At 34.4% G+C, this 288358-nt stretch overlaps 12 protein-coding genes across 19 annotated transcripts in view; 5 read left to right on the forward strand and 7 right to left on the reverse strand.

The window, feature by feature from the left end:
* The window catches only part of LOC134228950 (serine/threonine-protein phosphatase with EF-hands 2-like), a 33795-nt gene extending 1211 nt beyond the window's left edge, over positions 1–32584 (forward strand). The window contains exons 2-15 of the mRNA XM_062710651.1: positions 14054–14193; positions 14597–14724; positions 17761–17866; positions 21844–21998; positions 25398–25559; positions 26170–26336; positions 27312–27348; positions 27676–27825; positions 28381–28461; positions 29839–30024; positions 30286–30541; positions 30943–31106; positions 31363–31447; positions 31947–32584. Of these exons, the coding sequence (XP_062566635.1) occupies positions 14133–14193; positions 14597–14724; positions 17761–17866; positions 21844–21998; positions 25398–25559; positions 26170–26336; positions 27312–27348; positions 27676–27825; positions 28381–28461; positions 29839–30024; positions 30286–30541; positions 30943–31106; positions 31363–31447; positions 31947–32260 (2052 nt within the window). The 5' untranslated portion in view covers positions 14054–14132 and the 3' untranslated portion in view covers positions 32261–32584. The remainder of the gene's footprint in view (positions 1–14053; positions 14194–14596; positions 14725–17760; positions 17867–21843; positions 21999–25397; positions 25560–26169; positions 26337–27311; positions 27349–27675; positions 27826–28380; positions 28462–29838; positions 30025–30285; positions 30542–30942; positions 31107–31362; positions 31448–31946) is intronic.
* A 13573-nt stretch (positions 32585–46157) lies between these two features.
* On the forward strand, positions 46158–96494 carry LOC134228947 (circadian locomoter output cycles protein kaput-like). Its single transcript, XM_062710643.1, has 16 exons — positions 46158–46338; positions 51150–51200; positions 53505–53558; positions 53681–53829; positions 58884–58975; positions 59218–59307; positions 59578–59689; positions 79669–79785; positions 81914–82100; positions 84182–84288; positions 87726–87873; positions 88282–88469; positions 90497–90708; positions 91427–91534; positions 91863–92043; positions 93007–96494. The coding sequence occupies exons 1-16, from the start codon at positions 46289–46291 to the stop codon at positions 93192–93194; spliced, it is 2034 nt and encodes a 677-aa protein (XP_062566627.1). The 5' UTR covers positions 46158–46288; the 3' UTR covers positions 93195–96494.
* Positions 96495–97629: 1135 nt separating this feature from the next.
* LOC134228936 (complex III assembly factor LYRM7-like) lies at positions 97630–111218 on the forward strand. The gene is made up of 5 exons (XM_062710629.1): positions 97630–97735; positions 109132–109204; positions 109325–109395; positions 109885–109966; positions 110838–111218. The coding sequence occupies exons 1-5, from the start codon at positions 97709–97711 to the stop codon at positions 110966–110968; spliced, it is 384 nt and encodes a 127-aa protein (XP_062566613.1). The 5' UTR covers positions 97630–97708; the 3' UTR covers positions 110969–111218.
* On the forward strand, positions 106563–108349 carry LOC134228935 (uncharacterized metal-dependent hydrolase YabD-like). Its single transcript, XM_062710627.1, has one exon. The coding sequence runs from the start codon at positions 106661–106663 to the stop codon at positions 108014–108016; it is 1356 nt and encodes a 451-aa protein (XP_062566611.1). The 5' UTR covers positions 106563–106660; the 3' UTR covers positions 108017–108349.
* Positions 111219–118725: 7507 nt separating the features above from the next.
* On the reverse strand, positions 118726–131076 carry LOC134228945 (cholecystokinin receptor type A-like). Its single transcript, XM_062710639.1, has 4 exons — positions 131041–131076; positions 127286–127823; positions 122179–122544; positions 118726–120635 (listed from the first exon to the last, which is right to left on the reverse strand). The coding sequence occupies exons 2-4, from the start codon at positions 127593–127595 to the stop codon at positions 120085–120087; spliced, it is 1227 nt and encodes a 408-aa protein (XP_062566623.1). The 5' UTR covers positions 127596–127823; positions 131041–131076; the 3' UTR covers positions 118726–120084.
* A 7998-nt stretch (positions 131077–139074) lies between these two features.
* On the reverse strand, positions 139075–152572 carry LOC134228946 (ubinuclein-1-like). Of its 2 annotated transcripts, XM_062710641.1 has the most exons (17): positions 152295–152572; positions 150710–150820; positions 150437–150547; positions 149945–150082; positions 149796–149846; positions 149488–149609; positions 148923–149256; positions 148726–148793; positions 148475–148647; positions 148274–148340; positions 147780–147932; positions 146551–146694; positions 144325–144372; positions 142632–144193; positions 142348–142422; positions 141684–141749; positions 139077–139759 (listed from the first exon to the last, which is right to left on the reverse strand). In XM_062710641.1, exons 1-17 carry the CDS (start codon positions 152457–152459, stop codon positions 139731–139733), a joined length of 3417 nt encoding a protein of 1138 aa, XP_062566625.1. In that variant the 5' UTR covers positions 152460–152572; the 3' UTR covers positions 139077–139730. The 2 variants fall into 2 exon arrangements, with proteins under 2 accessions (XP_062566626.1, XP_062566625.1); XM_062710642.1 differs by lacking the exon at positions 141684–141749 and having other exon boundaries at positions 139075–139759.
* A 1991-nt stretch (positions 152573–154563) lies between these two features.
* LOC134228938 (germ cell nuclear acidic protein-like) lies at positions 154564–179456 on the reverse strand. Its single transcript, XM_062710631.1, has 14 exons — positions 179422–179456; positions 176048–176225; positions 175849–175918; positions 171666–173427; positions 171519–171567; positions 171250–171332; positions 170740–170847; positions 160495–160547; positions 158178–158334; positions 156613–156697; positions 156185–156323; positions 155860–155956; positions 155461–155568; positions 154564–155173 (listed from the first exon to the last, which is right to left on the reverse strand). Exons 2-14 carry the CDS (start codon positions 176213–176215, stop codon positions 154915–154917), a joined length of 3138 nt encoding a protein of 1045 aa, XP_062566615.1. The 5' UTR covers positions 176216–176225; positions 179422–179456; the 3' UTR covers positions 154564–154914.
* Positions 179457–179645: 189 nt separating this feature from the next.
* On the forward strand, positions 179646–238830 carry LOC134228948 (protein Fe65 homolog). Of its 5 annotated transcripts, none has more exons than XM_062710647.1 (18): positions 179646–179682; positions 188831–188888; positions 189479–189573; positions 192294–192340; positions 224289–224760; positions 224955–225105; positions 226183–226353; positions 227017–227141; positions 227355–227562; positions 227776–227903; positions 228714–228961; positions 229284–229370; positions 229501–229616; positions 233389–233462; positions 234611–234719; positions 235028–235093; positions 235383–235544; positions 235926–238830. In XM_062710647.1, exons 4-17 carry the CDS (start codon positions 192322–192324, stop codon positions 235521–235523), a joined length of 2115 nt encoding a protein of 704 aa, XP_062566631.1. In that variant the 5' UTR covers positions 179646–179682; positions 188831–188888; positions 189479–189573; positions 192294–192321; the 3' UTR covers positions 235524–235544; positions 235926–238830. The 5 variants fall into 5 exon arrangements, with proteins under 5 accessions (XP_062566631.1, XP_062566632.1, XP_062566629.1 ...); XM_062710648.1 differs by having other exon boundaries at positions 189479–189560; XM_062710645.1 differs by lacking the exons at positions 179646–179682; positions 188831–188888; positions 189479–189573; positions 192294–192340 and adding an exon at positions 215198–215733 and having other exon boundaries at positions 235383–235540; positions 235924–236005.
* Positions 212640–214754, reverse strand: LOC134228951 (protein LIAT1-like). Its single transcript, XM_062710652.1, has 3 exons — positions 214666–214754; positions 213143–213672; positions 212640–212980 (listed from the first exon to the last, which is right to left on the reverse strand). The coding sequence occupies exons 1-3, from the start codon at positions 214752–214754 to the stop codon at positions 212640–212642; spliced, it is 960 nt and encodes a 319-aa protein (XP_062566636.1).
* Positions 238831–240842: 2012 nt separating the features above from the next.
* LOC134228949 (putative methyltransferase NSUN7) lies at positions 240843–255377 on the reverse strand. 3 transcript variants are annotated; one of them, XR_009984111.1, is made up of 11 exons: positions 255334–255355; positions 253374–254044; positions 249643–249701; positions 247853–248136; positions 246960–247143; positions 246568–246772; positions 243850–243993; positions 243632–243733; positions 243254–243504; positions 242217–243141; positions 240843–241863 (listed from the first exon to the last, which is right to left on the reverse strand). XR_009984111.1 is itself a non-coding variant. In XM_062710650.1 (10 exons), exons 2-10 carry the CDS (start codon positions 253813–253815, stop codon positions 242722–242724), a joined length of 2091 nt encoding a protein of 696 aa, XP_062566634.1. In that variant the 5' UTR covers positions 253816–253957; positions 255334–255377; the 3' UTR covers positions 240843–242721. The 3 variants fall into 3 exon arrangements, 2 of the variants coding, with proteins under 2 accessions (XP_062566634.1, XP_062566633.1); XM_062710650.1 differs by having other exon boundaries at positions 240843–243141; positions 253374–253957; positions 255334–255377; XM_062710649.1 differs by having other exon boundaries at positions 240843–243141.
* A 5043-nt stretch (positions 255378–260420) lies between these two features.
* LOC134228937 (uncharacterized) lies at positions 260421–268291 on the reverse strand. Its single transcript, XM_062710630.1, has 4 exons — positions 267460–268291; positions 267224–267329; positions 265233–265430; positions 260421–262341 (listed from the first exon to the last, which is right to left on the reverse strand). The coding sequence occupies exons 1-4, from the start codon at positions 268094–268096 to the stop codon at positions 260592–260594; spliced, it is 2691 nt and encodes an 896-aa protein (XP_062566614.1). The 5' UTR covers positions 268097–268291; the 3' UTR covers positions 260421–260591.
* Positions 268292–272434: 4143 nt separating this feature from the next.
* LOC134228939 (uncharacterized) lies at positions 272435–285278 on the reverse strand. The gene is given in 17 exon segments (XM_062710632.1): positions 272435–272655; positions 272843–272977; positions 273444–273527; positions 273663–273748; positions 273833–273914; positions 276333–276527; positions 279079–279182; positions 279275–279422; positions 279552–279612; positions 279732–279812; positions 279894–279958; positions 280062–280145; positions 280617–280779; positions 281544–281632; positions 281731–281799; positions 283734–283808; positions 284151–285278. Coding segments are annotated over 17 exon segments (2172 nt in total). The 5' UTR covers positions 284649–285278; the 3' UTR covers positions 272435–272502.
* Between the last annotated feature and the right edge of the window lie 3080 nt (positions 285279–288358).

The following is a 288358-nucleotide window of genomic DNA, read 5'->3' on the forward strand; positions in this document are numbered from 1 at the left end:
TAATTTATATTGTCATATAAGGAAAGACATTAGCAAGTGTAAATATTGCACTTTATGTAATATATGGCGACATGATGTGTCATAAGTCAAGTTCTTGTGAATTTTTAAAAATAAATTTACAGAGAAAAATTCAAAAACCAAAAAAAAATTCTCAAAATTTGTATCTAAACTCTAAAATTGAATACATAGATACTTAGGGTTCTTTCTGAAAGATGTGATATTCTGTTATATTTACATTTGCAAATACTGTAAGTCGTTTTAATTTCACGATTTCTTAAAAAGTACTAATCGCGATGGTTTTAATTTCACGCTGCAAGAGCTTCATTTTAATTTCGTATACTCATTTAAACATTTTTTAAAACCAATGACAGCACTCACGGTGGGTTTAATTTCACGGAAATTTGACGAATCGCGAACATAGTGAAATTAAAACCATCGTGATTATTTGCCAATCTACAGTATCTTTCTTAGATGAATCTATTGAAGAGAAAATATATTCAATTCTGTATGAACTTAATTTGGGGGTCAGAGGTCATAGCGCGACTGAATCACAGAGCGAGATATTTTGTAGTGCATATTTTTGTCACGATGCAACATGTTTTGGAATATTTCTAAGTTAATAATGATGAAAAAGTTGAAATGAATAAAATTTGGATATTTTTCAGTTAAGAGATGTACAATAAATCTTCTTTCGATGTGAATAATGTTTTGAATATATAATTAGCCTAAAACCACACTTGCTTTATTAACCCGAAATTCCTTTGGAGTTATGTAAACTCTAACAGGCCATACCACCACTTTTGACTTCAAAAATATTAAAAACTCGTGAAATAGTAAAATTATTCTCAACAGCAATCATTGTTCTTTCACTATAAACAGATATTTCCTGAACTGGACTGCTAAACATAAATGTAAACATTCAAATGTTGGAGCAAGGTGAACTTTCTAGACCAAACAACTTCTAGGTCATTGCGCATCACAATATAGCAATACGGCGGCCCATTTGTGTAATAAATGCAGGTTTACTCTGAATTTATTCGTCTCAAATGTAAATATAAGTAATGAACAACAATGTTAAAAGGTTCACTGGGAAATTAACTTTAGTTGGTACGTGATCAAATCCACTGAGAAGCCCTTTGGGCTTCACAGGATTTGACCATGTTATCAACTAAGTTCATTTCCCAGAGAACTTTTCAACATTGTAATTGTTTATTTCTAAAATGTACTATCTTGTTTCACTCATCTGAACTAAGTTGTTTCTTTATTAAGTACATGTGTATGCGTATCATTATAGATTTTCATTCAAACTTTTTTGTTTTGAAACTGATTTGATGGAGAAAAAAAATAGTAAGTATGTGATGATCTGAGATATGGAGGTTAAAATCTATTTAATTAGAAAAAGCATTGGGACTTTTAACCCACATACTTTTACTTAATTGTAATATTCCAAATTCTAAGATAATTAAGTCAACTGTATTTGAAAATGTTGGTCTTTTAAGGCTGTTTTATGCATCAGTGCATGTACAGTGTGTAACATCTCAATTATTTGAAAAGTTGACTATTAAATAATTGTTACAGATAAAATGCATATTCAAAAAGTTTAATTGGAGCAGAAATTTTAATGAGCTGTAGAATCACGTCAATGAAAATATCTGAGATTTCTTTCAACATATATTTTCAATTATTCAGTTGCTAAGAACATAATGGAAATTTCGTGCATTTTTTATGATCAAACAACTAGACGTTGACTTTAAGAGATTACATGAATTGAGCCCAATGGGTTTGTTTAGTATGTCCCTGGGGTGATCAGTGGTCAATATTGGTTGTGTATTGTGTTGGTAAAGTGATCTGATGGATTATTAGGGAAAACTAATATCATAATGATTGCAAATTATTGATTTTATGCTTTTTAATAACTAACAACAGTTGCAGAATACTAACATCTTGGACTGAATTACAATCGGAACACCGTGTTCTAGAGTTTATGGGATATTAATCCTCATAACCATGAATTACTTCTAGATTCTGATCGTTGACATGCCCCTTATAAAGTTGCCAGAAGAAGTAATTTTCCGTAATTGCTAAATGTTTAACCAATTTCACTAATTGCGTCATGTTTACAAATTCTTCTTGTTGTGCGCACTAATTTTGGTTAGAGATAACATGAACAGGTAAGATTTTTACCTGTAGAAATACAGACTGCTATCATGTTAAACTTTTTCAGAAAATATAGGATGCTATCTGACATTTTGGTATAAAAGAACAACAAAAAACAGTTTATTAAACATTGAGTAAGGTAATTGTAAATATGAATCTTTTAAAAATATTTTTCAGTTCAAGTAATTCTATTAATTGTAAGGTCCCTACAGATAATATTACTTGTATGATATTTCAAATGAAAATTTTATCCTATATCGGAGTCATTTTGTGAAAAAAATGAATAGTTATTAATGCTGATAATAAAGTGCAAGAGACGGATGATTTTGCTTTACCGGTACTTATCGGTGTATTTTGTAATATATCTAAATTTACAGGTACAGCCTATTTTTGATTCACGGGAATTGAAAATGACTGCTGTAAGTGTTAATTCATAATAAGTGTGTCCACTATAAGCAAGCTTTACTGTATTATTATAACAATAACTTAATCTGAATTTTAGATCATGATCACATTAAGGTGACAGACCTGAATCATCAAGATGAAAGCAATCAATAAATGCAAAAAAAATAAAATAAAGTATTTAAATAATTGATGGCAGAATGAATTTGAAAATATTTGCTAAGAATAATGTATCTCTTTCTATCTTGATTTTGAACAATATTACAAGAAAGATGTTTGAAATTCTTTTTTGTTGGTGAATTTTTTTGTTGGTCAAGAAGTTACGTACCACACAATTTCATTATTCATTGTTTCTAGAGGCAAATAAATGCATGTGATATCACTGCTAGATCTCTGGCTCAATAGTTTTTACTTATTCCTGAATCTCATCAAACTGGAATCTTTTCTTATGTAGTAAAATGTATAGTCTAAGATAAGCATTGTCAGTGAATTTTGTCTGCTTATTCAGCTTATGGATAAAATGAAGTAAAATTGATTTCCACTTTGGTAAATTGGAGGCATGTTGTACTGTATAATAAACTGATGGGAGAAAACTTCAAATTGTCCATTTGTGCTTTACTGAAATAGAATAGAAACAGAGAAATTCACTTAAAATATTGTATCATAATATTGACACAGAGTGGACTTCATGCTTTTCAATTGATTGCTGCTGGTGGTACATAAAGTCTCAACAGTGTCTCCTCTTGCTTCCATTGGCTGCTGTTGGTGGTACATAGTGCCTTTACAGAATGTCTTCACTCATTATACCCCCCCCCCCCAAACGAAGTTTGGGGAGGTATATAGGAATCAGCTTGACCATCTGTCCGTCCGTCCGTCTAGCTGTCTGTCCGTCTGTGTGTGCAAACATGTCCGGTCCATATCTTTCTTACGGAGGAACATTAGAATCTACTACTCCACACAAAGATTGCACATGACCTAAGGGTATGTCATGACCTTGACTCAAGGTCATTTGGGGAAGTTCAAGGTCACTGGAAGAAAAAATTCATAATTCGTGTCCGGTCAATATCTTTCTTATTGATATACTTGGTAGGTTCTCATTTCACACAAAGATTGCTCATGATCTAAAGGTGTGTTATGACCTTGACCCAAGGTCATATGGGGAAGTTCAAGGTCACTGGAAGAAAAAATTCATAATTTGTGTCCGGTCCATATCTTTCTTATGGATAAACTTGGTAGGTTCCTATTTCACACAAAGATTGCTCATGATCTAATGGTGTGTCTTGACCTTGACCCAAGGTCATTTGGGGAAGTTCAAGGTCACTGGAAGAAAAATTCATAATTCGTGTCAGGTCCATATCTTTCTTACGGATAAACTTGGTAGGTTCCTATTTCACACAAAGATTGCTCATGACCTAAGGGAGTGTCATGACCTTGACCCAAGATTATTTGGGGAAGTTCAAGGTCACTGGAAGAAAAATTTCATAATTTGTGTCCAGTCCATATCTTTCTTATGGATAAATTTTTTTTTTTTTTTAAATTTGTTATTACCCCATCATGGTGATCAGTAAGTTTACAGCCAAGGTTGGGGAGCCTTGGATTTCGCAAACTAATTTGACAAAGTCCTTATATTAAACATACATCTTGTGAGTTGTGACAGGTGAAGTTTTTATAAACAAAAAAGAAAAAAACAACATTCACATTTCAGTCATACATATATGTGTATGCAAGCTTAATCAACTAAATGATACAAAGAAATTCATTGTTTCTATATTAAGTAGTTGAAACAGCAGGGTTTTTTTTTTTAGATGAAACCATTTTGCAGTGCATATTCTAATGGTACACAGTTCCACTTTCTATCAAATTTCTCAATTGGCACCCCAAGGAAATATATTGTCTCACATTTATAGAGAGTACAAAATCTCAACTGTTACCCTTCAAAACAGGCACCATTTATTTTATTATACATGAATGTCTTCTTGATTTATTTCACACAAAAATTTCTCATCGTCTTTAAGTTCAGTGTCATCACCTTGACTCCAAGGTCATTTAGGGAAAAAATTCACTGGAAGAAAAATATTGTTAATTTGTGTCTGAGTCCTATATCATCTAAAGGTTCGTTTTTCTGTACTTAAGCATGCACCGTTTGTTGTTTTCCATTTGCACTAAAAATGTTTTAGCATTTCTCTCTTCCGGTTCCATAAAATATTCATGATTTAGGACCTCTGAACGGTGAACCCAGCGGGCATAATTTCCACCATGTGGCATTCTAGTTTGTGTTACCCGTTGCCACGTGTGTTGCTACGGCTGAGGGTAATCGAACGGATTGTTAACTGCATCTAAACCAATCAGATCGTAGTATTTAACATGAAAGTATAATAAATTCTAATGGTACACAGTTCCACTTTCTATCAAATTTCTCAATATCACAGTTTTTCTTGTAAATATATTTCTCACATTTATAATAGTACAAAATCTCATTTTTAGCTCCTTCAAATGAAGGAATTTGTTTTAAACATGGATAAACTTGGTAGTTCCTATTTCACACAAAGATTGCTCATGACCTAAGGGCTGCTGTTGGTGGTACCCAAGGTCATTTACAGAGTGTATTCAAATTTCTGGAAGAAAAATTTGATTGGTGGTACATAGGGCCTTTATATTTAGTCTATTTTTTTTATTAGGCTGCACCTTTGTTTCCATTTGCACTAAAAATGTTTTAGCATTTCTCTCTTGGTTCATAGGGCCTTCATAAAATATTCATTATTTCTATTGGAAAAACCCTGCTGTTGGTGGTACATATAGTCCCATTTGGACAGTTCTAGTTTCTGTTGGCTGCTCTTGGTGGTACATAGTGCCTTTACAGATTGTCTTCACTCATTTCTATTGGCTGCTGTTGGTGGTACATGGTGACTTTACAGAGTGTATTCACTCATTTCTATTGGCTGCTGTTGGTGGTACATATAGGGCCTTTACAGAGTGTCTTCACTCATTTCTATTGGCTGCTGTTGGTGGTACGTAGTGACTTTACAGAGTGTCTTCACTCATTTCTATTGGCTGCTGTTGGTGGTACATATAGGGCCTTTACAGAGTGTATTCACTCATTTCTGTTGGCTGCTGTTGGTGGTACATAGGGCCTTTACAGAGTTTCTCCAATCATTTCTGTTGGGTTCTGTTGGTGGCACATAGTGCCTTTACAGAGTGTCTCCACTCAATTCCAATGGCTGTTGGTGGTCCATAGGGCCTTCACAAAGTGTCTCCACTCATTTCTATTGGCTGCTGTTGGTGGTACATATAGTGACTTTACAGAGTGTCTCCACTCATTTCTATTGGCTGCTGTTGGTGGTACGTAGTGACTTTACAGAGTGTCTCCACTCATTTCTATTGGCTGCTGTTGGTGGTACGTAGTGACTTTACAGAGTGTCTCCACTCATTTCTATTGGCTGCTGTTGGTGGTACATGGTGACTTTACAGAGTGTCTCCAATCATTTCTATTGGCTGCTGTTGGTGGTACATATAGGGCCTTTACAGAGTGTCTCCACTCAATTCTAACAGCTGTTGGTGGTACATTTGGCCTTCACAAAGTGTCTCCACTCATTTCTATTGGCTGCTATTGGTGGTACACAGTGCCTTTACAGAGTTTCTCCACTCATCCTATTGGCTGCTGCTGCTGTTGACACATAGGGCTTTTTGTGTCATATGGTGCCTTGCCATGCAGAAGTGTCACAATTTAAAGACTTCCTGGGTTGGTGTTTTTGAGGTTGAAGAGCTTTTGATCAGTCAGGGTTTTTGCCAGTGGCTTGGTAGGTCAATTGATAGAGCACCTGTTTAGAATTCAGGGGATTTGGTCTGTCCATCGATTTTCTCCCTTTCTATTAAAAACAAAAGGACTGATGATCTAATAATGAAACAACATTGGAAAATTAAATTAATGCAAGAAAAGGGGGTGATGATAAAATTTTCATCTCAAAATTGAAAAAGGGTCCTTCCTCAAACTATACAGCTGTATAGTGTACATTCTCAGATGAATAAGAGCTTAAAATAAGAGCTTAAAGTCACAGTATACAAATAATTTTCCACATTGTACATTTTGAAAATACAGTAATTATATACCACGATAATTATTTCTCAATCACTGACTTTTTTTGTTATTGTACATAGTAAATTATGCAACGCTATACTAGACTATTAAAATTATTTAATTGACTTGTACCAATTATATTTATAAACTCTAGGAAATTCAAATGCTTAGGAACACACAATATTTGCATAGCCATGAAGTTTTTAAGTTTGATAATTATTAAAACAATAATCTGACATATAAAAAGACAATTTGATATATAGCTTGGGCAATCATTAATTGAACAATCAGTATTTCACATTTTCATCATCGGTGTGGATAGTGTGTGTTTACAATTCCCCATTTCCAATTTATTTCAAATTTCCAATTTATTTTAATAAGCTTTCAAAAACACTGTGCTATAAAAAAAATAATAATAAATGCTCGGAATAGTCGACTATCGTTCGAATAATGCAATCGTATGTTCGACTAAGGAAAATTAATATTTTGACATCCCTAATTAAAAATAAGTAAAAATTTCAGAAACAATATTTATTGACTTTAGATAGCATACTTTTGATTTATTTTAATCACTGTTTTTATATGAGTTCCTTTTCTAACTGAAATGTTGAGTTTTATCAAGTTATTATTCACCTCTACTGGTAAAATCAGAGAGATAAATTTTGTTCTCCAGAAGTTTTTGAGGAAGTCTGATATTTGTTACACTTTTGTGGGCAATGTATGTGCAGATCACATTTGAGCTGCATGGGTTTTCTATGCTTTTGTCTCATTGCTGCCATTACCTAACTGAAAATCAATGAAAATTCTAATTTCCAGACATTGGATTGAGATTTAATAGCTTCTCTGCAGAATAACAGTGATGCAGTTCTAATTTGAATTTCAACCCTTTTTATGCCCACCATGACTATGGCGTAGACATACAGTGTTTGTAATGTCAATTGATGTGAGATTTTCAGCATAATATTTCTTTTATTTTGACATTTTATTTGACCTTGACCACACTTTTCGAAAATTTGTGCTAATCTCAGTTTCATAGGAGGAAACGACCTACGATATTTTTTTTTAAATCAAATGTTAAACCAGTAAATTAAGCTGATACAATTATGCTTATATTGATGAGAACTATGCGTGCATCAACATTTTTCACCTTGACCTTTTCTTTAGCCTGACCTCACTATAACTACCGGTATCCAAAATATATTTTTACATTTTGGTGAGTGCATGCTTTTGAACTGCATCAAAATTTTCCAATCTTACCCTCAATTCTTAAAATTTAAAAAATCTGTTTAACTCAGTTTCAAATATTTTTAGTAAACTTACGTACTTACCTATAATTTGGTGATAATTCATTAACTGTGTCCAGTATGTTTTTAGCACACCTGAGTCAAAGGCTCAAGTGAGCTTTTCTGATCAAAATTTGTCCGTTGTCTGTCGCCGTCGTTAACTTTTCACACTTTTGACTTCTTCTTAAGAACCACTGGGCCAATTTCAACCAAACTTGCCACAAAATATCCTTAGGTGAAGGAGATTCAAGTTTTTCAAATGAAGGGCCACACTCTTAGGGGAGATAATTCAGAAATAGTGAAAATATGGTGGTATGTTTAAAAAAATCTTCTTCTCAAGAACCACTGTGCCAGGAAAGAAGAAACTTGTAGGGGAGCATCCTCTGGTAGTGTAGATTCAATTTTGTTCAAATCATGACCCCGGGGTAAGGGCGGGGCCAGAATGGCCGATCAAAGTTTTAATAGAAATAAGAAAATTCTTTAAAAATCTTCTTCTCAAATACCACTGTGCCAGGAAAGATGAAACTTGTAGGGAAGCATCCTCAGATAGTGTAGATTCAAGTTTGTTCAAATCATGACCCCCCAGGGGAAGGGCGGGGCCACAATGGCCGATCTATGTTTTGCAAAGAAATATATAGGACAATTCTTTAAAAAACTTCTTTGAAGAACCACTGTGCCAGGAAAATGAAACTTATAGGGAAGCATCCTCAGGTGTAGATTCAAGTTTGTTCAAATCATGACCCCCAGGGGTAGGGCGGGGCCACAATGGCCGATCAAAGTTTTACATAGAAATATATAGGAAAATCCTTAAGAAATCTTCTTTTCAAGAATAGCAAAGGCATGAATGGTCATATTAATGTGGAAGCATTCTCAGGTAGTGTAGATTCAAGTTTGTTCAAATCATGATCCCCAGGGGTAGGGCGGGGCCACAATGGCCAACCAAAGTTTTACATAGAAATATATAGGAAAATTCTTTAAAAAACTTCTTTTCAAGAACCACTGTGCCAGGAAAGATGAAAGTTATAGGGAAGCATCCTTAGGTAGTGTAGATTCAAGTTTGTTCAAATCATGACCCCCCAGGGGTAGGGCAGGGCCACAATGGCCTATCAAATTTTTACATAGAAATATATAGGAAAATTCTTTAAAAAACTTCTTTTCAAGAATAGAAAATGCATGAATGATTATATTTATATGGAAGCATCCTCAGGTAGTGGAGATTCAGGTTTGTTCAAATCAAGACCCCTATGGGTAGGGTGGGGCCACAATAGCTGATGAAAGTTTTATTTAGAAATCTTTAAAAATCTTCTTTTCAAGAATAGCAAAGGCATGAATGGTCATATTTATATGGAAGCATCCTCAGATAGTGTAGATTCAAGTTTGTTCAAATCATGACCCCCAGGGGTAGGGCGGGGCCACAATGGCGGATCAAAGTTTTACATAGAAATATATAGGAAAATTCTTTAAAAAACTTCTTTTCAAGAACCACTGTGCCAGGAAAGATGAAACTTATAGGGAAGCATCCTCAGGTAGTGTAGATTCAAGTTTGTTCAAATCATGACCCCCAGGGGTAGGGCGGGGCCACAATGGCCAATCAAATTTTTACATAGAAATATAAAGGAAAATTCTTTAAAAATCTTCTTTTCAAGAATAGCAAATGCATGAATGATCATATTTAATATATGGAAGCATCCTCAGGTAGTGGAGATTCAAGTTTGTTCAAATCATGACCCCAGGGGTAGGTTGGGGCCACAACATGAAATCCAAGTTTTACATAGAAACATTTCGAAAAAAATCTTAAAATCTTCTTTTCAAGAATGGGAAAGCCATGATTAGTCATATTCATATGGAAGCATTCTCAGGTATAGTGCAGATTCAAGTTTGCTCAAGTGATGATCCCTGGGGTAGGGCGGGGCCACAATGTAAGTTCAAATGTAAAGTGCAATAAAGCTGCAGATAGTCAAAGAAATATGCAAGCATCCTTAGTTTATTAGTGTAGATTCAAGTTTGTTCAGATCATACCCTCTCCCCTTTACGGATTGGCTGGGACCACTTTTGGGTTTAAACTTTTATATAATAAACTGATTTCTGCTTTTTTCCTAGCCACATTGCTCAGGTGAGCGATGTAGCCCATGGGCCTCTTGTTTTCCTTGTCCTTCACATAAACTTTGACTGTGCCATTTATTGTTTATAAAACTCAATTTTTAAGGAAACTACCAGTATTTATAATAATTTCACAAACTTCATACAATTATACAAATAGTGATCCCTGGGGTTGATATTCATATGTCTTATCCTAGACTGTGGCTAGACATATTTCTAGATTGCTAGAGCTATTGCTCTAAATTTACTGAAAATTAGGGATGTCAACGAATATTCGAATATTCGAATATTCATTCGATGAGTTGATATTCGAATATAATTTTAAGATTCGAATATTCGTTTTTCAGCATAAAAAATTATAAAAAAGAGAGAAAACCTGGCAAGTTTTATCAGAAATTGAATAAAGTTTGTAAAAATCAAAAAAAAAATACTCCTCTTGGATTATCTTAAAGGTGTGGAAAGTTTATCTATTAGAGTAATATATTTATTTGTTCACTTAATTAGTAGTATGATAGTTTCCAGTACTTACAATCAGCTTGTATTGTGTAAGGACACAGTTTTACAGTAAACACACAGACCCCTTGTTTATGTAAAAATCATTAAAAATCATTATCAGGTAATTATAATTAGCAAAAGGTAATTGCTTTTGATATTTCAGCGTTAGATAATTGTTCTACTTGGTATAAATTTGTAGGAATTATCAGTGTAGACTTAAGTAAAACTATCAATGAATCTGGAATATACTAAAGAATCTTTTGAATTTTCTATAAACTATCATTACATTTGGGATGTATACTATTCAATATTTTTTTTAAATGTAATTGCAGTGTATTTACCAAACTCTACATAAGTTTTTATTCTGAAATAATGGCATAAACTCTATACTACTTGACAGGAGAGTAAAGAAATATATTTAATAAAGCAAGGTGTATTTATTTTATCGAATATTCGAATATATTCGAATACTCCCATCGAATATTCGAATATTAATTCTTGACAATTTTGACATCTCTACTGAAAATACTTGAAATTCTTGGAAGATGCATTTTGTTATTAATCACAAGTCAAGATATTAAATTGAAAATTAAGGGATAATAAATGTTGATATTCAATACCTTTCTTTAAAGGAATACTTTGATTAAAACTTAGAAATATTTTAACTGATTAAAATGTCAAAGTTTGTTGACCTGGAATTTAAAAACGTCATCCTTCATGAGGCTGAACTCCGATATTACACGGTATACATGTGTAGGAGAATGATGCTCTGTATTTTCCAGAAATAAAATAACAGTACAATGTATATGAATATATCTCAATATGCTTACTATGACATCATAAACAACTGCAGGTGCAATTAAGGACATGAAGGATATGGAAATAAAGAACAGTATTTAATATCAAAGTCCATAAAACAATGCAAAATAGGAGCTGAGCAAACACGGACTTCTAAAACATCAGAGATGGGATCAGGTGCCATGGAGGAGTGAGCATCCCCTGCTGACCAGTCACACCCAGCGTGTGCTCCTTGTCATGATCGGAAAATAACAGAAAAATTCGTCATCAATTCAGTGTATAAATAATGGACTAACAATTAGTAATTGAAAAATGTCAGTCAGCATTTGACTCAGTGATAAATTGTATCATTGTATCGACCAAAGAACTTACAAAATGACAACTTTAAATAAGACTGCTGATATTCTTGTTTCATCAACTTGTTTGTCAATAATTTACCTCGTTTTAGAAATTGGTCATATGTAGAGCATGCTCTTGCGTATCGAATCGACTGAGATATATAAACACCGTATGCAGGTGATGAAGGTATATAAGTGAAGCTGCATAAGTAAGGGAAGTTGACAATAGAAAAGTTAAAGTCATCATGTTTATCATAGAGCTTGGTTGTTAGATTACCATTAAGTGAAACATCTTTTTCAAGTAAAATATCCAAGTGTGAAACAGATGTGTCAGACTCTGTGGTATCTTTTATCTCAAGCTCACCAAGATATATCGTATCGACATAGGAATGGAAATAACCATTGTTAATTGAAAATATGTTGTTGATATATCTATATGTTGAGTTGAAGGCCACAGCAAGTGTTTTCTTTCTTTCACGCATAAGATTTTGCATAAATTCTGCTTCATATGAATACAAAAATAGGTCTGCTAATAACGGAGCTCAATTGGTACCAATGGGAATTCCAATAGATTGTTGGAAGACCTGTTCTCCAAAAACCACATAGATATTGTCATTCAGAAACTCAAGCATCTTTTTGATGCTATTTCTTGGCATGTGCAGATCTGGAAGTCAGTCCAAATCTTTTTCTTTTGGTCAGTCTACCATTGGAATGGGGGGCATGGACATTCCAGACCCCTCAGTTCTAGATCTGCAAATGCATTTTTGGTAATGTTGGTTATTTTTTAAAAGGTTCAATATCTGATGTTTAACAAGTAATACTTCTATGTTTAAATCTATTATCCAAAGACATGGTCAAATCATTACCGAAATGATTGCTGACCTTCATCACAAAAGTTAATTGATCTAATTTTAAGTTTTGATTTAACACATTTTTGCTTTAGATTTACTTTTCCAGAAATTCACTAGTGGTTTACACTTGAGACTTCTCCGAGAAAGTTGTTAATATTTTTAAGGGGGGGTTCCGACTTTATTTAGGTAAATGAAAACCTTTGCTTTTGCAGTTTAGATATCAAATAAGCAATTTTAGGACAGACTGTTCAAAAAATGCTTAAAGACAAAGTAATGTATCTGAAAGTAATCCCAAATCATTGTATATTAAGAAATATTCAATATTAATTAGATTTGCACCTACATAACTAATTTAGTAAATCTTAGATTACAGAAGGACCATCAGATTATTATATAAACTACTTGATAATAACTTCTGAGGTGTCTTTATCCACAAGAACAGAAAATCAATATTTAATTTAGAAAGTCTTAATTTCCTCTCGTTACTGGAACGTATAATAACAGAAACAAAAAAACTTCAAGCCCTGTATATTCAGCTAAAAACATGGTTATTAGTATTTGATTACACCACTGCTCTTTGAGATTGACATATTTATTATTATTATTTGTCTAAAATGATGAATTGGGAGATTATACTGACGATAATTAAAACCAATAAATGGGGGATCTTACTGATGAATATTTAGAAATCTCACATGTACATTCTACTTTGAGACTTGGAAATGACTTTCTCTACAATGGAACAATTGTAATTCTAAATGTAATTCTTTATTCAAATTTAAAGAGGTTTCTTCTAAGTATTCACCATGAAATAACACGTAAATTGCTTAAAATTCAGAAAACCCAGTATCTGTTTGACAATTTAAACCTCGGGAAAAGTCTTGTTAAATAGGCTGTCAGTTTGTAGTGGCATCAGAATTCTGGTGTTAATGCTCTAGTAAGTTTTCCTCCAAGATTCCAAAATAAATGGAAAAACCAAAACTCTCAGAATTTAGAAAGGACTTGACTAAATATACATGAAGTGCAAGAAAATTATTTCTTTACAAGCTAGCTAGGGTAAAAGATGTTAAAAGGAATTTGACTTTGATGCATTTCTATAAGACAATAATATTTTACAATTATTGAAATTTTGGAGGGTATATATTTCGTTTGCACCATTTTATTTTTAAAGTTGAAAAAAAATGTGAAAGTATTGATTTTCTTTTGTAGCAATACATTATAAAATTAAGTTAGACGTTATATCAAATTTTATGAATGTCCACAGAGACCTTTATTTATTTAAAGTTGGAACCAGTGCTAAAAGGAATTAGAAACTAATTGTATTATGATAATAAAAAGACCACTTTGAAAACATTTGTCCAATGCTGAGCAGTCCAGAGAGTAATTATCAGTATCTATAGAATGATACATTATTACATATTTCCTCTGTATTGAATTCTTTTGCTATATTCTAGTTCATTTAATGAATTATATTTAAGAAAAACCTTAACCATTATCTAAAAATCAAGGAAAATGAGTAGAAATTCATGCATCGATTTGATTGGTTGATTTCAGATTTGAAATGTTGGAGGTATTTCTGTGATGCCTTGGAGCCAGCTAGTCAGTCAGAGGAATATAATGGACTGAGCTTATAATGGGATGTACCTCATCTAATGCTGTCCGAGTGGAGGATGAAATTCCAAGGTCACAAAGTGGTGAGTCTACTGCCTCCTAGTCTTTACGTAATCTTTTGTAAGCTTTTAAAAAAAGTGATGCATACTTACTGCTTGGAAAAAAGTCCAATTCTAGTAGTGCAAGGAACTAAGTAATAATTATATGGATTTTCTGGTGTACATGCACATGCATGTATGTACCTAAAAATTTTTTAATTAGTAAGTGCATAAAAAACCTTCCCATATTGACAGCTTTAAACCAAAATCATTTAATGCACCACATCTAAATACATTTATAAAGGTGAATTTCATCATTGAAGTATCCCCCACCACCACCACCACCCCCGCAAACTGTGTGGTTTTGAAAATACTAAAAAGCGATGACATTAAACACAGACAGGCTAAATGATAAGCTTTCAACTCCTAACACTTTAATTTTTGACAGTGATTCGCTCGGTGGTGCTGATACAGAAGTGGTACCGGCGGTATCTGGCAAGAACGGAGGCCAGAAGGCGGTGCACCTGGACGATATTCCAGTCTATAGAGTATGCTGGGGAACAGAATCAATTAAAGGTAGAACAGCGTCAATGACAACCATTTATAATGGGGTGATTGAAAAATATGAGCAGAAGAACTAATAAAGACTGATATCTTACTTATCAAGTCAATGATTTGTTTTTATATCTATTTACCTTTAATCACTCATTTACCTTTAATTTTTGTTGATCTATTCTTTGATCACCTTTGAATTTGTCTTGATTGTTCTTGTATGTTATGTTTATCTTTTGTATTCTTGCATTGTTCTTATATTCATTCCACGTGCTTTGAAACGTTCTTGTTTTCATCTGAATGTTTCGTGTTCCTTTGCTTTGGAATATTTTGCTCCTCTTCATCTTCCTTCACCTGCCCTGTTCTAATCCTTGTGCATTTATCTGCATTGTTCTTTCTGCAGTGTTCTTGTTTATCTACTTTGATCTTCTTTATCTGCTGTTTTAATTTGGTCAATTGGTTTTATAGGTATGAGCATTTTCTTCTAAATTTGCTGAGTAGTTCTTGTTCATTTGCTCTAATGTTCTTGTCCTTTGCTATGTAGTCTTGTTCATGTCTTGTTCATTTGCTGCATAGTTCTTGTTTATTGATGCATCGTTCTTGTTCATTTGCTGTGTAATTCTTGTTCATTTGCTGCAAAGTTCTTGTTCATTGCTGCATAGTTCTTGTTTATTGATGCATAGGTCTTGTTCATTTGCTGCAAAGTTCTTGTTCAATTGCTGAGTAGTCTTGTCCATTTGCAGCATAGTACTTGTCCTTTTGCTGCATTGTTCTTGTTCATTTGCAGCAAAGTTCTTGTCCATTTGCTGCAAAGTTCTTGTTCATTTTCTGCATAGTTCTTGTTCATTTTCTGCGTAGTTCTTGTGTATTTGCTTGTGTAGTTCTTGTGTATTTGCTGCATAGTTCTTGTTCATTTTCTGCGTAGTTCTTGTGTATTTGCTGCATAGTTCTTGTTCATTTTCAATTTGTTCTCATGTGTATTGTTCATGTTCACTTGTCTTCATCTGTATTCTTCTTGTTCACTTGTCTCCATTTGAATTGTTCTTGTTCAGTTTAATTTATACTCATCAGTATTGTTCTTTTTCAGTTTTCTTTTATATTGGCAATGTGTTATTGTTCCATTGCCTTTATCTGTGTTGCTTTTGTTCACGAGTCTTGTTTATAGCTGAAAGTAAATGTGTTTTTGTTAACTTGCTTTATTGTTCTCTTCATTTACCTTCAGCTGCTATGTTTTTTTCATTTAACTTCAATCTTCTTGTGGATTTATCTTTAGTTTTTTTTAAACAAGAAGAAAATTACTTTTTTTCTTTGGCTTTACATTCATGCTTAGTTTTGTTTTATCATTGGTTTGCTTTGATCTACAGTGTTCTTGTGATCTATGATAGCCTTACTTTTGGCTGCTGTGAAACACAATGTCAATGCTGGTTTGCTGTTATCTATGACACCCTTCTTGGCTTTTTTAAAGATTTAGTGCCGCAGTTTCATATTTGATAGCCAAGGAAATTGACAAAGAGACCAGTTTTACCCTTTCAACATTGTCTCTTGCTTTTCTCATGTTTCTGTGTTAATGTTTCACTTCTCCATTATTTCTAAAAAAAAGTTTAGGGAACCAATCCATTAGTTTATTGATTTTCAGTAACTGCATCGTGAAGATTAAATGAAGATCATGTTTGATGTAAAGTATATGGCAGACTTTTTATTGAGGAGTAAGAATGTTTGACCTTTCTTTGTGTTTGACACTAATGGACAGGACTTAACTGATTAGCTGGATTATGTATATTGATCCTTTGGAGCTACTTGTCAGACAATTTGTATTTTTTCAATGAACTTGATTGTAACGTCACAGTTTCAGGAGATATTTTCTTTCATCTATCACAGACGCTGACTTTGATGAAAATGTTAGTTCTAAGTAACACTGACAGTCCATAGTTACATTAGTCTAATGGAAGTTGACATGAAAAAAAAAAAAGAAGGTTTTTTTGAGAAATCAAAAGGTAGGAAACATCAATGTCTTGAACTTGCTGTGTTTAAAATTGATGGGTAGATTATCAATTAAGGGGTGAATGGATTTAATTGAAATACATGTACTGCATAAGTTTTTATGTCCATGAATTTATTGCTAGTAACAAATATCGCTATAGATTTTTGACTGATCATCTTCAAACTTAGAATAAGGAACATGATATATCAGTAAAGATTTTTTAAAATGCATGTTAAATTATGAAAATTCAGTAAGTAAAAATGCATAAATTTAAATTTTGATTCCTGTAAGAGGGAAATGATAGGGGGAAAAAATGAGAGAGATGAAGAATAAAGACCAAGTTTTTTTCATAATTTATTAAAAAAAGCTTGAAATAATTTTTCAGTATCCAAATTTCTTGCTTTTTTAACCAATTACATATTTTTCAAATTAAAAAAAGTTTTTACAAAGAAGTATATGTGGTATGCTGCATATCTTTGCCTGGCCCACAAAAGTCAAGTTTTGAAAAATCCTTGAAATGTGCTGAAATCTATAAATTGTATGAGAAATATAAATTAACAGAACATATTATAGCTTCAAAGTAGTTTATTGACAATTTTTGTTTTTATGACATCACAAACTAGTCAAATTTTATATCATTTTTTAGAAAGAGGACGAAATGGACAAAATTTCAACAATTTTAGCTTTAAAATTTATAGAGCGCAAGTTTGCTCAGGAACAATATTTACATATTTCATTGATATTATCATTCTACACATCATATCAAAATATTGAGCCTGATCAGACCTGCGCTCAGTGACTTTTACTCAGAATATCCATGTAATACATACATTTTCCTGTAGAAATCATGGAAATTTTAAAGATCTTTACGTCATTTCCGTGACATCATTTCAAACATATGACGTCATTGCTTATGAAAATGTTCAGTGCTTTGAAGTCAGCATATATCCCCCTGTTCAAAAACGTAATTAAATATTTCTCTGTCAGAGGTTGATTTGGGGGTTGGGGGGGGGGGGGGCAAATATTGGTTTTTACCGAATAAAATTCTTTGAGATTTTTTTGGGCTCTGTCTATTTCAGCTTTACAACTTTTTCAACACCATGCTGGGCCAAATGGACACAGATGACATTGGGCAGCCTAAAATACTCCGAGCTCTGTCTGTGTCTCAAAGACCGGCAAAAATTGGTAGGTTTGACTAGCCACTACAGTGATTATATCATTATTACATGTATAGACTAGTGTAGATGAGGAATAATTTCTTGCAGCGCATTTTACTCTTGCTTAATTAATATCTGTACAGTGGAGCCTCATTTATCCGGACGCTTTGGTTCCAAGTCAATTTGTCCGGATATGTGAAGCATCCGGATATCTGAATCACCAGTTAAACAAGACAAAATAACATTAAGAATTTTCGTTCTGATGAAAAAATAATCGTCCGGTTATTGAAGCATCCGGATATCTGAAGGTCCACGGTAAATACTTTTTTCCATGTAGTTAACAAAAGGAAATAAAGCCCTCCTTGTTAAAAGATTTTTTTTCTGATTTCTTAACAGGAAGCTGCACCTTTTACCTAGTGCAGTTTTTTTAATGTCAGACTTTATGTCATGTGAACTTTTGTTATTGAATTGAATATTTTATAACCATATCAGTTAAAAAACATATTAAAAATTTTTCTTTAAAAATCAGGGCCTTGATTACTTACATCCTTTGAAAGTGAAGATTCGGGTTTGTTTAAGTTATGGCTCATAACATTAACAAGAGGCCCATGGGCCACATCGCTCACCTGAGCACCAAGGGTAGGACTAGTATAAAATGGCTTTTTATTGTAAAGTTTAAATCCAAAAGTAGTCCCATGACCAATCATGGATTTGCTATTTTTTAGAAAATGATTGAGAAGAAGATTTTTAAAGAATTTTCCTATATATTTCTATGTAAAAATTTGGTCGGCCATTTTGGCCCCGCCCTACCCCCGGGGGTCATGATTTGAACAAAATTGAATCTACACTACCTGAACATGCTTCCATATAAATATGATGAATAATGGCTTTGTCATTCTTGAGAAGAAGATTTTTAAAGAATTTTCCTATATATCTCTATGTAAAACCTTGGTCGGCCATTTTGGCCCCGCCCTACCCCCGGGGGTCATGATTTGAACAAACTTGAATCTACACTATCTGAGCATGCTTCCATATAAATATGATGAATTATGGCTTTGTCATTCTTTAGAAGAAGCTTTTTAAAGAATTTTCCTATATATTTCTATGTAAAACATTGGTCGGCCATTTTGGCCCCGCCCTACCCCCGGGGGTCATGATTTGAACAAACTTGAATCTACACTACCTGAGCATGCTTCCATATAAATATGATGAATTATGGCTTTGTCATTCTTGAGAAGAAGATTTTTAAAGAATTTTCCTATATATTTCTATGTAAAACATTGGTCGGCCATTTTGGCCCCGCCCTACCCCCGGGGGTCATGATTTGAACAAACTTGAATCTACACTACCTGAGCATGTTTCCATAATTTTATAAATATGATGAATTATGGCTTTGTCATTCTTGAGAAGAAGATTTTTAAAGAATTTTCCTATATATTTCTATGTAAAACTTTGGTCGGCCATTTTGGCCCCGCCCTACCCCCGGGGGTCATGATTTGAACAAACTTGAATCTACACTACCTGAGCATGTTTCCATATAAATATGATGAATTATGGCTTTGTCATTCTTGAGAAGAAGATTTTTAAAGAATTTTCCTATATATTTCTATGTAAAACATTGGTCGGCCATTTTGGCCCCGCCCTACTCCCGGGGGTCATGATTTGAACAAACTTGAATCTACACTACCTGAACATGCTCCCATATAAATATGATGAATTATGGCTTTGTCATTCTTGAGAAGAAGATTTTTAAAGAATTTTCCTATATATTTCTATGTAAAACCTTGGTCGGCCATTTTGGCCCCGCCCTACCCCCGGGGGTCATGATTTGAACAAACTTGAATCTACACTACCTGAACATGCTCCCATATAAATATGATGAATAATGGCTTTGTCATTCTTGAGAAGAAGATTTTTAAAGAATTTTCCTATATATCTCTATGTAAAACCTTGGTCGGCCATTTTGGCCCCGCCCTACCCCCGGGGGTCATGATTTGAACAAACTTGAATCTACACTATCTGAGCATGCTTCCATATAAATATGATGAATTATGGCTTTGTCATTCTTTAGAAGAAGCTTTTTAAAGAATTTTCCTATATATTTCTATGTAAAACATTGGTCGGCCATTTTGGCCCCGCCCTACCCCCGGGGGTCACGATTTGAACAAACTTAAATCTACACTACCTGAGCATGCTTCCATATAAATATGATGAATTATGGCTTTGTCATTCTTGAGAAGAAGATTTTTAAAGAATTTTCCTATATATTTCTATGTAAAACTTTGGTCGGCCATTTTGGCCCCACCCTACCCCCGGGGGTCATGATTTGAACAAACTTGAATCTACACTACCTGAGCATGATTCTATATAAATATGATGAATTATGGCTTTGTCATTCTTGAGAAGAAGATTTTTAAAGAATTTTCCTATATATTTCTATGTAAAACTTTGGTCGGCCATTTTGGCTCGCCCTACCCCCGGGGGTCATGATTTGAACAAACTTGAACCTACACTACCTGAGCATGTTTCCATATAAATATGATGAATTATGGCTTTGTCATTCTTGAGAAGAAGATTTTTTAAGAATTTTCCTATATATTTCTATGTAAAACATTGGTCGGCCATTTTGGCCCCGCCCTTACCCGGGGGGTCATGATTTGAACAAACTTGAATCTACACTACATGAACATGCTCCCATATAAATATGATGAATTATGGCTTTGTCATTCTTGAGAAGAAGATTTTTAAAGAATTTTCCTATATATTTCTATGTAAAACTTTGGTCGGCCATTTTGGCCCCGCCCTACCCCCGGGGGTCATGATTTGAACAAACTTGAATCTACACTACCTGAGGATGTTTCCCCATAAGTTTCATCTTTCCTGGCACAGTGGTTCTTGAGAAGAAGATTTTTAAAATATACCACTAAATTTTCATTAATTCCCAATTATCTACCCTTGAATAAGGGTGTGGCCCTTCATTTGAACAAACTTGAATCCCCTTCACCCAAGGATACTTTGTGGCAAGTTTGGTTGAAATTGGCCCAGCGGTTCTTGAGAAGAAGTCGAAAATGTGAAAAGTTTACAGACAGACAGACGGACAGACGGACGCCGGACAAAATGTAATCAGAAAAGCTCACTTGAGCCTTCGGCTCAGGTGAGCTAAAAAGCTTATCTGCAATAGATTGAATGTTTTAAACAATCCTTAATACTAGTAGAACAGTGGTCTATTGCTGTTAATGTAAATGACATCTAATAGAAAAGGACAGACTTCTGGGAGACAATTTCAATTTACCAGTTCTGTGTACATGCCAGATGTCTTTTTTCCAAGTCTGTAAGTGTGAATGTTTAATGGAATTTTGTACTTTGAGATACAAAGATGGTCCCCAGCTGTGAAATCAACAGTTTTGCTCATTTGCAAATGCCAGAGGCATCCCACTCAAAATTAGCTTTGTATTCAGACACAAGAAACAGGTCCTTTACCCGTCAACCTCAGAAATAATGTTTTCCTCCTGTGGCCCTTCACCCTGTTAGTTAGATAAAGTGAGAAAATATTCTTCTCCAGAACAATATGTAGACACAAATTGATGTTATTATGCAAACTTTTATTTTATACATGCATAAAAAGTCAAAATCAGGAGGATTATTCCCAACTCAAAATAAAGATAAACAGCTGGGTTACCGACGATCAAAAATCTATCCAACCATATTTATCTTAGTTTATGAACAAATTTTCAATTTTAAAATTTCTAGCTAAGGTTATGATGCGGCATCTGTTGTTCTAAAGGTAAGGAAATGTTTGTGAGGAGTGAAAAAACATGGGGGTCCAAATTTGACATGAATGTTTATCATAAGCACTTTTATTACAAGCAAGATATATTTCAGGTCAGTGTTGTAGCCCATGGGCCTACTGATCATTCTATTCTTTATTTACTTGTAATATTATTTGTTAAATGATAGAATGATGTTTCTTATAACTTTTATAACAGACTGTCTTGTGTTGTTTAGATACCAAAACCTTAGAGGAGGAGGACCATGTACTGATGAGGGAAAGTGACCCGGACTCCATCGAGGTCGAGTCCTCCTATAGAGGGGTCCATCTCACATTCCCACTCACACAGGCTCAACTACAGAGCCTCATCAACTCCTTCAAAACCAAGCAGGTACAATATGTCACACAGGCTCAACTACAGAGCCTCATCAACTCCTTCAAAACCAAGCAGGTACAATATGTCACCACAGGCTCAACTACAGAGCCTCACAACTCCTTCAAAACCAAGCAGGTACAATATGTCACACAGGCTCAACTACAGAGCCTCATCAACTCCTTCAAAACCAAGCAGGTACAATATGTCACCACAGGCTCAACTACAGAGCCTCACAACTCCTTCAAAACCAAGCAGGTACAATATGTCACACAGGCTCAACTACAGAGCCTCATCAACTCCTTCAAAACCAAGCAGGTACAATATGTCACCACAGGCTCAACTACAGAGCCTCACAACTCCTTCAAAACCAAGCAGGTACACTATGTCACACAGGCTCAACTCCAGAGCCTCATCAACTCCTTCAAAACCAAGCAGGTGTGCTATATATGTCACACAGGCTCAACTACAGAGCCTTATCAATTCCTTCAAAACCAAGCTGGTACACTATGTCACACAGGCTCAACTACAGAGCCTCATCAATTCCCTCAAAACCAGACAGGTACACTATGTCACAAGCTTTCTTACTAAATAAGACCAGGAAGATAAATGTTAGACCTGCAAATGTTATTAGTTATATAAAACAAAATATTAACTCCTTCAAAACCAAGCAGATACATCATGTCTCACAAGTTTTGTTACTGTAGATCACTAAATATTCTCAACACCTTATTTTCACAAGATTGCCATCAACTCTTTATTAGCGAGACAAAATTTTCACAAACTGTGTTTTTATACCCCCCAAAAGAAGTTTGGGGGGGAGGTATATAGGAATCACCTTGTCTGTCTGTCTGTCTAGCTGTGCAAAACTGTCCGGTCCATGTCTTTCTTACGGAGGAACATTAGAATCTACTACTGCACACAAAGATTGCTCATGACCTAAGGATGTGTCTTGACCTTGACCCAAGGTCATTTGGGGAAGTTCAAGGTTACTGGAAGAAAAATTTCATAATTCGTGTCCGGTCCATTTCTTTCTTATGGATAAACTTGGTAAGTTCCTATTTCATACAAAGATTGCTCATGACCTATGGGTGTGTCAAGACCTTGACCCAAGGTCATTTGGGGAAGTTCAAGGTCACTGGAAAAAAAAAAATTCATAATTCATGTCCGGTCCATATTTTTCTTATGGATAAACTTGGTAAGTTCCCATTTCAAACAAAGATTGCTCAAGACCTATGGGTGTGTCATGATCTTGACCCAAGGTCATCTGTGCAAGTTCAAGGTCATTAAAAGAAAAATTTTATAATTCATGTTTGGTTCATATCTTTATTATGGAAAAACTTGAATCTACTACTTCACACAAAGATGGCTTATGACCTGAGGGTGTGTTATGACCTTTAGCCAAGGTCATTTAAGTTCAAGGTCACTGAAAGAAAAACATGGTCCATATCTTGCTTATGGATGAACTCGGTAAGTTCCTTTTTCACACAAAGATTTCTCATGACCTAAGGGTGTGTCATGACCTTGATGCAAGGTCATCTATACAAGTTCAAGGTCAATGAAAGAAAAAGTTCATCATTCATGTTTGGTATACATATCTTTCTTATGGAAAAACTTGGTAAGTTCCTGTTTTACACAAAGATGGCTTATGACCTGAGGGTGTGTTATGACCTTTAGCCAAGGTCATTTAAGTTCAAGGTCACTGAAAGAAATAGTTCATAATTTGTGTCTGGTCTGTATCTTTAGTCTTTATTTTTCTTTTATTAGGCTGCACCTCCGTTTCATTCATAAAAAGAATATAATGAGCAATTACATTTGCACTAAAAATGTTTTAGCATTTCTCTCTTCTCTTAGATCCATACAATATTCATGATTTGGCACCTCTGAAAAACCCAGCAGGGGGTATTTTGTCCCTTTTGGACAGTTCTAGTTTGCTATATTATCTTAAGAAATGCTATTATACTCAAGAATGAAATTTTCGTGAGAAAACTATCTCACGTAATTATGCAAAAATAAAATTTTCACAAATAAAAAATGATTAACAGTACTTAAAAAGACCAAGCAGAGATATGAGAACTGCAAATGATATAAGTTAAGGTATTAAAAAAAAATATTTTAACTCCTGCAAAGTTCATGGAATTTCTTCATATTTTATTTATTTATCCGTGAAAGTGGTTGAAAATTACAAATGAGAATATAAGTCACTTGTTGATTTTTTAAATGATAAATTGTTAGATAATGTTTCTGTTGAGTTATATGTTTTGTGAAATATCCCGGGGAACACTCTGACTTAAAACGCTTAAACTACTAAAAAAGACTGGAGAAAAATGCATTAAGCAGTTGGTTTTCCAGTGACATGAGAAATTTAAGAAAAATAGAACTTCCATGGAGGTTGATTAAAGGTGTAGCCACCTTTTGGAGGGCCTGGCTTTCCTCATAGACAAATGAAGTGTTGATGGACGTTGACTGCTGACATAGTCTGTGCTTGACATCGCTACTGAAATTGAAACATCAAATGGAAAGATGGGGAGTATTTTTCAATATTTTTGAGGTAGTGTGCTACATCAATAGGTATCAAAGTTTTACATGGGAATATATATGAAAATCTTAAATTTCATCCTCTAGAAAATTAGGGTCATGCTTAGTGTATTGATATTGAGGTACATGTACTTACTTTATGCTGAATTCAATGCAAACAGTAGGTCACATATATACATGTTTATATCGCATTCTACATTGTCAAAATTTACACAAAACAAACTTAAGCCTTTACTAAACCTTTTATCTCAAAATCAGTAGGCATCTTCTTTAGGCCACAGGAGCTGTCATGAAAAATTCAAACTCTAAAAATATTAATGGAGTTCAGTCAGTGCATGAAGGACTCACTACATATAAATGGCCCTAATTATTGTCAATGTCTATTAGAAATCCTTATAGATATCCTACTGAAAAAGCTTCACAAACACCAAAGCCATCCAACAAACATATCAGCTAGTCTAAAGAATCCAGGCTTATTTTCATTGGTTCTTTAATGGCTAGATATAGTGATCACCTAAGTTCAACAATAAAACTGTATCAACACCAAACAGCCCACTTCCATAGAATGTATGACAACACAGGATAGATAGAGCCTCAGGTTGATCACATTTATCAGTCAGCTAGATTTTTTTCCATTCCAAATTGCAGGCAGGCAGGAGAATTCCAATTACAAGTTTGAATCACCAGTCTTAATTGGTATATACCTGATAATCAGTTGAATGCATAAAAAAACTAATATATAAATATTAGATAATTTTTTAAAAAATAAAAATTAGGGTAAGAAGAGTTGTGGCCTATGCGTCTCTTTTAAATGATATGAAGTACTTTATGGGTGAAATCACAAATTCCTGCATTAAACATTTTACTGATATCTTTCAGCCACTGCATGCCAAATACCTGATTCAACTTTTACTTGAGACTCGCACTGCATTAAAGCAAAAAGCCAATATTAACTATGCCACTACCTCGATCTCAAAGCAAATAACAGTCTGTGGGGATCTTCATGGGAAACTAGATGATCTCTACATGATTTTTCACAAGGTAAAGTAATTCTTTTAACTATGGTAATAAATTTTTTTTCACTGTTTTGAAGCAAAATTTTTCAAAATAGGAGTTATCTCTCTTATCCAAGGATCAAAGAGACTTTATATAAGGTCACTTACACAAATTCATTATCACTAGCTGAAACATCTTTACCTCCTATCTGGGCAATAACTCTTTTGTAATGAAGAAATATTGGAGGTCCTTAACCCAATTCTGTGATGGAAACTTCAGTATACTTGCAGAGGAAAAAGCATAAACTTTGTTTGGCCATAATATTTGAAATGAAAAGAATAATAATGACTCAAAATTGTCCAAAAAAAAATCTTTTCCAAGATCATGTGGTCAAGTTTAAAACAACTGGCACAAATGTATCCAGTTGGATCATTGGAAAGCCACTGTCGGTTTTGCTTCTCTTGTCTCAGGGGAAGAGAAGCAAGCCTGACCTTGGGTTTCTGAAAATGGCGCAGTTGTTACCTTCATAACAGCATTTGAAGCTCATACTTGACACAAAAATTTACTGATGAACTAAAAGTTTGCCTTGACATTAACCCGAGGTCATAAGAACAAGGCAAATAAAAAAAAAATCCTTCAATATTTTTTTTTTCAGAATGGTCTTCCATCTGTACACAACCCTTATATATTCAATGGAGATTTTGTGGACAGGGGGCGTAACTCTGTAGAAATTGCTGTGATTCTCTTTGTATGTTTTCTAATCAACAAAAATGAAGTTTATCTTAACCGTGGAAACCATGAAGACCATGTGATGAACCTAAGGTATGGTCAATATGTTGGTCAGTGTTGGTCTGTCAGTCAGTCAGTCAGAAGATCAATATCTTAGAAACAATTCAATTGACAGGTATGAACTAACTAAGTAAAACCTGGTTATAAGAAGTTTCAGAGACCTGCAAATTCACAATTACAATGTTCTTTCACATATAACTACCAAATATACCCTGAGAAGTATTGCACACAAAACTTTTCTTGGAATTCTACAGTTTTCAAATGAATTGATTTTTAATATTAATACTGGTAAAAAGTAATGTTAGTCTAAAAAGTTGATATTATTATTTGTATAAAAAATGTAAATTTTGTTATTTTTAATCTCTACAGTCAAAAAAATGGTTCACTATATCCATAAACAGCTATATCAAAGTTTGTTATAGCTATTCAATTTGAAAAGGAATTGCTGAAAATTTTTATGGTTATCTCCAAAAATTTCAAAATATTGATAACTGTGCTATATCTGTGATCATACAAAACAATTTTTATTTACTATACTGTACTATGTTAATCCCTGAGGAGTAGAAGACTCCATTATCAAACAAGAACATTGATATCCTTGTATCATCAACTTTTTTGACAATAGTCTTACCTCATTTTAGAAATTGATCATATGTAGAACATTCTCTAGCATATTTAATCAACTTGGAGACAATTAGACGCAATAACTATCTAATTATTGTATATTGCTACATAAAAAGGGAAGTTGGCTATAAAAAGGTTGAAGTTGCCATGTTAAGTTGTCAGTATGCTATCAGTGTCTCTCTCTAGTACAATACATTGTATTATAATATGAAACAGATGTGTCAAACTCTCTGGTGTCTTTCATTTCAAGTTCAGTTGGATATAGTATATTGAGTCAATGTAAGAATAAAAATGAATATTATTTATTAATTAATCAAATGTTACTGACATATTCCAAAACAATTGGATATTTTGTTTTAATTAAATTTCTTTACTCTTTTTTAGATATGGTTTTGTTAAAGAGCTGGTGAAAAAATACTCTGTAAGTGTTTAGAATAACATTCTCAAATCTGATAACATGTTTTTAAAATACAAGTGTACATGTATTAAGAGTAATACATACTCTCTTAAAATCTATAAATATAGATAGATAAAGGTAAAATAATAGTGATACTACCATTGAATTTAAATTAAAGTGAATGAGGTTTGACCTTGAAATTTAAAGAAAAGTTTGTCAACTCTGTTGTGAATAACCTGACGTAATTTTAAACTGTCATCAACTTGAAGATTTCATTGTACAATGCATTAAACTTTAATATAGAATTTGACCTTTTCATTAAGTTGTTCTCTCTCTGACTTTTGAGAATAGATACATGCAAGCAAAGTCATCCATCTGTTTGAGGATGTGTTTAGCTGGTTACCAATAGCAACCATTGTGGACTACAAAATCCTTGTTGTTCACGGAGGTGTTTCAGACACATTGGACCTTAATTTCCTGGCAACCATAGATAGACACAAGGTATATTGTTTAGACGGGCAATATACTGTAAAATCACATATTTTCGTGGGGTCAAATTTTGGTGGTTTGAGAAAAAAGATATATGTTCGTGGGGATTTAATTTCGTGGATGAAAAACTGTTGAGTAGTAATATATACATGAAAAATTACATTTCATGGTGGACATAAATTTGTGGATCTCTTCATACCTTGAAAACCAGGAACATTTAAACCCCATGATAATTATATTGGTTTCACAGTATGTAGCAATAGAACACTTTGCTTTTGAGATAACAATAAAAACAAAACATTTCAAAGTGTTCTGCTTTTTTCACTGGAAAAAAATCTTGAACAGGAAAATATTAATTGGCATAGAAAAAGATCATGTCCAAAAGAATCATATTGAACCCATTTAACATAAAAATAATCACTTACATTTATACTCTGACTTAGCTATAACTGTTTTTATTCAGCAATTATAATCTTTTCCAAAAGATATGATTTTATAGGATTTGTATAATTTAGTCCAATCTAAATGTTTCTGTTTTTATATCAATACAAGTCCTTTCAATTTCAGTTTCTTTCAATTTTACATCCACCAAGAGGGGGAAATGACACATCAAAATTAAGTGATACCGAACTCCGCGAATGGAAATTGGTAAGAATGTACATGTATCATGTATTTTACATGTACCAGTACTGGCATGATGCTTTAATTGAAAATGTCTTTAATTCAAGTAACATAAAAAAGTTAACAGTTGATTCCTGCAACAATTCTGTTAAAGAGAACATTATACGTTTATTGACTGAGTTCGATGGCAATATGCCTTTTGTTGGACCCAAGAACCAAACTGTTTGCCTGTGGCCATTAGGCCGAAGGCAGACAATTTGGTTCGAGGGTCAACAAAACGCATTATGCCCGAGAATGTTTTGTTATACCTTTTATTTTATTTTATTTTTTACACTCATGTATCTTGTACTGTCGTCCGTGATGTAAAACCTCAGGTCCTTCACTGTTAAACACCAACGATGTGTGATGTAAGCGGTCCAACATCTCACTCAAACATCAATTTTTTTAGGCCTGCTCAATTAAACATTTAAAATGTTTTTGTTTTTTTCGTATAGATTTGTATAGGAACAAATTTTTAAAGATAAAACAACATTTATGGTTCATCAACCCCATGACAAGAAGAATAATTCTCACAGTGTGATACTTTACTAAATGATCAGGTTAAAATAACACTTCTATTACTGGGGTACATGGGTCTGTTATCTACCTGTTTCTATGCAATATTTTGACAGTTTAATACTAAATACACTGTATTTTTGCTGAATTAGCTCACCTCAGTGAAGTTGGGGGGGGGCTTATATGATACCCTTGGCATCAGTGTCCCAGGTTAAGGTTTTTGGAGCAGTTTTCATTTAAAGTACTTCTATGCCCTACATTATCCAGTGTTGCATGGAAGATGCTTCTAGTGTGTTTCTCAATACCAGTAAATTTTTCAGATGCTACAATTTTGGCTAAGGAATGACCATGTTAATGTTTTTGAAACAGTTAAAAGTTTTGGGAGCAGGCCTGGGGGCTTACACAAGCTCACTTTTAATCTCAGTCTCACTTTTTCCAAAGGAATATATAGCGGAAAAGTGAGACTGAGATCAAAAGTGAGCTCGCCTCAGTTTTATGGCCCCTAGGCCAGGTCTCATTCTATAAAGCAACTAAAAAACAATGCTTAAACTTGCATAGATGATACATCTAATGTTACACACTACCAGGCTTGCTTTAGGTGCTGGATCTGAGCTATATTTCTGGATGAGTGAACAGGTTAAAGTTTTTGGTGCTGGTTTCATTTCCAAGTAACTATAAACCCTTTGATGACCAAACTTGCATGGATGATACATCTAAGGATCTGACCTAACATTGTATGGTTGTGTGACTTATTATAATCAAATAAGAGATGGTATAAATGTAGATCTTTCATTCTGCCTTAAACATATACCTTAATATTAAGTTCAATGTATGATGAATTATTTTTAGATTTTAGACATACTATGGAGTGATCCTCGAGCTAAGCATGGTTGTCATGACAACACATTTCGAGGAGGAGGAAGTTATTTTGGTCCAGATATTACAGACTATATACTGACAAAACACAAACTTAAACGAATTATTCGCTCACACGAATGTAAACCTGATGGATATGAATTCACACATAACAATAAGGTTTGTGTACAGATTAACATTTCATTTAGCACATTCATTGTTTTTAAAACTTTTGAATTTTTTTTCCATCATTCTTTTCACACATTAAATGCAAAAATAATACAATTAATAATCATTATTAGAACCATGCAATAAAATCCTTTTGAAACTGATCTGAATCTTGTACTTGAAATCATGAATTATAGATTACTATAATTTAGCTTGACTCACTAGTCTTGCTGTAGGATGGTCAGAAGACTAGTATGGAATCATTTGTTGTAGGTATTAACCATATTTTCTGCCTCTAACTATTATGAAGAGGGAAGTAACAAAGGAGCCTATGTGAAGCTGCATGGATCAGACCTGGAGTACCAGCTTGTCCAGTACATGACCAGTAAAGGAGCCAACAGAAAGGTCACCTTTGCTCAGCGAGTCACAAAAGTCGAGTCCTCGGCCATCGTCAATCTGAGAGAGAAAATTCTCGGCTCTAAGTCAGAATTTTTGGAGGAGTTCCACAAACTAGACCCTGAAAAGACAGGTTATTAACATTTCATTAGGAATTGAAGGTTGCAATTAACAATGACCCTCTAACGTCTTTAGATTAATGTTAGGAAACTTTCAGTGATTACAATTTGTTCCTCTCTTTATCAGAGAGAAGTTTAAGCAAAGTGGGTTACCAACAGTGGATAAATGCAATGTTGCATAAAAAGAATTGCTCTAAGCATTGGGGGAGGGGGAGAGGTCCTCAAGCATACCTGGTACTTAAGAAAATTATATGTAAATGCAATTTGATCATAACCCAATGCTTAATCATGTTTCAATCTGATTAAAACCATTTTATGACAGTGATAGGACAGGAGGAGTTAGTACTGATAATGTGTGTTTGGTTTTTAAGAATTGAAGGTTACTATTATGTTATAATTTGTATTGTATTGACAGGAAAAGTGACCCAGCATGATTGGTGTACAGTGATGGGGAGTATTCTAGGGATGGACCTTCCCTGGAGAACTCTGAGACCCAAGCTAGCACGCTGTGATGAGAAGGGAATGGTGGCGTATGATACAACATTTGAAGAGATGAGAATTTATCACCGCTACAGTGGGGTACACTATAAGCATATATATTGTATCATTCATTGCTATTAATGATTTTGAGAAGTAAACACAAAAGTATCTCTCATTCTTTAAAAGAACTACATGTACGTCACGCAGAAATTTCCAGTTAAAACTATAGGCATTGGACAATTTAAGATTTTTAACCCCATGCAGGTTATCTGAAATTTTAATAGTCTTAGATTAATTGGTTGTTGTACGAAGGTGGTTGACATTAAAATAAAGCTGAGTAACATTTATTTGACAGAATGGTCCTACAGTGACAGAGATGCTGTACAGACAGAAAGACAACCTGGAGAGTCTGTTTAGGATTCTGGATAGAGATAATTCAGGTTAATAGATTTCTTGAGTAGCTTTGAAGATTTCATTAAGGAGAGAGAGATAGCGAGAGGGGGTCAGAGTTCAAATTTTTTTCCCAATTGAAAAAGACATAAATTGTCAGGTACAGAATCCAATATGAAATTAGTCATACATATAACTTTGTATTTAAATTGCTTAATTTTAAAAGCTCATAATACTGTAAAAGTACTTTATTCCACGGGGTCATAATTCAGCGGAAACAAAATTTCTATTCAATGCGCAAGTCATGAAATTACATGGATATCTTGGATTGTCATTATATGTCCCTAATGAATCTTTAGTACGCTGTGACAAATTTCCGCGGAAAAATTATGTCCGCGTACATAGAGGAAATTGATCCCATGCGGAAAAAAGTTCATCTACAGTATTTAAAAAAGGAAGAAAAAACAGTATAATTCTACATTACAATGTAGTAAGAATAGCTTTATTATTAAATAAGTTTTTTTGTTCAATTTTGTTATTAATTTAAAGGACAAATTTCAATGGAGGAATTTAACGAAGTTATCCAACTCCTTGTGAAACAGCAGAATGTGAACTGTCCACTGGATCAAATCTCAGACATAGCAAAGAGCATTGACTTAAACCATGATGGAAAAATAGACTTTAATGAATTCCTGGAGGCTTTTAGGATTGTGGACAGTTATGGTAAATTCTCAGAAGTCCAGCGCCAGGAGCTTATGTCTATCAGTTCTATGGACAGCATCATAAACATGAAGAACTGTAGCTTCTCTATGGGGACCAAGAGAAGGGTCTCAAATCTGGATGATATCAAAGAATTCAAATGAGGATCATGACAATCAAAAATGTTAAAAAGTCAGAATTCCTTGTTTCTAAGATTTTGCTGTTTACCAATGACTTGAATATTTCTTGATGTTTTATGAATACATGTATCTTTATTTATTTAAAGTTAATTAATTTTAGTTAGAATGACAGTGAGTTTTGTGTACCTTATTAAGCAATCAAAGAGTCTGTGATTTTTTTAATTTATTATTGTACATCCTCTTTAATCCCAGTCTGGAGCTGTGTGTAGATTTATGATTGTAGCATTTTTTTTCCATTTGCTTTTCTATAGGAATTTTTTTTAAAGATTATTAAAAATTAACCAAGAACAGTTCTTACACAAAGAAATTTAATCTATTCATATAAGAAACGTGTTTCCCAACACCAAATCCATTAGCTTATGTGGAAGAAGACCAGTCCACAATTTGCATTAAACAGTCTTTTATGTTAGTATTTCATGCAACAAATTCATAAAAAGTCTGAAAACAAAAAATTAATACATGTACAGTAATTTTATGAAGCAATAATTATGTTAAAAAGGGAGTATAGGGGAAAAAGACATATTTTTTTCTACACCAAATTGGCCTCTAGGGCAAAATCTAAAATTTTGAAGCTTTGTTGCATATGATAAGGACACAACTACTGGCTAATGCTACATGTAATACTGGAGTGTGAGAAAAACAGATTTAGAAAATTTCTCTTTTCTTACCTCCCATAGGGCCTTGGTAAAATTAAAATTTTAAACCTTATTCCACATCAACAGGACACGTCTATAATAATCCAAAAGACGAGTTGACCTTTACTTATATGTAAAAAGAGCTTAGCCGTGAAAAGTCTTTTTTTTAACCCAAATTTGCCCACCAGGATAACAACAACCCCCCCCCCCCCAAAAAAAAAGATATACTATAACCATTAAAATACATGTAAATAAAACAGAAACAACCTATTGTATCTAGGATGAATTATCTACTGCTTATATTTAAAGAGACTATGTGGGTTTTTTTTTGGTGCTGGGGGGGGGGGTGCTAGAAAAAATCTTAATGATCCCAATTAGTCTCAAGGGTTCAAATATCAACTTTAAAGCCTTATTGCACATCAACAGGACACACTGCACATTTCAAAGGATGAAATGACTACTGGTACTATAGAAATGTGGGTATAATAATGCTTGAATCATCTTTATTTTTATGCCCCTGTAATCAAAGATTCGGGGTATATAGGTTTTGCCTTGTCTTTCTGTCTGTCTGTCTGTCTGTCTAGCTTTTTTGTCCGTAAAAACTTGAACTTGCCCATTACTTTTGACTGGATAGGATTATGGCTTTCATATTTCACAGGTGTATTCCTTGTGACAAGACCTTTCTTTGGGTACCACCAAATTTGACCTCTTGATCTTTGATTTTGACCAACTTTTACAAAAAAAATACCAAACTTTAACCTTGGCTATAACTTATGTACAGTTGGTGTAAGGCTTTTACACTTCATATGTGTATAATTCATTGTGACAAGACCTTTCAATTAGTGTAAATATTTTTGACCATGACCTTAGAGTTTGACCCACTTAAAAGAAACTTTAATCTGACCATAACTTTTGAAGTGTTCGTGCTAAGGCTTTCATATTTCACAGGTATATTCATTTCAAGAAGACTTTTCTTTGTATGGATATCAACAATTTTGACCTTGGAGTTTAACTTTATCATAGCTGCCATACAGGGGCATCAGTGTTTCACTTACACATCTTGTTCATCTTTTTAAAATTGTTCAAAACATGCCCTCCCTCTACCCCTGCCCTCTCCCTCAAACCAAAATTTGGCAAGATAGAGGATCATTGGAATGATATGGATACTGCTAATCATATTAGTATACATTCAAGTTTGGTTTAGAAAATGGGTATAAAGCTAATGTTAGACTATATATCGTAAATATTATGTCATTTTGGACTCAAATCTTCCCTTCAGACTGAGAATGCCACCCCCAACCCCACTTCCGAATTTTCTCTATGCAGGAAAAATAATAAAATGATCATATTACGATAGTATATATTGCAAAGGCTCTTGTATCAAATATAAACAAGAACAATTCCAACCATTGTAACAGAGGTATAACACACTGTAAAAGAAAGATGTGTGTTTGAGCACTGATGCCCCCGTATGGCAGCCTGTGGTGAAGGTTGAAATTTTGCAAATTCAAATCAAACTCCAAAGTCAAGGTCCAAAGGTCAAATTATTGGTGTGTCACAAGGAATACACCTATGAAATATGAAAGACCCAGTAAGTCACACCCCAAGGTCAAAATTGTTGGTATCCAAAGGTGGGTCTTATCATAAGAAATAAATCTGTGAAATATGAAAGCCCTAGCACGAACTGTTCAAAATTTATGGCCAAGGTTAAAGTTTGGTATTTGTGTAAAAGTTGGTCGAATTCCAATGGTTAAGAGGTCAAATATGGTGGTACCCAAGAAAAGATCTGAAACACAGTTGTGAAATATGAAAGCCATAACTCTGTTGCGGACAACAGATAAAAAAGACGGACGCTCAGGACAAAAACTATATATCCCCTTCGATTACGGAGGTTAAGAGGTCAAATTTGGAGGTACCCAAAAACGATCTTAACACAAGAATATGAAAGCCATAGCTCCTTACCGTCAATAATTACGGGTAATGTGTTTGCGGACAAACAGACAGACAGACGGACAGATAAAATATATATCCCTGAATGTTCGATTACGGGGGCATAAAAATTATAAATCCTCGTTTGCAGATGTTCCAGGGCATGATGAAGCAATACACGGGAAAAGACCAAAAGACTTGCAAGTGTATGACGCGGGTAAAAAAAAAAGCGTAAAAATGCAAGGCTCCTCTGAGTGAAAAGGGCAATATTAGGCGAAAAAAAGCATAACGCGAAACAAAGGCATTGTAAAGAAAATATTACAAGCAAAGCTAACTCTCGATTCCCGCATACATTTTATAACCATTTATTATTTATGACAATATGGTCATAAAACCTTTATTTAATACAAAGAACAGTTCAGTGGTATTAAATTGATTGATTACTTTAATACCAGTGCTGAATAGTAAAAAATCCCTATTTCCAGCTCTTGAAATAAAGGGGGGGGGTATGAACGTTTCTTAAGTCTACTTACATTTTATGCATATAAAATTAAGCATATATTTTAGTAAAATACAATGTTTCAGTTGTAAAGTACTTGGAAATCGCTGAAAAAAATAAGTGTTTTTGTCACTTTTTGTCTATAAACATATGTTCCCCCTTATGGAACACAAAAATCTTTGGTAGGAATTTGTGAAATTACAGTCCATTTTACCCGTAAACAGGAATGTTTGTTTCACGGGGGGGGGGGGTAAAATATTTTCCGTTTTCCGTTGATTTCTATAGTAAAAAACACGACTTTTACCAAACTTTTAGAGTTGGCACTCGTGGTTTTCCGAAATAAGCAATGTTTTTACAACAGTCCATATAAATATCAACATAAATATTAAAAATCAATTGAATATCTTAACTTTGAAAATTGACATAGAGGTAGGCAGGAGAACAATACTATCGTTCGCAGTTCTTCAAAGAACTGTAGTTCCCCGCTTTCATGGTCTTAGTTAGCTGCAGATCTGGTTTTATATAATTATTTGTCTTTGGCAATAACGCTACAGATCCCGTAATGCAAAAAAGCTATGACCAAAGTTAGAAAGTGGAGAAATTCTCCCCCAAACTGTGCAAAAAATATTGCGTCGTAAATTGCACCTTTTTTGCATTACGGGATCTGTAGCGTTATGGTCAAAGACAAATATATAAAACCATAACGCTACAGATCTGCAGCTAGGTCTTAGTTGATGAGATGCCATTATTTCTGGCATATTGTGTCAAATATGAATGCCCTATTATATGCCATTCAAAACTTTAAGTAATCATATTATATTACTGTATATTCTCTTTCAAAAGTTATAACCAATTTAAAATTATTTGAAAAGTAGGTCGAACTCCAAGGACAAGGTCACAGGGTCAAAAATCGTAGTATATTTGGAAAAGTCTTGTCACAGGTAATGTACTTGCGAAATATGAATGAAAGCCCTTTCTCTTCTTATTGATATAAACATAATTATGGCCAAGATTAAAATGTTTGTGACAATGGATTGACAAACGATTGAGATTTTAATGTCAATCACTTTCGTGAAAGCGGTGGACAAAAAGCTTAATAACGCTAAGTGAAAACGTTTTATAATGCATTTTCAAAATAACGTTATATTTCTAAGAAGGCGTTACTAAGCTTTTTCAAAAAAGGTGTTACGTTATTCAATGTATAACGACCGTATTTTGTACCTAATAATTGAATGATCAGATATTCTTAATCATGGTAGCATTTTGAAGATGTTATTAAATAAAAATGCTCCACCAAAGGAATTTACAAAATGTTGATTATTGTACAATTAATTGCATCTTAAATTTTACATTAAAGTCTATGGGCAGCGCATGTTTTTATCAGATAATGTAAATAAATCTTTTGGTGAAAATATTCATAAACTCCCTCTTTATTAATCTATGAAATAAAATAAATTATTTACCACATCAATTTTGAGAAATCAAAAAAATTCTTCATTTCATCAAGGGCAGATAACTCTTCCAAAACTTTTAACATGCAAAATGACTGTTTCCTTACATGTTATCAGTCCTGTGAATTTGGTTCATTTCACTTTTATCGTTATCGAGCGATGCTTTTTAAAATCGTTCAAAATCCCTTCATTATACATTGAATACCTTAATACCCCCCTTTTCAGGAGGGAGTTATTACGTGTTTTTTTTTTCGAAAATGCGAAGCTAATACGTGTTTTAACGCATTTTCAAGGTGGCGTTATTTCGTTTTTTCAAAAACGCGTTAAATTAGTTTTCAAAAAGCGTAATTACGCCTTTTCTAAAAGGTGTTATTTTACAAGTTATAAATATGAGTTCACGTTGATTTGCAAAAGGATATGAATTTTAATCTATGACCAACGCATCCAAATAATTTCAAAATGAGGAACTTATAAATCGATATTATAAAGGTAATTTTTATTTTCAATACATGACTAACATAGACCACTCCCAGGGCTGACATATTGACCATCAGGACACGATTTTGTTAATTTGGTTAAGGGTTCGTTTCTCCCCCCCAAAAAAACAAAAAAAATGAATATAGCCTTTCAAAAAAAGGCGTTATCATGCCATTTCATATGGCGATGTGCCTTTTATTTTCAATTTATTATCTCTGGGCATACATTTTACAATTTGATATAGGATTATACCGTCCCTCTCTCAAACTGCAATCGGAATTCTTCGATGAAGACACTGAGTCTCTCGAATGTTCCAAGGAATGGAAATTAAATTATTATCTGAACCGTAAACTGCGTCTTAAGGTTTAATGAATGAGTCTCTAATTAATTGGCTAGATATTAATCATCTTGTTTTTCTCTATTCTTAACTATTTATTTACATAACCACAGATATTATAAGACCTGGTACGATACACAGGCGAACATTATTGGCCTTTGTGCGTTAAATGGGTAATGGAATATATCTATTAAAGTGCACATATTTCTCAAGAGCACTTTTACAGTATTATGTCAAACAGACTTTCAAAACATACCGTAACAGCCACAGATATTGACACTAAAAGTCGTTTGTTAAATATGACTTTTGGTGTTTGGTGTCATTTAAGTAGATTAGTATCAAGATGGATGAAAAAAAAATGAATGCATTTTATGTTTTTATTTTATTTTTGATTTGTATTTGTTTTTGTTAAGTTACTTTGGCCAAAGTATAACCCCCCCCCCCCCCTTGAAATCTATTTTTGCAAAGATAGAAATAATACAGGCATTTGCAAGAACATTGACCACTCCGTGCACTTTTTTCAGTGTGTAATTTTTCAAAGTGCGTTGTAAATCAATTATACCCATATTTTTCAATTACGCCTACGAATTATACCTATCTTTAATTCTTAAGTATTTGTATCTACTAGGATCTTCATTCTATAAGAAAGTAAATAAGAAAGTAATCAATTAACTCACTAAGTATATTTATTACTTTCTTATTTTAAAAATCTGAATAAATTGTTTTTCATATTCCATACTATAATGCCTATAGAAACATAATATTTGTTATAATGTAAACTGTAATATACAGTAATACCTATCTGCAAATCTGTTGTATCAATCTCTAAATGATATGAAAATTTCAATTATAGATAGATGCAATTGATTTAAAGATAGGTACAAATATTTGCAGATATATATTAATATTTGAATACAGTGTATGTGTTAATTGAGCGTTTTATGATGAAGTTGTGAGAGAGTCCTACCGAAAAACGTGTGGGCCAAGGTTTTTATGTGACCAACAGCGGACGGACAGGTACTGACAGAATGCTCATCATTTAGTCTCATATTGTCCCCAACTGAGCAATTATTGGACGGAATGGATAAAAAAAATCCGACTTTCATATCCGATTGCAAACGCCACCAGTGAGTCGAGGCACTGAAGGAGTATAATGCCTATGCGTGAAATCAACCATCTGAACAGATTTATGATTGATATACTAATAATTCAAGCAGCTGTATATGCAGGTGGGGGGAGGGGGGGTTAGATTTCTGAAATTTCAAATTCAAACCCTTACTCTCAATCACAAGTCAGAAATTGCGGTCAAAATGTGGTTTGATTTGATATAATCTTTGATATTGTATAAGGTGATATAATCTTTGATATTGTATAAGGTGATGTAATCTTTGATATTGTATAAGGTGATGTAATCTTTGATATTGTATAAGGTGATATAATCTTTGATATTGTATAAGGTGATATAATCTTTGATATTGTATAAGGTGATATAATATACAATTATTGCTGTTTTTTTAGGTCAATACGATGATTTAGACACCTGAGGAGTACAATATTCACTGAGCCCGAAGGGCGAAGTGAATATTGTACTTCGAAGGTGGCTAAATCATCGTATTGACCTAAAAAAAAACAGCAATAACTGTTTTATTATATGGTTAAATGCTAGCAAAGTCCTACAAGACTGTTTCTTTGCTTTAATTGAAAGATTTAACAAGAAATTCCAACAAGAACATATTGTAACAGAACAAATGGAACAGATCAATAATTCCTTATATTGACCTGCAATAATTCCTTATATTTACCTGGAAGGTCACCTGATTCCTTATATTGACCTGCAATAATTCCTTGTATTGACCTGGAAGGTCACGTGCAGGTCAATATAACGTAGTATTTTTCTAATATTGTTGGATCTCAGCCAATCAGAGAGAAGGAAATTATTCAATCATATAATAATCTTTGATATTGTATAAGGTGATATAATCTTTGATATTGTATAAGGTGGTGTAATCTTTGATATTGTATAAGGTGATATAATCTTTGATATTGTACAAGGTGATATAATCTTTGATATTGTATAAGGTGATATAATCTTTGATATGGTATAAGGTGATATAATCTTTGATATTGTACAAAGTGATATAATCTTTGATATGGTATAAGGTGATATAATCTTTGATATGGTATAAGGTGATATAATCTTTGATATGGTATAAGGTGATATAATCTTTGATATTGTATAAGGTGATGTAATCTTTGATATTGTATAAGGTGATATAATCTTTGATATGGTATAAGGTGATATAATCTTTGATATGGTATAAGGTGATATAATCTTATGGTATAAGGTGATATAATCTTTGATATGGTATAAGGTGATATAATCTTTGATATTGTATAAGGTGATATAATCTTTGATATGGTATAAGGTGATATAATCTTTGATATGGTATAAGGTGATATAATCTTTGATATGGTATAAGGTGATATAATCTTTGATATGGTATAAGGTGATATAATCTTTGATATTGTATAAGGTGATATAATGTTTGATATTGTATAAGGTGATATAATGTTTGATATTGTATAAGGTGATATAATGTTTGATATTGTATAAGGTGATATAATCTTTGATATGGTATAAGGTGATATAATCTTTGATATGGTATAAGGTGATATAATCTTTGATATGGTATAAGGTGATATAATCTTTGATATTGTATAAGGTGAAGATAACACATAGTGATCGCTCTCAAACATCCGTAGATAATACAATATTGTGAAGAGGGGGTAAAACCCGGACCCCAGGACATCCCAATGGTGGGATCAGGTGCCTGGGAGGTGTCAGCATCCCCTGAGGACCAGTTATACCCTCTGTCAGCCCTAGGTTTTGATCACATAGACGGAACTTTCGGTAGTCGATTCAGTATATAAAGGCCTTTAACTGTTACAATTGGATAAAGAATAATAAATAAAACTGGAGGTGCTGCGAGTACTGATCTCACTAATGATATCCCGCCTCCCAGTATGAGTGGCAAAATCCGTGTTTTGCTCCTGGAGACCCAAAATAAGCGTCAGATCAAAAAGTAAATATAGAAGGTACACAGCTGTATTAGATCTATGTAATAATCTGTGAAAGTATCATTAAATTTTATTCAGTGGTATAGAAGGAGTTGCGGATAAGAGATGTATCCTTCAATATTATAGAAAGAATGGCAATGCCATGTTTTGCTATGGGAAACCCAAAAGATGTGTCCGGTCAAAAAGTAAAACAAGAGGTGGACAATGGCACTATATAACAAAGATTCTTTGAAAGTCTCATTAAATTTTACTCAGTGGTATAAGTGGAGTTCCGGATAAGAGATGGGTACCCAAAGGCGTAACAGACGGGCGTACAGACAGACAGACAGACAGACAGACAGACGGACAACCCGATCACTATGTTTAGTGTACCCTCCTACTTTCAAGCGGTGGCTAAAATGCACTTCAAATTTCCAGCGGGGGTAGAAAAAGTGCCGAAAAAAAATTTGTATTTTGCTATATTTTTTCGCTTCTCCTTTCAGAATACATATATATGTATTAGAATACGTGATTGGGGTCTGTGTAATCAGGTTAGTTGTTTGTGCTCAGGACATGACACGTTGACACGTGGGAGATGGTCGTCAGTCGGTGGCGTGAAAAGTGGGTCTCTGTGTTACTTTTATTGCACCCCCCGTGTCTGCCTGTCTATCACTCCATCATAAATATTTAAATATATTAGCCATTTTCCTTTCTCTCTCCCTCTTTTTATGCCCCATTTGTAATGAAAGGCAAAGAAATTATACACATGAAATAAACTTAAGAGATTTTGAAGGATTGTGGATGGCAGTTTTCAATTTATATTTATGAATATTTTTAGTGCTCATACATGTTCAAATGGAAAAAAAACCCAAACAAACAAGATACGTTTGTGAAACGTTAAGGGCAATAGTTTTTAGGTCACCTGAGTAAACTCAGGTGACCTATTGCTATCCGTTTTCGTCCGTCGTCGTGCGTCGTTCGTCGTTCGTCGTGCGTCGTGTGTTAACATTTGAACATTTTCAGCTTCTTCTCTGCAACCACTCAACCAATTTCCACCAAATTTTACACAAAGCATCTATGGGTGAAGGGGAACAAAAATTGTGAATTTCATGGTCCCTGCCCCCCTGGGACCTGTGGGGTGGGGCCAAAACCACTAAAATTAGTGCAATCTTTAAAAATCTTCTTCTTTACTCCTGGACATCAAGCAGTCAAACTGTTAGCATGAATGTAATGACCATTGAGTCCTCTACCAAAATTGTGAAATTTATGGCCCCAGGGTCAGGGGTTCTGGTGTTAGGGTGGGGCTCTATTGATTATATAGAGAAAATGCAGAAATTGTTTGAAAATCTTCTTCTCTGCTGCTTGGTATTCAGCGAATTAACTAAGTAAATAGTTGTGATGAGGAAGAATGCCTCTTCCAAAATTGTGAATTATATGGCTCCAGGGTCAGGGGTTCCGGTGTTAGGGTGGGGCTCTATTGATTATATAGTAAAAAAGCATTATTTCTTTAAAAATCTTCTTCTCTGCTCCTGGGTATTAAATAAACTATCTAAAGACATAATTATGATGAGAAAGAATGCCTTTTGTAAAATTGTGAATTTCAGGGCCCCAGGGTCAGGGGTTCCGGTGTTAGGGTGGGGCTCTATTGATTATATAGAGAAAATGCAGAAATTGTTTGAAAATCTTCTTCTCTGCTGCTTGGTATTCAACGAATTAACTAAATTTATAGTTATGATGAGCAAGAATGCTTCTTCCAAAATCGTGAATTATATGGCCCCAGGGTCAGGGGTTCCGGTGTTAGGGTGGGGCTCTATTGATTATATAGTGAAAGTACATTAATTCTTTGAAAATCTCCTTCTCTACTCCTGAGTATTAAATAAATTAACAAAAGATATAGTTATGATGAAGAATGTCTCTTCCAAAATTGTGAATTTTTATGGCCCCAGGGTCAGGGGTTCTGGTGTTAGGGTGGGACTCTATTGGGCATATAGTGAAAGTACATTAATTCTTTGAAAATCTTCTTCTCTACTCCTGGGTATTAAATAAATTAACAAAGTATATAGTTATGATGAGGAAGAATGCCTCTTCCAAAATTGTGAATTTATATGGCCCCAGGGTCAAATGGTGTTAGGGTGGGGCTCTATTGATTATATAGAGAAAATACATTATTTCTTTTAAATTTTCTTCTCTGTTCCTGGGTATTAAATAAACTCAATATATATAGTCATGATGAGGAAGAATGCCTTTGTGAATTTTATGGCCCCAGGGTCAGGTAATCTATTGTTAGGGTTGTTATGTGGTATATAGAGAAAATGCAAAAATTGTTTGAAAACTTCTTCTCTGCTCCTGGGGATTAAGCAGATGAACTACCTATACAGCTATGATGAGCAAGGGCCATTCTTCCTGAATTGTGAATTTCCACACCCCTGTGTCAGGGGTACCATCACTCCATCATAACTGAAAATGAAATATATTGAAACCATTCTACTTTCTCTTAATCAAATATTTTTGATAAGCAAGGGTGCCTTTTCCAAAATTGTGAAATGTGTGGACCAAGGGTATGGAAATGGCACTATATTGATTATTGCTGAATAAACTGATTAAAATGCATTTTGAAGGATTGTGGATGGCAGTTTTAACCAAACTAAACATGCTATATTTATGATGTCTTTTTCAAAATTGTGAATGCCATGGTGTCTAGTTTAAAACATGAACCAATGTCAATCATTGTAAAGTTGTTGCATGATGCTCAGGTGACCTATAAGGCCCATGGGCCTCTTGTTTTTTAAGTGATTCAAACTCTGTGGTCAATGCCAAAGGGTAAAATTAATCGTCCCTCGGGGAAGGTCTTATTAAAGAAATATATATGCCTACTATGAAAGTCCAAATTTTAACTTTCAAAATTTGTGAGCAAGATTTAAAGTTTTTTCCCAAAGTAGGTCAAACGTCAAGATCAAAGGGTAAATGTGTTGGTACCCATAGAAACGTCTTATCACACATGTGAAATACGAAACTCATAGCTTCACCCAATCAAAAGCCAGGGACAATGTTTAAGCTTTTGCAGACAAACAAACAGATAGACGGATAGACAGGGAAATAACTATACAACCCCGAATCCTCGATTATGGAGGTATTTGTTTCTAGTAAATGATGGCCTAGTGTTCCGTAAACTGACTATTTCAACATGTTAAATGTGCTTTGCATTAAAAATATGTGGATAGTTACGGCATTCAGAACACCATGATGGGATGTTCAATATCAACATGCTTGATATTTTGTTCCTGTATCGCTGTATTGGAGGATGTTATTTTCGGTTTGTCCGTCCGTCTGTGTTTCTGTCTGTTAGTAACACGTTCGTTTCCGCAAAATTTAAAGAATCTCTTGAGCTTTTGCAATAAAATTTCACATAACAAACCCTTATAGCATAAAAAGACTCCTATATATGTTGAGGTTAAAAGGTCAAAGGTTCAGATAATAAATTCAACAATATCCCCATTGACTTTGAGGCAAAAGGTAAAGGTCGTAAATTTATACATTGAACTTTAATCAGTGGTATAGGAGGAGTTGTGGATAAGAGAGACAGACGTACGGAAGGACGTCCATCCGTCCGTTACGCTTTGGGGTACCCATCTCTTATCCTCAACTCCTCTTACCTTATACCACTGAATGATATTTAATGAGACTTTCAAAGAACCTTTTTTTTACATAGTGCCATCTTTACGTGTAAAACAATGGACTTTGCCATTATAATCACATCGGAGGCGGGGTGGGTGTTGGGGGTACATGTATCAACTTATGAGCTCAGTGCTCAAAGTACCTTTAGTTTTCTTCTGGGGGCACATGAACAAGCAAAATGACTTTGCTGTGAAAAAAAATCTCCAAGGTTATATGAAAGATGTATTATATTATTCACATCAAAGAGGAAAAAAGAATACGTACATGTAGGTATTCATTTAATCAGGGATATTTGGAGTCTCGAAGAGCAGTTACGTGGACTTAACGCCTACAGTTTTCTAAGACTAGGTCTACATGTATGTCTACATATATACACGTATATTGCGTTGGTGCAAGTAGGTCAATAATTACATAAATGTTATTTGTTTGTGAAATTCAAAATAAGTCCCTTATTGGCTCAATGCCAAGTTATCATTTTTCAAATATATCCGGTAAGTCAAACTCCAATGTCAAGATTCAAAAATGGTGGTATTCAAAGAAAAGTCTTATCACAAGGAATACTCGTGTGATATGAAAGCTATATATGCGCCACCCGTTCAAAATTATGCTCAATGTTAAAGTTTTTTTTTCAAAAGAAGGTCAATATCCGACGACGTCAAGAGATCAAATATGTTACCCAAAGAGTTTATCACAAGGAATAAGTCCGAATAACACATGTAGACGAACCACCCTATAGTTATGGGCAAGGTTCATGTTTTGCGTCCAAACGGACAGATTAACAGACGGACGTATACAGACCAAAAACTATATATATGCCAAACATAATGAAGCAATGAGAAATATTTGTTATAAAAATAAGGATAGCAGGATAGTTATAAGCATATGAAACTATATGCCAAACATATTTGATAACGAGGGCATATACTATAATGGTGTCGATAGGCAGTAAACAAAACAACCATTCTGAGTGAGTATTGCATAAGCTCATTAGCAGTATTGACAATGACGTTAAAAATCATGAAAATTAAACAAGACACCGATGTCCACATGTGGCAGCTGATGGCGAAGGTTAACAGTGGGTCAAACTGTTAAAGGTTAAAGAATGCAAATGATCAAGCGGCAGTGTCAAAAGATAATAAATGTTAATCAGGGAGGGTCTTGTCACAAGGATTACACATGTGAAATATCACTATTAAAACATCAAAAATAATGGTCAAAGTTAACCCCCCTCCCAAAAAAATAAATGGGTAAAATAAATGTCAATCTCAGCATGCTCAGCGACACAGAAGGACAGAGATGTTAATACTTAAAATGATATTTTGTCAAAAGAAATATATCTGTGAAATATGAAAGCCCGAAGACAAACCGTTCAAAAGAAATGGCCACGGTTAAAGTTCAAACTCTATCATGTTTAAGATCAAAGGTTAAAAAATATTTGTATCTGAGGAAAGGACGTATCACAGAAAATAAAGAAGTATATATGAAAGCCCTACCACTGTTATGGCCAAAGTAAAGGCTTAGTAAAATACCTGGTATGAAAAATTAGCTCAATATATGTGAACATCCAAAAGAAATTAAAGGGTTTTGCAACCTTCCCCACCCTCTCCCCCTCCAGAGTCTGGGTTTAAGTGGGTTTGAAGTGAGATCGACTTACTTCCGAGACAGAGGAAGAAAAGTGAGCCTAAGAAAATGAAATCTGTAGCAAAAGAACGACAACGAACATAGATCAGGAATGCAATTAGACCGAAAAGACATACACGGTGCGAAATGCAATAGCCACGATGAAAGTCAGACCACACACAAAAAAATGGCGACGGATAAGTATCTGACATGAATGTGATCATGATGTTTCCCAGTGATTTTGCAAGAAAGTTACAGAATGGATAACTGATGATGCTTTATCACTATGATGGAACTCTTTGACTCAATGAAATGAATTACGGGAAGCGGATAAAGCTCATGCTTCCAAGCCGAAGCGAAAGGTTAGAGAAATTCGTGTCACAGAACTTGACACTTTTGACAGTGATGTTGTTAGTGGTACAGTACCACGGTAATCTAAAAAATCATTGGTTATATTTGAGAGGAAAAATTAATCGGTTAATTGACAAGTTGTATTTTCTGTTTATGGTAATTTGTTTTGCATCAGGTTATTGCATTCTAAAATAATAATACTTCAAACCTTTGTGTACTCATATTTTCTTAACCTCAATATTTTGGCCCAAGAAATTGTTATTTTAAAATTTTAGAAATGATGTAATATTCGTAGGATATCCATGCCCTCTTATTGACACACAAAGAGAGAAATTTAAAAACAAATCTAATGATTAAAGGTGATGAAAGATATTGTCCATGTGTTTAGACTTTAGTTGTATAACGTTACTCCTTATTTTTATTTCCAAATTATGATTGGCTATGGTCTATCGAGACTATCATAAAAAATTTTTTATAAGAAAGCCCTCTCACCAGATACAAATAGCTGCAATTATCTTCATATCAAATAGGAATGGTTGTACTGAACAGGTATGTAAATTTTGTCCATAATTCGGCACAGATGGTGCATTTCTTGATTTTTCAATTTCTGTCCTGTTCTTGGCTAACTTACTATTTAGAGGTTTTAGATCCTAGCATGAGTCTAAGTGACATACAAGCAGGTACAATATTGCCAATGGCAAGATAGCTTGGTTGGGAGAGCAGCATTCAGCAGTCTCGGCTTGAAGACAGGGGGAAATGTAGCGAACGGGAGGATTATTGCCAGATAAAGCAGTTGTATATATTTTTGGGAGGCTTCCCATTTAGGTTGGATTCTTGGTCTGATTCATACTCTGTAAATTTTTAAAGTCGTTTTCAGAACTTCTGGACAGATTTCAGTTAGAAATTAAGATTTGCTCTCTCACAGAAGCCATATACAGATACAATGTATAGGAGAAATACTTTAGATACATGTATATATAATTTTGTCCATTATATCAGGGACATTCAAAATTTGCTTGTACCCAGCACCTTTACCAGACTGAAGTCATGACTGTATAGCAACCAAAATATTCACTGGAGAAGAATTTTATAAGTTAACATATTTGATCAAAAATTCTTCTTAAAGAATTAGGTACCTCCTATTTTTGTAAAAGTACTGCATAATTCTTATCTTTTTGAAAGACCAAATGTCTTTAAATTTTAAAAAGTCTTAGAACCATGGATTATAAACTTTCTGATGTGACAATTATTTTCAAGTTGAATCTTTCAAACCATTTTTAGGAGAATGAGATAAAAGTAATTTTTCAAGTTGATGTACAAACTTTATTGAATTGAGAATTTTTATGTTGTTATTCAGTCTATCCCCTAGCTAGGTCAAAAACAATTATTATAGGACTGCCAGAGTTTTTACATAGTGATTGGAAAGAGATGGGATGTACAGTACTGTAATGGAGCCCAAAACGCTGTTGACCATATCAGTGCTTCTTCATATCACTTTTTTAAAAAGTCCATGTAGAACATGTATATACTTGAGAATTGACCTGCTTTAGAAGCTTTCACCTTTTCGTCCTCCAGAAAATATTGTCTATATGTATATCAGAGGATCCCTAGAAGCATTATCTCTGCCAGTCTTATCCTAATTCAGGTAGTTTTTGTCATCTGGGAATTGACTTGCCCAAAAAATACTATTAGGCCTATAAGGATTATCGAACTTTGTCAGCTGATACTTCTTGGGTAGATGATGTGTCGCGCACAAAAAGTAGGTTGCTCTGACCTTTAGTTAAGATGCTATGACCAAATATGGAAGAATCCTGTCCGACTTATAACTAGAAAAGTACTAGACTTAGAATCATCAAACTTTGTCAATTTATGCATCTTAGAAGGTATGTGGTGACCTATTTTAAGGTCACTGTGACCTTTAATTTAAGTAAAATAAAAGAAACAAACTGTCTTTTTACTATTCAATTACACAATCCCAAAAATGTAAGGATGTTGCAGTATCCTTATTGAAGAATTGTTAAATGAAGAAAATACCTATCCCCCCCCCCCCTTTCGATGAAGGAGGGCATATTGCTTTGCTTCTGTTATGTCGGTCTGTCTGTCGATCCACCATCAGTTTCTGCAGAGGTTGCACATATTGATATGAAATTTGGTATGCAGTTTTATCAATAGAATATCTAGGCCAAGTTTTGTTTTGAGTACGATCGGGCCATTTTGAGCAGAGTTATGCCCCTTGGACTTAGAAAAATTCCAATTATTTGGGGGATGGGGGCATAAGTGTTATACAAATATCTTTTGTTAAAATGAATTTTGCAAGCTCTAACACAACCTGTTGAGGAGCTGTTATGTAATATTTGTTATAATTAATTAATGCCTATACCACATGAGGTGTATAAACAAATACTATAAGAAATGGAAAAATTATGGAAACTTTTGTAAAGGTAGACATGATTTCTTTGCACTCTAAACTGTTTATGATAATAGAACATTTGACGGCGTATCATGCTGTGGCAGGGCTTTTTATTAAATCTGGTTAGATAAACTATATTATATGATACCAAGCTGTCTTCCGTGCACATCCATTCTGACAAGTAACAAAAACCTTAGCCTAAGCTGGTGTGCAATGGTTTTATAATCGAATGTTTATGTACATCACGCTTTACATGTCGATACAATGCCGCTAAATGAAACTGTGTTAAATGCATGTTGAAGTGATGCACAAACATCATAGGCTGTTTCTGTTTCTATTCTTGTCCCACTAGTCAACTTATAAAAGATTAATTTCATTTTTAGAAATAAATTTTAATGTTCAGATGACTTTTAAGGCCTTGTGTTTAAATGCAGAGTTTATAGCTAAAATAATAATCATAATTTTTTGGAAATTAAAACAAAAAATTGTCATTACATTTAATTGCCACATTAATACCACATGAAGAGACAAGTATGTCTCCAAAAATTACCTAGAAATGGATATACAATATTGTTGTTTTTTTTATACTAGTCATCAGAGGTGTACGGTGAATATTGTTTTGGGGAAACCCTTGTCATCATCACCTCTCACTGATCTAAGGTGACAGTCTACTTGTATTTAACTGCTCACTGTCATAACGCTCACTCATAACAGTACATAATGAGGAGACTGGTGTACAGTCATTTGTTGCTGGGATATTATGTGAAAAAGATCCCAACATAAATTTGAAACGATGACAACATATTCTACCTTATTTCCTAGCTGCAGATCTGTAGCATTATGGTTTTGTAATTAATATATTTGTCTTTGACCATAACGATACAGATCCCGTAATGCATAAAAGGTGCAATTTATGGGGCAATATTTTTTGCGCACTTTTGGGAAGAATTTCTCCACTTTCCAGCATCGGTCAATTAACTACATTGTACTTTTCACTCCCTTATTCTAGGCACATTAGGCCATCCTTAAAAAAATGTTTTTTTGCGGTAACGCGACCGACTCACCAAAATCCACCCGACTGGATTTTTCTTATCGGTTCAAAAATCTTCTTTCTTTTTTTTTTTACGTATCCATCTTCCGTTTTTATCCGATTGATATTTTACGTCTCGGTTACACCGACGCTTTATCTTTCCCTCAAGTATTATTAAAACGTCTTTGTGATCTATAAATTTAGAGATGGCGTCCGAGAAGGTTGCGGGAAATATTGACTCTATAGTTCTGTCAGTTACAGTAAATTTTAAAGGAAAATCATCTTAATTCCTAGGCAAAAACAAATATTGTGTGTCAGTTCCACCTTACAGATACATGGTATGATGTTTACGAGATCGCCACAAAATTGGTGGCAGACAAAATTCCACGTGGGATGATTGCGGATTTGCAGCTAATTAATAAACTATCAAAATCTTAAAACCTCGTAAATATCACACCCCCGAAACACTAGATTAGTGTGGAGTCAGTTATTTGAGGTACGTGGCTGATGAGAGTCACTTTCTCAGAAAAAGTTTGCCTAAAAAGAACTGATGTGTTCTAATATTTGAGCAATAAAAGATTGAATTCATTTAGAATGCTTTAATTTTCCTGTTTGATAAGTAAGGTGAAAATTGAGACATACTAGTAGTTAATACCTCTATATCATCGAAATTTATTTCTGACATTTTGTCTCAAAAAAAAAAAAAAAAAAAAAAAAAAGCCTACCTACCTACTCACACCTAAAATGATGAGGCGCGTTACCGCAAAAAATAAATTTTTTAAGGATGGCCTTATTTAAGTAATCTGTATATTTCACCCATCTCCCACAACCCTTTATAGTCGTCTCTACAAAAGATAAACTCACTTGATTAAAATTATTTGTTAGACTTCAAGCGAGTTTATTGCCTGTAGAGACAACTATAAATGGTTGGGAGGTGGATAAAACATATTGGCTACAGAATGTGTCTAGCATTAGGGAGTGAAAGTTAGTTGATGAAGCTAGAAAGTGGAGAAATTCTCCCCAAAAGTGCGCAAAAAATATTGTGCCGTAAAATGGCGTAAATTGCACCTTTTTTGTATTACAGGATCTGTAGCATTTATATGGTCAAAGACAAATATATAATACCATAACGTTACAGATATGCAGCTATCTTATTTCCTTGCATAATCTTGGTGTCAAATCAGATTCAGAAAATTGAAATAAAGAATTTATTTTAGATCTTTCTGAGTATAAATTTACGAGACAATTAATTTAGAAATGAAAATCTTAAATGCTTCTGTATCTGGATCAGATTGCAAGGAATTCTAAAAAAAAAAGACACCGAATACGATTTTGGCTTATTGTTAAGTGAGTAATTTACATTCAGTTTTCTTTGTTTGTAGTGAGCATTCCCTTGGAGATGACTTTGATGAAGATGGAAAAAGTAATAAAAGGTGTGAACATGTACTGTTATTGAGTCCATTTACAAGATGTCAGTTACACACTTAATTATTGTACTCTACCAATACAAAAACTTAGTTGATAGCATGAAATAACTGTCAGCTCATAGCAATTATTATAATATGTGCACACACCAGTAATAAAATCTGACAGAAATGAGGATTTTATGATTGGGAATAAACAATACTATCATGTTGATAAATGGTTATTCAAAAAACCCATTTATTAAATATGATATATGTTATTGTGATCAGCTGAGTAACTGAATTCAGCACATATTGCCAGAAGAATATCTTGGTTGACAATTCTTTGTTTATCACTGCTTCAGACATGATAGAAGTTTTTTATGTTTCCTGTTTAAAACATTATGTCTGGAAAAGTCTGTTGAATGACAAATCAGTTGCTGCCATAATTTAATTAAACCTATTCAGTTAATTCACTTGTGACTTTAAACAGAGAGATAAAGTTTTATTGAAATTCCATTTTCTTAAACATTTCTGTACTTCACCATTTTATTAACACGTTTCTTTTCAAGTCAAGTCAAGTAAATTTTATTTATAGTCGGCACATATATACAGTACAACAAAAATAACATGAGCTGTGGTAAGCTCTTTAACCGACTTGTTTGCATCATGTGAGACTAGATAGTGGAGACCAGTATTTCTTCTAGTTCTTTTATGACTTTCTGTGCTCTACTCAGAATGTTGAGATTATAATTAAGATTTAATTGATGAATAATTTCATTTCTATATAAAAGAGTATAAATGAAAATATAGTACCCCATACCAACTAATGATGATTAAGTTTCCAAGCTTAGAAATTTAGTATAGTATATGTGATATAAGATAAGAGGTTTTTAATGTTATTTATAGCCTATATATTGACGTAAACCTGATGTATTGTACAAATTAACACTAGCTCCTCAGTGTTGGTAGCAATCAATTTGTGATGTCACATATCTTTGAATTAATTGTATTTGTAGGTTAATCTCGATTGCTTGAACTTTCTAGCATAATGCATAAGCAAGGTGATAGCTCTACTGGTCAGAGACCAGAAGAGTTTATGCAATAGTAAGGTGTCCATCGTCTGTCTGTCTGTCTAGCTATCTGTCTGCCCATCTCTCGCTAAACCATTTTTCAAAACACTACTCCTCCTACATTTTGGTCTGACTTCAGTTTAACTTCATGCACAGTAGACCACACCAAAGATACATAATTCCATACATTAATTTTTGATTTCGATGAAGTGTTGCCATGGTTACTATAAATACACATTTATGTGAAATACATTGAAAATGCTACTCCTCCTACAGCTTTGGTCTGATTTCAGTATATCTTCACTTGGACTCAAGTTATATCTACACTGAGATTTAATTTTGATGAAAGATGTTGCCATGGTTACTAAAAATAGAAATTTCTTTGAAAAACTTTTAAAATGCTACCCCTCCCACAATTTAGGTCTGATTTCAAATAACTTGACACAAAAGTAGACTACATACACTGTATGTATTGGTTTTTGATTTTAATAAATGATGTTTTCATGGTAACCCTAATGGAAAACTCTGTAAAATTCTGTTGAAAGGCTACTCCTACAGTTTTAGTCTGATTGCAATCTTGCCACAAAAGAGGGTAAATCAGAGATCATTATTCTATTTTAAGCAATTACAAAGCCCTAGTGCTACAGTCTTTTCTCCCTTTATTATAAGTACGTGTACAAACCAGTAGAGCTATAATCTCTACAGAGACTTCTGTGTTTGTTCCTCAGCTCTCTTAAAAAAAAAATCTTAATACATGTATATAAATTTGGCTGCATTTGATTCCCATAATTTTAAAAAATGCAGTTAAACCTTGTTATCTCAAACTCAATGGGCCCGAGAAAAAACTTCAAGATATCTGAGGATTCCAGATATCTGAGGAAAAATACTTAAAGAAAAAGGGGTTGGGTTTTTCAAATCACTTTGACATATCCATGCATGGTATTCGAGATATCAGAGTTCGAAATACCGAAATTCAAGTAATTACTGAAAAAGTTTTCTTAAAAATAAAAATGTCGGAAATAAAATTAAAAATTGTCAGAAATGCAATGCAAAATATGGGGAATGAATTCAGCAATAACTTTGCTCGTTTTGGCCTGCTATATAAGGCAAATATGTTTCTATTAATGCAAAACTATGTCCTCTATCCGAACAGGGACAGCAAATTTAAAAGTGTGTCATGAGCATGATGAGTTAAAAGTATGAAGTACAGGTACATGATTTTTTTTATAGTTATTAATAATTGAATTGTTTATTTCTTTAGTTTTTACTCAGAGGATGGCAAAGGAGGGGGCAACAACAAAGATATTACTGACAGGTAGGGCTTCTTAGCGTTTCCTTCATCCTTAGTTTTGTCTGAATACCACCAATTGCATCTTGATATAAATTACCTATATCTTTAATTATGAAAAGAGGCTTACATAGTGTCTTCAATTTAAGGGTGAATCGGAATCTAAGTGAGAAGAAACGCAGAGACCAGTTTAACATGCTCGTCAACGAACTTTGCTCAATGGTTTCCACATCCAGCAAAAAGATGGATAAATCCACAGTCCTAAAGTCAACCATAGCATACCTCAAAACTTACCAAGGTAAAAATACTTCAGAAGCAGCAAAGCATACCTAAAAACTTATGGTAAAAATATGGAATAAATCAAATTTTATCTTAAATGGAGACGATAGTAAGTAAAATGGAAGTCTAATTCTACAACCACTGACATCTAAACAAATCAAGACATATTACTAAGGAGTAATGTGAGGGCTCAGGCTCACTTTTAGGAAACGGTGATCATGTCACAATGTCACATGAATGTTGTATTGGTGCCTGCTTTGTACAGCCACACGACTTTTGTATTGAAACCTGCTTTGTTCAGTCACACAACTTTATATTGGCACCTGCTTTATTCAGTCACATGACTTTTATATTGGCACCTGCTTTGTTCAGTCACACAAATTTTGTATTGGCACCTGCTTTGTTCAGTCACACAACTTTTGTATTGAAACCTGCTTTGTTCAGTCACAGAACTTTTATATTGGCATCTGCTTTGTACAGTCACATGACTTTTGTATTGGCACCTGCTTTGTTCAGTCACACAACTTTTGTATTGGCATCTGCTTTGTACAGTCACACAACTTTTGTATTGAAACCTGCTTTGTTCAGTCACAGAACTTTTATATTGGCACCTGCTTTGTTCAGTCACATGACTTTTGTATTGGCACCTGCTTTGTTCAGTCACACAACTTTATATTGCCACCTGCTTTGTTCAGTCACACAACTTTTGTATCAGCACCCGCTTTGTTCAGACACATGACTTTTGTATTGGCACCTGCTTTGTACAGTCACACAACTTTTGTATTGAAACCTGCTTTGTTCAGTCACACAACTTTTGTATTGAAACCTGCTTTGTTCAGTCACAGAACTTTTATATTGGCATCTGCTTTGTACAGTCACATGACTTTTGTATTGGCACCTGCTTTGTTCAGTCACACAACTTTTGTATTGGCATCTGCTTTGTACAGTCACACAACTTTTGTATTGAAACCTGCTTTGTTCAGTCACAGAACTTTTATATTGGCACCTGCTTTGTTCAGTCACATGACTTTTGTATTGGCACCTGCTTTGTTCAGTCACACAACTTTATATTGCCACCTGCTTTGTTCAGTCACACAACTTTTGTATCAGCACCCGCTTTATTCAGACACATGACTTTTGTATTGGCACCTGCTTTGTTCAGACGTTTGTATTGGCGCCTGCTTTGTTCAGTCACACAACTTTTGTATTGAAACCTGCTTTGTTCAGTCACACAACTTTTGTATCAGCACCCGCTTTGTTCAGTCACATGACTTTTGTATTGGCATCTGCTTTGTTCAGTCACATGACTTTTGTATTTGCATCTGCTTTGTTCAGTCACACAACTTTTGTATTGGCATCTGCTTTGTTCAGTCACACAACTTTATATTGCCACCTGCTTTGTTCAGTCACACAACTTTTGTATAGGCACCCGCTTTGTTCAGACACACGACTTTTGTATAGGCACCTGCTTTGTTCAGACTTTTGTATTGGCACCTGCTTTGTTCAGTCACACAACTTTTGTATTGACACCTGCTTTGTTCAGTCACACAACTTTTGTATTGGCACCCGCTTTGTTCAGTCACATGACTTTTGTATTGGCACCCGCTTTGTTCAGTCCCATAACTTTTGTATTGACACCTGCTTTGTTCAGTCACACAACTTTTGTATTGGCACCTGCTTTGTTCAGTATGTATATGTTGACAATTAAAGACTGCGGATGTCCTAACTTTTGTGTCAGTGACTTGGATTGACAATGTTAAATAACTCAGATTACTTGTTCATCTTAAGCCATTGTGAATGCTGATCAGGGTATGATGGACTACTGTAAGAACACCAGTTATTACCCAGAATCCTCAGCATTCTATTGATCTCTTCTTAGTATAAATCATCTCCTACCAATAATTGGTGTCTCTCACCAGTTCACAGTTCTGTCAACCTTATTCTGATTTACTGCTTTTTTGACTTTAATTGAAAAGCCTATTATTTTTATTTTGTTTTATAAGTATCTTCAGCACTTTTTTTCAGAACAGATTAAAAAAATTAGTCTTTTAGAATATTTAATTTTTATTATGATCAATGAATAGTAAATACCTTTTTGTGTATACAGTAAAACTCGTTTAGTATGAACACGGATATTGCGAATTCACGGATATAGCGAAGTCATCTTGGATTCCCAGCTATATAAATATAATGAATTTCTTATACGGTTATAACGAATTATGGATATAGTGAAGTAATTTCATAGGTCCCAGCGATTTTGTTATAACCAAGTTTTGCTGTATAAAGATTTATTCCTTCCAGTTAGTTTCTACCAGTCAAAAACAGAGAATTTACATTTCTATCTATAACAGACTTAATTCATTTTAATTTTATACCTGACACCTCATTAAAAGACAGTTTTTTAGTAAGCAATTTCAGTACATGTATTGGGTGATATAGGTACTACAGCATGCATTGTGGCCCATGGGCCTCTTGTTTTACTGAACTATAAATATTTTATTCAATATAATACATTGAAGAAAATCTAGGAGCATGCTTTTCATTTGAGCCCAATCAGGCCAATCTATAAAGTAGTTTCATTTTACATAGCTCACCCACACAAAATGATCGAAATATTTAGTGACGTGAGAAATATTCATATGATCAGCAAAAAATTTTACTTGTTAAAAACCATTAATAAAAAAACCCCTGATCTTTGTAAAAGAATTTCATAAGAGAAGGTGTGATACATACCTTCAAAAATTTTATCATTTTATAGACAGAATATGGAAATGAAATAGTGGGTAGCATTTGTCTGCTAGTAGATAAACAATTTGTAACTAGATTATGTTGAGTGTCTGATAAAAATGCTAAGAAATATTGAGAGTTAGCTGCAGTGATTTGTATTCACTAATATAAGATTTATTCCTTATTATACCCCCAGCCTGAAAAGTGGGAGATGTATAGTGATGGAGGTGTCCATATTTCCAAACAATGTTCCATATATCTTTCTGTATATGTGAAATACTTGAGGGTACTGTATAGGGGATTAATTTCACGGGTTGTAATTTTCACGTTTTCTCCTCATCTGACACGATCGCGGTTTCTTGAATTCGCGGAATTGGTACATGTATATTATTAAAATAATATCCCTTGTCTTTATTCCATAAACAACAGGGTCTAGGTTTATATAAATAATTAAATTCAATAAATAATTGACGATTTATTAAAACAAGTGCAGTTATCAAAAATCTTGACTATAAACGTCGAATGACTTTCCTATATGCTAGCTATTACGATAAGTGGATACAGATTTTCAGAACGCGGCGAAAAACCACCGGACGGTAATAAATATGTTCATGCATGTCGACAAAATAGTATCCTTCCACATATTCAGTTAGTTCCATATAGTTATTTGAATGTTTTTTTAAAACCAAAAATGTCGATAAAAACTAATAATATGCATGATAATGCAGGTAACAATTACACGCGATAACATTAGTTACGCACGGGTAATCAAAACCCACGGCCCGCGTGTTTTGATTGATGAAACATCTAGCGTTGGCTATTAAAACAGCTTTTTAACAAAAACAGGTTATTATCTGCCTGTTTGAATTAAAGCAAAGCGTGATAATTAAAATAACTGAATGACAAGTACTACTCGTAATTACTGAAATGATCATGTACAGCACGAACATGTATAGAAGCCTATGTTATCGTAGTTTATTCTCAAATTTCCAAATAAATCATGGATATAATTGAAAATTTATTCACTGTTTCTTGAATTCACGGATTTATTAACACCGTGAATATAGCGAATATTAACACCGCGAGTTATTTTCCCCCTATACAGTACCTATCTTTCATCTGCAATTCCTCCTAAACCACAAGCTAAAATTTGTTGAGACTTAACATTTAATATTTATTATTATCATATACTTAGTAGTAAATACACCGATTCTGCACGGTGTGATACGGGTGACGTCACAATACCCCATATCACGGCCCGGTCCGAAAATCCATATCACGTATCGGACCGGCGGGCCGAAAATCCATATCAAACCGGAAGTAACGCTTGTATTAAGTTCAAACGTTAATTTACTAGATTTTACTTAAATATTCATGTAAAATATTTCTTTAATGACATCTGTGGTCTTATTTTTTTCCAGTTACCGAAAATTGGCTCTTTTAGATTTTAAACAAAAATGTCATAAACAAGCACGAAACATTCTTCAATGACAATACATGAACTCGCACATTAAGTATTTTAAATATATGATAAATAGAATACTACATACTAAAATCCATATCATATGTCACATCAGCCCTCGGGCCCCATATCAGCCCTCGGGCCTTCGGCCCTCGGGCTGATATGGGGCCACTCGGGCTGATATGACATATGATATGGATTTTAGTATGTAATATTCTCTATTGAAATCACTAATTTCGTTTGGGTTAATTTTCGTGGTTTTCAAGGTATGAAGAGACCAATAAATTTATGTCCACCATGAAATGCAATTTTTCACATATATTACTACTGAACAATTCTTCAACCACGAAATCAAATCCCCATATTTTCCTCAAATCGCAAAAATTTGACCCCTGGAAAATATGTGATTTTACAGTAGTACATAATGCTATTGTGACCTTTCATCTTGTAATATGAGGATCCCCATCTTTTATCCACAACTCTTCTTATACCATTGAATAAAATTCAATACCTGTATGACTTTGAATCCTTTTTACAAAGTGCCATTCTTTGTCTCTTTTTTTATGCTCTGGTTGCAAATATTTGAGGTTTCTAAAGCTCTGGACTTTGCCATTATACATACATGGGATTAGTAGTTATCATTTTTGGAGCTCATGGTCACATTTCCTTCGGTTTTCAATGAGGGATTTTTCCCATTTTCTCTTCACAAAAAGTAGTTTTGTAAGCATTAAAGTAGGAGAATTTAATGATGCTGAACTAAAGAATGAGGGTGCGAGACAGTCCCCTTCCTATGACCCCATGATACCATGTTTCTGCTTGCAGTTAATGTTATATCAATATATGTCCATGAATTGCAACTTAAAGACATATTAATAATTTTTTAGAGACAGCAGTTCAGGCCCAGGCCCATGAAATCAAGGAAGACTGGAAGCCATCGTTTCTGTCCAATGATGAGTTCATGCATCTCATGCTAGAGGTTTGTGCTTTACAGATATCTTTGTACCCACTTTTATTTTCTTCTGCGATATGTCAGAACTATTTTTTTGTATCCAGATACAACCCTCTCCCCTCCTTGATCCTCTCAAATGTTACACGTTAGCCAGTGAATGTCTGCATATTTGTGAAAAAGTACTAACAACTGTTGTTAACTGCATACAATGTAGCATTTGTGAAATATAACAAAATGTATTTTACTGATATATTCTTTATTCTTTTTAGGCATTGGATAGTTTTTTACTGGTTTTTACTCAACAAGGCAATATACTGTATGTATCGGAGAGTGTGACTTCCCTACTGGGACATCTACCTGTAAGTACTGATAGACACGGTGTCTGAATCCAGAACACACAGCTTTTACAGTGATGATGAAGAAATCTAAAATTCCTCCTTAATTAGATATGTGATTCGAGTCACTGTATGCAAAATGCGAATGGGGGATGTTAGTTAATTCTGTACGTTTGGCTTACTGACTTTAGTAATTACATGTAGATCACATTATAATATATTGTATGAGTGCATATAAAATGTAAGGAATTTTATTTTTGAAGTTTGACAATTTGAAAGATATTTCTGTGACAGGCGGACCTCACTAATCAGTCGGTATACAGCTTTATACACGAGAACGAAAAACAAAACCTCTACAACATCCTGTTTCACTACAGCATGCTTTCTCCAGAGGAACGGGCCAAAGGTAGGAATTTTCTGACAAGAAATACATGTGTGTCCTTGTTGTACAGTAGTTACCCCTAGTGTTGTACCGATAATTGGAAAACATCGATTGTCGAAAAAAAATGCTACCGATTCCAATGATCAATTATAATTTTTCATAATCGATCATCGGAAACATACTATAACTAGTGCTAATTGTAACGGGGACCGTTACAGATGTTCCCCAAACGCTCCCCAACTCCCTTTTGTGCCTAATTCCTGTAAGACATTTTTAAAATATGATCAGTATCGACGGATTTCATCAAAGAATTATAAAAGCTACAATGATCTCAACTATATGTCATTTAATGCATTGTACGCGCAAGCACGTGCATACACATGCAAGATGATCATGGCATGTTGTCTAAACCATGAACATATCTATATTTTGTAAGAATCAATAAAAAAAATGTTTAAGATATACATGCTACTGTTTCTTAAGTATATTGGTCATTTTGCGTATTTTGCGCGCGCACGTGCATGCATGCATGTTCGTGCATTCAATTTTGATAGTACCATAATGTAGGAATCAATTATACCTAATCATACTCTAAATTTCATCCCGTTTTGTTGAAAACTAAGAAAGCTATAGGCATTCAAAGTTTCAGCCAATCAGATTGCAACACACATGCATGCGCATGCTTTCATGCTAATTCTTATATATCATGCTGTAGATCTTCATAATGTATAAGCATGTTGAAAATTTCAAAGAATTCTGTTGAAAAACTAGAAAGATGTTAAGACTTTAGTTTCAACAAATCAGAGAGAAGCGCATGTGCATGCGCGTGAAATCTTGCTATTTTGACCATGTCATCTTGTCTATGCTTCTAATATATCCTTATATTATGAGTTTCAAAGCATTTCATAAAAAAAATTATAAAGTTACGTCTATATCAATTATATTGGACATTTCTTGTGTTGCACGTGCGCGCTCTTGGAAGCACACGTGCATGCACATGCTTTCATGATAATTCTTATATATCAGGCTGTAGATCTCCCTAATGTATGACTAAGTTCAAAATTTCAGAGTATTCTGTCGAAAAACAAGAAAGATATGGAGACTTTAGTTTCAGCCAATCAGAGCGAAGCGCACGTGCATGCGCGTGAGATCTTGCGTTTTTGACCATGTCATCTTGTCTTTACTACTTATATATCCTTATATTATGGGTTTCAAAACATTTCATCAAAAAATAGAAAAGTTACGGCTGTATCCATTATATTAGTCATTTCACGTGTTGCACGTGCGCGCTCTTGCAAGCACGTGCGCGCAAAATGACCTTCATTCCGCAAATCTACATAACATGCCTAGTGACCCTAAAAAGGTTTCACCTTGATCAAATGTGTAGTTTACGAGATCATTCGCGGAAAAGATTTTCCCAGGAAGAAGAAAAATAATAATAATAATAATAAGAAGAAGAAACAGAGTAAAAACAATATGTTCCCCAACTTCGTTTGGGGAACATAATTATCTATTTCTAGTTTAAAATTTATTTATTCTTAATGAAAGAAAATTGGCATGTGCTTCTTATACTTGCCAACTAGCATGAAACAAAGGTGCTTAGGAACCACGAGTAAATTTTGGTGTAGGCGGCTCATAAAATTTATAACTTGTTCGCCTAAGTGGCGAATTAAAAATCTGCAGGACCATTCCAGCCCCCTTACTGAAAACAGACGCTTTCCCCGTGTTTTTGCTTTAAAACTTCCAATCAATTAAATAGATAAAAGTAACATGGTCTTATTGTTCGTAAGTACCCTTCATCTAATCCATTTACCAGTACTACATGATTTGTGAAATCTTTAAAACGGTCATCTTTTTTTTTCTAATCCGAATTTCCTCCATTCCTATGTGTATCGGTTATACGTGTTAGATATCCAAATTATTTCCAATTACTCAGTCTTATGAAATGGAAGTGTTATTAGGCTTCTACTTATTCCAGATAAGTTTCAAAAATATTTAAACTAAAAAATAAATTCTTATTCATGTGATGGTGTCATCCGTTATCTACTAATATATAGTCCAATGACTAGCAAAATGGGATTAAGTATATAATCTTTCAAAAAAGGATAGTAAAATTGTTAATTTAATTCAATTTCATTTCCTATGATGAAATATTTATGCGAAATTTATTTTACAAAGTAATTTGGACTTCAATTTTCATTTTAAACAAATGCACAAGTGTATATATTTTTTAGCTCACCTGAGCCGAAGGCTCAAGTGAGCTTTTCTGATCAAAATTTGTCCGTTGTCTGTCGTTGTCGTCGTCGTTGTCGTTGTCGTTGTTGTCGTCGTAAACTTTTCACATTTTCATCTTCTTCTCAAGAACCACTGGGCCAATTTCAACCAAACTTGGTACAAAGTATCCTTGGGTGAAGGGGATTCAAGTTTGTTCAAATGAAGGGCCACGCTCTCCTCGAAGGGGAGATAATTATGAATTAGTGAAAAAATTAATGGCATTTTTAAAAATCTTCTTCTCAAGAACCACTGGGCCAAGAAAGATGAAACTCGTGTGGAAGCATCCTCAGGTAATGTAAATTCAAGTTTGTTCAAATCATGACCCCCGGGGGTAGGGTGGGGCCACAATGGCCGATCAAAATTTTACATAGGAGTATATAGGGAAAATCTTTAAAAAATCTTCTTCTCAAGAACAGCAAAGCAAATATTGGTTATAGTTATATGGAAGCATCCTCAGGTAGTGAGTGATTCTGTATTATTAAATGCAGAATTAATCTTGTCAGTTTGTGGCCGTCAGGAATAAAATCATTAGAGCAGCTGCCTTTATTTTTATTTTTTCGATCGGGCGCGGTATACCAATATCTGATCACGAGGCGTCAGCCATTTTTTATGTAGAGGAAGAAAGTTGCGGATCATCTGAGACAAAAATATTGATATTTGCCTATTGTTGGTGTCATTATATAAGGTTTGAAAAGTGTAGAATTTATCTGAATAATTATAACCTTGAGTTTATTTATTCGTACAGCATTTATTTTATGATTACTGCAGAGTGTTTCGTCGCAGCGATTATACTGCGCAGTTTATAATGTCGCTCGGAAAAAACAGGTTACTGCAGGGACCTATATACTAGTATATAGGTCCCTGGTTACTGCTACGTTTTACTAGTGCTGAAGGATGATTAAAAAATATTATCTATTTATTTAATATACTTAGTAGAAGAAACTTTTTAGTTTGTGCTCAACTTTACAAAACGTAAATAAGTGCAAATCCTGTTAATAAAGGACACGGATAACATTATTACTATTAGTAAAAGTAGGCTAGTAGTACAACTTTATAAAATTTTGCAGAAAGAAACAAACATATATGCATGTGATTTTGTGTCGATCGTGGAAAAGAATATCACTACAGGCTCCTGGCTTTTTGCAGAAATAAAGTATAGCATAAAGACATTAGAGATACATACATGTTGTTAATTGTTGTTTTATGTATTTTTTATAATCAAGAGTCAAATCAACAACAAACATCAAACTATTTAATACCATAAATAGCAAACTTAAGTAATAAACATTTTTTTGAAAAATAAAATTGAAGAGTTCAAACTTTCTGATTGGTTAACTTTAAACAATAAATTAGCATACTTTACAGTGATATTTCAGCTAGTTTGCCCTCAGGTGATAAGTGAAGTCAAGATCACCAAAGGGCTATTGACGATGTGGCCGAAGAATAATTACACTTTTAAAACGAAATAAATATGTAATTTTAAAAAAATATGTTTTTTTAGTTTGATATTTATGGTTTTAAATATTTTTACGCTTGTTAAAACGTGAAGTTTGATTTAGAACAATTGAAGTCTATTGTATGTCACTGATATTAATACCAGTCAGATATTACACAGTTCGAGACTACTACCTTATATGGAAGGCAATTTTCAACACGTGACGATGTCTTCGTCACGCCCGTTCTCCAATCAAGTGAAAGATTCCCAAAGCATAACAGTCTACCACGTGTTTATGATTAAATGGCTACACGTGGTTTTCATCGGTTTACTGCACAAAATTTAACTCGTAACCGGAAAAATTGTAGAGCTTCTTAAAAACTTTATTAGACCGAAATTGAAAGATAATACTAGTATTCTGAAGACACTGCTCCATGCTCACATTTAATATTGGAGTTGTTTTAGATGATTAACAGTTGCTTCGAATATCGTACAAACTCTTTGACTTTTGCATATACATAAAACACTTTCTGATAATATTGAGGGGTCAAATAATAATTGCACACTTTCTCCTGCTGTCTAAAAACAAGGACCTATATACTACCTGCGAAAGCTACTGTGTGAAAAAAAACTCAATGTTTTATCGACACGATAGCACTTATACGTCTCTTTGAACAATGGTATACTAGGCTGATGTATTATAAGTTGATATAAGGCTTCATAAAGCAAATTTTGTAAATGTGAGCTTAAAAATGAAAGATTATACATCATTTTAAATATTTCTTTCAAAAATTTAAAAAAAGAATTGAAAATAAGTTTCCAAGGGACAATTCAAGTTGCCTTTAATTTTCAACACAGCTAGGTACTTGTAGTAGCCCACAATGCATTGCGGCTCATTCAGCAGTAGGTAAAGTAAACATATTAGCTAATTTACATGCAAATTTATTCTGATGTCAGAAAATCTAGTGGTCTCGACATGTTACATGTATATAGGAGTACCTCTTTCTAACTCCATAATGAGTCTGGGAGTGGATTTTTTAACTGTATGTACTACAAAACGAGTTTTTTTGCATTGCATGTGATCTGTAATTTGTTGTTTGCCATCGCAACTCAATAAGCAACCAATCAAATGACTCGCACATATTTACTCGCTGAAAAATTGTATGTTATTAAATCTATGTTGGTCATTTGATTGGCTGCTTAGCGAGTCGCTATGGCAAACAACAAATTACAATTCACATTACGTACGTATGTTCGACAATGCCAAAAACTTGTTCTGTACTTCACACAGCTACATTTGTGACTGATTTATTACAAATACATGTACTAAGATACTTATTAGTAAAGTTTGAAATCCATGAAGTTTTTTATTATGCGCCCGAATTTTTTTGGGGCGCATATTGTTTTTGTCCTGTCTGTTTGTCTGTTTATCTGTCGTCAACTTTAACCTTGGCCAAAACTTTTGAACCGTAAGAGATAGAGACTTCATATTTGGTATGCATACTCCTCTAATAAAGTTCTTTCAAATGACATCAAGGTCAATGACCTTGTGACCTTGAATGTGACCTATATGCTAAAAGTAGGTTTTTCAACTGTTTGTCATAACTTTTGAAGCATAAGAGATAGAGACTTCATAATTAGTATGCATACTCCTATAATAAAGTTCTTTCAAATGACATCAAGGTCAATGACCTTGTGACCTTGAATGTGACCTATATGCTAAAAATAGGTTTTTCAACTGTTTGTTATAACTTTTGAATCATAAGAGATAGAGACTTCATATTTGGTATGCATACTCCACTAAAAAGGTTCTTTCAAATGACATCAAGGTCAATGACCTTGTGACCTTGACTGTGACCTATATGCTAAAAATAGGTTATTCCACTGTTTGTCATAACCTTTGAACCATAAGAGATAGAGACTTCATATTTGGTATGCATACTCCACTAATAAAGTTCCTTCAAATGACATCAAGGTCAATGACCTTGTGACCTTGACTGTGACCTATATGCTAGAAATAGGTTATTCCACTTTTTGCCATAACTTTTGAACCATAAGAGATAGGGACTTCATATTTAGTATGCATACTCCACTAATAAAGTTCTTTCAAACAACACCAAGGTAAATGACCATGTGACCTTGACTGTGACCTTTATACTAAAAATAGCTTTTTCCACTTTTTGCCATAACTTTTGAACCATAGGAGATAGGGACTTCATATTTAGTATGCATACCCCACTAATTAAGTTCTTACAAACAACACCAAGGTCAATGACCATGTGACCTTGACTGTGACCTTTATACTAAAAATAGCTTTTTCGAACTTTGTTGACGCCGGGCGCATAGTGTTTCACAAACACATCTTGTTTTTGTTGAAAACTCAACGGTATAAATTGAATGTGTTGATAACGTCAATCGTATACTTCCGGTTTTATGTAGTTTTTGAATTTGCGTATTGCCTGGAAACGGTTTGTAAGAGAGTCTTAGACAGAGAAAGTATGTAGGACACTCATAACAATGAACACATGGCATGGCCACAGAGTGAGGGATAATAAAAGATGTCAATTTTTTCTATAAAAGACAGACAAACGACTGGGTTTATATTACATAATAATTTTAAAACAACGTGTGCCGGTATGACGAGAACTTAAAGTTATTTATACTTTCAGGCTAATCAACCCACTGTCATATGATTGTCAACAGAGTCTGTGTTGAAGGTTGACATTTTTGCACTCTAATTTGTGGGTTTCAATAATACATTATCTCATTGTGTTTATAAATATTGATATAATAGTGTGCGTTTCTTGTTTTCCTCTTTTTAGCTCTTCTGAGCCAAAGGCTCAAAGAGCTAATGCTATGGCCATTTGTGCGGTGTGCGTTAACTTTTTAGAATATGGGCCATAACTAAATAACCCTTTGGCTAATTATTGTCAAATTTGTCACAGGGTATCCTTGGCCCAAGGGCCACCATTTATACTGAAATTAGGGATGGGACCCTAAAACAAGGGGAGATAATCACGAAAATAAAACCAAAAGTACTGGTTGCTAAAAAATCTTATTCTCCAGAACCACCAGGCAGATTTTCACCAAACTTACATACAAGGGTCGGGATATGTTGAAGATTAAAAATTGTTCAAGGCATGACCCTGGGGCAAAGGGCGTGGTCTCAAGGTCACTTCAAAGTTGACCAAAATTTACACTTATTAAAAACATTGATATTTTGCTTACTATAAAGACTAGGATTATAGTCTTTTCTAATCTTTTCGAAGAAGGGAGGGCATATTGCGTTGATGCTGTCTGTCTGTCGGTCCACTTAGTTTCCGTTCATTTTCTTCGCAACCGTTGCACGTACTTAAACGAAATTTGGTATACAAATGTTCTGTTTTGGGCATGATTGCACAATTTTTTACAGAGTTATGCCCCTTTAACTTAGGAAAATTTGAATTATTTGCAGTTTCCGTTCATTTTCTTTGCAACCGTTGTATATGCTAAAATGAAATTTGGTATATAGATATATCATATTAAAATCTAGGTCAAATTCTGTTTTGAGTATGAGCGCGCCATTTTTTACGGAGTTATGCCCCTTGAACTTAAGATTTCAATCATCTGCAGTTTCTGTTCATTTTCTTTGCAACCGTTGTACATACTAAAATGAAATTTGGTATACAGATATATCACATTAAAATCTAGATCAAGTTTTGTTTTGGGTACGAGTGTGCCATTTTTTTACTTTTGGACTTGGAAAAATTCCAATTGGGGGAAGGGGGGCACATCTTTTGTTTATAAATTAAATTTCTCTAAAGAATATGTTGATTGATAATATTAAATTTTTATGGTTATTCTGTGAGCATAAAAATATACAATAGGGTAAGACAATTTTTGGTGCTACATATTAAAACGTCTTGGGAAAAACATTTAGAAACTTGTGAAATTATTTTTAAAATTCCTTATAAATTACATTTTAATCCCTGATCAGTTTTTAAAGGTTGATATGCTTGTTAAAAGTAATGCTCAATAATATGAGAACATAACTGTATATGTGTGGAGGACCCTTAAGACGGGACGTATTATGTTATAGGCTTCATGTCCGTCGGTCCGTCTGTCCATTTGTGTTTGGCTCATAACAGTACTTCAATACTTTCAGGCCTAGGATTATCAAATTTTGTCAACTTATGCTTCTTGGATAGACGATGTGTCGTGCACAAAAAGTAGGTCGCTCTGACCTTTAATAAAGATGCTATGGCCAAATATGGTAAAATTCTGTCTGGCTCATAACTAGAAAACTTGCATATAAATGTAATGATATATATGGTACATATAATTTCTGGAAATGTGTGAAACATCTTAGAGGTAAGTTTTATGTGAAAATGGTTTACCAATTACATGTACATGTAACTTACATCCCTTTTTAAATGATTGTATATTGTTTAACGTCCCTCTTGAGAATTTTTCACTCGTGAAGATGCGACCACTTGCTGGTGGAGAGCTGCAAATTTTGTCTTACACTTGGCACTTGGGGCCATTGAGTAGGAAAGATCTTTTTCGCGTCAGAACCTACTGCTATATATTTTTGAAAGTGTCATCAGTGATGGCAGCATTATTAATTTAAGAATGTGTGTATGTATGAAGTACAGACTACTTTAATCAATCTTTTATAGTATAGATTATAACATTCTTGTATTTTTTGTAGATCACAGAATGCCTAGGAAAAAGACTTGGAAGAAGGCTGCTGTGAAGAAGACGAAATCATGTAAGGCAGATGTGGGTGACAAGTACCCCACAGATGTTGGCCTCGTCCAACCATCTGTGCCTCTGGGTGTAGGCCACGTCCTAACACCTATGACATCTGTACCGGCAGGGGTGATCTCTACCACCCCTGTGACAGTGGTCTCTGCGGCTCTCCCTGAGACCACTTTGAATCAGAATTTATCTCAGAATTTATCTAAGAATTCATCTCAGTTGCTTACTCAGAATGTCTCTCAGATTACAACTCAAAATATTACTCAATTTACAATGAACAATATTTCAAATGAAACAACACAGGCACTGCAAGGTAATTGTATGCATCAGAATTCAGATAATCTGGTGTTTGGGTCTTTCCATCAGGGAAGTATGAGGTTTTCATCATTTTCAAGAGGTAATCAGTGTACATGCAATTCACTTATGATGTTGTCAAATTCATATGAAAATTTTTCATTCACTAGTTCCTTTTTAGATCAGACTCTGCTCAAGGGAGATAATTTGTACAACGCAGTTGTGAAGAATCTTCAGAGTGCTGGAAAACTGAAAAGCAGATTACTGATGTTTGATGAACTACCACTTCATATTGATTCTGGTGAAAATCATCACATTGTAGATAAGTTTGGTACATTGTTTGGCTTATTAGTTACAGATGATAAGAGAAATCAAATTCAAACTCTACATGAATGTCTGCAACAAGCTTTGGGGTTATCAAGGTATGTATTAATAATGATTGGCTCGATATGTTCAGCACTGTACAAAGCTTCAGACAATGATTTTTATTTTTTTGACTCGCATTCTCATGGGGAAAATGGTTTGTCTGATTGTGATGGAAAGTCTTTGATGCGACACAGTTGCTGCTTAGATGATTTGTTAGGGTTTCTGTATGCAATGTATGAAAGTATGCACATCGAATTTGCGACTGAATTTGAGGTGATGCCTGTTGCCTTTCGTACACTTATTCATAGCTTCCCTAGCAATAATCAAAGTGTACATCAATATTGTAGATTAGATCAGTCAACAACTGCTTTCACAAACAAACAATCTGTTGGTAGTAGTACTGGTCATTTAAAAACAACAGAGATGAGGAAAGATAAAAAGGATTACATGAGAGAATATATGAGAAACAAGAGACAAGATCCACAGTTTAAAGACAAGGAAAGGGACAGTAAGAGAAACAAAAGACAAGTTTCAGAGTATAAAGAAAAAGAAAGAGACAGCAAGAGAAACAAAAGACAAGATCCAGAGCTAAAAGACAAGGAAAGAGACAGTATGAGAAACAAGAGGCAAGATCAAGAGTTCAAAGACAAGGAAAGGGACAGTATGAGAAACAAGCGACAAGATTCAGAGTATAAAGGAAAAGAAAGAGACAGTAAGAGAAACAAGAGACAAGATTCGGAATTTAAAGACAAGGAAAGAGACAGTATGAGAAACAAGCGACAAGATTCAGAGTATAAAGGAAAAGAGAGAGACAGTAAGAGAAACAAGAGACAAGATCCGGAATTTAAAGATAAGGAAAGAGACAGTATGAGAAACAAGCGACAAGATTCAGAGTATAAAGGAAAAGAAAGAGACAGTAAAAGAAACAAGAGACAAGATCCGGAATTTAAAGATAAAGAAAGAGACAATAAGAGAAACAAGAGACAAGATCCAAAATTTAAAGATAAGGAACGGGACAGTAAGAGAAACAAGAGACAAGATCCAGAGTTTCAAGACAAGGAAAGAGACAGTATGAGAAAAAAACGACAAGATCCAGAGTTTAAAGACAAGGAAAGAGACAGTAAGAGAATTAAAAGGCAAGAAGAAGATTACAGGCATGATGAGCAAATAAAAGATTTCATGAAGAAAAAGGAAATGAGACAAAATCCTAACCAATTAGAAAAAGAAAGATTGAAGATGAAAGAAAAGAGAAAAAATGAAGAATATAGAACATCAGAAAATATTGCTGCAAAACAATCAAAAGCACACTCACGGAAGAATTTGGATTATATTGAAACTGAAAAACAAAGATACAGAAAAAGTAAATATGGATTTGATGCGGAGGAGTGTGTTGACAATTTTCACAACAATGTAAGATTGGGTCCTGTGTTTGTATGCACATGTTGCCAACAGACATGGTTTCATGAAAGTGTTTCAAATGTTGATAATGTTTTGTTGGATGCTGAAATCAAGAAAAAGTATCTTACGAATACAAAGTCTGTAAATGGGCAGGAATGGATTTGCAACACCTGCAATTCAAGCTTGAAAGAAGGTCGGACTCCAAAACTCTCTTTTGCAAATGGAATGACATGGATACAAAAACCAAGTGAATTAAATTTGTTACCATTGGAAGAAAGACTTGTATCCTTAAGAATTCCTTTCATGCAGATAAGAGAATTACCAAGAGGAGGGCAGTATTCTGTAAAAGGAAATGTTGTAAATGTGCCAGTTGACATACAACCAACAATCAATAGTCTTCCCAGGAGACTTGATGAGAATATCACAATACCTGTCAAGCTAAAAAGAAAACTATCTTTTCAACACTCTTATTCTCATGAAAATATCCGACCTACAAAGGTTTTGATTGCTTTACATTGGTTAATGAAAAACAGTGAATATTATCAGAATTCAAATATAAACATAGATGACAACTGGTTCCATGAAGTTACCAATTCAGCAACAGAATTAATGAGAGAGTTTATAGAGGGCCACACCAAACAAGATTCAACAGTGCATGACCAATCGGATGAATCAGACTCGGATGAATTCTGTGAAGTTGATGGTAGTGGTAAGGATGGAAATTGTGATACACTACTAGACAGTGACTCGTATGATATGAATCAGGTCTTCACATTTGCTCCAGGAGAGGGACAGCGTCCACTTAGTTTGTATCAAGATCAAATGGCTGAGTATTTGTCATTTCCAACAATATTTTGTGGTAAAGGAAGAGTAGAAAACAATCAGCGTCAAGTATCCATTTCATATGCTGATATTGCCAAGTGGGAATTACGAAGTGTTGATAGACGTGCTGCACAGTCTGTACCGAATTTGTTTTTCAAATTGAAAAAGATTCAACTAAAACAGGTTACAGACAAATGCAATTTAGCTCTTAGAAAATGCAAAACAAAGGTGAAAACCTTTACTGCTAATGAAATAAGAAATCCTGATCAAATTAACAACATTGTCAGACACAATGAGGGATTTTATGTATTCAAGCAGTTGAGAAATTCTCCTCCTTATCTTGAAACAAGGAAGAAAGATGTATTTGCAATGATTCGACAGCTTGGTCTACCAACTTGGTTTATGTCCTTTTCTGCTGCAGATACACGATGGAATGATCTGATAAGGGCACTGGGAGTTTTAAATGATGGCAGAGAGTACACAGATTCTGAAATTGAGAGCATGACATGGACTGAAAAATCAAAGTTAGTTCAGAAAGACCCAATTACATGTACCAGGTATTTTGATCATCGTTTTCGTACTTTTTTGAATACTGTGCTTAAGAGTGATCATCATCCTATTGGCAAGGTACAGGACTTCTTCTATAGGGTTGAATTTCAACAAAGGGGATCACCACATGTTCACATGATTGTTTGGATTGAAAATGCTCCAAAATACTTGGAAAATGATGAAAAGGAAATTGTTGCATTTGTTGATAGCTATTTAAGATGTGAAAGAAATGCAGAGGACACTATGCTAGAATTACAGGTGCATAAACACTCACAAACATGCAAAAAAAGAGGAAAGGCTGTTTGTAGATTTGGATTTCCACTCCCACCACTCCAAGCTACAATGATATTAGAACCTTTGGACAGTGAAATTGAGAAATACAAGAAGATGCATAAAGCTATGCAAGACAAAATGAATGAATTTAAGAATGGTTGTGATGTAAGCTTTAGTTTCCAAGAGTTTTTGCAGGATGTACTACAACTATCTGAAGATGATTATATCAAATGCATCAGAAGTTCATTGAAAGGACCCAAAGTATTTCTAAAGCAGAAACCTTGCAACCTCAGAGTGAATGCTTACAACAGTACTCTTCTTCATGCATGGGCAGCTAATATTGACATTCAATATGTATTGGACCCATATGCTTGTGCAATGTATATTGTATCATACATAAGTAAATCCCAAAGAGGAATGAGTGATCTTCTGAGTAGAGCTGCAAAAGAAGCAAGAGAGGGCAATCTTGACATTAAGAGACAAGTTAGACACATTGGAAATCAATTCCTCAACAGTGTTGAAGTTGGAGCACAAGAAGCAGCATATCTGGTTTTGCAAATGCCCCTTACAAAAGCATCAAGAGATGTAATGTTTATAAACACATCTCCAATTGATGATCGTGTAATACTTGTCAAACCTGATGCAGAACTTAAAAAGTTGAATGCTAACTCCACAGACATAGAATGCAGTAACATAGTCAAAAGGTATGCAAAACGTCCAAAACAACTTGAAAACTGGTGCTTAGCTGACTATGTCTCACAGATAGATGTAGTTTTCCCAAAAGAAAATGTTACTCAGCTGTCTGAAATGGAAACAAATGATGATGAGACACACCAGTCAGAAAATGAAGACAGTGGATCTGATACTGAAAGTGAATTTAAAGATGACAGCACATTAGTTGTGTTGAAAAATGGAATCAAAATAAGGCGCAGAAAAATTCCAAGAGTTATAAGATATGTGCGCTATAGTTTAAAGACAGACCCAGAAAATTACTATAGAGAAAAACTAATGCTGTTCACTCCATGGCGAAATGAAAGTTCTGATCTTCTGTGTGGACAGCAGAGCTTTGAGCAGTCATTTAACCAAAAGAAATTTTTCTTAACTCAGAAAATCAAACAGTATGAACACAATGCAGATATGCTTGAGCAGGCAGAACAGATGGCACAAGATGATTTGACAGAAGCATATGATGAATTAGCTCCTGGTGCTCAACAAACTGAGGCAGAAGATGAATATGAAGGAAATGTTGACTCTGAAAAATTTGTGCACTTTAATCCTGAAAGGCCAATTGAGCAGAGAGAGTATGATATAGGAAATGATGTTGGAATTCCATCAACAAGACAACTGAGTGAGCAGAGTTCTGTTAGATTACCTGATGATGAGTATTTAAAGCTTGTAGCCAGTCTCAATTTGAAGCAACGTGAATTCTTTAATCATGTTATACAGTGGATCAAATGTAAACAGGAACCTATCCATGCATATCTGTCAGGAGGTGCAGGCGTTGGAAAGTCAGTGTTAATCAGAGCACTTTATCAAGCTTTACATCGGTATTTATGTGCTAAGGAGGGAGAAAATCCAGACGATATACGAATTCTTCTTTGTGCATACACTGGTAAAGCTGCATTTAACATTGGTGGTCAAACAATTGCTTCAGCATTTCATCAGAAAATTAACCAAAGGCAACAAAACATGCATTGTGATGAACTGAACACATTTAGAACTAAATACAGAAATTTGTCAGTTGTCATCATAGATGAGATTTCAATGGTTGGCAATGCAAAGTTGCAATTTATCAACGACAGACTTCAGCTTCTTACTGGTTTGAAGAGGCCATTTGGAGACATTAGTATTATTGCTGTTGGAGATTTCTTTCAACTTAAACCAATCATGGATGGATGGATTTTTCAGGATTTAAAACAAAATGCCCAAGCACTTGCATGTAATCTTTGGAAAGAAAATTTCACCTTATTTGAGTTAGATGAAGTAATGCGACAAAAGGATGACTTATCATTTGCACAGCTTTTGAACCGTCTTCGTCACAATGAGATGACTTCTGCGGACTTGGATATAATTCACAATTGCATCATTACTGAAAATAGTCCAAATTATCCACACAGTGCTCCCCATCTGTTTACAATGAATGCGAAAGTAGATGAATATAACAATAAACTTATAGAGCAACTTCCTGGTGAAAAAGTCATTGTGAAAGCTGTTGACAGTGTCCTTCAAGACCATAGTAAGACTGTGAAAGACCGACTACTCAGATCATTACAAAATCAAGATGATGTAAGCAAAACTGCAAACCTCATGACAAGACTAACTCTAGCCATTGGAATGATATATGACATTACGGTTAATATTGATGTTACTGATGGCTTGACAAATGGTTCATCATGTACTGTATGTCTTGTTGAAAACAGATTACCAGGTGTATCAAGGCCAAGTATAGTGTGGGTGAAGTTTTTGGATTCTGCAGTAGGGAGAAGTACTCGACAGAAATACCGCCACCTTTACCATGATGATGTTATGGATGATTGGACACCAATATTTGACTGTCAGCGATCTTTTGTTTTCAATTCAACTACATACCAAAGAATACAGTTTCCTTTAAGACCAGCTGCTGGTAAGACAATCCATAAGGCTCAGGGCTGCACTGTTGATGAAATTGTAGTGGATTTGTCTCAGTCAAGGATAAGGAAAACACCCCACATTCATTATGTAGCTCTTAGTAGAGTTAGATCTGTTGACAAGTTGCATATTCTAAATTTCAATGAGCAAGCATTAACTGTGGATGAAAAAGTTGTAGAAGAAATGGATAGAATGAGGCAGGAAGCACCTCTAAATCTGTGTTATCTTCCATTGTACAAAGCCGAGCAGAGCAAACTAAAAATTATGTTTAATAATGCAAGATCTCTTCACAAACATTTCAATGAAATTCAAAATGAACCCAATGTTGTAGCCTCAGATGTTATTGGTTTTTCAGAAACAAGATTAACCATCAATGATGAACAGAATTTTATGATGGAAAGTTACTTTACTTTGTTTAATCATGAAGAGAGAAGTGACAGAAATCGTCCTCATCATGGAACAGCATTATATGTTAAAAAGGACCATTTGATGACATGTATCTCAAAATTCAGCAACACTTTGCTCGAGTTCATCATAGCTTTAGTTAATTTCAGAGACTTTGGAGAAGTGCAGATAGTTGTTTTCTACAAGTTCCCAGCATGTTCTTTTAAAGAATTTGAACGTGAAATTATGTTGCACTTAAAACCTTTTGTAGACACAGAGAAAAAATTGATAATTCTTGGAGATTTCAATTTTGATTTGTTTACAGGTCACAAAGAATTTCTGAACTTTATGAAGTTGAATTTAAAATGCACACAATTGGTAAAAAAGGTAACTCATGATTTAGGTTCACAACTTGATTTGATTTTCACAAACTTCCCTCACAGTGAAACTGATGTAATTGAGGCATATTGGTCAGACCATAAAATGGTGTACTGTACATTATAAATCTGATATAAGGGACGCATGAGTACTTATTTGGGGGAGATACGTCTTCTTGTCCCCTCTCCCACCTACCATTGTGCCAGTGTCACTTTGTGACATTTGGTACATTGGTTACTGTATACAGGGTAATATTCGCCCTGTGTTATTTTCATCCTTTCGCACAATTTTGCAACATTTTAAAATCACCCAGTCACAATTTTGTTGAAAAAATCAACTGTGTTCTTTTAATTTTCCCCGTTTTAAATATGTCTACTTCTAAGATGGATGACGGGCAAAAGTATAAGGGGGAGGGGGGGGGGCGAATATTTCCCTGTATACAGTATCTTATAGGCACCAATTACTTGATGTAAAATTTTGTTTGTTTTTACACATATGTATACTTAAAACTATATTTATGTGCATGGAATAGCCCAAAAAAAAAAAACTCATTAATGATTACAAAACAATTGGACTTTAAAAGTTTTGTGAAACAGTAAACCTTCATTGTGACTTTTATTGTTGATAAATTTTCAACAGACAATTAATAAATGTATGAAATAATTGAATGTTGCATGTTAAGGAAAATTCCTGTACATCAGTGACAATCATTCATGTAAAATAAATGATGATCATTGTATTATTTGTTAAAGTTTATATATTATATATGTATATACTGTATTGATGTTTGAGTTAGACTTTTAGCCTTACTGTTTAAATTCTTTTTAATGATGCATGAACATCATGAACTTGGTTTTTTCAAAATACCCAGAACATGAAATATTTTGAGATTACATGAATTGTTAATGGAGGCGAGTATATAAAGTTTGATATATTAATTAAAAGAAATTAATAAGTTCTGCTAAATAATGATTTGAGTTGTTCTAGAAATATACACTTGCATCAAGTAATTGGTGTCTTTAATATAAGTTCAATGCTGTATTTTATTATAGTTTTATAAAGTGTATTCACCAGATATCATCTGTTCATAAAAAAAATTTCTGTATAGAAATATTGTTAGTTTATTAATGTTACTTTGTCTTGTGACATTTAGTCCATACAGAACAATACTTGAGTACATGAGAGTATAAACTTTAACAGTGTATATGAATTAATATTTTCCCAGAACAAATGCAATAACAATATCACTGTCAATATTCTTATCATGAATGTAATTCAAGTCTTTATGTAATTACTTTATAATCAACCTTATGCAGTATTGTAGATGTTACAATTGCTGAGGTTTTAAACAGGCTGGGTGGTCAACAAATTAACCGATAGATGCACCTGTTTTGAAATAATGTTCATTGTATATATGAAACTTTGTGGTGAAATATTTTGACTTGATTATTTATCTTTTTTTGCTTTCTTGTGTTAAAATGTTTAAGTTGATTGTATTTTTGTATTTCAAAACATTCAGAAATTGCTTTAAACATGTTAAACATTTACTTTTACTTACACTTTAGTTACTTAAGTAGAATAGGAAAGCAACCTGCATAATCAGACAGTAACTGACAATTCATTCTGAGTTACTGGTATATTGCTAATTTCAGTTAACTCCATGTTATTTTTTCCTTAAATATTCTCCAGCATTGAGATATTTAATTTGTGACCACCATTAATATTATAACCTAATGAGAATGAATTTATATATTAAAAACTTATACCCAGGTAAGTATGAAAAGAGGGGGTCAATGGACAGCCCGTAAAGGGAGGTAAACCTACCTCTTTATAAAATTACAGTTTCTCCTATAAAGGAGAGGAAAAAAAGGTGGATCACTATAATTTCTCATGACTGGTCTTAAAAAACAAAATTATTGATTGCAAAAAGATCTTAATTACATATGTGTATTCCATTTTGGAATATTACCTAAAAGTTTAGGAAATCTGATTCATGCAGGTACTCCAAATAAATGTTACTCGTTAAAAATTCTTTAAAATTCAAAGTCAGAGTCTGTTGACCATCAAACATGTATTCATTCACTTCCAGTTGCAATCTTTCCAAGTTTCGCTTTCGTTATGTATAGGAAAGATTTACTATTAAGTGAACTTTAATAAATACAGTGTATTTTGTATCTTTCAAATGATTACTTTGATGTATTGAAATTTCCTGTAAAAAATGTTATGCATTTCTGTCACAAATTTTTGCAATATTACATATTTGATATTGTGTGTATATTTGTTTGTTGAATTCATCTAAAATTTAGATAGTTGGTTGTTATTAATGCCTCTTAGTTTTTATCATACTGTATTATCTACTTATTGTCTGATAAATTTTTAGCAAGTCTGTTGAATTTTGTTAATAAATAAAACTAAAATCTTATTCACATTTTCTGTTTTTATTATATAACTATCATAGCTAATTTACACCCCCCCCTAAAAAAAAGAAAAGAAAAAAAGATTTTTCATGGGCAAAGAAATCTTCATGTCTCCCTCACTATTATGCAATAGTTTTATAATGTTAGCATATTAGACTTAAGAGTTGACAGTACAAGTGCTATATTTTGCAGAAATACTGATATTGACCTCTTTATGACTAAATTGATAATGAGGTAGGCATTAAGCAGTGATTGAAAAGAAAGTCTGATCCTTAGCAATTTTATACTCATATCAAGCCCAATTACAGTGAATAGATAGAGGAAGTTCTTACTCTAACATCTACATGCATAATTCTTGCAAGTATTAAAGGATTTTCACTCAGGTGAGCGATGTGGCCCCTGGGCCTCTTGTTATTTAATTATATCTGTAGACTTTAATTGACCCAGTGATATATTCAAAGGGTTCAAAAATCACAGAGATTGTGGCGGAACAGATTTAGCTGTAGGCTCCTAAATTAAAAAATTTAGGAGCCCACGTGGCTAGTGGAAATTTTAGTTAAGTTGAAACCATGCATGTATGTAGAAAATGTGAAATAAGCAAAACAACAAAGAAAACAATAACTTACATATATTTTATATATTCATGTTAAAGAAATGATATGAAATAAAAGCAACAGTCTGCTTTTTATATACCAAACTATGACATCCGATTATAAGGCCATAATAAATGAATTGCTAGATTCTCATCCGAATTTTTTTAAAAATCGAGGCGGGTGAGTGGCTTTTATTTTATATTTTTTATTTTTTTCAATTTTGCAGATTTTTTAATGACCTGGTCAATCAGTGTAATTTTATCTACAATACCCAAGTAAAAGTCATAGTAAAGGTTCAATTATCTCTTACTTCACATAATCACCAATCTTTTTCAACCAGTGACCCTTGTTTAAAATATATATGCATGTATTACAGCAATTACCATCTTTGCAGCTGTCAAAATCATGTCGACTTTCTCGGGATTTAAAACAAAAGTAGAATGGTAGATGAATACCGATCCCGATCACAATTAAGACGAAGAAAAACAGAAATAATAAAAATCAAGGTGGGGGTATAAAAATCGGGGCGGGCGGGGATGAGAATCACGGAATATTTTTATTATGGCCTAATCGGTAAAATCGCATCAGAAGCAGTAACCGATTCCAACCTATGATCGATTGTGAAAATTAACCGATGTCCCATCACTAGTTACCCCTCCCCAAGTGAATGAAGAGTATGGATAATTTACCATAAATCATGTTTGCAATGCTTATTCTGTACTTTCTTCAGAAGGTCCATAGGACCACTTTTTCTGTAAAGTTCATGGTACCCATGTATTATTTGATCTTTTTCTATACCATTGGATAAAATTAAATAAGACTTTCATGGAATCTTTATTATAGTACCCTTGTGCACTTCTTATTTTGACGTTTTGATATGAAAGATATTTGAGATTGCCTGTAGTAAAATATAAACACTACCACTCTATCTAGAGCATGATTAGAGAACATTTTTTATCCCCAAATACTCATAGCACAGAATTGATTTTAAGGAGACTATCTTAGAATCTTCATTATGTAGTTCAGTTGTACACCCTTTTTTGTTTCAATCAGACACATATGTGAGACTTCTCATAGGAAATCATAGACAATTCCATTCTTTCATAACTTTTGATTAAAATTTGAGGAAACTTTAATAGAATCTTAATTTCTTAGTGCCAGTACTGTCGATCTCTACATTTTTGCGACATCTTATTTTTGCAAGATAGTCATTTACTCTTTATTAGCGAAACAAAATTTTCATGAATTGTGGGTATTCTGCAAAAATAAAATTCTCCCAAATAAAAAGTGATTTACAGTAATATAATCGGACAGATATTTGGTTAAAAATAAATCATTGGAAAATGTTGCACAAAATATTTGATTCAGGAATTTTGTTTTTCGAAATATAAAACCAGTATTTGAAAGAATAGCAGAAACATTCTTACATAAAAAATTGAATTTAATTTTCAGAGAAGGATCAGCTGTGTTATAGCTGTCACTTCAGGAGGGAGTCCTTACCCCCCAGTACCAGTCCCCTGTATGAAGTGGTCAGTTTGTCAGGGTTCCAGCACTGGAGCAGGGATAAATGTACGTCATCACACTCATTCACACAGAAATACTGCATTATCTGTCACTCAAATTTCCACTGTAAAAATTGTTTTCACAAAGTTTAGTTTGCTTGTTTGAAGGAATTTTGTAGGAAAATAAATTCTATCAAAAAGCATGTTCACACTGTCAAGGGTAAAACTTGGTTATAACGAAATCACTGAGACTTATAAAATTACTTTGCTATATCAGTAATTCATTATATCTGTGGAAAGAAATTCGTTAAATTTATATTGCTGGGGATCAGAAATGATTTTGCTAAATGCACGAATTCACAATATCCGTGTTCGTACTAAACGAGTTTTACAGTACATGTATTTCATTTTTTTTTAATAGCCATTCTCTGTAACCACTTAAACTTTGTTGCCACGCATGGTCACCGATTTTGATGAAACTTCACCCATGCTTAGTACTTGACACCAAAAACAAATATCAAACAAAATTTCGTTGCTATGTGTCCCGGTTGCTATGGCAACAGCCGGAAAAGTTTGAAAAATCGAGATTTTCAGCCACTTTAAATCTTGACTATGGCTCAATAAAAACTAGAAAAAGCAAACAAACCATTCTCACAAAAACATGACACCTTGATGTCACTTATACTGTTAAGAAACTGTTTAGAATATATCTCTAAGTAAGTGGTAACCAAGGATGCATTTGGAATACATTTAAAATGCTGAAATATTCTGAAAAACACTCCGTATTCAATAATGGTAGGTGTTACATGCTCAAACTCAATCAACGACTTAAGAAAAACAATGAAAATGTTTGACTTTAAGTATATAAGTATAAGCAATATTATTCTATAAATAACTTTTATGGTTGCTATGGTAACATAGTGTAACCATGCAAAACCTGTAACTAAGATTGGGTTAATGCTACTGTCTTGAGGAAAAACATGAAAATTCAAGACTGGCAAATATGCATCCTTAGGACCTTGCAACACCAAAACCATCAGAAAAATTGGGTATAATTGCTACTTTGCAGTGTTACCATGGAAACAAAGTACCAGTGCTTAAAAGTGAAGTATTTTTCTCTGCATTAAGAATTAAATTGCCATTTAATCAAGAAACAAATTAAAGGACTAAGCTTGAATAGTACTTATCTGTTACAACTGAAGTTGAATATCATATATTGATAAAATTTGATGAAGAAAACAACACTGTTGCTATGGTTACCAAGGAGGGAAAATGTTCGATTTTGTGAACTTTATATCAATATTAAACCCTGTGTGCCAACTTCTTGCATCCACTTAGAGATTGGATGATAGTCAAAATTAAAAGTCAGGTTAGCTGTTGATAAATATCAATCATAAAAGTTTTGGGAATCTACATTTAAGGGTACGTATCCAAGGAAAGAAAATATTTTTCAGGTTTTTAAGCATATATTTTCTGCTTATTTCCATAGCAACGCTCTATTTACAGAATCTAATCTGAATTTTTTCAAATTGGAAACTAGGAGCACACCAACATCTTTAAAAATTGATCATTAGTTATGAGGAAATGTGCTTTTTTTAAAGATAGGATCAGATTTAAACATACAAAATGTTACTTTGAAGGCTCTCTGTGGTATAAAAACCTTGGCAACCATTGCCAACCAAAATGAAATATCATGTTTTGTTCTTGGTATATGTTTCAAGGCTCTTTTTTCTATTATTTGGTCACATTTCATCCTATAATTGCTTTTTATTTTTACGTGTATGACTTAATAAAATTCAATGAATATTTTTTTTTACTTTTGAATACTTTGTTACCATTGTAACGTATGTAATTATTGTAATAGTTGATTTACCAAACATGTTTATCATGCTTTTGAGACATCTGACCTTCAACTTTTGGAAACAGTCATTGCCAATTGTTTGCTTTGCCGCAAATGTTAACTATGGGGCTCTAAACATGTTAAAAAATGCCATTTTTCGTACTTTAAGACATGTTGCCATGGTAACTATAAAACATAACAACCGATTTTTGCCTGATTTCAGATTAGGGTATCAATGACTTTTATCATAGAGAGTTTGGAGAAATTCTGAGACTATGCGTGCCACAGCTCCTATATAAAATTTCAAATCATTACAGAGAATGGCTCTTAAAAACTATTCTGTGTATGTTTTCAGTGAGCAGTGTGGAGGAGGAATGTTCCCAGTACGGACAGACCGGACCAAAAGAGAACAGCTGTTTCTGTTGTACCGTGAGACTACACAACTCGCAGTTTATACGGGAAATGTCTCTAGTGGACGAATCTAAAACAGAATTCACTTCACGACACAGCCTTGAATGGAAGTTTTTATTCCTGGATCACAGGTATCTATATACAATAGGGTAGAATTAAATGTATTATCTCATAGAAACTCTGAAATGTATCAAATATTGTTAATTAACTACCTCTGCTGAATCTTGTGCAAAGATTTTACTCTTCTAAAATTCTGAAAATAAAAATATTAAGTATTCTTCTTATGCTTTTTTATGCCTAAAGATCTAAGGTCATGAACAAAAAGTGGTGTTTTAGAAGTCCTTTCCTGCTATAGCATGATATCATATATGGCCTTTATAACTAATTAGAAATTATAAAGGCCATATCTTGAAAATAAGAAGGTGGAGACAGTTTGCTGAAGTTCAAGATTCATATGGAGTTAATGTCATACAGTAAAACTTGTTTAGTACGAACAAGGATATTACGAATTCAGGGATATAGCGAAGTCATCTTGGATCCCCAGCTATATAAATTTAAAGAACTTGAACGATATAACAAACTAGTGCTATTTGTAACGGGGACCGTTACAGATGTTCCCCAAACGCTCCCCAACTTCCTTTTTGTGCCACATTCCCTGTAAGCTTCAATAAATAAGACAAACTCTATGCATTTGAGGCTTTAACAACATTTACCCAGGAGAAAGTACCAAGTTCATTCAAATTTTAGAATTCCACGCGTGCGCATGTGAATGCATGTGCGTAATGACCATATCATCTTGTCTATACAATCTTAATATTTTATATACTAAATATTAAAGTAATTAATCCAAAAGTATTAAAAAAATACTCTCATTAAACTGTATTTTTCATTTTACTCATTTCACGTGGAAGCACGTGCATACATGAGCATAATGACCATACCTTCTTGTAGAAGTCCATTACATCTATCTATGTTCTAAATCCCACACCGTTTGGTTGAAAACCAAGGGAGTTATAGCTGTTTAAAGTTTCAGCCAATCAGATTGCAGTGCACGTACACGCACGTGTATGCATGTGCATGATGACCATACCATCTTGTAGAAGTCTATTATATCTATCTATGTTCCAAATCCCATCCTGTTTGGTTGAAAACCAAGGGAGTTATAGCTATTTAAAGCATAAGCCAATCAGAATGCAGCGCATGTGCATGCACGGTTTTTCATGATAATTGCTATATATTTTATTGTAGGATATCCTAATACATGCCTATGTTTAAAATTTCAAAGGATTTCGTCAAAAAACAAGAAAGATATTGAGACTTTAGTTTCAGCCAATCAGAGCGAAGCGCACGTGCATGCGCGTGAGATCTTGCTTTTTTGACCATGTCATCTTGTCTATGCTTCTAATATATTCTTATAATATGAGTTTCAAAGCATTTCACCAATAATTTAAATAGTTACGTCTGAATCAATTATGTTGGACATTTCTCATGTTGCACGTGCGAGCTCTTGCAAGCACACGTGCATGCACATGCTTTCATGACAATTCTTATATTACAGGCTGTAGATCTCCCTAATGTTTAACTATGTTCAAAATTTCAAATGATTTTATCAAAAAACAAGAAAGATATAGAGACTTTAGTTTCAGCCAATCAGAGCAAAGCGCACGTGCAAGCGCGTGCAATCTTGCTATTTTGACCATGTCATCTTGTGCATACTACTAATATATCCTTACATTATGAGTTTCAAAACATTTTGTTAAAAAATAGAAAAGTTACGGTTTTATCCATTATATATTGGTCATTTCAAGTTTTGCACGTGCGCGCTCTTGCAAGCACGTGCGCGCAAAATGACCTTGATTCCGCAAATCTACATAACATGTCTACTGACCCTAAAAACATTTCACCTAAATCGGATGTGTAGTTTACAAGATCATTCGCGGACAAAATTTTCCCGAGAAGAAAAATAATAATAATAATAAGAAACAGAGTAAAAACAATATGTTCCCCAACTTCGTTTGGGGAACATAATTAGGGATATAGCGAAGTAATTTCATAAGTCCCAGTGACTTTGATATAACCAAGTTTTACTGTATTTAGACCTGAAAATAAATCTTTAGAACTGTATCACTGCTACAGACAAATCACCCATGAAAATCATGCAGAAGGATGATTTGATTCTGAAATAAATTAATTTTATTTTTTTACTTTTCAGAGCATCTCCGATAATTGGATATCTACCATTTGAAGTTTTAGGGACATCTGGATATGATTATTATCACCCGGATGACCTTGAACAGATTGCTAAATCACATGAGCAGTGTAAGTTTTAAATATATCTACATTGATGAATAATATGTTCCTTTATTTAACCCAAGTATCCTATCGTAATTTTATTTGCTAAAAAAGTTTACAGGCTTTAAATGAAAAAAAATATAATACAGACCCAAAATCACTTTGATATATCCTTAAATTTGTTATAACAGAATTTGTATAACTTTTTCTGTGAATTCATCAGATCTGTTCATATTGAATGCGTTTCACTTTATTGACTGATTTTATTTTGTTTTATGTCTCATGCAAAAATATTTCACTTGCATAGAGATGTCACCATATTTCGGGGAAGGGCGTCAAATTTTGACCTTTACTTGGCACCAACTGCCATTGAGCAGTGAGGGATCTTATGCTTTGTTGAAGAGAACTTACTTTGAAGTACACCTCAAAAAACATATCATCTGGACCAGTCAGCAACAAAATTAGTGTCCATTTGATTATACCGGTAAATAGAGATGTGACCCACTGATTTGTGTACTTTGACTAGCTTGGGTAATGTTGTATGTCTGCGTACATTATATATATGCCTTAGATAGAGATCAGTCTGTTCTAGACTGACTTTGTGGTGTACCACTGTCTGATTTATACATATTTTATCTACATTGAACTACCAACCGCTCATAAACTGGTGGGATACTCAATGTGGTTAGGTTAAACCTAAACTTTATGTGTATAGATTATAAATCAGTGATAGTAGGCAAGATCAATTGTTCTGAAATTGATATACTCATTGATTGTCATAGATATAGACATTAGATGTTATAGATAATTCTTCTCTTACAATCATGATATGATAGGAGTCTTTGAAACATATATAAGTGAAAAGAAACACATAGGAATGGATATTCATGTACTAGGTTCTTTCAGTTTCTTTTCATGATGATGATGATGATTGAACATTTACTTCCCACCCATTCCCCAACAAAAACAAGATGTGTTTTTTAAATACTGTTGCCCCCATACTGCAGCTAATAGGGTTGAAGTTTCTCAAATGCAAGTCAAACTCCAAGGTCAAGGTCAAAAGGTCAAGACTGTTTGTATCCAAAGGAAGGTCTTGTCACAAGGAATATACAAGTGAAATATGAAACCCTAGTACTACATGTTACTGTTTAAAAGTTATGACCAAGGTTAAAGTTTTTAAAAAGTGAGTCAAACTCTAAGTTCAAGGTCAATTTAAAGGTAAAAAATGTTATACCTTTTGAAAGGTCGTGTTACAATAAATACTAATATGAAGCATGAAATCCTCAGCACCAACTGTTCAAAAGTTATGAGCAATGTTAAAGATTGAAAATTTTTGGTAAAAGCGGTTCAAACTCCAAGGTCAGGAGGTCAATTCATGAATGTTACAGAATAACCTCCTCAGTTGAGAAATGCTGTTTGAAAAATAAAAGCTGAGGCTCTACAGAGAAACAAATTAGGTCACTATGCCGTGTTATGCTGTTCCATTTGACACAAGATGAAAAATTTGTTTGCTTACCTGTGTATGGAATGCAGACGAGTTGAGCTTTCGTTGCATTAAAAACAGCCTTTTATTAATTACAAATTTGTTCATTACATATATTGATTAATTTTAATGAATTTACAATAACAGATTCATTTTTGTCTCGCCTGCGACGAATGTCGCGAAGCGAGACATAGCGACCATAGATTCCGTCGTCGTCGTCGTCGTCGGCGTCCAACTTTTGGTTAACCCAAATGTCAAAGTTTTATAAACTGCAATAACTTTCTCAAATTTTATTCAGTCTTCTTGAAATTTGGACACAATATTCAGTATGGATAAAAATTTATATCCCAAGTATGATTTTGAAAAAAAAAATTCAAATTTTCCCGTATTTTTTCCTTAAGTTGGACTTAGTTTTTTCATGATAATTTATGGTGAAGACCTATATTCCAGCAACTATAAGTTATAGGGATATGATAATTAGTCAGTGGATACATCATGGGTAACCACAAACGTCAGTACCAGAATTAGGTCATCTTGACCTACATTTTTCTGCATGAGTGACTTTGGTTAAATTTTTGGTGGAGGTCCATATCTCAGCATCTATAACTTATAATGGCATGATGATTTGTCATTGTACAGGTTATAAGTAACCAACAACATCAGTACCAGAATTAGGTCATTTTGACCTACATTTTTCTGCATGAATGACTTTGGTTAAATTGATAATGGAGGTTCATATTTCAGCAACTATAACTTATAGTGGCATGATAGTTAGTCAGTGGATACATCATGGGTAACCACAAACGCCTGTACCAGAATTAGGTCATCTTGACCTACATTTTTCCGCATGAGTGACTTTGCATAAATTTATGGTGGAGGTCCATATCTCAGCAACTATAACTTATAGTGGCATGATAATTTGTCAGTGGATACATCATGGGTAACCACAAACGCCTGTACCAGAATTAGGTCATCTTGACCTACATTTTTCCGCATGAGTGACTTTGCATAAATTTATGGTGGAGGTCCATATCTCAGCAACTATAACTTATAGTGGCATGATAATTTGTCAGTCTACACATCATGGGTAACCAACAATATCAGTACCATAATTAGGTAATCTTCACCTACATTTTCTGCATGAATGACTTGATACATATACAGTGGATTTGATTTCAAAATGCAAGTTCAAATTATTGCGACTCATAACACGTTGCAATATTCGCAATAATAAAAACATCACAATAATTTGTGAATTTACAGGGTATATGTATATATATATAAATGCCAATATAATCGCCAAGGGATTAGATATTAAGTCAGCTGTTCCATTTCTTTATTATTGTATTTTTGAGTTATTCCTTCTGAAATGTCAATAAATGCTTCAGTTTATCAGACAATCATTTCTTACTAACCACAGCGACAGCAGGCGAGACACAGGGTTGCGGGCAACCCTTACGTACTTTTTCTATTTTATTGCTTTAATTAGGACTATAATCACATTGTTTAAATTGTGTAGGGAGGTCCGTGGAACAGTCCCTCTTAGCTATAAAGACAGACTTTCATCAGCAACTTTATGCAATTTACAGTGTTTAGACTGCGAAAGACGACACATTGATGTGATCGAAACAAGTATTTCGTTGTACAGTCAAATATGCATTTGAACTGTACAGGTTTGATACGTGTTTCTGATCTGATAATTTTTCGATGACGGTTGTAATTTATTGGAGAATGATTTCTGCGGCATCTCTTTGATCTCTGCAATAATCGTGGTAGAATATACCATAATGTAACCAAAACATTATGTATCACCAATGTCACTGATGTATTGTGTTTTGTAATGTCCATTACATGACTGATATATCATGTATCACCATTGATTCACTGGTGTATATTATCAGTAATCACTGACGTATATTTTTAGTCACTGATATATCATGTATCACCATTGACTCACTGACATATATTGTATATTTGACAGTAATGCAGACAGGGGAGGGATCGTCCGCTCACTACCGTTTTCTGACAAAGGGACAGCAGTGGATCTGGATAAAAACAAGATATTACATTACATATCATCAGTGGAATTCCAAGCCAGAATTTATTGTTTGTACCAATGTGGTTGTAGGGTAAGGGACTAAAGATTTCTCTTAAAGTAACAAATAGAGAATCTTTTTTTTTTTTTTTTTTTCGCTATAAGGCCTAAAATCATCAAACTATGTCAGCTGATCATCTTGGTTAGAGGGTTTGTCAGCTTTAAAAAGCAACTTGTGACTTTGACCTTTAATAAGCCAAAAATTGCAAAATCTTACCCAACTGGTAACTTTTTAGGGAGAATATATGAGAACTGGAAAATATTAATCACTATATCTCTTATTTCATTAATTAAATGTTTTAAAGATAAAGATTTCAACTTAAAAAAAGATTAAAGATAATATCTCATTTTATCTCATTCATTTAGAACTCACAAAATACATGTGGACTTTTTAGAAGTGTTTTCAGAGAGCATTTGATTGATGACAAATACTGTCTTTTAGTTATGCTGATGTCAGGGAACAAGTTCTGAAGGACTTGGGTATTGATTCTAAGTCTGACAATCTGGAGTCCTCCTTCCAAGTCCAGCGAAGTCCCTCTGTATGTTCTGTGACCTCAGGTGGGAGGTCACGGTCCAACTGGTCCTCTTCACACTCCATTGATTCTGCCAGCACTGATCAGCATGTCAGTGGTAAGTGTGTATTAGACGTCGTGACCCAACAACACCTCGGCCTGTCATGCTTGACACCTCAGCCGTGACAGGTTGGCCAAAAACGGCCAATATAAGAGACACCTTGGTCCAACCAAAATTTTTTGATAGAAAAAAGTATCCCCGAAGTCTGAAATGATCATTCTTTATGACAACTCAAGACCATTTTTTTGTAAAAAAAATATGTATGTTTGTTTGCCCTCTTCCGTGACCAACTGGCCAAAAATGGTTAGATTCAAATCTTGTTTAAACCTTCAGAAACCGATAATTTTTTGTTCATTCTGGAATTTTATATTTCCCCTTAACATCAATTTTAATTGAATTTCAACAGATTTTTGAAAATTCAGCATTGATGTTGATGAATTCTCACTGAGGGATTCAATATAGGATTGATTTTGAAATCTATTTATAGTCCAATGTGAAAGAAAGAAAAAAATTAATTTTATTTTCACCTGGAAGGAAACATGCAGGAGAACATGACGAATACAAAGTATTCTTCTAAAAATGTCAGATCTTGGCCAATCAGAGAGATGGGAATTATTCAATCATATGATAATCACATTTAACATTTAAAATAATTTTTTTTATACTTTTACGTAGGACTGACTTCATAAAAAGGAAATATAAAACTGTAGTATTTAGTTAAAAAAAAATGAATTCCAAATAATATTTCTTTATATGATAACCGTTGTGTAATAAAGGAAAGCTGATTATTTTATCACAAATGAAACTATCAGTTTACGTCTTGTTCACTTCACACATTAGTAAAAATTTGATCAAATTACCATATTAGACACTTCTAGGTATTTTGAACCTTTGTGATTTGATCTTGTCTCTTTTGTTATTAGTGTCCTAATTTCCATGCACCTGACTGTGTATTCTAGTTACTCCGATTTAGTACATTGTACATGTATTATTATGCCCCCCCCCTTTCAAGGAGGGAGGGCATATTGCTTTGCTGCTGCTGACGGTCTATCTGTCTGTCTGTCTGTCAGTCTACCATCGGTTTCTGTTTATTTTCTCCTCAGAGGTTGCATATCTTGAAATGAAATCTGATATACAGAATACAGATTTATCATAAGAATAAATAGGTCTATTTCTGTCTTGAGTACAAATTGACCATTTTTGAAAGAGTTATGCCCCTTAGAAAAATTTCAATTATTTTCAGTTTCTGTTCATTTTCTTTGCAGAGGTTGCACATATTGAAATGAAATTTAGTATAAAGATGTATCATAAAAATATCTAAGTCAGGTTTTGTTTTGGGTATGCAAAGCCATCAAGGTACAAGCAATTAAGTAAACAATGATTTTAAAATGAACTGTTAGAATAATTTTGTTATGCCCCTTGGATTTAGAAAAATTCCAATTATTTGCATAACAATGATTTTAAACTGAATTTATTTCATTTTCAATATATGCAGACCCAGGTACATGCATACACATATGCATGTAAATGAAATATTTTGTTTTAGCGAAATTGTACATAAAAAAATTACTTGAAGTATTTTCAAATTTAGAGATATGTTTATATATACATGTACATGTAATAATAAGAATAGAAACGCTAAATGGCAGAGATTAGGACCATTTTTTGAAAGAGTTATGCCCCTTGGATTTATCAATTATTTGAAAATCTAAAGAGATTTATCATCTAGGTCTTCTGTTTTGGGTATGATCGAGCCATTTTGGACCGAGTCATGCCCCTTAGACTTAGAAAAATTCCAATTATTTGGGGAGGGGGGCATAAGTGTTTTACAAACATCTCTTGTTCAGTTTGATTTGTACATTACCACATATCATGTTTAATCTCCTGTATTTATCAAGTTTACCATAGAGGTATAGTTTTATAGGCTAGCAAGGGAAAACAATTATGTTACTGTTCAATGTGTTTTAAAATTAAAACCCCTTCTTTCTTGTAAATTTTAATTTATTTAAATGAATATGACATAATGTAATTGTTAATTGTGGTACCTGGTATATTTTGGCTAGCTTCTCTGTGGTATTTGACAGGGAACCAGATGTCTGATAAAGAGAGTGTAGAAGAACTGCCCTCTCACATCACCAAAGATTCCTCTTTGTCACAACACAAGCACATCCAGCTTCTTCTCCAACAGAGGTACCTCAACCAGGCGACAGCTAATGACCCCAAACAGCTGTCCAGATACACAGAACCCGCCACTGCTGCTGCCCAGAATCTGTTACACGTCAACCCAGAGAGACTGGTAAGAAGCCAACTCAGAAATGGGGGGGGGTCTTTACTGTACCATCCTTTGTTATTCAAGGATATTTGTCCAATTTTATCCCTTAATCCTGCTGTCCACATTCAGAAATTTAAATTCTAGTCAAATTTTCAAAGCACAAGAGCAGAGGGATTAAGTAAGGATATATATACTGTGATGTTAAAAAAAATCTGTGGTTATTGTCATCAGAAGTTCCCTGCCTTAAATAGTATACAAGTAATGGATATGTTTGTTAAAGTTAGGAAGCAGGAATATTTAAGTACCAAAGGGGGCAATCGGAACACAATTTCGTGAACAGATTTTCACTGTGTTACAGTGTATTAAATGAATAAGATGCGAAATTTTTTCAAAGATTGCTTAATTCTGTAACCATAATTTTTTCATGGGATCATAATTCCACAGAATTTGCAGTGGCAAATTACATAATTTTTTTGGTTTGCATTTATATGTATTTAATGCACTTTATGTATGCAGTGACATATTTTTATTTAAAAAATTCACAACTGTATTCATGGTGTCAAGTTACATGTATCTCACACAGAAAAAAAGTACCTCTACAGTATATGAAAATACATCCCACCCAATCCATGACATTAAGTATAATAATTCGATGAAGAAATGATCACTTTCTGTTTCTTTGACAGTTTGGTCCAGATTTCTTAATTTTGGTGAAATTAATGAAAGTTTACTTTATTTACAGGCAATGGTATCAAACAGAAATGGAGCAGATAGTGTTTCCTCAACTTCGCACATTCCCACAATGCATCACGGTTCACAACTTCCTGTTATCGATGGTCAAAAATCTCCGGTATATTACCTAATTAAGAAAAAAAATCTTTTCAGTTTTACGAGCATAAAATCTACTGTTTGATGAAATTTGTCAGTTTTAGATTTGATATTTTATAAACTTACATATATACTTGTATAGGATGAAAATTTCAGAAGAAAAGGAGTATTTATAAATCTAATTAAAAATATTTGAATATTCTTTTTTCCAACTTGTAACTTTTGGAATATTAGCTTTGATAGATGGCTTTTTATCATATGTTAATTGTCACTTCTGACATAAGAAATATTAATTTGAATTGTTAGTACTTGTAAATATGTATAATTCTTTTTTTTATTTATGTGAACAGAGTCAGGCTCCACAGTTATTTCTGACACCAATCCAGAAGCAGCTTCATGAACAGTTGAGAGAGAAGTCCCAGAAGTTACAACAGGCCATTCTGCAGCAACAGGAGGAACTCCAACAGATAACTCGGCAGCTCGCTATGGCTCAGCAGGGAATTCTTCCACTCCCTGAGCTCCCCAGTCCAGGTGAGGCTTTAGCTTTAAGGCGTACCGACCCTCTGATAAGACAGATAACTTTCAAGGTAAAAAATATGAATACTACTCACCGTTTTCTTAATCAGAGTTTCCTAATTGAGACCTCTGAGTTGTCAAATCAATGAAATCTAACATAGGAAGGAAACATTACTTTCTATTTCTTTTGCCAATTTCTTTCTAATTGTTTTATTATATTTAACAATAAAGCATTTAAATCCAACTTCAAAAGCCTTATAAATTGATTAAGTTGTATCTTTTTAAGGACCATTTTTAAAATGGTTTAATGTTTTAAGTACAGAATTTTCACTAGTATGACATTTTTTTTAACATAAAGAAATATTTAGAAGAAAGATAACTCCTCCTTACAGATGTACTTTTTTCTTACAACCACATACAACACTTGTGATTTTCTGACTTAGGAAGCATCGCTTCATGATGTTTTCTAACATGATTTTAATAGGTATGATACTAAGTATTATTTTCATATGCACCTCATATTTTGCATTTAATGTTGTGATAATAAATCGTTACTCTTTCTGTTCTCTGTGTTGAAATTTCTTCATATCATGATCTGACATAAAAATCATTTCTGAAAAAATAAGCAGTGCTTCATACTTCAAACTATTTTCCATGTGGCTCTAATGTTATTGTTGTTTATGAAAATCAATATTACAAATTTTAAATTTTCTAAAGTGAAATTTGTAGCAGAGGGTCGGGACCCCTTAAGTAGTACAGATTTATCACACCCCACTGTTGATATCACTACACATCAAATTGTGTACTGTTGTCTGACTTTTGATCTTAACTTTTGTGATACAGAAACTTAAATGTATATTCAGTGAATTATGAATTTTCACATGTTTGACTTAAAATGAGAATATTTTTTTTCCAACTCCAAATTTGAATATAGTATAAGTATAGTAAACAATTATAAATGTGTTTTTGTCTTTTCAGGTACACCAGTGATTATGAATCCACCTGTAAGAGCAGCTGTGATAAATACCACCCCTGTAAACGCATCAGCAGGGTTCCCCTTACAGACCCCCGTATCTACGGCCCTGCCCCAGGAGCAGCCCCAGTTCAGTCTGTTTCAGTTGATGCCCCACGACACGGAGACTGTTTTCTCCTACACGTCAGACTGAGAGTCGATCTCAGGACAGTCTGACGTCATAGACTCTCCTCTCGGAGACCTGCCATTGTACTCATGTCATTATTTAATGTATTAACTGTTATGAAGCATTTAGGGACAATCTACTGCCCAGACTGTTTTATGTTGAAGCATCTTTATATGGACTTCTTGTATAATGATTGTACTTTGGTGTATTGTGTAGTACATGTGTATAATTTATTTTTGAAAAAATGGTAAATTAATCATGAAAACGTGATTTTTCCACTGTAAAATTTTACATGGAAAAAATAGGTGATTAAGACATTTGAAGTATTTAAATGCCTTTCTTAATTGAATTTAAGGCCTAAAGCTTTACAAAACTCACTACCAGTACCAATGTACAAATTACATATACATTGTACTGGTCTTTCACTGGTTTTACTACACAAGTTTTGTACAAGATTTTTAAACAATTTTTTTAGACTGTGCACGGTTTATATTACAGTGAGTTTGTGATGACACTGTGTAGAATTTTATATCTGATAGCATAGTCCCTCTTTGAACATCTCATTAATGCAGTCACATGATGTATGTTCTCTATACATTCCTATCCCTTTGTTGAGAGCTGTGAGAGTATGTGATTACGTTCCTGGTTGTGTTATTTGTTATCCATCAGTTATTGGCCATCACTGTCTCTTCATCACTAAGTTTTATAACTGACCTTCCATGACCCGAGGGATGTTGTACATTATTTGGTAGGACCTGTATAAAGTGTTCCTGGTCTCTACCACTTGACAAGTTTTAAAGCAGAGGTTCAGAGGTTGAACATTTCGACTTTCATTTCAACTTTACCATTTACTGCTAATCTTTTGTACATAAGTACTATTGGGGAAAGGGTACTTTATTCTGAGGGGAGGTAATCCATACACAATAGGGTTTTTTCTATAATAACTGTACTTTGATATTTGACTTTCCTTAACAGTGTATAATTTTGTTCATTAAGCAGAAAGGAACAGACAAAATAGGTCATATCTGTGGCTCTGAGTCTGTTTTACACATTTTAGGATGACCTTGTAACAAAAAAATCAGCTGTTTGTTGACCTTTACAATATTTTTTAGCTCACCTGAGCCGAAGGCTCAAGTGAGCTTTTCTGATCAAAATTTGTCCGTTTTCTGTCGTTGTCGTTGTTGTCGTCGTAAACTTTTCACATTTTCATCTTCTTCTCAAGAACCACTGGGCCAATTTCAACCAAACTTGGCACAAAGTATCCTTGGGTGAAGGGGATTCAAGTTTGTTCAAATGAAGGGCCACGCCCTTTTCCAAGGGGAGATAATCATGAATTTGTTAAAAATTAATGGCATTTTTAAAAAATCTTCTTCTCCAGAACCGCTGGGCCAGGAAAGATGAAACTCATGTGGAAGCAACCTCAGGTAGTGTAGATTCAAGTTTGTTCAAATCATGACCCCCCGGGGCAAGGGTGGGGCCAAAATGGCCGACCCAAGTTTTACATAGGAATATATAGGAAAAATCTTTAAAAATCTTCTTCTCCAGAACCACTGGGCCAGGAAAGATGAAACTCAGGTGGAATCATCCTCAGGTAGTGTAGATTCAAGTTTGTTCAAATCATGACCCCCGGGGCAAGGGTGGGGCCAAAATGGCCGACCCTAGTTTTACATAGGAATATATAGGAAAAATCTTTAAAAATCTTTTTCTCCAGAACCGCTGGGCCAGGAAAGATGAAACTCATGTGGAAGCAACCTCAGGTAGTGTAGATTCAAGTTTGTGCAAATCATGACCCCCGGGGCAAGGGTGGGGCCAAAATGGCCGACCCAAGTTTTACATAGGAATATATAGGAAAAATCTTTAAAAATCTTCTTCTCAAGAACCACTGGGCCAGGAAAGATGAAATTCATGTGGAATCATCCTCAGGTAGAGCAGATTTAAGTTTGTTCAAATCATGACCCCCGACTAGGGTGGGGCCAAAATGGCCGACCCAAGTTTTATATAGGAATATATAGGAAAAATCTTTAAAAATCTTCTTCTCCAGAACCACTGGGCCAGGAAAGATAAAACTCATGTGGAAACTTCCTCAGGTAGAGCAGATTTAAGTTTGTTCAAATCATGACCCCCGGGGCTAGGGTGGGGCCAAAATGGCCGACCCAAGTTTTACATAGGGATATATAGGGAAACCTTTTAAAATCTTCTTTACAAGTACTTCAAAGCTATGATTAGTGATATTTACATGGAATCATCCTCAGGTAGTGTGGATTCTAGTTTGTTCAAATGATGAACGCCTGGAGGGGGGGTGGGGGTGGGAGTAAATTCAAGCCTGATGTGCTCAGGTGAGGGCTGTGGCCCCTGGGCCTCTTGTTCCACTTCTTGTCATATACACAATCATTGCAGCAAAAATTATTTGTCATTGAATCTTTTTTTAATTGTTTTGCTTTATGAGATTACCAAATATTAAATTGAAAGAACTCTTAATTAGCATCTATTGGTACTGAAAATATTTCCTATCTATTTCTTATATTACTTTTAATTGTATGGTTGATACGACTCTTGGAAGCAATGCCAAGTAAATTCTTCTCAGCAAAATCTGTGTTCATGTAGAAGTTTTTTTTATAAAGCATCTTTGCAAGTAACCTTGTCCTTGAATCAAACTGTGCAACATCCTTAGAAAAAAAAAATATACATTTTATGTTTAATATAGAAATCATCATATGCTTTTTAAAGCAGATATCATAAACTGTTATAGATGTATGTGTGTATACTAATAAGAAATCATAGGTTTATTATCAAGTACAAAAAAATACAAGATTAAATGATGATTTTTAATGATGATCTGTATAAAACACTAAGAATATTGTAGATCAGGAAAGCAGCTACTAATTTAGTGTGTACCTTTACTAATTTGCTCTTCAGTAGACCATTTCAAACTTGTCAATTATTTAGCAATTTCAGGGTTTCAAGGAAAAGTAATATAGCATAGGGTACTTATTTTTAACATTTGATAGGAGGATAAAAGTTAATATCTGAATAATGTCTAGCCAACTTTAGTCACATGTACTTTATGGATAAATTCAGTTTCTAAAAAATCTTATTTCCTTGCATTAAAAATCTTGACTCACTGTTTAATAATATATATGACGTACTTGAGAGACAAGAGAGGTGGAAAAGAGAGAGAAACCTCTCTTGGTCAACGAATCCAATTTTTGTGGCGTGATTTGATTGTTATAATGGTGCAATAATGCATTTGAATGATAGATTAATATATATTTATAAATATATATAGATGTTGATTACATTGTTGTTGATATTAAATGTGCACTTGTATTATAGTGTGTTCTTTTTTTCTGATGAAACATTATTCCTAGCATAAAAGCCATAAAGTAGAAATTTGGACATAATATAATATGTACAACATTTTAATCAAATGTGGATTCTCAACAAAAAATTAAAGAAGTTCAGAAAATTTGAAAATTGCAAAACCTTTCAAAAATTAGTAGCATTTTAACAGATTACAGCAAAACTCGGTTATAACGAAGTCACTGGGACCTATGAAAATACTTCGCTAATTTGTTATATCCGTATAAGAAATTGTTAAATTTATAAAGCTGGGGATCCAAGATAACTTGGCTATATCCTTGAATTTGCAATATCCATGTTCATACTAAATGAGTTTTACTGTACTTTTGAATGCTTTATAATAATGTACCGGTATATATATCTCACAATAATTGAAGAGCAGGTATTTTGATATCAAGACAGATTCTTCAATCAGAATTGACCTTGTAAATGTTTATATCTTGTGACTTGTTATCTGCAACAATTTTCTTAAAAATCTTCCTGATTCTACACACAAGTACCCTGAAGTTGATGCTAGAGTTCCTCATTAACAATTTGGCTTTGGTCTTCCAACAAGCTTTTGGACTTCAAATTGAACACTTACTGTGTCCCATTATTAGACTGTAAATGTATGAAGCAGATTTTATGGAAAAAGTTCTACATGAGAAGAGGAAAATGCTATCAATTATTTTTTTCCATATATTAACAGAGTTCTATTGACTTAAATTATACTAAAAGATAACATTTAATTTATTTGAATTACATGTAATTAATAAAAAATTAGGAACCTGCATAAAAGTTTTTTTTTCCCCTTAAAGAAGTAATGTTATTTAAATGCTGAGTTGTTATATAAGTTGGCTGGGTTTTTTTATTCTCAGAAAACTTTTTAAAGTCCAAATATCTTTATATTTTAATTAAAGTACTGAATTAAAACATTCTAATTTAGTTTTCTGAACTTAGCAAAAAATACACCATATATGACTTTAAGGTAGACATTTACTAAGTAGATTAAAAACTGTCCGTTTAATTTGAAAAAATCCTTAGTGTCAAGGAGTATCATGTTGTTCTTTTATGTAGAAAATTTTGAGACAGGTGTTCGAGAGAGTAATGAACGACAACTCTGTATGGGAGATTGATAAAGCTCTAGCTCTTCAGTCTCAGAAGATAGTAAAGGTTGCAATTTCGTAAACAATCATACAATCATGGCACAACCGGTAACACGGTCACAGGTTTGTAATATGCAGTATAATATAGCAGGAGATCACAGTAAAAATCGCAGTATTAACCATTCAACGTTCCTTTCTTTTAACTAATTGAAATTGCGAAAATTAATTTATAATTGATACAACAGCCTATTGAAAACCATAGTCGTGTAAGAGCTATAAGACGAAGAGGTCAGGTGAAAAAAATGTTACTTAACGAGAATTTCCTCGAAAAGATTTTTTTTAAAATAGAATCTTGAACATTAACCAGTAAATTACAACTTTCACGTTGTTTATTGTATCCAGTTTTTTGGTCACAATGACGTTTGTCAGTAAATACACTGAATTGTCCATGGATTTTTCCCAATCATGACAAGGAGCACAGGTATGCTCACTCCTCTAAGGCACCTGATCCCACCCCTGATGTTTTAGAGGTCCTTGTTTGCTCACAGGGGCTTGTCACGAAATATTTATCTTCTTTTAATAAAGTTACCCCTACTATAAAAATACACAAGGGAGGAATCTAAAAATAGGAAATTCGCTACCACAAATTTTGACAGGACTTTCTATCTTGTTTCTGGGCGACTTTCGTTGCGGACCAATTAGGAGTGAGTGGAGTATAGATTCAATTTTAATATTCTTCAGTCAAATTCTAATCAACGCGTACCGTTAGTTATATAACTAACCTCTTTTCTCGATATTTGGATCTGGCGACAGTTCTTTCCATATGAATTTCCGGCGTAAATTGAATGCAGGGCTCTGATTGGTTGTTTTCTGTAAATAACTCATACACAAAGTAGCTCTTTAATTTAGTGCACTAAAACGGAGGGAAAATCAAACTGTCGTGATGGCATTGAACAATACAGCTGTGGTTTCATTGTACGTATTTTACTATATTTGGTTATATTTATTTATATAAACATGTTAAATATCCTTCACTAAGCATGTCAATCCTTACTGTTTATATTTTGTGTACGAGTTATCTACTGTTGTAAAGAATGAACTTTCGTACGACTTACTTAAGGACTTTCCCGATTCTAAATATAGATGATCAGAGACTTTCTTCCCGCCAGCCCGTGCAGAACTTTTGCCTACTGTATCTGTATATTTGTACTTGTATTGTTTACCTGTGCTTACAGAATATATTCTAAAGTAAGTAAAGGTGTATTTTTTTCTATATTGGCGTCGCCGGTAACAGAACTAAACGCTCGTTGACTGATAACTTGTGAGTTAGTTCAAATTTCGTGCGTAGTCACTGTAGAATTTTGAGCAGGTTTCACGATTTAATATTGTGAAAATTGCTTGTTACTTCAGAGGTTCTACAACAGCTGAAAACGAAATAAGCAGTATATTTTGAATTAATTTGAATTGTTTACATTTTTCACACGATACACTTGCACTCGTGAAAAATTATAGTCGACAATTTGTCATTGTTATTTATGGCAGTAACATATTGTTGATTAATTGAGAAAGTGTATGTGCTAGGACTTTCAGGAATCCCCGGAAAATATTATTTTGGAATTGTGTGGAAATTAGTGAATTCAAAATGGCAACTGGCAATGAAAATGGTGAGAAAACAACAAAGGTTAAAATTAATTATGCAAATGTAGAAGAATTGAAAACATTACCATCAGTGGGTGAAGCAACAGCTCAAAACATTGTGTATTTCAGAGCTGTTAATGGTAACATCACACCTGAAAATTTGGTCACCATTAAATTTGTAAAAGAGAGCAAAGAATTGTCACAAATGATAGATTTTGAACCGAATTCAAGTTTGGTAAAAAGTGATGATGGTGATGTCGAGAATGAAACAATTGAAACTGAGTCCTCACCAGTTCATCAACCAGAACAAACAAAACAAATAATTGACAATGTTGAAAACTTGCTGAATGCAAAAAATGAAATAGCAAATGAAAAATTAGGTGTTAAGAAAGACATTCAGTCTGTATCTGGGGTAAAATTAGAAACACTTGACCTTGAACAAGCCCAGCTCATTGGTCTTCAAGTTGATAAATCAAAGGGAGCTGTCCTGAAAAACAAAGGTAAGCCTGTGTCAAGTCAACCAACTACTGGTCACCTTGTAACAAGCCAACCTAGTACATTTAATTTACCTGTGTTAAGTCAACCTTCATCAGGTCATGGTCAGTCAATAGTAGGTCAACCTTCATTAGGTCAGCCTATTCCAGCTCAAGGTATGCAAGGCTTGTCTATGTCACAGCAGCCTATGCAAGGTCAATCAATATATAGTCAAACTATGTCATGTCAACCAATGTCAACTCAAATAGGTCAGCCTATCCCAGCTCAAGGTATGCAAGGCTTGTCTATGTCACAGCAGCCTATGCAAGGTCAATCAATATACAGTCAAACTATGTCGTGTCAACCAATGTCAACTCAAATGACACCTGGTCAACCTATATTTGCACAACCAATGTCGACCCACTCAGTGCAAGGTCAACCTTTACATGGTCAACCTATCAGTACTCAAACAATGTCCACCCCCTCAGTACAAGGTCAACCTTTATTAGGTCAACCTATGCAGAATACATATGCAGACAAGAACATGCAAGGTCACATGTACATGCAGGGTCAGCCTATTCCAAGTCACCCTGTTCAAGGATCTTTATGGTCGGGTCAACCAACATTGATTCAATCCAGTCAAGGTGGGATTATGCCATATCAGTATACCGTACCCATGGCAACTCCACACAGTCCGCAAGGTATGTTTCCATCTCAGTACCCTAATGTACCATATCAGGCAATGAACCAGCAGTATTCTCCATCTATGCCTCCAGTGTCACAAGTATATGCTAACCAATGGATGCCATTTGGTGGGATGCCGTTTTCGGTGCCCCCACCAAGCATTCCACAAGTAAGTCAGTTTCAAGGTTATGGTTACCCATGGCAACAAAATCCAGGTAATCAAATGCAACCAAACTTTGGGAGCATGGTACAACAAAATCCAGGTAATCAAATGCAACCAAACCTTGGGAGCGTGGTACAACAAAATCCAGGTAATCAAATGCAACCAAACCTTGGGATCATGGTACAACAAACTCCGGGTAATCAAGGGCAACAATACTGTGGTAATATGGTGCAACAGACTCAAGAAAATAATCAACAGCCTCCAACAGGTAATCAGTTATTGCAAACGCAACCTCAAATAAATAATCAACAACCTATCAATCAAGGTCAACAACTGGCGGTTAACCAACCTGCTCCAATAGTAAATCAACCTGTGGCACCCCAGAGAAACAGAGGAGGACAGAATCGTCAGGTAGATGATAACCCTCCCAAGGGACTGAAGTATGATGGAAAAGATAATTGGTTAGGATTTAAGCACAAATTCATGAGATATTACCAAGTAAAGAACTGGACACCAGAAATCGCAAAGGATTATTTGTGTTGGTGCCTCGAAGGTAAAGCTAGTGAATTTTATGCTTCGATTGTAGCCAGAAATCAAGCTATTGGTTTTCCAGAAATCCTTAACAAGTTGGAGAAAAGGTTTGGTGGAGTACCATTACCAGACACAGCACAAGTACAATTAGCAAACTCTAAACAGAAGCCTGAGGAATCTATAGAGGACTGGGCAGACAGAGTAATGCGATTGTCTATACGTGCATTCCCTGAGTTACCAGAAGAGTACATGTACCAACAAGCTGTGAAAAGAATTTGTCATGGATGTGTTGATAAGGAAGCAGGTCAGTATGTCGTGAATCTAAATTTAGATTCCGTAGAACAAGTTATAGATAAAATCAAAAGCTTCCAGTTCAATCACCAGAGCATCTATGACAAGCCTAAAAAAGAGGTACGTGAGATATACATTTCTTCAGACCATGCAAGTTCAAGTGAAGATGAGATGTCTACTGTCAAAGTAAGAAGATCAAAACAACTAAAGCCTTCTAGTAATGAAGAAAAACAGAAAGTGGATACCCAGCTGAACGAACTCTCAAAGCACATGGGTGATATCAAAGATGGCATTTTCACATTACTCCGTCATCTAGAGAAAATACAACCACAGTCGACAAACGTCTCATCAAAGAAACCAGTGAGAAGTAGATCCCCATCACCCAATAATGGTAGATGTTTCCACTGCAATGGTCTAGGACACTTTGCGAAAGACTGTCCACAGAAGAATACAGAAAACAAACCTGCTAAGCATGTATCCTTTTCGTCAACTTTAAACGAGAAGGGATCAGGCCAGTAGGCCTTAACCTGGTCCATAGGGATGACGGCCTGCAGTACACAGAAACACCTTTAATCATTCGACAGCTGAAATCAAAGTCATCAATTATGATTCCCGTAACTATACATGGAATTGATGTTGAAGGAATTATAGATACAGCTTCAGAAGTTACCATCATATCTGACAAGGTATACAATTCATTACCAGATAGACCAGGCGTGGTGAAGAATATTACCTTGCATGCTGCAGGAAGAGATATGTCCATGGAAGGATATTTGATTGAACCTACAACTGTAGAAATGAAAGGACTTCAATTCAATGAAAGCGTATATGTTGCTCCTATTGAGGATGCCATGCTTATTGGATTGGATTTCATGTCGAAGTACCAAGTTGAAATTGACATGAAACAGAGTTTATTCTGTGTACAAGATCAAAGAATTCCTTTTATTGAAAACAAGGGTAACTCTGTCCAAGCTATTACTCAGGTAAGAATTGCAAGATGTACTGTAATTCCACCAAGGTCTGTCTTAAGAATACAATGTAGTACAGATCATCCCTTAGAATCAGCTTGCTATCTTGTAGAACCTGACGTCAAATTATTACTTGCTCCTCGTGTATGTATCGTGGGTGCAAGTGTTCCTATGATGTCATTTGTCAACTTGTCTGATAGTAAAATAACGCTGTTTAGGAATCAGAAGGTTGGTATGGTTTATGAGATAGATGAGATATTTCCAGTTGGAGTGAGTGACCAGAAAAATACTTTTCAAACAGCACAGATAAAAACTACAGAAAATAAAGAACTCCCGGAATACCTAGAAGGCATGTATCAAAGTTCCTGTTCAGAGTTAAATGAAATGCAGCAACGTGAATTGAAAAAGCTATTGATACAGTTTGCTGATGTTTTTTCTGCTCACGAATTTGACTTAGGCAATTTTACAGCTATTGAACATGCTATTGATACAGGGGATGCAAACCCAATTAAACAGAAGTTCCGAAGGACACCTACTTCCTTTGAAGGAGAAGAAGAGAAACATCTAGAGAAGATGCTGAAAGCTGATGTAATAGAATCGTCTATGTCAGAATGGGCGTCTTCTCCTGTGCTGGTGCGAAAAAGAGATGGTAGTGTGAGATGGTGTGTGGATTACAGGGCACTAAACAAAGTGACAAAAAAAGATGTCTTTCCTCTGCCTCTCATTGAAGAATGCATTGATACCTTAACAGGCAACATGTGGTTTTCAAAACTGGATGCCACTTGGGGCTATTGGCAAATTAAGGTAAAAGATGATGACAAATGCAAAACAGCATTCACTACCAAATATGGATTATTTCAGTTCAAACGCATGAGTTTTGGGTTAACAAATGCGCCAAGTACCTTCTCAAGAGTAATGAATTTAGTTCTTAGAGGGTTAAACTGGAAAATAGTTCTGGCCTTTCTGGACGATGTATTGGTTTTAGGAAAAAGCTTCCAAGATCACTTACAAAATTTAGCTGAAGTGCTCCAAAGGTTTAGAGTATATGGAATCAAATTAAAGGCGAAGAAGTGCGACCTGTTCAGAACAGAAGTGGAGTATCTTGGCCGAACTGTAGGACGAGATGGTATGAAAATAAGTGAGCATTTTCTAAATACTATGGAAAAATGGCAAGTTCCTAAATGTACAAAAGATGTAGAGCGTTTTTGCGGATTTGCCAACTACCATAGGAATTTTATTAAAGATTTTGCAGAAATTTCTAGACCACTATACAGTCTTACAGGAAAAAACAAGTTTCATTGGACTCCAGAGCATCAGGATGCCTTTGAGATGTTAAAATCAGCTCTCTGTAGTGCTCCTGTACTTACCATACCAACGAAAAATGGCAGATTCATTTTAGATACCGATGCTTCTGAATTTGCAATTGGGGCCGAGTTACTTCAAATACAGAATGGTGAAGAAAGATGTATATCATATTGTAGTTTTTCATTAACACCAGAGCAGCGTAGATATTGTACAACAAGAAAAGAACTTCTAGCAGTTGTGCGATTTACCAGACATTTCCGGCATTATCTACTGGGACGCAATTTCGACCTGCGTACTGACCATAGCAGCCTCCAATGGCTAATGAACTTTAAGAATCCTATGGGGCAGCTGGCCAGATGGTTAGAAGAATTAAGTCAGTACTGGATGGTTATACATCATCGTCCTGGGAGTAAACACCATACTGCTGATTTCTTGTCCCGGCTACAGGACTTGGACACTTGTGTAAAACTAGAGGAACTACCATGTGGAGGATGTTCTTATTGCAGGAAGAAACATCAAGAATGGGGCAAGTTTATTGATTCTGTCGATAATGCTGTTCCATTAGCGAATACGTCAATAAAAGTACAACAGGTCAAAGCAATGCCTACTCTCGCATGTTGGTTAAATGGATATACTTGGAGAGAGGTTGGTGAAGCGCAGCATAAGGATAAGGACCTCAAGTTAATTCTCAATTGGCTTGCAAAACAAGAAGTGCCTAACGAAGACGAGCTTTTCCTCAGTAGCCCAGCGACAAAACATTATTGGACTAACAAAGAATTGTTCTTCTTAAGTAAAGAGGATATTTTGTGGAAAAGAGATGAGAATACTGGAGCCAAACTTTTAGTGGTACCCATAGCCTTAAAAGAGGAAATATTGAGTTTATCTCATGATTTACCTTCATCTGGACATCAAGGCCAAGATAGAACCTATAACAGATGTAAACAAAGGTTTTACTGGTACAATATGTTAACAGATGTTAGAAAGTTTGTTGTATCTTGTTCTACCTGTAGTAGAAACAAGAAACCGAACAGGAAAGCTAGGTGGAAATTGACATCATACCATGCTAGTGCACCAATGGAACGTGTACACTTAGATTTTATGGGACCATTTCCGCTTACTTCTAAGCAGAATGTTTACATATTGATGATGGTGGACCAGTTTACGAAATGGGTAGAATGTGTGCCACTACCAAATCAATCAGCTGAGGAAACGGCAAGGGCAGCAATCAACCACTTTTTCTGTCGTTTTGGATTTCCTTTCCAAATTTTTACAGATAGAGGTTCTAACTTTGAGAGTACTCTGTTCAAACAACTTTGTGACAGATTACAGATTTTTAAGGCAAGAACAACAGCTTTTAGACCTTCTGCAAATGGGCAAGTAGAGCGTTTTAATAGAACCCTCATGGATGCTCTGAGATGTTTTACAAGTAGATCTCCAACACAGTGGGATGAGTACTTGCCACAACTGGCTAGTGCCATAAGATCCTCTGTCAATCGAAGTACAGGGTTTACGCCAAATATGTTGATGCTTGGACGAGAAGTTAATAGCCCATTGGATTTGATTTTTCCGGGTCCAGAGCCAAGTGACATAGAAGATTACGAGCAATATGTCACAAATCTAGTGCAGAATATACAAGCCACTCATGAATTGGCTCGTGAAAAGTTGCGAAGTAGTCAGGCTATTGCTAAGCGTGACTATGATCTGAAAACTTTTACACGATCATATTCTGTTGGTGATGCTGTATATATCTTGGACACATCAACACCAAAAGGTAAATGCTCAAAGTTAAGACCCAAATGGAAGGGGCCAGGGTTGGTAGTCAAGAAAATTACAGATTACTTGTATAAGGTAATGTTGCGTAAAAAATTAGAGACAATCAACCATGACAGAATGAAATTGTGCCAAGATAAAAAGTTGCCAGTCTGGTTACAGAAACAGGTTGAGACATTAAAAATGAGTTCTACTGATGTTAGGTGCTCGACAGAGATGACAGGTAAGAAAAGTCTGTTCTGTCTATGCCGTGGCCCTGACAATGGAGACTTTATGATACAATGTGAAGAGTGTAAAGAATGGTATCATGGGTCTTGTGTAAATGTTACCCCAGGACAAGCCGAACAAATTGATGTTTATCTTTGTCCTGATTGTATATAATATGTAAATTATGTTTTTACTTTAGCCATGTCTGACAGAGAAGAAACAAAGAGAGCCTGGAAAGAAGCAGGAAACTCAAGACAGCGACCTAAGGCCAATAAGTTTGAAGCTCTTAGAAAGCCAGACGAGAGTGTAATGGACTGTGTCCGCCGCCTTAGTGATAACCACATCATGGTGGAGCCTAAAAGTTTATATATGAATCTAGTGACTCAGAGTAATGATGACTTGAAGAAAGGATCAGTCCTCCAATACAAGGTTGCCAAGACATTGGGGTTCAAACACTGGATTCATGAGATGAGGTTAAACTGCCAATGCGATTTGCCGGACTCGTGGATTGAGGAAAACTTACCCTCCTTAACCCGACAGAAGCTGGTGAAGCCTCATCGGTCAACCAAACCATCTGATGCTGCCGTAACTTCGCGCGACATCAGATTGACTACTGATCCTTCTCTGCAAGTTGTCCGGATGAACGCTGTTGATGACTCAGTGCTGGATTTAACCGAGCCTGTTCTTGGGACTTCAGAAGCTAGTGGGGAGACAACCTCAAAGACAGAAAAAGAACTGGAAACAAAAGTAAAGTCTACCACCAAGCCAAAGCCCAAGTTCAAAGAACCAAAAACCTTGGAGGAATCCTACAGCAAAGAGTCAACATCAGTTGTTAAGACAAGACCTGCATCTGTTGTAAAGTTGCCATCCTTGAAAACAACATATACACAGTCAACAGAGAGGAAAATAGGAGTTTCTTCAAATAAGCGATCCTTGACCATAACTGTTGACAGTCCACGGACAAAGGCAACTTTACCCGAGACAACAGAATATTGTATACTGTCATCATGTGGATCCATGGACAAGAGAGCGAGGAGACATGCCCTAGCAAAGCACCTGCCAGCTGTGTTTAAGGACGCGACTGGTGTGGAGCATTTGCCTGGTGCTGTCCAAGCACTAAGATGGTTGGTTCATATGGCCTATGGACAAGAAGCTTCATTATGGGATGCTGTGCACAGGGTGAATCAGTCGGGTTTAATTCCGGAGTCTGCCAACCTAAATCCCTTGCATCATAAAGTATTTATAGAGGCATGCAAGCTGTTGCAGATTTCAGAGCCCAGTCATTTCACCTTGCGACCCATCAACTCTCCTGCTGTGTTGCTGTTCTGGAGGTGCATCATGGTGATTCTGAATAGCTGTAGTCCTGATCAACAGCAGCAGTTTTACCATTTTCAGCCGTCAGAAGACCCCAGCAAGGAAGATAAGATGGTAGAGGAAGCGTCGGATTCTGAACTGCCGTCAGACTTGGAGGAATTTATCCTGGTAGATGAGGCTGATTCGGACCAAGACGAATCTACAGTAGTGGCCAACACATCATTGCCTCAGGTATTTGATGCCCATTTCCACCTAGACCGTTCACTTAGGGCAGTCTGGGGGAGGTCTGGAGGACGTACTGTAGAGGAGTTACTGCAATACAGCTTCTCCAGTGATGTTTCCTATAAGCCAGCCATCAAGGTAGACGTAGTTGGGGGAATTATTGTATATAGTGAGCCCAAGTCCTATCCAGAGGTAAACTTCACCTTACAAGGTCCCTGGAAAGTGGCAATTGGAGTTCATCCTAAGCATTATGATACCCTCACCGTAGAGAAAACGATGAAGATGCAACAACTCCTAGAACATCCTAAAGTAGTGGCATTGGGGGAATGCGGCCTAGACAGAACCATTGCTCCTTCCCAGTGGTGTAGACAAGAGGAAGTGTTTGTTAGGCTTCTGAAGTTAACAAAAGTCGAGCAGCCCCTTGTTCTCCACCTCAGAGGACCAAGAGGAGACACTTATTCCTCAGATGTTCATGGTCGTTGCCTCATGTTAATGGAGGATATCTGTGACCCAGAACAGAAAATCCATGTACACTGCTTCATGGGAAGAGCTGACGTGGTGAGGACTTGGCTGCGGAAATTTCCAAACACGTACTTTGGAGTGACAGCTGCCGTCAGAGCCTTTGACCATGAACAGCTGGAAGGGTTACAGGCTATCCCTCATAATAAGTTGCTCCTGGAGACCGATGCGCCCTACTTTCCTTTAGGAGGTGCCATCGTGAGTACTCCAGCTTATTTGGGAGAAGTAGCAGCTTATTTATCCGTCCATTTGAACATGCGCCCCCCAGAGCTGATGAGAACAACCGTCATGAATGCACGGAAGCTCTACGGATGTTAAAACAGGAAAGACTGGTGACCAAGTGCATGCCGCTTTATTAGTGTGCTGAAGATATCTAATATTTATTTTAAAGATGCCTTCATGCCGCTATTAAGTGTGCTGACAGTGATACATTCAGTCTCCATTGCATCAAATTCCTCGAACGGCTCCAGATGTGATGATGTCTTTTGTGTTCTTCTTTATCAGCGCTGGATGTTATTCTGTGCTCTGTATTCTGCTTCATCGGTGCTGGATGTGATGATGTTTTATATTATTATATGGCCATGTTAACAGTAAATCAGTTTTTATTGTTTGTATAATTGTTTTAATATTTGTGGCCATTATAGTAGTTAATAGGTGTGTTTATAAAGTAATATTTTGTATATTAAATTAATATTGAAAATTTAAATAACTCAAATACAGAACATTCAAATTGGAATGGGGAGGAGTGTTGTAAAGAATGAACTTTCGTACGACTTACTTAAGGACTTTCCCGATTCTAAATATAGATGATCAGAGACTTTCTTCCCGCCAGCCCGTGCAGAACTTTTGCCTACTGTATCTGTATATTTGTACTTGTATTGTTTACCTGTGCTTACAGAATATATTCTAAAGTAAGTAAAGGTGTATTTTTTCTATACTACAGAAAGCAACCAATCAGAGCGCTGCTTTCAATTGACGCATATGGAAAGAACTGTCGCCAGATCCAAATATCGAGAAAAGAGGTTAGTTATATAACTAACGGTACGCGTTGATTAGAATTTGACTGAAGAATATTAAAATTGAATCTATACTCCACTCACTCCTAATTGGTCCGCAACGAAAGTCGCCCAGAAACAAGATAGAAAGTCCTGTCAAAATTTGTGGTAGCGAATTTCCTATTTTTAGATTCCTCCCTTGTGTATTTTTATAGTAGGGGTAACTTTATTAAAAGAAGATAAATATTTCGTGACAAGCCCCTGTGGTTTGCTCTGCTTCTGATCTGTATTATTTTAATGGACTTTTGAGCACTGTTCATTATTTTCAAACATGTATTTTTCATCCCTTGACTGTACATGTATTGTTACATTAAGATACATGTTATGCATCTTTCTTATTTCAGTAAATTCATGTTGACTAATTGTTTGTTATTTTAGATTCTTTCAATCTTCAAGAAACTACATCGAGTACGACAGAGGGCTTTTAAGAATGATGACATTGGACTGAAAGGTATGGAATAATACCATAATACAGACTATAGTATATATCTTAGCATATACGCAGGTTTGATTGTACCTCATGATTATCTAGTGAATGAGAGATAATTATATTTGAAATACTTGACTGTAGTTTGTAGGGAGAGAATAAATAATGGCTTCAGAGAGAACAGAAATGTGACAAATGAAGAAGAAATATTTAAGGTATGAAATATCAATACACGGTCATTAATTTAAATTTAATTAAAAAGTAAAATTATACCAATGTAAACAAACTTCTTTTAGATAGCACTATATTTCTGTAATTTATATCTTTATTCCACTTCAGCACAATTTTATGAACACAGATGTACTATAAGGCCATTCCATATTTTTACTTTGTTTAGCATCCACCCCTAAAATCAAAAACCTATCTTTTAATCCGGAAAAATACACATGCTAATAGAGAAAAGACACAACATTTAAGTACAATTCTAGAATATTTCATCATCAATTGAGAAATCACTTTGAACTGTAAGAAAGTTAAACTATTAGTTTATTGTAACAAAAACAATGGGTACACCACTTGAAAAGGAAATGAATTTCATATTCTCAAATCCAGTATGTGGACACTAAACATAGAAAGAACTTGGAATGGCCTAACTTTGATAACTACACTGTGTTGTTGTTTTCTATATATATATATATATATAGTTATATAAGACGGCAGAAGATGTGGAAATGGTTATGAGAACTCAACTTGTTCAACTGGAAAAAGTGGATGAAAATACATTCAGTAAGAGTTCTCAATCTTAAAAAAATAAAATAATGAAAAGTAAAACCCAGCAATTTTTAATTTGTCAGTTTATAGACAGAAAAATTAATTAACATTGGTAACAGACGGAGATAGTTTTTTTTTTTTTTTTCACGAGGGAGGTTAAGAAAATGTGTTCATTGTTCAATATCAACAGATTTCCTCAACATTTTATTGAAAAGTTATTTCTTCCAAATTTTTCTTCAAGTTCTCTATCTACTTTGAAGATAGACACTTTATTTGAAATCAGTAGGTGTACCTTGTGAAAATATGCAAGATATATTTACTAGACTTTTTCCTGCATATCATAAGTAAAATAAAATGATAAATCAAACAAAATGTTGGCCTTTTTTTGCTTGTTTACTTTATTTTGTTTTATCTATATGATCAACAGTGTTGAAAAAATTTAGTAGATGTCCAGGTAATTGCTTTATTTTATCCAGATTAATATTTAGTGGTCTCAGCTATCACTATGAAGGTTTTCATAATGACTCTAACTGTAGCTAACATAAGGGGGCATCAGGTGCAAGCTTGTAAGACCACAAATGTTAGTAAAAACAGACAACCCGTCACACACCCTTTCTAGAAATACCCAATTAAAAGTGAATTTGTGAGAACCTTCAGTGGTTGTCAACTTGAGCGAGTTATCAAAATAATGCTTTGACTATTGTTTAAATATAGACTGCTGAACTCAATATCACAAATGAAAAAAATATACTTGGTATTTAAACCAAGAATTTTTATGTAGTCACAGTACATATTTAGTGTATTTGTATTTATGTCTTCAGTCATATTGAAATAAATAATAAAGAGTAGATAGTCATACACCTATATATTTACTTACACCTTTCAGGAATGAATATCAGAGAAGAAACTCACAAGAGGCCAAATTATCTGTTTAACCCTGATGCAGCTGTTCCAATTGAAAGGAGGACACGAAAATCAAGAAAATGCGAAGATATCAAAGAACCTAAAGGATCATGAGAAATGCAGATATCCAACCTTAGTGTATTTCTCTGAACCTTGACATTGTCCGGACTCAGTGGCTACTGTGTCTATCATACTGTTAGATATAAACTGTTATGTGAAACTTATTTGAAGTGAGAAACTTGCCTTTTGAGGGATGTGAAGCAATATTAAGTACATGAATTGCATTATTCTGATTGTTTAATGCATTGTGTTAACAGTGGTATTAGTTTGTATTACAAATTTAAATAATTTATTTGTTATTAAATACCTAAATTTAAACAGAATTCACTTTTTTTTTCATTTATAGAATAAAATTCCACTTTATTAATGACACATAACAGATTGCTTTATACATAAATATTTGTTCAAAATGTCATAAAATGTCTTTTTAAAGGTACAAAGTACATGCAATCAGCAAAGTTATTATTACAACCTTTGCTAATGACTAGGTCATTTACTTTTCCTAAACACTTGTAAATGCTTCTTCCTTTGCCAAAGGGAAATGCAGCATAATAAAGTCTAGATATTGCTTGAAAATCTCTGAAACTCCCACTGATTCTTGAGAAGAAGATATTTCCTATACATTCCAATGTTAAACTTTGGTCATCAATTGTGGCCCCGCCCTCTCCACGGGGGTCATGATTTGAACAAACTTGAATCTACACTACCTGAGCATGTTTCCATTTAAGTTTCATCTTTCCTGGCCCAGTGGTTCTTGAGAAGAAGGTTTTCAAAAGATGCTATTAATTTTTCACAATTTTTTTTATTATCTCCCCTTGGAAAAGGGTGTGGCCCTTCATTTTAATAATTTAAATCCCCTTCACCCAAGGATACTTTGTGGCAAGTTTGGCTGAAATTGGTCCAGCGGTTCTTGAGAAGAAGTCGAAATTGTGAAAAGTTTACGGACAGACAGGCGGACACCGGACAAAATGTGATCAGAAAAGCTCACTTGAGCCTCTCAAGTGAACTAAAAAAAGGTAGCCTTAAAATTATTTGATATTATCTATTCTCAGTGTTTATTATCGGCCGCAGGAGCGGCCTACTAGTATCTATTTGTAGTTGTACATGGGAAATTGAGGCGTTATTTTTTTTCTCGATGAAATAACTCCTTTTTGATAATAAACATAAAAGTCGCGAATGAAACTTTTTAAAAATTCTCTTTATACCTTCTCCTAATGGTTGCTATAAGTTTCAATTTCTTTTTCAATTTTCAGCAGAAATTCATTAATTTATTATCTTATATAAAGTTGCTGCATAAACTGCTCCAAAAGGTGGGAGTTCTTAAGCTGTAGAAGCAAAAAGGATTGGGTTTCCCGATAAAAATTACGGTGCCTACAATAACATATAATGTATATTTTACAAGTTTTTTTTAGAGGAAGTTAATTTTGTTTTGAATACATTAATAATTACAGTTGCAAATGACACTATCCCTGCGTTTAAAAATTTTGTTTGTTCGCGTTGGGAATAAAAGTATAAAAAATCAAGATGTGTTTGTGAAACACTGAAGCCCCCCGTATGGCAACATAGCGAAGATTGAACTTTTCTTTAATGCAAAATTAATATATTGATACCAAAATTAGGGTATTCTCACTGGAAATACGATTGTGAAATATGAAGGTAGGCCAATGTTAAAGTGTTTTCATATGTACGGAAATTTCCAAGGTCAAAAGGTCAAGGAAATTGGTATCCAAATAAAGGACTTGCAACAAAGAATACATATCTTACCGTTCAGAAATTATGGCCAAGGTTAAAAATTATAAAAAGTAGGCCAAACTCGAAGGTCAAGTTCAAAGGTTCACAGGTCATGCTATCAAATGAAAGGTCTAGTGACGAGGATCAAATATGTTAAATATGAAAGCACTAGCCCAAACCCTTTACAAGCCATGGTCAAGGTTTTCTTTTTAAAAGTAGGTCAATCTCTAAGGTCAAGGTCAAAGGGTCAAAGTTCTTGGCATCCAATGAAGGGTTTTCTCACAAGGATTACATATGTGAAGTATGAAAGCCCTATCCCTTACCGTTCAAAAGTTATGGCCAAGGTTAAAGTTTTTTCATAAGTACAGAACTCTCCAAGGTCAAAGTTGTTGGTATCCAAGGAAACGTCTTTCCACAAAGAATATTGTGTGAAGTTTAAATGCCCTGATGTCTATTGTTCAAAAGAATTGGCCAAAGTAAATGTTTGGAAATTTTGTGTAAAGTGGGTCAATTTCCAAGGTCGATGTCAAAAGGTCAAATTTGGTGGTACCCAAAGAAATGTCTTGTCACAAGGAATATATCTGTGAAATATGAAAGCCATAGCTCCACTAAATCAAAAGTTGTGGACAAGGTTATTGCGGACATACAGACAGACAGAGAGACAGCTAGACAGACGGACGGACACGACGTCACAAAAACTATATATATACCCCCCGAAACTTTGTTTACGGGGACATAAAAAGGAACAGCCTTTAAATGAATTATACCATGTATGGTAATGTAATTTATGTTTTGATTTGATTTTTTTCCATTGGAATTTATTTTTGCAAAAATTCCATAAAATGCTAAAGTGATATGTGTTTGCCGCGGATTTGATGCTTTGCATCAATTAATCTTAATTGTTCATTTAAATGAGACAGAGAACGATATCTATGGCTCGCCAAATTCACAAAAATGAGCTAATTATAGTTTCACAGTTGATAAACTAGGCCTTATCGACTGTAAACTATAGTTTACAGACCATGAACTATAGTTAACAATTCGTTAACTATAGTTTTCATGTGTAAAACTATATTTAACGGTTGTTAACTATAGTTTACGAATGCTAATCCAAGTTTATTTGTCTGTAATAAAACGTTAACAATAGATTTTGATGATAAATATGGCACGCCAAATTCACAAAAATGAGCAAAATAGTTTCACAGTCGATAAACTAGGTTTATCGGTTGTAAACTATAGTTTACGGACCGTTAACTATAGTTAACAACGTTAATCTACAATTTTACATCTGTAAACCATAGTTATCGCGATAATCTATGTTTCAGAACCGTAAGCTATACTTAATACCGAAAACAATCATTTGCGATCGCAAAACATAGATTATCTGATAAATACAGTTTCACGATTTGTAAACTATGGTTTACAACTCTTAACTATAGTTAACGATCGTAAATTATAGTTTGCAGACGTGAATCTATGTTTATCAACAAAATCTATTGTTAACGTTTTATTACAGGCAGATAAATATGGCACGCCAAATCCACAAAAATGAGCAAAACATAGTTTCACAGTCGATCAACTAGGTTTATCGGTTGTAAACTATAGTTTACGGACTGTAAACTATAGTTAACAACGTTAATCTATATTTTACATCTGTAAACCATAGTTAACGCGATAATCTATGTTTCACAACCGTAAACTATACTTAACACCGAAAACTATCATTTGCGATTGCAAAACATTGATTATCTGATAAATACAGTTTCACGATTTGTAAACTATAGTTTACAAACCGTTAACTATAGTTAACGATCTGATAAATTTAGTTTCACGATTTGTGAAACTATGATTAACAACTCTTAACTATAGTTTACGATTATAAACTATAGTTTACAAACGTGAATCTATGTTTATCAACAAAATCTATTGTTAGCGCTTTATTCAGACAGATAAACTTAGATTAACATTCGTAAACTATAGTTAACGACCGTTAAATATAATTTTACAGATGAAAAGTATACTTAACGAATCGTTAACTATACTTAACGAATCGTTAACTATAGTTTACGGTATGTAAACTATAGTTTACAGTCGATAAACCTAGTTTATCAATTGTGAAACTAGGTTTTTCTCATTTTTGTGAATTTGGCGTGTCATAGATAAACTTAGATTAGCATTCGTAAACTATAGTTAACAACCGTTAAATATAGTTTTACAGATAAAAACTATACTTAACGAATCGTAAACTATAGTTTACGGTTTGTAAACTATAGTTTACAATCGATAAACCTAGTTTATTGACTCTGAAACTATGTTTAGCTCATTTTTGTGAATTTAGCATGCCATTGATATCATTTGTGCATCCTAAAGTGTGTGTGTCGGGGGGGGGGGCTTTTTGGGGACTGGGGTGAGGCTTGACACTTCTCATCATATACATGTAAACAAAGTTGTATACCCCCTTTTATCAACCTGAGAGACCAATATATGTACCGGTATATAAATATTTCATTATATACATGTACATGTGTTTTGTATAGTAATACATTTGTAAACAAGGTATGACTTTTTTTTACTATATTTCCAGGGCCGGGGAAGGGCTTTCCTCCCTATTCTACAGTTTTAGTATACCCGGTATCTAAGAATTGACCCCCTTGCACTCCCCAAGTAACCCATCTTACATCTGGACATGGAGACTTTTTTACGATTTGGCCATGAAACAAATAAATGAGGTGTTAGCCACCCTTATTTGCCATTTCTTCTACAATTTCGTGGCAGTATAAATCGTATCAATGTTTTCTTTTCGCAAAACTTTACCACTATTTTTAAGAAGAAAATTATAACATTAGATATGATATTGTTTTAAGGTGGGTTTTTTTTTTTGGGGGGGGGGGGGGAGTGGGGGGTAGTAGTTCCCATAATGTATTGTACCGGGATATTAATCAGATGGTTATTTATTTGTCTACAATGTATAAAAAAAATTTGCATTTCACAAGAAAACGAAAATTCCATGTTCAAAGATCCTGAGGAGTAAGATTGTATAGGTTCCTTAATTGATGCGTCAAAATTCCCAACACCTGTGTAAGAAGCTATAATATGTAATCAGTAGATCAGTCAGGGAACCTGGGGTCCCATAGTGCCCGACTTCTGAGTGTTTGATGTAGGGGTACATTTCATGTATCCATTAAAATTCTTTCATTAAGATTAATATTGAAATAACAAGCAGCACGTTGTTTTCGATGCATATCTTGATGGTATTTCTTTGAAATATCTGGTTAAGTTTAACAAATACTGAAATCGAAAAGATGAACATGTCTTCTGCATACTGACTCAATATTTTGTCTGAAGGTTTGCTGAGACTAAGGACTTAGTAAGGTTGTGTTTGTTTATTCAACTTTTTTAGAAATGTATAGAAAAAAAGTTTTACTAGCTTTACAGACGTGTGTTTCATCCTGTTTATATATTCGTTTATCATGTTTATCCTTTCTCTGGTTTAAGGATTTAACACCCATCCCCATACACACGTGTTATTGTTAAGAAAACAAGATGTGTTTTTTGAAATACTGATCCCCATATGGCAACATAGCAACATTAAACTTACATTATATGCAAATTAAAAATACCGGTACCCAAAGTAGGGTTTGCTCACATGAAATACAATTGTGAAATATAAAAGCCCTAGCACCATCTGTTCAAAACTCATTACCGCTACATTTTTTTCAGATTTTTGACCGATCATTACCGCTACATTTTTCCGGCAAAAAACAACTCATTACCTCTACATATTGAATCAGCCAAAAACAACTCATTTCCGCTACATATCAGTTTAGCCAAGTATGTTCGATATGTAAGTTCTATAATAAACAGTATTTGGACAGTGATTGAAAGTTTTCTTCTATTTGTTTTTTGTTTTTTTTTGGATCCTCGAGAAGTTGAAGAGTGCTTTGTGTTTGATGTATTTCCGAGGCACATTGATCGGTCATCGTCATTTCCACCAGCAATTTGGACAGACGCAGATGTTGAGTGTAAAAGTTTTCACAGAGTTCGGCACAATATTAATGTTAAATATAGTTCACAACCGAGCATTTTTGATTTTTTGGCCAATATTCAGCCTTTCCTGGAAAAAAGTTAGATGAAAATGCGTGCTGTAAGAAACAGGATTCTCTCAGAATTTTATCTATGAACAGTGCTTGATTTTAAATTTTTGTTTTTATGAAATAAAATTGATTTTAATAATAATAAAAAAAAATAATAAACCCATCCTATCCAAAGTCCTACTTTCACCTACCCGTAGTGAGCAGGGGAAACGGGTCTTATGCATGTATAGGTTGTACTGTACACGCATAAGTGGCTGGCTAACGAAAGAGACAATGTAGCAGTAATGTATACTTTTTTATGTAGCGGTAATGTAAATTTTTTTCTAGCGGTAATGACTATGTAGCGGTAATAAAAATTTTGAAAATGTAGCGGCAATGATGCGCACCCGTAATACCCAAGAACTTGGACCCTTTAACATTGACATTGAAGTTTTATCTATTTATTAAAAAATCTTTAACCTTGGCCATAACTTTTGAACAGTTAGGGCTAGAGCTTTCATACCTCACATATGTAATGCTTGTGACATAAGACTTTCTTAATAAACCAACAACTTTTATCCTTTGAGTTTGAACTACTTTTCAAAAACTTGAACCTTGGCCTTAACTTTTGAAGAGGTGGCGCTAAGGCTTTCATATTTCACAGTTGTATTTTTTTTTGTGAGAAGGACTTACTTTGAGTACCAATGTTTTGATTTAGTATTTACATTTGAGAAAATTGAACTGTCCCTATGCTACAAACACATCTTGTTTTCGTATATACGAGGGCCGTTCAAAAATTACGCGGACTTGTTGCACAGAAGAAATATTTGACGACATAATCGGGCAAAATTTCACAAATAATATAAAGGAATCTTTACTTATATGGTCTTCAAAATTTCATATCAAAATGTAAATTGGTATTAATTTTGAGTGATTTTTCAGGACATACCATTAAGTCACGGAGCAGCAAAATCTTCGACGTCACAAGCATTATAAAAAAATATGTGATTGAGCTTCATTTTCTCAACATTTTCCCTTGAGTACCTGTATAGTTTGAGTTACCTTATCTACTCAACATCAAATCACCATTTCTTGTCAAGCTTAAAATCTATTAAACAAGTAAAGAATATTCTTTCTTTTTTGTTTTAAAACCACATATGAGATATAGTGTGATATTGGTGACTCTCAATCACGTTCTTTACAGTCCGGATAAAGTTAACTTTTCGTCTATAATCTTCTTCCTGTCCTCCCGTATAGCCTTTTTACAGAGGTCTAACTGTCTAAAATTTCAATTTGCTATTTGTGGACGAATGTCACGAGTAGCCTATAGTTTACTACATGTTTTATTATGCATATTTTGGATCTTCTCGAGCATTACACATATTTTAACAAAAGTGTGGTGCGCCGTCAATTCAGGAGACGTCATTTTCACAGTCGTTTTCACAGGAATCGCATCAGAGAAAAATCCCTATATTTCTGTCAGTACTTCAAATATTACGTCCGAAATCTAAATACATAATAATAGAACAATTTAAAGGTACACTTGAGAAAATTGTTGAAAAATATCGCGAATTTTAAAAAATCAATGAGTTAAATTTTTGAATCCGCATGCTTTTGCTTCAGTTTTTTTGTCGTGCGCCGTACCTCTCCATCAATGATATCAACATACCAATAATTTTAGTAGAATTTTTTTAAAATACAGAAATTTTGCCCAAAATTTATTGGAATCTTTAAGATACATATTTCTGTGAAATTTTATAACTATATGACGTCTGTAAGATTAAATAATAGCACAGTCCGCGTAATTTTTGAACGGCCCTCGTATATATGTAAGCATATCTAAGTTTTTTCAGGGTCAAAAGTTATTCCTTTAATGAACTCTCTAACTAACACATAAGTACACCTATGTTGTATTTTCTGTTGAAATTCAGTCAGGATGGAAAAGGTTAAGTAATGATTAGCTTTCTGAAACATTTGAGATGGCTTTTCTATAGTATGCTGTTCTTTACTTCATATTTAATGACTCACAAAAAAGACTATGAATATCACTGTGACCGTTGTAAAGATGTCAATGAAATAGTTTTCTTTAGGAGAACATGAAAAATAAAATGCTTTTTTTTATGTCATAAGACTGTTGTTAACATTAAGTAGCAGAATAAGTAGCAGCATTAAACAGATTTAAGCTTGAAGTCCCTGTTGCTAGCATTTAGTGGCACTGTATACATATTCCAGAGTTACTGTCAGCAGTAGATATAAGGTTTTTTTTATCTCACCTCAGCAGAAGGCTCAAGTGAGCTTTTCTGATCACATTTTGTCTGTAGTCCGTCTGTCCGTCCGTCCGCCTGTCTGTCTGTAAACTTTTCACATTTTCGACTTCTTCTCAAGAACCGCTGGGTCAATTTCAACCAAACTTGCCACAAAGCATTCTTGGGTGAAGGGGATTCAAGATTGTTCAAATGAAGGGCCACGCCCTCATTCAAGGGGAGATAATTGGGAATTAATAAAAATTTGGTGGCATGTTTTAAAAATCTTCTTCTCAAGAACCACTGTGCAAGGAAAGATGAAACTTATATGGAAGCATCCTCAGGTAGTGTAGATTCAAGTTTGTTCAAATCATGACCCCCGGGGGTAGGGCGGGGTCACAATGGCCGACCAAATTTTTACATAGAAATATATAGGACAATTCTTTAAAAATCTTCTTCTCAAGAACCACTGTGCCAGGAAAGATGAAACTTGTATGGAAACATCCTCAGGTAGTGTAGATTCAAGTTTGTTCAAATCATGACCCCCGGGGGTAGGGCAAGGCCACAATGGCCGACCAAATTTTTCCATAAAAATATATAGGAAAATTCTTTAAAAATCTTCTTCTCAAGAACCACTGTGCCAGGAAAGATGAAACTTGTATGGAAGCATCCTCAGGTGGTGTAGATTCAAGTTTGTTCAAATTATGACCCCCAGGGGTAGGGCGGGGCCACAATGGCCGACTACAGTTTTACATAGAAGTATATAGGAAAATTCTTTAAAAATCATCTTATCAAGAATAGCAAAGCCATGACTGGTCATGGGACTACTTTTGGATATAAACTATTCAAGAATAATCCAATTTCTGCTTTTTCCCAGCCACAGTGCTCAGGTGAGCGATGTGGCCCATGGGCTTCTTGTTGTTAAGATGGCACTGTTGCTGACATTTCGTGGCACTGAACGTTGTATTAATGCCAGACTTTCAGAGTTACTACCAGCAGTAGAGTCAAATCCAGTTTTCCATTGCTGGATAGTAGATACGGTTTGTCTCTCCTCCCTGATGTAGACCTGTCAGTCAATTCTTGGTGGGGTATCGCTGGATACCGTGTGTACCCCCTCCCTGACTTACACCTGTCCCTGAGTCAGTTCTTGGTGGGGGTTCTTCAGTAAACTACACCGTGTTGTCTGAAGTTTGAGTGAATTGAAGTGATCACTACGATTGGAAAAATGTCGACTGACGTTTTGTAAACTACAACAGTTACAGCAATTTAAGATGTTTCGAAAAGATTGTCTGAATTTCTTGTTCATTAAGCAGTAAGTGACTGGATTACAAGCAGATGATATGTAAGCCAGCATGAAGACAAGAGACAGAGTTAGGTTGGAAAAGTAATCCTTCAAACTCTGTGAATGAAAGGAATTCCACGTTTGCACAACATACAATGGTGTCCAACAGATTAAATATTCTATCACCACCGCCAACAACATACGTATCACCCGTACTTTGGCGGCGCGGCTGCGCTCGGGGTTCGACTGCCGAATCATGCACCGTTGCTCTGGTTTTCTCTGCGGCGTTGATTCCTCACTATTTAAGACCCCGCGTCTACTTTCCACAAAGTTTCTAAAGCTGGAATTATTTAATGACTGCATACTGCCACTGTTGCGCCTTCTGTAAAAACCTACAAAAAAGAAAAGCTTAGATACATTTCAAAACTAGATCTAAAGGGGGTGTGGGGTCCACATCCCCTCCCACAGAATTTGTCAGGTTTATAAAGTTTTGTCTAAAAGTAACAAACAATGACCTAGAAACATCTCCCCAATTTAGAAAACACGGACGCCTCTAAAACGGTAATAAGAATCACCAAACCACCCATCAGAAGAAAACTGACTAAAATTATACAGAATAATTATAATACGGAAAAGTCTATTTATTCCAGTTCATCTATAATACAGAAAAGTGTCGTCTGCTACTAAGCCTCCTTCTTTTTTCCTCCGCCTGGAAGAGGATTTTTTCTTTTGCTTGTCAAAAGATTTCTTAGTCTGGTATGTGTAACCCCCCCCATCCCCCCCCCAAAAAAAGGAACATCTCAGACAGATCAACATTTTCAAATTGGGTTGATTAAATGCAAGGGTTAACAACATTAAGCTTAAATGCATGTACAAACATGAAGGGAGAAGGCTAACAGTTGGAATATTTTTACATATCTTATTTCTGCCGCCTGACCTTTAATAGACGTACATTTTCCTCCTTAAATTTTGTTGGGTTATTCAAGTACTCTATAATACAGAAGATGCGAGACTAAAACAAATTGTTTACCTTACTGAATTTTCTAGGTAACATGCAAGGATTTGTAGTTTGATCTAAGAGTCCTGTCAGATTATCTTGGATTAAGAAGAATGCATCAAATCCGCTTGACTTTTTATGCACCCGGATCGATAGATCGGGAGCGCATATTATTTTTGTCCTGTCTGTCTGTTGTCAGCTTTCTTTAAATTGACATGAAGGTCAATGACTTTGTGACCTTGACTGTGACCTGTATGCTAAAAATAGCCTTTCAGAACCTTCGCCATCACTTTTGAACTATAAGAGATAAAGAATTCATATTTAGTATGCATACTCCCCTAATTAAGTTCTTTCAAATGACACCAAGGTCAATGACCTTGTGACCTTGACTTTGACTTATGAGCTAAACATTGCTTTTACGAACTTTTTTTGCCGCCGGGTGCATAATGCTAGTATTTCACAAACACATCTTGTTTTTTTTTTTGTTTTTGGTTATATCTGCATCTAACCTAATTAATTATTATCAGACTTACTAGTATTTAAAGCAATTTGTCGAAAAACAATTCAGTCAAATTCAAGTTATTTTTTCTGCGACTGTTTAAAAGTTCAGTATCCCTCTATGGTTTTTTGATTATTTTATATTTGTTCACCTCACAGGTCTCGTACACGTGAATATACCAGAGACCGAATATACCAGGGACCAAGCTAGGAAATATTCTTGATCAAATAATATTATTTGTCAAAACTACCCATTTGAATCTGTGTGAAAAGGCTGATACTTATATGCATCATCTTATACATCAATCATCAAATCATTCGTTCACCTAACACACACCCCCCCCGGTCACAAGTTAACTTTACACACTACAATCTTTTTACCATTTGTTCTCTACCCCCCCCCCCCCCCCCCCCCTCCCAGTTACAAGTTAGCATTTTACCATTTGTTCCCTTTTGTGCTGATATGTCCTCATACAATGTTTGTGTGACTGTACCATACGCCACGGACATAGCAATAAGTGGTATCACCAGTAGGAGTAAAACAAGAATCACTGTGTAGATCCGCTCCGCAATATCCGCCACCCACTTCTCCCGGCATGTGTACATTCCGAGGCGCCTATTCTCGTACTTGGTGTGAACTGGAATGGGAATCATGATCACAAACGCCATTCCCCAGATAAACAGGATGCTGCGGTAAGCGTGAGAGAGAGTCTGCCATTTTCTAGACTGGAGGGGGCGGCATATAGCAAAGTATCTCTCCAGTGAAATGGCGACTAATGTAAAACTACTGACCCCTACCGACACTCCTGCAATAAATAAAAAGAAGCAGTGTATGAATTTAGACAAACTATTATTACTCCCGTGAAAAGAAGTCACATTAACAATTTACAATGTATATACATGTATTACTATAGGTGTAGCCACAGGAAAATGAATGAGGATGAGATTTTCAAATTTCTAGACTTTTCTGGAAGAAATAACCGTACCTCGACTATGCCCACCCGCACCCCAACATTTTTTTTCGGGGGGGGGGGGGGGCAGTTAAACACCATTTGTAAAATATTTGGTGTGTGTGAAAAAACAAATAACGAAAAATCTTTCGAAAACAGAGGAATAAAGGGAACAATGGCTTTTTTAAAAACACATTTTGACATTTTCTTTCAATATTGTCAGATGAAGGATTCCATCTAGAATTGTTACGGCTGCACCCAATATTAGATGGGCACTATGGGAAAACGGCAGTCGCTAAAATTGTATTAAATCAAAATCTGACAGTAAGATTTTTTACCATGCATGATGGAATTGCTTTTTTGTTTTTTACTTATTGCCATATACTGTTTGGGATTATCAATAACATTGGTTTGACAAGATTGTCGGTTTGTTATTGACCTTTGGAAATGAATTCTGTTGTCTCACTCTGCTCAATAACAATTCTAATCCAAGAAAATAAAAGGGATACTATTGTCTGCATAACAAAACTAATCAAAGAAAATAAAAGACATACTCTTGTCTGTATTCAGTTTCAGGAATTTTTAAAGGACTGTAGACAAGTAATAAGGAAAGATATATCGATGAAGAAAAATCCATTTTTAAGAAAACGTTTCTAAAAATATGTAAATACCTATTGATAAGAAATAACACTTATTAAGGTAATCGATATCATACATATAGAATAAGAAAAAAAGATTTATTCAAAGCCATGTTCTAAATTTTGTATTAATACCCACCCAGTAAAAAATTTAGAACTCTATTATCTACTCATATTTATTACCCTTTAACAAGGAATTATTTTCAGTATCTATTTAAGATGTTCAGAGGACTGATTCTAAATGCTAAAATAAATGTTCATAATTTAACAAAGCAAATGTTTTCTGTATAAAATATATACTTATGTTTTGTTCAGTGTTCATAGCCGTTTAAATACTTTCCAAAACAATTTGTATTAATTTGGAATTTTTGATCAATGTGAAATTTCTCTCCGTAGTATTTTTCCACCTAGAGAGAGGGAAATTATCCATCATATAAAATCATATTTATTACCCTTTTACAAGGAATTATTTTCAGTATATTTCATCATCACCTAATAAAGATGTTCAGAGGACTGATTCTAAATATAATTTAACATAAGTATCTTTTAAGTACGCTGAATTTGTATGAAATTTCTCTCCTTTTCCACCTAGATGGGGAAAATGATCGTAAAATACAAAAAAGATTACTAAAAATACAAAAAAGATTACAATATTTTTGGATGTCGCTTTGTTGAATATATTTCAGTCTTTTATATATAAAGGCAGTGCGTTATAAGACAATGCCGGAAAGCCATTTAGATGGGAATCTGTACAACATTTGATAAATGTGAATGATACCGTGGCAAGACTAATTTCGTTATTGTAACGCCTTTAAATAGCCGTCAACTTTCGGTCCCTCTGCTTATTATCCGTGATCGTAACTCAAGAAAATCCATTAACTGCGCAGCGATTCCATTGTCCATGCAAATAGTTCTTACACAACATTTCATTTATGTGCAGTTATCTACAGGAAAATATTGAGTAATTTAGAACGCTTTTCCCCTATTGTTGGAATTTCCTTTGATCTTTATGAGCAGCGCCTTTTGTATCCAAATGAAAACGATTTTTGACATATTTTGTTTAATTACATTTACGACTGGTATTCTTAACTTAGAGTACCCCATTAGAGGCATATAGCAATAATAAAAAAAAAATACCGGAAACAACAAATTTTAGCATTAACAAATTGGATTGACCCTATGTTTTTCAACCACATTAACAATCTTAATTTTTAAGGATACCCTTATTTGTGATGGCAAAGAAACAAAAAAAAAATGATTTTTAAGCCGTCACAATGTTTCTATTATTCTTCAGAAATTTCTATTTTCGACTCGTAGAACATAGCCTTCTGTGCTGACAATAAACTACAAGATTTTTTGGAGAAGAGCAGACAATCCAACAAAATACAATTCACATTTATCCTCAAAATGGTGTTGATTAATTTTTACGTTTCAAAATTTTGCGAATTACCACTGCTTTGTTTACACAGAAAAATATAATACCCAAATTTGTTATCTACAGCAAAAATTTCCAGATTTACGGTATTAAGTTTTCTTTTCGTCTTTCATAGGGCTTAGGTGGAGATAAAAACATTCTGTTCTGTCCATGGAAAGAATTTAAATCTGGTCGTTTACTATAGAAAGAAATAACCTTAGGCGTCAATTTGATCAATAAAATCTCTTTCTGGAATTGGAATATTTAACCTTTGCAGACAATTGAAAGCATTCCTATAATTTCAAAAATTTGGTGTAAAATACATTTACAAAAAACAAAACTCGTGGCTTCCTGGCCGATCGGCAAGGGATGCTCACTCCTTCATGGTATCTGATCCCACCTCTAATGTTTAAAAGGTCCGCATTTTCTCTGCTACTGATTTGAGTTTGATTGAATAGACATTTGAGCTTGAATACTGTTTATTACCTCCATACATTTCATTGGTATAAAAAGTTCTTCTGAGATAGGGCTTGATAATGATTACTAGTAATTATTTTGTTAAAATACTTTTATCTCTCCAGATCGGGAAAATAGTATTGTTTTATTATGTCTTCCTCTTTGTCTAAAGTCAGTCATTTATGGTGAGGATACGGTTGAACTCACCATTGCAGATTAAACAGTAATTCTTTAATTAATATATCTTAGCACTTATAAATGAAGAAATTATAAAAGCATGTACTTGATAAAAGGATGGGTCATGACCAGGAATGTTTCAATGTCATTTACACAAGGTCAATGTCAAAATTGTCCTGATTGGGCAGTTTTGACATCATTTGAGTCATTTGTATGCTATAAAATAAAATTAATACTATTGGTGAGACTATTATTGGTGTACGTACACATTGATTTCATAATTCCATCAGTAATATTACCCCACCTACGTTACGTTACTGTCCCTTTATTGCATTGGGATACATAAGGAATCTTACAGACAAGAAAACGGAGAAAAAGACTGGGAAAATATCCCTCATCTGCAATCTCAGGGGTATATCAAGACTTCATCACATTTTATCATCAGTAATAACAGTGTAGTAAAGTAACATGTCAGTCTACGAAAATAGTTTGATAATAATTTGATAAGACGATGTCAAATTGTCTTGTAGAATGTAAATCAAAGCAAGTAATTTGTCTATGAAATTTTGCTGAAGTATGATTTTATAAATTCTACAGTGGCTTTCAAGATTTGTTCCCCTCTTCTATATGTCGTGATAATCAGAATTAATTGAGGTTGACAGACAATCGCCGACGGACTTGAATAAATGACTTGGATATAAACCTAATACCAAATATAAGATAAGAAAAGCTAATAATTCTCTGGCTTCAGGCATCTTTGAGTGTCTGCATTTCATCACCGGAATTTTTAGAAAATAATCTCCTTTCATTTCTGACATTTTTTAAAGTTTTCATTTCCCGTATATCATCAGTATTTTACCGCACTGCAATAAAACAAATTGTCACAGCTATCCTTATTAATAAAAAAAAAACCCATTTATACCGAAATAATAAGTTTTACATCATATATAGATTTTACATGCATCGGAGCACGTGTAGGTGTAATAATCTTGCAATGATATTAATGAAAACGATAAAACATCAGGAAATTTTTAACTGGTGATGTTTGTACATGTATATACATGTCCACGTGCATATTGCAATTTCTTTGTTTAGGAAATGGGTACGAACATAAAATATTTAACATGTATACTAGTATATATGTACAGACACCACGTTTAAACATATACACTAGTATACATGTACAAAAAAAACGTCACCAGTTAAAAAAAATTGTATATACAATGTACATGTCCACGTGTATATTACAATTTTTTTAAGGAAATGTATTTGAAATGGATATTATGTATATATTATCCCGTTATATCCTGCTAAAAATGTCATTTCCATGTACATAATTAAACATTCAATTGCAGAAAAAGCCCCCCCCCCCCCCAAAAAAAAATCGAAAATCCAAAAGTGAAATGATTAATAATTTCAAAAGTTCTGATATAAAATGCAGCGATTTGAACTGAATATTTGTATGCTCTCTTCCTTTCACGTTCTATTTATGTGTGTGTTAAAAAATGGGGGATGGCATTATTATATAGACGTCATGGACGTTGGAACCAGGGTCACTTCAATAATCTTCTAGATACATGTATATAGTATACAATAGAAAAATATAGCTATAATATGCTCGTTCTCTCTCAATTAACAAGTGTACTACCCATTTTTTTTTGTTCGCCAAGAATTTTTGGTGGTTGGTATTGCCCCAACTGAAAATATATGGTTGTGTCCCCCCCCCCCCCCGGAAATTGCTTAAGACGGGCCTTGCGTTTTAACATATGTCTTCACGGCTTACAAGAATCTCTTCTGCAATTGAAGACAGGATACATTGAATTTAAAAAAAAAATACCCATCAAATTGAGATCGTTATCTCTGTTTAAATTAAATAATTTAACTTCTTTCGGTCATGCATGTTTATACATACCTTGAAAGTATCGTGAAAGGTAACAAACTATTGGTCCAAAAACAAAATTTCTCATAAGCATTGGAATGATATTGAAAGGCATACAGAAAAGTGCCAAGAGCAGATCACTGATGGCCAAGTTCAACAAGAAAACGTTGGTCACTGTCCGCATTCTCTTGTTCTGGACAAGGGTTGCAATGACCAGAATATTGCCCAGGAGAGCCAAGACAAATATGACGGCATAACAGACCGCGGCGACTTCAGAACTCAGTGCCTCATGCTGAAGGTGTTCACTGGAATTGTTAAACTCAGAAAAGTTGGAATTATTCATGTTCTGGTCATAAGTAAGTCAGATGAAGCATCAATCACACCAGAAACAAGGTATAGATAACGAGTTTACGAGTGGCCACTTGTTTACTATGATGGAACCCGAGAAGGTGCAGCGGTTACTGATGTTTCCCATTGCTGTCATTGTTTGTGTATCGGCGGGTTATTGTTTCAGACCGATCCGACAAATCGCTCCGCTAATCAATGCCTGAACCCAGGGAATGATCTCCATCTATAACAGATAATGGGACACCTTAGAAAATAACATTCACAGTGAAAAAAAATGATATATTCACTGATCTATTTCATACACATCTTCTAGTTTCTAATCTCCCCGAGTATTCTGCTGGGATATCATTCACAAGAGATTAATCAATTTTCTCTTATTACGATTCCTGCAAAAGTTACTCTCATTTCAATGGAAGATGTAAGACACGTATACATGTACATAAAGGAGATTAGTTTTGAAACAAATGAACTTATCCATTAGATACAATTCTCCAGCCTTAACATCGCTCTATATCTACAAGCTTGATTTTGTAGTCAGAATCATTTTATCAGTTTGTCAAGGTCAAAAATCAAAATTACAAAATGTTCTAGACATTAAATATTGATATTGTACTAGCCATTGAATATAAATTATGCACTAATAACTAATAACTTGTAATAAGCCATTCAATACTGATAATGCACTTGTAGCCATTTAATATTGAAAATGCACTAGCCATTATACATGTACACTAATTCATTCATTCATTGTGATAAAGTACTAGACATTCAATACTGATAACGTAATAGCCATTCAATATTGATAATGCAGTACCCATTCAATATTGGTAATGTAATAGCCATTTAATATTGATAATGTAATAACTAATCACTATTGATAATGTAATAGCCATTCAATATTGATAATGTAATAGCCATTCAATGTTGATAGTCTAATAACCATTCAATATTGACAACGTAATAGCCATTCAATATTGATAATGTAATAGCCATTCAATACTGATAATGTTCTTGCTATTCAATTCAATATTGATAATGCACTAGCCATTTAATATTGATAATGCACCAGCCATTATACATGTATACTGATTCATTCATACATTCATTCATTATCATAAAGTACTAGACATTCAATATTGTAACGTATTAGCCATTCAATATTAATAATGTAATAGCCGTTCAATATTGATAATGTTATAGCCATTCAATTTTGATAATGTTATAGCCATGCAATATTGATAATGCACTAGCCATTTAATATTGATAATGTAATAGCCATGCAATGTTGATAATGTTATAGCCATTCAATTTTGAAAATGTTATAGCCATGTAATATTGATAATGCACTAGCCATTTAATATTGATAATGTAATAGCCATGCAATGTTGATAATGTAATAGCCATTCAATATTGATAATGTTATAACCATTCAATTTTGATAATGTTATAGCCATTCAATATTGATAATGTTATAACCATTCAATTTTGATAATTTATAGCCATTCAATATTGATAATGTGATAGCCATTCAATATTGATAATGCACTAGCCATTTAATATTGATAATGTAATAGCCATGCAATGTTGATAATGTAATAGCCATTCAATATTGATAATGTTATAACCATTCAATTTTGATAATGGCCATTCAATATTTATGATGTTATAGCCATTCAATATTGATAATGTTATAGCCATTCAATAATAATAATGTAATAACTTTTCAATATAATTATATATTGTGAAAGTCATTCAATATTGATAATGCAATTACCCATTCAATGTTGAAAATGTAATAGCCATTCAATATTGATAATGTAATAGCCATTCAATATTGATGATGTTATAGCCATGCAATATTGATAATGTAATAGCCATTTAATATTGATAATGTTATATAGCCATTCAATATTGATAATGTGATAGCCATTCAATATTGATAATGCACTAGCCATTCAATTTTGATAATGTTATAGCCATTCAATATTTATGATGTTATAGCCATTCAATATTGATAATGTAATAGCCATTCAATAATAATAATGTAATAACTTTTCAATATAATTATATATTGTGAAAGTCATTCAATATTGATAATTCAATACCCATTCAATGTTGATAATGTAATAGCCATTCAATATTGATAATGTTATAACGATTCAATTTTGATAATGTTATAACCATGCAATATTGATAATGTTATAGCCATTCAATATTTATGATGTTATAGCCATTCAATATTGATAATGTAATAGCCATTCAATATTAATAATGTAATAACTTTTCAATATAATTATATATTGTGAAAGCCATTCAATATTGATAATGCAATACCCATTCAATGTTGAAAATGTAATTGCCATTCAATATTGATAATGTAATAGCCATTCAATATTGATGATGTTATAGCCATTCAATTTTGATAATGTTATAGCCATTCAATTTTGATAATGCACTAATCATTTAATATTGATAATGTAATAGCCTTGCAATTATGATAATGTAATAGCCATTCAATATTGATAGTGCATTAACCATTCAAATTTGATTATTCAATAGCCATTCAATATTGGTAATGCACTAATCATTCAATGTTGATCATGTTATAGCCATTCAATATTGATAACGTTATAGCCCTTCAATATTGATAATGTAAAAGCCATTGAAATTTGATAATGTAAAAGCCATTCAATATTCTCCCTTGATTTTTCTTAAGTTTTCTTTCGTTCCATTCCATGCATTTGGTTTCGTTTTGTTGATTTCGATCTTGTTTCGCAGTTGACAAGTACCCCGACCAGTTACCTCTATTGAGAAGTTGATGGCTCGTTTAATATACCCCCCCCCCTTCAAGTAGTTTTTTTAGTCAAGCAAGGGAAGGGGATGACGGCCTCTTCCCTAGCAATTGTCAGAAAACATGGTAACTACCATTAGCGGTAACTAAAAGTTATTAAAAGAGTGACTTAGGTTTATTGAGAACAAATAATACATGTAATACCTTTTGTATAATAAAACACTTATCCATTGATAGTGAGTGGGCTCTTTTTTAACACCAAATAATTCAGTTTTGGCAAGTCTCGAAATTCCACTCAGAGACAGCGGATAAATGTATACTGTCACATCGTTTTGTTAAAAATTATACTGAACATAACAAATGACACTAACTAGTATAAAACGGAGTAGTTCTCCCTGAGGTATCTTTTCTGTGTATCGTTGACACAAAAAAGGGAGTAGACATAGAAAGGTGTTGTTGATTCGATAAATATCAGCAACTTCAACACATAAGTTCAGTTTTAACTGAGGGCAATCAAGTCATGCACTCATGTTAGAATCCATTAACGATATGTAAAAGTTGAAGGCATATACACTTGACAAAAAACTAGAATTGCTCATATCATAACCGTCATTGATGCTCTTAAATATAATCTAATAAAATTACATACCTATTTAAACCTTTGAACAAGCCGCAACATACCCCAAGATACTACTAATATTCATATTCAATTTCAAGTCCCTGAAGACGGAGTTATATCGAGAATGGTACAATTTTAAAAACAATTTAACCAACGAACCGTGACCGCATATATTACCTTGTACATACATATTTTAGATTAACTACTAATTTATATTAAAAAGACATGCGTACAGAATTTACTATGCATGTTTTTAAAAGAACATTTATATAATGCTAACAAACAAAAGTTATATGCACTGATTGATATTTGAATTTTCTAAAAAATGATGCATATATGGTAAACAATTGTTGACGTTTTATGACGTTCAAAGAATTTCTTCATAAATTTGTACATTTATAAACTTAGAATGAAAAAAAAAATAAACTTACCCGGTACTTCTTTTTATCTTTTCACCTATGCACAAAGATTTTGTTGTTATTTTTACTGACAGATAAAACTACATAAACTAAAAGGAGAAATTTCAACTGTCAGTGAAAACCGTATAATCTATACACGTTTATCCAGTTAAATAAAACGGGGGTTACTTTTTTTTTTACTTTTCAGTCCACTCATGCCCGCGAGTGGACTCAGGATAGCTGGTGTGGTGAGAACTGTTCGCGGTTAGTGATGTAGTGTCATGATGCAGTCATTTATCTGAAAGTTCCCCATGAGACATCGAATACTGCCAGTATATCACATCCGCATGCAGTATCTTTTAGTTTATACTCACTTTCTTCTTGCAAGTCTTTTTAGGAAACGTTTCCATTTTTTCCATGAATAAAATATTTTAATGACGATCAATATACTTGTATTCCAGGAAATACATTGGAACTGTGAAACATAATTGGTGTGAAAAGATAATGATAAAAGGAATGTACAGGAGAATTAAGAATTTAGACTGTAGAAATAATTAAAAGCAAGAAAAAAATGTTTGCTAAGCTATGCTAACAACAGCAACATTCACTTTAAAATACATGTACCTCAGAGAGCAATCAGGCGCACAAAGCGGGACTCTTTTTGCACTTATTTCGTTTTTTGAGATTTTTTTGTGTTTATTACAAAGTGACGTATATTTCGTCAATCGTATATCATGTATAATTTGAGGTAAACAAGAAATGGGGCTCCAGCAATACACCTCATGATGTTACTTGCATTTGTTTGTGCTTTACGTGAACAATGTTATCCTCAGGTGTTAACAATTTATCAAATGCCTAGGGAAAAAGCTAAGAACCAGTTTTGATTCATTTTAAGGCTAACTTTTCTGCTTGTTGGCACGTACGTAGTATCAGGTAGGGGTGGGGATGCTTCCAAAGTCCAAACATGTTTGTCTTTTACTTGTAATGGTTAGGGCCGTGGATATCGGCCTGGATAGCTCAGTTGGTAGAGCACCTGACTAGAGATGCAGGGGTCCCAGGTTCGATTCCCGGTCCAGCCATACATTTTCTCCTTTTCTGTTACAGATTTGGTGCCGTGCCATGCCCTGGAATTGACAGGTGAAAGACCTGCCAGGGATGAGCCTGGGTTGGGGTCTTTGGAGGGCCAAAGACCTTTAAGGAGGGAGGAATGTAATGGTTAGGGCCGTGGATACCATTTGGTAGAGCACCTGACTAGAGAAGGGGTCCCCATGCCATACATTTTCTCCTTTCCTGTTACAGATTATTAAGGAGGCTGGGGGTCATCAAATTAACCACAAATTAACCACCAGATTTAACTTATTTTTTTTTCCTGTCAACTATCATTTGGCAAAGAAAAAATTCATACATTTTAGTTTTAAAATTTGATCATTTTTGAATATCTTTATATGGAGCTCTTCTTTTAAAGGAGATTGAAATAGTTTGAAAATGGCTGTCACCCCCCCCCCCCCAGCCTCTTTAAGGTCCGGATTCTTTTTAAGGGATAGTACCATTTTAGTACCATTTTAACAAGGTCCATGTTTTCTATGGGGTCCAAGGTTTTTTTTTTTTAATTTTAGTCAGTATATAATTAAAATAACTGCAAAATCCAGAGGGGATCTCTCCTGGACCCCCACCTTCTAGATCTGCGCATGAAATAAGGGATGGGGTGGGAGTAAAAATTGAGAAGCTACATAATGTCTGGAAGCTTTCCGAAAATGAGTTTCATCTTTCCCAGTACCCAAGGATGTTTTGTGCCAACTTTGGTTAAAATTTGACCAGTGGTTTCTGGGAAAAGGTCGACATATTGAAAAGTTTAGAGACGAAAGGACAGACTCAGGAGTACAGGCGACCATATAGAAAAGCTCTTTTGAGTTTACAGCATGTTGAACTTAAAACTGATACATGTTCATGCCCTGCACTGGTGTATCATAATGGGAATCGGATAAAACTTTAGGAGGAATATCTGCAATATCAGTTGAAACGTTTCTGACAATACTTTTTATCGTCCTCGAATTTATATAGCAATCGTGGCAACATCGAATCGTAAAATTGTAGAATTATGTATACAGTATCAATATCTTGACATACATGTAGTCTGCTTATATGCCAAATATTGAAATCGATACAAAAGAAAAGCATAAAATTTATTATTTTATTATTATTTTATTCATTATTTTCTGAAATAAAATATTCACGGAGGGAGACCTACAGTTTGACAGGCAAACAATAAGTACTTAAGGAAGTTGACCAGCATTTTGAGTTCTGGTTTTAGGACAAGAGAGCTAAAAAATAACGTGATGTCCAAACTTCACAGCCGGATAACTAGCGATTTAAAATTTACAACTTACTGACTCCTTGATCATTATTTCGATAGCATAATCACACTGTGGTCGACTTTCCTTCCGCTAAATGAAGTTTGAAAGGAAAAAAAATCATAGAGAATATTTGATGGATTAGAGTATCTTAAAAGGGAGAAATGGTTTGGTTCTGATTAAATTAAAGAACATCAGATCGATATTCATTACCGTATTATAAAAAAGCTGAGCTTAGATGCTCCGTCAACAATAAACTTCATTTTCTTTTCAAGCCAGAAAAATATTTTGACAATACATAAATTAAATCAAGATTTTTCGGTTAGTGTGTGTAAAATTACTGTTTCACGTCCCACGGAGCTGATAAAAAGGTCCATTAAACGCTTTGCTTCTCTCTTCATTTTCACATTTTATAACATTACCTCCTCATAATTACCTTTCATAACTTTTTTTACACTACATCTTGATCTTGTCACGACATTAGTAATGAAAAGATCAAAGATAAATAATATCCTTCAAGAAAATTAACAAAAGTCCAAAATATCAGGCAATAAATGGACTTATTTACGATCCCTGGGACAGTGTAACACCAATTTAAATTCCTTATGTGGACCAAACATATCAGTCTGAATGTGACCTATATTGTCTCAGAGAATTTTCATTGGATGCATACCTGGGCCCAAAATCATAAACTGAGAACAGACTTAAGTCAAAATTTCAAAACAATATAACTTTCGAAATAATTTTGATAACAAAATAAAATTTTCAACATATGTTTCAATTCAAGTATTTTGCACAGCTGCAAACTCCTAAGCTAATACATCAAATGGAACTGAGGATATTAAAAATTAAAATTTTGACTTATGTCTATTCTCATTTTATGGTTTTTGGGCCTGGTATGTATGGATAATAACACAATTTTGAGGCTATATGCATACATTTGCTGGAGAAGTGAATAAAGTTTAGGAAAATATTTTCATTAAACAGCATTTTTTTAAACAAAGATGCATGAATTGTATGTAAAGGATATATGGATATTTGTCTATGTATAGGGCGTATGGATGATGTTTTAAAATATGGATAATGTGTAAAGGATGTATAGAGAATATCTGTAGGATGTGTGGACAAAGTGTAAAGGATGTATAGAGAATGTCTATAGTATGTGTGGATACTGTGTAAAGGATGTATAGAGAATGTCTGTAGGATGTGTGGATACTGTGTAAAGGATGTATAGAGAATGTCTGTAGGATGTGTGGATACTGTGGAAAGGATGTATAAATAATATCTGTAGGATGTGTGGACAAAGTGTAAAGGATGTATAAAGAATGTCTGTAGTATGTGTGGATATTTTGTAAAGGATGTATAGAGAATGTCTGTAGGATGTGTGGATAATGTGTAAAGGATGTATAAAGAATGTCTGTAGTATGTGTGGATACTTTGTAAAGGATGTATAGAGAATGTCTGTAGGATGTGTGGATAATGTGTAAAGGATGTATGGAGAATGTCTGTAGGACCAGTGGATAATGTTTAAAGGATGTAAAAGAGAATATCCGTAGTATGTGTTGAAACTGTGTAAAAGAAGTATGGAGAATGTCTGTAGAATGAGTGGATACTGTGTAAAGGATGTATAGAGAATGTCTGTAGGATGTGTGGATACTGTGTAAAGAATGTATGGAGAATGTCTGTAGGACGTGAAGATAAAGTGTAAAAGATGTATGGAGAATGTCTGTAGGACGAGTGGATAATGTGTAAATGATGCATGGAGAATGTCTGTAGGACGAGTGGATAATGTGTAAAGGATGTATGGAGAATGTCTGTACCTAGTGAATAATGTTTAAAGGATGTATAAAGAATATCTGTAGGATGTGTGGATAAAGTGTAAAGGATGTATAGAGAATGTCTGTAGTATGTGTGGATACTGTGTAAAGGATGTATAGAGAATGTCTGTAGGACGTGTGGATAATGTGTTAAGGATTCATGGAGAATGTCTGTAGGATGTGTGGATAAAGTTTAAAGGATGTATGGAGAATATGTAGGATTGTGGATATTTATAGGATGTATGGAATATGCCAGTAGGGCGTTTGGATAAATGTTTTAAGGAACTGTGGATAGTGCCGGTAGGGGCTAAGAGCGCGTGAAATATCGATAGTGCCTATTTGTAGGATTTATGTTTAATGTTTAAGGGATGTATGGATAGTGCCTGTAGGATTCCTATCCTTTTACATGTTCCGGTCATTTTGACCTCTTTTTACTCAATGAATGATTTAATTAGAGGAACGTGATTTGTCTTACAATGTCTAACAATGATCAGCCTTTTAAGAATGACAATACTGAGGATAAATTTAAGACCATTTGCCTACAGCCTTACATCAGAGAATTTTGGTGCTTCGGATGCCTCTTATATATACATGTGTAACACAGAATTATGTAAAAATTTCTTCTCCTATACATTCTTTGATATAGTCTAAGAGAGATAATTCCCAATCCCAGTACCTTTTCAGAGTAGCTGTATTTCAGAGCCGTATAAAGGTTCTTGTTGAGGTGGATGATGTAAGATCGGTCGCGGAATGTTCTTGTAATAAAAAAATTTTGACTAACGCCTTCTCCATTAAATTTCAAACCACTCGAGACAAGGAGTTTATCCTGGAACATCCAGAATACCCAATATATAGTTTATTTTAGAAAATCTTCAAAATTCACAAAACCAAATACGTTTATGAATAATTCATACAATATCTTATTTTTTCTGAATTTAAGAGATGTCTTTGGGGAAACGTTTTTAGACCTCTTCTAATAAAAATAAATGTCGCAATGATCAAGAAAAAAAAAATACATAATATTTCTAAAAGAAATTAAGCGTTTAAAATTTTCAAACGTTCAAATTTAGATTTTCATTTTCAAACACTGTATATATTCGAATTATCATAAACGATATCTTGATAAATAATCAATTTATTACATGCATGAATATGTACAATCAAAGTGATATGCATACTTGTATTATTTATGCATATTATTAAGTTTAGGCCTACTCGTAATATATATGCAGGCCCCGTAGGAAGCAACTATTCCGGGGGTTGGGGGTGGCGGGTTCTCATTTAACGTAATATTTTGGGAAAAAAGTGAAAAACAAATATACAAAGTATTGACTTCTTATAACACAAGTGAGAAAAAAAATTGATGTCGTAAAGATAATGTACACAAAAAAAGCACAGTTTAATCTAAATCGTCTTTTAAAAGGCGAAAACTACATAAAATTGTTCCCTTTTCCTCCCTTTTTCAACCCAACACGCAAAATTTAACATTCTTCAATGGAAATCACTTAAATAATAATATAAATATCAATATATAGAGTAAACATCTGAATAATAGAGAATTAAGAAAACTTCATTTACCTTAAAGCTAGACAATATTGCTCAAAGAAAAGTGCCTTCAGTGCTTGCTGTCACGGATTCCGCATTTGGTCTGAAAACCTAAATAATAAGTTGACAAACCCAAGGTCTCTTCTTCTCACAGGTAAAAATGTATATGTACAGAAAATGTTACAGGAAATACTGTCATTTCCGCGAGTATGAAAGAAGTCACAAATCTTGTTCATGTTTGGAATAATTAAAATGTAGACTGTAATAATTGTGTTATAGAGTAGATTTCTCCAGATAAGAGTTCAGTCACACAACAGACTAACTAAACTTACCACGTAATCCGAAACAACAAAATAACAACAACAAAAAATATGCGCATCGAAAAAGTTGTATTCAAGTCTTTGAAAAAAAAAAAGCCACACTTACGCATAGTTTTTTTAATTTGTGTACAATGATATTGAAGATAAAGAACAATATAATCAAGCTCAAAAGTCCTTTGAAATAAAAAATCGGGAGCAGAGCAAACGCGGGACTCGAAAAACAACACAAGGGGGGGTCAAGTGCCAAGTGGAGGAGTGAGCATCCCCTATCGACTGGTCAACACTACCGTGGTGCTCCTTGCCATGACCAGACAAACGGACAAATCCGTAGATAACCCACTCTGTAATAGTGCCCTAACAATCGGCATGAAAAACGTCAGTGTTGTATTTTCTAACATGGTCATTGTATCGACAACAGAACTTAGAAAATTCTGATCTTCAACAAGACTGTTGAGAATCTTGTTTTATCAACTTGTTTGTCAATATCTTGCCTTGTAAAATAAAAGGCCTTTTTGTAGAAAAGTATTCAACTATGAAACAGATGTGTCAGCCTCTTAGTATTTTTTATTTCAAATTTACTGCAACATATGAATGGAAGTATCTACTGGTAACTGATAATGCATCCTCGATATATGGTATTTAAATGTCAAGTTGTATGCACGACCAGTTTTAATTTTCTCTTTCTCATGTATTTTCGGACTCTTGCAGATGAAAGAAGGATACCCCAATTCTAAAGAAATGAAAAAAAATGTTTATGTTTTGCTATGGGAAACTCCAAATATGTCTCTAACCAAAAGATAAAATAAGAGGTTCACAATGACACTATGCCATATAGATTCTTTGAACGTCTCACTGAATTTTATCGTTTCACAGGATGAGCTCCTGATGAAATACTGGTACCTCCAATGTTATAGAAAGAATGATAGTGTTGAATTTTCTTACATGTCAGATCAGACCACATATAGATAGGAGGTCCACAATGGCACTATGTAATACTAGTAAACATTCTGTCGATGTCTTATTGGATTTTATTCAGTATTATGGGAGAATTTATGGATATTAGATGGGTTCTCCCAAGAACTAACAGACATACGTTTTTAAGTGGGGGTATAACAAATGACATGGTCTATACCAGTTTTTAAGGTGGGGGTATATTAATAAATGACATGGTTTATACCAGGGGTTTACCTTTATTGTGGCTTTATCAGAACATTCAAAATCACAATGGATGCTGATATAAAAAGAAAGACAACTCTATAAATCAGCTGATTGGATTGTATTAAATAACAATAACACGCTGGATTTTGATTCATACAGTGACATCATATCCAGCACACTAATACCCTAAACATTCACAAACATCATCAGGAGAAAATCTTATTCAATGTAAAATGAAATGCATGCAGAATTGAAACAAAAAAATCAGACTCAATATTTACAATAAGTTCATATCATATTGCTCATAGAATAAATAATTCCTCTACGATCTAAAGGTTCAAATTTAAAAATTTGTATCTAAAAAAAATTAGATTATTCCTCTACATCAAAATTAAAGTTTCACATACATGAAATTTGAATATTATCTTTGATACTTTGAGTATGTTAATAAAAAAAAAATCATAAAAAATTATTATTGACATTATTTAGCTAATAATTATATCATTGTTTTTCAAATATTGTGAATAATTGCCAATCACAAAATCGCAAAATTTACTCCAATAATTTTATAGATATTTTTTTTTTCATCCAAATATTAAGTAGACATTTCATTTTGAAAATTGTCTTATGGAACAGTACATTTCTCAACTCATACCTAGAAAATTTAACACTTTGTTTTAATTACTGGAACATTATTTGAGATCAGTTTCATATTGTAAATATCATTTTCTCATAAATAATGCATGTACATGTACAAGCATGTGTAACTCTATTTAGCTAGTCCCAAATTACAATACTAAATCATTACTTCAAACAGACATGGCTACACGTTTATAATTCATTAATTATTTCACAAGGGTCCAGATTCTCTATAGTATATATCGCTTCTTGCAAACGAAAACTTTGGACTTCCTTTTTGACAGATTAACAATATCAGATTATGCATTACATCTGACAAAGCTGTATGAGTCCTGCTATATACTGAGGTACTGGTGTGTCATTAGTGTCTGACAATGTTGTTTGATTCCTGCTTCTGAGGTACTTGTGTGCCAGGGTTTCTGACAAAATGGTTTGAGACCTGCTTTGTGGTTCTGGTATGTCATGGGTGTCTCCATATATTCTCAAACATTCTTAATATCCATGTGGTGATTTCGATTTGTCTGAAAAAAAATATGTAAAACCTTTAAAGACTTGTAACAATATGAGCTTATATTTTCACATCAGAAATATTTTTATAGTACATGTATTGTGATTATAAATTAAAGGTGTTTTTGTGTTAGAAAAAATAGAGACAGCTCCAATGAAGAAAGACGACATTAATGTCTATCTGTACAAAAATACCCTCGTATATTTCTTATGGACAAGTAATACTTAGCATTCCTTATAACAATTTTTTTTTCTTCTGAATAACATTTTTGTCTTATAGATAATAGAGTTTAAGTTACATGTACATGCAGCATAGGCATAATAGCATTTTAAATTAAAATTTACAGAATTCACAAAAATCTCTGAAAATTCAGGTAACACTGCTTTAACAAATTTAAACAAAGAATCTATTGTGATTAAAAAATAAACATTATGAAAAAAAAAAACCCATCTGCATGGACTAGATGTATTATATATTTAAACCAATTTTAACTGAATGTCTTGATATATGAACAAAGCATCTTCACAAGTTTCTTTATTTTTTCGCGTGTGCTGTCTTGTAAAATCAATTCCAGGTGACAATCCTTATTTATCTAAATCATTATCTATTCAAAATAAATACAGTAAAACACAATTAAAATGAAATGCCAGGTACTGACGATTTTGCTTCGTAATTCATTACATCCATGAAGTTTATAATTTATTTCAAAGTCATGGGGAATGAAAATCAATTTATGCATCAATTTAAAAACCATTGTACGAATCAATTAATTATGAGCATGCTTGCCTTAAGATTGTTTTACTGTGTTTATCATAAAAATAGGTTTATTTAGAACAACCTTCAAAATAGAAATTATAACTATGAAACAGTTTTCAATGTTTTCGAAGTCCACCAAGAGAATTCATGGGGATTTTTTTCCCAAGTCTTTTTTGCTTTACTACAAGCCAAAATCATATCCTATTAAAGATTACCAGGTATGTAGAAAACGTTACTTCATTTTTTTTTTTAGAGGATCTTTAACTGACAAACTAGAGCAAAAAAAAAAAAAAAATAATTATAATCTCTCATCATCGTGACTGAAAACTAACAATACAATGAATTTAAAAAACAAATAATTACGACATCATAAATGAATCCATAAGTGCACATTTCAGGCTCCCTACTCTAAGGTTATTCAATTACCAGTAAATACAATAGAATGATTTTGCAAAGAAGGAATAAAAGCAGAACTTGCCAGGAGGCAGTGAAAATGTTACAACATTCCCATGAAAACAATAAAAGAAGATCAAGTACATTATATACAACATAAAAGAACATTGCTGCTGTTGTTTACTAATAGAATATACATGTAGGTTAACTTTGTTATGTCAAACTTCGATATCTCAAATACCATGGATATTTCAGAGAGAGTTAAAAGTCCCAACTTATATTCTAAATTAATTGTAATCCCAATATCTAGAATCCTCAGGCTTTTTTTCTTGGCCTCACTGAATTACAATGTGCAAGAAGGATCTAACCCGAAAACTGATCAATACCCCCTCTTTCTATATACATGTATATATTTTAGCAAACCAAATCACAATATCAAGAAAGTATTTTCCCAACATTACAGGAGCTCAATGTATCAATATAATGTTAAAATATCCTATGGCAGGTCAATAACTTTTTTTACTTTTAAAATGCACCAAATTCCCGCCAAACCCAAATCATTCGTTTGCATTCTGTTCTTGTTTGTGACTTGTGATTTTTTTTGTTTGTTTGAAATTACTAAACGAAAATAAAATTGTCATGTGCAGATTATTTCATGTGACAGTTGTGCAGTATGCAGAACAAGTTACATAATTTGCTATCTAGGGTTAGTGTTACATACAGTGAAGTCAATGTGGCAACAGATCACGACCCTAAGACACAGAAGAAGTACCAGACAAGGACATTACCTGAGTACTGGCTGTTGTTGAAGGGATGGTGCAGAAGAGAACTGCTAGTGTATGGGGGGTACAGCCCTGTAACGCCATCAGAAAGCAAAGCGTGGGTTAGACATTATACAGCAGCATCAAATAACAGTCACTGGCTAAATGATATCACAGGTCTCAATATGATTGTTAGATATACATATAGGCAACTGATGCTCTTATTACTGGAAGTTTTAAGACATGGAGAAAAGCAAAGTGCAAAGAAAGATTTATTATCAGAGGAAGTTTCTAGTAATTAAGAAATGAATTAGCTTTTGAATGACTACGTAATCAAACTTAATTTGAAATTGTTTGCAGAATTGATTTTAAACAAGAAATCTTTAAAACCATTATCTTTATCATGTAATGGTACTTTTTTTCTTTTCTGAAATGTTTTTTCACAATACTACCTTCAAAAAATAAATTCAAGTGTGGTTTGAATTTCATGTGCAATAAATTTACATTAAAACACAAGTGTTCACATAGTTTAATTCCTGAAAGTTTTGTTAACCAGCTGTGCAGAGACACATAAACACACAGATTTATGTAATGATAAACTTCTGATACACTAACGATATTAGACGGTGCACTTGCTACATGTATAACAAGATATGATAAACACTTTTGATAAATACAGGTGAATTCTTACCTGGATGAGGTTGTCTTGTCTGAAGTAGGGGGTTCGGCATGCCAGGTAACAGGGGGCTAGTGGGAGGATACATACCTAAAAAATTTTTTTATAAAATCTTATAAAATCTTCTCATGTGATTGAGCATTTAATTCTGAAAATTTCTTTATATGCCATAAAATCAATGATTTTTTTTTTTTTTTTAAACATGTATATGAAATGATTTAAAATAGAAAAAATGACAAATTAATATTTCTAATTTTACAAAAATAAATAACTTGTACTATAATAATGAATGTACAAACCACCAGGGGACACAACTGAGGGAGGAGGTAAACTGGAGGAGGCTGCTGATTCCCTGGAAAAGTTGGAGAGTTTCAGGGTCTGGTACCCAGGAGCAGGGTTAGGGAGCGAGGGACTTATCATTCCTCCAACAGTGGACTTATGCTGGACAGTGATGGGGGGCACATTCCAGTTCTGGGGGGATATCCGCTGCTGGGGTGAGGATTTGTTGTACACAGAAGACGGGGATACAGGTTTCCCTTGGTAACTGGTGGGCGAGATCTGTTTCACTTGGGAATGTGAAGAAGATGATTTAGAGGCTTGGGAATTAATCATTTGTTGGATGAGCTCAGCAGTTTTACTGTCCATTTTAGGAATTGGATTACTAGGGGACACTGAACTCTGTCCTGCTGGTTTTTGAACTTGCATAGGTGATGTTTTTGACACTGAAGACATTTTGTTTTGAGAGGCTCCCTGACCTGAGGGGGCACCTGCTGCGGCCTGGACGACTCGCCCTGTACCTGTGGTATTGAACAGAGACTGGGCTGGCCGACTGCTGGCTGAAGACGAGGGATACATCACTATTGTTTTTATTTTATCACTTTTTGGTTCTGAGGTTGACGCTTTCATCATTCCACTAGCACCATGCATAATATTGCTAGGAGTGTTTGGTTTGTTAGCATGTGCTGGAGGTAGATTTACTCCACTTTCCATCAGGAATTTTCTATATACATCATCACTTATAGTTGGTCGTTTTGTATTGGGAGACTGGGCTGGTAAGCTTGTCTGAGGTTTGCTTTGATGAGCTGGAGGGGCCATCGTTTTGACCTCTGGTTTGACCACCCCCTGATGGGAGAAGGCTGGGGTGACAGGTTTTGCCTGATGAGCAGCCACTGACTGGAGTCTATTCAGTAGCTGCTGCTGAGTGTAAGATTTAGTCTCTAGTGTTAAATCTTTCTTTTTGGGACTAACTTCCTGAGTTTTTCCTGCTTCCTCTGACAATTGTCTCTGAATCAATGGGGAAACAAAAGTCTGAAATTGTTCCATGTATGATTTGCTGCTAGCATTAGATTGATCAGATTTCTTCTTGCTGTCAGGTATTTGAGGAGTGAGTGATGCCCTTAGTATGTCATTGACCTCGTGACCCCAAGATTTGTCTAGGTATTTCTGATTGGCTGCTGACGAGGCCAACAGGGACAAAGCATCAGAGGATATATTCACTTCTCCGAGTTTTGATGATGATCCAGATTGCGGAGAAATGCTAAGTTTAGTCGCAGACTGTGGAGAAGCACTAAGTTTAGACGTAGACTGCGGAGAAACGCTAAGTTTAGACACAGATTGAGGAGAAACATTAGGTTTAGCAGGTTGTTTTCCAGCGTAGTTATGAACAGCCAGGGGGTCAGGCTTTGATGATTGACTGGGTACTTCCATCTTCTCTTTGTTAGAATTTTCCTCTGCTGGGGGATGGAGAGAGGAGGATCCTGGTACAAACTTAGAGGTGGTAGATGACGACTGAGAGTTTTGTGTTGACTGCATGGAAGAGGTTTTGTTTACTGTCAAATTTGCTTGCTTCTTCACTTTTTGTCTAAAAAATGACAATTTTTACAATGTAATTTTTAAGAGATGAATCAGTACATAAAACTTGAAGCAGTAAATTATTATCAGAAAATCTGAGCCTTATTCCAGAAGAAATTATCACTTGGTACATGTACTTACACATTTGTCCACTGTAAGTGAACTGCTCTGCTCTCTTTTATCAAATTCCTGAAATAAAGTCTTGAAGTTAATATCAATGTATCTTAAAACAACAGGTGTGTGTTAAACACAGACACACTGAGAGTGGATATTTCCATTGAAAAAAAAAATGAATTGAAAGGGCTGAATAAAATAAAATACAAAATATATATAAACTGCTCAATTGGATCTACTGCACATATATAATAATAATAATAATAATAACTAGAGCAAAGCTCGTTGCAAAGCAACGAGTAGGTCTTCCGTCCTGTTTTGACCGGAAGTGACGTCAACAAAAGAAAGCAATGAGCTAAGTTGTGTCCAGTCACTTTATAATTTCAATTTTGCATCAAAACCTTTAAAAATAAGCTTTGTTTGGCTACTTCCGGTTTGACCGCAAGTGATGTCGACGGACAGAAAATTACGTTTTATGCTTCCAGTGACATTTGTGATCCAAAAACTTGTCAAGAACGGTAAAAATATGCATTTTCTAACGACTTCCGGTTTGACCGGAAGTGACGTCGCTGGACGCATTTTGACGACTTCAATAGATTTAGCTTGACATTTTGAACAACTTTGCTTCTTGGACGTATTACAAATTCTCAATACTTTTTGAGATATCTGGAAAAAAATTTTGGACCCTCTAGATCCCTTAATTTAGGGGTCAGCCCTTTTTCCGAGATATCATTTGAAAGATCTTCTAATTCTGCACAAATTTTGTTCTATACGTTTTAACAAAATATTTTTAGTTTAGAGGATAAAAAGCAAAATATGAGTAATTTTTAGCTCTTTTAAGCGTTCTAATTTTTGACCCCTATATAGCGCCATTTTGAATAGAGAAATCGAAAAACAAAAACCGATGTGCACAACTTCAATCCTTCTATTATCTAAAATCAGTAGAATTTCTGCTCCAGCTTTAGCCGTCTCTGAGCCTTTGTCTGGAAACGAAAGCCTATAAATTTTCGTTTAAAGGGAAATAACTCAAAACCGGAAGTGACTTTTTGAAATTTTCGACAGCATTCTGATAGAGTTTAGTAACTTCTAGAACCTCTGAAAATTTGAGTGAAATCAGTTTAGAAATGAGTGAGATATGAGGCTTCAAAGTTGGCATCTAGGAAGTAGAAGAAAAAAAAAAAAGAATAATAATCTTTACCAACAGAATCAGTACAAGGTCTTCCGTTGGAGATGGAAGACCTTAATAATAATACTTTATTTTAAGAGGGTAACCTGATTAGTGCAATGCACTATAAGCATGTTCACAATAATACAATAATAAAATCATTGTACAATAATAAATAATACAACATGATGTAAAAATACAAGTACATATAGATTTCAGGAGATTTTAGTTGCGGCACGCTATAATAAATTTTTCTACATTTTTACGAAATGTGTGTAAATTCTGTGAAAAACGTATGTACAAAGGTAATTTGTTCCATAAATGAACACCGGAATAATGAAAAGAATTTTTAAATTGATTTGTTCGATATTTCGGTAGATGAAGGTCATAGTTTGTTTCAGATCGTAGAGCATAATTACTAGAAGACATAAATTCAAAAGAGTCTCTTAAATAAGTAGGTGCCATACCATGAAGTGTTTTGTACAGTAATATATATTTATGAAAATCGATCAACTCGTAAATAGTCAGCCATCCAAGTTTTTCGAATAATGGTAGTGAAGGGGCATCATAAGCCACATCAGTATAATATGGGCTGCCCTTTTTTGCAATTTAAAAACTCTATCTATGCCAGCACCTGGCGCATTACCCCAAATAGTTAGGCAATAATTCAAAGAGGGCAGAATGTATGCGTTATAGAATAGTTTTCTTGTGTGTAAGGGAAGGAATTTTTTAATTTTGCGTAAGGTATATAATTTATATGTCAAAGATTTACAAACTGAGTCAATATGGTGATTATAGCGCAATGAACCATCAATATGTACGCCCAGAAGTTTTTCAGATTCAACATTTTCAATTAATTTGTTTGAAGCATATAAATTTAGTTCAGGTGAATCTATTCTTGATTTTCTCTGCTGAGTTCCCATAAGCATACATTTTGTCTTATTGGTATTTAACACCATTTGATTTTTGGAACACCAATGCCCGTGATCTTCAATCCTTGGGCAATATGACTTTGAGAGTTTTTTTCTTAAAAAGTGTTTAGTTGAACAATGAATTTGGCTGAAGAGCTGTTTAGATTTCTGCCCTACCTAGTTTGCATCCATCCCTTAGGCCAGAGTGGTTTAATGTCTTTGTCTAGGAACTGTTTAAGGTATTCCTCCGCTGATTGTGTCTTAGTTTTCATTAGGTCAAAACTCTTCATCTTGATACGCACTATATCACACAGTAAAGACCTAAAACAAATGCATTTGATTTTGAAATTATTAGTATCAGTGTTATCAATTTCGTTGCAAGTTGAATAAATTAATTGAAGTCATCTGATGACTTTGTAATCAAATGTTGATCGGTAAATAATCAAATCAGGCACAACATTTCACATACATCGTAGAAGCTTGATTTTATAATAATGTAATTAAGACTAAAACAAAACTCACCTGAGTAGCTTTGACCATGCTGTTCTTTACCAAATTTCCCCCTTGTAATACATATTGTGACCCCAACCTACTACATGGCTCATAATTTGGACAATTTAAAATCTACACTACCCCAGGATGCTTCCATATAAGTTTCAGCTTTTCTGGCCCAGATTTCTCGAGAAGATTTTTAAAAGTATTTTCCTATATATTTGGATGTAAAACTTTTATTCCTTGTTGTAGCCCCGTCCTATCCCAGGGGGTCATGATTTGAACAATTTAGAATCTACACTAGCCCAGGATGCTTTCATATAAGTTTCAACTTTTCTGGCCCAGTGGTTATTGAGAAGAAGATTTTAAAAGTTTTTTCCTACATATTTTTATGTTACACTTTGATTCCTTGTTGTGGCCCTGCCCTATCCCCGGGGTCATATTTTGAACAATTTAGAATCTACACTACCCCAGGATGCTTCCACATAAATTTCAGCTTTTCTGGCCCAGTGGTTCTTGAGAATAAGACTCTTTGATGAGCCCTCCCTATTTTTGTCTTTTCTTGATTATCTCCCCTTGTGAAGGGACTAGGCCCTTTATTTTAAAAATTTTAACTCCCCTTTACCCAAGGATGCTTTGTACCATGTTTAAAAAATGTGAAAAGTTTAAGACGGACGGACAAAATGTGATCAGAAAAGCTTTATTGAGCCTTCGGCTCAGGTTAGCTAAAAATAGTTCCTAGATTTTAATCTCATTTTTTTAAATCAATGCGGGCATACTTAATTTGTTTTTTTCTATTGTACAGTTTTTTTCTTAACATGATCAATTGGTGCAAGTTTATCTATTAGTTTCTTTAGTCGCTCCTCCCTTGCTGCCCTTTGCTCTATTTACACTAAATAATAACTGCTCCCTACCTGATACTTTCTGTCCAGATGAACTTCCTCCTGGGACCTTTGGGTGCCCCTCTCTTGCTGCCCTCTGTTGTCTTCTCCTCGTCACTGTCCTCGGTGTCATTCACGCCCTCTTTAGGACCCTGTTCCTCTTTTGTCTCCTTCTCCTCTTTTTGTCTAGAAATTATATTTTTAATTACTGTATGTTCACCTTAAAGGAACTGTGTAATATCTATATAAAAAATTTCATGGCTTCAAAACAGCAAGCGAGATTAAAAAATTTCTATTTTGTGATTTTCTATTTTTTAAATTTGTAGTCTACTTGGTAAATTACAAAGTAAGAAGACAGTAAGTGTCTCTCTAAATTCTAGTGCATTATATATAAAATTACATGGGGAGAATTACGTAATCTTGCCAAGAAGAAAGGTTTAATATTACTCCAATTTCTTTAATACTTAGTAGAACATTTTTTTTAGTTCTAGTCGCATGAGAAAGTACTCTCCCTTAGCTAGACTTACTTCTGTAAAAAGGTTTGGTATTCTTGCTCATGTTTTGCCTGTAGTGCAGGCATCATTCCATTTATGGCTGAAATCAAAATAAGAATATACAAGTCAAATTCATGCTACATGCTCTCAGAGTTGTTGTACCTGTAGCCCTCTTTATACAGCTTTCCGTTTGTGTTTTTTATATAATTTTATTTGCCGATACATGTAACAAACCTTCTCTGAGTTTCTGCACCGGTTCCTTGAGCTGGTCATCCTGTTCAGACTGTTGCAGCTTCTTGGCTCGTTTTAACAAGGTGTCTTTAGAGCAGGGCAGGAAGGCAGCCAGATGGCTGAAGATACTGGACCTCTGACCACAGCTCCCCCAGCGCCGGGAACCCGTCTCCACACTGAAAGGTAACAAAAGGAGGCTCAAATATATGTATTTATCACATATAATGTCTTTCAAAATGATGGGTGACACTTACTCTAAGAGCATACTGTTAACTTCCTTGGTAAAAAATTTGCATTTTCCCTCCTGAGAAGTTTTAGCAGCCTGAAATGAAAGACATTTTTGTATATTCTCTGCATAACAATGTAACAATTTTTCATACTTAAAATGAATTTTAACTTTCTTAATAAACATTGGCTTTTTTTGTTTTTATTTGGGGGGGGGGGGGCATACCTGCTTCAGTTTTTGGATGGTTTCCTCCAAGTCTTTAGGCATATCCAGGGGGAGCTTAGGTGCTGTGGCTTCATCAATGACTTTCTCATCCTTGCTGTTAGAGTCTTCTTTGAAGGGGTTGTCTATCATGGACTCTATGTTCTTGTCAGAACCTGCCATGGCAATGACGGAGTCGATGACAGCCCCGATCCTCTCGTCGTAAGACTGGGCGTCCTGTGAGGAATCGTCATTAGAGGAGGGACTAATGAGGTCCAAGTCCAGACTCGTTCCATTGGTCTGGCTAACTGACGTATCCCCCTGCTGTTTAAGAAGTTCTGCCACTGTGGCCTTCTTCCTATAAAAAGATTTCATTTGATTTTTTCTTGACTGAAGGGTTTTGAGTGGACATGTTTACTCCAAGTAGTTTTAAAAGTCTACATTTTTTGCAATTTGAACTTTTTTGTTACTTATTTTTAATAACTTGCTTTCATTTTTTTTTCATTGAATTTTTAATTATGTGTAGGAAATAAGATAATAAGATACATGTATATGTATCATAAGAAATACTGAAATCACAATTTCTTACTTTTTAGGTTGTTTTTCTTTCTCTGTGGGGACCTTTGGTTTCTTAAATGTCTTCTCTGACTCTCCATTTAATATCTTTTTCTTCTTTTCATGTAATGAATTTCCATCTTTCAATTTCCTCTTCTAATAAATTCAAGGATATACAGCACATAAGTAAAGGAAAAATTATACTTCATACTGTGGTGTATCATCTTGAAGAGATGTGTATTTTTTATATTGATTGATATTATATTAAAAGTAAACAATTTGTTGACTCATTAGACTGGTAGTTTTAAAAGTACCATGTTATATCAGAAAAGAAAAACAGACCTTTTTCTTTCTATGTTCCTCATTTTCCGACTCAGAATCAGATGTTATCATCTGTAAAAATCAAATACAAATGTCAACATTCAGCCCCTGATTCAACAGTCATAAGGACACACACACATTAGAATAATTTTCCCCCATATCAACCTTACCCTCTTCTTCTTTTTCTTTTTAAGGAATATAAACTCATCCCCTGAGTCATCAGACACCTCCTTAAATCCGAGCTTCCCTGAGTTGATGTAGAATCCACCTAATGTGGTAGTCAGACACAGTGGCACAACTTCATCATACTGCAATGCAAAATATCAAAGTCATTTTGCAAAGTTGGTAAATAAATATTCCGTGCCCCAACACGCTTTTTTTTAACTTTATGCCACCCAAATAAATTTTATAATGTTTCATACAGAGTTACTGTTGGCAAAAAATACTTTTGTATTCATTCACTAATCTTTTTTATGTAACATTAGCACAAAAACAATATGACACCGTTATTTTTTTCCAAGTATGTTGAAAATAATTTTAAAATAGTGTTGGCATTTTATATATAATGTTGAAAACATAATTAATCATTATATTTATAAAATAGTACTAGCAGTTTTATATAGGCTATACCATCCATACATTATATACACTGAAATACCTACCGCCTCAGAGTTGTCAATGAATGGATCCTCCTGGTCATACCCATCTCCCAGGTCTACCAAGTCAGTGATGCGCCCAGCTCGCTTTTTACCCTTCTTACCCGGTTTTGGGGCCTACATTTGAAACAATATTAAGGTGAAATAAACAAATTTGACTGTGTAGACTTTTTTAAAATTTATTTTTGGAATTTTTTTTTATCTTCCAAATGGTTTATGGTTAATTAAATTAAAACTATACTGAATTATCCGCTAAAAAATCTGCATATGTTTACTTACGTATTTTTCTTCAAAACTCTTTGCCAACGCAACAATTTTATCGTGGTCTTCGTCATCCCCAAAGGGATCATCGGGATTAGGAATTCCTCCATTTGGTACTTTACTGTCAGTCTACATAAATATATTTTTATAAATTAAGACTTGAATATCATATTCATTTATTCAAGTTTATGCCTATGATTAGTTTATAATAATAATTTGCTGCTAAATAAATATTACTTGTGATTACTTTCATTAAAACATGCTTACACATCACGTCCGTACCTTCACTAACCTAAAAATCGCGTGTAAAATCCCTAAACTACTCCATTTCCCGTTTAATTGTAGCGCATGCGCAGTAGCACGCAACCCCGCCCTGACCCGCACCCCCGCTCCTCACCCCACCGCCACGATAACTTCACCGGCTCGATTAAACCCCCGTATACCGCACTGTGCGATAAGCCCGCACAACAATACACAACTTCACGCTCCAATAGCGCTCCCCGAGTCCCGATAATTTTATCGACAGCAAAATCAATATTACATTTTGCAGTGTAAATCTGATTAATTTTCTCCAAATTATTACTTATCTTTACATAAGTTGGACAACCAAGATTTAACCAAAAAATAGACCAATCGATAAAGCAGACAAAGTACATATATTGTAAATACATGTATGTGTATATATGCATTTAGTACACTTACCTATAACTATTTTTAGAGCATTGACTTACATGCGACCCCATATTGTGGTCCTCGCACCATCTATTGTTTGTTAATATTTAATGTTCTAAAACTTAATCACCAATTATCTAATTCTCAGAGAAAAAATACAAACTACAAAGTTCACAAAATACGTTAATCTCAAAAACGAGCTTTTTCTGCGGCCAGGCTAGCAGTCGACAAGAAAAATTCCACTGAGCGTGAAGTGTTAATCTCTTTGTGTTTACATTCAAAATGGATCATCAAGAAATAATAAAGATATTCAAGCAAAAATCATCTTTCAGTTTAAAACAGAATTTCTTCGGAGCTTGCTATAGGAATCATCCAAAACCTAAAACGCAAACGTACAATATGCATCGTAATAGGACGGCCTGAACAGTGTTTAAAGAGCAGCAGTCAGACCTGACGGTAATATTAACCTTTGTGACCTTTGATTGCACATATTTGCGCAAGCTGTGCATTATACATCATGTCCAAACCAAGAAAGAACCAAATGAATAAAACTCTAGAATGTTTCCAATCGTTTTACACAAATCTGAACACATTGCATGAAGTGCTGTGCGTGTGTAATGGGTGAGCATGGGTAGGCCTACTCTCTTTGTCAAAGGAAATCTAGTCACTCAAAATGGCGTTTTGTTGGCTAGTTATTCACTCTGTGTAACTCAGTGTTATCTATGGCTTGTTCAGCCATTTTCCTCACATATGCCATTATAAAACATGCTGGAAGACTAAAATTTGTATCAAATTTTAGGAATCCCCCCTATCAGTGGTGTATTGAAAAGTTCAAAATAAAATTGGATCAAGTTGTCAAAATTTGATGTTATTACACAAAAGTTAAGAAATAACTTGTATCTTGAGATTTTTATAAAATAAAGTAACCTACCAACTCGTTCTTTACGAGATCGGTGTAGAAAAACTCTGGACATGTTGTATCAGTTGATGGCTTTAGGGTCAATTCTAGCCGCACAGTTTTGGGGTCCTTTTTCTTTGATTTTACTTCCTTTGTTTGTGTAACAGTCGTGAAAGACAATCTTTTAGGTTCCGCCATTCCGTCCAATTGAAGTATCCATCTGTTTATGTCTTACTTTCGAGGAAAATATTTTCATCCTCCAAACGGAGCTGACAAATATAGCGCCATTTTGTTGTATCGTGACGTCACTAAACCATGACCTTCGATTTAGTCGAAACTAATTTTTGAGGTAGTTTCAGAAAAAAAAAGATATAAAATTTTAATATACTTTATCTTTATTCTTTCAAGTATGTATAAAATCTATAACCGAAACTTAAATGTACACAATCTTTTGTCAGGCAGTTGTTTTAAAGCTTTTGATATGAGCAACATAGTGAATCAAGAGGTCCTGATCACCCCTGTAAAAAGTGGAACAGTCGTAAAGTAAGAAAACCCCTTTCTATATTTAACTGGATGGAAGGAGAGATTTTCTCTCTATCCATATTGGACTAAAATGGTCTTTTAAATCATTTAAAAAAAAGACTCTTATAAAAAAAATTCCTTATCAGTTATTAAATTATTTAATAATAGAAAAAGTGGGTTCTAATTTTCTGAAAGTTTTAGCATTGTTAAATCTTTTGTAAATAATTAACAGCCCTCAAAGAAAGAAAAAAACGTTAGAGTGTGTCTAGCACTGGAATCAAAACAAGTACCAATCTCTTTGTCCACTCCGTAAAAATAATTCAGTCTGTTATGTACAATTCTAAAATAACAAAAAATACAGGAAGGTACACAACCTTATGAAATAAACTAAAAATAATTTCCATTTAACCAAAATATCTCTTCAAATCACTTCATTGTGGAAAGCTTTACTCAAAATGTGTTTTGTGTGTTCTTGTAGTTCATTAAATGTATGAATTTTGCTTCACTGGCAGAATTGGGAATTTAAGAATTTCTTGGCATTATGATAAATTTATCAATTACTAGTATTTGAGGAAGTACATATTTAAACATCTTTATTCAGATTAGCTATTTTTAAAAACTTAAAAAAAAAAGTTTTAATGTGTTGGTATACACGGGTATAATTAAGAGAAAGCTTTCAAATAATTCAGTGTAAATTACCCCCCCCCCCTCCCCATGTCAATTTCTACTTTTACAGTACATGTATATACATGTATATTCCTTATTCTTTCTCTTTATAAATATGTAACATTTATATTGCCCCCTGAGAGCCCATAATTGGTAGAAATAAAGATGTTTGTTTTAAGTTTTCTTAAATATTTAAAATAATTATCATTAGTACTACATGTATTTATTGTTTTCCTCATTTAACACAGATTCAGAAATATATTACTCTGCCCAAAATAAAACAGGAGTAAAAATAAGACATATAAAATTCCACTCCATTAATGTCCTTCATGAGCATTGCATTTTACCTGTTTTTTTAACTCTGGGAATTTTCCATACAGGTATAAAGGTGAATTTGCTTTGCACCACTAAGCAATCATCCAGCATGTATGGTTCAGGTAAAGGCTTCTAGGAGAATTGACCCTAAACTTTAATGACAGCTAGGACATTCAGCACCATGGACACTGTTAATAATTATACATGTACCATACATTTTTTTTTCTTCTGGTGAAACGCAATTTGGATTAAGCAGGGCATGACCATAGCCACAAAGCAGGATAGAAAAGGGGGGTGACAAGAGGCCCATGGGCTAGAATACTCACCTGAGTAGCTTTCGCCCTGCTGTTCTTCTTCAGATTTCCAAAAAGATTTTTACATTTCCAAAAGAAATTTATGATTCCATATTACAACCCCACTCTGAGGGTCTTTGAATCCACACAATAATAAAATCATTATGAATATTTTGACTTCTTTTGTGAACATGTCCTGATTTTTGTGAACATGTCCTGATTTCCAGAGAAAAAATATATATCAGAAAGGTACATATATATTTTTTTCAATAAGAGACCATGTTGATCTTTACATTTAGACAGGAATGCCAGTTTATTTTGTTAAAATGGTTTTCAGCCAATGCAACTTAAACATTCTCATAATAGAATTTAAAAGTTATGATCCTATTGCTACAACATTCCTAAATTAAATTTTACATTACACATGTATAGTAAAGGCCTCTCACACAGCCTCAGATGTACAAAGTAACAAAGTCCTTGGTTGAAACAAAGCTGAAGGCAAGAAAAATAAGTACATTGCTTTATTCATTAATATATCAGAAAGCAACAATTTACATAGAAGAATTGCTTGAAATTTTCCCATTAAACATGCAGATGCAATGCAGCAAAATACTGCAAGTACAACTCACACATTAGAAGTGAAATGTAAATACAATCTCCTACAACAGTTTTACCAACAGACAGTACTTATAATTTCATCTGTATAAAATAAGGCAAGCACCTGCCAGAGGTAAAATTCAGTATAAAACTTATATTGTTTTCTAATGTTTAACTTTTTCTACACTGGAAATAAAATTCCCTTTTTTTCACCTTCCTATTTATCCAGCATATGCTGATGTCATTCTTTGCCTCATGTCTTAGCTGATTTTATTGCTTTCAGTAAATGCCTTCCCCAAAAGTTTCATGATTTCCCCGTGTTTGAGGTCTTTCTCCCTCTCCTTCATGGTCCCGTAGTTTTCTTTGACGTACATGGCGAACTTGTTGGGGGTCCTGGGAGTTGCCGGAGTAGAACCTGACCCCTGGGACATCTGTCGGTTGTTAATCAGGATAAACTGTCCGTGACAGAATCCACACACCTTTCTTGAAGTGTCCAGCGATTTTGAGTGTCGACCAATACTGAAACAAAATACTCAGTGAACAGTGCTGTTTTCTTATTTTCACAAAGTTTTCTACATGCTAGGTGGAATTCAGTTTTAAAACTTCAGTTAGATGCAACCAATTAGCTTTAAAGAGACTTTCAATCATTGAGGGTATTGCTTGTTTTGATTTTGGATACAAAAGTCTCAGATATACACTGTAACTAATTTTGGAACAAAATAAGCAAGTGAAAATTTATCATTGATTTATATCACACCCATCAGAAGTCTAAAATTAGGAACAATGTTTAAATTAATTCTCAATACCTGTATCCACATTTACTGCACTGATATGTGTATTTAGTAGAAATACTGTAGCTATGGCAACGGGCAATGATAGGAATTTCAGGATGAGTCAAATTAGCCTTTTTGGCCCTGAAAAAAGTGGAAAAAACATGCATTATTAAAAAATCTATTCCACAAAGATTCATGGATTTAATGAAGTGGATCTGATTTTTGGAGTTGGTGCACAAAAGATATTTAAATGATTTTCCATATCTATATTTTTAAAACAGAAATATAATGCATGACATCTCAATTTTTTTCAAATATAATCCTCGATTCATCAAGAATTGCAGTTGTCCATAGAAATAATATTCTATCATTAAGTCTTAAACTAATTTCCCTCCTTCTTTTCACTGATTTTACTTCAGTGAGATGTATTACCATATCCTCCAGTAGGGACCATGGCCGTCGTTTTTGCCGTGAAGCAGCCAAACAGCAGCGTGACAGAGTTCGTGGATCAATGTGTCCCTCACTCTCTCTGTAAGTATAGAGGATCATGTGATCTCTCCTGATACATGTGTTCAAGGAGGAAAATACGAAGAAAAAAGGTTTACACCCTTAAAAGTAGTTATTTCTGAAGAAAAGTGCTTGAAATGATAAATACTTTAACGCATAAGGCAACAACTTTATCAAAAAATCTGCCTCTAATTTTGAGAAGATTCCACATGTCTTTTGTCAGTATGTTTATTATGAGTGCTGTATTTACCCGGTGAGTCGCAGACTTTGGTGGAGAGCTCGACTCTCACTGAGCTGCTGTCTTGAGTCTTGGCGTTCTTCTTGTACACACAGTAACCAGCTGTCTTCAGGAGGCGATTGTTCCACAATATCAGCAAATCCTCCGGAAGCTTATAAAAATATAACAAAGACATATAATCTCGTCATGGTTGAAAGCCTTCATATCACTATTTTGAGAACGTGTGATAAAATACAATGTAGGAAATAAAAATAATGTACTCTGAACTTCATACATGTAATTAAAGAAACTCTTTTGAATTGCATTTTGAAAAGTTGTTTACAGATGCTGTGCAGTTAGCTATTTAGACAGAGAATGGAAGACTTCTCTGTCTAAAAGCAGACAGCTGAAAAGTTGACATAATATAACCTTTTAAAACATTCAGAACAAGAGCATCTTACCTTATTTTCAAAGACAGTTTCATTGTACAGTTTAAACAGTCTGTTTGTTAAGTCTTCTTTCATCTTTTTGAAATTCTTAGTGTACCTAAAATACGTAAACATTAACATAAAAACATATATCCTTAACATGAATCAAATTATTAGATAATCCACATCAAAAAGTTTGACAAGGATATCTTTCAACCAAAATTAATTTTTTTAAACCAACAACTTACTTTTCCTACGATATTACATAAAACTTGCAGAAATGTAGAAATAGACATGGAAATAACTACAACTCATAGATTAAGGTTAGATACTGGGTATGTTTTTTTTTATATTGCCCCAAATTTCAAAATAAAAAAAGAATCTGTCGAAAGTATTAAATATGTATGAACATGGAGAACTAAAAACAATCTGTGGTCATAAATTTGTGGGCTCTCCACAAACAGAATGAAAATGCTGTATTGAGATGGAGTACTGATTGAGCCCTGATTGAGACTGAGGCCTGATTAAGATTGAGACTGAGCCTTGATTGAGACTGAGCTCTGATTTAGACTGAGCCCTGATTAAGATGGAGTACTGATTGAGACTGAGCCTTGATTGAGACTGAGCTCTGATTTAGAGTGAGCCCTGATTGAGACTGAGGCCTGATTAAGATGGAGTACTGATTGAGACTGAGCCCTGATTGAGAATTAGCTCTGATTTAGAGTGAGCTCAGACTGAGACTGAGCCTTGACTAAGACTGACCTCTGATTGAGACTGAGTCCTGATTGAGACTAAGCTCTGATTTAGAGTGAGCTCGGATTGAGACTGAGCCTTGACAAAGCTCAGCCCTGATTGAGACTGAGCTCTGAGAGAGACCAAGTTGGATTGAGATCAAGCCCTAACTGAGACTGAGCCCTGATAGAGACTCAGCCTTGATAGAGAGTGAGCCTTGATAGAGACAGAGCCCTGATAGAGACTGATCCCTGATTGAGACAGAGCCTTGATAGAGACTGAGCCTTGATTGAGACTGAGCCCTTGCCTGGGGGCCATAAAACTAAGACGAGCTCACTTTTGATCTCAGTCTCACTTTTCTACTATAAGTTCCTTTGGAAAAAGTGAGACTGAGATTAAAAGTGAGTTTTACGGCCCTCAGGCCTGATCTAAAGTGAGCTCTGATTGAGACTGAGCCTATAATGAGAAAGACTGATCCCTGATAGAGACTGAGCCTTGATTGAGACTGAGCCTTGATTTAGAGTGATCTCTGATTGAGACTGATCGCTGATTGAGACTGAGCCTTGATAGAGACTGAGCCCTGATTGAGATTGAGCCTTGATTGAGACTGATCCCTGATTTAGAGTGATCTCTGATTGAGACTGATCGCTGATTGAGACTGAGCCTTGACTAAGACTGAGCCCTGATTGCGACCGAGCCCTGAGAGAGACCTAGCTGGATTGACACCGAGTCCTGATTGAGACTGAGCCCTGATTGAGACTGAGCCCTGATTGAGACTGAGCTCTGATTGAGACTGAGCCCTGATTGAGACTGAGCCCTGATTGAGACTGAGCCCTGATTGAGACTGAGCCCTGATTGAGACTGACCTGAGAGCCTCTCTATCACATCTGTCCTCGGGGGTGTCTGTCGACAGGGACTTCAGGAAGTTATACTTGGGTTCTTCCTTCTCCTCCCACAAGTCTCTCTCCCTGCTTGTCGTCTTTTGAATCTTCTGTCTTGGTTTTCTTATGATGGGCTTAATGTCTGCAAGTACAGTGTATAATACTATGACATCGTTGCATATTAACTTACCATTACAAAACAATAGACACTTCTTACCTATATTTACATTCTTACTACTTTTATCTTACCCTGTATGACATTTATACAAACTTAAGCATGCACACTTAAAAGAAACAATAATTAATAACTTTGTTTACCACCCTCCCACACTTTGACCTCTTTCTATTTTTCTGATATATTAGCCATATCATAAGTCAGGAAATGAAAAAAATGGACACAATATGCAGAGTTTAGTGATTAGAAAGGTATGATTTAGGAATTTACAAGTAATGGTTATTAATGACAACCAGAAATTTCTGACAACTCCGTAGCTCGACTGGTGTGCACTTAAAATACAGACACTGTTTTAGTACAGGCTATTTGTGTACAAAGTCTACTTGAAATCTGACCAAAATTGTAGGAGGAGAAGCATTTCAAAAGAATTTCAAAGAAACTCTGTCTTAAAAAAAAACAAGAGGCCCAAGGGCCTTGAATCACTCTTCTGATAAATTGTACAATCTATCACTTCTATTCGAAGCCTCCAACTCTATTAGTATCATAAGACCCTAAATGCATCAACTGACAAAGTTTGATAATATTTAGCCAGTTAAGACTGAAGATATTATAATATAATTATAAAATACCATAAGTAGGTCACAGTGACCTACCTTTTGATTGAAATTTTCTGAGGACTCAAGATACATTAATTGACAAAGACTGATGACTCTAAGTAAATAAGTACCTGAGATATTCAAAAGTAGGTCACCGTGAACTACTTCTTGGTTGACATTCTATGAAACCCTAAGATGCCTCAACTGACAAGTTTGATGATTCTGAGCCAATAAGTACCAGATATAATTAAATATAGCCATAAAATGTCAAAAGTAGGTCACAGTGACCTTCTTTTTGGTTGACGTTCTCCAAAAACCCAAGGTGCCTAAACTGACAAAATATGATGATTCTAAGCTAATAAGTACCTGAGATATTCAAAAGTAGGTCACCGTGACCTACTTTTTGGTCGACAATCTCCAAAAACCCAAGACTCTCTGAAAACTGAAGATGCATCGACTCACAAAGTTTGATGATTCTAAGCCAATAAATACCTAAGATACTTAAATATAGCCATAAAATGCCGAAAGTAGGTCATCGTGACCTACATTTTGGTCGACATTTTTAAAGACCCAAGATGCATCTACTGACCAAGTTTGATGATCGTAGGTCTGAAGGTAATCAAAATATGCGTTTTAAACAATTTGAAAACAAATGTCAGCAAAATTCAAAAAGTAGGTCACAGTGACCTACTTTTTCATAAATATGTTTTAAGGTCCCAAGATGCATCAACTTACAAGATTTGATGATTCTAAACCTCCCAGTGTCTGAAATAATGGGATTAAATTTTTTTAAAAGGATAAGTCATAGAGTTCAAAAAGTAGGTCAAGGTGACCTTCTTTTAAGTTGACATTGTTTAAGGACCCAAGATGCATCAACTGACAAAGTTTGATGATCATAGGCCTTAAAGTGTCCAAAATATGCCTTCAAATCAATTTGAAAACAAATGCCCGTAAAATTTTAAAAGTAGGTAACCGTGACCTACTTTTGAGTTAACATGATGTGAAGTCCTAAGATGCATCAACTTACAAGATTTGATGATCCTAGTCCTTATAGTAAGTAAGATATACACATTTTTATTAATTGTAAATTTAGGTCAACTTTGAAGTGACCTTGAAACCACATCCTTTGCCCCAGGGTAATTCCCCGAGCAAATTTTAATCTTCGACATATCCTGATCCTTGTATGTAAGTTTGGTGAAAATCTGCCAGTGGTTCTGGAGAAGAAGATTTTTTAGCAACCAGTACTTTTGGTTTTGTTTTCCTGATTATCTCCCCTTGTTTAAGGGTCCTAACCCTTATTTTAGTATAAATGGTAGCCCTTGGGCCAATGATACCCTGTGACGAATTTGGCACTGATTGGCCAAGGGGTTCTTGAGTTATGGCCCATATTCTAAAAAGTTTACGCACACCGCACACTGCACAAATGGCCATAGCATTAGCTCTTTGAGCCTTTGGCTCAGAAGAGCTAATTATAATTCCATTCTAAAACAATACAACAGAAAAAAGAATTTAAAAAAATATTATCACCCACCAGATTTAAAGATGTCATCTTCACTGTTATCCAACAAAACTGGTTCCACCTTCCTACAAGATTTAAAGAAATCTTTATTTTTTAGTTTACATAATCCTGCAGTTAATTTTTGGAAATTATATGAAACTATGTATGCAAATCCCATTGATGATCAATACACTACAAAAACTGAATTTGCTTGAAAGAACTATATGCGGTATTAACCAACATTTGCCCCCCCAAAATCAAACTTTGATGGAGTAATATTTAATTAAGTCCTTAAACAGGGGAGTATATGCTGACTTCAAAGCACTGAATGATTTCATAAGCAATGACGTCATATGTACGTAATGACGTCACAAATATGACGTAAATTTCAGTTTTTTATGAATTTTGCAGAAAAATGTACATATTTCGTCGATATTTTAAATAAAAGTCACCGAGCGCATGTGTGTTCAGGATAAATATTTTGATATAATGTGTAGAATGATAATATCAATGAAATATGTCAATATTGTTCCTGAACACACATGCGCTCTATAAATTTTAAAGCTTAAATTGTTGAAATTTTGTCCATTTTGTCCTCTTTCTGGAAAAGGATATAAAATCGGACTAGTTTGTGACGTCATAAAAACAGAAATTGTGAATACACTGCTCTGGAACTATAATATTTTCTGTTAACTTATATTTCTCGTACAATTTATTGAATTCAGCACATTTCAGGAAGTTTTCAAAATTTGACTTTTGTGGGGGCAAACATATGCAATATACCGCATATAGTTCTTTGAAAAGAAATTCAAGGAAGACTTGTTTGCTTCTAATATTAGAACAGATCTGAATATGTGACTGAATCTTAAACTAATTCCTGTGTGGGTTCATTGGGTTGGTATCTGATGATATCTACCTATCCATAGGTGTGTCCTATGTAGAGTGGAGTCTCAAATCAACTTGTGTGTCCTGTGTAGAGTGTCTAGATATCTCTCTGTGTATTGTAGTGTCTAGATACAGTAAAACTCAATATAACGATGTCACTGGACCTTTGAAATTAATTCATTATATCTGTAATTCGTCATACCCATATAAGGAATTCATTAAATTTATGTAGCTGGGGATCCAAAATAACTTCGCTAGATCCATGAATTCGCAATATCTGTGTTCCTACTAAACAAGTTTTGCTGTATCTACCTGTGTAGAGTAGTGTCTAGATATCTACCTGTGTAGAGTAGTGTCTAGATATCTACCTGTGTAGAGTGGTGTCTAGATATCTACCTGTGTAGAGTGGTGTCTAGATATCTACCTGTGTAGAGTGGTGTCTAGATATCTACCTGTGTAGAGTGGTGTCTAGATATCTACCTGTGTAGAGTGGTGTCTAGATATCTACCTGTGTAGAGTGGTGTCTAGATATCTACCTGTGTAGAGTGGTGTCTAGATATCTACCTGTGTAGAGTGGTGTCTAGATATCTACCTGTGTAGAGTGGTGTCTAGATATCTACCTGTGTAGAGTGGTGTCTAGATATCTACCTGTGTAGAGTGGTGTCTAGATATCTACCTGTGTAAAGTGGTGCCTAGATATCTACCTGTGTAGAGTGGTGTCTAGATATCTACCTGTGTAGAGTGGTGTCTAGATATCTACCTGTGTAGAGTGGTGTCTAGATATCTACCTGTGTAGAATAGTGTCTAGATATCTACTTGTGTAGAGTGGTGTCTAGATATCTACCTGTGTAGAGTGGTGTCTAGATATCTACCTGTGTAGAGTAGTGTCTAGATATCTACCTGTGTAGAGTGGTGTCTAGATATCTACCTGTGTAGAGTGGTGTCTAGATATCTCAGGGCTCTCGATTCTCTAAAATTGGGGCCGTTCAACGGCCCCGTTCCCAATGCAAAAAAGGTACCCTTTTCCCAAAAGAAAGTTGTAAATTTCCCAATTTCCAACGCAAAATATTAATTTAAAAATAAAAGTCCATGAAACTTAATCGCAAAAAAAAAAACTCAAACAAAACACACTTGCAAATGAAAGTGAAACTGAACGACTATTTTCACCCCTACTAATGTGTTCGGAACCTTTTATTTTTCGGTGTTCTGCACATTATAAAACCCGGTGAGTTCAGAGTAGCTCTGACAGTGGCTCTGGCGAGAGCTAGCGAGACTTCAGTGAGATAGGGTAAATTATTCACGGAAATGTGGCTAGGAAGTGACTAGCACGTGGAGACATGGTAAACAGAAAAGTTATGTTTCGTTTTAGTTTTCATCACCCTATAATATAATTCTGTAGAAATGTACTTCAATCGATCTTTCTTGAATCCATTCAAGTTTAAATTATTTTTAAGTATTCTCTAAGATACAATTTTCTGCTGTCATGAATTAAAATTTCTTTTTGGACAAATATTTTGCATGGGAACCGGGACTATATTTTCTAGCGTCAGATAAGCAAATGAGGCACCAATGTGACTTTAACTGACAAATCAGATGAAAGAGAATTGCATTATGGGTTACTATACGAATACTACAGGAATTTTACGCTTGATAAATTCCTTTATTGTACTGTCGGTGAATACAATTGCCAGGTGGATTCCCTTGCCAACACACGTGATCACGAGTATAGTAGTGTAAAAAATGTTTTTGTCCATTTAAATTCATACGAGAAGCTGTTCGTTTTCCTTACCCTTGAAGTGCTGGTGTTCTGAACTTGACACGAACTACGTATACATTTTATTAAACATATTTTTCTCTAGTTAACAACAAATTAAAAACGCCCGTAATGTTTTTCATAGTTTGTAATGTTTGCATTTTGTTCATAAGAACATTTTTTTTATTTTGCACTCCATTGACATGATCATAGATTGACCTAGGCCTGAATCAAGTGTTCGAAGTAACATGTAAGCATGTATTTGGCGTAAACGTATTCAATCAACAATTAATTGGTCAGTTGCTCGTGGTAAGATCCTCTGTGCGCATTAATAGCAATAGCCATATAAGGCAAACAAAGGTTTGTCAGTGTATATGATATTACACATTTTTTTACCAGCTTATCGGTCGCTAGGACATGTTTTCAGAAGAAACAGACTATAGCAATTTCCTGTTTACTGCTAATTTTATTTATAAAACCGGATCTACCCTATAACCTTTGAATAGGTAAACCTAAACCATGTGTCTTGAATTTAAATCACAATAACATTAGAAGGGGTGATTTTATTAGTTCGTGCCAAATGCATTCGTAAACTGGTTAGGGGAACCAGGTTATTGTTTTTACAAAAATGTACCAACTTGAGTGCAGAGTATCTTGTCATGTATTTTCGACAAAAAACATCATTAGCTCTACTGGTCAGAGACCAGAAAAATTATGCGATAGTAATGCGTCCGTCGTCCGTCCGTCTGTCTGTCTGTCTGTCTGTCTGTCCGTCTGTCTGTCTGTAAACAATTTTTCAAAATGCTACTCCTCCTACAGTTTTGGTCTGATTTCAATATAACTTGGCACACAAGTAGACTACAATAAGATACATAATTCTGTGTATCGGTTTTTGATTTCGATGAACGGTGTTGCCTTGGTTACTAAAAATAGAAATTTCTGTGAAATTCTTTCAAAATGCTACCCCTACTACAGTTTTAGTCTGATTTCAGTATAACTTGGCACACAAGTAGACTACACTAAGATACACAATTCTGTATATCGGTTTTTGATTTCGATGAACGGTGTTGCCGTGGTTACTAAAAATAGAAATTTCTGTGAAATTCTTTCAAAATGCTACTCCTTCTACAGTTTTAGTCTGATTTCAATATAACTTGGCACACAAGTAGACTACAATAAGATACATAATTCTGTATATCAGTTTTTGATTTCGATGAAAGGTGTTGCCGTGGTTACTAAAAATAGAAATTTCTGTGAAATTCTTTCAAAATGCTACTCCTACTACAGTTTTAGTCTGATTTCAATACAACTTGGCACACAAGTAGACTACACTAAGATACATAATTCTGTATATCATTTTTTGATTTCGATGAATGGTGTTGCCGTGGTTACTAAAAATAGAAATTTCTGTGAAATTCTTTCAAAATGCTACTCCTACTACAGTTTTAGTCTGATTTCAATATAACTTGGCACACAAGTAGACTTCACTAAGATACATAATTCCGTATATCATTTTTTGATTTCGATGAAAGGTGTTGCCGTGGTTACTAAAAATAGAAATTTCTGTGAAATTCTTTCAAAATGCTACTCCTACTACAGTTTTAGTCTGATTTCAATATAACTTGGCACACAAGTAGACTACACTAAGATACATAATTCCGTATATCATTTTTTGATTTCGATGAATGGTGTTGCCGTGGTTACTAAAAATAGAAATTTCTGTGAAATTCTTTCAAAATGCTACTCCTTCTACAGTTTTAGTCTGATTTCAATATAACTTAGCACACAAGTAGACTACAATAAGATACCCAATTCTGTATATCAGTTTTAGAAATTCTTTCAAAATGCTACTCCAAATACAATTTTAGTCTGATTATAATATAAATGTGGCATGCAAGTAGACTGCACTAAGAACATAAAGAGACTTAATCAAGGATCATTATTCTATTTATTGCTGTTGAAAAGTTTCAATTTCCAACTGCTTAAGTACTTTTCTCTTCCTTTGCTATAAGTACAAACCAGTAGAGCTTCAGTCTCGACAGAGACTTCTGGTTTTGGTTTCAAAAATAGATATTTCATTTAAACATTAGTAAGCTGCACCTAGAAACATACCCACGCTTCGGCATGTTCAGTCTAGCGCTGTATTGGTAAGCAAAGTTGTCCATGTAATCGAGGAAATAGCGACTGTCACTCAGAAAGACATATAACCGCAATATCAACACTCAAAAGATAGTAATAGCAAAGCTTATGTACTTTAATAAATAGCCTACGTAGCCATGTTTGTTCTGTTTAACTGTTTATTCAAAACTAGAGTTAAATTGATGACAAAATACTGGAAAAGCAAACTTTGAGGATTTTTTTTTAATGAATGTTGGTTTTCCAACTTTTCCCAAAATGACGATAATTTTCCCAATTTGAACGGCCCCGGCCCCAGTCCCAAAAAGTGGTGCAAGAGCCCTGTATCTACCTGTGTAGAGTGGTGTCTAGATATCTACCTGTGTAGAGTGGTGTCTAGATATCTACCTGTGTAGAGTAGTGTCTAGATATCTACCTGTGTAGAGTGGTGTCTAGATATCTACCTGTGTAGAGTGGTGTTTAGATATCTACCTGTGTAGAGTGGTGTTTAGATATCTACCTGTGTAGAGTGGTGTTTAGATATCTACCTGTGTAGAGTGGTGTTTAGATATCTACCTGTGTAGAGTGATGTTTAGATATCTACCTGTGTAGAGTGGTGTTTAGATATCTACCTGTGTAGAGTGGTGTCTAGATATCTACCTGTGTAGAGTGGTGTTTAGATATCTACCTGTGTAGAGTGGTGTATAAATATCTACCTGTGTAGAGTGGTGTTTAGATATCTACCTGTGTAGAGTAGTGTCTAGATATCTACCTTTGTAGAGTGGTGTCTAGATATCTACCTGTGTAGAGTGGTGTCTAGATATCTACCTGTGTAGAGTGGTGTCTAGATATCTACCTGTGTTTTCTGCAGTGATGTCTAAGTATCTTCCTGTGTACATAGGTGTCTGAATATCTATCTGTGTACCCTGTGTTTAGTAGTGTCTAGATATCTACCTGTGTGCCAGGTTTCTTCCAGGTATGGAGTAGTGTCTAGATATCTACCTATGTGCCAGGTATGGAGTAGTGTCTAAATATCTACCTGTGTACCATGTATAAAGTAGTGTCTAGATATCTACCTGTGTGCCAGGTTTCAACCAGGTATGGAATGATGTCTAGATATCTATCTTTGTGCCAGGAGTTATGTCTAGATATCTATCTGTGTGCCAGGTATGGAGAAGTGTCTAGATATCTACCTGTGTGCCAGGTATGGAGTAGTTTCTAGATATATACCAGTGTGCCAGGTATGGAGTAGTGTCTAACTAGAACTGTCCAAACGGGACAAAATACCCCCCGCTGGGTTTTTTCAGAAGCAAGTTTTTCCATAATAAAGATATGTATCACACATGAATTATGAAATTTTTCTTCCAGTGACCTTGAAATTCCCTAAATGACCTTGGGTCAAGGTCATGACATACCCTTGGGTCATGGGCAATCTTTGTGTGAAATGAGAACCTACCAAGTTTATCCATAAAAAAGAAATGGACCGGAAAGAATTATGAACTTTTTCTTCCAGTGACCTTGAACTACCCCAAATGACCTTGGGTCAAGGTCATGACACACCCTTGGGTCATGGGCAATCTTTGCGTGAAATGAGAACCTACCAAGATTATCCATAAGAAAGATGTGGACTGGACACAAATTATGAACTTCTTCTTCCATTGACCTTGAACTTCCCCATTTGACCTTGGGTCAAGGTCATGACACACCCATGGGTCATGGGCAATCTTTGTGTGAAATGAGAACCTACCAAGTTTATCCATAAGAAAGATATGGACCGGAAACGAATTATGAACTTTTTCTTCCAGTGACCTTGAACTTCACCGAATGACCTTGGGTCAAGGTCATGACACACCCTTGGGTCATGGGCAATCTTTGAGTGAAATGAGAACCTACCAAGTTTATCCATAAAAAAGATATGGACCGGACACGAATTATGAACTTTTTCTTCCAGTGACCTTGAACTTCCCCATTTGACCTTGGGTCAAGATCATGACACACCCTTGGGTCATGGGCAATCTTTGTGTGAAATGAGAACCTACCAATTTAATCCATAAGAAAGATATGGACCGGAAACGAATTATGAACTTTTTCTTCCAGTGACCTTGAACTTCCCCAAATGACCTTGGGTCAAGGTCATGACACATCCTTGGGTCATGGGCAATCTTTGTGTGAAATGAGAACCTACCAAGTTTATCCATAAGAAATCATGGACCGGACACGAATTATGAACTTTTTCTTCCAGTGACCTTGAACTTCCCCAAATGACCTTGGGTCAAGGTCATGACACACCCTTACGTCATGGGCAATCTTTGTGTGGAGTAGTAGATTCTAATGTCCCTCCATAAGAAAGATATGGACCTGACACGTTTGCACAGACAGACGGACAAGGTGATTTCTATATACCCCCCAAACTTCGTTTGCGGGGGGTATAAATATCTACCTGTGTACCATGTATAAAGTAGTGTCTAGATATCTACCTGTGTGCCAGGTTTCAACCAGGTATGGAATGATGTCTAGATATCTATCTTTGTGCCAGGTATGGAGTGATGTCTAGATATCTAGCTGTGTGCCAGGTATGGAGTAGTGTCTAGATATCTACCTGTGTGCCAGGTGTGAAGTAGTGTCTAGATATCTAATCTACCTGTGTGCCAGGTATGGAGTAGTGTCTAGATATCTATCTGTGTGCCAGGTATGGAGAAGTGTCTAGATATCTACCTGTGTGCCAGGTGTGAAGTAGTGTCTAGATATCTACATGTGTGCCAGGTATGGAGTGGTTTCTAGATATATACCAGTGTGCCAGGTATGGAGTAGTGTCTAAATATCTACCTGTGTACCATGTATAAAGTAGTGTTTAGATATCTACCTGTGTGCCAGGTTCCCACTAGGGCTGTGTACTGAGCCAAAAATTTCGATATGATACGATACAATATTTTTTAAAGCGATATGCGATATATTGGATTCTGAAACAAGTCCATCAGCAAAGGCTTCTAAATCATTTTAATGCATACATTTCATAACAATTAAGTGTTTTATTACCCATTTTAAAGTACTTGTCTCATTGTCTTTAAAAATCACACTTCAATTAAAACTTTTGATGACAGTAAAATCAACATGTTCAAAAAATTTTTTCTATGTATTTTGTAATAATATAAAAACTTTTTTATTTCCTTAGAAATTATATATTTATTGAAGGTTTTAATTCAAAAAAGTAAAATATAATCTTTGGTGATTGAAATTCCCATCTTTTAAACAGAATTTGAAGAAAAAATGTACTTGTGTCCGCTACGTATTGGAAGTTACTTTTCGATACGATATTTTTCTTGTGTGCCACGTATCGATATATCGATATATTGATACAGCCCTAGTTCCCACCAGGTATGGAGTAGTGTCTAGATATCTTTCTGTGTGCCAGGTGTGGAGTAGTGTATAGATATTTTCCTGTGTGCCAGGTATGTAGTGATGTCTAGATATCTATCTGTGTGCCAGGTATGGAGAAGTGTCTAGATATCTACCTGTGTACCAGGTATGGAGTAATGTCTATATGTTTACCTGTGTGCCAGGTATGTAGAAGTGTCTAGATAACTACCTGTGTGCCACGTGTGGAGTATGTCTAGATATATATCTGTGTGACTGGTATGGAGAAGTGTCTAGATATCTAATTGTGTGACAGGTATGGAGTAGTGTCTATATATCTATCTGAGTGACAGGTATGGTGTAATGGCTATATATCTACCCATGTGACAGGTATGAAGTAGTGTCTAGATATCTACCTGCGTGCCAGGTATGGAGTAGTGTCTAGATATCTACCTGTGTGCCAGGTATGGAGTAGTGTTTAGATATCTACCTGTTTGCCAGGTATGGAGCAATGTGTAGATGTGTACCTGTGTACCAGTTATGGAGTAGTGTCTAGATATCTACCTGTGTGCCAGGTATGGTGTATTGTATAGATATCTACCTGTGTGCCAGGTATGGAGTAATGTTTAGATATCTACCTGTGTGCCAGGTATGGAGTAGCATCTAGATATCTACCTGTGTGCCAGGTATGGAGTAGTGTCTAGATATCTACCTGTGTGCCAGGTTTCTTCCAGGTATGGAGTAGTGTCTAGATATCTACCTGTGTAACAGGTGTGGAGTAGTGTCTAGATATCTAGCTGTGTGCCAGGTATGGAGTAGTGTCTAGATATCTACCTGTGTGCCAGGTATGGAGTAGTGTCTAGAAATCAACCTGTGTAACAGGTATGGAGTAATGTCTAGATATCTATCTGTGTGCCAGGTGTGGAGTAATGTTTAGATGTTTACCTGTGTACCAGGTATGGAGAAGTGTTTAGATTACTACCTGTGTGACAGGTATGGAGTATGTCTAGATATCTATCTGTGTGACAGGTATGGAGTAATGTCTAGATATCTATCTGTGTGACAGGTGTGGAGTAGTGTCTATATATCTACCTGTGTAACAGGTATGGAGTAGTGTTTAGATTACTACCTGTGTGCCAGGTGTGGAGTAGTGTCTAGATATCTACCTGTATGCCAGGTATGGAGTAGTGTCTAGATATCTACCTGTGTGCCAGGTATGGAGTAGTGTCTAGATATCTACCTGTGTGCCAGGTATGGAGTAGTGTCTAGATATCTACCTGTGTGCCAGGTGTGGAGTAGTGTCTAGATATCTACCTGTGTGCCAGGTATGGAGTAATGTTTAGATATCTACCTGTGTGCCAGGTGTGGAGTAGTGTCTAGATAACTACCTGTGTGCCAGGTGTGGAGTAGTGTCTAGATATCTACCTGTGTGCCAGGTATGGAGTAGTGTCTAGATATCTACCTGTGTGCCAGGTGTGGAGTAGTGTCTAGATATCTACCTGTGTGCCAGGTATGGAGTAGTGTCTTGATAACTACCTGTGTGCCAGGTATGGAGTAATGTCTAGATATCTACCAGTATGCCAGGTGTGGTGTGGAGTCTGTATATTTACCTGTATGCATGGTGTGGTGTATGATATCTAGCTGTGTGTCCGGTGCGGTGAGGATGTTACTTGTGGTGATGTACCTGTGATTTACCTGTGTGGAGTTGTCTCTAGTTATCTACCTGTGTTGAGTTTTCTCTAGTTATCTACCTATGTGGAGTGGTCTCTAGTTATCTACCTGTGTGGAGTTGTCTCTAGTTATCTACCTGTGTTGAGTTGTCTCTAGTTATCTACCTGTGTGGAGTTGTCTCTAGTTATCTACCTGTGTGTGGAGTTGTCTCTAGTTATCTACCTGTGTGGAGTAATCTCTAGTTACCTACCTGTGTGCCCGGTGTGGTGTGGTGTTTTATATCTACCTGTGTGGAGTTGTCTCTAGTTATCTACCTGTGTGCCCGGTGTGGTGGGTTTGTTTTATATCTATCTGTGTGCCTGGTGTGGTGTGGTGATTTATATCTACCTGTGTGCCTGGTGTTGTGTGGTGATTTATATCTACCTGTGTGCCCGGTGTGGTGTGGTGTGGTGTTTTATATCTACCTGTGTGCCCGCTGTGGTGTGGTGTTTTATATCTACCTGTGTGCCCGGTGTGGTGTGGTGAGGATGTTACTGGTGGTGATATAAAAGTCTTCATCATTGTCACTGCTGCTCATCTCATCATCCTCCACAATAAACTGATCAAGGCTGTCAAACAACAGACATGCCAGGTAAAAATATATACAGGGAAATAACATTATTTTTTTAATATTTCAAAAAATCCCTCTGACTATAAAATGACCATATTGTTTTTTCAAAAATGTACCGAGCTATTCATCAGGAACTTATTTCCAGATTAAATAAAATACATGTACAAAATGAACATTTACTTAGGTACTTTATGTATAAAGTCATGCTCTCTCTCCCTCTTACACAAAGACTTTACTGGTATATATACTAAATTCTTACAATGTTCCAATGTCTTGTTATAATCTTTAATCATAATAATGTGAATGCATTGATTTTCAAATGGTTATTCTACCTGGTTAAAGTTTTTAACTGATAAGTCATGCAATATAGTCATCACAAAAATAGGAAAATCTGCCAAACCTTGTGTTCTTCTTTGGAGTTTCCTTTGGTGACACTTTCTTGGGTGCTTTCATCTTCTGGAAGACTGCAACAATCAACATACAATATTAAATAGCATAATGACATTTCATTATTAGAGTGTCTAAGGGACTTTGCAAACACCTGCGTAAAACCTGTTACAAAGGTAGCAAACACCTGTGTAGGGTAGTATATTTAAGAGGGTGTCTAAACTCACTCTGGTATACATTACATGATTCTGGTATACATTACATGATTCTGGTATACATTACATGATTCTGGTATACATCACTAGATTCACTCTTGTAATGCTTTGGTGTCCTGTAATTTAAAATTCATTATTCTGAGTATGAGTATAAATAAAATCCTTATATTGTATGTCTCTTTTATCTGTGATTTGTAACAGTTGTCATACTTGCCTCCAGTGGACGGTACTAGGTTGTTCTTGACCAGTTTTACTGGATGCTTTGTTCTTTTTAGCAGAAAAGCCTCGATCAGAGAGAAAATCATCGGAATCGGACGACAGAATTCCCTCATCCCACTGTAACCCTGCCCCCTTAACATCAGGTAAATCATTGTCTGAGTCTGAGGAAATGTCCACATATTTTGCTGTTTTCAATTTACTGGCACTGTTTCCCACTTTGTCTTTGGTGTGTTTTATCCTTTGATCAATGTCTGGTAAAGAGTCATCCAAGTCTGATGAATTTTCTACTATACATTCCTTTTCTTCATTTAAATCTTCAGTCCCATTATCCAGTATGACCTTTTCCACCTCTGGAGTTATTCTCACATTTGTAACACCTGGTGCCTTTTGGACAACATTCTTTGTTACAGGAGTAAAGAGGCCATCACTAAAGCTTTCTTCATCGCTGCTGAAGTTAGTGTGACCCATACTTCCACTTTCTTCCTTACTTTTACATTTCTCTGAATTTTCAATGAAATTTTCCTCTGAGGACAAATTCTGTTCTGTTTTAAAATATCTATCCCCCTCCCTCTCTACATAATGGATATCAAGGTTTTGTGTAGCTTTCCCAGAAGAAATTTTGCTTCCATGATCATCTTTTTGTGAACCTTTGATGAAGCTTGTCTGGAATGATCTCTCTTCTACCTCCACATATGAAGACCCCGACTCTGTATCCTCATCAAAGTCTTTCTGGCTATGAACAACTGCACTGGTCTGTAAGGAAACATCTTCTATTTCAACATAAGAGGAATCAGTACTTTCTTCCACACGATTGGATACTTCTTCTGTCTCAACATCAGTTACTATAACAATCGGTTCATGAACAGAATATATTCCAGAGCTATCACTGCTGTTCTGCAATAAATCATTCTGAGAGGAATCAGTTCCAGGTTTCTGAGATTTAGAAACAGATAAACATTTTACCGATATCTCTTTGACATCTGCTTGAGCTGAAGCGTCCTCAATCTCTATGTAGGAAGAGTTATCTGTCCTTTCTGCACTCTCGACAGAACTCTCGGGGATGCTCTGTAAATCTTCTAATGTCTGGACAGCTTCCTCTGGAATATCATCACCTAAACCTTCCATCACAGTCTGAAAAGCAGGACCAGGCTCCAATACCTCACAAGGAGCTGTGGTGTAAAGCTGTGTTTCTTCATGTCTTGATCTGTTAACCTGCATCACACTTATGGAATTAGTCAGATCTTCCTTAGGACAGTGTGATTGTTTTCCATCTTTCATTATATTGAGCTGTCTATAAGAATCTTCCTCAGTTAAGCTTTGTCTTGTACTTTTGTTTTGTGAACTCTCTTTTTCTGAAAGGTTGGAACTACTGGACAAGTCTAGAAGCTTGTCAATGCTTTCTCTGCTGTGAATTCTTGTAGATTCTTGAATGGGATTTCCAACTTCGACAGTTGAAATGGAGTACCTTTTGTCCCTGTTTATAGGAAAAACTGGTGATATATTTTCTGTATCTGCTGATGGAATAATGGATATGCGAGTTGTCTTCTTCAGTTTTTTCTTTGTTTCTTTCCATTCCTTAGTTAAATCAATACAGGCTTTGGATTTCCTGGGTAAGACTTGTTCTATAAAGTCTTCATTACTGCTATGTATTTGTTTCTCCTGCAGTGGTGATGAGTTAAAAGAGAGCTTGTGTTTTTCTGTAACTTTCTCTAGGAGGGGATTTTCTTTGGATCTGTGGGCATTCAGTGATTCCTTTTCTGTAAAAAAAAAAAACATAGGTAATCAGAGATTACAGAGCTCACCTCAACGAATGTTGTCTTTAAGTAAGGCAAAGTCACACAATTAACCAACAAAAAGTGTACATCCAAAAAATGCAAAATTTATGCAATTTTGATTTGATACTTTGGAATAGACCTATATAAAAACTTCAAACTAGTACTTCATCATGAAAACGTAATTAAAATCCAGCATCTGAAGCAAGTTTCAGAGTTTTATCCCTTGATGCATCATTTGTGCAAGTTTGGTTTATATAAGTCTTAAAGTTTCTTGGTAATAGACCTGCACCCATAACTTTTATGAGGTCCATTATCTGGAAAATGTGTGTCGAATTCAGCATCTGAAGCAAGTCCATTAGTGTGCATCCTAAGATGTATCATCCATGCAAGTTTGCTCAACATAGAGCTCAAAGTTACTTGGAAATGAAACCTGTATAAAAAACTAACCTTTCCACTAATCCAGAAAATGTAGGTCAGATTCAGCATCCGAAGCCAGCCTAGTAGAATGCACCCTTAGATGTACCATCCATGCAAGTTTGGTCATTATAGGGCTCAAAGTTACTTGGAAATGAATCCTGCACCAAAAACTTGAACCTGTACACTCGTCCAGAAAATGTAGGTCAGATTCAGCATCGGAAGCAAGTCTGGTAGTATGCATCCTAAGATGTATCATCCATGCAAGTTTAGTCATTATAGGGCTCATAGTACCTTGGAAATGAAACCTGCACCAAAAACTTTAACCTGTTCACTCAACCGGAAAATGTAGGTCAGATTCAGCATCCGAAGCAAGTCTGGTAGTATGCATCCTAAGATATACCATCCATGCAAGTTTGGTCATTATAGGGCTCATAGTCACTTGGAAATGAAACCTGCACCAATACTTTAACCTCTTCACTCAACTGGAAAATGTAGGTCAGATTCAGCATCCGAAGCAAGTCTGGTAGTATGCATCCTAAGATGTACCATCCATGCAAGTTTGGTCATTATAGGGCTCATAGTAACTTGGAAATGAAACCTGCACCAAATACTTTAACCTGTTCACTAAACCGAAAAATGTAGGTCAGATTCAGCATCAGAAGCAAGTCTGGTAGTATGCATCCTAAGATGTAACATCCATGCAAGTTTGGTCACTATAGTGCTTATAGTTACTCGGAAATGAGACCTGCACAGAAACATAAACGCCGACACCGACACCGAGGGTATTACATAAGCTCCCCCAACTTCGTTGAGGTGAGATAAAAAAGGTATGAACTATTAAAATTCAAAGACAAAAAATATTCTGAGAAAATTATTTGGCACAACATCCCATTTGAAATTAATATCACCAATGAAATATTGGTGCTCAAAGCATGATACATATTGTGACCCCACCCTATCCCACTGATCATAATTTAGACAATTTGAAATCTACACTACCCCAGGATGCTTCAACATAAGTTTCAGCTTTTCTGGCCCAGTGGTTCTTGAGAAGAAGATTTTTAAAGATTTTTCCTGTATGTTTCTATGTAAAACTTGGATTCCCATTGTGGCCCCACCCTACCCCCCGGGGTCATGATTTGAACAATTTAGAATCTACACTACACCAGGATACTTCCACATAAGTTTCAGCTTTTTTGGCCAAGTGGTTCCTGAGAAGAAGATTTTTAAAGATTTTTCCTAAATATTTCTATGTAAAACTTTGATTCCCCAATGTGGCCCCATCCAAGCCCCGAGGGTCATGATTTGAGCAACTTAGAATCTACACTACACCAGGATCATTCCACAAATGTTTCAGCTTTTCTGGCCCAGTGGTTCTTGAGAAGAAGATTTTTAAAGATTTTTCCTATATGTTTCTATGTTAAACTTTGATTCCCCATAGTGGCCCCATCCAACCCCCGGGGGTCATGATTTGAACAATTCAGAATCTACACTACCCCAGGATGCTTCCTCATAAGTTTCAGCTTTTCTGGCCCAGTGGTTCTTGAGAAGAAGATTTTTAAAGATTTTTCCTATATATTTCTATGTAAAACTTTGATTCCCCATTGTGGGCCCGCCCTATCCCCGGGGGTCATGATTTGAATAATTTTGAATCTACACTTTCCCAGGATGCTTATACATAAGTTTCAGCTTTTCTGGCCAAGTGGTTCTTGAGAAGATTTTTTAATAACCCCACCCTATTTTTGTCTTTTCTTGATTATCTCCCCTTGTGAGAAAACTTGGCCCTTCATTTTAAGAATTTAAATTTCCCTTAACCCAAGGATGCTTTGCACCAAGTTTGGTCAAAATTGGCCCAGTGGTTCTTGAGAAGATTAGTCGAAAATGTAGAAAAGTTTACAGACAGACGGACGACGGACAAAATGTGATCAGAAAAGCTCACTTGAGCCTTCGGTTCAGGTGAGCTAAAAACTAAAGATTGAAATATACCTTTATCTGAACCATTCGCCACTTTACCAACTCTGGATTTTGTTGATCTTTTTTTGCTACTCTTGGACAACTGTAAAAATTTAAGTCACATTAATCATTTCATACAATTAATGAAAGAAAAAAATTAATGAAGTAAATTGTTTTTTGTACAAATAAAAAAAATTGTTTGCACAAACAGGCTTCTCTTTATTAGACATACTGTCTTCAGTGCTGTTTCTAAATTATTGTATTTGAACCATCCCAACTGATCTCCCATCTTTTTGAACATCTCAGCAACATTTGCTTTTGGGTCACATGATAAAGGTGTACTGGTACACTGTACAGACTCTGTCTCCGTTGGTGTATCAGGAGCAGTCTCTTCACTCATTCTGAAGTCTCTAAAGTATCATATATTGTTAGTTGTCAGTTTTGATGTTTATGCAGAAACATTACTTACATAAGTAACATTTTATGGATGACTTTACTTTACCGGTCCCCAGAATATCACACCTTATGTGACTTCAATATATACATGAGAGCGTCTAAATTTTTAAAACAGTTTTGACCCCCATATCAAATTTTACAATTAAAAGTTTAGTTTAAAATTTTGTTTTTATTAGAAGTTCTTAACCTTGTTCTCTAAAAAAAATTGACAATTCAGTGTAAAGGATCCAGAAAACAATTAAGTGAACAAAGTGCATGAGGAACATATGCATTAGTGCCATTTCTTTTGTAATTAAGCATTTTTTGTTCAGGTAAACAAACCAAAGAGATGTTCTTAAAGAGGAATTAGGATCTTGCAAAAATTATATATAAATGCAACTGAATATCGTAATCTAGGACAAGATACTACCCCTAGTCTCTTGGATGGTATGAGAGTACCAGATTAACCCATGCAGCCAGGAGTAAGACTTATCTCTCAGACCGATGCAAGACTAACCCTCATCAGTCAAAAACTTGCAGAAGGACTAACCCAAACCTTTCAGTAGGTGCAAGACTAACACTAGCCAGCAGGTCTGGTACAATCACTAGATTTAGCTATGTAGCTTGATTTACCTACTTAGCTTTATCTTCCTACCTGAGGTAGCTTTATTTAGCTACCAAATCAATTTATTTCTATAAAAAAGCATTTTTCTCAGGGTGTGCACTAGGGATGTGCGATTTGATTGGTATATCGTGATTTTTTGTTGCGTGATACATATCGTGATACGGAGACCTAAATACCGGTCTTTAGGTACATATTATAAAGTCCAGAAATTATTCATTTATTTGTTCAATCTTTCAAATTACAATTACAGAAAGTATAAAAAATGTTGTAAAAAGTGAAAAGAACAGCATCTTACCATCCAAACATAATTGATTTTATATACATAAAAATTTCAAGAAAGTAAAATTTTGTTTCTCTAGCATATTTTTTAGAAAAATAATGACCGGACCTGGCCAATATCAGTTGACTAAAGTAAATCTTATGTCATTGTGCAATGAGACAGTGGAGAACGGCATCTTACCATCCAAACATAATTGATTTTATATAGGGCCTAAATAAAAATTTCAAGAAAGTAAAATTTTGTTTTTCTAGCATATTTTTTAGAAAAATAATGACAAGACCTGGCCAATATCAGTTGACTAAAGTAAATTTTATGTCATTGTGCAATGAGACAGTGGATCTTGGAAATCTGGGGACCCGTAAAGTAAAGTCTATCCCATCTTATGTACATACTATTTCGGTTTAAGATAGGTTTAAATAAATACAAATTATTTATCAAAAAAAACAAAACATCAACGGTGATGAATAAGAACTCTTCTTAAAATAAAGTAAAAATCACTCATCAAATTATGACTGATTACATGTTTTGCTATATAAAGCAATTGATACAGTTAGAAAATGGACACCCTTACGTTTCGGGACCCCGACGTTTATGACAACACGTTTCGGGACTTGGGTTAACACGTTTCGGGACTTGGGCTAAGACGTACGTTTCGGGACTTCTAAATATTTTGTTAAGGAAATGAAATAAAACTTGTTTACTTGTGTTTTTAAGTTTATAATTTCTTAGTTTGATACACAATTTATAATTTAAAAAGCACAGATTGGAGTTTTTATTAGTTTTTAAAGTTTGCATACGGCATGGAGCACGCCTGCGAGAAAATCAAAGTCTCTTTAATTTCTTATTTTAGTATTTGATATATTACCTTTATAAAATAGTTGGTTAACATTTGACCAAAATTTAATTCAAAAAAAATTTTTTTAAATATGTATTTGATTTATTTATAGTGTTTGATACGAGAGAATACAGTCGTAACTGCTGTGTGAAGACCACGGACCTAAGACTATCTTTCTCTCCATTTAAAAAAAAACATATTTATTTATTTACAAAGGCTCAAGCTAGCACACGAGCAGTAAAAACTTTACGTTTTACGGGTAGTTGTTTTAAATCAGAATCTGAAATGTTCCATATTCAACTTTTTAAACATCAATTTATAGAATTTATAATTATTATTTTAAAGAAAGTTAATCCCTCGAAAGTTCCAAATATTCCCGTTACATATTATTGTACTATCAAAATTGTTAATTTGTCTACAATGATATTCTCAATTTATTTCTGAAACTCAATTATGTTTTTAAAGCTGTAGGCACATGACACATCTCAAAATATTACTAACCGTGTGTTCCTAACATATTCTTTGAAATTTAAAACTAAAGACATTATTTGAAACCAAATGAAATCATACAAAACATTCCTCATAATTGTTGTTATTCATAGAAATGGTCAGGCTCCTGGCATTTTTTGATAAAAAAAAAAAATATTTGAAACCGTTTGGGAAAAAATAGACAAAATCAAGTTCAAAACGTATTGAAAACCTATCTTTTATATTGCAATCATGGGCACGTTATCGCTTATTTATATTGCCATTTTGGTTTCAAAGATAATTCAGTCCAATGTGCTTAACACCAACACCTGACCTTAGTTGTTGTTTTAACAATTTACCGACATATTTTTTAAAGATATAAAACAGTTGGAAATCATGTCAACTACTTAAAGTTTGCCCCCCCCCCCCCCCCCCTTACCACACACTCAAGAAAAAATAACTAAAAAAAAAAAAAATTTGATAATATAGAAATAAAAATGAATTTTGGAGAGAGTAGTATTTTTTGAAATCATATTAAAATTCTTTGCAATGGATGTGTAAGAATAATATGGAAAAATTAACCAACGTCGTATTTGTCAGGTCCCGAAACGTCGTGGTCCCGAAACATCTTGCACCCTTATGTTCAATAGTGTTGTTACGATAGTCGCCGCACTTTTTTGTGCGCAATAAATATACGGTTTTTTTTGAGCAGGTTTAAATATTCACCAAAGGGACGTCACTCTAATTGGCGGTAAACAAAATGGCGAACGTGCATGGTGAAGAGGTTGACGCCCAGTTATATTCATATCCTGGTGCTATTCAAAATATTTTTTTCGGAGAGCTATTCAATTTGATAATCTGTAAAAGCGATTTTACACTGTAACGAGTGGCATGTACGTTTACATAATCCATGGCATAAATTAACCCTACATAAAGAAAAATAATTATTATTATAACACGCACCTTTCAACCGGAAGAGAAATTGAATTTCGCGCACTTTCGTATGTCGCAAAATATTGCAGTCAGAGTGCAATGTGATTTGCTCAATACTTTGAATTTAATCAGCTTGAACAATCAAACATTTCACGAACTTGAAATGTTAGTACAAAACTTTATGATAATCTTCATGTTAATGAAATTCATAAATTATGAATTTTGCAGCATTCGTAATCTGACCATCGCTGAATTTTGAGAGTTTGACAAACCCAAACCTGTCAGATTTTGGTAAGTGGACCCTTTTGGATGCATTTTTCAGTGGAAATAACAAAATGTTTCAAGAAAATATCTATGATTGTTCATTTTACACATTTTGTGAAAATAATATCAAGGAAATCATTCTAAATAGGTAGGTTTCTGAAGCAGTTTGCTTTGGTAATTAGCACTGAAGCAGAATACTGTGCTATTTTAATATTTATTTATTTACTCAAACCCAATAAGGGGTTGAATATTATATAAAACATATAAGGTCATCAATTTACCTAGTTTAAAACATATTATTCCATCTATTCATTTTGTAACGTTTTAAAAAAAAAAATGAGCTATATCTTTGAATCTCCACACCAATGTACCCTTTCACAATAACTGCGGTACTACTCTTTTGCAGGATAAATTAATAACGTTTGGTTAAGTTTTTGTTTATAGATAATTTAATGACGTTTATTTTAGTCATATTTCCCCAAAATATATTGCCCTGCAAAAGAACAGTATGCTTTAACAGTATAAATGGCATGCAGAGAATGATTGAGCTAGCTATCTTGTAAATGATTTGCATCTTCTTCTGTAGTGATAACTTTCGGATGATATTTTGTAATGATTCCAATCGTAATTTTATTTATTGATTTCCTGTGTTCAGGACTCGACATTAACGCTTGTCCGCTTGTCCGGTACCAATGAAAAAAAATTTCGGACAAGTGAATATTGCTGGGCACTTGTCCGATTAGACAAGTGCATTTTAATGTAAAGGGGTCTTTAATAAAAAGAACGACTGTTGAAAAAAATCAAGACGGAAGCTGTACATAAAATCCAAACTTCGATCCCGATATATATCACTATATTAATATTGAGTTCACATTCGATCGGGATCGAAGTTCACAAATTGCATACTACTGAAAAATCATGGAAGATACGAACCGAAGTGTGAATATTGTTTGATGTTGACAGTTTCACTTGTGGACATTTATGTTATTGTCAGGACAGAAAGCCTAAATAAAATTTCGCTTTATGTGTCTGTTGTATTCATCAATAACATCAAGAATCAATCAAGGGCATGACATGTGTAAATAAATGGACTTAATTTTAATTTTCAAGTTGAAACTATTGAACTTTATTGAAAATTTTCGGACAAGTGAAGTTGAAATTCGGACAAGTAAATGTCTTGGTCACTTGTCGAATGGACAGGTAGGAAAAAAAGTTAATGTCAAGCCCTGGTGTTTTGATTGGACGAAAAACTACTTTCTTGACCTAGCTTTTATTGAGAAAAATCCAACAAATACTTCTAGTCTCTGTAAGGTAAATGATTACAGAAACTTAAACATGTTACATAAACATAATTCACAAAACTGGCAACAAACAGGAGAGAGTGTGGAATATAATGTTTATGTCACTGTCAAATCATGAGTGTGAATTTTTAAATCATCATGGTTTTTTGTTGTTTATGTCAACATGGTCAAGGACGAATTCTTCTAAAGTCTACTTGTATTTAGGATATTTGTAGACTTCAACAATATTTTAAGGAGTTTATAAGTTTATTTTTAATTATTGAATGTTTGAAAATTAAAGTTGAACTATTTTAATGTTCATTTAATTATGTTTCATTTCCACATCTCAGTCTGAAGTACAGAAATAACTGATTGTATGGAGGCTTCAAAAGAGAAATAATTTTAAAACTTTGTAATTGGAATTATAAGAATTAGATGGTCTTTTTCTCAGAATTTATTGATTAGTAAATGCATGCTTCTGTACTCACAAACTTTAGTTTTGTGAGTGCAAAAGCATGTATTTACAGTAACACATCGATGAATTCTGTAAAACAATATTTAATCATATAATGAAAGAACATTGAAGGATGTTCTATCCAGTGATTATAATTTATATTAATAGACCATACTGTAAACCAACTTTTATTCTTGTGCAAGAAATTTTTGTGAGGTTCGCGAGAGCCTTGTCATCGCGAATATTTCTTGCCGCAAACCGGTCCTTAAAATCTCTATTTCTATTATCAACAGATCAAAAAAGGCTTGACCATGAAAATTTATCAGCGCAAACTAGATTACCCTGGTAAATCGCGAAATAAAGGTGTCATGCATAAAGTTGGTTTACAGTATTGTATCTGTAAAATGATATTGTCCTATGGACCTGGTTAAACGTTAAAATTCATTCTGTATGTTGGCAATAAAGCAAATTATGGGCCCCTAGGTTTATAATTTTTACAAGCTCACATTGATGATTCAGGGCCCAACATTTTCTCTACTTTATGAAATTAATTCTCAGTTTTTTTTTTTTTTTTGTTTTTTGTTTTTTGATTTTGGGGAAGTATACTTCACTAGCCATTTTTTACTTAGTTTCATTTTACACTTTGTAACTGTGTTAATTAGTATATACATGTATAACAAATAAAATATACATAGAGAGGAATGCATTACTAGGTTATGAAATTTAATTCAGATATTTAAGTAGCAAGATACATATACAAATATATGTTGCAAGGGAAAGGTAATGAATAAAATTTATAATAATAAAGCTTATCAAAAATTCATCTCTGCAATAGAAGTGTGTATGGAGGCTAACAATCAATAAGGAATGTAGACTGTCATTGTTGGCTGATCCAAGACAAGTCAGTACCCTGTTTATAATGTATATATCTCTTATCAGTATAAACACGAAGTTCTCCTGATAATAATTAAGGTTTTGGTAATTGGTGATTTCCATACATGCTCTAGACTGGAGATTAGATAAGATTGGCTTTCTATGTCCTTTTCTGTATTCTCATGGCTTCTTGTATTAGTTAATAAAGGCATACTCTTTATTGTATAAGGCAACAACTCATGGTTTATGAAATGTCATGACATATTTGATGTTACTGGTCCCATTTGATGTTAACCATGTTAACCAGAATGTAAATGCAGTGCAATTAGATGTCAAAAAATCATTCCTTTAGTCTTTCATATGGGTCACAGAACCTTAGGTATTGATTTTCAAGTTTGTGTGTGCAGCTGAAATGCTCCTCATTTTTGTTGAGGCAGTCCCAGTATCTTTTTTATAACATGTATTGATTTTTACCAACTTTTTGTCTTAAAGGAAAATATTCTTTGTATAGTTTTGTCGTATGTTAAGAAAACACATATCAAATGAAGTTACTATTAATTTACTTGCCTTTCCCCCTCTTTTTATGATTTTTTAAAAGGATTTTCCTTTTTTGTCCACCATTTGATTTTAATGGTCTGAGATTAAGATTATTTACAGGTATAGAGTTGTTAATACATGCATATAATAATTGAAGACAATTTGAAACTAAACACTTTAGGAATGGTTTGAGAAAGACATATCAATTTTATATTGTAATGAGTTAATTTATAAAATCTTGATTTCACAATGAACGGTAGGATACAACAACAGGGAAAAAGTGTTAGAGGATTTTCAGGTAATGCAATTAATGAATATGGCCATGCAACATTATATTTTTGCATGAACACACATTTTTCGACTCCACAAAAACTGGAGTTTAATTAATATAATAAGGTCTTTATTTCCAAGCTTCAATTTAAAAAAAAATCCTTCAACATTTTGGCCTCTGGCTTAAATGTCTGTCAAGGTCAGAAGTGCAAGATTTTTGATACCAGTGGCCCTTTTTAGTTTATCTTAATGTATACATTTAACACTGTAATAAAATTTGCCTTTTACTTTGGAAAGGGCATATATGGGCAATGTATCTGCTTTCAAATTCTGCATTATGTTAAAATTTTATTGCCATAATTTTTTTTAAGCTTTGCTTTTTTTGACTGTTGTTTGCCATTAGCATGTAAAAAATTGGTTTAAGTTTTTGTTTTCATATTGTGAGGTAATCAAGTTTTAATCCAATCTTGCTCCCAAACACAGTATAAGATGTTACTGTTGTACTGTCTTGTATTAAAGAGAGTGACACTTATAAAGCACTTTTCCTGTATTTGTAATACTTTTACTATAAGGAAATACAATGTTTAATACTTTTTGTTGTAATTGTACTCTGAGGGAATGATACTTTTTTGTGATACTTGTAAGGGGGTGATTCTTTTTGTGGTATTTTTCCTGTATAAGGAGATGATACATTTTGTGGTACTTTGTCTTTTTAGGTCACCTGAGTAAACTCAGGTGACCTGTTGCTATCTGTTTTCGTCCGTCGTCGTGCGTCGTCCGTCGTGCGTTAACATTTGAACATTTTCAGCTTCTTCTCTGCAACCACTGAACCAATTTCAACCAAATTTGGCACAAAGCATCTATGGGTGAAGGGGAACAAAAATTGTGAATTTCATGATCCCTGCCCCCCTGGGGCCGGAGGGGTGGGGCCAAAACCACTAAAATTAATGCAATCTTTAAAAATCTTCTTCTTTACTCCTGGGCATCAAGCAGTCAAACTGTTTGCATGATTGTAATCAGCAATGAGTCCTCTACCAAAATTGTGAAATTCATGGCCCTGGGGTCAGGGGTTCTAGTTCTAGGGCGGGGCTAAATAAGTAGGTAGTGAAAATGCATTATTTCTTTGAAAATCTTCTTCTCTGCTCCTGGGTATTAAATAAACCAACTCAGTACATAGTTATGATGAGCAAGAGTGCCTCTAACAAAATTGTGAATTTTATGGCCCCAGGGTTCAGGGGTTCTGGTGTTAGGGTGGGGCTCTATTGATTATGTAGTGAAAATACATGAATTCTTTGAAAATCTTCTTCTCTGCTCCTGGGTATTAAATAAACTAACTAAGTACATAGTTATGATGAGCAAGAGTGCCTCTACCAAAATTGTGAATTTTATGGCCCCAGGGTCAGGGGTTCTTGTTTTAGGGTGGGGCTCTAATGATGATATAGTGAAATGCATGAATTCTTTGAACATCTTATCCTTTGCTCTTGGTTAATATACTAATGATCTAATTACATACTTAAGGCCAGGATTTATTTTATTTTCAGTTTTTCAAACCCTCCGCTCAAGGTTTTGAATTTTCAGAAAAAAATAAAAAAAATTTTCTTTCCGATGTCAAATTTGAGTCGGGATCGAGATTTCAAATTTACGAACTCGCACTTCCGGTTTTAAGATGAAACGGCGGGTAAATAAAGCTAGAACTGAGAAGATACCTTGGTTTAGTGTAAAATTCATCGATACGAGTGCCATTCAAAACGTTTCACCCGTTCAAAGGACAAAAAAAATGCTGACGACTTTGTTGCACAATGACATGCTGGTGAGATAATTATGTATTCGTTTCAAAAGTATCTGTCTGTAAATTATTTTCCTCCCCCAGGTTTTAAACTGCCCGTGGTAGCTATTGCATATGTTTAGGTCTCTGTTATAGCTTACAGTCTAAGCATCATTCATTAGAAAATGGTTGCTTATGCATCAGATGTAATGAATAAAACTATGGGAGAAGTTAAGTCCATTTGAGGAAGAAATAAACAATAACCTGAAGAAATAAAAAAAAAAATCATCTATCAAAAGGCAAGAATATACAAATATATACAGGCATGTAGTATCATCTGTATCAGCCAGAAAAATTATTTTACACTTAATTGAAAAAAAATGTTCACCCTACTCCCAATACTCCCTGTCTGTTTTATGATAGGAATTATAATTTTAGGCATCAAGTAAATTTTAGAACAATGTCTACACATTCACCTAACACATATTCAAAAAATGAAGATATATTGAAAGACTTTTAAATAATTGATTTTTAAAAATATATTTTGACCAACATCACAAAATTTATATAACTGGCCCAGACTGGCAGATGATGAAATAAGCAATTAAATGTTCTACTTACCTATTGTAAGCATTGTGTGTCCAGTGGTAAGGGGCCTATTAGAATAGCATAAAAAAAGAATGAACAAATGTTAATTGATTTATCAAAAAATTTTTTTATTTCCTTCTCCTTTGGGACTTTTTTATTCTCATGTTCATAACTAAACCTAAACATAAAAAAAAATGCTGGCCTTATAATGAAGAAAGGGGCCTCTTTCAAAATAGATAATTTCAGGGCCGCTGGGTCAGGGGTCCCAGGGAGGTACTTTGACTAAAAATAAATTAATGCTTTGAAATCTGCCCTTTGATAAGCAATGGTGCCTCTTTCAAAATTTATGAATTTCATGGCTTTTGGATTAAAACACGAACCAAATACAATTGCTGGAAAGTTGTTACATGATACTCAGGTGACCTATAAGGCCCGTGGGCCTCTTGTTTAGCTCACCTGAGCCGAAGGCTCAAGTGAGCTTTTCTGATCAAAATTTGTCCGTTGTCTGTCTTTGTCGTCGTCGTAAACTTTTCACATTTTCATCTTCTTCTCAAGAACCACTGGGCCAATTTCAACCAAACTTACCACAAAGTATCCTTAGATGAAGGGGACTCAAGTTTGTTCAAATGAAGGGCCATGCCCTCTCCCAAGGGGAGATAATTATGAAATAGTGAAAAATTAATGGCATTTTTAAAAAATCTTCTTCTCAAGAACCACTGGGCAAGGAAAGATGAAACTCATGTGGAGGCATCCTCAGGTAGTGTAGATTCAAATTTGTTCAAATCATAAACCCCAAAGGTAGGGTGGGGCCACAATGGTGGATCAAAGTTTTACATAAGACTAAATAGGAAAATCTTTTAAAATCTTCTTCTCAAGTACTTCAAAGCCATGATTAGTGATATTTATATGGAATCATCCTCAGGTAGTGTAGATTCTAGTTTGTTCAAATCATAACCCCCAGGGATAGGGTGGGGCCACAATGTGGGATTCAAGTTTTACATTAAAATATATTTTAAAAAATCATCTTCTAAAGAATAGCAAAGCCATTATTAGTGGTATTTATATGGAAGCATCCTCAGGTAGTGTAGAATTAAATTTGTTCAAATCATAAACCCCAAAGGTAGGGTGGGGCCACAATGGTGGATCAAAGTTTTACGTAGAAAAATAAAGGGAAAAATCCCACGAACAGAAAAGCTATATTAAATTAAGTCATATTGACATGTAAGCATCCTCATGTATTGAAGATTTAAATTTGTTGAAATCATGGCCCATTGGGGTAGGGAGGGAAACAATTGGGAATCAAATTCAAATTGTTACAAAGTAATATATAGGAAGAAAATGTTTAAAAAAAAATCTTTTTAATATCAAGAACAATAAAGTCATATGCTTTATAAATATGAAGGCAATCTCAAGTAGTATTAAAATTCAAGCCCCCCTCCCCCCTCCCCCTAGTAAACTTTTCAGTTCTGATGTGATTTGTGCTTTTTCCTAGCTGATTTGCTCAGGTTAGCGATGTGGCCCCTGGGCCTCTTGTAATTTATCCTGAGTACAATTTTTATACCCCATTTCAAAGAAGAGAGGGCATATTACTTTGCTGCTGTCTGTCTGTCGGTCAGTGAATCGAACCACCAACAGTTTCCAGAATTTCTTCACAGAGGTTGCACATACTGAAATGAAATTTGGAATACAGATTTATCATAATCATTATAATATCTAGGTCAAGTTTTGTTTTGGGTAGAATCTAGAATTTTTGACAGAGTTACTCACCCCTTGGACTTAGAAAATTCAATTATTTGCAATTTCCATTCATTTTCTTTGCAGGCGTTGCACAAACTTAGAATAAATTTGGTATACAGATTTATCATGAGAATATCTAGGTCAAGTTTGTTTTAAAAAAGATTTTAACAAATTTTGAGTTATGCCCTATGGACTTATAAAAATTACTATTATGTGCTACTGGTAGATGATCCCTATTGATTGTAATTAAGTTTTAGAATTAAAATAGGACAATCCTTTTAAGAGTCATGTTCAGCATTAAAGAACTGTCCCATAGCTGTCCATTTTAGTCAGTGCTTAATTGAAAGCCATATGACAGTAATGAGTTGATGAAATGGTTTTTGTTAAGTGTATTGCATCACGACAAGATGAAATTGTAAGATACAGCATGCGCTGGTTGGATTTACAGGAAATTGTATCTGAAAAAGAAAAAACAAACAAATGATACAGAGGATCGCATTAGCTGTCAGACCTAATGACAAAGAGGTCTAAATCTGTCAAAGAATGTCATTAGCCTTAACTAGTATCCATTACTGGATCCTGATGGAAAGTCAGGGTCCTTTATTGACCATGTGGAAAATACAGGGATAATAATGCAATGGGGTCAAAGGTTCATAAAGTTCAGGGTGTAAATTTTGGTCAAGACTAAATTATAAGGTTTACAAATGTTTGTACCAAAACAGTATAACTTAAGAATATGAAACTGACATTACTCTTTTGCAAATTGAGTCGTTAAGAATTAAGAATATGAAACTGACATTACTCTTTTGCAAATTGAGTCGAGCAGTAAGAAACTCGCCTTGTGAGAAACTGAAAAAAAAACATCAATTGAAAGTCTCTTTCTTAATTTAAAGGTTACATATGTAGCTATCTTGAATATTTCTATGTAGCTTCCTTTTTATTAAGACTGTCATATTGTGGTCTAGAGGCACCTCATCCAATAGGTGTTGGTTTGTTTACTGATCTAAAAGACCAGAAAATGACCTGCAAATTGTGCAAGTGTTTGCAGTACTAGTGAAATACATGATGACACAAGGTGAAACAATTCTTGAAAGTAAAAGTTATCAAAACAAAATAATAAACTGTTTTATAATCAATTTATTGGCACATTTCTTTCTGAAGGTACTTGAATGCAGATATGCTTTGGATGTAAATATGATAAAATCATCTGTGGGGTAAATATGAGGCTATATTCATTGTTGTATATTAAATTAATAATGTACAAGTATATGATTTGGATGTAGGGAGAAAAAAGTATTAAGGGGCTTGATGAGAGCATCTGTGTCAAATTGTTACAACAGCCGCTTCAGAATCAACACCATTAAACGGAATCAGAAAGTTACTACATAGATGTCTGGCTCCATTGATGATAAAATCAATAGCAAATGCATTCCAATTGATTTTTAAGTCAGTTCTCCATAAGCAATTCAGTTTCCTATGATTTCTTTCTGTTGTGATATCATTCTGATGTACGTTTTTACCATAGGTCTGAATCTTTGGAGGTTATTCACTCTTTATTGATGAATTTGCCCTACACTTTGTGAAGATGCTCCTTTATTGTATAAAACAGTCATAATAGGACTAATCAGTGTACATGTGAACATTGTTGTAATGGAGGAACTCTATTTGCAGGTATTGATCCATTGCTGAATTGTGGTCGCCATATTGTTTCAAAGACTCCACAGACACAGTGAGTATGATTCAGTAAACAGATCAATTATTAGTTAAGTTCAAGAAGAAATGAGTAATACCTGCTTTAGTAATGAGAAATTTGAAAATGAGCAAATTTTGAAAGAGTTAACATCATTGTAAAATACCTTAACTTAAAAGAAATCGTATTCCCTATAATTACCTAATGCCATATTTATTCAATTTTTTAATTAAAAATAAAAAATTGGATCTGTAATATACATGTATTTATTAAGAAAAAAAATAGAGAGAGTCTTAGTTTGATACTTACTCGAAATGTATTCCGAAAAAAAATTAAAGAATGCTAAAGAGTTTTATAATATTTTCTACAATGAAAAACTGTAATTTATTGTTATTATAATAATTATATTAATACCAAAGAGATATTCCGTCATAGTGTGAAAGAATATCGGAAGTGTGGCAAAACTTGATTTTCCTGCCTTTTAGGAAGAGTATTGGTAGAAATACATCTATGTGGCCTATAATAAGATAGAGATAATAAATAAACCATCCTGACAGAGGTTTACATTTTCTAAGTTTCTCAAAAAAGTTAGCACTAGTTGACATGTTCATACATCATTGCTGTTGTAGGAGGCCGGCCAGAACCACCACCAAAGCCTACCACCCTACCACAGAGTTACCAATCTACCACCAAACAGGAGATCCATGTTTGGTGGGTGTTAAAAGTAAGTCTACAAAAACCACAAAAAGGCTGTGTAGTTCATTTCCTTTATTAGATTTAATGTTTCCTTTGATATGCCCATCCTTCCTTTAGCAGACAGTCAGATCAATCTCTGTAGCCTGCTGGCAAATAGGTTGTGATGAGTTAATGCTTACCAATTCATCTACAGCAATGGCCAGATCTTGCCAACTGTGTCAATTAGATTTTATTTTATATCTTCAGTCATCCCCCTACATCTACATCTCTTGTCCTGCTGTAGCTATTTTTATTACAAACATGCAGTAACAGGAATTCATATTTGACTCGAATTCTTACCAGCCCATGGATATCACTCATTAGTAAAAGGTTCTTTTCATAATACATGTACATCACAGTACATGTATTAAGCAACATTTTCAAAATAGATAGGGTAAGTCAGTAAAATTCAAAATTTATAAGAAACAAGATGTGTCTCTGAAAGACTGATGCCCCCATATGGCAGCTTATGGTTAAGATTGAAGTTTCTCAAATGCAAGTCAAACTCCAAAGTCAAAGGCAAAATTGTTGATATCAAAAGGAAGGTCTTGTCACAAGGAATATACCTATGAAATTTAAAAGCCCTGGTACAAACTGTACAAAAGTGGCCAAGGTTGAAGTTTTTAAAAAGTGGATCAAACTCATAAGGTCAAGGTCAAAAGGTCAAAATTGTTGATATCAAAAGTGGGTCAAATTCAAACTTTAAAGGTCAAAGTCAAAATTGTTGGTATCAAAAGAAAGGTCTTGTCACAAAAAATGAAAGCCTTAGCACCAACTGTTCAAAAGTTATGAATAAGGTTAAATTTTGGTATTTTTTGTTGTTGTAAAAGTGGGTCAAACTCCAAAGTCAAGGTCAAGAGGTAAAATTTGGTGCTACCCAAAGAAAGTTCTTGTTACAAGGAATACACTGGTGAAATATGAAAGCCATAGCCCCACCCAGTCCGAATTTGTGGAAAAAGTTAAAGTTAGACAAACAGATAAATAGACAGACAAATGGACAAGACAAAAACAAAAAACCCTTGAATCTTCGATTACATGGACAAAAAATGTAAGACTGAGAGGAAGTCACACTTGTTCCCCAATACAAAATCTTAAAAGGTGTGCTTAATGAAGGTACCTGCTTATAGTTAATGTAATTAAAGAAGTAGTATTGGTTTAACTCAGGAGATAGGGAATGTGTGTGTGCAGAAAGGGGGAGGGGGGGGGGGGGCAACAGCAGGAGTCTAATTCCAGTCAGAGACATGAAGAGTAGGTCATCCAATAAAATTGTATTAGTTTTCTTAAATTGTTAATATATGTTGATACATAAAATGGACATGCTGGCTGAGCAGAGCTTATACTCAGTCTGATTTAGAAATTCATTTACCAGGTAATTTTGGTTACAAGCCCAGTGAAAGAACAGTGAGGTATATATGCTTGTTTGAATTACTTCCTATTTTCAAGATCCCATTTTTCTAGTACTTGAAGTTAATCCATTCACTTCAGGTTGTTTGTCCAATATATTAACTCTATTTTCTTTACTCTTGGTCCAAAATAATTTGAATGTTTCATTGTACACACACTGTAATGCTTACAGGGTCAAGATCAAATTCACTAAAATAAGAGCTCTTGAGAGGTCAAATGAAACATGACATAAGGCTCAGCCTTAATAACAGACACTTCTGAAACTAATTAAAACAAAGAGTTGATTGAGATTGTTGACAATGGACAGGCATGTATCATAGGAATGAAATGCAGCAGGGATTAAAATTATAGCATAAATAATTCACAGTACAGGAGCTACTTTATTTTTCATGTATAGTTGCTTTGTATAAGCACGTCACATATTTTTTAAGGGAAGGCAAAGTTTGTAATTCAGGCATTGATCAAGCTTGTATCAGTGATGCAACAGTCATTCTTACTCTAGATCCTGCTTTTGACCTACATTTTACAAATGAGTGATCAAAATTAATTTCTATGAGATGATCAATCAGAGACTTCAGAGGTTTGTATGAGTCAGGTAGTTATGTCTTAAATGTACTATTAGGGGTCTGGTCTAGATGTTAATTAAATATTTTTAACAATTAAATATTTCATTGGCTATAAGTGATACAGTCTTACCCTGGAATCAAACAATATAGTGGAGCTGTCTTTTCTGATAGGAAATTCTAATTTGTCTTGGTATATGATAGTGAATCTGGGTTTTAATTTATTGTGCTGAATGAGAAAATATCTGGATGTGGAGGTTTTAATATTTTCATTTTTTTTTTCTCTCTCAGAAAACCCCGAAGTTTACTATGTTTACATGTACTACAGCTGTTCACTTTTCTTTATCTTCTGGTGTCATCTGTGCTGACTTCATTTACCATGGACTTCTTACTTTTCTTTGAACCAATATCAAATTTTCATGTTTCTTGAAAATTTTCAATGCCCAAGTGCTTGCTACTTCCTTTACAAATGCAATTAACATTTACATATGACATTTTATTGTTAATAACTATTGATTTTTTGGTAACACTCAATGCAATGATTATCTTGTGTACTTTATGATTCAAATAAATATTTGTAATCAATATTTGTAGAAAATTTACATGATATTGAATTTTGAGGATTGTGTTACAAAATTTTTTTATAGAGGTGAAACTTCTCCCTTATTGAGATGAGCAATTCTAATTTGTTTAGACCTTATCAATATTTACTCTATCACATAGCTTTTGTTATTTGATGTAGGTTGTGTTATGACCAGAGTAAAAATATAATGGCCCAGTCTCCAAATGGTGAGTAAATCAATTTAGTTTCACATTTCAAAAAAATGTCCTCATTTGATGAACAAAAAGAAAAATGTCAGTGGTGTTAGAAGGACATTATAATTGATAGAAAAAAATCTGACTTTCAAGAGTAATTGAACAGCTTGAATTAAATCCGAATGGCTTTCTAGTACCCTATAGACATGTTTTGTAGGTAGCTTATTTAGTGACCTGACCTGAGTCATGGAGTTCTATTGGAATTCTACTCTGTGATGAAATTAATCATCTCAGGAATTATTGGAGAACTTCAGGCAAAAGAGAGACAACTCTAATTTGAGAGTTATTACTATTTATTACTTGGGATTTGTTGGGAGAGTTATTCCTCTTTGCTCAAGTTATTTCATACAACAAATTAAATTAGAAAATTAATTTTATCATTTGTAAAACAAATCCAGCAGGTGAAAGTGTAGCTTATTACCATTCCTGTCTTTTAGGTCTAGCTTTTAAATTAATGCACATGTGTTTGTTTTTCATTTTAAAATGGCACTGACAGCCTTGAAAAATGCCAATACTTTCATTCATTGATTTACTATGTACTTTTATTTTATTTTGCTCATATCTTTCTTCAAAACACAATTTCAGTTTTTGTTACTACACATTCGGAATATTTTTTTGCATAAAATAAAATCAGTTTGTATGTATAATTATGCTAACAATGCTTTTCCACTCAGCAATTTTTATTTTACTTTGTTTGGAGGGGATTAGATTGTACAGTTTTGTAAATGAACATAAAAGCAAATTAACTGATGGAATATTTCAATTCTCAACAAACAAACAAGTATTTGTATTTAGTGAAGTTTAAGATATTCGGAAATATAATTTAAAGCAAATTAATTATGACAGAATATATAAAATCAAAATATGTACACAAAATATAAAACATGCATACACACTATTTTGCTAATACCAGTGATATTAGTTCTAGCCGGTATTGACGGCCATTGTGGTGAGTAAGTTACTCCTGATTATGATTCTGAAATGGCATTGGGGAAAAAGGAGTTACCTCTCTTTAAGCTGCTACAGAGTAGGAGTTAAGTTGTGCTAGCCAAAGACTCTGGGGCTGTTGTACAAAAGAACTTATGATTTAAGACCAAATTTTAATTCTACATGTGTATAAGTCTCTAATTAACATATACATTATAAATATTAAAATTTTAGCCTTTTTAGCTCACCTGAGCCGAAGGCTCAAGTGAGCTTTTCTGATCACATTTTGTCCGGCGTCCGTCTGTCCGTCCGTCTGTCTGTCTGTCTGTCCGTCTGTCTGTAAACTTTTCACATTTTCGACTTCTTCTCAAGAACCGCTGGGCCAATTTCAATCAAACTTGGCACAAAGTATCCTTGGGTAAAGGAAATTCAAGTTTGTTCAAATGAAGGGCCACACCCTTTTCCAAGGGGAGATAATTATGAATTAGAGAAAAATTAATGGCATTTTTAAAAAATCTTCTTCTCAAGAACCACTGGGCCAGGAAAGCTGAAACTCATGTGGAATCATCTTCAGGTAGTGTAGAATCAAGTTTGTTCAAATCATGACCCCTGGGGCAAGGGTGGGGCCAAAATGGCCGACCCAAGTTTTACATACATGTAGGAATATATACGAAAAATCTTTAAAAATCTTCTTCTCCAGAACCACTTGGCCAGGAAAGATGAAACTCATGTGGAATCATCCTCAGGTAGTGTAAATTCAAGTTTGTTCAAATCATGACCCCCGGGGCTAGGGTGGGGCCAAAATGACCGACCCAAGTTTTACATAGGAATATATAGGTAAAATCTTTAAAAATCTTCTTCTCCAGAACCACTTGGCCAGGAAAGATGAAACTCATGTGGAATCATCCTCAGGTAGTGTAGATTCAAGTTTGTTCAAATCATGACCCCCCGGGCTAGGGTGGGGCCAAAATGGCCGACCCAAGTTTTACATAGGAATATATAGGAAAAATCTTTAAAAATCTTCTTCTCAACAACCACTGGGCCAGGAAAGATGAAACTCATGTGGAATCATCCTCAGGTAGTGTAGATTCAATTTTGTTCAAATCATGACCCCCGGGGCTAGGGTGGGGCCAAAATGGCCGACCCTAGTTTTACATAGGAATATAGAGGAAAAATCTTTAAAAACCTTCTTCTCCAGAACCACTGGGCCAGGAAAGCTGAAACTCATGTGGAATCATCCTCAGGTAGTGTAGATTCAAGTTTGTTCAAATCATGACCCCCGGGGCAAGGGTGGGGCCAAAATGGCCGACCCAAGTTTTACATAGGAATATATAGGAAAAATCTTTAAAAATCTTCTTCTCAAGAACCACTGGGCCAGGAAAGCTGAAACTCATGTGGAATCATCCTCAGGTAGTGTAGATTCAAGTTTGTTCAAATCTGTTTCATGACCCCCGGGGCTAGGGTGGGGCCAAAATAGCCGACCCAAGTTTTACATAGGAATATATAGGAAAAATCTTTAAAAATCTTCTTCTCATGAACCACTTGGCCAGGAAAGATGAAACTCATGTGGAATCATCCTCAGGTAATGTAGATTCAAGTTTGTTCAAATCATGACCCCTGGGGCTAGGGTGGGGCCAAATGGCTGACCCAAATTTTACAAAGGGATATATAGGGAAACCTTTTAAAATCTTCTTTTCAAGTACTTCAAAGCTATGATTAGTGATATTTATACGGAATCATCCTCAGGTAGTGTAGATTCTATTTTGTTCAAATGATGAATGCCGGGGGGGGGGGGGGTAAATTCAAGCCCGATGTGCTCAGGTGAGCGCTGTGGCCCCTGGGCCTCTTGTTTAAAGAAATGTAGTCAAATATATTTACACGATTAATTTTAAACAGATTCATTTATTTTGCACAATTTTACAAGCAACTTAATTTTTCAGTCTTAGTCGTAAGTTCTCTAGAAAAATGGGCCCCACTAGAAGTATTCCAAAAGTAAAGTGTCCAACAACCACATCTGTTTCATTGTTCATCGTTCTTTTAAAAGTAAAATATAACCAATTTCACAGTACAAGTTGGATTTATTTAAAACTGCATTCAAAAATATTATTCCTTCTGCAGTTTTGGCTGAATGTTTATCAGACTTGATTTATTAGAAGACTTTAATATAATACATTTTTTTATCCCCGGCCATGGATATGGCCATTGCATATAGTGATTGTCATGTCGGTCTTCCGTCCTTTCATCACACTTTGCGATAAGCTCAATTGAGAGCTAAGTTTCCAAAAAAACTATTCAGGATATTTTTATCAAACTTCATAATATGCTGATAGATATTAATGAGAGCTATGCAACTGCATCAACATTTATATTTTTTGACCTTGACCTTTCCTTTGATCTTGACCTCACTTTTCTTAAATTAGTGTTTAGCTCAGTTTTAAAAATACCATTGAAGATGGTATAATCAAACTTCACTTGTTGATAAATACTGATGTAAGCTATTTAAATGCATCAACATTTTTGACATTGACATTTCCTTTTTTCTCCACCTCATTTTCTTAAGTTAGTGTCTAGCTCAGTTTTAAAGATACCTTTCAAGATAGTGTAATCAATTTTCACATGTTGATATACACTGATGTAAGTTTAAATGCATCAACATTTTTTACCTTTACCTTTCCTTTGACCTTGACCTCTCTTTACTTAAATTTGTGATTAGCTTAGTTTTAAAGATACCATTCAAGATTGTGTAATCAAACTTTATATATTAATACATATTGATAAAGGCTTTTCAACTGCTTTAGCATTTTTGACCTTGACCTTTCCTTTGGCCTTTAACCTCTCTCTTTTTAAATAAGTATTTAGCCCAGTTTTAAATTAACCATTGAAGATAATTTTATCAAACATGATATGCTGATATGTATTAGTGGGAGCTTTTCAAATGCATCAAAAACTTTTGACCATGCACTTTCCTGTGACCTTTTCTTTAATTTGTAATTGAAAGAAACTGTTCAAGATATTTTCATAAAACTTCATACACTAATACAAATTTTCATGTTGCATTACTATTATACACTCAGAAAGGCATTCATGTTCTATGGACATATTTCTAGTATTAATCATCATTACACACCAGTAGAGCTACAGTTTCACCAGAGATTTTCAGTTATTTTTGTACCTTTCTTCATTATGAGAATCTGATGTCATACCCCCTAAAACATTCTTTGACATACAGGTACATGAACTGGTACAGAACATCAACATTGATCTGAAAATACAGACCTGCCTACCTTTCCACTTTTGGCGTAACTGTTCCGCTTTATACCACAAAATTACGCTATTACGCCACTTATATTAATTTTACGCTTTTGATATTATGGTTTAAAATCTAAAATGAGAATTTCTTCTAATAAAAGTAATTGATAGAGGACCGACTCGATAATGTTATTAATGTACGTAATATACCTAGTAGTTGCATGTAAACTGGTTACCGAATATTCGAACAAAAACGAGAGAGCACTTATACTTACTGCTCCATTAAGTTTATTTTCACATTGCTGAGAACAAGATAGAGAAATGTGAGTGTTAAAAAGATCAGAAAAATGTTATGATGTACGATTTGTGTAAACATAAAAACGCAAGCCTTCAATTAAGTGAAACAATGCTTTCAAAATACAGGTTTACACTTTTTGCCAATAAATGATTCGAAAAAGAAAAGTTTATGCCAGCTTTGTATCGTTATGTACAATTTTGATTGTTATGAAAGAAAATAAGTATTATAGTAAAACAACAATACAGGAAAACATGATTTATTACGCTTTTACCTCTGAAATTCCACCAAAAATGTATTGAAATTACACCCATGCAATGAAAAGGGTAGGCAGTTCTGAAAATATTACCATTTCCAATGTCTTTGTCCGAGATAAAATTACAAATAGTTAATGCACTTTATTTCTACATATAAAATGTACTGGTTCATCAAAAGGTGCGGTTAAAAAAATTACGTGCAGGGTGGGACATCGAGCATTATAATGCCTTCAGGGTTTGTGCAAATTATCACGTAAGCTACTCGATTGATCACATCATGAAACAAAAAAAAAATTAGTTATTCCTTAATTAGCTAACTCTGATAAAAACTTGTACCAACTTCCAACTGGTCAGTGCGAAATACGGCAAAAATAACCAAAATAATCTTAAAGAAAAAACTACAACCAGCTTATAAGCAAACCCACTTATTTTCAAGTTACATGTACATAATTATATATATATAGGGTATCCAGGTTAAGGTTTAATACTGTGTAGTGAATCTGCAATATCATAAAAAAAACCTTCTGTGTTGTTAGCTCACCTGAGCCAAAGGCTCAAGTGAGCTTTTCTGATCAAAATTTGTCCGTTGTCTGTCGTTGTCGTAGTCGTTGTTGTTGTTGTCATTGTAAACTTTTCACATTTTCATCTTCTTCTCGAGAACCAGTGGGCCAATTTCAACCAAACTTGCTATAAAGTATCCTTTATGGGTAAAGGGGATTCAAGTTTGTTCAAATGAAGGGCCACAATTTTTTCCAAGGGGAGATAATTATGAATTAGAGGAAAATTAATGGCATTTTAAAAAAAAATCTTCTTCTCAAGAACCACTTGGCCAGGAAAGATGAAACTCATGTGGAATCATCCTCAGGTAGTGTAGATTTAAATTTGTTCAAATCATGACCCTCGGGGGTAGGGTGGGGCCAAAATGGTCGATCAAAGTTTTACATAGGAATATAGAGAAAAAATCTTTAAAAATCTTTTTCTCAAGAACCACTGGGCCAGGAAAGATGAAACTCATGTGGATTCATCCTCAGGTAGTGTAGATTCAAGTTTGTTCAAATCATGACCCCCGGGGTAGGGTGGGGCCAAAATGGCCAATCAAAGTTTTACATAGGAATATATAGGAAAACTGTTTAAAAATCTTCTTCTCAAGGACCACTGGGCCGGGAAAGATGAAACTCATGTGAAATCATCCTCAAATAGTGTAGATTTAAATTTGTTCAAATCATGACCCCAGGGGTAGGGTGGGGCCAAAATGGCCAGTCAAGGTTTTACATAGGAATATATAGGAACAATCTTTAAAAATCTCCTTATCAAGACTCACTAGGCCAGGAAATATTAAACTCACGTGGAATCATCTTCAGGTAGTGTAGATGCAAATTTGTTCAAATCATGACCCCCAGGGGCAGGTTGGGTCAAAATGGCCGATCAAAGTGTTGCATAGGAATATATAGGAAAAATCTTTAAAAATCTTCTTCTCAAGAACCATTGAGACAGGAAAGATGAAACTCATGTGGATTCATCCTCAGGTAGTGTAGATTCAAGTTTGTTCAAATCATGACCCCCAGGGGTAGGGTGGGGCCATAATGGCTGATCAAAGTTTTACATTGGAATGTATAGGAAAATTTTTTAAAAATCTTCTTCTCAAGAACCATTGAGACAGGAAAGATGAAACTCATGTGGAATCATCCTCAGGTAGTGTAGATTCAAGTTTGTTCAAATCATGACCCCCAGGGGTCATGTTCAAATTTTTACATTGGAATGTATAGGAAAAATCTTTAAAAATCTTCTTATCAAGACTCACTAGGCCAGGAAATATGAAACTCATGTGGAATCATCTTCAGGTAGTGTAGATACAAATTTGTTCAAATCCTGACTCTGCTAGGGTGGGGCCAAAATGGCTGATCAAAGTTTTGCATAGGAATATTTAGGAAATTTCTTCTCAAGAATCACTTGGCCAGGAAAGATGAAACTCCTGTGGAATCATTCCCAGGTAGTGTAGATTCAAGTTTGTTCAAATCATGACCCCCGGGGGTAGGGTGGGGCCAAATGGCTGATAAAAGTTTTACATTGGAATATGTAGGGAAACCTTTTAAAATCTTCTTTTCAAGTACCGGTACTTCAAAGCTAGCCAATTGCTCAGGTGAGCGATGTGGCTCCTGGGCATCTTGTTTTCCTTTGGTGAAAAGTTTGAGAAATTCAATTTCAGTAACTCACATACCCAGTAATAAGAAATCTCCATTGGATAAAATTCCATTTTATGACTGATGCATTCTTTAGTTTTTGGAATAAAATATTCCTAGGAGCAACATTTCAGGATCATTTTGACAAGAATTTAGTACAATTAAGACAGATAATTCTTGATATGGTCAGGTTTTAGGCTTCTTTTTTGTTCTTCTTTGTTACATCAAATCAGAAGCTTAAAATCTGATAATGAACAACCAGTAGCAATTTTAACATTAAAGTTTTACATAGAAATATTCTAAAATTTCTTCTTGAGAACTGCAAAGCTATAATAATTCATTGTTCAAATCATGACCCTCCAGATTTGGGGTAGGGCCACAAAGAGCAATCAACGTTTTTACATAATATATACTGGTAGGATAATCATTTTTAGCTTACCTGAGCCAAAGGCTCAAGTGAGCTTTTCTGATCACATTTTGTCCGTCGTCCGTCTGTAAACTTTTCACACTGGGCCAATTTTAACCAAACTTGGTACAAAGCATCCTGGGTGAAGGGGAGTTTAAATTGTTAAAATGAAGGGCTAATTCCCCTTACAAGGGGAGATAATCAAGAAAAGACAAAAATAGGGTGGGGTCATTAAAAAATCTTCTTCTCAAGAACCAGTGGGCCACTAAAGCTGAAACGTATGTTGAAGCATCCTGGGATAGTGTAGAATCTAATTTGTTCAAATCATGACCCCCGGGGATAGGGTGGAACCACAATAGGGAATTCAAGTTTTACATAGAAATATATAGGAAAAATCTTTAAAAATCTTCTACAGAGCCACTGGGCCAGGAAAGCTGAAACTTATACTGAAACATCCTGGGGTAGTGCAAATTTTAAATTGTTAAAATCTTGACCCCCAGGGGTAGGGCGTGACCACAATAGGAAATCCAAGTTTTGCATAGAAATATATAGAAAAAAATCTTTTAAAAAAAATCTTCTTCTCAAGAACCACTGGGCCAGTGAAGCTGAAACTTTTATGGAAGCATCCTGGGGTAGTGTTACTTCTAAATTGTTAAAAACATGACCCCCGGGGGCTATAGGGTGGGTCCACAACAGGGAATCCAATTTTTACATAGAGATATATAGGAAAATATTTTAAAATCTCTTCTCAAGAACCACTGGGCCAGCGGAGCTGAAACTTATGTGGAGGCATCCTTGGGTAATGTAAATTTTAAATTGTTAAAATCATGACCCCTGGGTACAATAGGTAATCCAAGTTTTACATAGAAACTTTAAAAATCTTCTCAAGAACCACTGGACCAGGAAAGCTGAAACTGATGTGGAAGCATCCTTGGATAGTGTAGATTCTAAAGTATTAAAATCGTGACAGGGGAGGAAGGTAGGGGGCCACAATAGGTATAACAAGAGGGGAAATCTGGTAAAGAACTGCATCACCCAAGTTACTCAGGTGAGCGATGTGGCCCATGGGCCTCTTGTTACAAGGATGCATGCTCAGGAATTTAGATTCCTCAGTTTGTTCAAAAACCATGACACCAGGGGAAGGATGTTGCCAAAATGGCCAATTAAAATTTTATGAAGGAACACATAGGAAAAATCTAATAAAATATCATGAACAGCAAAGCCTTTTTATATAGAAGCAGATTCATTTGATAGACGCATAGGCATTAGGCAAGCAATATGGTTCATGGCTCTCTTGTTAATTTTTTTTTGACATGGTTATAGCAACAATTTCTTTAATGAAAGGAAATTATACATTTATTTAATATACATTATGCCCATGAGGTTTTAAGAGATGTATATATATACTTCTCTTCTAGTGATGGACATGCTATGACCTAAAGCCAAGGTCTTTTAAAAAGGGTTTAAGGTCATTCTAATTTGCAGCATAATTCCTTGAAATCTTATTGTGATGTTAGAATAGTTCTAATGTGCACTGTAAAATGTCAAATGTATTTTAAAAAAGTTATTAGCAAGAATTTTTTTTTGCATAATTAACCAAGTCAGGTCGATGGTCAAGAAAAAAAAATGTATTCCCTTATTTTCTCTTTTTTGCATTACACCCCTGTGAATGCCTTCGGGGCTAGCAGTCTACCTATGGTCATCTGTCTCCTAATCCCTATACACAGGAAGTGATTTAATACACAGTGAAATACCCAGATATCAAACTTTACCTGTGTTGGGGATTTTGAAAACATTTTTAAATTAGTAGTAAAAAGGTTTTTCAATTATTTATTTATTTTTGACTGTTTGAATATGCCCCTACCCGTGAAATTATTATGATTACATACTATAAATTCAAATATTAAAACAAAGATTATTTAAGATGTTAGTGTATATTTAAAAAAAACAACTCCTGTGACAACCAAATTAGACTTTAATAATTCATTCATCCCCAGAATCCCATCTATTAATTAAATGAAAAAGGAGCCATGTTAACTACATTTCACTAAGAAAATTTCTAGGATTTTCAAAAGCTTAATAAGGCTTTGTCACCATGAAACATGCTAAAATAAAAAAGATTGCTTGTAAATTATTATCTGAATAAAAAAGGAAAATATAAGTGACCCATGATTAGAAACATTATTTTTAAATTTAATTGCATCACACAGTGCTGCTCTGAACTTTATCAATAACATTTCCAATCTAGGTTTACTGTTTAGCATATTAAAATTAATATTCAAATTTCATTTGAAAAAAGGTTTTATGTATCAAAGGATTTTTTTCAAAAAATGCTCATTATCTTATAATCCTTTTAAATACTAAAGATATATTAAATTCATATATTATCAATCTAAAAATTACATAGCAATACAGTTTCTGTATAACCATGTTCAGTAAACATCAAAGAAACAAAAGTTAATTAGAAGGTCACCACGAGTCCCAAACAAGGTGTACAGGGTATACACAGGGACCAGTAAGTAAATGTCAATCAAGTTCCAGCATCCAATGATGGACCTTCACACACTTGATTGACAGGGCTACCCAGCCACCAGGTATTTTTGAAGGCGGTGCTTAAAATCTCTGCCTTTAATGATTATAAAATTTGTTTGCTTAATAAAACTATCATGCAAAAATAAGGTGTCTTTAAAATTTGGTGATCTACAGGATACCTACCAGTATTTATAGTCTTATAAATCCTATCAGGATTATTGATTGTGTATATAAAAACATTTCTTGGAGGGAAAGGTTCATTATCAAGAAAATTTTTTTGTACAGTCATATTAAAATCCGATTTCAATATCCTATGTTTTATTTGAGTAGAGAGAGCAGTATCCTTTTCTGCAATCCTTTTGTGGTAATTGGCAATAAAACTATTTCTAGTTTCACCATCAGTATCCTGATAGCTCTGTGGGTATCATTTATCCCAACAGAAGCTTCCTCAGATTTTACTTTTCTTGCTTTCAAAGAGGAAGGCCATTTTATTATTTATCAGTACAGTAAAACTTGCTTATAGCGAACATGCTTATAATGAATTGACACTTACAGTGAAGTGATTTTCATTCCTCTTGACTTTTAAATATATTCCCTGGTATTTTGTTATAATCGTGATTTACTGTATGTGGTACTGTGTAGGTTTAGTCATAGTTCTTGAATATTTTTAGGATAATAACAATGATAAAAGTACAATGTATTAACCTGAATTAGATTTAGGGGATATTTTTCTTCATCCTACACTGAATGGTATTGGATTAAAGATACATCTGTTGAATTATTAAAAACTGAGGAAGGATAGAGCTATATTTGTCAAACCCACAAGGGACACCTTTGAATTCTTGGAAAAAATAAATTAATTTTCATAAAGTTCGTGATTTTTCTATTTAATCAATGTTTGTGCAGGTCTGGCTAGACTTAAGCCAGAAAAATCAATCTGGCATTGGAAGAAGTACACAGCGATTCATTATTTCACCATTTCTGGGGTTATAATTATATTTGCATACTCAAGAAAATTATTCATGGGCACATTTTGCAGTATTGTATCTTTGGAGTTGGAAATGGTTACTAATGACTGGCTTGCTTCTGTAGGAAATTGAAAGTGACAGAAGACCCCCTTACTTCTTATTGAGTTTCCAGGCAGTGCTGGATCAAATTACAGTCTTGATTCGGAGCAGGGCGGCTCATTTCTTACTGATGGCTACAGGGGAAGATATGGTCAAAAACCCCTATCAGCGGTCCCATCACATTTACTCCCTGTTCACTGGTCATCTGTGACTTACAAGTCTTTCATTATTACATCTGACATCTCCCTTTTTACCAACTGCCATGTTATTCCATTCTATTTAGACAGAAAAATCTAAAAGCAGATTACTAAGTATCACAGACATGTTGCCTTATGATATCCCTTATTTGGGGGATAATTCAGCTTTTATTGTGAATTATTGATTCTTCATTTATCACTTGGTCTTATTGGAGGGAAACATTTCTGGTGATGAATGATATTATTATAGGACTTAGTTTGATGTCAGGAATGTTCCAGGAAAGCTTAGGCCTCGTAACATCAGCAGCCTTTTTGTAGAGAGACTGCGGCTGTCCTCTGACGACCTTGAGCTACACAGGTTGTGGTCCTGCTAATTAACTTTGATGATTTATAGTAAAAGTCCTTGTCACACTACTCATTACAGGAAGATGTTCACTGTGTAGCAGCATTAGGCCGCCTACTTTTGTACACGGCTGATTTCTTCTAATCACCAGAGTATCAATGGCTGACTTCATTAGACCACATCAGGTGTAAGTTAGTGTAAGGCTCAGTCCATTTACTCTGATTAATATCAATCACAGAAATATAGAAATGTAGAAGCTCTTACTTAATCAAAAGGCAAAAATTTTGTTAATTTATTTTTATGGCAGAATTAACAGTGGTAGATCCAGGATTCTTGAAAAGGAAGTGGAGGGGGTTAGAGTTCAGGATCTGGGATTAAGGCCCAGGGGGCAAAGCCTCCAAAAGCTCTTGATTTGAAAAAGTTTAATGGAATTGATTGTCAACTTATTTTAGCCATGCTTTCTGTATATTTCATGCAAAATCACATAACAAATATCCATTTATGAATCATTTTAGTCAGAGGGGGTGGGGAAGCTTGGCCCCCTCTAAATCTTCAATTGATTATGAAGTAAAATATGTGTATATATTGATGATGTCTGTCAATTTGTCTGTCAGCCACCATAAATGGACCACCATAAATGTTGACCATGGCCTTGACCTTGAAGTTGGTATATGACATCTGATCACACATATTAAGGTACTAAATGAAGCCAATATGTTTATAAATGCCATCATAAGAGTATTTCAAGTAGGATGGGATGATTTATTAATATATGTTTTGTACAGCTGAATCATTACTCTGACCTTGAAATTTGACCTCAATATTGATAAATCAAATTTCTTTGATGTAGATACTCTGAATGTTTATAACTTGGACCCCATTGAGGATGAGATGTTAATGGTTTTCCTTTAAAAGCATGATTGTTTACAGTATATACTAGTACATGTATATATTTTCAGATTGACATTCAAGGAAGGGGCCGGGTTGAGAAGTTGGAACTTATTGGGAGGGTTGAGAAATTGGAACTTATTGGGAGGGAGGTTTACAATTTATAATGTGGTAGTAAATATGGTTATTGAATCAGTTCTACAGTTGGAATTCCCATTGACACCGAATCTGTTGATTTTAACTGAAGCTTCCTGGAACCATCCTTGTTCCTGATTATCAAATATTTAAACAGTCCGATTGTTACTGTATACAAGTCATGATTGCTTCTTTTGGATTAGGCTGCTCCTGGCCCATCCCCTGATTTCAATCAACTGCAGTATCTAGCCATTACAGTCAATGTATTCAGTTTTTTTTTGTGTGCTTAACAATCCTTAGATTTAATTGGTATTGGCTACATAACATTTTGATTCATTCATGAAGAAAATCACCCTTGTTTGAGTAAAGCATATCTTCAGCTTTTGTTTGTTTACACCCACCTGAAGTTTAGCTATTGGCCTATAAAATTCTTATTCATTTTCTAATTAGCTAAATGATTTATTTATGTTCTACCTAGTCTAACAGATGTGCACATGTACAGGTAAATTCTGGGCCAAATCCGCCAATGTAAGCTGAGGAAACATCTAAACTAAGTGTCAATGTATCAATGCCTCACTCGGGCAGACACTTGCTTATGTTACAAGAATATTGCCATGACAAAGTCTGTTCTAAGTGTATACATCTACATGTATTAATTTTTTGTTTATATTTATCTCCTCAGATGACTAAATAGTAAATATGCATAGCCATGAGTCTTAATCCCTTTAGAAATATGGACAGGGATAGTACTAAGTCTGAATTCTTTAGAAAAAGTGGATAGGTATAGCCATGAGTCAATCTCCTTAGAGAAGTGGATTTGCAGAGCCATCGGTCTGAATCCCTCTAGCAAAGTAGAGAGGCATCAAAGTTTTTGTAAGCAAACAGATATACAGGCAGACAGATGGGGCAAAAACTATCTACCTCCGAATATTTGATTACGAGGGCATAAAAAGCTGCAAAAGTATAATCCTGCTCAAGTAAGAATACAGAAAGAATAATTTATATATTTAGTCAATTTCATTCCATCAAGACAACCATATTTTTCTCATTTTTGCAGTTAGTTTTAAATTTTTTTTTTCATAATTAGACACCATATTATAAATTTCATGTTATCAGTCTAAAATTGTAATAATATGACATTTTCTTATTTTGCAAAATAATAGAAAAGCAGAGGAATGCAATTATGGAAAAGAATCTCTTTTTGATGTCTTGTTGTTGTAAATTTAAATTCTTTACCATTTATTAATTCCAGAGAGTATATCTTGATATGTTTTTGCCATTCATTGCTTAAGAATAGTCTTTGGAATAAGATTTGAATTCTTACTGATAGAAAACAAGACAGCTTCATCCTCTACTCTGAAATCAGAGCTGGGAGCTAATGTGAATTTTACTGCTGTGGTCATCAGAGAGGGATCTAGTATTAAGATTAGGCAAATTGATGGGAAGTCTGAGACTATAATGGCCCCAGATTACAGGCAGAATGCACTGGAGGGATGTATTAGATGAGGACTATGTCTATAATGGTGCTTCTTTGGCACTTTTATATTCTTATTTTCTGTCATAAAAAACATGCATATGGTGTATCATGATGAGGCTGTGTTTCATCAAGACATATTAAGTCTTGTAAACAACTCTGACATGAGAGGATGAATTCCTTTTTAAATATTGACAGTACTATATGAATGGTAGAAAAAGACGACTTTAATGTTGTTTAGAAAGTACTATCCCTGGGGATCTCTAATAAAAGGACTTAGGGAGGGGGTACTTAAAAAGTGTCAGTACAGCAGTAATATTAGCTGCAGAACTGTAGCTCTCCGAAAAAATTTATATTGACAGACCGGAGAGCTACAGTGCCACCCACTGAAAACACTATATATGTATTGCGCACAAAAAAGTGCGCTCGGTTCAGGATTACTTCTTCAAAATTCTTACTTCAATTGCAAAAAAAGCTAGATTTCAAAAAAGTCCTTACTCCTCTATCAAGTACTCTTGTACTTGTAGTTTACATCTGTACGAAGCGCATTGGACGGAATTATATTGCAAACCAAAATGGCAGTGTTAATAGGCGAAATTTTAGATGATCTCAATTTCAGGGCCAGGAAGGCTATTAAAAACAATTATAAGGAATGTTTTGTTTCAGAAACAGTGAAAGAATATGTTAGGAACACACGTTTGGTAAAATTTTGAGATGACAGTTTTAAAAACATGGAGAAATCAATCCAGAAACAGCACACTTTTTTGTGCACAATAAATATACAGTTTTTTTCAATGGGTGGCACTGTAGCACTCTGGTCTGTCAAAATACATTTTTTCGGAGAGCTACAGTTCAGCAGCTACAGTAATATATACTTACTTTGCAATAATATTTTTATAACAATAACATTTTTGAAGTTATTATTTAAAGCCGCTTGGTCCGATTCTAATCGCTAAAAATATATATTCGTTTTTCTTCTTGAAAAATAATTGTCCATAAATTGTTTCAACTTTTGTCAAATTATATCCCCAAAGTCTTTTTCTTTTAAAAGATATCAAAATTCAAAAGTTAAAAAAATAATTTTTGTTAGGTCACACAAAAAATAATCCTATGTTGATCATTGTTGATATTGCGTGAAATTACCTTCGAAAAATTAGATTTATCGCTTACATGTTTATTTCATGAAGAACAAACCCGAGCATTTTTTTCACAACAAAGTACATATATTATCTGTACACGGACAATATTTTAGCTCCTTTAAAAAATCATTCAAAATATCTGATTTTCCTTTATTCTTTAAATATGCATATTAATATAAAAATTACCATGGATTATATTCAATTAATTTCTTAATTTTGAAAAGATGTATTTTGACTAAGGCTTCTACTAATAGAGAAAAAAATACTCGGGTTTGAATTATCTTCATTAATAGATATATCCGATAAACTTATTTTTTTCAAAATTGACTTCACAACAGATCTTAACTTCCGTCAGGAACTACTGTTTGTCAATAAGGTTTTTGATCTGCGTTTTCCATGTAAGGATTGTTGTAATAAACAATTAAATCAATCTTATAATTTATTTTTATATATTATCTATGTAATGACGTACTTTTATTGTGTAAGATAATATGCGCCTGTTTCGGGTTAAGCGGCTTTAACTTTAAATCTATGAATTCTATTCCAAGGGATATGATTATTGAGAGTAAATTGCATTGATTTTTATGACCAATTTTAGTCCTTTTATGTATTTCATACATTTTAAATATGGAACACAGCTGAATTCCTGCACTTTGTAATAAGTATTTATACTGTAGATATTTTGAATATACGTTTCACTTAACAGAAGAATCAAGTAAGCAGATTCCAAACTTATATGTCAGGAAAGTGAATGATTTAATACATACAGTAAAATACAGTTACAACAAACCCACTAGATTTAAGGAATTCTCACTAATATACAATAAACTTACGGAATGTATTATGAATCAACATTGGGTATTCTTGGCTCTAAAGCTTCTAGCGACAAATATTATTATGGTATTGGTGCTCCAGAAATAAACAGTTGTCTATCACAAGACATTGGCCAAAGCTATAACAGAGTTATGAATGATATTTGCCAGAATGAAGGACCATTCATATGAAAAGTCTTCTAAAAATGGAAATGAGATTTGCCAAAGTGTTAAACGGATAGAGTCAAGGTTTCATTTTACACTGTTTTATTGGTCTGCTGCCAAAAGTGTACTCCAATACATCAAAGTACTTGCTAAGTTGATACTCTTGGCTGAGAATTACCTGGTGTTCTTTGCATTGGCATTTGGTCATTAATTTCCTTTCAAGATTCTTTTATAAAATCTTTTTTTTTTCTTTTTGATCTCTCAATACCAGGAATTGTCCAGATTTGCATCCAAGTGATGTACATGCAACACCTTGTGATCTTTGAAGTACAGTGTATAAACTTTATATTTTAATTAGGATACCTTGATTTTTCTTAGAATTATTATATTGCAAAATTTATATTTCATGTTTTCTTTTACAACTTCTTTCCTGCATTACAGAAAATTCTTATTAGGAACCACTATCATATTGATTTTACACTTTCTAACATGCTTTTTATTTTGGGTTTTCTCAGAGAAAAAGAAATCTAAAACATGGCTTTTCCCCTCTCAGACAGTTATGCTATAATGTATCAATACTTAGATTTTTTTGACAGTGTTTACAAACTTAGACAAATATATTATTTGTTGGAGGGAGTAAATAATGATTATTTCTTGGAATTACTTTTGGCTTCCCCAGGGACTATGCCTTCTTGATTACAGCCAATGCAATTTGCCGGTGACAAGGGAAAACAATTATCTGACTGAAGGGATAAAACCCAAGAAGGCCGTGATATAAGGCTCCATTAATCCTCTTCATCAACTGCCGCAAATTGCAAGCATATCAACTTTTGATGAAGAAGTTGGTAATCTCACCATTGAAAATGTCTAGTGTTCTTCTGCAAGATTAATTCTCTATCAATTTTGTCTTTTTTATTTCTTCATGCTCACAGGTTATTTTCTGGAGATTGCTTCCACATCAGTACTCTATGGTCATTTGTTTGTGAATTCTTAGAATATTACTTGAATGAGGGTAGAAGTAATGATTAGTTTTGTAGAATGTTCGGCTTGATTTGTCAAACCCTTATAAGTTTTAATAATCCAATGCAGTGGGCATGGATACTCACTGTAGGGTGCACATTTATTAATGCATATTTGACAGTTTTCTGTTATGTTTTACTGACTTTAAGGCTCATTGATACTCTGAAAAGAGAGATAACTCTTAATGACATAAATGTTTATTATTCCTTTATAGATTTGTCAATTGAAGTGTTTTTTTCCCCTCTAATTTTGCCCCGCAAGCTATGCTATAATTGTTTGTATTTTACTTATAAAATACATTTCTTTTGGAAAATCATCAAGGTTCAAGCTACATTTTATATGAATGAGCAGAGGGTTTATGAACCTTAAAATGACAAAGACAAACTAACAACTAAATTGTATGAAAATGAGATGACTTCTGCTTTTCCACAATCAAGTTTCCTTTTCTGCTTTCACCAGCAAGTGGTGTTTATGTATTTCACTTACTTGATACACAAAAGCATGCTCTATTAAGTACGATCAGTTAAAGAACTGAGACAGGTTACTCACACATAAGTTGATGTTACATTGAACAATTTGATTGTGACAAGACTTTTCATTGGGTACATGTATTAACATTTTTTTTTACATTGACCTTAGGAATTGACCCACTGTGATATTCTAGTCTTAGCTTCAATTGAAATGTGTGGAATGATTTTTTTTTGTCATGTGCTACTTTTACAAGTGTAGGATGATCTCTATTAATTAAGTTCTCTGGGACTTTTTAGCTCACCTGAGCCGAAGGCTCAAGTGAGCTTTTCTGATCATTTTTGTCCGTTGTCTGTCGTCGTTGTAGTCGTTGTTGTTGTTGTCGTCGTCGTAAACTTTTCACATTTTCGACTTCTTCTCAAGAACCGCTGGGCCAATTTCAATCAAACTTTGCACAAAGTATCCTTGGGTGAAGGGGATTCAAGTTTGTTCAAATAAAGGGCTACGCCCTTTTCCAAGGGGAGATAATTATGAATTAGAGAAAAATTAATGGCATTTTTAAAAAATCTTCTTCTTAAGAACCATTGGGCCAGGAAAGATGAAACTCATGTGGAATCATCCTCAGGTAGTGTAGTTTCAAATTTGTTCAAATCATGACCCCCGGGGCTAGGGTGGGGCCAAAATGGCCAACCCAAGTTTTACATAGGAATATATAGGAAAAATCTTTAAAAATCTTCTTCTCCAGAACCAATGGGCCAGGAAAGATGAAACTCATGTGGAATCATCCTCAGGTAGTGTAGATTTAAGTTTGTTCAAATCATGACCCCCGGGGCTAGGGTGGGCCCTAAATTGCCGACCAAAGTTTTACATAGGAATATATAGGAAAAATCTTTAAAAATCTTCTTCTCCAGAACCACTGGGCCAGGAAAGATGAAACTCATGTGGAATCATCCTCAGGTAGTGTAGATTCAAATTTGTTCAAATCATGACCCCCGGGGCTAGGGTGGGGCCAAAATGGCCGACCCAAGTTTTACATAGGAATATATAGGAAAAATATTTTAAAATCTTCTTCTCCAGAACCAATGGGCCAGGAAAATGAAACTCATGTGGAATCATCCTCAGGTAGTGTAGATTCAAGTTTGTTCAAATCATGACTCCCGGGGCTAGGGTGGGGCCAAAATGGCCGACCCAAGTTTTACATAGGGATATATAGGGAAACATTTAAAAATTTTCTTTTCAAGTACTTCAAAGCTATGATTAGTGATATTTATATGGAATCATCCTCAGGTAGTGTAGATTCTAGTTTGTTCAAATGATGAATGCCTTTGGGGGGCGGGTTTAAATTCAAGCGCGATGTGCTCAGGTGAGTGCTGTGGCCCCTGGGCCTCTTGCTACATTATTTACCCACATGTCCTTTTGGGTATATTGGATAAAACAAATGAACAATCACTTCCTCAATAAGTGTCAAACTGACAACATTCTGTGTAAATATTATTTCATGTAGTGTTATTAATTTGTGATGAATACCTTATGGAATTATGCATTAATTACCTACGTAATATATAACCTTTCAGGTCTTCAGGACATCCAGAAATTTCCAGGATAACAATACTTATCTGTTTTGTAATTTTCATAAATATTTACAATAATATTCTTGTATTTGTGCCATTTTAGTGAGTTTGCTTCAGATACGTAAATCAGTCATGTTTAGCGTAAATGTTCATTATTAGTTAAAATATCTATATTTTTCTTTTTTTGGCACAAGACCAATATTATATGTTCACATGATTGCAAAAGTGAAAACTTCATTTGATATGAATATTTAACATCTTTAGGATCTACACTGAATTTATAGACCTACAGTATACTAATAACTATGGCTGTTTTTTCCAGTTATAGGCTCATTACCAGGGAGATATTTCTCTTCAGAGTAAATAAGATTTCCCAGCAGATTGTAATGTTGTATCAAATTTTGACACTTTGTCAATGTGTATTATGTATGAGAGATCAAAAGGGTCAATTTCTTATGATTGATGTGATTGTGAATGATTTATGAAAGTCTTAATAAAAGACTGCAAGCTTCTCACCAGATCAGAGAGTTTTCGTGAGTAAGATTCAAGCACCTGCTGCATGCAATGTCTGTATCTCACTGCTGCATTTTTCCACAGCGAAATTAAAACATACTGTTTGGAAAACCTGTCATTTTGCTTGTATTTGAGGTTGAGGGAGAAAGGGAGGGGGTCCTTAATATATCAATCTATTGCCTCAAGGCCTCAAAAATTAAATGTTTATTTAATTAAAATAGAATCATACTTAAAGCCAGTGTTGACAACAAGATATATTTCTAAAAGTTTGAAATGTATATACAAGTGAATAATACCCTATAGTTTTTGGGGATTGCATATATTTTTTGCAACACAAGTTTTTATAGCTTAAATATGTATAATTCTGAAAGAAAAGGTGAATTTTCATGTCCAATGAAAACTTTGGTATCTTGAACATTGTTAGCTCAAATACCATGGATATGTCAAAATGAGTTGCAATTAAGTCTCAACTCTCTACCACTTAAACATCAGTATGTTGAATCCTTGAATATCTCAGTTTTATTTTGGTCCTATTGAGCATAAGATAATGAAGTTTGACTATAATAATAAATATACATGTGAATAATATTAGTACCAATCATGGTACTTGACTTCATAAAAATTTTGATTATAATTAGTAAATATATTCTTCGTGCGACATCTTGTGTTTAAATTGACTAAAAATTCTTGTATTTCCAATTTCCTGACGCATAAAGTTCTGCTTCACCACATCCTTCAGCCTGATAGATACTTTGAGAACTTGTACTAGTATTTGGTTAAATCCTTTGACTTGTACTAGTATTTGGTTAAATCCTTTGAATTGTACTGGTATTTGGTTAAATCCTTTGACTTTTTCTGGTATTTGATTAAATCCTTTGACTTGTTCTGGTATTTGGTTAAATCCTTTGACTTGTTCTGGTATTTGATTAAATCCTTTGACTTGTTCTGGTATTTGATTAAATCCTTTGACTTGTACTAGTATTTGGTTAAATCCTTTGACTTATACTAGTATTTGGTTAAATCCTTTGAATTGTACTGGTATTTGGTTAAATCCTTTGACTTATTCTGGTATTTGATTAAATCCTTTGACTTGTTCTGGTATTTGGTTAAATCCTTTGAATTGTACTGGTATTTGGCTAAATCCTTTGACTTCTTCTGATATTTGGTTAAATCCTTTGAATTGTACTGGTATTTGGTTTAATCCTTTGACTTGTACTGGTATCTGGTTAAATCCTTTGACTTGTACTGGTATTTGGTTAAATATTTTGACTTGTTGTGGTATTTGGTTAAATCCTTTGACTTGTACTGGTATTTGGTTAAATCCTTTGAATTGTACTGGTATTTGGTTAAATCCTTTGACTTGTTCTGGTATTTGATTAAATCCTTTGACTTGTTCTGGTATTTGGCTAAATCCTTTAACTTCTTCTGATATTTGGTTAAATCCTTTGACTTGTACTGGTATTTGGTTAAATCCTTTGACTTGTACTTGTATCTGGTTAAATCCTTTGACTTGTACTGGTATTTGGTTAAATCCTTTGAGTTGTTCTGGTATTTGATTAAATCCTTTGACTTGTTCTGGTATATGGTTAAATCCTTTGACTTGTTCTGGTATTTGGTTAAATCCTTTGACCAAAAAGTTTGATGAGGAGAAGATATTTGAATAAATCCTTAATATGTGAGGTTTTTATGAGATTTTATTGTGGTCCACCGTCCAGTTCTCTAATTAAACAGTTTCTGAAAATCTGATTTTAATCATGAATCTTTGAACCAGGAGATTTCTTGGAATCATTTTTTAATCAAATCTTTTAAATCTATTTTGGTTTTAATCTTGTTCTTTTTTCGTGATTTTACTTTTATAGCAAGTCAAACTTAGTGTACTAGTATTTTCACCCAGATAGCAAAGCTAATTAGAAGAAAATCTCATATTTTAAGATAGCGTCTAATAAAATCATATGTCATGAAGTTTGAAAACAAAGATCAATAACTATGCTCTGTTCATTGATATAAAAAAAAATCACTTAAAAATAATACCTTTACCTCTGGAGGTTTTCTTTTCTTTTTTTATGAAAATACGTACATTATTGATAAGTCAAAAACTCAGCTTATTCCCGTATAAGCCTCTAAAATGCACAGCCATCCTTTGCAGTGTAATTATTTTGCATATTATCTCATATTACCATGGCAAGAAAGGCATATTAGTCTTTAATGAAGCGATTTATTAACTCATTATGTTCATTCCCAGAAGTCATGATTAAAAATTGAATTGGAATCTAGTGACAAAAATTAGCGATGCTAAATGTTTAACATATTGATCGTCACTCGACGCATTCATTTAAAGCCCACCTTACAGTCTGACTGATGAATTAAGTCATTGAATTTTTATTTGAGAAATCTGATATTTATAACGGATTTCAGTTTTTGGAATGACATTATCAATTTGGGTCTTGGAATTCCAGCCTAAAGAGAATTATTCAATTACTTCCTGTCAAAGAGCATGTGAAATAACCCACTGATGGTCTGTCAGGGATGAGCAGTATTGGTAACGCTAGCCTTAGGTGGGGAGTCAAAGAACCTCAGCAGGAGGGGCAGTGACAGGACTGGAAAATCACTTCCCTGTACAAATATATAGGAAATATTGTATTCCTGGAGGACCACAGCACAAAGGTGGTTTCTGAACCAGGGAAAGTGACTGATTGTCATTTCTATACTTGTAATACTGTCTCTCTTCCTCATCAATAGAACCGATCATCTTGGTTTGGAGTATATTGTATTCCTTTTTGAATAAAAGCATAGAATTTTGTCAAGACTGCAATTAAAATGAATTCACTTCAGGGAATACCGAGGCTGGGGAAGAAACTGAGGGTGAAATACATTTTCTTGTGAAGCATAGCTGTACACAGTGATTGGAGATTGTAGCAATGAAGGGCTGGACTACATTATAAGTATGAGCTGGAATCAAAACTGTCCTCAGAGAAATGCTGCGATAAAGTGCAGCTATCATTCAGTTCAACCAATCAGCTTTCAAAGTAATGTCCTCTCCATTACTTTCTTATTTCAGGACCGTTAGGATTTTTGTTCTTAGTGACTTATTGTTATTGATGTTTTTCTCCGTAATACATGCCCTTGATTTTATCTTAAGTATATTAAGAAAACTTTTGATTGGCATATCCATGATTTAAGACATGTTTCTGAAGTTGAGAGATTTAATCTTGTGCCTGCTTAAGGAAATTTTGCCACTGATGGATGGGCCTTCATTTTGAGCGATCAAAATTCACGAAGAAGCAGATACACATTTTCCATTGATGATCTATCTTTATATGGCTTGGATTACTTAAAAAGGTTCCTTCCTTTGAGGGGAAATTGCTTGTGAAACAAAATTCTTCAAGCAATTATGGCTGAAACAGGAGTATTGGAATGAACGTTCATTCAACAGGTTTCAGATTCAGAAAGAATTTTTTTCCCTCCCAATCAAACTATTCTGAAATGCAGGAAGCAAGAGGAAATTTCACCAGAAATTGAATTAAAAATGCTAAAAGAGAATAAATTGTTTTGTAAGAGTGCCATGATGTTTCACACATTGGAACATGGGCAATCTAATGCTAACATGACTCATCGACGCAGAAATCGAACAAGAAAATTTAATTTTAATATGTCTTGGTATGGGACCTTGTATAAACGAATAAAAGGATCTCAAAAAACATGGAGTCTTTATCATAATCCACTGCATGGTAAGTTTTTTTTATGGGTATGTAGTGTTTAACCATTTTGCGAGAGAAAATTAATAAATTTAAATGACTTGGATAGAAAGTTTAAAGTTGATGCTGCATGGCCATATTTTGAAAAAAAAGCCAAATAAGGGATTTAAAGAAAAGGTACTGTTACCTGAAAATTCACAAAGTTAACATGAAATTTTATTTTCCTGGAATCAAAATGCAGGGTATCCATATGCACATAATTCTTATGATTTAATTTTGTGATAAACTGTTTCAATAAAAAAATAAATAAATAAATAGCTGCTTGTTATCAAATTATTGCTGATTCCCTCCTATAAATGATTTCATATTAAAATTGTCTGAATAAATAGAAGGAATGTCATGTCATCTCCCATATATTTTTGATAATAAATAGATGATTTCAGAACAGTTTAATTAAGTCCCTAGAAAGATAAATTGTAGGAGAAAACAAATAGATTAGGTTAACAGGGGTGAGATATGGAGACAGTGGGAAGTAATAAGAGACAGTATGAATCACCGGATTTATTTCTCTCACGAGACATATTTGTAATTATTTCTGACTGGTAAGAAAACATTATTGAACCACACTGTCTCCTTCCAAATTATTTAACCATGTACTGCTTCGTGATATTTGTACATTTTGATCACCGAAACACAGTTCAGGTTGAAAATTGTAAATTAAAAAAGGAAATGTTAACATTTTAATAATCACAATTTATCGAAGAACAGCAGCTTATCAGATCATGAAAGGGGGTAGTCTATAACTGCAGGGCATTAATCTGTGGTTTTACAGAAAACAAACTTTGCTAAGAAAATTTGTTGCCTGATGAAGTCCAAAGACAGAAACTTAATTTCTACCAGCCATATCTGGTCTCAGCTAAATTTGAAGTCTTGTTTTGCAAGAATTTTTGCAATATGGATTTTATTTTTAGTTTTGTGTATGAGACAGTTTAATTAAAAAAAATTAGATAAGAGAGATTGTCATTAGCATGAGATACTGTTGCTAAGGGTAATAAATTTTGCTAAATCAAAATAAACTGCAGAATGAAGCTAGCATAAAGATTTTTTTTGACATGCAATTTACAGTCTAACCTCTAGCTTGGACAGAGAAATGACTATGAGATATCCAAGGATTCAAGATACCAAGGATAGCAAACTAAAATGGGTGATTCAGGGACCTTCAGTTTTCCAAAGCACTTTAACATATCCATCGTGTTTGAAATTTTGGTGTTCAAGATACCAAAGTTCAGCTATATTTCACCTATTCAAAACTTTTCAATTGAGACAAACATGACAAATACCCTCAATTAAATAAAACCTAATAAGGTTAGTTTGGCTTGCTTTCTTAAAAATAATGATGTACCACAGTACTACTAAGAGAAAAGAATAAAAGATGACTTTTCTTCCCAAATATTGTGCAAATTTGTTGATTAATAATGTGAACAATATTTCCTTTGTTACGAAAATATGGTGATAAGCCTCTTAAAGCTATTAGAGGTGATTTTTTTTATTGGATTTCTTTAATGTTATTATTATTAGAAAATTCAATATTTATTCACCTGTAATATCAACTCAGGTTAATTATTATAGATTTGGGTCTCGCTGAGTGCAGAATTCAGACATACTTCCTTCTGTTTCATTGTGCTTTCAGTTCCTTTTTGTCCAGTCTGGCAATTAGTCACAGTCTGTATTTATAACAGTCTGGCTAAGGAGGCTGGTCTCCAGCTCTTCAGGGTAATTAGGAAAACCTGATGAATTCAGACAATATCAGAGGGAATGATCAGTCTTTAGGAAAGTCTCCAGAGGAAAATCCTGGTTTTAAAATTAAAGTTCTTCGTAGATCAGGGATTATTGAATTTTGTAATCCTTGACTTTTCTGTCTGGTCTTGATTTCAGATAAATGTAAATAAGGATTCCCTTGGAAGTTTTAAGAAAGATTCACCCTAAAATTTATAGTTCCACAAAATGAGTGAATTCTGATTAATCATTTAAGGAAAATCTGCTGTACTAAAAAATATAATTATTGAAAAAAATCAGAAATGTTTTTCACAAAATGTCAGACACAAAATTAATAAAGGAAAGTACATGTTAATTAAAATATGTCAAAAAAGTAAGAATGAAGATTAATTAATGTTTTTTGAGTGTCAGAATTATAGGCCATATCAGATGCATATGTGTATAAGCAAAAAATTCACAAGCATTCCCTTTGACTGTCAATACTTTAGATACAGTAATGTGTTTTAAAAACTATGATTTATAATAAATAGCTGACAACATTCTGTAAATTTAGTAGAATAAGTATGCATGCATATTTAATTGCATATGGTATAAATTATAAATGTAATATAAATTATAAATTATTATTGTCGTCTGTCCATCCATCTGTTACTTTTCACATTTTCAACTTCTTCTCAAAACATCAAAACAAACTTCCGTTGTAGGTTGTAGGGGAGTTTAAATTGTCAAAATGAAGGGCCAAGTCCCCTTGCAAGGGGAGATTAATGAAGATTATAGACAAAAATAGGGTGGGATCATTAAAAAACTTAATCTGAAGAACCACATGTACTGGGCCAGAAAAGCTGAAACTTACTTTGAAGCATCCTGGGGTAGTGCAGAGTTTAAATTGTTCAAATCATGACCCCTGAGGTAGGGCGGGGCCACCATAGGGAATCCAAGTTTTACATTGAAATATATAGGAAAAATCTTTGAAAATCTTCTTTTCAAAAACCATTAGGCCAGAAAAGCTAAAACTCATGTGAAAGCATCTAGGGTAGTGTAAATTCCAAATTGTCTAAATCATGACCCCTGGGGGTAGGGTAGGGTCACAACTAGTATTACAGGGGGGATCTGTTTAAGAACAGCATGGCCAAAGTTACTCAGGTGAGTGATGTGGCCCATGGACCTCTTGTTTTAATTATATTTTTTTTCTTTGATTATTTAAAAGATAAGTATTAAAAAGAGCTAATGGTAGGTGTGACTGGTTATCAGGGATACTTACTTGTCTTAGGTTCCTCATCCCACCTCAGGAATTTCCAGGGGTTCGTGTTTCATGTCCTCCTCAAATATTTGTATTGTTTATAGATTATTTTTTTTTAGATCAAACTCTGTTATTTTCACCTTTTCACATTTTAAAATTATTTCTATTTATCTAATGTATGTAATAGAACTGTATGACCAGCAAGCCTGCATATACCGTTACAAATATAGCATGTCACCATGGAACTTTTCGTGTTAAAATTAATTTTCCAATATTTATTGTTCTAAAAATAGTGTGTCATGCTTAAATGTGTAAACATTTAAGCCAAATTTAACAACCATGCATATTGATATTATTGCACATCATTTGCATGAAGCCTCATTTGTTAGATTAAATTAGTATTTCATGTCATTCTAAGAAAATGTCAAATTTTCAATATTTTTACTTTAAAATAATTCTGATAATACATTCTTTGTAGATATATTGACAAGAAAAAATTGTCAATTTAATATATGCACTAAATTACATTTGAGATTTCATACTTGATACAGAAAAAAGTTTCTTTTGTCTTCATAAGTTGGAACAATTAAACAATAGATCTTTTAAAAGAATTTTTTAATAATTTTGTTTAATGCATTGAAGTGTATTTTTTTTATTACTGAAAATAAATCCTTTAAATGCACATTTACTAATTACTATGGGGCTAATAAAATATTAAATATTAAAAATTAAATAATATATGCAAATATCTGAGAGCAAAGCTATTCATCATCATGTAAAATCATTGACATATATGATATATCAACAGTTACTGTTGCTATTATAGACAATGATATCAATCATGGTGAAAAGAAAGAGGTCTGGTTGTGGAATGTTGATTTTACTAGAAAACACGTAAGTTATCCTAATATTCAGTTTGGATATGGAGGTGATTATATAAAACAATCAAATTATTAAATTTCAAGCAGATGGTTCTGAACAATCACATATCAAATATATATGAAAAGGCATGTAAAAGATTAAATATAATTAGGTTATTGAAACATAGCATTGATAGAAATTCACTTATAAAAATTTATTTTGCCTTTATAAGACCAATTTTAGAAATTAGAAAGGCTGAAATTAAAGCTAGTACTGGACACTTTGTTTTATGAACTAGGTAATATTAGAAGAGAAAAACACAAACTTCAATTGATGTATAAAATGATTAATGGTGCACCTGATTATTTGTATGATTTGATTCAACCTTGTGTCAACAAAACCTAAGGTCTGGATGTAATAACTTATGCATACCAGTTTGTAAAACAAAATAGTTTATTCAAACTAAAACTTTGTAACAGTTTTATATCTTTAAAGCAAAACTTAAGAATTGGGGAGCCTAATAAATGTAAGTACTTTAACTTTGGTAATAGGAAAGAAAATATCTTGCATTTGTTAAAAGGTTAATGCACATTTAAAAAAATTTTTTATCACAATCATGTCAAAAGTGTGGAACAGAAAAATCAACTGTGTTTTGAAAGAAACATATTGGTAAAAAAATTAAATGAATGTTGTTTTTTGGTAAGAGGTAAATCTCAATACTCTTATCAAACAAATTGTCAAATATTTTCATATGTACAAGAATTTATAAAATCTTCTAAAAGACTAAATTAGGGACACTGTCATATTAAATATTCTATTTAATGCATAATTTTTTTTCTTCTTCAAATATTTGTATTATTTTTAAGAAACAGTATGTAAATAATATGCATACAGTTAGGGGGTTGTCATTTTTTTTTTTAGATATATTTTTTAATACTTGATTGTGAATCTTTATTTTTCATTATAATTTTATTGATTATCATGTTCATGTATTATTTACTTCTAATTTGTATCTTGACCAATTATAAAAGGAGAGCTTACATAGGCAGGATTGAATTATATTCAATAAAATATGTTTAAAGTACTATGGGGCTATGCAAATATCAAGCAAGGTTTCAGATTAAAATCATTGACAAATGTTCAACAGTTACTGTTGATAGCCATCATGGTAAAGAGGTCTGGTTGTGGAAATAGCACTCTTGAGCAATTTATTAAATTACGCTGATTAAGATGTAATTAAATCCCTGGATAATTAGAAAGGCTGAAATTAAAGCTGTTGCACTTTGTTTTATCAGGTAATATTAGCAATGTACCTGTTAACTTTATTGACTGTGTACAAAGCCTCATATCTGGACAAAATAGTTTATTCAAACTCTTGTAACAGTTTTATACCCAATGCCAATATTGCCAATTTGTTAAAAGGTTACCAAAAAAATTCACCATTAGAACAGAAAAATCTGTGTTTTATTTGCATATGAATTGGTAAAGCACAACACCCCCCCTCTTCCAAAGGAAAAAAAAAATTCTCAACAGGTCTTTATTTTTAAATTGATTACATTGAGATCATTTTTGTCAAGCTATAGGTGTTTTAATTCATAATAACAAGGACATACAAGAAGAGTGTGCTGTATTGGTTTTAATATTATTTCAAAGCTTATAACCATCAAGTCCCAAAGAACAAAAAGATTTCCAGCTTATTGAGCTGAATAAAATTACACTTGGTCATAGTAGATATCATCATGCAAAAATCTTGTAGATTTGTCTCATCATCAAAATGGATTCAGGCATGATGATTTTCCTGTGATTTTCTGAAATTTGTGAACCATGCTCCTATTACTGTGTTGTGCTTCACTTCTCTCCTGCATTTCTGATCTGTATCTACCAATAGCTGCTCTTGGGTCATATTTTAATGGTTTTTAAGTGGACATCCCATTAAGATGGGCACTGATGACATTTTCTGGCTCATCTCCCTTCTGCAGTTTGAGACTGTCAGATTATTAAATAACAAGACATGGAACTTCTGGCTGATGAGTTTAGACACTGAAATTGCAACTGAATGCAATGCATGATAGGATATTCACTGTCTTTGACTTGATGATATATTTTACATCAAATGTCAAAAGAATCTGTTGATCAAGGTCCTTGTTAGAGCTTGTATGACACTGACAGGATAGACAGCCTTAATAGTTCCTGTGTACTGTGACAGTGACCCACTCATATAGGTGGGGAGTGGAGTAGTACATCAGTCGTGATTTAAAGAAAAGAACCATAGAATAAAGCCAAATTAATTGTTCCAGAGCACTACAAAGAATTCATCTTCAGAATAAACATTTTGATCAGAAGTATCCCGTCCCTCTACAGTTCAAATTTCCTTAGCAGTGTTTTATATCTGAAACACTGACTCATTGTGTATTGAGTATATTCAATCTCATTTCAATAATTCTAAACCACTTTTGGGGGGAAAAAGAAAAAAAAAGAAAATTCATTTGAAGGATCTTGGAAATTGTAATTCTTAATATCACATCTTGCACCTTGTGTTAAATCACTGATAATTATCAAATTCCGTGCCGTCTTCAATTGTCATCTTTTCTACAGAACAATGAGCAGCCAATCTGTCTGAGTGGTTATACTTGTACCTCTAATAATCCCTCTACAAAATAAAAATCATAACTTCATAACATATTAAGGTTTCAAGGTTCTGATAAAGATGTAAAGCTTTGATTACAACATCATTGATTGGAGCAGCAATCCTTTTATGTACTACAAAAATTACTAACTTTGGTGGGGTTAAATTTTTATGATTTTTGATATTTGCATGCCCATTCATGTCAGATTATATTTAACCTCCCGCTCAAAAAAACCCCAAAAATGGAAACTTGTGATTCAAATACTAGAGTATGTTGTTAAATTCATACATGCCAATGAGTCAAAGAGTTTATGACTCAAAATCCATAACTGTCAAAATATATGCATGATCACTGTGTTGAGAAATGAACTGTCTTCCCTATTTTGTAAAATTAATATCCCTTGGGTCCAGTGCAGAGGCCACTAGAGATTTTGAAGGGGACTTAGACAATTTTAGGGGGGGCGCGCGCCGGGTGCGCCCCCCCTTAAATCCGCCACTGTATATACTGTAATTTGAAAATGTATTGCGGATGTCTTAGAAATTCTATTTGAATTTTTGTAGATGAGCCAAATGCACATGGTTTTATTAGGGCAATAAACAGTAACTAGATTTAATTAATCAATGCAGGCAGTGGCTGCAGGATAAAAATTTCAAGTCTTCTAAAGAATATAGACTTGGCTTCAAAGGCTTGGGTAGTGTGTGAAGGAATTCTGATACTCAGGTGACTGTCAAGTTCCCTGGGCAGGCTACTAAATCATATAACTTCTTTTGCTGGATGCAAAGCTCATAACCACTTTTTTTTCAAAATAATCATTTCTACTGCATATTTGTTACCCCTACAAAATAGTATACATTGCATCAACATGCAAAGAGGCTACATTCCTTTGGATCAGTGTGCACAGTCTGAATTTTCTCTTTGCCCAGGTATTGCTTTACAAAGGCATGCTGTGTTAGACAGGCCTTTGTGTCAGATTAGATTAACTTTTATAGCTGGTATTTCATGTCTACAATCCTAAATAATTATTTTCTTTCATGTGCTGATATAGTTTGTTTTAATGGTCACTCTCAATGTGACAAATCGAGACAAACACTTGTAATTTCATGTAAATATTCAAGAGTATAACATCTTAAAAGCCTTTCATGCTTGGTGTCCAGTTAAGAAAAAAACTGGAATCACAGAGAGTGTTATCTCACAGTCACAATACTTCGTATCTGATAAAAAACTAAAATAGGGAAATCATTACCATTAATCTGGAAGGGAAGGTTTCGATCCCATATACAATGTTGTCTTGTTAGTTTATGGACCATTGTGAAAAATATTGCAGAAAATGTAAATTTACATTTGACTTAATTATTTGATTTGATATTCAAATCGATGCCGAGGGGTGGTAAAAATCGAACCGGATGCAGAGTCTAGCTTGAAGTAAACATCAGAAACTTTCGAGAAAATAAATAAGACTCCTGGTAATTACTTCAGACCATGAGAAGCTGTCATTTTTCCCAATTCATTTGTGTTGCAGAATGTAAGATTTCTGTTAGAATTTATATTTATTGTCGGAGCCGTTTAACTATTGGTATTGATCCATATAAATATCAATCATTTTACAAGAATTTGATTTCAAGGATTCTAATTTTGGTGTTTTATGAGAATGCTTGGATGATTAACACCACAGTTAGGTTTTTGGGGTTGTTAGTTTGTCTGACCTAGCTGTATCCAGGATTCATTAGAAAGAATTATCAATAGGAAAAAATCAAAGTGGGCCACTGGAATGGCAACAAATTATATTGAATTAAGTTAGAGAATGTTTTGTATAGATAATGTTTTGATATAACGGGTAATTAAATTTTGATTTTCATTTAAAATGAAATCATAGATTTATCCAACTCCACAAGACTTGCTAGCAGAATTTTATTCTTGTACTTATAATTCAGTTACAGATCAGATAATCCCTAAGCTGCTAGATATGTCTGGAAACAGCTTATTTTAATTTTTTTTTCAAAGAACAAATTTTACTTTATAAGGTATTATGGAGATGATGAAATCTTAATAAAAAATTATATAGAATAAATTTTTATATATTTCAGATCCAGAGAACATTTTCTTGAGCTTCTCCAATCCAAACTACCAATTTGAAGACCAACTTAAAATGAAATCCAGTAAAATGAACAAAGACGTAAACATCTATGATGAAGTTGATGTGACCACCATATCCCTGCTAGACAATAAATCTGCTTCAGAGAAATACTCCAACAAAAGTGAGAAACAGAGACTTTTGGCTGAATTGTCAGCTGACAGTTCATCCGAGGATGAAGATGGCAGTGAAAAGAAGGACTTAAAACAAAACACGTGGAAAAACGAGAAAAATCTGATGCAGAAAGGGGACAGGAATTCACACGTGGAGAACACAAACTCCGGCAAGAAATCCACAGGATTCCTGGACTATTACTCCATGCTGGAAAGCAAAGCCAAGGAAAAGTCCCAATCCATCTCATCCGACCTGGATCTGGAATTGGAGTGGAGTGGGATCACGTCTCCGGTCAGCCAGGCCAAAGTCAAGTCAGTGTCAGAGGGGTCAAGTCTGGTTTCTTGTTAAAATATTGTATATTGAGTCTCTATTTTTAAAGAGATGAAGATGTGCTAGAAATTGTAAGAATTAATTTTTAAAATTTAATAAAGTTAAATCTAGGGACTTGCTCATGGTTAATGGAGTTTGCCCCAAAATAAGCATTGTTGATATATATTTTTTGTAGGTTTGATATTAATTCCCCAGACAGTGGTATCCATTCCGATGCAAGATCTGATGATGGGTCACATGTCCATGGACCTGTTAATGATGATGTTTACTCAGTGGTCAATAAGTCCTCGGAGCAGGAAGGGTCAGAAGAAACCACACCCACAGGGGTAATTAAAACTTACAGTATTTCATATGTTTTCTGTCAAATTTATAAGAGGTCGGTTCTAAATAAAGTCAAAATATGGATAAGTTCCTAAATATATAAACAACTTCAAAAATAAATGCTAGCATTGAAGTTTCAAGTAACAAAAGGAAATAGATTTGTTTGTATGTAAGGCCATGATTTACAAAATAGATTTTATACATGATGTCTTTTTTATCCATCAAATCAAATACTGCAAGGCTAGGGATTCTGGTCTTTGCCAGTTGCATCCCAATTCTTTTATATCGGTGCCAGTAGTAAAGAAGATGCCAGACAAAGATTTTATGTGAATGGAGGATGCAATATGCATTATCTGTCACAAGTAATTTTTGAAAGACTTTCTTGAAATCATAGCAACTGAAAGTTATGTGTGAAAAAAAGAAAAATAATGGCTCAAAGTGAACTTCAGATAATTAAAGGATTGACCATCCTGGTGCCAGTAGAGGAAATGTGATAAAGGATGTAGTGTAGAGACTGTGACAAAGCCCATTCCTGTAATCAGGATTGAAGATCTTGTTATCCAACAAGTCACAGTCTTCAAAAACAGGGCTTCACGTTGTCATGCGATGGGAGAGTCCCATTGTCTTGAGATGCTCTTGATCTGCAGTTTTTGAGGATTATTTATTAGCACAAAATAAAGATACACTGCGTACGTTTTACTGCAATCGTGTAATTAGAACTCTCTCCAGTGTCTCCTCTGATATTGATCCACGGAACTTGTTGGGCCCTTGTCTGATGTTGCAGTGATTAACTGTTGCTTTAGATGACAGGGTTTCATGAATCTGATTGTCACTGTAGTATTTCTGCGATCCCTACTTACATCCGGCCATAATCTTTATTTTAGCTCTCCAGTCTTCCTAAAGATTTCTCTCCACAAGTAGTGCACTTTAAATTGAAATGAAGAAGCCTCACAAATTGTTACAGACATGATTATGTAACCTGTTTCATTGTCTGATTGGTTTTCTTGTTGACCCTGTTTGATTGGATTTCTTGTTGACCTTGTCTGATTAGTCTGATTACTTTTCTTGTTGACCTTTTGTAGGACGCTCCAGAGAAAGTGGTGCTGCCCGCAGGGTGGGAGAAATGTGAGGATGAGGAGGGGGCGTATTACTGGCACATAAAGAGTGGGACCATCCAGAGGGAGCCACCATCACCGGCACCACCCGACGTCAAACAGACCACACTCAGGTCACTGAGTGTTAAGAGTAATTCAGTAGGTTCCATTTGTTATATGCTCTTAATCTGTATTTATATTATATACATGTTTTATGTTGGAGCCTGATACTGAAATTATTCTGAATACTAATACTGTAATATTACTGTAATAATATTTTCGCCTCATCTTATTTTTGCCATTTTACATATGCGAACAGTTTTGCCCTGCTTTGAATTCACCCAGACACAGTTCTGCTTAAGAGATAATACTATTTTGTGTCAATTCCCCCTGTTTTAAATTTGCCCAATTGTGACAATGGTGAAAGGGGAAAAAATAAAAAATAAAATTAAAAAATAAAATGGGGATGAAAAATTTCCTGTATACAATATTTTATAAGGTTTATGGATGTTAATGTATATGGGAACTGCATGTCCCAGTCTAAAACTAATTTTATGATAACTTCAAAATATGGATATTGAAATTTACCACATATTTGTGTAGATTCATTAAATCCAAGTGAATTAGAACCTTAAAAATACAGGGGTTTTTAAAGAATCTTGCCCAGAATCCCCCGTAAAATTTAATTTATATCTGTAAATTCATTATATCGGTGTTCATATTAAACAATTTTTACTTTACCGGGTATATGCTTTAATTCCATTTATGTTTTATAATGATTTTGTGTTACAATCTGGTAAACATTTGTCTATATCCTTACAGAGTTCTGGCTCTACCAATGGATCAGTCCCCTCCAGTCCCTCTAGTGTATCCTCCAATACAGAGGACCCACTCAAGGCTTTTGAAGGTCATGCCCTACAGTATGCTGCAAAATCACTGCAAAACATGTAAGTACTAGATGTATTAGCTTTGCTTGTTGCGTGAAATGTATTTTAAAAAGATTTTAAACTATTAGTCTTTCCAATCAAATTCAGACTGTACAATTCAAATGACTTTGTAGATTACTATGACATAAGGGACACTACTTTGGTAAACATAAAAGTATGACCACAGTTTTATTTCTTTTTATCAATAAATGATTATGATTTTTTATTACCTAGTTCCACAAAGCAGGAGGTACAACCAGAACAAAAGAAAACTGACCCCCATGAGAAGCCAGTGCGGTTTGCGGTTCAGTCACTCGGTTGGGTCCGGATAGCGGAGGAAGATTTGACGCCAGAGAGAAGTAGCCGAGCCGTCAATAAATGTATCGTCGATTTGTCATTTGGCAGGAATGATATCAATGACGTGGTCGGCCGTTGGGGAGATGTAGGTTTCCTGGAATAATTCTCTTTGATTTCTCAATATTGAGTATACAGATTTTGCAGTAATCCAAAAAATGTACATGTGTGGATCAATGTCTTGCAGATATTTGTTCTTACAAACATAAATGTTATGTTTACAAAGTAGATACCACGGTTCGGTGATGTAAAAATTTCTGATTTATGAAATTTTTATCTTAATTTCTTGATTTCTTGTTAGGGTAAGGATCTGTACATGGACCTAGACAAAGACAGTCTGAGGTTGGTGGACACCCAGGATTTCACCACCCTGAACTCACAGCCCATACAGTCCATCAGGGTCTGGGGGGTGGGCAGGGACAATGGGCGGTAGGTATCTAAATATGGAAATCTAAAATGTTCTGTAGTGCAGTTCATTATAAATACTTGAATATGGGTAAAATGATTAAAAATGTCTACGTTTATGTACATATGATTTAAAAAAAACATGATAATTAATTTTCATGGTTAGATAAAATTGTCTGAACATCACTGAAATTCCCGGTACTTGAATTTCAACTTCATTTCTTTTTTTCAAACAATCACAGGGAGAGGTAATATGTTGTATTTTGTTTGTATACTTGTATGTATTAGATGTTTTTGTATTAGGCCAAGATAAATAAATAGTGTGTTCCCTATTCCAACCTTAGAAAAAATAGGGTAGGTAGGTAGGGAAAACATTTTATTTTATTTTAACATTGTCAAAACATTTCCGCTGAATGTGTATAGGATATACATTTTCTCATACACAGAAGTGATTGAAATTAAACTTTATAATAAAATAACTGGATTTATTTACTTTTGGATAGATATTAGTGGATAAATTTTTTTAGGGTTGGCTCATATATTTTATGGTCTGTTGGGGAACTGGAAGCACACAGTTTATTTATCTATGCCTCACAGGCACAAAAAATTGTACTAAAAATGAAAAACACAAACAGTTTGACATATGCAACAGTGTTAAGTAATGTCATCCAAATTATGTTTTCTGGTGAATCAGTAGCGTGTTTAGGCATTTGGTGTAAATTTTCTTTAAATTCTTTGTTAATTCAAATGTTTTTGCTTGAAACTTTTTGCAATTGTCTCTGTTTACCAGAAGTGTGTGTAAGTAAGTCAACTAAGTATGATTTAATTGTACAGAGATTTTGCCTACGTTGCTCGTGATAAGACAACAAGGAAACATATGTGTCACGTGTTTCGCTGCGACACCCCAGCGCGACACATTGCCAACACTCTGAGAGACATCTGTAAAAAGATCATGTTGGAGCGGCACTTAGAACAGAATGCAGTGGTTCAGCGACTTAGTCGTCCCACTGACCTCCCTAACCTGGACAAAGCTAATGGACAGACAAACGGACAAAAGCTGTCCTTCCAGAGCCTCTACAGCAGTAAGTCATGGAACAAGAAAATATTTTTCCTCTCTGTAAATCTATCTGTATACATAGCTGTAGTGGAGTATAAGCATAATGAAGTTGGCTACAATTTATTTTCATTATTCATACATGAATAAATCGTGTGATAAGCGTACCTGGTATTACATTAAGCAAAATCGAATGCTCCTAAAAAAAATTCACAGTCCTTTGTGAAATTTTTAATGGAGCTTAAGAATCTGAATTTAATCATCTTTTTATTTAGGTTTATAATGAAATTTAGATAATTTCAACTTTTATTGAAGTCTATGCAAATTATTTAACAATGATATATTTCTAGGTATTTCCTTTCCTACCCCAATGGAGGAACCTAAGAAAATTATCCGCTGCCACTATCTTGGGATGGAAATGGTCTCAAAGCCTACAGGTAAAAATTCCTGTCAGATTTTTAAAAAGAAGTTTACCAGGATTTACAGTTTTGTTTTATAATTGACAAAGAAAATAATAAACTAATTTTGATGAAAATACCTATAATTTAATCCTGGTTTGTTTGGTAGGGACTGATGTTCTAAACAATGCCATTGAGTCTCTGTACAGTCGGATCCCACCTGAGAAATGGATCTTTGTTGACGTAGCAATAGCACCCTCCACTCTCACCATCACAGAACATGGGGTAAATGTCAGGGGGTACCTCAGCTGGTACCTTGTCTGGTTCTAACAGATATTTCACAGTCTTCCCAGATAGCAAGCTTACGTTGGACCAATGTCAGCCCAACGGTGAAAATTACGTTGGCCCTCTGTTAGTTTTATTTGTTGGCCCAACATCATCTTGCTCATCGGCCCACCGTTCGACCAACAAGTTGGCTCGACGTTGGGCCAACATTTGAAGGTTGGTAATCTGACATTGGTCCTACAGTGGCCCAACGTATAACTTCTTGTTGGCCCAATGTTGGTTCAATGTTATTTATGTTGGACAAACGTTGGCCGTATTTGGCAAATTATTTTCGATTCACTTATTTTTTTAATCAATTACACAATATGAATTCCAGTTCTGTGACATTTTTTATTTCCATAATAACGAGTAAATCACAATTAATTTATTAAATCCTGCATGGACAATTAACTAGTTCTTCAAATAAATGTTGTTTTTGTCACTCCTGTATATTTAATGAAACCAATACATGTAACAGGAAGGTGGTTCAAAGTCTATCCAATATATCACTACATTTACAACCATTCTTAAATGGTATCCGGTGTTCAAATATGTGCAACTTTGGAATCATTAACTCCTTTCTTCCCCTTGTTTATGTTATTGTTTCTTTGTCTATAAAATACATGTCCTCCACACAGTTTAATCACTCACTGCATGTCCAGTAAATTCCATACATCAATGGTCTTGTAACAGAAAGGGTTTTCTCTCCACCATGCAGTTGCTATAAGCGATACAAAATTTAAAATATATACATGTGTTAGTTTAATCAATTCAAAAATGATTTCTCTTAGTACTCAGATAAGTAATAATTAACTAGATTACTAATAAACTATATGAAAACTTTGGAAAGTGTAACTTTTGTAAAACTTGTTCAACATGTTCAATGTTACAAATTATGCCCAAGTTAATAATTTCAAAAACATAAACTTCCATCAATAACACATAAAACATCTATACTTACATTTCAAGAGCTAAACAATCCGTTTTCTCTTTCTTACGTTTCAAAGCAGACAAGTACACCTATATGCTTTGTTCAAATGTTGCAAGCGATAAATTGTGACCACTCCGAGTTTACCAAACAGAACTGATTAGGATGCCCGTTTCCTAGGAAACCGGCCAGTCACCTGCTGTGCAAGTGGATTTCAACACTGACCTAATTATCTGAAGCTCTAAAATTCAGCACTTTAAGTTTCACGGTGCTAAATATAGAATCTCCAAAATTTTATTATGTGCAGAATAAAACTTCTACATATACATGATATATGATATATACTCTTCAAAAAAAGAAACGCATAGTAGGAATAATGTCCTGAAAATTTGTGATAGTTTTGTCATACCTTTTATTTTTGTATGGATACGATGTATTCGAGTGGAATGAATGATTTTTTAATGCAATTGTTAACTTTACAGCTATTCTACAAGTCTCACAGACAAAAAGACCTGATTTTGCAAAATTTCCCCCAAAATTTTTATCTCAATTTTCATTTGTTGAATTCCGATGCAATTCCTTCTGGTACAAAGGGGCTATCAAAAGCGGGGGTTCTCGAAATTTTGAATCTGGTTTTATCTGAAAAAATGACGCTTCCAAAAATTGCTACATCTGAATGTTACGTGGCACAAAAAAGAAAATTGGCGACTGGAAGCAGGGGCACAGCAATCTGCAACTGCAGGAGGTTTTTATGTTACACACTGACCATATCTAACCTATAAAACATAAACCATTAACCTCGAACACCCAATGTTCGCAAAAAATATGGAAGACTACGTGTGACATCAGCAGCACAGCATCACGTCCGAGGATTACGCAAATTGCATAAATGAAATGCAAGGACGTCATCTAAAGCATTATCTATCCCTGAACTGCACAGATCATCTAACAAGGCCGTTTCAGTTGACTACGTATTATTGCAAGAGGATTACTCATGCCATTGTTACTACCCCACAACACCCCAAATATCGACTTCAAAGATCTCATATGAATTGAGTATGACCACAGCTTGACTGTTGAATATTTTTGTTAACCTACTAGTCCAAAATGTTAATCCGAAAGCCTCTTATAAGTTTAAGAGTGCTTATGCTTGTTAATGAAGGTGAGATAGATAATTGCCTCCAGGACGTTAAAAAAGTTGGTGGTGGTGGTAATGTTATGATATGGAAAATGGTATTATAAGAAAGTAAGAATGATTTGGTTCGAATTCAATGGACTTTGATGGAATAAGGCACTCTAACCATGTTCTACCTACACATACCCATTCAATTTTGCAGCATCCTAGAGCCGTATTGCAATCTCACAATACACAGCCACATATGGCTTGTTCGACATACCCATTCTTGCAAAGAAACACCAACCTGTTTCAGTCACAGTCATCTTAATCGTTAGATTTAATCCAAATAAAGCAGCATTGGACAAAATGGATTGACATGATTTGCCAAAGACAATCGCATCCCCAGACTCTGCAACAGCTGACTGAAGTTCTACATTTGGAGTGGGAGAGTATTCCTATACAGTTTTCATTACACACATTTGCTCCCATTAGATGCCGTTTGTGGCTATAATTACCAGATATTGATCTTTAATGGTCTTAAACTGACTATAATTTTAAATTTGTTGAGTAATTATGAAATTTAGATAATATTCCTGTTGCTTACCACATTTCTGTTTTATCAATGCATCATTTTACGAAGTAATATTTATGTTCAATGTGTCACTAAAATTCTATGATGCGTTTCTTTTTTTGAAGAGTATATTTGCAATGGTCTTGAATAATAATAACATATAAGAATCATCAAAAGTACATCATATGATTTTCATAAATAAGGTTTTGGAATAATATTTCGTTTTTTAAATTGGTAATCAATGCATGAGTTATTAAGTTTAATTCATCCTTACATAACTTTTTAATTAAATTGAGCTGTCTCTATTTAAAGAAGCTTAGAATAGGTGGTTCTGAAACATACAAATTTAAAGAATTGTGCGTAATGAACATATCACCTACATGCACTTATTTGTTTTTTCCCCTATTTTCACATTGTTGGACCAGCGCTGGGCCAACGTTCAAAGCCCGATCAATGCCAGATTATAATCAAAATTTACTTCATTTTGCCAACATTGGACAGATGATTACATATGCCCAATACACATTGGCCATGTTTCATGTCGCCATTACTTGGTTGATGTTCGGCCAACATTATGGATCTCCAGTCGCAATGGTTTTAATTTATGCCAATACTCGGTCGGACCTACGCTGGGCCAACGTCGAATTCCCAACATACAGTGGCCACATGTCATGCCAACATTAACTACATTGGGCCAACATTGGACCGATAATTACATGCCCAACACACATTGGCCATGTTTCATGTCAACATTACTTGGTTGGTCCTAAGATGGGCCAACATTATACATCCCAACACGCAATAATCTTAATTTATGCCAACGTGTACTCGGTCGGACCTACGGTGGGCCAACATCGAATTCCCAATATACAGTGGCCACATTTCATGCCAACATTTACTACAATTGGCCAACATTGGCCCAGCATCACATAATCAGCACCGACGGACCGGCTTTCATGCCAGCATAGCATTTGTTGGGCCAATGTTGGACCAACGTTAACAACTCAACACCAACACTATACCAACCTACCAACCATCAACCAACGTTGGCCCGATGTAGTCTTGCTATCTGGGTTATTGCTGAGGACAGAAAATAATGGAGTGTTGTATTTTGTAGAAGCCAGAAAACAGAGTAGATGATTGTCGCATCAGATATCTGTCATTTATGGGAATAGCCATGGAGAATGCTAAGTAAGTGTTGCACTAGTATACTTGTGTTTAGGAATTACCAGTTTAGTCGTGTTTAGTGGTCTATTTTAGGTAGCAAACTTTCAGAGTTGGCGAAAGAGGTAAAAAAATCTGTTGGACACAGTGTCCTACAGATTGTCAAAAAATTACAGGACACACTAAAAATTTGCCGGACCAAATGTAAAAACAACAAAATGTGAAATTGAAATCGATATGTGATTGGTGGAACTCTTTCGCGTTGGAGGTAGAAAATGTCTTTTGGAGATGGGGACAATGTGCTAGTGATTATAATGCAAAATGGATCATTGTGGAGTTTATAAAGACAGATAAGATAAAAATTTGGTATGGAAGCTAGTCCTCAGATGATACATTTTTAACGATTATTTTTCACTAAGCTCATTAATTTTTACTGAAAATCATTACTTTTGAAAGCTAATAAAATACTCTAAACTTTCCTTATTTGGCAATCTACTATCTGGTCAGCAGTTCAACCTTTGGCAATACTGTAAACCAACTTTTATTCGCGAGTTTATGAGGGTAAAGTAGTTTGTGACGATTTATTTTCGCGATAAAGACATTTTTGTTCTGCTGTTTATAGACACAAGGATTTTTAGGATTGGTTCGCGGCGATAAATATTCGCGATGTAGAGGCTGTCGCGAAAGTCGCGAAATTTTCTCGCACGCGAATAAAAGTTGGTTTACAGTACATTGTTACAATGGCATAATGTTTGTTCGAATCATTCAATTGTCACTACTGTAAACAATGTTATGAATGTGAGATTTAGAGCTTTCTCAACTCTCCGACAAAAGAGTGGTAGTAAGTTCGATAACTGGGAGGTACTCGCCATACTACTACAATACTTGTATGGTGTAAAACTGTTACAGATTCAATTTCACAAAGTTTTGAACAATAATGCATTATTTCATTAAAATTCTTTTATTATATTTTACTATTGATTCTGAAATATCTACTGGACACAGTGTCCGGCATGGTTCTGGAAACTATCGGACTCGGACGAAATTTACCGCAGATCGCCGGTGGGCCGGTGTCTGTCGCCAACTCTGAACTTTGTAGGACTAAGTTTTAGCTCATGCTGGTTATATGTTCATGAAGATAGAGAACATTTACCGGTACATTGATCTTGTTACAGATTGGGAGGTTTCATCATACATGGGGCTGAGGACCAGTTTTATGCTCACGTGTTCCACTGTGAGCCGTCAGCGGGACCTCTGTGTAAAACGATAGAGGCAGCTTGTAAGGTACGAATATTATATTGGAATTTAATTCTGATAAAGGCATCAAATATGACAAGTATTTCACAGTCAGCTGACTGAAATCAAAACTTGCAAACACAACAAGTCAAAGAAATATCACTTGTGGTTGAAGTTAAGTCATTGTCCTCCTTTCTATGGTTTGTCATATCTAGGATTTTTTTTCGATGAGTTAATTGTTTTCTGATAAGCAGTCATAGACCTGTAACCTATATTTTAAAGATATAAATATTTGCTTGTCATTGTTGAGAGGTGAAAAAGACAGTCATGATATATTACTGTAATTCATTTTCTAGCTACGGTTCCAGAAATATTTAGATGCACATGGAATTCAGACTCCAACTCCGACACAGAAAAACAAGGTCTGTTTATAATAAACATTTCTTTGTTTTGTTTTGTTTTATATATTGTGGTGACCTGTTTCCTTATCAGTCACATTTCTGTTGTTGATATCTTTTATAATAATTATATGTATCGTTCCAATATGGAAACAAGATATATATTATTTGGTTTTGTGATTTTTACCTTTTGTATTAATTTTGTAGCTATTCTTATTTTTTTTTTCTTCATATTTTTAATTTGCTTATCATTTATTGTCTCTATCTGGGCTTATGGTATTTGATTTGCATGTTATTTTGTTGTGGTCTGTAGTTGGAGAATATAGGGGCAACCTTCAAAGCCGGGGTGAAGGCCAGTGCGGAGGGGGTACAGTCGGGGGTCAAGGCCAGTCTCCATGGAGTTCAGTCTGTGTTCAGTTTACTTAAAAGTAAAGTCAAATCTGACCCCACGTGATGAGCTTTATCACATGTGTAGGTACACAGTCTTCAAGGATATGCAATATTCAGTCTTCATGTACTGTTTTAACAAAATAAAAGTTTCTAATGAAAGCAAAACTTCTGCATTAAATTATGAATACCAGTAAATGTTAAAAGTGATTTTTAAAATATATCCTTCTAGTTTCAAGAAATAAAGTTTGCATGAGTTTAAATAATTTTTATTATTATGTAAATTTATTACTGTATATATCTGTTGTGTAATGTTTAATGAAATCAAACAAGAGAAGTTCTGGAAATTTTAAGTCCAGATATGCTCTCTATCTTGAAGACAGGACAAAAAATAGCAGGTATATCCAGAAGATTTCCAAAACTAAGAACACAGTTAATCTATGAGTGTTTTTGTTTGTGTTTTCCAGAGTTTTGGTGCTTGCTTTCGACACAGTGTTCAGAGCTTTGTGGAGAACTTGAAGTCCCCTGTCAAATAAGTCTTAAAGCAAGAAATTGTTTCCAGCAGGATGCTTACAAAGAAGACAACATATGCTGATCTACAACTTGTAACTTATAGCTACATTAGAACTGTTGTATTTGATGGTGTTCATTGAAAGGAATAAGTCCAGCATTATAAATTATATTGTGTAAGGTGATATGCAAACAGTCTGTACTAGCTTGTGAATATTTTATAGTGGTCTCTGAATAGAAGACTCTAAAACTTAGTTTTTGGATACAGTATTTACCAATGAATCTCCTTTTTTCCAGTTGATTTTTTTTTTTATTATTAAAAATCTGAGTGTTGCTTGGGATATAAAGATGAGCAAGTAATTATGAAAATCTTAAATCAAGCTGGAATCCTGAAATGATTGACAATGAAGAAAAGCTTCCTATGAAAATATACTGATGCTGCATTCCACATTTTTGTAATTGCATGTAAAAGTTTCTATTACTTCTTGTAAGCTTTAATTTTGTATGATATTTTTATACATGTAAATGTCTGCCAAATCTCTGTTTTGTTAATGGTTGAATTTTATACTGTAAATTTTTATAGCCTCTGGTTTGATTTTTTTTTCAGTCCTTGCCTTTGTTATCAAGCAGGTATATTTTTATATAGCTGTATTATTTTGTTTTTAAAAGTTATAAAAGCCACCATTGAAAAGGGTATTTTCATTGTTTTGCAAAACTTGATTGAGGACCAGTTAAATATTAGCTAATGTGATATTGGTATGGGCATTTGTACTTAGTTGTATGCTATGTATACAAGTTCATTTTATTTCTTCCATTGTGTTTAAATATGTACATGGTCTATACATAGGATTAATTCGTTTGTAGAATGCTATTTAATACATTTAATTAATTATGAGTTGATTTACTGCTAACATGCTTAATTTTTATACTTATGCCACCTTATATACTCACTGATTTTTTTTTATCCTGATGTTGCTTTTACCAATGATTTGCCATATTGTTGTTTTCCGATTTATACCCATGTGCAATATCAAGTGTTTTCAGGTGTAGAGGCCATTTTACAGCATATGAACACTAATTGTAACAGTTTTAATCATTGATTTGTGTAATGTCTTGTTTTTCTGAAATACGTATCTTTTAGTACATTTCTGTGAATACGTCTGTGATGAGAAACTTAGAGTTTTCAATAGACTTGAATTGCATGTGAGTTATTTCCCTTTGGCCACCAAATTGGAGTTACCATGCTCCCAGGTTATAAATAAAATGTCATACAGTTCACTAGGGCATAGAAAAGACTTTTTCAGAGAAATTTGCCTTAACTGAAGCCTCCATTAATTCATGATTTTTTATTTGAAAAGGGTTTAATAATAAATTCCTGCTGACCTGCTTCATGTTTTGAATTTGATTTTTAAAAAAAATTCTCACTTTGACCTCATACAATGGAAGTGCTGGCTAAGGGGAATAATTCCAACAGATATATCTGTACATATGTATAATTGCTTGATTTTTTTCGAAGAAAAATTTCATTGGAATAGTTATTGAAAAATTCTTTTAAAAAATCCTAGTTCCATTTTCTAAGGATTTGGTAATCTAGTTGCCATTCTTTAAATCTCGGTAAAACTTGGTTTTAGTGAAGTCCTAGGGACCTATGGAGTGACTTAAATCTAGTGAATTGTCAATGTATTTTCTTTCAAGTATGACTACTGAATATGTTAATAGAAGTATTCAATGCAAAACTGGCAAACCTAAGTAATCTAATGATTTAAATTTTCAATGTAAATACCTACAAAAAAATTTATGTCAAATATGTATTTTAAGTTTTGAGGTTGATAGTTTGTTATGAAAGTTGCTGTAAACCTTTCATCATAACTGTAAAGTTTTACAAAGAATAGTTATTAGAAATTTGCCAGGGATCCCAAAAGCTATGCTTTATCCATAAATCCTCTATATCTGTGAATATGCTATATCCATGTTTCTACTAAATTTTTACTGTAGAGGTTGTTGCCATTTTCCCATTCAATGACACTGTTGTGTAACAAGGTTGTGTTTTATTATTTATAATGGTATCTATTAATGACTAGAAAATCAAAATACTACTGTTATTATTAAGATTTGTTTTCATTTTTAGAATTTATACTGTTGTTGTTTCTTAATAATGAGTTGTTTTTTTTAATTTGCAACCAGTTTTTCTTAGATTTTATGCAAAGTAATGCTATCTCATGTTGGTTAGAATGTATGTATAAGTACTGAATGGATGTGTCATTCAGCATAAATTGTATTCCCATCTGTAATTCTTACACATTTATCCTATGTATCCTAAAAACTAAGTTTTGCTAAAGTATTTTTGACTGGAATTTGAACGTTTTGAAAACCTCTTCTCAACCATCAAACATTAGGAAAAATTTTAACATTTTCCAGTGAGACTTCACATTTAAAATTTGTATAAATAATCAAATATATTGGCGTGGGTGATCATTGTTAACTTATACATGTATACATAAATTACTAAATCAGATGTTATTGTATGTTAATCTTTTACTTTTTCTTTTAGCATAATAGAAATTGTCTACAAAGTTTAGTCCATAAATGAAGATTGTTTGTATATACATACTTGTACATGTACAATATGTACTACAATTATTATTAATGCATATTATTCTTATTTTCCAAGTTAATCTTTTGGACTTTTAACTTAGGAGTAAAAATGTTCCTTTCTTCAAACTGTTTGTAATTCTGTATGTAATCAAATTATTTTGGCTTGTCATTTACAATGTATGTTATATTGTGAGTGTGATGATAGACAAGGATATAAGGTAAAGGCAAATCTTTTTATTAAGGACTCCAATAAACTGCACGCTTCATTATTATGACTCTTCTAAATGCTTTCAATTCAGGACAAAATCTGTGGCAAACAGATTGAGAATTAACATTGATGATCGTAAATTGAAAAACAATGTTTTAGACTTTCAGTACAATTTTCTGAATTTTTTCACTGTTCAATAATTTGACGCTTCATAACTGGCAAAATAAACTATTGGAGAAATAATTCTTAAACAGCATATCCAAATAAATTCACTTCCTTGAAAGCCCTGATCTGGATTAACAAGGTTTGACTGTATTATACATGTAATCTATTGTCCATTAGTTTTCTTGTTGTGGTTGTGATACTGTTCTTCTCATAACATTAACCAGGTTTTTTAAGCACCAAAAATGTGAAAGAATTGTAATTTATACTAGAGTGGATGTATTGTATGAAATTTAAGAATGAAGGAGCAAGGATGGCATTTTAGGTGTTGAATTACTAGTATTTTTAATGGCATCTTATTGACCATACAACTTGATTCTTTTAAGCAAAAACTTTATACTTGTCACATAAGGGTTAAGAAGAAATGAGCTGATAATTTTCATCCACTCAATAATATGTGAATATGTTATAAAAACTTAGTACATAAAACATGATTGAAAAAACTTTGTTTAATCCAAGCATTTGCAGTTGGTTTCAGTTGTTAATGTATTTCTGAAATTGCAAATAATAATAATAAAGCATGATATTGCTAAAAAAAGATTTTTATATTGTTTTTTCATTGACTCATAAGTAGGAACTTTCTATTTCTATAATGATTTAAACCCAAATATTTGGAACAAACTTGCACAGTGGATAAAATCTGCTGCATGTTTTGTTATATTCTGCATAAGTTACATTGTTGTTTGGGGGGTGAATATTGCCATTCTGTTTAGAAGCTGATACTCTGCAAGTGCATGTACAAACAATTGGTCTGATTTTCTTTGTTTATTGTTATGGCTTACATAATATTTCCCTCAACCTTAAAAAGATTTTAGGTGAAGAATTTTTTTGTATCACATTGTTTTAGAATGTTCAAAGTTATATTAAAGTTTCAAATTAAATAATTCCAACAGTAGTGTATCCATAAAAAGAGGAGGGGAGCTAATTGAGAAGAAATAAAAAAACAATACATGTGTTTGTGAAATATGAAAGCCCAAGAACCAACTGTTCAAAAGACATGGTAATTATCAACTTTTCATTTCCGACATTTTTTATTTTTCATTTCCGACATTTTTTCAAATTGAATTTACTTATATATAAGAAAAAAAAATCATAAATAAATCATTGAAATCCATTATCTGAGTTTTGTAAATCTATCAATGACTTGGACATAAGTGTGGTGCTGTCACTGACATTTAATTTTGTGCACATTAGATGTGGTGAAAAAGTTTATGCTCATTTACCTAGACTTAGTGCTACATGAAGGCATATATGAGGCATATGTGTGTAGATGGTGTTTTTTTTTTTTATTAATATTTTGTAATAAATACTTTTAAAATTCACTTCACTTACTTAGAAAACATTGAATTACCGCACAGGTAAATTCAGGAAATGAAAACAAAATTATGTCGGAAATGAAATAAAAAAATGTCGGAAATGAAATAAAAAAATGTCAGAAATACTATGCATATTTCCGGAAATGAAATGCAGCAAACTATATACCCTCATATATTTTCCACTATGGGGGCATAATAAAAACAAGAAATCCAAGAAACAATGTCTGTTAAAATGCAGTTATAAAATATGAATATTATATCCTGCTTTGCCATTGTTCATGCAGCTTTAGAGTTTTTGTTTTTTTTTGTTTTGTTTTTTTTTGGGGGGGGGGGGGTAACAATTTTATTTATTGTTAAAGGGTAAAGTAAAATCATTTCTATTAGCATAATACATGTACTCTTGTTCAAGAAAATGTACAAAATTTGGTCTTTCAATTCATGTATGTCTCTAGTCTGAAAGCCATACAAAGTCTCGTTCTGGGTGTGTAGAATTCTGTTGTCATGGTGACATAACAAACAAGAAATGACAATAAAATGTAATATCGTAACCATTTATTTCTATCAATAACAGAAAAACAATACATATTCACATAGATATCACAGATGTGTATAAATATGCTATATACAACATGAAAGATAACCTTAGCATCTCTGAGGCCTGGCAGGGGAGGAAACAATTGCACTAATATTGTCTAAGGCTAAAACGTCAGTGCACATTACATAAATATTGGCTAATCTCAGTTTATACATTCATAAAATAAAAGCAACACATTTTATGGCACTTTACCACTCTCAGCATTGTACATTGACATTGCACAATTGATTTCTCCTGTGTGACTGGACAGATTCAATAACTTTCTAAATACCTTTGAGTAATTAATGGAAATATGAAAAAGATGTATTGATTTAATCCCCTAATAAGGTCACATTACTAGAAGAACGAAATTTGTACAAATGGAATTGTTTAAACATATCTGATTGCTAGGCACCCTAAGATTAAATATTCAAAGTCATAGATGCACACGAACAATAACATATTAAGTATACCAGGTACTGAAAATGATTTTCCAGTCAACACAAAGACAGCATACACCACACAGAATTTTAAAAGAACAATGTTTGGACATGAACAATGCAATCTCAGTGAGAGCCCCAAACATTCTGGTCAATTAAAAATGAACCTGACAGGGAAAAAAGCATGCCTTAAACCAACATTAATTTAAAACCTTGATAAAGTTGTTTGTCTTGCCTGATTGTGTCTGATAATTATGAGATGACAGGTGCTCTTGCATTAAGAGCTGGTCTCCTGCAGTGTATGCACAAAACTGGCTTTGTAAAAAGGACAGGTAATAATGTATCATTTTAACATGCTGCAATACAAATGCACTACAATGCAGGACTTTTCCTCGCATATCTACCCCCTATGTACAAAGTGGATACTTATGCTATCAAACAGTTCTGGATGTCTAGATCATTCAGGGTCATGCAATGTCAGGGTTCTTCCTGTAGGCTACAAAGCTTACCTGGTCTTCTTAGACTTCTTGTGCTTTTTACGACTGTTGTGAAAGGAAAAATTATTTTAAAAATGCATTTCAATTTTCAAACTGACAAAAAATCAATAAAATTGTAAAATTCAGTAATATAATCATTAATCAAGTATTGTAAGGCAAAGAATGGAAAGCTTCATGAATACTGAAAGCAGACAGTTCAAAGTGCAAGGAGTGCAGCACTGATGTAATGCTTCCAGAATTTAAAATTAAAAAGATATAACATAGTTCATAATCAAAGACAATGTATTTTACAAATATGACAGATCTTTATACAAAGGTACATTATCAGTTGCAAGCCATTTTAAAAAGCTTAATTAACAATGCAGCTTTTGTTTTCATGCACAATATTATTTTATTACCTGACCATGCTTGTTACTTTTGCTGTGAAAATCACAAAATTAATTAGTGAACATTGTGAAAACAGATTTAGCACAAATAAGTTATTACACATGAAATAAATTGTGCATCTTTGTGAAACAAAAATACCATTAGACTTCACAATCTTTAATCAAAGACACACATTTTGAAGTAAAACAGTGAGACAGTAACATAAAAACTGGTGACTGCTGAATGTACCCAATAGCACCATATAACAGGTAGAAATATCATAATACTGACTAGTTCACAATTATTGCAAAAATATTTTTATACCCCATGTTTTTTATTTACCCATGTAACAGAAATAAGGAATTCATTCAGTGACTTGATACATAAACTTTAGGCCTTTTTATGGCCAAGACAAGTACATAACATTTACATATAAACTTAAACATGACAATTGCAAAGTTCATGCACATAAAAGCAGACTGTGATTTTGTAATTTCTGTTAGACAACAACTTAAACACCATCCAACACAAAATTATTCACCTGAACGGGGCTGGATGTTTGACGATTTTTAGGTGCTCTGCAACAAGCACCTTATCTCTCCTTACTGAGGGCTCTCGTTTGGAGGCATCCTTATAAAGTCGTGTCCCCACGGCAACCCCACTGGGGCGGGGCACACTCCGGCGTGCCTGGAGGGGGGAGTGAATGTAATTATGGATAGGACTTGTAGCATGAGGGGCGGACACAGCACTGCGAGGGGGGAGCTTCTGTTCTGATCTCCTGGAGCGCCTTGTCAGAAGTTTCTCTGACTTTGTGTGTCCGTTAACAAGGTTACTAGCTTCCCCATTCTCCTGGCCTCCCTCCATCACTTGCGTCTTGTTTCGTTTCTTACCACTTAGTAGTCCTTTAGCTTGAGCTCTGGCAAGAACATCTTTGGCTGCTTCCTTAGAATCTTCAGGCTGTTGAACAAAATATACATCTTTAAGCTAAAAGTAATGGTCATTTTAGATATTGCATAAATTTCAAATAAATAAAAAATTTTTGCTTTCATCAACTGTAATCATTACATACCTCTCTGGTTACTACAGCAATGAAGCAGCCACTTGTTTTCTCTGTTGGGCGAAATTTAATAAACTTCCCATGAATTCCTATTTTATTGTCTATTGCTTCACTAGAGAAGGGTATAACAGGGGGGACAACTCTGTATGGGTATTTTCTCTGCTGGACCAAATTAATATACTCCACAGCCTTGGATACAACATTTTCATTCTCCACGTCATGAACGGAGCGGGTGGTGTACACTACTGCTTGTACCTTTGAAACTGAAAATAAAATTTTTGTTTACATTAACAATATATATCAACTTCTGATAATTATTTTCGAGAAAGGATGGTTTTCCTTTCAATGCATCACAGAATTCTAAGAAATGAGAAACAGTTGTATACTTACATTTTAGGGCATGTTTTAGAAGCTCTGTATGTTTTGCTGTCAGATCTCCCAGTTTGCTGAGGCCTGTATCTCCAATAGACAAATCCTTCAAAATTTTCATATCTGCAAAAGAGAAACAAGTTAACACTGTCATCTTAAAAAAAAAATCACTACAGCGTTATTCTCAGTATTTTCCCCCAATAATGTATTATAAAATCCATGTAATATACTGTACATACCTTCCCCCTCATTGACAATAAAGTCTATAGGGTTTGCAATGCCTGATTTACTGCAGTCAGCGGTGATGAGAATGACTTTAGCATTCTTAAATCTGTTGTCATCAGGTTCTATATCCAGGAAGTTTTCTGTCATTACTTTAACACCTATAAAAGGTACATGTATGAATATATTGAAAGTATTATATGAACTCCCAAACTGTTAATTTAATTTACAAAACTGATACAATCAATTCTACGGACACTATATGAGTACTATTACCAAATTAAAGACATAATATACCAGTAATTTATGTTGATCACCGCATTTTTTGGTGAGAAAGCTATAGGTACTAGTATTTGGTACATTTATACAGTACAAAGTTTTAAAACATTCTGGTTATAAATTCTGTTTATGGAAGCTAGTAAATTTATACATACAGAAGAAATTTTAGTGAGCAGACAGTCTTGGGTAATTACACAAAAAATAATGTTCTCATAAATAAAAGTTATTTTATGTGCAGCATTTGATTTTTTTTTTTTCAAAAACTGTGATCTCTGTTTCTGATATGATTATATATCAATATATTATTGAGCAATAATAATTTTATAGCAAAGTTTTGAATTTATTTTTACAAATTACTGTTTGGATACAAAGTGAAATTATGTACATATACTTTTATATACTTCTTATGAAATAAATTCTTGTTTGTTTTCCTGTTGACATGGAATTGGTTCCATTATATTGGGTGGGAAAATAATTCTTGGCAAACAGATAATGCAAGGCAAATGAATAGATTCCTGTGTTGAATTTATTTAGATCTATCAGACTTATACAAATTGCAGTAGAATTTTCAGTTGGTTTGTACTTTTGTTTACTCCATCCAAATAAATGCCACAAAATAACCTTCTTTTGCAAATCTTTAACTTTTATTAATCTGTACAATAAGAGGAAGAAAAATTGCATGCCTGTAAACTTAGGTTTTGTTGTACAGTTGTATGTCTTATATGCACAATATTCAGCATTTAAGTCTTGTACTCTGGCATATATCATATTCTAAACATTTGCTCAAATCAGTAATAAATTGCTAAAATATTTTAAAACAAAATTCATGATCAAGAACACCTATCTTATTTCTCTGCACCTTTTTCACAAAGACCCAACATTGTGTAAGCACAGAATGAGAAGCTTTTATAATGGTTAGAGAAGTTATTGCAGGCCCATGAGTAAACAGAAATTGATGTAATTGATTTACAGCAGGGGGAATAAACTTATTTTATACTGTGTTAACCAGAAAATTACACATCTTCAATTCTCAACAACTTGAAAGATAATTTATTGAAAATTCAAGTGTTTTGTCAATAGTGGCTTTGAGGAGATAATTTACGAGTTAAAGGTCAGCCATATAGCACTAAACATGGACATTCATCACAGTCAATTATATGTAGATGAACTATCCAAAATTGCTCAGGAGCAGGATGTCTTAGACAAGACCAAAAGCTGGGAACAAAGTGTGAACTGATCCATCTGACATTAGCAGTTAATGTCTTCTCCAATACCCCTATTGACATCATTGAGTGATATATGTAATTCTGATTCTCACTACCAATTAGGTGGGCAATTACATGATCAATCATGTGCATTTGTCTCTGCTGGCTCATAAACCTGACAATCAATTAGGACCAGAACAGCTGATAAGGGGGCAAGGATGGAGCTCTTTGATTTTTCTCCTGTTTATCACAGTGTCTAGTGTGTTACCTGGACAGCCAGACCATGTGTGCACTAACACAATAATAGATTCACTATTTACGTAACTATCAAATGGGAGGCTTTTTCTGGCTCCCATGATAAAAATCAACTAATTAAGCAAACACACAGCGTTACTGATGAAGGGTCATTACAACCTTAAAGAAGTCAGGGCAGAAAAAAGTTAATTAATTATTAACCTTACATCTATTCTTCAGTGGGAATATACAATGTTCCTCTTGCTGGGGGTATTGATTTTTTTTTTTTTTTTTTTGGTTCACGAAATTTTTAAATTTAATGATAAATAAACAAAGATCTCAAAATCTGAATGTTTTGTATGCCAATAAAATCAATATAGTTTTGTTTTCATGGAGGAAGGGGTTAAATATCTGGGTACAAAATATATTCTTTTGATTGTACCAAAAAAGGAAGGGAATTTAAACCATCCAAAATGTTCTTCACAAATACAATTTATTTGAATTTTAAACAGTGAGGCCCAGATTAGGCATATTTTACTCTATTCATATACCGCATAATCCCTATTAACCGCCCCCAGCACTTAGAAAATTGCAAAGAGGGGGTGGTTATTTTGTAATTTTCTTCATCATATTTAATGTCATTTTTTAACTTCAAAAATTTTAAAGAACCACTAAAACAATGTATAACTTTACTTTAAGTGAAGATAACCCACCCAAATTATGCTCTATGATTCAATTTCCACCGAAAAATTGGATAATAGGCAAGTTACATTATCATTTTTTTTAAATTTTGGCAGACTTTTGATACGATTCTAGATGATTTTAATCACTGTACAGAGAGCCCTTATTTTCTGATAATTGAAAGAAGACCTAGGGGCGCTTAAAGGGGCAGGGGCGGTTAATAGGGATTATACGGTAATTGAGATTTAACAAAAATATTTGTATACTACAAACTATTTATATACATGTATTCTGTACAAGGACTCCATTGTTTAAACAGAAATAAATGATGCTGACCTTTAACCCCAAGTTTCTCCATATTGCCCCTGACCTCTGTGGGGTTTTTAGCACCGAATGCCCATATATGGCTATGGTTGTCTGCCTCTAACAGACTGGCAATGTGAGCAGTGGTCATTCCAGATCCGACATTGACATGAATTATGTCTGCATCCTCCCCAACCAGGTACTTCACTGAGTGGGGGGCAATACTGCTAGACTTATCCTGAAAGACAATGGGTTCATTGGGTAAATTAATTGTCTGGTGAAATATGACATAAAAGATGTTGTTAAAGAGATGTTATTTAATTATCTGCCAAATCAAACTTCCCCCAGCTACATTTGCCATACAAAAGAAAAGATCAGTTGTGTACTTATAATGATGGAGTTTTGGATGACTGTTCTTTGTGTACCTGTAGGACTAACTTTCCAGTGGTTACAAGGTAATTCTGGACCAGGTCGTTGGCACACTCTGGTGAGAACATCAGTACATCGTGACACAGGGAGTCCACACAGAACATCTTCCCCTCCAGGGCCTCATCAGAACTGACAAGTCTGTAGCGGTCATCTTTTAAGGCATCTAGCACCTCAGACATACTGAAATACAAAAGAATCTCTTTTGTAATAAATGTCTTTTCGTTTTGATGATGAAATATTGAATATTAGAAATTTTTTAAAAATGTAAAGTAATTTGTAGGAATTTAAACAATACAATAATTTATGAACTGATTCATGTTTGTCTTTTTGTGATATTTTACTTATTAAATTTGCATGTGTAAGATATTGAACAATTCTGTGATGCCTGTCCATGACGTTTCTGTGATCAGTTCATTGTTACAGCAAACAGAATAATCCATAAGAGGTTCAGATGTTGAAAACTTGGTAAGACCTTTATGTGTTGAAAGTATTATAAGAAACTTGAGATTTCAATTTACATTGCAAATGAACACCCTAAGCCACTTTTCTCTGGTCAAATATTAGGAAAGCCTTCAAAGTAAAGATCAAATTATAAAAATATTGACATTTGAAGCTACTATATAAAGTTTAATCCTTGTGAATATAAAAGTTTATACATACAATGAAACAAGAACAACAGTGCTGTTTTAAAAGGGTCAGCAGGAAAAAAATCTATTTTTAATCAAAATATGATTTGAAATTTTTCTTAAAATCAATATCCAATATCCAAGACTCTGCAGGACAAAACATTTTAATGGCTTGAGTTCTAACTGGTCCTGTTAAATGACCATTGACCATTTAAATGCCAATTAAACTTGGAGAACAAGACTTGTAGATCAGTCTGGCTTACTTTGATCTCCTGTGGTTGACCCAGCCATACACTGGCATTGTGGTCCTCAACTCCTCCTTGCTCCTCACTGTGTCTGGGAGGAGATGGTCCAGGGAGGGGGCCTCAGCCTTAATTCTGTGTCGGGCCAGTGCAGCATTTAGGTGGGTCTTACATTCCAGAATGGCCTGTTCTATATCTAGGAGGTCAGGAAGGGTTGTTTCTCCGGGAAGGGGGGTTCTCTGTTGAAATTTTCGACCTTGAAAATCACACAACATCACCATCACAAGGCCACTGTCCTCCACAAACTGTAAATAGTAACACCTTTATATAAATATTTAGTAGCCTGAGTTTCATGCCTATGAATAATGAGGCTAGTCTTAAGTATGTATATAATGTCAAGGGTTAAGAAGAATGGCTACATATACCCTTTTCCTAACTTTACGATCAGCGATAATCTTCTTGTGTAAAATTTTATTTGAGATGTTTGTTCCTTATTGAAATCAAGGTAAATTATTGTTCACACTGACATCTGAAGAAAGATTATGCAAACTTCCCAATATAATAAAATTGAAAACTTGCATGATAAATGCAGTATTGATACTTGTTTTGATGTGTGTAAATGCCCTGAAGTCGAGGCCTCTATAACAGGACAATGATAACAGAGTCCTCCTTGATATTTCCACCACTGTTCATTGATCTCTCCTTTATATCAGTCAAATCATAATACCTCAAATATCTACAGAAGGGTTGCTATGAAAATCATGTTCAATATCGCATTTTTCACCAGGCATTTCAGATCCCTGACTTTGTAATCATACTATTTTTACATCTCTCTCTTTCTGGCTTTAGGGCCAGTAATGAGATATCTGCCTGGTGCAGCAAGAAAAACACCATTTAGTAATGGTTTTTCTCTTATCAACCAAGGTTGTGTATTGTATTATTAAAGTTAAAAATTGATTTTACTTTTCATGTGGTGTCACATTGATATTTTTTAAGTTCTTTTGAAATCTGTTAACGATTGTAACATTCATTAACTTGGTATTGATTAATTCCATTTCAAATGACATTCATTGAATGTGTCCAAATTAAAAATAGAATTGATTGCTTCCTAACAGTTAGAAACACTCTGCTTAATTTTTGGCCCCTTTTGCTACACCAACTCTCGATCTTTATCATATTGGGAAACACTATTATTATTACAAATGTTCAAACAAGTTTTCTATTAAAACACCTCCCCTAATACTGTTTTACAAGGTTCTCCATTTACACACCACATTAACCTTTGTTAGCTTTTTAGCAGTACCATTATTATTTAGAATCCCCAGGCATTTAGACATTAAGTTTGTCAATAATTTTCTAATGCAATCAAATTACCTTGCATATTTAGAGTGGGAATGGCAGATTATAAATCAGTTTGGATAAACTAGTAAGTTATAACTCAATTAGGTGTGCATTAATTATGTTAACATTCATGTACATGTACTGGATGTACTGTTATGTACCAAAAAATACTCACAAAAAACATTCAATACATTAGTCACTTTTACATTCTTTTTTTTTTACCCTTGATATCTCAAATCCTTGGATATCTGGTCTGAGTTCTAGATAATAAGGTTTGACTGTAAGTGGTTGTGTATGAATGAAGCCTTACCTCTGGGTAGGAGGAGAAGAAAGCACAGTCCTGGATAATAAGGTTTGACTGTAAGTGGTTGTGTATGGATGAAGCCTTACCTCTGGGTAGGAGGAGAAGAAAGCACAGTCCTGGATAATAAGGTTTGACTGTAAGTGGATGTGTATGGATGAAGTCTTACCTCTGGGTAGGAGGAGAAGAAAGCACAGTCCTGCAGTATCTCTTCAAACAACAGCTGATCTGTAAAACAGAATTATAACGTAAGCTAAATCATTTATATAATATCCAAAGTGAAATATTCACTTCATAAGAAAGTGGGCAGGTACAAGTTTTTACATTAACCATGACAGGATATTGTTTCCCACAAAATATTACAGTGAATAAAAAATTAATTATTTAAAATAGAAATTAAAAAAAAACATTAACATTATTCAAAAACATCAGCTTGTGCAGTTTATTACTTGTGATCAGGAGCATTTAGTTGAACTTTCCCTGCATTTCAAAATTACAAATTAAAAGGGTGAAAATAAGACAGGGGGAAAATAACCCTGTATACAGTATTAACAGGCTGACCCAACCATGGGCCATCTTCTTTTGCACTGCACTCTTTCAGTTGACTTTTTGTCACTGCTGAATAAGAAGGAACACTATCATGAGCGGTTGGTGGGGAATTTGGCAGCTGATCCCCTTTTTTCTGAAGGGGTCTTTATATCATGACTGTCTTGAACTCAACATTTTAACAGTGATCATATAAAAATGCCTCTGAGGATTACACACATTATAAATTTGTGTCCAGCAAACTTTATATCTTCCACCATTCAAAAGTTGCTTTGTCAAGATATGGGAGAACATTTTTTTGGTTTTGCATCGATAAATATAACAATGGCTCTACAGGATAAGAAAAGGAAAGAAAATATGATTGATAAAATTTAATTAAATTCTTTTCTTTGTGGACTCTGATATCTAACTCAAACTAAAAAAAAACCTTTTATTTCATTGTTATTTCTATTTGACCAAAACAGTTTGAAAGGAGGGATGTAAAAAAGATTCTTATTAATAAGTAAGATCTACCTCTTTTATTTTTTTTTTAATTTTCAAATTATATTCCTTCAATTTTGTCCGATTTATTTTGCTGTGGACAAAGCAGAATACAGACTTTTTCTCCATATAAAGATTTGAATATATTAATGTGTTGGCATTCTTGACCATTATACCCATTTGTTGAACTAAGGAGATAATCTCAAGCACTTGTTTTATTCTGCGTCATGTTATCAAAGCCTTTGCTTCAAACTCTCATAAAAGTCCAAGTCAACTGGTGACACTGAGGTGTATAATGATTTCAGATACCCAAACTCTCTGAGACAGGACTCCCATCTTGTGGAATTTTGATGGAAGTTGATCAGTTCTGAATATGTAAGGTCTGCATAAAGATCACTTCTTATTAATCCGAGAGGGATCAAAGTTTTCTTAGAGATCAATCACAGTGCCAAATATTTGGCTTCTGTAAAATTTAAATGTTTGATAAGTTGCAAATACAGGTCCAAACACAAGGGTGTGCAGGACCAACAGTTAATCTGGTGATTGACCGTAAAATGATAAGTCTGATCGTGCATTGGGGTAAAGCACTCGGTTTTTATTAAAACCCACATTGTAAATAAACAAGCCCCTTATTTCAATTAACAGTAAACAACAGTGTTCAATACAAGTTTCTTGACACCGCGTCCACTAGAACAGGTGATGCTTTGTGTTGTCCAGTTTGGAACAACCAATGACGTCACCTGTTAAGATTACAATGTTTCATCTATTACCATGACTACAAGACCCTGTCATGTAAACATCCGAATTACATTGTTCTCTTAAGTCTTTCCAAACAGTCTCAAGTATTTTATCATCAGCTGTCACTTTTCTTGAAATAAAATGGTATTACACTTTTAAATGTCTATAGTTATACCATCTAGTAAAGTATGTACATTAAATCAGTTCTTGATTACATATAGTATAGATATATCAGTATAATTATATCAGAAAAATATAGTTTCAATATCAGTATGTTTATTCATAATATAATTTTGATGCATAAGACCCACTATACCATGAAATTCAATATTTTTAAGTAATTCAATACAACATCAAAAGATAAATCCAAACTACCGGTATATCGCTAATTTTTGCACACAATTCTAGCAGAGACCAGAATTAATCCCTCTGATATTGAGAGGAAAAACAGACGTGGATGAAAATCAATGACGAAGGCATAAAAATTCTGTTAAAAATGTGTCTAATGAGACCCGAGTCAGAAAGAGTGGAACATGTCTCACGGTAGATAGTATAGAGCTCACAGAGGACTATCAGGCTGTCCCTGGAGCCATTTGTAAGCATCAAACAATGACTTTCTCAAGATCTAAACAAAAGTTCATTTTTTATACATGTTTGATAGGTCCTAAGGATGATCAAAGAACAAAGCTATATTGTTATGGGTAGAGCATTAAACTAGGCTTCATGACTATACATATAATTCTAAGGTGAGCAGCACAGTCAGAATGCCAAATTCATCAATGTTTTCATGAATTCTTAAAATGACCTCAGTTCAAACATTCTGTGAAATTAGCTAGGTTATAGGCCTAAATGAACTGAAAAGAAACTGAAAAGTTTTGAACTTATTGAAGGATTATAAAATAACAAAATGTTGTAATAATTGACATGCTTTATGTATACTGAAATTTTAACTCAATCTATTCCCTACTCCTTCAAATAGATAACACTCAATGGTTATAGATTTCCAATTTTCTGATTCATTTACCATTTGTACATGTTGTATATTTAAGTTGTATACAGGTTTTCAAACATTCAATATGTCATTAAGTAATTCAGACATTCCAACAATCACTCTTTTGAAACTTCCATGCAGGAGAAAACATTCTTACAATTATACTTGAATATCGTCATTCATGTCAAATTATCTATCTCAGTTCATACAGATAGTTGAAGGAAAGGGTTTTCTGTAAAATGTTGATGGTATCTCTGCCAGATTCATGTTCTTAACGGTTCAAATAATTGGATAAATAAAATATTTTTAAAAGTTAAATAAAAACTGATTAATGTAAACACTTTTAAGACATTTATATTTTTTATTGACACAAAATATTGTTCAATAAGAAAACTCTTTTAAAACTGATCATTGAAAACATCAGACTGTAAATTCAAAACAGTTTCATTTTATGTCATTTTTCATTCTGAATATTGTAATCAGTTCAATAAAAGCTTTCCCCTGGTCTACTTTCTGGTCAGATAAAGCTCCTTACTGAATCATATTAGAAAGCGCGGGGGCCTAAACCTAATAAAAGTGGATTTAGTGTATCCTAATACCGTATTTGTTATCAGTCCCCTGAGCCTTTAATTGTAATATAAGTTAAACTGTGTATTTTATTCATAATCTGTGCTACACTCAAATAATACGCTGTCTCAATGGCAGCTTGTACCATTGCTGGTATAAGGATTTAATTCAAGATTAATTCTTGCACTTATTAAATATTACTTATTAATGAATCATGGGATGAGTAATTAATTGAACAAATTCAAATGAACTCCATAAACTTTACTCAGCATTTTTGATTAATTAAATTTCAAAATTGAGGCAGTTTGCCATGGAAAAGATAAACAGATGATCAAGGAATAAGAAATATCAAACAGCTGAAATAAAATTATATAAAATTATATGCCCCAAACTATTCCAATTTATAATTGAAGGGTGACAAAAAAAGCAGAAAGGACAATTCTTTCATTTGATCAATTTGACCAAAGGGCAACAGTGTTGAATTGTTTTTTCTTAAAAATATGGATAATTGGATATAACTTATTAAAGGACTTTCTTCTAATTTAAAAAAAAAAAACATTTAAAAAAAAATTACTTACATTTGAGGGTGGAAAATGCCAGTTCAAAGGCCAGTCTTTTGTCCTGGTCATTTGAGAAGTGAAGTTGGGGTATCTCCCTCTCTGATAGAGCAACCTTATTCCTCTTTTTGAGATATGGGTTCTCTCTTTCTTCCAGACTCTCATGTCTCAGAGTCGAGAAAATTTTGCTGGCATTATTGTAGGTCTGATGGCTGTAGAGACAGGGTTCTTTGTAGAAAAACTGGAATCTCACATCCAAATCGGAACCATTGACAAGTTCTCCTTCTGAGTCCTCACTCATCTTCATACGCATTTTTACTGTATCTCTCTTCAGACACCGGTTGTAATGAGAACTGGAGGGACGGTCTGAAGGGGGGGCATGGGGCAGAAACTGTGAGGTTATCCTATTCTGCCCTGACACCGGTCTTCTTTGCAGTAGCACAGATTCAGCAGTAGGCGGCATTATGGTTAATATTAAACAGCACTAGGAAAATGTAACATCAAGTAATTGATCAAGGAGCACAATTTATCCAATCGTTTACCTGGCCAGGTATATATGGCGGGTAACAGGTGTCAATCAAACACTTTCAAAGGAGATTTAATACCTATAGGCGGAAAGACCAATTGTTATCAAATTTATATTTAGCAGTTCTAGAAACAGAATTCTGTTTTGACGTTTAATCTTTGTTGACCTGAAAGTAAAATAAATACGATTATGTAAAGTTCTGAATCAGACTGTATAGGGTATTGGTAAATATTGAGTATCCACCGTACTCTAAGTACACACTGGATGAAACAATGCTGCTATTTAATCAACTGACTTCATTTAGAATTTCCAACAAGGGATAAACAAATCAGATATTGTCCATGATCAGGAATACCCCATTGTCCAGTCACTGACATTATTTATAAGAAAAACCAGTGACTCTTTAAGAGTTCTTAAAATGACGCATCTCGGTGAACAAGAAAAACAGGGTTAAATGAATAAAACTGACAGATATTATACATATAAGTATTTAAGCTCTTTGTATAAATTGGTGCTCTATTTAAAGGTATTAAAAACCTTTCATAAATGTTTGCAAAAGGATGTTCAGAAAACATTCAATTAAATGAATAAGTACCCAGTAAGCAGTTCACGGAACTAAAATTTAATATATGACGCATTTTATAGAAGAGTGCTGAATTATAATTGCAAACAGATCATAAAACTTTAAAATTGAAAGTTTTACAGAACTCAAAAAATTTATGACAACAATAAAAGAACATTTTCAATCCAAAAAGGAAATTCATGATGATTAAAATGAATAAAGGTATTTAAAATAGTTTTTGTGTAAATATCATTATTCAGATAGTTATCAAAAGTCAGTCATTTCTTTTTATATATCTTTCAGTTATACCTTCACTTTATTTCTCCATTTATTTTTGAATGATGAGGCAAATAAAAATAAAACTGAGTTTTTCAAAATTCAATAAAAAGACGTGTCACAACTTATAAATCAACATGTGGATATTAATTTCAGGTCTGTAGTCTAATGTACTGAAATATGATTTTAAAAAAACTGAATATTTTAAGATTACACTAAGTACATTACATGTAAAATTGCACTTATATATTTTTTTTATATAGATTACTCAATCACCATGATAAAACCAGGCAACAATAAGTGGAGGGGGACTATCCTTTTAATGGACTTTATCAATAGTAATCTGTTTTGTTTGAAAAAAGAGTGACTGAGACCCCCCTCCCCCTTTCAATTCTAAAAAGGATGCAAATGTAAAGAGGTGTTATGAGGTAGTTATAAATAACCTGTATCTTGAAGAAAATTGCTGTAGAGTGCTTATTTCGTACAGTTTATCAATTTTAGAGGGTTTGAAAAACAGTTCTACATAAATAAATTGAAATTTCAGTATTCAGAAACTATGCTAACATATCTGTATTTGAATTGGATTTTGTGAAATTATAGTATGCACAAATACATACCTATACTTACATGAAATTTGTAGAAGATGACTTTGAAGTATAAGAGTCTTGTTTTTTACTTACTAAAATATTAACATTGTTTGGATAAATTGCAGAATGAATAGTTACAAATTCATAAATTTAATAACTTGAATTAACTTCTGTGTTTAAATTCCATCATCAATAAAAATCAAAATAAACCATTGAATTTTAATGTTGATTCTACTTTAATAATGACATTTAAAAATTTTAATGTATCATGAAAATAGCTAGCTACCAATACCTCTGAATAAGAATAATTTCCCAAAAAATACTAAATACCATCCATTTTTTCTTTCCAATTATCCAGAAGTCTTAAAAGAAATAGGTGAACAATCAGTAAATGTCACCACATGTAAAACAGATAAATCTTATTTTACTGGCCATTAATTTAACTAGAGCAACAAACAGGTGACCCGGGTGTGTTCAAGAGGCTGATAAGTTTTCATTGAAATTTAGCAGTCAAGATAACAAGTGTTGTGGAGTTTATGTGCAATCGAACAAACATTAATTATATATATATATAAACCTTTGGAGTATTTATGATTTTTAAGCCAAAAAAAGAAGAAGAGAAAAAAAAGAAAAGAAAAAAACCAAAAACAGAATAGATCTATACCTATAGGATACATTATATATATATTAGTGGAGCACTTGTAGAAACTTGCTGGATGTAGGATGTGACACAGAGTACAATATTACGGGGTTATCTGATTGTTAAAATATGCTTTAACCAAACTCTGTACATCATTACATGTGGTTTTAGAATAGATAGTTTTCGATGGGCCTAAATTTAGCAAAAGTTATCTCCCGTTGGCCGCCATATTGGAGGTCGATTTTCGGCGAGTTTTCCTTTTTGTCTTACCAAGTTTAAGAAAATATTATAGCAGAAATATTTGGTGGAAAATCTTTATTAAATAAATTTTTTTAAATAAAGGAGGCTTCCAAAAATTTATATACTTCAGAAAAATAATGATTCCTAATTTGGACTTCCAGTATGGCTGCCAACGGGAAGTAACGCTTGCTAAATTCAGGCCCATCGAAAACTATCTATATACCTAGTACAACACACATTATTTACATTGATTTCCCCTATATATACACTATAAACTATTATAGTGTTTTAAAAATATACAATTTAAAATTAATCTATACTTTAAAAATTAAGAATTCTTACGTAACCAATGCCAACGAGGAAATTCGGATTATGCACTGTGCCTCATAATGAATAAGCTTTCATTAGGTATAATCAAATTGCATCGAATAAATATTCAAACAGAGAGAAGTAAGAAAATTGATGTGTATGACTCTCCTCAATAAACAAGCAATCAAAGTAAAATGTCCTTACGATCAAAAAGACTCTTCGATAAACTTCAAAGCATACAAACCGGACCGCCATGCAAATTTGATTGTGACGTCACTGAAACGTGACAATTAAAATATCACGCCAACCGAAGCAATCGGTTTGCGACGATGCTCCGACTTTTTCAATTTGAGTGGGTTTTTTTTCGAAGTTATTTCTATAAAAGGCCTTTTTGAATGTTGAGCTGAAGACGTATAAATTATGTCATCCTTAGGATCGAATTCTAGGTTTCACATCCAAGTGTTGGCAATGGCCGCTGGCTTAAAATCATAGGAGCTTGATTTCAGGATGGTGTATTTTATGTTATTATGTGTTTTTCTAGGTGTGTCTGAATACTCTCATTAAAATAAAAACAATATTGCTGAAATTAGCACGTTTTAAAAATGCCATATTTACTGTATATAAAAAGAGGACTTTTTATATACAGTAAATATGACATTTTTAAAACGTGCTTATTTCAGCAAATTTTTATTAATATTTTTATTTTAGACTGTACATATATACATTTATATGTTTGTTCCTATTTTTGTTGACCAGTTTTATATTGAAAATTGTATTATGTTTGTACTCTTATGCCTCATTTGAGGCTCGACTGAATAAAAAGTTTCAAAGGTACTATCAAACTGATCCAACACAGTGAACTTAAGTGCTCTGCTTCTCGACTGCTCCAGTATGATCTTTTATTTAAAAGGACTTCATCAAATGAACTGATATTATAAGATGAAGTTTTGTTAAAATTTATTACTTATTAATATGTTACCAGCTGAATAATACATGTTATATCTACCGGGTAGCTGGCAATGGGGTGAGACCACAGGCCTTCAGATCGCTTTGATCTTACCGACATGTATAAAAACAAGAGGCCCATGGGCCTTATAGGTCACCTGAGCATTATGCAACAACTTTCCAGTGATTGAATTTGATTCATGTTTTAATCCAGATGCTATGGCATTCACAGTTTTGAAATAGGCACCATTGGTCATCATAACAATACACTTAGCAGTTGCTTAGTTTGTTTACTTAATACCCATAGGCAGGGTAGGGGAACAAAAACTGCATTTCAAGTAATCAGTAATATTCAGCATGATCAGTAATGCCCCAATCACACATGAACCCCTGACCCTTAGGCCTAGATGCACACATTGCACAATTTTTGAAAAGGCACCCTTGCTTTTCAAAAATATTTGATAAATACCAAGGAGCAGATTTCAAACAATTCATCCAGTTTCAGTATATAAGTACAGCCCCCCTCCTTTATGGTACCCTTGACCCTGGGGCCTTGAAATTCACAATTCTGGAAGATTAGGACCCTTACTCATCATAACTACATAGGTTGTTCATCTGCTTAATACCAAGGAGCAGAGAAGAAAACTTTCAAAGATTTAGTGTATTTTCATTGTATAATCAATAAAGCCCCACCTTATCACTAGAATCCCTGACCCTGGGGCCATAAAATTCACAATTTTGGAAGAGGCACTCTTGCTCATCATAATTATGCACTTATTTAGTTTATTTAATACCCAGACGCAGAGAAGAAGATTTTCAAAGAATTCATGTATTTTCACTATATAATCTAAAGAGCCCCCCCCCCTACTCCAGAACCCCTGACCCTGGGGCCATCGAATTCACAATTTTGGTAGAAGCACTTTTGCTCATCATAACAAAGCACTTAGTTAGTTAATTCAATATCCAGGGGCAGAGAAGAAGATTTTCAAAGAATTCAAGTATTTTCATTATATAATCTACAGAGCCCCCCCCCCCCCCTTACACCAGAACCCCTGATCCTGGGGCCATAAAATTCACAATTTTGGTAGAGGCACTCTTGCTCATCATAACTATGCACTTATTTAGTTTATTTAATACCAAGGAGCAGAGAAGAAGATTTTCAAAGAATTCATGTATTTTCACTATATAATCTATAGAGCCCCCCCCCCCCCCTTACACCAGAACCCCTGACCCTGGGGCCATAGAATTCACAATTTTGGAAGAGACACTCTTGCTCATCATAACTATGCACTTATTTAGTTTATTTAATACCAAGGAGCAGAGAAGAAGATTTTCAAAGAATTCAAGTATTTTCACTATGTAATCTAAAGATCCCCTCCCCCTTACACCAGAACCCCTGACCCTGGGGCCATAAAATTCACAATTTCAAGGTATGGAACTCCTACACGAGGGTACCCAACTTTGCTGAATAAAAAAATATTTAATCAAAAGACTGAATAAAAAATATTTAATCAAAATAAAATTCTTTTTTCTTTTTGTTTAAATTCATAAATAAACAATCTACCTTATTACCAATTTTTATTCCGAAACTCCGTATACTTCCCGAGATATGCAGAGATGAAATAAAAAATTGACCTATTTTTTTTTACTCGACATTAGCTTGGGCCCCTGACCATGCACATGTGCACAGCCTAAGTTTGAACTGCAACAAATAATTGCGTCGTATGTACATTATGTAATAGTATTTTCAAGTAGAATTTTTTACCTTAGTTCGTAAATTTAAGTTTCTAAACTGTCCTTCCGACTAAAAATCTTCAAAAGCGTCTGCTTTTACAGCTCCGACTGCCATTTTGATAACCCCGAATGACGATTTCTAAAGAGGGCTACGATTGGTTAAAAATTTCCCGGAATTTATTGGACACCCTCTAGAGTTATCCCGTCTTTTCAATGATATATCCTGTGCAATATGAGTAAAGAAAATAATAATTTGGCGGAAAGATTATTAAAATTTACAGATAAAAAATGTTGCTGGTTACATGGTAAGACGATGTGATTCCTTTTTTAAATGGAATATAATACTATCATGTCCAATACGCTACTAGATCTAGAAGTTAGTTTAGGGCAGGGGGTGTACATTGGGACACAAGCCATGACTGCATGAGGGTATCAAGGTATGGGAGGGATATTTATAGATTTCTATGTTTTAACATAATGTAGGATCCCCCCCCCCAATTTCGTTGCAGTATCTAAGGGTACAAGTGTATGAATAAAATTTGCTACTGAAAGAATAAGACACTAACCTCCCCCCTAAAAATGTAAACAAAAAAAAAAATAAATAGGATTTTTGAGTCTGGGCCATTTTTTTTTTAAATTTCCTTTTTCTCCTTTTTTTCAGGTAAGTTGAAATGTTTTCTCCACCCCCTTTCAAAACAATGTTATGCTCATTTTGGCTTTTAATATGAAAAAAGGTTTACCTATTGCTTAAACTTAAACTTGTTCATTGTTTTTGGACTTTTTAAGCAGAAATGGGGAAAACCCTGCTTTTCAGCATTGGAAATGGGGTTTAAAATTAAAAATTTCACCCCTACAGATCCTTAAAAAAATCCTTTTTTCTGTAAACAAGTAAACTAATAATAAATAAACCTATTGGAACTGATAGTGGCACTAAAATATTGTCAGTATATTTTATATAATAGTCCTGAACGAATCATATTATTATGGGTTAATATTTTTTTATGAACAGACAATAATAACAACTGATGACCCCACCCCCTCCAACATACACACTCTTTTTTTTTTTTTTTTGCTTGTCAAGTTTACTTTGGCCCCAAACACAAATACACAAAATTAAAATAACTTCCTATGGGCATGAAATAAATAATGAATGATTTTACCATGTCTTATATTTAATAAAAAGATTTTTTTGTACCAAACTACTACTGGAGACATATAAAAATTGTATGTGACAATTTCTCTTGCAGGTCGTAATATCAAGTGTTTTATTAGGATTATACTTATACATAATTACTAATAATAATAATAAAAAAAAAACCTTGCTGATTTCAGTCAAAAATGGCCTAAGAATTTGATCCCTCACGGCTTCTGAATTCACCATTTCAATCAAATTCAACTACATGTACATGGTTAATTGATATTAAATGTTTTTGCAGTTCAGACAGGAAAACTTTGAACAGTTTTTAGAAGCAGATTTCCACTTAAAATAATTACTCAGTCCAGCACAGTTTCTATGTATCCAGGTATCACAAATAACACAATGAATCCAGTCTTTGTGACCATCTACTTTCTGACAAACTGAGCATGACGTAGCACTAGCAGAGGATTTCAAATCCACTCGTTCCTCTAGCAGCAGTTTTTTACTTGGGCCAGGGGTATCATCAACCTGCACCTTTTCCTTTTCTGCTGAAAGTCTTTCACAGAATAGCATCTTATCTGATTTCTTAATTGCAGATTTTAGTTTAACAATCAAATCTTTTTTACTATCTCTTGCATTAGTTTTACAACTGTAGACGGGGCAAAGGCGAGACAATTCTGTCTTCTTCATGTTCTCCAGCAAATTTGTGTCTGATTTTAAAAGAGAGTGTGAAACTGATTTTCCTGATGATGTGTCTTGCATAATGAAATCAAAGTTCACTTTAATACCTGCACTTTTCTTCTTTGACACTAGAATTTGTTTTCGATGGGCCATCTTTTTCTCTACAGCCTGACATCTTAAAAAGTCTTTCATAAATTGTTTGAACATAACCATAAGAAATTTCTTCACAATTTCCACATATATTTCTTCAATACAGCAAACTTTGCACAACAAATCAGACATTAATGGCTCAACATCATTATACATGAATTCTTCCTTAGGATTTTTTGGTACACAATCAACAAATTCTTTATACATGTTCACATCATTTGTTATAGATGATATGCAATGCTGAAAAAATGCCTCTGCATGCAAGTTTATGTTTTTGTCAATTAATAAATGAAGACATTTTTGACAAAGAGACAGGAAAAATTTGAACAATGCATCAGATATATTTGTAAGACCTCTTGATGCACATTGCCTTGATGCAGTCTCAATAAGTGACTCTGGGAATTCTGTTGTAAGCTGTACAGAAAGTTCACTTAGACTAAGTCCATCTAAAATTTCCAGTTTGTTTACAGCCTCATTGTATTTTTGTTGGTTTACAGACCCAGTTTTGAAGCAATGGATATTTCTGTTCTTTCTGTAATGGAATCTTAATGAAGCAATGCAGTAACCACCAACATATCTAACCTTTCCATAACTTTCCTCAATAACAACCCTCTTCTGTTTACTTCCTTCTCCAATCTTGTAAAACTTCTCTTTTTCACTCAGAAGGAACTTTCTTATTGTGACAGACAAGTTGAAAGCAATATGGGACATAACTTGTTGTGATATTGCTTCATCTTGTGTTCTGTTAACTTCAAAGAACATCAACTGTACAAGAGCAAAATAACTTTTTGATGACTGATATTCTTTATGGTGCTTGTAGAATTTGGCCAGTTTATCTGCAGCCACTGGTTTGGGATCATTCTCATTTATCTTTAAATCCTTCATTATTGAAGAAGTGATGGTAAATATTGCAGAACAAAATTCCTTGGCATCCTGCAGATTTCTATATAAAAGGTCAATGGCATTGTTAGTTTCTTCTTGTATAGCATTGACAGGGTTTTTGAATCTTAGACTATCTAATGTTTGACAGATATTAAACTCGGGGGGTATATTGTTTCTTAAGTCTTCATTGGAACTCATAGACTCTTCCAGCATATCCAAAATGTCATCCATCTCCTCATCCTCTTGAAAATCAGAATCAACAAACCTGACATTAGGCATAATAGGCACTTGAGAGTCTTGATTTCTTTGGAAAGCATGTCTGAAATGATAATAAAATAAATCACAAATTTAGTTCTCTTTGTAAAATAGGAAATGTTATATTTTCTGCAATACATCCTAGTGATCCTACCCTATCCTATTTTATTTACAAGCCAATGTGATCCATATAACTAATACATTATTTCCTTAAGGTGCAACATCTGGACCTGGTCAACGGAAGTTTAATATACTCTAATTAGCTATAGCAGAAGTGAGATACTATGTAAACACCTTAAAATGACTTGAACAACATTTAAGTCCAGCTAGTATTTTTTGTGCTGTAGGATTTAAGGCCCCATAGGATTTAGACACATGCCTTTGGATTGCTTAAAAAAGGGGGGGGGGGCAGACAGCCTTAATTTTAAAAACTCATTTAGAAATTATAAATTATTCAATTACTTTTAATATTAGCAATTATTTCATTCCAGGTTAATAAGTCATGTAAAAGAGGCCAAAGATGGAGAAATAATTCTTAAAGAAGCCTTCTCCAAATATAAATTTGAAAGCATTGAAAACATTGAGAATATTGAGAGTGCAACAAGTGAAGAGAAATTTTCACAATACATCAGATACCTATACCCTTGTGCTACTTTTTTCAGGAGGAAGAAAGATAGTAAAAAGTATACAGTAATAAAAGGCTTATGTTATAAAGACCCTGATAATGGAAACACTGTTGAATTTGACCAATTAATTCAAATGTTACCAAGTACTGTTAGTTTTAAAAAGAGAAGTGCAGAAGAAATTGTTTTTATGTCATCCTCAGGCTATGAAATCAATGGACTTCCGTTACAACTTTGTGTTAGCTTACAAAAAAATGGAACTTGGTCAGTGAGCATTGGGAATACACCTATTGATCTGAGGTTCATGAAAATAGACACAAATTATATTCAAAGTAAGGAAGGAATTGAAGTTATTTTGAATATTTGCAATTTACTGAGAGTTTGTGAAGGTGTAACAATAAATAGTTCAGTTATTTGCACTCGATTTCACACTACAGAAATTTTTTCCAAACCTGGTGAGAAGGGAACTAGAAAATTGCGATCATTGTCATGCAAAAAAGTTGTTACCTTAACAGGGAAATTATCTACTTGTGCCTCGTGTCAGAAAATGACATTTTCTGAAAAAGGACAATCTCAAAGAATTTTACTTCAAGAAAAAAATTCTGGACAAAATGATATAGAGAAGCTTATGCCAGGTGCACCTAAAAAAATGATAATTTTTTTACAGTCCCAAGCTCAAAATATTCAAAGAGATTCCAGAGGAAGAAGATGGCCCAAAGAAGTCATTTCAGTTTGCTTAGATCTATATAACAGGTCACCTCTTGCATATGAAACTTTATACAAAAGTCATCTTATCATATTACCATCTTCATCTTTGTTGATACTGTATAAAAATACTGTCCGACAAAAACCTGGGTTTCATGGGGAAATTTTTAAATGGATGAACTGTGAAGCGGAGCGGTTACATCTTACCCCAGAAGGAAGATATGGCGGCATTATAATTGACGAAATGGCTGTACAGGAGGATATCCAAGTAGAAAAAAATGGTAATGTGATAGAAGCTGTTGGCTTTGTTAATAAAGGAGAAGAAAGCAATATCTGTGACACTCTACGAACAGGAAAGAAAGAACAGAAACTTGGTAAGCATGCTCTGCAATTACTGTTTATTGGAATGACTGGGTTCAGATTTCCATTTGCACACTTCATTTCTGACAGTGTTCAAGGCTGTGATCTACATAGTATATTCTGGGATGCAGTTGATCAACTCCAAATGTATGGGTTTACATGTATTTTTACATCCATGGATGGAGCTAGCAGTAACCGGTCATTTGTGAATATAAATATAAAGAACAACTTAAACATGAGTGTTAGAAATCCCTGTAATTTTGAAGAAAATGTCATTTTTATGATGGATTACTCCCATGTTGCCAAAAAAATACGAAATAACATCATAAAAAGTGGTGTGAAGAAAGGGTCTACTAGAAATCTTATCCTTGCTAGTGGGGAAAGTATTCAATGGGACATGTTTGTTAACTGTTATGAATGGGATCAAAACAACGCTCTTCAGATAAACCGATATCTCACCCATGAGCACATATATCTGTCTACACAAAACAAAATGCGAAATCACTTAGCTGAAGATGTCTTAAATTTTGAAATGCTTCATTTATTTGAAAGGTATCAGGCTTCCCTTCAAAATGGATCAACCCTTAATGGTGTTATCAAGTTGCTCAAGCAAACATCCAAAATGGTCCGCATATTTAGAGACACAAGACCAATTACAATGGTGAATGATTCAAGAATTACAGAGCTCCAGGAAGTGCTTAGCTGGTTCCAAGAGTGGCGCAAAGCAATGCCTACAAAAAACCTCATGTCGTATCAGTGTCATGATGATGTCGAGCAATGTATTCTTGGATTTATTCAGTTATGTTCAACAGCTCTCAAACGTAACAATGTACAGATCATTGTACATCCCTCTCTTATCAACTCTGATGCTGTTGAGAACACTTTTTGTCAACAAAGAGCAACATACAATGGGGCAAACACAAACCCAACAGTTCTTCAATATCAGAAAAATTTGAATAGTATTATTATTGGCCAATCAACTATATCAAAAAAAGCCAATGCTGCTCTAAATGACAAGGGTGCTGAGTCATATTCATATTCTAAGGATGGTCCACTAAAGAAGAAGAGAAAAAGTACATCCGAACTCCCCCCAACAAAGATCAAAGCTATTAGATTATAATGGTAATCTGTACAAATAGTTGAATTTCCATTTCATTTGGACAAAAGATTGTGTTTTCATAACATTAACTGACTAATATGAATTAAACTGATTCTTTGTATCATATGCTATTAATGAAATATATATAATAAAAGTAAATGAACAAACCTAGAGACATGACAACAACTTATGTCTTTAAAAGTCTCTCTAGAAGGAACTTTTATGAAATCAAATATGATGTCAGGCTGAGGAATGCATGCTTCCTTACAGAGGTTGATGACCCTTAATCCTGATGGGGACTTCACACGACCAATAGCAACTCCAAGCTGTCCAGCAGCAAACATCTGTCTGCAGTCCACATCCAATCTGTTTTTATATTTTAAAAAAATAAATTAATGAAGGAAACATTACTTATTTCACAAATACTTTTTACCGGCACTCTTGACTTGCTGAGTTTTCATCAGCAAATTTAAAAATTTTCCTTTTTAAAATTTCATTAAAATTTCAACTCTATATTTTAAGCATATATCTAGCTATGACTGATTAAAAAAAAATGTTTTCTCTTTGGTTCTTAGTAAGAGAATTCATGTTGAAACTGTTGCAGAAAAATTACATTAACTGCATAATCATATCTACACATTTTTTTGCACTAGCTGCAGTGTGAGTTGCTACAATATTTATTTACATGGAAGACATTAATTTTATTTATAACTGTACAAATAATCATCCTAAGTAGGATTAAAGTCAGATAGCTATACAATATTAGTAATTTGTCACAAGAATTTGTCACTGAAGTATTTTTGATGTAGTCATTTTTAAATGCATATTGAATTTAATTTAGAAATCAAAAGAAAACTCCAGGGCTAATAATATTAACAAGAGGCCCATGGGCCACATCGCTAACCTGAGAAGCTTTGACCATTCTGTTCTTTACCAGATTTCCCCCTTGTTATATACAATGCATCCCCACCCTTCCTCACTGATCATAATTTAGACATTTTGAAATCTACACTACCCCATGATCCTTCCATGGGCACATATGTTTCAGCTTTTTTGGCCCAGTGGTTCCGGAGAAGAAGATCAAAGATTTTTCCTATATATTTCTATGTAAAACTTTTTCCCACCTTAGAATGCTTCCACATAAGCTTCACTTTTTTGGCCCAGTGGTTCTTGAGAAGAAGATTTTCAAAGATTTTTCCTATATATTTCTTTGTAAAGATGCTTCCACATAAGTTTCAGCTTTTCTGGCCCAGTGGTTCTTGAGAAGAAGATTCTGTAAAACTTTGATACCCCATAGAATCTACACTACACCAGGATGCTTCCACATAAGTTTCAGCTTTTTGGCTTAGTGGTTCTTGAAGAAGAAGATCCTATATATTTCAAAGATTTTTCCTATATATTTCTATGTAAAACTTTGATTCCCCATTGTGGCCCCGCCCTTTCTCTGGGGGTCATGATTTGAACAATTTAGAATCTACAATACCCCAGGATGCTTTCACATAAGTTTCAGCTTTACTGGCCCAGTGGTTCTTGAGAAGAAGATTTTTTAATGACCCAACCCTATTTTTGTCTTTTCTTGATTATCTCCCCTTGCGAGGGGATATGTCCCTTCATTTTAACAATTTAAATTCCCCTTCACCCAAGGATGCTTTGTACCAAGTTTGGTCAAAATTGGCCCAGTGGTTCTTGAGAAGAAGTCGAAAATGTGAAAAGTTTACAGATGGACAGACAGACGGACGACGGACAAAATGGGATCAGAAAAGCTCACTTGAGCCTTCGGCTCAGGTGAGCTAAAAAGTAATGATTCAATAAACATTAAGGTTTGTGCCTGTGGCTTATTTATAAAATTATAATCATGATCATAGCTCTTTTTTCTTGAGGAAAAGATATGTATTGAATTCTTCTTATAATCTCCTTGCATATTTAAACTTTGATCTCCTGTGGTGACTTCATTCAGTGGTATGAGGGGAGCTGCGGATAAGAGACGGGTCCCCAAAGCATAACGGATGGACATACAACTAGACGGACGGATGGACATACTGATTACTATATATACATCCTGCTTTTCAAGCAGAGGGTGTAACAAGAAGTTTACAACAGAAAGTTTGATCAAAAATAAGTGTAATTGAGCATTCGATATATTTTTATAGCATGTAAACCTTTCAATGGTCATCCCTTGAGATTTGTGGACTGTTATAGCATATGCCAACTTGATTGGGATCTGTTTCCTCTCTGCTATGTTTCTCTTTAGAATAGGGCTGTAAACTGTTAAAATTGAAACAAAATCTTAAAACAGTATTTTTTTTTACATAATTTAGTCCTTCTTAACATTTTATAAGGTGATATTATATTTGTTGAATACTTGACCAAGATTACATAAACAAAGTTAAATTACCTGAAAATGTCTCCATTTCTAGTTTCATTGTTGTATTTATTGATGGAAAATGTACCACTGGGCCACTGCCACTCACAACTATGCCCTGAAGTCCATTTACTAGCTTATCAGTCAAATTACAAAGAAGCATAATGGGGCTACCAACTTTAATCCAAAGAGTACTAGGAGCAAGAATCCTTTGAAGGTACTTGGAATCCCCTTCGTCCTCAGCCTGATATTTGAAGAGGGTTCCTGGTGCAGATAGAACTCTGTTCCTGTTGTAGGAATCTGTTAATTCATTGGTGGCAAACAACTTAAGAGATGAATCTCCTGGTTTATCTACAGGTTTCTGAAGACTGTTTAGAAGATTAAATGATTCTGGTGTTATGATGCCTTTTGACACTTCATTCACACATTTAATGAATTGTATGTCAGTCTGTCTTATCACCTCATTCAAAATAATTTTGTGAACTATACATCTTGCAAAATTCTCACTCTGAAAACAGAATTTTCCTTCATCCATGTACAGTTTATTCTTTACTGGAGGTAATTGAAAAAAATCCCCACAGAGTATAATTTGAATGCCACCGAATAAAAGATTGTCATTTTTAAGTGAACAAACTGCTTCAACTTGATCAAAGAGTTTTTCTGACAACATGGAAATTTCATCTATAATAAGTACATCTGTGTTATAAACTCTTTCATAGACATCCTTTCTATGACTTCTTATCCAGGATTGAATGTTGGTTAAGTCATGTCTATATTTAATAAAAGAAAAAAGTTAACTATATGCATGTAGAAATTTTTAGATTTACAGGACAAATGCACCAAATCATATCCCGTTCCCACTATAGCTTTTGAGTTTTCATAATGGTTTTATTGTATTTTTCTTTTTATTTAAAAAAAAAAATCAAATTCCCTTTATCAAAAGTAACTTGACTTTCTTTTTTTTTTAACTACTGGAGTATACTGTATCAGTGTAACACAATAAACACTTGCCTTCCATCATCAATGCCAGCCCAACTGTGTATTGTAGTAGCATTTGTCCAGTCAGGGAGGTTTGAGCAAGCAATGCCCGTCGTGCACGAACAACTGACATTCTTCCCTTTAGCTTTCAAAAGTCTATAGATTTGCCCCACCAGGTACGTCTTTCCGGTACCGGCTTGACCGCCAATAAATATATTGTGGCCGTTTAAAACTATATCTAATGCTGTTTGTTGTGATTTTGATAGACCATCCATGATGTGTTGTTCGTTGAAAAGACGGGATAACTCTAGAGGGTGTCCAATAAATTCCGGGAAATTTTTAACCAATCGTAGCCCTCTTTAGAAATCGTCATTCGGGGTTATCAAAATGGCAGTCGGAGCTGTAAAAGCAGACGCTTTTGAAGATTTTTAGTCGGAAGGACAGTTTAGAAACTTAAATTTACGAACTAAGGTAAAAAATTCTACTTGAAAATACTATTACATAATGTACATACGACGCAATTATTTGTTGCAGTTCAAACTTAGGCTGTGCACATGTGCATGGTCAGGGGCCCAAGCTAATGTCGAGTAAAAAAAAATAGGTCAATTTTTTATTTCATCTCTGCATATCTCGGGAAGTATACGGAGTTTCGGAATAAAAATTGGTAATAAGGTAGATTGTTTATTTATGAATTTAAACAAAAAGAAAAAAGAATTTTATGTCTTTTGATTAAATATTTTTTTATTCAGCAAAGTTGGGTACCCTCGTGTAGGAGTTCCATACCTTGTTTTTTTTTTATACATGTCGGTAAGATCAAAGCGATCTGAAGGCCTGGCTAGAATAATTTAAGAGGACTTATCTCTTAAACCCCTGTCACACCGGGGCTGCATCCTCACGACGACTGCATGGCGTCCTCAAAAAATGCAAAACGGCGAGGTGATCGCAGTAGAGTCTCCTACAGCGCCGTGACAACGCGGCGAGATCTCCACTGAACGCCGTAGGGTCGCGTAGGGCCTCCTAGAACGCCAGGGGACGGCGATCACTTTGGGCATGCACAAAGTACGCGCCGTGTGATCGCGGTCTGAAAAGAACGCAGTAGAAACGTAGTAAGATCGCCGTAGAAGCGCGGTGAGATCTCCAACAACGTACTGGGAACTCCGCACGAACACCGTGAGGACGCACATGATCGCGGCACGAACGCAGTGATAGTATACTGTGCTTCCACGGAGACCTCACGGAGATGTCGCGGAGTCCTTGGAGATGAATCTCTGCGTTTGTATCGCGTTTTAACGGCGCTTCTAATGAGATTTATCGTCTCGTGATTTTTTCGACTGCGATTACACAGCGACAGCCCGGAGTTGTCACTGCGATCATTGCGCTCCCATGGCGTTTCTACCGCGTCCATGGCGATCACAATGTGCTTTCACGGCGCTGTTAGAGCGTTGTCAGCCAGCTCCCAGCTCACAAAACAAGAGCAATGGGATCATATTTGATCAGCAATAATTCCAACGTATTTGTTGCACTAGGAGCATTTAAGTGAAAAAAATGGAAGAGAAAATTACACCAGAACTTGTTCCGTTGTTTCACTTAAATTTTGTAGAAAACTTTTCAGTGTGTTTCTTTTTTTTTACACTCATAATAAAATCAACGAAAATCTAACAACACGTCTGAACCGATAAAATTGACAAAAAAGGAGTTTAATCATAAAACTATTGATAATTTAGTACTAAATTATTTAAATAGAACATTTTTAATTATACAGAATATTTCTTGGCATGATTAGAAGTCTTTTCTTCGTGTAACTTTTTACATTCCTTCTGAATATATATCAGTGAGTATATAGAGCGCATTGTGAACATATTGTGAGCAGTGAGAACGCCGTGAACACGAGGTGAAAACTCCTAACGCGCCGTAAAAACTCCGCGGAAGCGTAGTCAATAGCCGAGAGATCTCCGTGGGAACGCAGTAGAACGCCGTGAGATCGCCGTAGAACCGCGTCCGTCGCCGTAGGTACGCCGTGACATCTTCATATTGTGAAAAGTTTACAGAAATTTGTGGTTTTCCTGCGATTCCACGGCGATTTTAAAAATTTAACAACGCCGTAACGACTCCGTGTGAACGCAGCATGGTGTGACAGGGCCTTTAAATTACTGATCAAAAATTGATGAGACTTGCACAGAATCTTTTTTTATGTACATGTTATGCCATCTGGGATACTTCCTAAAGCGATCTATGCCGGAGGAGACAATTTATATGAAGTAAAAACAGGGACTGTAAATTTGCTTTTTAATTTTATTTTCACTACTGATCCAGAAGAGACACGATTTGTCCAAATTTTGAATTTCTTGTTTGAACTTTCTCAAAGTCCAGTGCATGCAAATTAAAGGTTTGTAGTCAGAACACTCGGAGACAGCAGGCTTCGGACTCTATTGGGTTCCAGACATTAATACAAAAGGACCAAAGGAGGGAAAAGCTCCTCCACTTTTTTCTGACAATAGTCTTTTTGCTGTTATCTTTCTTTTATTCTTAGGCCCACATCTGTTTATTGCTACACTGTACTTTTGAAGCCATATATAGTGAGAGGGAAAAAAATCTACCGTGTACATATTTTACTTATAGGTATGAGTACGTAAGAAATTCGTTAAAATCTCGCAACAGCTTCATGTTATATTTAAAATAGCAGTAATTATCATATAACCATTGGGAAGTACCCTTGGATTCTTTGGGATCAAGAAGGAGACACTATCGAGTCTCTAAAGAACGGGGGATTAAGAAGCAAGTCACAATACAGATGATTAACATTAAACGTTACTTTTAAAGATTAATTAAAATGTAACATTATTGTGGTCAAATGTTAGTGTTTAGATTTTAAAAAATATACGTCTTCCTGATGGAAAAAAAGTAGTTTCTTACAAGTACTGTATGACATTTACATTAAAGAAATTTAAAAGATCCATCTCACGAAGTTCATAATGGTTAACAAAATGTGAGGCATATGACAACACATTTATTAAGGAAGCAAGGGAGTCAACAAATTATTTTTTTTATCAACCACCAGATATAACTTAAATTTTGGGATATGATATCTTAAGCTCTCAACTATCATTTGCCAAAGAAAAATTTCATAAATTTTAGTTTTAAAATTTATCATTTTGTTATATCTTTTATATGGAACTCTTCTTCTAAAGGAGATCAAAATAGTCTAAAAATGGCCACAACCACCCAGCCCCTTTAAGTGAACAGTACTCGGACTCCTTATTTGGAGTCTGACGAAAATTACTCCAATTCCTGATTCTAACCAAGTTAATTCTTTAAAATTAAAATAAAAATATTTTGCGAAATTACTCGATTTTTAGCTCACCTGAGTTGAAAACTGAAGTGAATTTTTCTGATCACCCGTTGTTCATCCGTCCGTCAGTAAACTTTCACATTTTCAACTTCTTTTCAAGAACAATACCGCCAATTTAAACCAAAGTTGGAATAAAGCATTCCTAGGTGAAGAGGATACTTAAAGTTAAAAAAATTAAGGACCAAACCCCCTTCCGAGGGAAGAAAATCAAGAAAAAGACATCGTGACCCTCACCTTGAAGTTTGCCCACTTTTTACGAAAAATTCCAAACTTTAAACTTTACCATAGCTTTTGAATAATTGATGGTAGGAATTTCCTACTTCACAAGCGTATTCACTGTGACAAGACCTTTCAATGGGTATAAGTATGTTTTACCTTTTGATTTGACTTTAGAGTTCGATCCACTTTTAAAAACCTTAAGCTTTGTCAAAACCTTTATACAGGTGCATTCCTTGTGACATGACCTTTCACCTTGCCCTTGAAATTTGACTTGCATTTGAGAAACTTCAACCTTCGCCATAAGCTTCCATACACATCTTTTTATGATTTTGACAGAAACAAAAAGTCTTTCAGAAAAAAATATTCCTGCTTTCACTATCTTTAGTGGCCTGTTCAAACTAGCTCTTCCTATTCCTCCAAAAAATACCCAAACACAATTAACGATAAATCATTTTAATACTGTATGGTTGTTAAATCTGAGATAACATTCTAATTAAAAGTGTAAATTTCACAAAGTCCAACGCAAATCCTCATCCTTTTGCGGGAACGCCCCCTATCCAAGCTTTGTTTTTCCTCTGAATGTTGGTCAATACCTCCTTTTCTAAATTTGCCTTATACTGCACCCATTTCCGGTAATTAAACACCTGATTTTTTATATAGTTGTGAGAGGGGTAATTTTGAACCTGCAAAAGAAATGTACATGTAATGTTTAGTCAAAGTTTCCTCGCAAGAATCGTAGTCCGAAATCGGGCATAGCATCTATCCATTACACAACCAAGGGAAAAGGAAAGTAAACTTTAGAGTTTGTGGCTATTTTTATTTTTAAAACAATACACTGTATGTATTACATCTATTAAAATGCTAACTTACCAAGTCTGTGACAATCCTTAGGACTTTAACATTAGCCTCCCTCAGGAAGAGCCGCTTAGAAATGAGTATACACTCCGCCCCCTCGCTGACCAGACTCAGTTGTGTGGACGGGGTGGAGATCAGAGACTCCAATCCCTATTAGACGTAATATAGAACATGATGACGACAGAAAAAATACATTTACCAATAGGAAACATGATTTTTCTTTCGTACCATGTCGGGACTCTTTTTAATGATAAGCATACGGGTGTTTTAGATTTTGCAAAAATAACAAATAAATAAATTTCAAAATAGTGAAATTTCTGAAAGTTAAAATGATTGATATCCAACTCTTTCTTTTAAGTCTTAATCAAAACTTCGTAGATATAATAACGGTTCATTTCTCTGACACTTGTTTGCATTCTTTTTTTCATTGGAGATTTACCGGTACTTATCGAAACAAAATGCTATATTTAATTCTCCTCCATGGCACCTGATCCCATCTATGATGTTTTGGAGGTCCGCGTTTGCTCTGCTCCTATTTTGTATTGTTTTATGGACTTTGATATTGAATTCTGTTCGTTATCTCCATAACCTTCATTCTAATATCAGAATTACATACAAATACTTGTCCCGTCTTTAATTCTGAAATCTGGGCGTAGGCCGTGATGATGGGCTCGGAACATCTACTGCGTGGCACATAGTCCTAGAAACGAGGAAAGTAGAAAACAAATATACTTATATGTATGTGTGTTTGATGGTGTGTGTTAGGATGATTCTGTTTCTGAGGCTATGTACTAGTATGTACGTGTTTAGGAGAAGCACAAAAACAAGTCAGTACCTCTTCGCAATCCGGGATTTCTTCCATGAGCCGTGGTTTGGAGGACATCGTTCTACGATCCGACTTTTGGGATTTTCTATGTGGATCTGAAAATCGTTTATTTTTTCACTTAATCCAAATATTGAATATAAGAAAAGAAAAAAATCAACATGGCCAGATGTGTTTATTACCAGCAGAATGTCTTCGGAGTGTCATTTGACTTATTTCATCATCAACTGTGGTTGCCAGTTTCTCTGTGGCACTTTCTGAATTCTACAAAGAAAAGCTGTATGTTATATTCTATACGTACATGATTAATAATTCTCTGACCAGTTTCCAGAACTTCAGACGATAGGTTTTTCCTATCCACAGACTGTTAGTTCGCTTTAATCCAGTTGACAAAACAAGGACATGAAATAGTTTTATACCCCTTCTTTTTTCAGCCGAATTAAAGAAGACCGACCCTCTGATAAGAGAGATAATTTTCCAAGTAAAAGTTTCTTCTAATACAGTGCAATCAGTGTGGAAGCTGCTTGCACGATAAGGGTACCAGGAAGAGCACGCAAGACAGAAGACTGGGAGAAGAAGCAGAAAGTCTTCTTGCTGAAATTGGTACAGCCAAGATCTGTGCTGGAAGTCCGGATCCATCGAGTAGTGGATTGACCACCACTGCTGACCCACCAGCTGTAGGAAATTATGGTTTAGGACTGACGCATCCAGTGAAGAATGGAGACCATCTAATGACTACCGGAACCGACAGGGAGCACCTAGGGCGGACTTGACAGATAGCGAAAGGCATGCATAAGAGTGACGAACTGACAGATACCAGAAAGTCATTTCCTGCAAATGCGTACTAGTACTGTTAATCTGGGAAACCTGTATCTGAAAGATTGGATAACGATCGACTGAGAAAGACCGAAAGAAAATTGATGAACTCCCTTAGAAGACTTCCGAGAGGGGTGGAGGATGAGAGACTCGAAAAGTCAGATCTAAAGGTAACGACAATGAACAACTCAAGTTAGGAGAATGACGCAACTAACATTAGATAAAGGAAAGGCTGATAGATGTGCGTACGGTAAAGTCCGAGGACTGAGGATATACCAATGCGACAATCCAAACACTGCGCAAAGAACCAGCTGGGAGATCAGCAAGATCCTAGCTTGGATACAACCCACAAAGCCAGGAATCTCTCCGTGTCCGAGTCTTCCGAAGACAACAACGGAGTCTTGATGGAGGAGCTTGGTTTTCAAATAAGTATGGATCAGCAAACACAATGTTAAGGAAAAGAGGCTAAAAATTGCATGGCCAAAAGGAGATGATGAAGTAGTGTGGAGTATCTTCGATCAAAAAGGTCAGCACAATTCTTGAGTCAACAACGCAAGGGAATGAAGAGAAGAAGATAGAGATATTTACCAACATGGCGTATAACATTGGGAAAGAACAGTTTGGGACAGAGAAAGGAATGTCAAGAAATGAGCACAAAGATCAGACCCTGAATAGGCGGACGCGAAAGATTAGAGAATGTCGACAAAAACTACAAGAGCTGAATAAACAGTTTAGAATAGCGAAGGTCTGGGGGAAAAAGAAAAGCACAGCTGAAGTCTAGCCAACGCTTATGGATCTGTGTCCCACAATTTAACTGAAGTGGCGATGGAGCTGTACCATATACCAGAGAATGTTCAGGGAATTGTCAACAGATACTTCGGAGGAATCAAGATGTAGTTCACTGTTGATGACTCGACCACATCCTGGCAAAGAGTAGAGAAAGGGATGGTCACAGGCTATCTACTATCCTGTTTAAGCACTTTTGCGAGAAGCACTGACTTTTACAGTTGACGGTTTACTAGGACATTTAAACCTGTATCATGTACGGATGTATAGAATTGATAATAGATCAGAAAACCTTTCTAGTGGTCATAGGTATGGTGTAAGGGGCACTAACACGTGAAGGCCGAAAGTTGAGGGTATGGTGGTTGACGATTTTTTCAAGGGTATCTTATTTATGCTTTTAAATAACTCGCTATGTTCGTTGAGCTAAATATTTATAGCGTAAACGTAAAATAGCTTCCGTACATTGTCCTGTTGTAAAAGTAAGCCATCGAATGTAAAAGCGTTCCTCGCAAAAGTAATGGTAATGGGTATATGAATAGTGACCTGGAGTACATAAAAAGAAACGAGGGCAAAGAATGGACTTCGGATAAGGTATTTATCAGCTACATATCAGATACTTTATGGATGATCTCACAGCGACAACAACGACTCATATACAGGCAAGATGGGTCCTCTCAGCATTAGAAGATAGTGTTTCCTGAGTACGTAAGAAGTTCAAGCCGTAGAAATTTAGATGTCCCGTAACGAGGAAGGGGCGTATCAACAGGCAAAGTCATGATGCAAATTCAAGGAGAGGAGATCCCTCTCAATAGTAAGAGACCCATTTAAATGTTTGGGAAAGTAGTTAAATGAATCTCCCACAGATAAAGATAGCATCAAGAAGCTCCTTTCTCGGCTAGAAATAGTTGATGGATGTGGATTACCTGGGAAATAAAAGGCATGGATCTACCAGCATGGTATCCTACCAAGACGTATGTGGCTGTTCTTCATGTTTAAAATCGCAACTAATACTGTCGAAGCCACGGAAACGAAGATAAGTTAGTATCTAGATTGATGGCTACAATTTCCACCACAATTTACATCGACTGGACTATACAGCAACTCAACTAGATTACAGAGACCAGTTTCTTCTGTGGTCGAAGAATTCAAGGTAGCGAAATGCCGCTGCTTGGTTATGACGTAATGGGACTCAGAATTAAGATGACTAGGTCGCTGGAGCTGGAATCCAGACAAGGTCAGGATTGTTATAGAATGGTCCAGTTTAGAATCTCGTTCCTGTTGAGGTCAGTGTTTAACACACTCCCAGCCCGTCTCTTGTAAACTTGCAACAACGGGGACTTAGCGAAGACCCAGACTGCAAGCTGTGTTACTTTGAAAAAATACGCACTTTGAAATTTTTTTTTCAAATTGAGTTAAGTGTGTCCCAAATTTAACGCACTCTGAAAAAGTTTTCAAAGTGCGTTGATCTGGTACCAATTTTACCGAAACTTTGAAAAACTTTTTCAAAGTGCGTTGCCACAAAGCTGTGTGGTATGAAAGGGATTGAAGCACATACTAGTAATCTATCAGGATGCCAAGAAGCGCTGACTTAGGGAAGTATAGATGGTGACAGGACAAAACATACAAAATCCTGTGTGAGTTGGTTGATGTTGTAGAGGTGTGGGAGAATAACAACCACCAGACTTGAAACAAAGACATTTACAATTTGTGAGACAGTGGAAAACAACGACTGACACATGAGCAACATGGTGGCCATCAATGCTGGATAGAGAGTGGGATCTTGGAGTGGATCTAGACAGAAAGTTAGTTTTCCCTAAGATCGTGAAAGCCAATCAGCGACTAGACGCAGAATACATGTTCCAGCAGTCGAAGACGTTGATCGCAATATAGCTGAACATGTCAAGGGAAGAAAATTGTAGAAGGCACAATAGAGAAAGAGCCTTAAATAATAAATACTAGTATGCACACCTCGTGACAGACTGCAAGAATAGGGGATGGAACGTTTGGGTTTTCCAATAGAAGTCCGTTGCAGAGGGTTCCAAGCAACATTGGCGTGGAAGCTGATTAGGAGTACCAGGAAGAGCACGCAAGATGCAGAAAGAAGACTGAAGCAACAGAGAGGTCATCCTGCTGGATGTGAAACCGCCGAGACGATCCGTGCTGGAAGTCAGGAACCATCGTGGATTGGCCATCGCTGCTTAACCACCGGCTGGAGGGTGTCATTGTTTAGAGTCGAAACATCCGGTGGAGTTTGGAGACCATCTGACGACGATTGGAACAAGTAGTCGAGCACCAGGGCCGGAAATGACAGATAGCAATAGTCATGCATAAGAGTGCTAAATTGATAAAAACAGTAACTAAAATTCATCCTCTGTTAGTGCATATTTACTCAAGGTTTATCTTACAAGAATTCAATAATGACACGCTTTTCACCAGCATCTCTTTCTATTGTACCAAATAACAATCCGTTTAGGTACCAAACACCCGGAATGGCACACTGCTCACCTACTCATCAACAACCCAATCCATTTACATGCCAACACTGCTCACAAGCTTCTTTCTTTCTATTGCACCCAGCATTAATTCAATCCGTAAATGAACCTATACTTGGGCTATTATAATGCTCACTTACTTCCTTCTTCTTTCTAAATTGTTCAGTCGTAACGGACCGATCTTTTCAGTCCTATACATAACGACACCCAGGACGATACGCTGCCCACCAGCTTGTCTCTATCTATCGTAACGGATCGATCTATTTAGTCCTATGCGTACCGACACCCAGGATGATACGCTGCCCACCAGCTTGTCTCTATCTATCGTAACGGATCGATCTATTTAGTCCTATGCATACCGACACCCAGGACGATACGCTGCTCACCAGCTTGTCTCTATCGTAACGGATCGATCTATTTAGTCCTATGCGTACCGACACCCGGGATGATACGCTGCCCATCAGTTTGTCTTCATCTAGTATAACAGAACGATCTTTCAGTCTTATACTGTACATACCGACAGATGGATTGATACACTGCTCATCAGCTTATCGTATCGGACGGATCTATTAATTCAACACCCGTGTTGATACGCTGCTCATTATCTTATCTCTATCTACCTTACCAGGCCGTTATATTCAATCCAATACATACCGACACCTGGGTTGATACACTGCTCACCAGCTTCCAGCTTGTCTTTATTTATCATTTCAGACCGATCTATTCAGTGCTATACGTACCGACACGCAGGTTTTTACTCTGCTCACCAGCTTCTCTATTCATCGTACCGTACCGATCAAATCAGTATTTCTTATTGGACCTTTCTTTTCAGTCCTATGGGTACCGAAAACTTGGATGATGGATGATGCGCAGATTACCAGTTTGTCTCTATCTATCGTATCAGTTCAATATGCACCGACGATCGGGTAGATATACTGTTCACAAGTTTGTCTCTACAACTGTATCTATCGTATCATACCTTTGTATTCAGTCCTATACGTAACCGACACCCTGGATAATCCTCTGCTCACCAGCTTGTCTCTATCTATCGTACTAGACCAATCTTATTCAGCCCTATATGTACGTAACGACACCCTGGGTGATACGCTGCTTACCAGCTAGTCTCTATCTATATTACTAGACCAATCTTATTCCCTCCTGTACCTACCGACACCCGGGCTGATACGCTGCTCACCATCTTCTCTTTATCTAGTACCAATTGAAAAATACCGATATATTAAGTCAGACACGTACTGACACCCTGGGTGATACGCTGCTTACCAACTTGTCTATATCTATCGTATTAGACCAATCTTTTTCAGTTCTATACGTACCGACACACGGGTTGATACGCTGCTCACCAGCTTGTCTCTATCTATCGTACCCGTCAATAACCCAATCCGAAATTTGTCTCTGGAACTGGGTTTGTTATCTGTTCCTACAAAAGTAACTAATGTAGTATTCTAGTTTTCCAGTTGTCCTTACAGTGTTTTTATTTCCCTTTATACAATATGCCTCTTATACTCTTACTTGGACAAGAGTCCATTGCTTGTATCTTTTTCATAGTTGTATACAAGGGAAAGGCCTCTTCCACCTCGGGTTCAAACATCTTTCTGATCCTGTCTGGCCGTGTCTCTGATTTTCGACTTTGGAAATCGCTCACAATTTTACATTTACCCTTGATTCCAAAAAGAAAGGATTTTCAAAAATTATAAGTTTCATCCTTTATTTGTTTTTTGTTTTTGTTTTTTTTTGGTTTTTTTTTTCTACAATAAAAAGCAGTCATTGACGGTATGTTGTCTCTTACCGCTTTAATGACAATGATGTATTTACTTTCCAGACTGTCTCTGACAATGACATCATCAGGTCTGAAAATATCCATACTTTTTTTATTACCTGGCAATTCAATATTATTTTTTAAACATTTTTAAATTTGGTATTATTACTTCTCATAAATAGATTGTTTAATAACAAAACCCTGACTAACTTGAAATATTGGTAGAAAAACTGGGTTGTGTTGTGCTGGAAAGCTTTTTCGCAAGGGAAATCTTTGAACAACATCAGTGATCTAAATGGATTTTGAATTTTAACATGTATTCAAAGGCAACAAATATTCTCAAACTTTTGATAAAATTTTCAAAATTCGTACTTGCAGAATTCTACGTTTTGTTCTTTTTGTTTTCGCAGTGGCTCCTTGATTATGACATCGAAATCCTTTAAAATACACATTTGATTCGAGTAAACAACAGTTTGGTTTCAGATGTATATAAAATGAATACAACATAATATTCAGTTAAAGAATTGGTGTCTTTTATACCTCTTTCAAAACGACTAGAAACTCACACGTTGTTTTACAAATGATGGAGGCTGTGCGGAGTCCCCCGTGTATCAAAGAAATCTCCTGAAATATACAAATGAACAGAGCATAAAAAGTTATATGTACCAGTGATTAAATAAAATCACATCCTATACTTCCTTCAGAATTCGCAGATAAACGATTTTTAGTCAACGACTTTTACATATTTTTACTGGTCATTACCCGCATAGCGAAGTGGTTGAAGCGTCAACTCTAAAAAAGGCGAAGTAAGGATTTGATCCTTACGTCGCGGGTTCGAATCCCACTGTGGGACGTGGAGACTAGCTGGTTCCTCGGATGAGACCGTTTAAACCAAGATCTTGTTTCGCAGTGGGTGTTGGCACGAAAAAGATCCCTTCTTGCTCAATGGCCACGAGTACCGAGTATAACACAAAATTTGCAGCTCTCCATCGAAAAATGGAGGCGTCTCCATATAAGTGAAAAATTCTCGAGAGAAACGTTAAACAACAAACAAAGAAACAAACAAACAAATATATTTTTATTGAGAATATTTACCCCAAACGTGTCCCCACCGTTAAGTTCGTGAACTGTTCGGACGAATTTGTTTCCCGTTCGCGGGTCTTCGTCAAGGATGTTCACTATGGCTGTGCCTGTCAACATGATGTAAAACATGGACGGAGGGTGGCCCTGCTTCAAAATCACTCGGCGTGCCTCGTAACTGCAAATTTATTATTTAAGGAAATTATATGAATTACAGTTATGTGTTTATTTCTGATTCCATGTAAAATAAAAAAGACATACTGTATTGTTGTCTAATAAAGAAAACAGTTATGAAGTTTTTCACAGTGAGTTTTAGTTGCAATATTTAATCTATCACAATGACCTTTCTCAGTTAAATTGGCACTGTCCTTACGGCGATTTATGGTTCAGGTACATCTAATAGTTTCTGTTTGCTCCAAACTTAATCCTGGCCAATCATCCAGAAAACGTACATGTAAGTCTAATACAGCATCTTGGTAGACCTGATCCCACCTCCGATGTTTTGGAGGTCTGTGTTTGCTCTGCTCCTGTTTTGTATTGGTTTATGGACTTTTGAATACTGTTCGTTATCTCCATGTGTTTCACCTCTTCCGCCAAGAAGTGGCTTTTCAATTTTGAGTGAAAAATTTTCGAAGGAAGGTTAAACAAACAAAAATATGGATGAATGTCAGATCCAGCATTCGAAGCAATCTTCTAGATGTTCTGCCCTTGCAATTTTGGTCAACATAAGACTTTAAGTTAATGTAGATTGATCCTGTTCCAAAAACCTCATCCTGGTCACTCGTCATAAAAATGTATGCAAGTTCAGCAACCAGAGCACGTCTTGACGTCAATTTACAGCAATCCACGAGGCCCATGGGCCAAAACTCTCACCTGAGTAACTAATGGCCCTTTTGTTCTTTATTAGCAGATTTCTTTATTCTTATGTAAAAATTTTCCCACCTTTGGTACTGCATACAGCGGGCCAGTTGTATCTGTGTGTGTACGGGATAGTCCTGAAAGGAGGCGTTGTCCCTCATCAGAGCCATTATCTGTCAAATAGAAAAAAAAAACATTACCATTGATTAAAGGCGCCGTCTTAGGTAATAGGCCGCTTATAATGAGTCATTTCTTTAAAGTCTGGGCTCACCACTTGAATGTTCTGCAGAGTTCTTCGTTCTTTGGGTATGGAGAGTAGTTCTTTCAACTTGTCTCTTAGCTACAATTTATAGGATGAAAAAATGTTAGGCTTTTATTTTCGAGTCAGTCTTTGCAATGATTTTTAAATAAATTGTCCTTATAGCAGGTGTTGGGCTTGTAGCTTTTTATACTAGTACTTGTACTTACAGACCTGAAGTATCTATATTTAGTGATTAGTTACATTGTACTTTAGAAGGTTATTAAAGGTAATGTTCACAATTTGTTTTAACTAGATGTCTTCTATTTTCACGCAGTAGCGTTTCTAGAGATGGTTGTGACAGTTTCGAGAGCTCTTTGCACTGGTGTTTAATTACATTTAGTTGTTTAATATCTTCGTTGCCACGCATGGTCAACTGAAACTTTTGACACCAGAAACAAAACAAAATTTCGTTGCTATGTGTCTGGGTTGCTATGGCAACAGCCGGAAAAGTTTGAAAAATCGAGATTTTAAGCCACTTTAAATCTTGACTGTGGCTTAATAAAAACTAGAAAAAGCAAACAAATCATTCTCACAAAAACATGACACCTTGATGTCACTTATACTGTAAAGAAACTGTTTAGAATATATCTCTAAGTAAGTGGTAACCAAGGGTACATTTTTTAAAATGTGTTCAATCAAATAAGAAAAACAGTGAAAATGTTTGACCAGTATATAGTCATGGTTTAACTGCAAAATTTATGTAACACTGTTATAAATTAGAAAAATTGGGTATAATTGCTATTGCATGTCACCCACTGGAATTATTTTTTCATTAAGAATTAAATTGCCATTTAATCAAGAAACAAATGAAAGGACTCAGCTTGAATAGTACTTATCTGTAAGAACTGAGTTGAAAATCATATATTGATAAAATTTGATGAATAAAACAACACTGTTGCTATGGTTACCAAGAAGGGAAAATGTTCGATGTTGTGAACTTTTTATCAATATTAAACCCTGTGTGCCAACTTCTTGCATCCACTTAAAGATTGGATGATAGTCAAAATTAAAAGTCAAGTTAGCTGTTAATAAATATCAATCATAAAAGTTTTGGGAATCTACATTTAAGGGTATTCCAAGGAAAGAAAATATTTTTGTTTTTAAGCATATATCTCCATGAATTTAAAGACTGAATTTTTTCATTCACTGGTGCTTTTTTTTGGGTTTTAGAAGTGTAAAAATCTGCCAACCAAAATGAAAAATCATATTTTGTTCTTGGTATATGTTTAGGCTCTTTTTTCAATTTGGTCACATTTCATCCTATAATTGGTTTTTTTTATTTTACATGCATGACTTTATAAAATTCAATGACTATTTTTTTACTTTTGAATACTTTGTTACCATAGTAACGTATGTAATAGTTGATTTACCAAACATTTTTATCATGCATTTGAGACATCTGACCTTCAACTTTTGGAAACAGTCATTGCCAATTGTTTGCTTTGCAGCAAATGTTAATTGTTAGAAAAACATGTTGCCATGGTAACCACCAGCTCCTATATAAAATTTAACTTATGGCTCTTAATATCTAATCTATTTAAACCTGTAGATGACTTTTAAAGTGTTTAATTTCAATTAGTCGTTTAACTTTTTGAAGGCTAACTGTACATACTGTAAAACTGTTATAAATACAATTAGATATATATCTTAAATAAGCTGTCAACTATCATTTGGCAAAGAAAAATTTCATACATTCTATTTTTTAAATTTGATCATTTTTGTATAATCTTTACATGGAGCTCTTCTTTTAAAGGAGGTCAAAATAGTCTGAAAAATGGCCACAACCCCAGCCCCTTTAAACAAGTTTCATTATTCTATACAGCATACAGAAATATACCTCTGCGACCATTAAATTGATGTTTTCTCAGTCATACAAAGTAAAAGTCGTGACAGATTTGACAATGACATATCGAGAATAGCAGTTGTTCAAAATTTACATTATGAATAAAAGGTGGATGGGGTGGAGTTAGTACTCACCTCTTTAACCAAATCCAAATCCCGGATACAATTAGAACACTCCTGGCGATTCTTCTGAACTTGACAATGGCCTACAATGTGTATCATCATAAAATTATGAACACCGGTTACCCATATGTTGTGAGAAATATTGAAATGATACAACAAAGTGCAGGGTAAACAGAATATAAAATATACGTAGAAAGAAAAAAAATAAAAAGTGCAAATGAAAATACATGTACATGTATTGTGCAATCGAGGCAGTTGCACTAGAGGTGTATGTATAAAATTTTAACCTTCTCCGGTACGTAGTTCTGCAAATAAAGAAATCTGATATAAAATCTTTTAGAATATTTAGTTTTCAGGAAAAATAAAATTTTGCTTTTTATCTTTATCTTACAACAAAGATAAGACATAAGAGCATGAGAACTAACCGGTTCCCGCGGAGAGAGGTCCTCCTGGGGTGAGGGCAGGGGAGGGAACAGTAGACCTTTGGTAGACATTCTCCTCCTCCTCTGCAGACGACCAAGTCCTCGACTCAACATCCGGAGATGCTGCTCCCCAGTCACTGACGTCACAGAACGCCGGCGAAGGTCGTTACCGATGGAAATTACGGAGCTCCGACGTCGAACCGGTGAAACACGGCCGGAGCTCCGGATACTGGTTGTACCTGAGTTAATGGATGATTGTTGTTTGGGAATCTTTTGTGATTCCAAAGGTCTAAGTGAGAATTCTTTTAGCAGAAGTTTGTACTGTGACTCTGCTTCTGACCTGGCCAAGGAAGTACCAAGTCTGACGACAAAATCCGGGGTGTCCCGATCATCGCTTTTGCTATCCGAAAGATTCTCACCCGGATCCAGAAGATGTGGTACATCCAGACTCTGAATCGGAGTGGACGTCAGCAGACGATCCTCTTCTATCGAGTTATCCATAATATGAAGAAATTTTTGCTTCTAGCATAAACAGACTAGAACTCCACAGAAAAACAAGCTTTCTGATACATATATTTCTTTGATTTGAGGCGTAATTACGGATAGAAGATAAGGACTTTCTCGTTTTGATAAGTAAACATTGGGGTATTCTGTGGAGAGGTTAGGCATTATACAAACCATGGAACAGATTTATTGGTCATTTATAAGAAGAATGGTCGAGTTACTCGGGAGAGTGACGATATTGTTCAATCTTTATCTTTAAGAAATAACAGATTCCCTTCTGAATAGTTCGATTCATCAAATAGAAACGTTTATCAATGAATATCGTGTTTAATCTCTCTTTTTATCGGACTTAAATTGAATTTGGCAGAGTGGTGGCATAGTAAACGAAAAATGTATTGACACTTTCGTAATCTATCTAACTGTCGCTTTCATTCCGTTTAAAGTTTTCAAAGAGCGTTCTCGATTGTTTTTGGTATGTTTTTTCCTGTCTTATTCCTTTCCTCTTGTTTGACAGGATGGCCACTTCCCGTGAGAAAAATCAATACAAAAGACGTAAAATTCAAACATTACCGCGGTTTGCATACATATATATATATAAGCCATTATGCATAGATACTCTTTGGTCAAAAACGTACCAGAAATACTATCCATCAAAAAAAAGTTTTTGGTTCTTTTTTTAAAGGCCACACAAAACAGATTTTCTGTTTTGACTTAAGTTGCTCGCAGAGATGTTTCAAGCATGACGTTGCGCAAGGAGTTAACTAACTAGTACATGTATGTATATGCGTTACAACAAAATATTATGCAATTATATTGCTGGTTTTTGAAATTTCACACCTGAGAAATACAAAATTCACCGTGCTTGAAGGATGAGGTGAATATTATGCTTCGAGGGTGGCTTAATCATCGTATTGACCGAAAACACCCCAACAATAATTGTTTTATATTATATGATTCAATGATTAAATGACAAAAACTCATGACAATTAAGTTTTTGTATATTTGAAGAGTGTGGAATTTTACATATTTTTGTCTCAGCCTTCCCATGACCTTGACCTTATTATGAATATAACTTTTCCAGATTCTTTTTATCAAACTTCATACATTTTTCCTTTCACTAAAAAAACAATTTACACACCTTTATGCTACAGTCAAAAACACAGCAAGGCGTCCTTGTTCTTTCAAAGTCGTTCACTTCTAATGCTTCAAACCTTCGATTTTTCATACCAATTTAACACAAATCCGCGTTTTTCAGGCACCGGCACTTGTTTCGGAACTAATTTTTTAACCCATAGTATAATAATAAGTACCTGTGTCATGATTATACTATGGGTTTAAAAATTATTTCCGAAACAAGTGCTTGTGTTTCCAAGGGGTCGACGTCTGCGTTTTCCAGTGGGGGTCCAAGGACCCTTTTTACTTGATTTAGTATTTGAATTTAATAACCTTGCAAATTCCAGGGGGGTCCGGACCCCCCCCTCCCCCTCTAGATCCGCGCATGCATGACTTTAGTTTTTTTTTTAAGAATTAAGAGAACTGATTCACATAATTTGGTGAAATTGTAGTTAATAAAACATTCTCGTCTCGTAGATTTCAAATTAAAATTCAAGGTGCGATTAATTGGACACTGATATTTTTATTTGAAAACGCATTCAAAATGACTCCCATCGTCTCAAGCCACGGTCCGGAGTTCGCATATAGCTCACATCGTCTCAAGCCACGGTCTGGAGTCCGCATTTAGCTCTCTCCAGAATGGGAGAGGATCGTACATTTTGACCGTGGTTTGCGACGATGAATGATACCATGATTACAAAATCACACTACTATCATTCCAATAACAGCGTATAACTTTGCTTGATCGAGTCTTTGTGGATAAAAAAAGTTTTGACATGAATGTTTTGGCGCGGTTCCAAAAAAAACCACGTTAGAGAGAAGCAGGCTTGGAGCCCGTGGATTGGCGGAATCAAAGCATATATAAGGAATAACTGTCAGATTTTTCGAATTCATGAAGATGATCAATGGATTGGCTTGTGTGATAATTTTATTCATAAACGCCTTCGGCGTTTATGCAAATTATCACACAAGCCAATCCATTGATCACTTCATGAATTCGAAAAATAAGACAGTTATTCCTTAAATATTACTCATCGATTGGATGTATGATTTCAATGAAAGCAATACTACAGTGGCTGATCCAGAAGTTCATGTGGGGGGTGGGTTGAGGCCCAAAGGACTGAAGGGGGCATGGGGAGGGGGTGTCCCCCTCCCATAGGTGGGGGTTCGGGGGACCTCCCCCGAGAAAATTTTGTTTTAAATGGTTCTAAATGGTGCATTTTCCAGCATTTTGGGAGTAGTTTTTGTAGCTTTTTTAAATACTGATCATCACAATTTTTTAATAAAATGTTTTCAATTTAATTTAACTTTAGCACAAGACTTTAGACTTTGCTTAAAAAAATTGTTAAATCTGCCAATTTTAGGAATGCAAGCAGTTGACTTCAAGTTGTCTTTACTTTAAATGCACCTACAATCAATTTAGTCCTATGTCAAGCTGACTTCCAAGATACAACTATGTGCAAAATTTTTAAACACTAAAAAAATTAAAAATTGAATTCTTTTCAGAATCCCTAACTAGTGCTTTTCAACTTACTTGAGTATATACTGTTAATATGATTTTGAATATAAACACACGTGTTCAATTAATGAAATTTCAAACTGAAGAAAAAATTACATAAACTGGAGAATCTGTCAGAACTAGAGGGGTTTGCTAAGCCAACCTGGTTTTGTTAAAAAAAATATATATTAATTTTAATTTTTAAAACGGTAAAAAAAACTAAATTATAGTTTATTCATAGTTTAAAAAACATGCATTTTATCAGCAAAAGAATATTACTGAGCAGCACCGTAACTATGCAGTTTTCTGGTGTTGGTACCTGACTACATTGTACTGTGACCTTGCGACTTCACTAGATGCACGGACTACCCGATCTCTGAGGCACTCTCCCTGTTGATTACCTGTGTATTGTGTGCGTTCAAGCGGAAAGTGATTTCCTGTTACGTAGTTTATGTATATATCACAGTTGTACAAAGGGTTCATGTTTATTAGAGTCTTATCAATGCAACAAAACGATAAAATGACACTTGTAAAAAAAAATTCAATGAGCAGGGGTTTCCCCCCCCCCTGAATCCGCCACTGTACTGCTTTGATATGAAATACAAAACCCAGCAATACCACTTACAATACTGACCAATCGTACTGAACGATTGTTCACAAGAATGCAGTAAACGATAATCACATGTGGACAGGCAAAGCAAGTTTTTATCCTTATAATGATGGAATTGATCGCTATATACAATGTTATATATCTTATTATAGTTTCAAAGTATAGCCTTACTTATTTCATGCTTTTTAAATATTCTTATACGTATCAAATTAAAGCTGACATGAATTCTTAAAAACGCAACATTTTCATCTATGTACGACTTGTTTCATACCAACTATAGCCGTATTCCGCCATATTTCTTTCAGATACCTTGTCTCATTGTAACGATATATACCCCAAAGCGCTCGTTACAGTTGAATGATTTTTTGGTTTGGGTATCGACTTGTGCACATCTCCGATGGTAAAGCATATGAGAACACATGAGGAGATCAAGACATTTCAAAACCACAATAAACAACATAATAATCATGTTTCTGACTAATTATT

This window comes from Saccostrea cucullata, unplaced genomic scaffold (assembly GCF_032062105.1).
Source record: "Saccostrea cucullata isolate Sc308-1 unplaced genomic scaffold, CSIRO_AGI_Scuc_v1 ctg341, whole genome shotgun sequence".
NCBI classification, from domain to species: Eukaryota; Metazoa; Mollusca; class Bivalvia; order Ostreida; family Ostreidae; genus Saccostrea; species Saccostrea cuccullata.

What these genes read in the sequence shown, in the direction of transcription:
- LOC134228947 (XM_062710643.1), top strand. Translation starts at nt 46,289, where the DNA reads ATGAATTACGGGAAGCGGATAAAGCTCATGCTTCCAAGCCGAAGCGAA. An exon ending in AACAAAGATATTACTGACAG is followed by an intron (nt 53,559 to 53,680) that starts GTAGGGCTTCTT and finishes CTTCAATTTAAG; the next exon opens with GGTGAATCGGAATCTAAGTG. An exon ending in TGTACCAATGTGGTTGTAGG is followed by an intron (nt 87,874 to 88,281) that starts GTAAGGGACTAA and finishes ACTGTCTTTTAG; the next exon opens with TTATGCTGATGTCAGGGAAC.
- LOC134228936 (XM_062710629.1), top strand. Translation starts at nt 97,709, where the DNA reads ATGGCACAACCGGTAACACGGTCACAG. An exon ending in ATGAAGAAGAAATATTTAAG is followed by an intron (nt 109,396 to 109,884) that starts GTATGAAATATC and finishes ATATATATATAG; the next exon opens with TTATATAAGACGGCAGAAGA. An exon ending in AGTGGATGAAAATACATTCA is followed by an intron (nt 109,967 to 110,837) that starts GTAAGAGTTCTC and finishes TACACCTTTCAG; the next exon opens with GAATGAATATCAGAGAAGAA.
- LOC134228935 (XM_062710627.1), top strand. Translation starts at nt 106,661, where the DNA reads ATGGACAAGAGAGCGAGGAGACATGCCCTAGCAAAGCACCTGCCAGCT.
- LOC134228945 (XM_062710639.1), bottom strand. Translation starts at nt 127,595, where the DNA reads ATGAATAATTCCAACTTTTCTGAGTTTAACAATTCCAGTGAACACCTT. An exon ending in CCTTTCACGATACTTTCAAG is followed by an intron (nt 122,545 to 127,285) that starts GTATGTATAAAC and finishes TATTTATTGCAG; the next exon opens with GAGTGTCGGTAGGGGTCAGT. An exon ending in AGCACAAAAGGGAACAAATG is followed by an intron (nt 120,636 to 122,178) that starts GTAAAATGCTAA and finishes TCTTTTTTGTAG; the next exon opens with GTTTTTACAGAAGGCGCAAC.
- LOC134228946 (XM_062710641.1), bottom strand. Translation starts at nt 152,459, where the DNA reads ATGGCGGAACCTAAAAGATTGTCTTTCACGACTGTTACACAAACAAAG. An exon ending in TACCAAACCTTTTTACAGAA is followed by an intron (nt 147,933 to 148,273) that starts GTAAGTCTAGCT and finishes TATAATTTCTAG; the next exon opens with ACAAAAAGAGGAGAAGGAGA. An exon ending in CAACAACAGCCAGTACTCAG is followed by an intron (nt 139,760 to 141,683) that starts GTAATGTCCTTG and finishes ATTTTTTTTCAG; the next exon opens with ACAAATCGAAATCACCACAT.
- LOC134228938 (XM_062710631.1), bottom strand. Translation starts at nt 176,215, where the DNA reads ATGAGTGAAGAGACTGCTCCTGATACACCAACGGAGACAGAGTCTGTA. An exon ending in TAGAAACAGCACTGAAGACA is followed by an intron (nt 175,919 to 176,047) that starts GTATGTCTAATA and finishes AAATTTTTACAG; the next exon opens with TTGTCCAAGAGTAGCAAAAA. An exon ending in ACACCACACCGGGCACACAG is followed by an intron (nt 160,548 to 170,739) that starts GTAGATATAAAA and finishes TAAATCTTGTAG; the next exon opens with GAAGGTGGAACCAGTTTTGT.
- LOC134228951 (XM_062710652.1), bottom strand. Translation starts at nt 214,754, where the DNA reads ATGATCGGTTCTATTGATGAGGAAGAGAGACAGTATTACAAGTATAGA. An exon ending in CTGGTTCAGAAACCACCTTT is followed by an intron (nt 213,673 to 214,665) that starts GTGCTGTGGTCC and finishes TCACATATTAAG; the next exon opens with GATTTATTCAAATATCTTCT. An exon ending in AGAAGAAGTCAAAGGATTTA is followed by an intron (nt 212,981 to 213,142) that starts GCCAAATACCAG and finishes ACCAAATACTAG; the next exon opens with TACAAGTCAAAGGATTTAAT.
- LOC134228948 (XM_062710645.1), top strand. Translation starts at nt 215,532, where the DNA reads ATGCTAAAAGAGAATAAATTGTTTTGTAAGAGTGCCATGATGTTTCAC. An exon ending in GTCAGCCAGGCCAAAGTCAA is followed by an intron (nt 224,761 to 224,954) that starts GTCAGTGTCAGA and finishes TATTTTTTGTAG; the next exon opens with GTTTGATATTAATTCCCCAG. An exon ending in AAGAAACCACACCCACAGGG is followed by an intron (nt 225,106 to 226,182) that starts GTAATTAAAACT and finishes GACCTTTTGTAG; the next exon opens with GACGCTCCAGAGAAAGTGGT.
- LOC134228949 (XM_062710650.1), bottom strand. Translation starts at nt 253,815, where the DNA reads ATGCCGCCTACTGCTGAATCTGTGCTACTGCAAAGAAGACCGGTGTCA. An exon ending in TATTGTCAATGAGGGGGAAG is followed by an intron (nt 243,734 to 243,849) that starts GTATGTACAGTA and finishes TCTCTTTTGCAG; the next exon opens with ATATGAAAATTTTGAAGGAT. An exon ending in TCTAAAACATGCCCTAAAAT is followed by an intron (nt 243,505 to 243,631) that starts GTAAGTATACAA and finishes TTTTATTTTCAG; the next exon opens with TTTCAAAGGTACAAGCAGTA.
- LOC134228937 (XM_062710630.1), bottom strand. Translation starts at nt 268,096, where the DNA reads ATGTTGTCAGAAAAACTCTTTGATCAAGTTGAAGCAGTTTGTTCACTT. An exon ending in AGAAATGGAGACATTTTCAG is followed by an intron (nt 267,330 to 267,459) that starts GTAATTTAACTT and finishes CAATTTTAACAG; the next exon opens with TTTACAGCCCTATTCTAAAG. An exon ending in CAAGGGATGACCATTGAAAG is followed by an intron (nt 265,431 to 267,223) that starts GTTTACATGCTA and finishes ATATAAAAACAG; the next exon opens with ATTGGATGTGGACTGCAGAC.